At 45.1% G+C, this 276,091-nt stretch overlaps 36 protein-coding genes, 1 long non-coding RNA gene and 1 other non-coding gene across 54 annotated transcripts in view; 19 read left to right on the top strand and 19 right to left on the bottom strand.

Annotated features, from left to right (window-relative positions):
- LOC128301427 (syndecan) overlaps positions 1-4,167 on the top strand; it is a 15,670-nt gene extending 11,503 nt beyond the window's left edge. The window contains exons 2-5 of one of the 2 annotated variants that reach the window (XM_053037899.1): positions 761-880; positions 962-1,124; positions 2,477-2,752; positions 2,852-4,167. In XM_053037899.1, coding sequence (XP_052893859.1) covers positions 761-880; positions 962-1,124; positions 2,477-2,752; positions 2,852-3,024 — 732 coding nt within the window. In that variant the 3' untranslated portion in view covers positions 3,025-4,167. Of the gene's footprint in view, positions 1-760; positions 881-961; positions 1,203-2,476; positions 2,753-2,851 lie in introns of both variants that reach the window. The other variant, XM_053037898.1, reaches the window with a different exon arrangement.
- Positions 4,168-8,134: 3,967 nt separating this feature from the next.
- LOC128301578 (DCN1-like protein 3) lies at positions 8,135-11,248 on the top strand. The gene is made up of 2 exons (XM_053038132.1): positions 8,135-8,945; positions 9,022-11,248. Exons 1-2 carry the CDS (start codon positions 8,810-8,812, stop codon positions 9,930-9,932), a joined length of 1,047 nt encoding a protein of 348 aa, XP_052894092.1. The 5' UTR covers positions 8,135-8,809; the 3' UTR covers positions 9,933-11,248.
- Positions 11,249-18,712: 7,464 nt separating this feature from the next.
- LOC128304618 (nose resistant to fluoxetine protein 6) lies at positions 18,713-29,065 on the top strand. The gene is made up of 10 exons (XM_053041824.1): positions 18,713-19,325; positions 26,114-26,352; positions 26,434-26,627; positions 26,993-27,250; positions 27,326-27,601; positions 27,722-27,967; positions 28,039-28,264; positions 28,349-28,523; positions 28,608-28,750; positions 28,847-29,065. Exons 1-10 carry the CDS (start codon positions 18,713-18,715, stop codon positions 29,063-29,065), a joined length of 2,589 nt encoding a protein of 862 aa, XP_052897784.1.
- Positions 29,066-34,696: 5,631 nt separating this feature from the next.
- Positions 34,697-37,348, top strand: LOC128301125 (synaptic vesicle 2-related protein). Its single transcript, XM_053037454.1, has 7 exons — positions 34,697-34,785; positions 35,360-35,878; positions 35,942-36,066; positions 36,131-36,194; positions 36,299-36,424; positions 36,494-36,987; positions 37,054-37,348. Exons 2-7 carry the CDS (start codon positions 35,390-35,392, stop codon positions 37,346-37,348), a joined length of 1,593 nt encoding a protein of 530 aa, XP_052893414.1. The 5' UTR covers positions 34,697-34,785; positions 35,360-35,389.
- Positions 37,349-37,600: 252 nt separating this feature from the next.
- LOC128301124 (protein MTO1 homolog, mitochondrial) lies at positions 37,601-39,923 on the bottom strand. The gene is made up of 4 exons (XM_053037453.1): positions 39,826-39,923; positions 37,975-39,765; positions 37,833-37,893; positions 37,601-37,772 (listed from the first exon to the last, which is right to left on the bottom strand). Exons 1-4 carry the CDS (start codon positions 39,876-39,878, stop codon positions 37,677-37,679), a joined length of 2,001 nt encoding a protein of 666 aa, XP_052893413.1. The 5' UTR covers positions 39,879-39,923; the 3' UTR covers positions 37,601-37,676.
- An 8,407-nt stretch (positions 39,924-48,330) lies between these two features.
- On the top strand, positions 48,331-52,166 carry LOC128303534 (retinol dehydrogenase 12-like). Its single transcript, XM_053040517.1, has 4 exons — positions 48,331-48,966; positions 51,075-51,180; positions 51,260-51,825; positions 51,897-52,166. Exons 1-4 carry the CDS (start codon positions 48,470-48,472, stop codon positions 52,111-52,113), a joined length of 1,386 nt encoding a protein of 461 aa, XP_052896477.1. The 5' UTR covers positions 48,331-48,469; the 3' UTR covers positions 52,114-52,166.
- Positions 52,167-52,754: 588 nt separating this feature from the next.
- Positions 52,755-54,732, bottom strand: LOC128300704 (27 kDa hemolymph protein-like). Its single transcript, XM_053036865.1, has 5 exons — positions 53,880-54,732; positions 53,348-53,788; positions 53,130-53,274; positions 52,938-53,055; positions 52,755-52,874 (listed from the first exon to the last, which is right to left on the bottom strand). The coding sequence occupies exons 1-5, from the start codon at positions 53,929-53,931 to the stop codon at positions 52,857-52,859; spliced, it is 774 nt and encodes a 257-aa protein (XP_052892825.1). The 5' UTR covers positions 53,932-54,732; the 3' UTR covers positions 52,755-52,856.
- On the top strand, positions 54,732-56,115 carry LOC128300701 (coiled-coil domain-containing protein 34-like). The gene is made up of 5 exons (XM_053036862.1): positions 54,732-54,909; positions 54,969-55,344; positions 55,411-55,502; positions 55,577-55,845; positions 55,904-56,115. The coding sequence occupies exons 1-5, from the start codon at positions 54,782-54,784 to the stop codon at positions 56,113-56,115; spliced, it is 1,077 nt and encodes a 358-aa protein (XP_052892822.1). The 5' UTR covers positions 54,732-54,781.
- On the bottom strand, positions 55,948-58,823 carry LOC128300703 (27 kDa glycoprotein-like). Of its 2 annotated transcripts, none has more exons than XM_053036863.1 (7): positions 58,780-58,823; positions 57,791-57,994; positions 57,226-57,559; positions 56,977-57,140; positions 56,756-56,909; positions 56,559-56,688; positions 55,948-56,493 (listed from the first exon to the last, which is right to left on the bottom strand). In XM_053036863.1, the coding sequence occupies exons 2-7, from the start codon at positions 57,846-57,848 to the stop codon at positions 56,380-56,382; spliced, it is 954 nt and encodes a 317-aa protein (XP_052892823.1). In that variant the 5' UTR covers positions 57,849-57,994; positions 58,780-58,823; the 3' UTR covers positions 55,948-56,379. The 2 variants fall into 2 exon arrangements, with proteins under 2 accessions (XP_052892823.1, XP_052892824.1); XM_053036864.1 differs by lacking the exon at positions 58,780-58,823 and adding an exon at positions 58,124-58,236.
- A 1,115-nt stretch (positions 58,824-59,938) lies between these two features.
- LOC128305996 (calcyphosin-like protein) lies at positions 59,939-78,787 on the bottom strand. Of its 3 annotated transcripts, none has more exons than XM_053043658.1 (4): positions 78,671-78,787; positions 60,760-61,037; positions 60,539-60,691; positions 59,939-60,462 (listed from the first exon to the last, which is right to left on the bottom strand). In XM_053043658.1, the coding sequence occupies exons 2-4, from the start codon at positions 61,035-61,037 to the stop codon at positions 60,246-60,248; spliced, it is 648 nt and encodes a 215-aa protein (XP_052899618.1). In that variant the 5' UTR covers positions 78,671-78,787; the 3' UTR covers positions 59,939-60,245. The 3 variants fall into 3 exon arrangements, with proteins under 3 accessions (XP_052899618.1, XP_052899617.1, XP_052899616.1); XM_053043657.1 differs by lacking the exon at positions 78,671-78,787 and adding an exon at positions 63,914-64,064; XM_053043656.1 differs by lacking the exon at positions 78,671-78,787 and adding an exon at positions 61,860-61,901.
- On the top strand, positions 71,175-78,807 carry LOC128305994 (facilitated trehalose transporter Tret1-2 homolog). The gene is made up of 5 exons (XM_053043654.1): positions 71,175-71,427; positions 71,798-72,305; positions 72,506-72,780; positions 76,271-77,413; positions 77,484-78,807. The coding sequence occupies exons 2-5, from the start codon at positions 72,298-72,300 to the stop codon at positions 77,681-77,683; spliced, it is 1,626 nt and encodes a 541-aa protein (XP_052899614.1). The 5' UTR covers positions 71,175-71,427; positions 71,798-72,297; the 3' UTR covers positions 77,684-78,807.
- Positions 78,808-78,939: 132 nt separating this feature from the next.
- Positions 78,940-80,309, bottom strand: LOC128305995 (eukaryotic translation initiation factor 3 subunit G). The gene is made up of 3 exons (XM_053043655.1): positions 80,206-80,309; positions 79,520-79,990; positions 78,940-79,444 (listed from the first exon to the last, which is right to left on the bottom strand). The coding sequence occupies exons 2-3, from the start codon at positions 79,968-79,970 to the stop codon at positions 79,080-79,082; spliced, it is 816 nt and encodes a 271-aa protein (XP_052899615.1). The 5' UTR covers positions 79,971-79,990; positions 80,206-80,309; the 3' UTR covers positions 78,940-79,079.
- A 134-nt stretch (positions 80,310-80,443) lies between these two features.
- LOC128302108 (serine/threonine-protein kinase Nek6-like) lies at positions 80,444-81,639 on the top strand. 2 transcript variants are annotated; one of them, XM_053038838.1, is made up of 2 exons: positions 80,444-80,676; positions 80,760-81,639. In XM_053038838.1, exons 1-2 carry the CDS (start codon positions 80,665-80,667, stop codon positions 81,477-81,479), a joined length of 732 nt encoding a protein of 243 aa, XP_052894798.1. In that variant the 5' UTR covers positions 80,444-80,664; the 3' UTR covers positions 81,480-81,639. The 2 variants fall into 2 exon arrangements, with proteins under 2 accessions (XP_052894798.1, XP_052894797.1); XM_053038837.1 differs by having other exon boundaries at positions 80,729-81,639.
- LOC128302109 (probable U2 small nuclear ribonucleoprotein A') lies at positions 81,108-82,652 on the bottom strand. Of its 2 annotated transcripts, XM_053038840.1 has the most exons (4): positions 82,500-82,652; positions 82,279-82,426; positions 81,727-82,214; positions 81,108-81,597 (listed from the first exon to the last, which is right to left on the bottom strand). In XM_053038840.1, the coding sequence occupies exons 1-4, from the start codon at positions 82,579-82,581 to the stop codon at positions 81,572-81,574; spliced, it is 744 nt and encodes a 247-aa protein (XP_052894800.1). In that variant the 5' UTR covers positions 82,582-82,652; the 3' UTR covers positions 81,108-81,571. The 2 variants fall into 2 exon arrangements, with proteins under 2 accessions (XP_052894800.1, XP_052894799.1); XM_053038839.1 differs by having other exon boundaries at positions 81,108-82,214.
- Positions 82,653-83,041: 389 nt separating this feature from the next.
- On the top strand, positions 83,042-84,392 carry LOC128304064 (uncharacterized). The gene is made up of 2 exons (XM_053041190.1): positions 83,042-83,296; positions 83,368-84,392. The coding sequence occupies exons 1-2, from the start codon at positions 83,273-83,275 to the stop codon at positions 84,214-84,216; spliced, it is 873 nt and encodes a 290-aa protein (XP_052897150.1). The 5' UTR covers positions 83,042-83,272; the 3' UTR covers positions 84,217-84,392.
- A 931-nt stretch (positions 84,393-85,323) lies between these two features.
- LOC128303502 (pancreatic triacylglycerol lipase-like) lies at positions 85,324-88,494 on the bottom strand. Its single transcript, XM_053040479.1, has 5 exons — positions 88,365-88,494; positions 86,259-87,134; positions 85,968-86,186; positions 85,557-85,890; positions 85,324-85,429 (listed from the first exon to the last, which is right to left on the bottom strand). Exons 1-5 carry the CDS (start codon positions 88,492-88,494, stop codon positions 85,324-85,326), a joined length of 1,665 nt encoding a protein of 554 aa, XP_052896439.1.
- A 16,091-nt stretch (positions 88,495-104,585) lies between these two features.
- LOC128300538 (PDZ domain-containing protein GIPC3) lies at positions 104,586-115,964 on the bottom strand. 5 transcript variants are annotated; one of them, XM_053036635.1, is made up of 6 exons: positions 115,931-115,964; positions 113,655-114,363; positions 106,101-106,331; positions 105,780-106,034; positions 105,614-105,703; positions 104,586-105,528 (listed from the first exon to the last, which is right to left on the bottom strand). In XM_053036635.1, the coding sequence occupies exons 2-6, from the start codon at positions 113,955-113,957 to the stop codon at positions 105,376-105,378; spliced, it is 1,032 nt and encodes a 343-aa protein (XP_052892595.1). In that variant the 5' UTR covers positions 113,958-114,363; positions 115,931-115,964; the 3' UTR covers positions 104,586-105,375. The 5 variants fall into 5 exon arrangements, with proteins under 5 accessions (XP_052892595.1, XP_052892598.1, XP_052892596.1 ...); XM_053036638.1 differs by lacking the exon at positions 115,931-115,964 and adding an exon at positions 115,161-115,584 and having other exon boundaries at positions 113,655-113,839; XM_053036636.1 differs by lacking the exon at positions 115,931-115,964 and adding an exon at positions 115,161-115,185.
- A 2,819-nt stretch (positions 115,965-118,783) lies between these two features.
- Positions 118,784-133,042, bottom strand: LOC128300527 (dynein axonemal heavy chain 8). Its single transcript, XM_053036619.1, has 7 exons — positions 132,524-133,042; positions 126,886-132,452; positions 125,416-126,821; positions 124,440-125,344; positions 119,774-124,355; positions 118,985-119,709; positions 118,784-118,909 (listed from the first exon to the last, which is right to left on the bottom strand). Exons 1-7 carry the CDS (start codon positions 133,040-133,042, stop codon positions 118,784-118,786), a joined length of 13,830 nt encoding a protein of 4,609 aa, XP_052892579.1.
- Positions 133,043-133,573: 531 nt separating this feature from the next.
- Positions 133,574-136,527, top strand: LOC128300532 (endoplasmic reticulum metallopeptidase 1-like). The gene is made up of 5 exons (XM_053036623.1): positions 133,574-133,611; positions 133,687-134,446; positions 134,544-135,203; positions 135,268-135,783; positions 135,847-136,527. The coding sequence occupies exons 1-5, from the start codon at positions 133,574-133,576 to the stop codon at positions 136,525-136,527; spliced, it is 2,655 nt and encodes an 884-aa protein (XP_052892583.1).
- Positions 136,528-137,012: 485 nt separating this feature from the next.
- Positions 137,013-143,165, bottom strand: LOC128303129 (endoplasmic reticulum metallopeptidase 1-like). The gene is made up of 6 exons (XM_053039987.1): positions 143,161-143,165; positions 139,871-140,003; positions 138,530-139,801; positions 137,963-138,466; positions 137,234-137,898; positions 137,013-137,184 (listed from the first exon to the last, which is right to left on the bottom strand). Exons 1-6 carry the CDS (start codon positions 143,163-143,165, stop codon positions 137,013-137,015), a joined length of 2,751 nt encoding a protein of 916 aa, XP_052895947.1.
- Positions 143,166-146,355: 3,190 nt separating this feature from the next.
- LOC128300536 (uncharacterized) lies at positions 146,356-148,140 on the bottom strand. Its single transcript, XM_053036632.1, has 6 exons — positions 148,054-148,140; positions 147,580-147,968; positions 147,322-147,498; positions 147,078-147,227; positions 146,722-146,985; positions 146,356-146,630 (listed from the first exon to the last, which is right to left on the bottom strand). Exons 1-6 carry the CDS (start codon positions 148,138-148,140, stop codon positions 146,528-146,530), a joined length of 1,170 nt encoding a protein of 389 aa, XP_052892592.1. The 3' UTR covers positions 146,356-146,527.
- Positions 148,141-154,456: 6,316 nt separating this feature from the next.
- Positions 154,457-155,901, bottom strand: LOC128300539 (uncharacterized). The gene is made up of 4 exons (XM_053036639.1): positions 155,663-155,901; positions 155,365-155,501; positions 154,965-155,018; positions 154,457-154,879 (listed from the first exon to the last, which is right to left on the bottom strand). Exons 1-4 carry the CDS (start codon positions 155,805-155,807, stop codon positions 154,625-154,627), a joined length of 591 nt encoding a protein of 196 aa, XP_052892599.1. The 5' UTR covers positions 155,808-155,901; the 3' UTR covers positions 154,457-154,624.
- Positions 155,902-157,779: 1,878 nt separating this feature from the next.
- On the top strand, positions 157,780-184,112 carry LOC128300531 (serine-rich adhesin for platelets). The gene is made up of 13 exons (XM_053036622.1): positions 157,780-158,340; positions 159,154-159,305; positions 165,911-167,233; positions 171,534-171,736; positions 179,835-179,936; positions 180,010-180,159; positions 180,406-180,525; positions 180,618-180,712; positions 182,452-182,543; positions 182,623-182,815; positions 182,889-183,024; positions 183,113-183,289; positions 183,381-184,112. The coding sequence occupies exons 1-13, from the start codon at positions 157,794-157,796 to the stop codon at positions 183,496-183,498; spliced, it is 3,408 nt and encodes a 1,135-aa protein (XP_052892582.1). The 5' UTR covers positions 157,780-157,793; the 3' UTR covers positions 183,499-184,112.
- On the bottom strand, positions 175,007-179,442 carry LOC128300530 (protein DENND6A). The gene is made up of 2 exons (XM_053036621.1): positions 179,144-179,442; positions 175,007-178,717 (listed from the first exon to the last, which is right to left on the bottom strand). The coding sequence occupies exon 2, from the start codon at positions 178,553-178,555 to the stop codon at positions 175,076-175,078; it is 3,480 nt and encodes a 1,159-aa protein (XP_052892581.1). The 5' UTR covers positions 178,556-178,717; positions 179,144-179,442; the 3' UTR covers positions 175,007-175,075.
- Positions 184,113-186,897: 2,785 nt separating the features above from the next.
- Positions 186,898-189,944, bottom strand: LOC128300533 (vacuolar protein sorting-associated protein 35). The gene is made up of 6 exons (XM_053036625.1): positions 189,871-189,944; positions 188,571-189,769; positions 187,838-188,507; positions 187,564-187,778; positions 187,304-187,487; positions 186,898-187,238 (listed from the first exon to the last, which is right to left on the bottom strand). The coding sequence occupies exons 1-6, from the start codon at positions 189,928-189,930 to the stop codon at positions 187,077-187,079; spliced, it is 2,490 nt and encodes an 829-aa protein (XP_052892585.1). The 5' UTR covers positions 189,931-189,944; the 3' UTR covers positions 186,898-187,076.
- A 939-nt stretch (positions 189,945-190,883) lies between these two features.
- On the bottom strand, positions 190,884-209,633 carry LOC128300534 (tubulointerstitial nephritis antigen-like). Of its 5 annotated transcripts, none has more exons than XM_053036626.1 (8): positions 209,289-209,633; positions 193,562-193,732; positions 193,310-193,487; positions 192,950-193,242; positions 192,702-192,885; positions 192,443-192,642; positions 192,205-192,362; positions 190,884-192,120 (listed from the first exon to the last, which is right to left on the bottom strand). In XM_053036626.1, exons 2-8 carry the CDS (start codon positions 193,713-193,715, stop codon positions 191,896-191,898), a joined length of 1,392 nt encoding a protein of 463 aa, XP_052892586.1. In that variant the 5' UTR covers positions 193,716-193,732; positions 209,289-209,633; the 3' UTR covers positions 190,884-191,895. The 5 variants fall into 5 exon arrangements, with proteins under 5 accessions (XP_052892586.1, XP_052892588.1, XP_052892590.1 ...); XM_053036628.1 differs by having other exon boundaries at positions 209,534-209,572; XM_053036630.1 differs by lacking the exon at positions 209,289-209,633 and adding an exon at positions 209,066-209,083.
- A 2,033-nt stretch (positions 209,634-211,666) lies between these two features.
- On the top strand, positions 211,667-229,570 carry LOC128300528 (uncharacterized). Its single transcript, XM_053036620.1, has 7 exons — positions 211,667-211,940; positions 223,208-224,816; positions 224,881-225,075; positions 225,147-225,312; positions 225,594-225,890; positions 225,967-226,183; positions 226,270-229,570. The coding sequence occupies exons 1-7, from the start codon at positions 211,895-211,897 to the stop codon at positions 228,699-228,701; spliced, it is 4,962 nt and encodes a 1,653-aa protein (XP_052892580.1). The 5' UTR covers positions 211,667-211,894; the 3' UTR covers positions 228,702-229,570.
- Positions 229,571-233,552: 3,982 nt separating this feature from the next.
- LOC128300535 (epsilon-sarcoglycan) lies at positions 233,553-235,935 on the bottom strand. Its single transcript, XM_053036631.1, has 5 exons — positions 235,108-235,935; positions 234,796-235,043; positions 234,612-234,674; positions 234,362-234,502; positions 233,553-234,300 (listed from the first exon to the last, which is right to left on the bottom strand). The coding sequence occupies exons 1-5, from the start codon at positions 235,852-235,854 to the stop codon at positions 234,165-234,167; spliced, it is 1,335 nt and encodes a 444-aa protein (XP_052892591.1). The 5' UTR covers positions 235,855-235,935; the 3' UTR covers positions 233,553-234,164.
- Positions 235,936-236,431: 496 nt separating this feature from the next.
- Positions 236,432-237,815, top strand: LOC128301907 (uncharacterized). 2 transcript variants are annotated; one of them, XR_008287357.1, is made up of 4 exons: positions 236,432-236,660; positions 236,870-236,965; positions 237,232-237,401; positions 237,600-237,815. It is a non-coding gene; the product is annotated as an uncharacterized LOC128301907 (long non-coding RNA). The 2 variants fall into 2 exon arrangements; XR_008287356.1 differs by having other exon boundaries at positions 236,432-236,676.
- A 265-nt stretch (positions 237,816-238,080) lies between these two features.
- LOC128301906 (oxysterol-binding protein-related protein 2) lies at positions 238,081-244,137 on the top strand. 2 transcript variants are annotated; one of them, XM_053038578.1, is made up of 7 exons: positions 238,081-238,192; positions 241,615-241,737; positions 241,805-242,018; positions 242,090-242,430; positions 242,506-242,731; positions 242,802-243,154; positions 243,224-244,137. In XM_053038578.1, exons 2-7 carry the CDS (start codon positions 241,634-241,636, stop codon positions 243,327-243,329), a joined length of 1,344 nt encoding a protein of 447 aa, XP_052894538.1. In that variant the 5' UTR covers positions 238,081-238,192; positions 241,615-241,633; the 3' UTR covers positions 243,330-244,137. The 2 variants fall into 2 exon arrangements, with proteins under 2 accessions (XP_052894538.1, XP_052894537.1); XM_053038577.1 differs by lacking the exon at positions 238,081-238,192 and adding an exon at positions 239,980-240,090.
- Positions 244,138-244,302: 165 nt separating this feature from the next.
- On the bottom strand, positions 244,303-251,352 carry LOC128303128 (PAS domain-containing serine/threonine-protein kinase). The gene is made up of 6 exons (XM_053039986.1): positions 251,345-251,352; positions 250,873-251,088; positions 249,221-250,811; positions 247,270-249,148; positions 247,041-247,199; positions 244,303-245,120 (listed from the first exon to the last, which is right to left on the bottom strand). Exons 1-6 carry the CDS (start codon positions 251,350-251,352, stop codon positions 244,768-244,770), a joined length of 4,206 nt encoding a protein of 1,401 aa, XP_052895946.1. The 3' UTR covers positions 244,303-244,767.
- A 407-nt stretch (positions 251,353-251,759) lies between these two features.
- Positions 251,760-253,321, top strand: LOC128304083 (nuclear receptor coactivator 5). The gene is made up of 2 exons (XM_053041215.1): positions 251,760-252,306; positions 252,386-253,321. Exons 1-2 carry the CDS (start codon positions 251,816-251,818, stop codon positions 253,194-253,196), a joined length of 1,302 nt encoding a protein of 433 aa, XP_052897175.1. The 5' UTR covers positions 251,760-251,815; the 3' UTR covers positions 253,197-253,321.
- A 443-nt stretch (positions 253,322-253,764) lies between these two features.
- Positions 253,765-258,448, top strand: LOC128300790 (cell division cycle protein 27 homolog). Its single transcript, XM_053036981.1, has 5 exons — positions 253,765-253,951; positions 254,152-254,501; positions 254,791-254,866; positions 254,930-255,077; positions 255,146-258,448. The coding sequence occupies exons 2-5, from the start codon at positions 254,478-254,480 to the stop codon at positions 257,976-257,978; spliced, it is 3,081 nt and encodes a 1,026-aa protein (XP_052892941.1). The 5' UTR covers positions 253,765-253,951; positions 254,152-254,477; the 3' UTR covers positions 257,979-258,448.
- A 4,471-nt stretch (positions 258,449-262,919) lies between these two features.
- LOC128303127 (neuroserpin-like) lies at positions 262,920-264,134 on the top strand. The gene has a single exon (XM_053039985.1). It carries the CDS (start codon positions 262,920-262,922, stop codon positions 264,132-264,134), a length of 1,215 nt encoding a protein of 404 aa, XP_052895945.1.
- Positions 264,135-264,512: 378 nt separating this feature from the next.
- On the top strand, positions 264,513-265,930 carry LOC128302179 (serpin B5-like). The gene is made up of 3 exons (XM_053038932.1): positions 264,513-264,575; positions 264,700-264,761; positions 264,872-265,930. Exons 1-3 carry the CDS (start codon positions 264,524-264,526, stop codon positions 265,928-265,930), a joined length of 1,173 nt encoding a protein of 390 aa, XP_052894892.1. The 5' UTR covers positions 264,513-264,523.
- A 1,737-nt stretch (positions 265,931-267,667) lies between these two features.
- Positions 267,668-268,902, bottom strand: LOC128303126 (serpin B10-like). The gene is made up of 2 exons (XM_053039984.1): positions 267,876-268,902; positions 267,668-267,801 (listed from the first exon to the last, which is right to left on the bottom strand). Exons 1-2 carry the CDS (start codon positions 268,900-268,902, stop codon positions 267,668-267,670), a joined length of 1,161 nt encoding a protein of 386 aa, XP_052895944.1.
- A 1,656-nt stretch (positions 268,903-270,558) lies between these two features.
- On the bottom strand, positions 270,559-270,630 carry Trnaq-cug (transfer RNA glutamine (anticodon CUG)). The gene has a single exon. It is a non-coding gene; the product is annotated as a tRNA-Gln (tRNA).
- Positions 270,631-271,500: 870 nt separating this feature from the next.
- LOC128302547 (protein extra-macrochaetae) lies at positions 271,501-273,136 on the top strand. Its single transcript, XM_053039396.1, has 2 exons — positions 271,501-272,285; positions 272,520-273,136. Coding segments are annotated over exons 1-2 (435 nt in total). The 5' UTR covers positions 271,501-271,851; the 3' UTR covers positions 272,521-273,136.
- Positions 273,137-276,091: the final 2,955 nt, after the last annotated feature.

Here is a 276,091-nt window from a genome sequence, read left to right as displayed (position 1 = left end):
TTAGGATCCCTTTCGGCCTTTCGGTCTTTCGGTCTTTCGGCTCTCGAAGCCCTTAGCTAACGATGCTGATGACGCGCGAGTGTGTGTTTCTGTGTGACCATGCCCGTTCACGATGGTTTTCCATTTTCCCTGCACGGTCCTATTGCTGCTGCAGGAAGGATGACGGCGGAAGAAATGAAAGCTGCTCTCTTAATTCACAACAAGCTAAAAGCAACTCTCTTCCTTTCTGTCTTGTGTGACTTTTAGCAGGAGCCGCGTTATCAGAGTTATGCAATTTACCGTAACCGAAGTAACGCACCGAAAATCGATAATAATGTTTACGGGATCTTTTTATGACTAGTAGAAAGAGTGAGCAAAAGTGAGTTTAAGCAGGAAGGTGGCATTGTGATTGAAATATCCAAGTTGAGACGATGGTTATACCTTCGTTTATCGTTTTGGGAATGAAGAGAGAGTGAGAATTTGTGTGCGGAAGCAGGAAACAAGTAAGAAAGCAGATTTGGGGAAAGGGAGGAAAGGGATATACACGATAAACTAGGACACACCGACCAAAGACGTCATCATCATCCATAGGTAGCCCCGAGGGAACGATATCTCACCTTCACCCGAAACCGATCCGTCTAACCGAGCTATAAACGAGGCGAGGAAATTGAGTTTGAAGTTGACGTTGGAAACTTAGTTTAGAAACGATTTTTTTTGTTCACTATCCCCGTTATTGCAGGACAACTAATCTACTTTCTTCTTTGTTTTCTTCCAATTGCAGAATTCTAACAATCGAAACTTAAATCTCGACAGTAGTTCGTCCTTCGGTGCGGCACCATCGAACCAAAATGATATCTACATTGACGATGAAGGTCTGGAAGGTTCTGGAAGCCGCGGTGAAGTAAGAATATCAGAAAGCGACAGCTAAGTTGTGTCGTGTGGACATTGTATTGAATATACAACTTCTGCCCTCTATTTTCAGGTGCGTGACGATTTAGAGAAAGAGGACGACGAATCTTCTGGCTCCGGTTTCGGAGACGATGACGAAGATTCCACCTCGAGTCGATCGTCGCTATCGTCTTCGTCGTCGTCGGGCGGCAATCTAAACGTACTGCGTGGTGGCAGCGATAACCTGCCAGGTTCAGGTGATCATGATGATAATGATCTCTACACAGACACCAACCTATCCAACGTTGATCCATCGACCACCGACGACGAAGATAGTCAGTTTTGTTTTGCATGGCTTTATTTCTATTATAAGTTATCCCCAAACTATGTCCCCTTACATATAACACATATTGATCACTGCACTTGTGAACGTCCTTCGTTGCAGTGGAGTGGACCGTTTGTGTGTATTGCAACGGTCCCTTACCTGCTGTGTACGATACACGGGAATACATGTACAGTGATAATATTTGGTACATATTTAAAGCGTAGAGATCAAGTAGGGAAAAAACAAACATTATCAAACTCCTCCAAAGTAGAGCGAAACAAAGCCTTACACCATAGGCGAAAGATCACTGTGGAACATACAAAACATAAAACAATCGAATGTGCAAATACCATTATTATACACTCTCGAAATAAGTTGTCTTCGTTGCGGGATTGTTTTCTCAATATGTGAAAACAGGCATATCCTGTAGGGATTATTTTCTTTTTATTATAACCTTGATTAATGCCTCCTCTCCTTGAGCACCCTTACTGACTATTTACCGTCTGTCTTTTCTGATTGACATTTTTATGGTCTGGTTTCTGTCTACTTGTAAAAAATCGTTGTTTGTTCGTTTTGTTAAACCCAACCGAGTTTTTCTTTCTTTTCGTTCAACATTTAACATCGTTCTAACTGTTCTGCATGAATTATCGTTTACTTATCTGCTCTGTATTGCTACCATGTTTTTTTATTCTTAAAGTTTCTAAGATATCTCCTTCATCTAATGCACTTTTGATGCAGCATGATGAAATTGTTCTCACCATGTTTCACGTATTTAATTTCAGCATTTTCATTATCTATTTCTTCTAGATTACTAAGAGCTTTATGTGTTATAACCACATTCAGAAATAACTCATTTCATATCCACAACTCTCAATGTCATGGAATGTTATTTTTTACGACCTTCATCTCATGATCACCCACATGTTCTCATGTGCCTCGTTCATTTGCTCATAACGTCCATCGCGCTCCCAAAATCGCCTTTCGGGTGATAAAGGGAGCAGAAGCATACCATTCGGTAACTGTGTTTATGTTTTTGTTTTACAGTTTGTTTCACTCCTTCATATTGATGTTCCGGTGCGCTTACAGGGCATTGCCAGGAAAGAGCACGTTTGGTTTGAGTTTGAGTTTGTTTTTTAAATAATTCCGTTCAAGCTAGCTATTTAAAAGTTATTGAAGTGTAGTGTGTTTTTGACATTTTGTTCCTTCTCGTAATAATTTTATATTTTTCGTGTACCTTTTATGTAATGAATGTACCTTTTTTCATCCGATTCCATGCAACAACAGTGCCCATTGGCAAGGAGAAAAAACCGACAATCCTTTCGTCGCCACCTATTTCCTCGTCATCTGGTGGAGTTTACTCACGTGGTGGAGATATCATTGAAACGGGGGAGAACGACCTCGATCTTGCAGGACTGCCCCGGCATCACATAACGCCAACAGAAGGCAGCAACAACCATCACGATAACACTCAGTACGGTGCGGGCAGCGGCGTTTTGATAATGAATGCCAAGAACGATGACCGAACGGCCAGCTTCTTTGCACAGCCTGGCATATTGGCAGGTAAGTTTCAAGAGCGTACAGCAGTATGGTTTTATTTAGTGGTTAAAGGTGCAGTACTAAGATTAAAAAAATATCCATTCCATTCTGTTTTACCCTCAGCTGTGATCGGAGGGGCTGTCGTTGGTTTGCTATGTGCAATACTGGTGGTAATGTTTATCGTATATCGGATGAGAAAAAAGGACGAAGGTTCGTATGCACTGGATGAACCGAAGCGATCGCCGACAGCCAACACCTACGCCAAGAACGCGAACAACAGGGAATTCTACGCCTGAGATTACTCGATAGACTCGAGTGACGGTGATTTTTAAAAATAAACAGCTACCTTTTCTCTAACGCAGCAACATCCACATAGCAAAAAACACTGTGCATGCCAATGGTTTATGCGTACAGTGGAGACGTAGCAGAAGAAGAGGCAGACTTAAAAATCGCCGAACAGCGCGAGAAAACAAACATACACCTAGAATTAGGGAGAAAGGACAGAGCGAAGCGAACGAAAATAAGACGCCGAGAAGCAGAAGCCTACGCGATGCCGCAGGACGACGTGTACGGTCCTATATGTAGCAAGCTCACTGAAGCTTCTAAATAGAGGTGGTGTATCGCAGTGCATCGCATACGGAAGGATCTCTGTGAACACAACCGTAGCATACGAGGGAAACAAGCAAAAGGGATTGATTGATGAATGTAATGCATATAGGCGTGTACGCACAAACCTACATGCACTACTCTAGGAATTCAGTTAATTTTCGGTAACCGGGTCCACCCACCATGCAATGGAATCTTGTGATGGGTGGGTGTGTTATTCGTACTAAGATATGATTTCATTACGGGGAGCTTTTCGATCAAGTTGTCGGTGGAGTGGTTGATCCATTCTGTTAGTCTAGTTCCGTTGCAATTTCCCAGTTTTCTGTAGGTTTGTGCGTTATGAGCGCGAGCATCGGGGCTTATGGAAATTTCATTTTAAAAAATTGACCTAAGTTTTAATATGTTGGGCGTGTTAAACTGAAAATAAGTCTCTCGAATCGTTGAACGTAGATATTATTGGGGCGGGAGAGGTTGTGTATTGTGTTGTATGTTCAAGTGCGGGACCATTATTGTCCTAGATTGAGCAATCTTACGCAAAGGTATCTATTTCTGGCAAGCACCTATAATGATTAGTGGCAGCTTTTATGGCAAACTATTAACCTACGTTACAGGCATTGTATGATGGTTTAGGTTAAACATCTCTATCTTTTGTTGAATAAACAATGCTATGGTTTGTTTTTCTCTCCCTCACGACAGAGATAGGATCAGCTGTCCTCCTTTTCAATCCAAAATTAGTTTGCCATTTCTAAACGTGCGTACGAATAGCGTGTAACCTAAAATGGGACACTGGGGAATCGTTCGATAAATATATAATCGAAATTTCGGATAACACAAACCTGAAAATTATATAATTCATATATATATATATATATATATATATATATATATATATATATATATATATATATACATATATATATATATATATATATATATATATATATATATATATATATATATATATATATATATATATATATATATATATATATATATATATATATATATATATATATATATATATATATATATATATATATATAGATATGCAGAAGCATGGTTCGAATGGCGCTGAAAAACAAAAAAACACATGAATCAGAAGCAAGTTTGAAGGCTAAGAACGCTGTAGATTGTAAGAAAAGGATAGATGTTACATATTTATAAAAAATAATAAGTGCAACAGATGATGATGGAGTGAAGGTAGGAGAACAGAATACCGTTGCCACCGAATTGGTTGTCGGCACAATGGTTAGATTAGCAAATCAAATCCTGCGGTCATATGCGGCTAACGGAGGAAAGAAGCGCGCACCACATAAGCTTTCTCGTAACTACGTATCCCATTGGTGTGTGTGTGTGCGCGCGGACCCGTCTTGATAAGGATAATTAATTGAACTTCTCTTGGTGTGTCTCACTGTGCATATGTATGTTGAAGACGAAAAGAGCATGGAGAAGGGAAATAGTGGTAGAATGGGCGGGCTAATACTGCAAAACAACAGTAAAACCGAGGTAAATGGCTAGTTAATGTGGTTTTTAGTTCCATTCGGTTAGACGAGTGAAAAGAATTGTAAACAATTATACAAAAAGAAACGCTACAGGACACGCTCTGCCGTGCATGGTAGGTCAGAAATGTAATGGCAATACTTTGTTGTGAAAGTATATATAAAACAAAAAAGAAAATAAGAATCAATTGGCGAAGTGGAAGACAGGAAATGAATCGGAAATTTGGCAGAGTAATACGCCACACAACTACACGATAATTTATAATGTTGATTTTTATATACAATCCTGTATTTTATCTCCCCCTACGTTTCCAAACGCTTGAATTCAATCAAAACACATAAATTGTACTAATATTAATCCCCTTAAGGTAGCACATGTGTACGGCAGAGAATGGAACTGAGTAGATTTTGTCAGTAACAAAACGAAACAATGCTCTACAATGGAACATAAGTGGTAACCAATCCATCTAGTTACGAATGTAGCGCTGAAAATATACCCAAAAGTAACATAGGCTCCACACTCATACATAATTGCCATAAGTAAACGTATACTGTTGGGGCTTTCGTTGAAGAAGATGCGTTGTTGTCGGTGTACTTCTCAGCAAATGTTTGGCTTTGGTATTTTTTGATGCTTTTGTCCAATACCATCTACCAATGTTAGGAAAGCAGATTGGAAAAAGAAAAAGGAGGGATAAATTGTAACTGTTTCTTACACAGTCAAACATTAAATCTACACAAATAATGCATAATGGAAGGTACTCTGTTTAGTTGGACGAATTCTACTTTTTTCTATTCATTATTACTGAACTGAGGCATCCCGTCCCACTGTTGAATGAAAATCTTGCCGAAAGAGCCGGCAAAATATTCGTGACTGTAATGGACGTTGGCAAAATATGGAGAGACTTAGCTGCCATGGTGAAACTAGTAAAATCAAGAGTATCCACTATCAAGCGGAAGTCGTCGTGCGTCTGAACCGAAATATCATCTTGCGTATATCAAGATCTCTGGACCATCAATAGATATTCCTTTGAAACATAGTATAGTTTTGGGAAGATGATCGTCACCTGGGGATTGGTGCATTGTTCTATGCACGTGCAGGACATTTTCTGCATTAGAGACATTCTGCATACGATCAATAGCCTATGATCGATGGAAAAGGCTTTTCACACAATCATGGTGACATGTAAATGATATCAATTGGAGGAAACAACTCATTGAAGAAGATTGCCAAAACCACAAAACTGAACTATACTAAGTTTTGTGAAAGAGAAACACGCAGTTGAACCTAACTGGCAAGTAACTAGCAGCAAAAAACAAAATAGCCAGACAAACCAGTCAATAGTAAAACCAACATCAGAACAAGGAAGGAGAAGTGTTTGGGAAAGAGAAACATGAAACCACAAAGCTACAAAGAGGGAAACTAAAGGAGTAATCGAAATAATGTCTTATTATAAAATTCAATAATCATATGATACGATAGTTATATCGGGGTGACAATGCCGAGCATGATGGTAAAAGGAGAAACTCACATAAATCTGTTTCCTTTTATTTTTGGAAATTTATGTAATCATTCACCTCACGCTTAAAGCAAAGTGAAAAGTGAGACAAGCATTCGAAGATACGTTCAAATAACTTCATACTTCGCCGTGTAAGCGTGTTCTGAGTTAATTGACCGATAGTTAGATGGCAAAGGCGGTTCAGTTAGTTGGGTTTGCATCCGATTCTGAGTTTAAATCGATCTGGTGTATTATTTTTCTTTGGGAGTTGCATACGCTAAAATTCGTAAAGACAATCCCAGTGTAAACGTAGGCTTATGGACTTACGTTAAAAATGGAAATACATCGAGAAAGTAATGCGCAGCCGACATCGATAGGTTTTTTTGGAGTGCGTGAACATGCTGAAAGTCCAGTTCATATACTACACGCTTTTAGGCGAATTAAAGTGCGGCGGATCTAAACTGCAATGCGCGCAAGGCCTAACTTTAGGTTGGTTTTGAAGTATATCAGGCTATATACGAGACGAGGAACTATAAGGTGAAGACGGATCTGGGATAGAATTATAGAGAAATAACATGAGAAGATAGATACTGGGATTTAAACGCTTAAGCTAGCTCACTCTTCCATTATTTTATGTATCTTTATTGTTTAAGATCTTACTAAAACAACCATATTTAACCCTACCCTTAGCGTTCAGATGAGTTTACTCTGTTTCTAACACTTGAATTTTGTGCCATTGGTGATGGACACCGTGTTGCGCGTTTGATCCGTTCCTTGAAGACGTTTTTTTGCTTCCTATTTTTCACTTTCTTACTCACGTCCCCAATACATACACTGCTTTCATATGAACAGTCGGGCTTTCTTGAAAACATTGATCCTCTGAATCAGCTTGATACAATCACTAACAACATTTATCAAACATCGAGAGGATGTGGAACGAGGACTCAGATATCCAGACAACCAAAAACAGCATTTATCAATCAGTGAGCAACAGTTAGACATTCCGATGGAGTGTGATCGATTCAAAATTTAAACCACTTCACACACAAAACAGACTATAGATATAATTTTGTTTCGTTAACCGTAGACCTGCAACCCGGTTGTGTTGCAGGGGCAAATTGTATTTTTATATGTTTGTTTGATGAGAATCATACAAAAGAAATAGTAAACTGTTGGTGTAAATGGAGGCAAAATAGGACAAGATAACTACATTTGGGATTAAAGAACTAAAGCAAACCCGTTTTCGCCAGACATACGTAGCCACATTTGCACAGCGAACACTTATATTCAGCGAAGCATAACCAAACTAAAAAGCCACAAAAAATCATACACATTTCGAATACAGCCGCAGCAGCATCAGAAAACATAAGCGAACGGTGAACAGTCGTTTCATGTAGTAAATGAAAAAGAAACAAGACGGGATAAGAGAAAATAAATTTAATATACAAACACTACAAAAGAAGAGGAATAAACACACATGGAGCGCATTTAAGAGAAAGCATTGTAAATAAAAGAATCTTTACAGTGTAATAAACAATAAAAGTGGTTTATGCTCGAGAATGTTTCATATGTTCATATGTGCGTTCTATAACATCCTGCCGGAATGGCTCTTTATGGTAAGCTAAGTGAGCAACACAAATAGTTTTTTAATAGATTTCCCAATAATTTGTGAGTGCACCTACCACTGTCCAATATGGTCGGGCCGTTGGTCGAATCTTGCAACTGTCACTGGCTACTGTCAAAAAATATGGAGTGACAATCAGTAACAAACATAAAGAACAAGAAGCAACAAAGCATACGAAACGTTCTGGTTTTGCGGGTGATAAAAGTGATGAATAAACCGAATAAAAACGCGCATACACGGCTCGAAATGGATCTGTAACTTCGTATGAGCATTGCTTAACATAGTGACACAACGTATAGGACACCTTGCTGCTTGAAAAGGGGCGTGCTGGCACCGCTTAGCAATAGCACGGTGTATCGTACAATTCCTGTTTGGACCTGTTGTATCTTGTTGTGGCTGAAGTAGTCCGGACTCCGCAACTGTAAAGGCGAAAACACCACTTCTGCCGCGAACAGTTGATTTGCAACAGAGGATCCACCGCTTGTGCCAAATAAAACCACTAGCAAAGTTGTGCCAAAACTGAAGACGAACCATACATTTGGATTCAGCTGCCATTGTTTACCTTCTGCCGGTCATCCGACCTGCTAGCGCAAGGTGCTAGAAATTGCATTGTGGCACAACATCGGATTGTGTGGTAGAAGATGTATACCCATACATAGCAGCGACGTTTTCAGCATGCTTCAAGCGGTTTTAAATGAATGTGGCGGACCCTGTGTTACCAAACAGTAGAAACAGATCGACAGCATTGCGTGTAATTGTTATTGCTATCGACATTCACACCATCGCAACTACGGTAATCGGATCCCAGCGAAGTAAGGGGATCGCATATGCACACTAACTCCATCAAACTATCACCATGGGCAGCTGCTTGACATGCTTCCGTACACCGCCCAACACTAATGTTTCCACTGCAACTGGTGTTCCGAACAATGTCGGTGGTACGACCCATGATCCCGCCCTGACGTACACCGAAATGGACGCAATTGGTCATGGTAGGTATTCGAGACGTTAGCCTAACAATCGTTCAGGACATTTATGAATAGCATCTTGTTATTATTCTCCTCGTAGAAACCGACGACCTCCTGCCCGTGAGCGTAACCGGGCATCGAATGGGCCATGGGGACAAACGTTCCGGAGGAAGCTTTAAAAAATCGACTGTCGGTGGAATGTTGAACGGAAATATTTCGTCCGCGCTTACCGGCAGCGGGACGGTCGGTGTTGGCGGAATGATCGGTTCGACCGGCGGTTTAATGCCAGAAAACATGAACAATAATGGAACAGGTAGCAAGGAATTGTGTGGAGGTATGGGTGGTCTTCAAGTATTGCTGTCCGATAACGATTTGAACAGACTGTTCGAAAACTATAAGGATACACAGGAAGATGCAATACTATCGGAGGGTATCGAACGGCTGTGTGGTGATCTCGGCTACAAGCCGGACGATTTTGCGATACTCGTCTTGGCGTGGCGCTTGGACGCGAGTCAGATGTGTCAGTTTACGAAAGCCGAATTCATCCAGGGCTTACAGCGGATGAATGCGGCCAGCATCGAAGACATACGGACTCGGTTGCAACAGATCGTGGAACGACTACGCACCGACAGTACGGAGGACTTTAAATCACTGTACCGGTTTACGTTTCGGTTCGGCCTAGAGCCGGGTCATCGGATACTTTCCCTGGACATGGCGATCAGTTTGTGGCGGCTCGTGTTTACCGTCCATACGCCCGAAATTCTGCAGCGCTGGTTGGATTTTCTCGAGCAGCACCAACACATCCGAGGTGTCCCGAAGGATACCTGGAACATGTTTTTAAACTTTGTGGAAACCTGTGATATCGAACATTACGATGACACGGAGGCGTGGCCAAGCCTCTTTGACGATTTTGTCGATTATGAGCGGGAACGCACGGGTCGGATTGCGAAGGTTAAGGACGACAGTGGTGGAGAGCCGCCACCGGGTCATTCCGACTGCAACGGCTCATAGTATTTTGCTAGGTAACACCCTTTAACCACTGTATTCTTTTCCCCTCATGCATTTTTTTATAAAATCATCATACCCCGTTTTGTCCCATGTACGGTGAAATTTTTTCAGTCTTCGGAACACTGACTGATCGGACTGACTGATCAATAACGCAAATGAACGCCGGTGATCTCCTTACATGTATTTTTTTTCCCTGCTAAATGTGCTGCCGTCGTTAAAATTAGCAATGTTTAGCAAAACCCGTGACGGACGAAGACCGGTGACATTTCCCCGACGTTTTTTATAGCATTTTTATTATTTATTGAATTCATCGTATCATGCGAAGCACCTTCCGAGACATTTACGCGGTCTACCGACGAGAGGAGCATTCGAATTTTATTATCGGATCACATGGAAATAGTACTTGTGCACAAAAGCAGCTACAGACTGCACGTCAAGTGTTATTCTTCCAACGTTTAATCCGTTCGATATATACGTTTGTAGAAGGGAATTGTTTTCAGCGATTCTACATCATTTATAGGTTTTACCGAAGTTGTTCATGCGGTGTAGTATTCATTCGTTTAATGGTTTATTACGTTCAGAAACCTTAGTAGGAGGAAACAGAAGTTAGAAAAAAGAAAGCCGAGAGACGATTACAAAACCTTAGAAGACAAATTGGATCGTTTGTTGTTGAAATTTATCTCGTTGTACAAGTTTTAAGGTCAAAAGCGATGCGAAATTCGCTTACACGGTGCAACCACAGTACATGTGTGTTTTGTGATTGCCAACAATTAGTTGCGGAAAATAACTTTGCGAAATAAAAAATCACACACAATAGCGTAAACGACGAATCACGAAAACAAAAATTCTAGAGACAAATATTTATGTAGAGAGCATAATGGCTGTATCGCATATAAGCCGCGAAAGATCGCTGTGAGGCGAGAGTACTGAGTATATAGATAAAAGAGGAACCCCATTCCCATCATGCTACTAACGCGATCGTTTTTGTGTGCGAGATGCAAATTGAAACAAATGATGGCAGAGAATGAAGAGCCAGAAGCCGGCGATCAATGTGATTAATTCATAACTATTAGTGCACGGTCTTATTTTCGGTTCTTTTCCAAGCGTGCTATCTAATATGCATATAGTCTAAAACGCGCAGCTAACGTTTCGATTGCAATACGGTGGCGAACTGAAGGAGGGAGCATTTTCCACGTGGCGGCTGCGGTCAGTAACTGATAACTAACTTAACGGCGGATAATCGGATTGGCGGATATCAAAACTTAGTGTAATTATCGCATTAACATTAAACGGTTTTGAAATAAAGGAAACAAGCCTATCTCTATCGTACTGTGTCGTTCTAATTTTTCATTCTTTTTGGCCTTTATACTTTCTATGCATTTTGAGTTGAAATGATTAATTGTACCTTTCTTTATCTCGTATTGGTATTGATAAAGCGGATAGTTTCTTCATATATAGCCAAGATCTTCTACCCTCTCGGCTTGCTGGGTCCAACGATAATCGTCGCTAAACTATTCATGCAGCAACTATGGTCGCTTAAGAAGGATGGAAAGGCATGGGACTGGGATAGCGAACTCCCATCGCACTTACAGCATGAGTGGTTAAGGTTTCACTCTTCATTAGAATCACTTCGTGATTTACGCATTCCGCGCTACACTTCACAGCACTCGGTTACAAATCTTCAGCTATACATTTTTGCAGATGCATCACAAGTGGCGTATGGTGCTTGCTGCTACATTCGGGCTGAAAGCATGAAAGGAGTCGTGGTTCACTTGCTTACAGCAATTGTAAGCGCGAGCCAAGTATTGCAATGGTCAATCAGTATCCCTGAAAGAAAACCAACTGGTGATCGTCAAAGAAGACAACATGCATCCTATGTTGTGGGCAATGGGGCGTTTTCTTTCGGTTCATCCTGGCAAGGACAGAACAGTTCGCGTAGTGACGCTGCGCACAGCATCCGGTAAACACGTCGTACGCGCAGCAAAGCGGTTGGTAATGTTACCCAATCCAAATGTGCTCAGCAATTTGGATAAGATTGGCACTGGCACTGAATAGCATGCAGCAACAAACCATGTTTTCGTTTATTTACTTTCATAGTTGTAAGTGATAACAAGGCAAGGCACATACCCATATATACCCATAAATTCAATTTTTTTGGTGACCGGAATGTGAGAATTAAGGTTTATAAAAGAACATTCCTTTCACATTCCTATCAAACGCAAGAGAGAGTGGGGGAAAAGGCAAAACTGATCCTGCATCTCTTTCGTATTTTGCGCCGATCGCGTCCGTCGAAAACGCTCAGAAACGGTGAAATTTTTGGTTTCCAACACCAAGAGAGCATGATCAACGAAGAGATAGCACAAATTTCCGTACCAGCAGGCAGCATTTCATATAGCTGTACCCTTCCCTCTACTGATCATAGCGCTTGATCCGTCGACTGATCTTTCCTCTCTTTCCGTTCGTCCAATCAGTACAGTGCGTACCACAACTGTACCCAAGTTTATTTTTATACAAATAATAATGTGGAATATTGATGGAAAATATTTATGTATGGAATCCTTCTAAACCCCCGGACACTCCATGACGACAATAGATATAAATATTGCAAAATAACCGAACAATAAACAATACATAATGTCTTCGGAAATAGTGGCACTCCATGTTTCCTACTCCTAATAATTAAAAAAGTTACCTGCTATCCAGTTATGAGACGCACTGTAGGAACTGGATGGATAAAATGAGACGGAGGATTCTCGCCACAGTAGGTGAGCTATTTACTCTATCGATGGCTCTCCCTAGTTTGATATTATGTGTAACTAATAGCCAATAGTAGAAGATCTCTCATTCTGATGATTGATCAATACCATCAAAGCGAATGATAACGTGAGTATGCGATATCAATATGTTATGTACAAACATGGCGGATCCTTGTGCGAATGGGATTGATGTTATCTCCTCTCATGGATGCTCTCTTGGTGTCAGAAATCACAAAACCGGTCGCTTTTTGGTGGCTCCGATCGCATGCGCGGAGACTTCGACGAAAGGAAACGCGCTTCAAAATAATATGCAATGACGACTGAGAGACCGTGCGCTCCTCTAGCTCTTTTAAGCTGGACACTAATCACTAACGGTAATTAATTCTTTCCATTTTGCTCTCTGTTGTCCCCCAACAAAGATTGTCATCAAGAAGAAGGATAACCATGTGCGAATTCGCTACACTTCCTTCACAAACCAGCAAAAATCAATCCACTTACTGTTACTGGAAGTTAACAGACTGGTCCGTTTGCTCCGCAACATGTGGTGGAGGCGAGTCAATCTGCTACCATCTTGGCAAGGGTGTAACCAAGGAGGAACTGTGCCTCCGACACGCGTTTGGTAAACGACACGAACCGATCGTTCTCGACTGCAATGATGATCCGTGTCCGTTCATCTGGTGGGTTGGTCCGTGGCAGTTGTGTCCAGTTACATGATGCAAACCATTCCAGCGGGTTCCGATAAGAAATCGATCGATTTAGTGTGAGGATTCCAATTCGAACGCCAGATCGGGCGCAGACTGCAGTAACAAACAACGTCCACATGACAATGAACCGTGCGGTGAAGAGTTACCGCTTTGCCAGGACATTCAACGAACCAGCCAGGAAACGGAGCGTGTCGATACGGTGACGCCAACGGAGGAACCCACTCTGCCCGATCTACCATCACGCTCGACACAGGCAGACTATGAGGTAAACAACAGCATCTGAAACCACGGTTCGCACGATTCGCGAGTAGCGCCCGCACAGCGATACTTAATGGACCCATTTGTTCATGAACTAGTAGAGAGAAGATTTGTGATATTAACATCCATTGTACTGCTTTTTATCCGTATCGTCGTATGCTGAGCGGTGTCCACGTCCTTGGGGCACCGGCACAGCTCAGCTCGTCGGTATATTCATGCAAACTATATACTCAGCACAAAACCGCATGCAATCAGCATCTGCTGGTGGCGACGCTTCCTTCTAAACGCTTTTACGTACATACGTGTTTGTATGAAGTATTTTGTGGACAGTGTTTTTGTGTGTTTAATAAAAGTTTATTTAATAGTTTGATCTTCGGATTCGTGATTGAGTTGAGAAAAGGGATCAACGGCGGATCAAACGGTAGACGGAGTAGGCGGTCGCCTAGGGCCTCGCCGTGTTGGGAGCCCCAAAAATTGTGTGTAGTAGTGTGAAGGGTACCACAAGAGGCCCCTGGCGAAATTTGGCATCGAACTACCCGTGGGATGATTCAAAGTGAGTTCAGGAGCCCCTTCTTACTGCGCCTTTAGCTTTGCTTCATATTAAGGGTCTCAATGCCCCCAAATTCACCGTTTTTTTAAAATTAGAGGCCCCATTTACAATTCCGCCCTGGGCCTCCAAGGGGATTGATCCTTCACTGACCACGATCGTCGAACTTTGTCATCATTTTAGAGGTAAATTACTTTTGTTCTCTACAATATTCTTTTTTATCTTCTACTTTTACTGAATAACAAAGTAGTACCTTTAAACGCCAACTTCTAAAAGAATATTAGTGTATCTTTTAAACACATTTCCTTAGATGGGAATGGATGGCCAGATGTGATATGGGTACTTTATTTCCTTTGCCCTTGAAAAGTTCCCGCCGAGATTTCGGCCCCAAAAGTCATTGCCATTGCAGTGCCGAGTAAGACGGAATGATCGATTGCTTCCTTCCGGCGTGATGGCATCAGCGCTGACGGATAGCATTTATTTACCAGAAGAAATTAGTAAATCTCTGGTCTTCTTTCTATCGTACCACTGACGTTCTAGTACAGTGTGTTTTTTGCATGGATTCCTCCACAGAAAAGAAGGAAATGAGTTGCTAAATACTGTTCGGCTTCATTAGTTTCGGTATCGAACTCCGACAACCCAACCAAAACACCGTACGAAAATGTTGATAGATTTAGCCGAGATTTACCAAATTTAACAAGTCATTCGTACATAGTTTGCTTTACCCTCTGAAGCTTAGTTTTGCGAGGGTTGCGATTTAATTGGTAAATCATTTTTAACTAACTCAGGCTCAGCCACGTGTCTAACAACCTATTGTTTTGCGATCGATTGTATTGTTATGGAGGTTTTGTTTGTGTAAATTATATTACAGAATGGCGTGTATCGCGAGACTGGGTAAAAAGTTCTACAACTAATTGTGCGGTTAATTGGTTGGGACATGGTTGGTTGGCTCACCTCATGCATGGTTTCGTTTGCCAGCCACGACGAAACGATACCAATCGGACTAATGGCTCGATTAGGCAAAGCTTGGGAAAATAGATGTGCCAAGTGAGCGACAGTGAAATTGGTGTAACTTACTTTAGTGACGATCTGAAGAATGGTTCGTTATGGTGTCGTTTTAAACTTCTGGAGATGGCTTCTGGTTACGTCAAAACGTGAGTTGCATTGACGTCATTCCGTGCGGATGGATCTGGTTTTGAATAAATACGTATCGAGAACAGCCATGATGCAGTGTGCCACGAACGTTGCGTACTCATTTTCCCCAAAACCCATGATGTGCCACGATTTGATGGATTGATAAATGTGTGGCTCCGTGTCATGATCCTGGATAAATACACACCCAGGGCTAGGTTAAATGAGAAAATTAAGCAAACGGGGTATTTCCGGTGTGGTGGCTATTAACCGACATGACTATCGCATTCAAGAGAAGGTCAATCAGGAGGGAGGGTTAATTTATTAAGCATTGTCTGTCGCACGTCTGGGAACGACAACGTTGATGTTGGAAAGTGCGATGCTGATAGGTGCGAGGACAGGTCACAATTTCATCACCCTGTCCAATGAGCTGGAGGAAGGCCATGAGAGAGATAAGTTAATTTATCCGTTTTTCGCCAACGTGAGCTAACAAAGGAGCATTTTCCACATTTTCCCACTTCTTCCATCGATTCCAAGGTCATTAGACTTGTTGTCGTCAAATTCTGCGGTTGAGCGTGACTACAGACTGCTTGTTAATCAGGCATTGACAAATTGAGAAGATATGGAACACGATATAGGCGTTCTATCTATGAGTCATTCATTTTGCTCGCTTCTAAAACTCTAAACTAAATCTGGACCTTTCCAAATGTGTTTATCCATATTTGGGGGTCACTGCTAACTGTCGATTTAAACGACACAATACTGAGAAGATATGGAACACCCTTAGTTATGTCCTAATCACAATCTGTTAATCTATTAACCTAGATTTAGTTAGAATCACCAGAAGCTACAGTATTCTCCACAATGACTAAATTATTTTCTGACTATTTACTGCATTGAAAATACGCATAGCAAAAGTTAATCTTGCAATAGAGAGGTCTGAATTCTGCCATTTGACAGCAATGGTACAGTAAGCTCCAGAATGTCTAAAGCGATTTCTGGCCATTTACTGTATTGACAAAGCATTTCCTAAAGTTGAATCAACACACCCAATTCATTGTCTTTAGATTATCTTGACTTAATTAGCCGTCAAGTGTTCTGTGGTTTTATCAAGAACTGCGGAGTTAATGTATCATCATTCTTGTGTGTTGAATTTCGGAGTATGTACTGCATTGACTAAACGTTTTTTGGGTTGAGGGAATACATCCAATCTAGCCTAGAAAATATCTTGACCTAATTGGGCGTGGATTGTTCTGTGGTCTCATCATTCATTGATGGAGATAATGTATCATCTCATTCAAGGTATCCTAGTGACTGATACAACGACCTTTTCAACCTTCACCTGTCAGATCTAGTTTCATCTCTGCAAACCGGATATCATTTTATCATCTTCCTAGTGCATATCGTTTTGTATGGCGGATAACGACAACACCTAGCACTGGTTCGATTTCCTTCAATCTCTTTATGAATACATTAATAAATTTTACTTCAATCGATAGTGTGAGTCACAATAATCCTCCCAAAACCACTAGAAGGAGAGAAGAAATAGTGTTGTTCGATCCGGCGGTCGTCGTTTTGGCGTTTTGGCCGACGATGCACTGAACGAGTAGAGAGTGAGAGAAGTCAGTCTCACGTTGGTGTATGTCGCTAGTTCACCATGTGCACACACAACGCATTGATTATGTTGCGCGCCGGTCAATATCAGCATCCCGCCCTCTTCAGCACCACACTCTCCCTGGGTGTGTAAGAAAGGAGACCCGTACAATGTTGTCATTCCCCTACTCCTGCGCTTGCTGTCAACATGCGGTCGTGTCGTTCGTGTGTCGGCTTTGCGAGAAAAAACCCGACACGACCGTGGACCCGGGCTGACCGGGCCCGGATTTTCGGCAGCAAGATCATTACGATGCACGCGCTGGCCCAGGTCGCACGCACATTGTTCACGCACGCTCGCCGCCCGAAAATAAACTGCCGCCGCCGTTACGATCATTCAAAAGTAACGCAACCGTGTGTAACCGCCAGCAGTCTGTGTCCCGGAGTCCGGTCCCCGGGAAGTGGTGTGATTTTGTGGTGATTCGATCGATCGTTGTCAACCGTGCACCGTGGTGTGAGTGTGTGATTAAGTGATTTTTCCGACCGTAGCAAGGAAAATAAACAAAGCAGTGCGTGTAACGTCGTTGCCGTCACTGGCACGTGTGCCGCGTTGGCCATTATTGAGCCGTTAAGCAACCGCCGCACATTGTATCGCACCGGTCGAGAAAAGGGTTTCCGTTGCAGTACTTTCGGGGTGCATTTCGTTTCACGTGCTGCATCTTTCTAACCTCATTCAGGTTTCCTTCGCCTAGGAGACCGCCCGCGCTTTGATTGGACGCAAAACCCTGGTGCGGCATTTTGTGTGCTTTTGCGTGTCGTGTGCGCGTTGTTTCACTTTCGTTGCGCGTCTCTCGCTGTTCGGAGCAGCACGCTCAATGCGGTCGTTGAGTTTTGTTATGTGATCGATGAAATTCGCGCGATCGCGCAGCCTCCAAACGGCCCCGTCTTTGTCGTCATCGCTGTGTGCCAGCCTCCCCCCGAAAAACAGTGCCCGAAAAGGAAAGAAGGAATCGACGAAGCTCGCGCGAAGCAACAGCAGAAAACCCCACAAAAGCCACCCTGTGCCGCGCGGTGGTGGTGGTGCGGTACCGTGCCGATCGGTTTGCCCGAAAAATTGCAGCCAGCCCCAGCCAACCAGCCCGGGTTGCAGGTGGGGTGGAAAATTTGCCCCCTTCATTTGTGTTTCACGGGGGTGATCTTCGTCCGATTCGGTGAGGACGCGAAGAAAGCCAAACAGAGCCAACGCCAAACTCAAACGCAGACTGCGTGTGCAAAAGGGTTGCGGCAGATCGGTCAACAATCGGCCAAGTGAAGATCCGCGTTTGTGCGAATGTGTGTTCCGGGATCTGCGGTATCCGTTTCGTCCATTTCGTATGGGGTGTGTGTGTGTGTGATAATAAAGATTACGTAAACAAAGTACACCCCAAACGATCTACAAGCAGCCGGCTGGCATTATCTTGTCCGACCTGACCCGAACCCGGGTATAGTGAACTGGAGTGGACTTGGAGTTGAGACTGAGTTTGACTGGGTTGTGGCAGGAAAAGAAGCAAAGAAAGTGCTTTACGAGAAAGAGAGAGAGAGAGAAAGAGAGTCGAAACAACCACACCCTCATCCATTTCTGTGTAACACAGCAGCTGATGATCATAAACGTTGTAAAGGGGAGATTTTTGGCCAAAGGTGACCGTAGAACACGAACCCAGGGATAACAACCCCGACAGAATACCTTTTGGAATTGAACCATTTTGCAGCTGTTTCTAAATCTCACCTAGCACGTAGAAGAACACGCAAGAGATCAAGATGCTGAAGACATGCAGTTCCATCATCTGCGTTGCAGTCCTTTTCGTAGGGTTAGGTCTGGCAACCGTCACCCAAACGGGCAGCGACGAAGAGGACATCGCAAACAACGTGGCTAACGTGACCCAAAGCGACACGCAACCGACCAACAGTTGCAACGGCACGCAGACCACAACTTCCGACACAGGGACTAGCATCCCTTGCATCGGGGGTGGAACACTGCCAACGCAACAACAAGCGCTGAGAGGCAAATTAAATAATGCGACGTGCGTGAGTGCGTTCTGTGATGCGGTGGTGAACAACAGTGCCGAGGAGCTAGATGACGATGTGATTAACGCCACCGTCAGCAAGGGCGGCCACTCCCAGCAACATCAACATCGCTCACATCTGCTACCACCGGCAGTGCTGGGGGAAGATGAGGAGCAAGGTACGCGGGGGGCGGCCCTCGAGTACGGTGGCAAGAAGGTGGTGCTGAAGGCGGAAGTGCTTAAGCACACTTCCGTTCTGTACGGTCTCATCTCGATCGCCGAACGGGACGAACTGTCGGAGCGATGCTATCGTGAGCTGCAGCGCGTCTACCATGGCATACAGCAGAAGGAAATCTGGGCGATGAAAGGTAGGCATGTGGTTCGTTTGTCTGTTGGGCTTCGACTGACGAGTCGTGGGCAATACATCTGCAATAACTATCGCAATTTCTCACTAATAACAGGTTACCGTATTTAAGTAGTGTTACGCTCATTTTAAGCAAATCAATCACATCAGTTGCTAGCGATTGGCGTGCTGAAACGTTCCATTTTGTTTACGTCCATTTTTGGTACTTCCCCCTCGAAAGGACAATCGTGAGTGGGGGGACTTCGTTAAGTCTAATTCGATTTAATTCTATGCTGCGTAGTGCGACCTCCCCTGCGGCACGGCAACACGTGCGCCCGATTGCGTGATGTGTGTTTTTGCTGTTGTTGTTGTTGCTGCTGCTACTGCTGCTATATTCCAATTCTAGAATTGGGTCCTAGTGAAAACAACAATCGTGTCGTGTTATACTAAGCCGGCGGGAACGCAAAACCCGATTGTTTTATTCCCGCTTGACGAGCGCGTCTCTCTGAAAGTTTGTTTTTTTTTTTAGTGGAGATTCGAGTTGCGTGCGGTGTTGCGCAGCAGCAGCATGGTGCTGGTGATATTACTCAATGTACTTTTACTCTCGATTCGCGCCACCATCACGAAACCGAACCGTCATCAGTCGCTGTGCGACGTCATCGTGCAGGAGAGGCACTATGGAGCTTTGGAGTTTTTGGGAGTTTTAGGCCCGGAGACCCGGTTTAGGCCTTATGTTTGAGCCCAAGTCTTGTTTCCCACCTGCCCTAACGGGTGAGGCAAGTGCCTGAGCGCATTTTGCGCACGCCGGTACGCACTACCACCACCGCAGTAGTAGCGACAGCAGCATCGAAACGAATCTCGAATGCGTATCTAGAGCGACGCCAATTTGGGGCTGCGTGTTTTCGCTTGTTTGTTGTGACTCTTTCTCTCTCGGCGAAGGAAGGGTGTGGTGGGTGGATATGACCGGGGAGGAGGCAGTGGCAGTGGCCGGTTTAAGTTTAAGCACACCGCTGAGGATGGTGGGAAATCCCTTCGAGCAACGCGCAACGTTCAAGGTCAGGAATTCATCGACGCGCAAAGTGTGGTCACTTGTAGGACCCATCGAGCTCCCAGAGACGAGGTGGCGGTTGGCGAATGAAACGCCCCAAGGGACGGTGGGAGGTGATGATCGATCGTCACGTGATGAAAAGCTAATACGATGCAACCAATCAATTCGATTATGTTGGATATTATGCTCTCGTGACGTTTGTTGACGCCTGACGCGCTTGTCTGACCCTGGGGGAGAATGATCTTGCATTGATATTCTTACCAACTTCTTTTTTCAAATTTCGGGTGAATAGACGACTCATTTTGCCGTTGTGAAACTGCCCTACGCTGTCCTCACCGATTGCGTCTTTGTTGGGTCACCTTCAAGAAAACCCTAATTTTCATCACTGAAGGACGATAAGGCAGCAAAATGGGGCCTTTAAATGGAAATTAATTGTAGGTTAGACGATGAAAACGCGCCACGGCTATTCTGTTCTCTGGCTGTGGACAAACTCGTACCGTATTTGTGGAGGAGAGGGGGTCAATCATTTCCAAAGTCTAAACAGTTGAATCGGTACGAACGGTGCGCAAAACAGCTAATGGAACGCTTAAGTGTTTACCTTTCTTATTTCGTTTTGCAGCAATGATCAACTAAAGATTGCATCGGCTTGAATGTTGCACTTTCGCAAGACAGTCTCAAATCCAAAAATACTACCTGCGTAGCATCTTGCTGTCCTTCGCGCGTGAGAAGCACCTACCAAACCTCCTTTCTTCATGGGCCATGGATATTTTGCGCTCACCGTTCAATTGCATCAGGTTGAGCGCCGAAGCTGCGGTCGGTACTTTATTTGTTCAAGAAAATGTTACTTCCAGCGCTAAACATAAAGTTGCTCGGTGATGAAGATGTCAGAAGATGAAGCACTGACCGAAAACCTCTACAGAAAGATAAACATACCTCACGATTTGTGCACTCCTACATGGTCAAACGGTGGAATGCAACACAGGACGCAAGGTTGAATCATTTTTTCTCGGAAAACCCATTAGCATACACAATGAGGAGGGCGATCGGCAACATAAAGCACACATGTTTGTTGACAGAAAAGGGGAGGATAAAAGGGGAAATAGAAGTGTCATAATTTTTGCCATGATCGGGCTCTCGCGATCATCTCGGTGTTCGATGAATCGGCTGCAGGAATTAAGGTGCGATTTGCTTTAATAGACCCGCAGACTCGTACGTCGGTGTCGGCTATCTGGCTCAAGGTTGATACGCCCGTCTTATTGTTCGTTAAACAATTTTGTTTAATCATCAGTGCGAAAAAGAGGATAAAACCCACCACAAACCAGTCAACTTTTGAGCTTAACCTTCATTCCAGTCGTGTGTTCAAAAAAAAACATATTCCTCGAAGGTGGTATATGACACTTTTCTAGCGGTTAGCCTTCGACACGATCGATTCCCGTGTGTACAACAAGTGCGCGTGATCATGGTCGATCACTTTCGGCAAGTGACGGGGTATTGCACTAACCTTAACCTTTCGACCAAACGTTCGACACACGCTTCTCTCAGTGAGTCAGTAGGTGTTTGTTGTTCTACGCGAAAAATAGCGAAGGCTAAGAACCGCAACCACCATCAGCGGAACGAGCAGATTCAAGATTAGGCGGATTATATAATAGGATGCAGATACGAAACAGTCCAATCGGGGCATTGGCTTTTTTTACGCGCAGATCCAAGCGCCACCGCATTAGCATGCAGTATATCAGCAGTATCGTACACGGGAACTTGTCTGTCCGGTCATCCGGAGTGATGCTTATGTAATCAACTTGAACTTCTTCGCTTCGCTGTCACGTCGAGGCCGACCTGTTCCACGGCGGAAAGGAGTTCGGAGTTCGGATAGGTTTTCTTCCCAAGCTTGAGAGGCGTTGTACGATAAGAAGACGCTTGTTTTGTTGGGATTTGAGACACCCCAATCATGAGCACGGGACGAAAATAGGTTAAACTCGCGTCACCAGCGCCGCCGGCGACTGTGTGTGTGTATGTGTGTGTGATTGGTTTTATTTTTGGCTATTTATACTGCTTAATTTATCTGATTGCGTTGACGGAATCGCATCACTGTGCGTGGGTTGCCGAAGGGCCGGCGCAGATAGAGAGAGAGCTCTAGAGAAATTCACCCTGTGTCAGATTTATTCTCATGCCTTACCTTTCTTCTCCAAAATGGTGTGTTAGTTTTCCCTTTTGGTGTTCGATTTCACTGTGAAGATGCAAAGGTCTGGCGATCGTCCATAGTTGTTGTGAGATGATCGATACGTAATACACAACAAGTTCAACCTAAAATCACTGTTAGAGTGTGCATGGTGTTAATAATGACTGTAACTAATGCTTTCCAACCGACAACTTCAGCATCTACTCCAAAACAAACCCGAAATAGCTTTCATTTTTCACACCTAGCCACAAAGACAGCCCGATCCTCTAGGCTCGTCTTTTAGTTTGGCCGCCCCAAAAGTGTGTCTGCCGAATGCCCAATAAATCCAATACATCAACTTGACCAATTATGTTCCTCCAGCTCGCTGTACTGCTTTATTATCACCCTTATCGGAACGGTTACGAGCAGAGTGCGAGAGACCGAAAGTTGTTGCCGCTATATAGTACGGGGCTATTAAGAGGGAAAATTATGCACTTTAGGGTCTTCGGATGCAACGCACGCAAGTGTGAATTAAGTGAATTCAATACGCTCGATCGAGACGTTATTAAAGATGATTGATTTTGCTTCTACAACAGCAAAAATCAAACCGACATAGAAAAAACCATCCGTGCCAATACTGCGGACGAGACTTTGATTGATTTCAACAAAAAAAAGAGGACAACGTAGGAATAACTTCATAACCACGACACATGACGCAGAGTGATGAGTTAATCGCTCATTCTACATAGGTCAAACGCACGTGACGATGCCAAAACATTTAACCTTATTATTTACGAATCGATCGATCGCACCAACACGCTATTGAATTGGTGGAATAATTTTGCAAACTTACGAGCAACAAAAATTCTGCACAGGGTCATCAATTCAACATGGCAAAAAGAATTTTGCAAGGTTTTGGTTCCATTTCGGAGTGGGGTTTTGCTTGCATTATTTCGTGAAAGGCAGACGGTTGACGGTTGATTCATCCTGATGTGGCTAAACCGTAGTTGACATGAGGAAGTGCAACGAAGGATAGCCTTTTTGCCTACCCTTTTTCGGGGCGGATGAAAGGTAGCAGCGATGCTCATTTCATCGTATGAGGACACAACCGGCAGTCAACGGAAGAAATGATTGCGCTTTCAAGGTTAACTAATTTAACGTTGCAATATACCGCAAGACCCTGACCAGGTGAGATAAATAACAATCCGCGTGTTGTTGTGAACCTTGTGGGAACAACAAACCCCTTGGGGCTAGATATTTTAAGGTGTATGCTTATTCCATATGCTGACCCACAGATCACAGACTATTTTCAGTTTATAATAGCTTCCATCTCGCGGTGTGATTGCGGAAATTAAACCGAGTTGGGATACGAGTTCTAAACTCGTCACGGAGGGCTGACGATGAGGCTTGATTGAAGGTAACCTTTATGTTTTAAATATACAAAACAACATCATAGAACATAGCCAATAACAAAGCACACCACACACTGATCCACTCGGAAGCTTATGTTTGAGGCATGATATTCATTTGAGCTATCGTAAAGCTGGAGATCTGTTTTAGTGCCACAGGCAGTACCAAAACCGGGGTTTCATAGCCCCAGAACCAAAGAGTCCATTACGGTGGCTTCTCCAAGGGTTCATTGGTCCGGGTTTAGTAATTTAGTCAGGGTCGCTAACTCACTCCACGGCTAGCCAGCCAGCCCAAACTAACCTTCCGACATCGAAGAAGTAACGGTTTCTTTCCAGCAGGGTTAGGAGAAGCCGCGCGGGCAACCTTTCCGGTGGAATCCAGTGTTGCCTGTTTCTGCCTACCTGCATAATAGAATTGTGTTTGTGCATCGTGCCACAGTCCATTTGGGGTTTTGGGAAAAAGTGCCGCCGAGAACCCCTATTGGCGATAAGAAAATAGAAAGTGACCGAAACGGGTTCGTTCTCGAGGGCGCAAACGTACGTAAGTACCACCTTCGGATTCTCGCTTGCGCGTGCGTTGAAATCACTTGTTTCATTCCGGCCTGTCGCCTGGAATTAAAGGCAGCAAAAAAGCAAAAGTGTACCAGCACGCAAACGCCAAGCGGACCGATCGACGCACGTTTCTGGAATACGAAGAGGGCGCCGGCAGAAGCCGAATGTTGGACTGTTTCATTCATATCTTGCTGTCGGGGATTGTGAAACGGGATCGATACCGGAGCCGGTACGTCATTAGGTGGTTGTGGAGCCCAGCACGGTTGGACCGGTTTTTCCTCTCCTAGATCACATTCGGTTGTCCGTGTCCGAGTGATATTGGCGTTCGATGAGATGCATTTTCAGCTCGGCGTTTTGTTTGCTTCGCTTCGGACAGCAAGAATGGCCGCTCCGAATTGGTTTAACAAATGGCCAAACGCGATTTAATGGATGATCAAACATTGACACGCGGAAGACAACGTACACATGATGAGGAAACAAAGAACTCGCAAACGCTCCACACATTTGCGTGTGGCAAGCATTTGTTCTGCCCTTCGGAGCATTTAGATTTCCTCGTGCTCTGCAACTCGTCCTAAAGCGATCGTTTTGACAGTTTGACGTAGTGTCTCGGCGGAACGTTCCGTATAATCTAATCAGATGCGGTAAAGCGAGATGATTTTACCAAAACGGCGAAGGACATTTTTGCAATTCGCTGTGTCTTTTAGGGGCTTAAAGCTCACCAATACTCCACTCGCTTTGTCACTCACTATTCTAGTTTGGCAACTATGTTTTTGGTTGATCTTTGCAATAGATTTGACAATAAATTGTCTGTGAAAAAAGTGGTTCTCTTCTGTCAATCGACAATCATCTGTTCCGCCAGTGTCTAGCTGTCTCGTTGCTGCAGTGTTTATGGTTGATTTTCTCAATGTCAACTTGTACCATTAAGCACATCCGATACAAGAGAAACAATCTCGCCGTAGGTGCAAAAATATATGATAGTCTACCAATCGGATCGCGCAGGTGATATGTGCGATGGCCATACACGATTTTTTATGATTGGTTTATGTAAATTGGCTCTATTATTCACCACCGCTACGCCGGGGTGATGTTGATTTTTTCTTTCTTGAACAGGAAAACTGTATCCAACGCAAAGATTAGTCACAATCGATTTAGTATATTGGCCCTTCAAGGACATCATTCGGTGAATGTCATACTTTGGTCCAAGATCTGGTTTTCGGACAATTGTTACCAACTGTTTAAAGAAGATATGGTTCTTTGTTGCGAAATACTGAGAAGCGCTAAGAAATTCAATGAAATATTGGATGAATTGAAGAGAACTGGAATTTTATACCGGAAAATAAATCTAAATTCATCTCTTCTACGTCTTTCAACGAACGTGCAGATTCCGGAACGGTTTAAAATATAAATCGCATTTTATTTCTGTTTTTGATCGCTCTTGACTTAATGAGTTAACTTCTTAGCCATTTACCATAGGTTTTGATACGCAAACATTTGATAGGATGTCAAGATGATAGTTATGTTTGAATAGTATTGCGTAATGAATTTGTATGGCATTAGTTAACCACTCTAGTCTGGTATGAATAAACTACTTTAACTGACAAGTAACACAATTTTTATGCAATTGTTTAAATGTGAGTTTTTTTTTCTAGTGCTGGATGCATCCGGTAGCCAGGAGTCAGGCTTTATGTGGGGTCACAATCACTGGATCGGTTCAGAGAAAGGTTGTGAGTCTACGCGTACGCCCCTCTCGATCACGCTATCCGATCGATACCGGCGCAACATGAAGCGCAATCTGGTCACTGCCCTAGCGCCATTCGAACTCGACTATCGGATCGTGTTTGCCAAGCATCAGTCAGCGTGGCAGGTCGACGTAAAGTTCCAGAGCGAGGTAAGTGCCCGGTGTGTTCTGTCTATTGCGCATACACCGACTGACCTTGTCGACGGGGCGGTTCGATATCTGTCGTTTCAGAACATTCTCCACATCGGCGTATGCATTCCGCGATCGTGCACAAACGACGAGTTGCACAATCTGACCGCGCGTTACTTCGACGAGAACCTCGTCCTGGCGCAAGACATCTACGAGTTCAAACCGAACGTGCTGCACGTGAAGAACACCACGCTCGATCGTGCCTTCTGGTCGAAGCCGAGCGTTTTCATCATCGGGTAAGTGATCATCGCGCGGTCATTAATCGTGTCCCTGGACGGCGCAGTGAGAGGGCGACCACAAATTGAGTCATCCTGTTGGTGTATGGATATGGTCGTTCATAATCATCAAGCGCGCGTACCGATTGATTCGATCTGTTGTCGCCCCTCCTTGTAGCGCCAGCGCGTCCGAAGGTGTGCTAATTGGTAACGTCAACGCGAAGAATAGGCCACCCGGCCACCGAGAACCGGTACATTCACCCCGGGGGTTAAGGGCTTTTAGCTATGTTGCAACCAACGCTAAATGGAGCATCGGTTTTTGCTGTGTGGTGTGAAACGTTCTCGCTGATGTATGTTCCATTTGTTCTCGATCTTTTTGTCCCCAGACTCTCACTCGCCTTCACGATGCTGATGGTTTACTTGGCCCATAGCAGAGAACAGAGGTTCATTGAAGAAAGGAATAATAATCATACGTCCGATGTAACTACGGCGTCGGAAGGCGCAGCATCCATCAGTGACGACTTGGCGGAAGAAAGTACCTTCCTTGATCGTATGATCGATAGCTTCAACCTGCGCAAGAACTTGAACACCATCTTCCGCACCGACACTGGACCACAATCGTTGCCCGTTATTTGTGGGATGAAGTAAGTAGTCGATCACCTTCGCGCACACTTCGCACAGCTCGCAGTACAAAGGGTGATCCTTTAATCCTTTAACAGATCGATCTGCTGCTTCCTGATTCTGTGCTTCCACATGCAATGGTACACCTTCTACACCGTGCACAATCCCTCGGTAATGCTCCACTACGCCGAACAGATTCGGTACCAGCTGGTCAGCAATGCGCCCCTGCTGGTGGATGTTTTCTTTGCCATCAGTGGCTTTCTGCTGAGTTACAATTTCATCCGCAACCGGTCCAAAGTGCAGGAGGTCAAGGCGAATACGCTTTGGGAAAATGGCAAGCTGTACGGCAAGATGCTGTTGCATCGCTACCTCCGGTAAGCTTTTGGGGTGCGCTCGTAAGCGGAGTTGCGTGTATCAGCGCTTAGCATCTGACCGTTTTTTTGTTTTTGTTTTGTTTTGTTTTTTTTTTTTGTAACAATCTCTCCCCACCGTAGCCTTTCGCCAATGTACCTGTTTGTGACGGTGTTGGGCGAGCTGACGCACAGCTACATCGTGGAGACGTCCAAGTTTTGGGTCCACGAGCGATCCGATCTCGGCTGTCAGCGGTACTGGTGGCGCAATCTGTTTTACATCCAGAACCTCTACCCGGTGGACGATTTCTGTCTCAGCTGGACCTGGTCGTTGGCGTGCGAGATGCAGTACTACATGCTATTCACCGTGCTGCTCTTTGTTTACGCCAAGTAATAACGCACTGTTCCTCACCATGTCAAATAGAAACGCTAACGACTCCCCCATTCTTCCCGTCCTTCAGGAGCGCAAAGTTTGGCAAGAAAGTGTTTGGTATGTTCGCGATCGGCACGCTGCTCTTTAACATTGCGCTGACGTTGAACTATCGCTTCATACCGTCGTACGACGTGCTGTACAACACGGGCGATGCCCTGTACACGGCGCCCTGGTCTCGAGTGTCTCCGTACGTCGTCGGGGTCTACTTTGGATGGCTGGTGGCGTCGAGTCGTGACAAGTTCACCATCACACAGGTATGCGTCCTAGATACGTTCCTGCATCCAGCAATAAAATAAAGCATGCCTTTTGGTTATACGTTCTTTCAACATCGCCACCAGAATCAATACCGGTGGTACTGGCTGTTGGCGTGCTTCTGCATGACCTTCAGCATGCACTCCACAATCAAGCGCAACTTCCCATTCCCGATTGCCTCGACCGTCATGGTGGCCGTACGGTGGCTGATCTCGTGGGCTGCTTGCTGGGTGATATTAGCCACCGGAACTGGCTACTCAAGTGAGTGTCTTGTCTGCTGCTTGTCTACAACAGTAAGTTTTAGAATTTCCCTTAATTTGTCTGCCTTCCCTTTCCACCTTTCAGATATTGTAACGCGTGCGCTTTCTTCAAAATTCTTCGTTCACATCAACAAACTTACGTACGGCATCTATCTGCTGAATCCACTAATAATCATCGTCACCTTCGGCGTCTCTGATTCCAGCGCCCACGCCGACCCTATACCAGCGGTAAGTTCGACTCTTTCTTACTTTTCTTGTTTTTAATCGAAGGGTTTTTTAACTGATGGGACGTTTCGATTATTTTTCCTGGACTATGTTCTGTAGATCGTAATGGCATTCGGCGTAACAGTGCTTTCCTACCTAGCTGCGATCGTGTTTTCCGCCTTCTTCGAGATACCGTACTGTAGAATCTCGAATGAAATCCTAAAGCTCAACCGTAAGGTCTCTTCCAACATCCCCGTTCATCCTTCTCCCACGATCGTCGGCGAACCGAAACACCCACCGTTTTCGCCGGTGATCGCCAGTGAAGAAAAGATTAAGTGATACGCGTTGCAGGAAATTGTACAGGGGTTTATGCCACAGTGACGCTAGTGAAGTTTTCCGCTACGGAAGATGAGGCGCTAGCGTATGATGGGTGCGCGGTTGGGTAGTGGTGCAACGTTTCTCGCATATCTTAATTCTTACTGTCCCTTTCCGCCTCTCCCCCACGCCCTCCCCTCCCTTGTCTTAAGTCGGGCCTAAGAGGAGCATTTCAGGTTCCACGGAGGACCTGACCGAACGGGGGGCTGACTAAGGTGGTTCTCGGCTCGGTTTGCCAGAAATCCAGTCGATTTAGTTTCGTAAGGCAGTGCAGCATGTGATATCTCTTCTTATCGGTGATTCTTATCGGTGCGGAGTAGAGGAATGGAAGCAGAATTTTGCCCGTCTCCAGGAGTGTTAGGAGTGTTACGACCAGTTAAGGTGCGCTGATCACTTTACTATGTACTATTTATTAATTTAGCTGTTAAGGGAAGTTGTGCAGCAAAGGACGTAAGACTTCGGCAATAAACGAACGTAAGCATCCACACACCGTTTGACCTTCAGCAGAAGTCCTGTGCGAGCATGGAGAAGCACCGGCAGCATCCGTTTCATGATGACACGTCCTTTCGTCCTTTAGTGTGCCGGTAGTAGTTGATGTCTGTATTTGGTACAGAAGGTACAGACGACTATTCATCAATCGTCTTCGCTCCGTTGCCGTCGGGATAAATAAGTAAAACGACCCCACTGGATCAAGGTCGCGCTTGACATGCAGATCGTACGATGCCCTGTGGCAAAAGCAGCACCCGCAGTCTCATCCGGCGGCACACCGGCACACGGCACGGCTCGGTAATCTTTTCTTGTATAATGTGGTATAATGCGACGAAACGAGAAAAGAAAAACAAAAAGCAGCTGGCCAAGGAGAAAGCGAGAGTGTGTGTAGTAGATGTAATCGCCAAAGCTGCACGGTACAGTGGATTTTTTTAACGTTTCGTTTCGTCGCTTTTATTTTCTTTCTGCCACTGGCATTTGCGAACAAGTGGGCCGCGGACACGGTGGCGTCACGTCGGCTGGTGCCGGAGCTGACGTGAATGACACCCCTTCCCCACATACAAACGCCATCCAAAAACCGACTGTCCCGAGGGGGTGCTTTCTCCTCCATCTACCCCCTCTCCCTCCCTCCTTCTCGCCCTTTCGCCCACAAATTCGGTGACCCGCGACCAGGCGACCGACTGATCTACTAGCATCGAATCCTGACGACGACTCCACGGAGGCTCCTTTTGCGGGTCAACCGATGGACAATGGACTCCCCGCTGTGGGTAAGGCTTTATCGCAGAAATTAAAAAGACGAAGACGAATAAGAGTACAGATGGGAGCAGGTCTAACTGGTTTGCCCTGCCATCTATTCGGGGAGATATTTTGGGGAGGAGATCCATCATCATGGTGTTGGTCAACGATGCTGTGGTCATATGTGTGTGTGATTGAGATGATATTTTGGAGCGTATCTCCCAACGGGTCTGGCAGAGGGTGTCCAGAGATTCGCCCCTTCTTTATCCACACCCCCGAGCTCTTCGACTAGCTGATCTGTTTGGTGTTTGCTTCTCTTCTAGCGAGATGGCATTTTCCCAGTGCCGAAAAAATGCAAAACCGATTGCACACACGACCCTGGCTAGGTTTGCAATCCTCTGCGGCCGGGGATGAGCGTGACCTGGACGAGACGGTCGAGTGCAGAAGCGTGTGTACCGAAATTGGGTAACCCAGCTGTCTCTCGTGACTCGTCTCATTTGCTTGTCTCGATGCGGCTCGAGCGGTCCGCGAAACGCCAAACCTCCCCATTGTCGCAATTGTGCCAATCACTGGCAAAAAAGGGGCTTCCAAGCACCATCGCCATCGCACTTTTGGCCAAACCGTTTCAAGGAAGAAAAGAAAACATTGCGAATTGCGTGGCATCGTCGCTTGGTGGCGCGTATTAGAAAAGGGCATGGGAGGGAAAAAAAAGGGATGGGAAAACGCGTTTTGAACGCGGTACAGTGCAATTGCTGCAACAATACTCTTCAACAGCATTTAAAGGTTGTGCGCGAGTTGTACCGCAGACAACAACTCCCCACGAAGACGAGTAGCTACGCCGCGACAAATTGTAAAAGACGTTGCAGTGCTCTCGAAAGACACGCGGACTGGCCCGGACGGCATCGTTGTGTTATAACGATGGCTGAGGGGCTCTGTTTGCGCTATTGCTGTTTAGGAGGTTATGTGGATAGGCGTGCGTTTAACACCAACGAACCCCGCGCGCCGATGCTAAAGCACACAGACAAAAGCCACCTGCCAGATGGGGCAGGATTGTCTTTGGCGTGCTTTCTATTTGACCTATTGCCTGTCGCTGCTACGGCTCTGTAGAGCCGTGCTCCCATGGTGCGTCACACCGTGGAGCATCGTTACATCTCCGCCGGCTACCGGTTGAGCAAGGCATTGATAGGAAACCGTTCCGGTGGATCGGATGCCCGAGTGAGCGTTTGTTTACACATGCAAACATGCGTGCGCGATCGAGGTCGTCCAGGAGTTTGCTCGGCCCCAGCATCGGACACCATTCGAAATGGCGATTGCATAAGGGCGAGGGGGTGAACCCGCAACATTGATTTCTTTCCCTGTCGGATGCTACCGACCGCTAATGCCCGGAATGGTCCATCTCGTCTCGTCAGAAAAATCCGCTTAGACGAGCATGTGGAGTTGCGCATAATTCACTTGGGAGCTCGTTAAACGTGCGCTCGTTTCATCACATGCATATGCGCCTGCGGTTTTGAAGGGCTAAGCCGGATTCGGTTTATGACGTTGACGTTGTCCCGCGTGTTCGTCAGCCCCCAAAAACAGTTCGCAAAAAAAACAGAAACAGAAACAACCATCCATCCATCCGATAACACGCTCGCTCTCCGATGTTACGCGAAGGGAGTGGGTGGAGGCTACGGATGGGGGGACGGTCTCCGGGTGGTGTAACTAGAATTGGGTAACTCCGAAAAACTGAACGAAACCGTCCACAGCACCGGGTCAGCCCCGGGTGTGAATGGAGACAAACTTTTTAGCAACCATTTCGTAACAAAAAAAAACGCCGCCGCCTCACGCTGAAGGATTGCAAGAGTGGCCAGGTGTTAATTAGATTTACCTCAATTGCTTTCCTCACAAGTGAGAACTTGGAAAATTTGCCCTAATTTCGCTGGGTGTTCTGAGCTTCACCGATATGTTCCCCCCAATGACAAGATGAAAATTGGGATCCGTTTGTCGAAGGAGATGAACCATTCAACTGCTGATGAAGTCAGCTGAAGCTCCCGAACACTCGTATTCCATGAGATCGGATGTCACAAAACCCGTCTGCCAAGGTTAATTCACAGCCCTAGTAATAATGGCCGCAAAAAGCTCCCGAAAGCCATCAATCGAGCACCTTTTCTTCACCATCTCAATGCACACGATGCATTCGTTGGGGAGGGAAGTTGATAAATGTGCAATCACACTGTGCACCATACGGATGACGTTTCGAATGCATTGCGTTACATTGCAAATTGGTGTTTGCGCATTGCACGGCACGGGCGCAGCAAAAGAAAATCCCTTCTTCTGTAAACACCTTCAACACGTGCGTGAGGTCGTAGAAGAAACAGAAGGAGTGGCTCTGATGCCATTGAACGCTGGGAAGGGCATCGTCTTAGCGCTTGTGTTACTATTCAGGGCCATATAAAAGGTAATCAGTGTGGGAACGGGTTAGCACCCTACCGATGGATGGTGATCTTATTGATGATCGCGCAAAGGGTTGTCCCTTCCGATTGCGGAAGCTAGTTGAAAAGGGCTCCGAACACCCTATTATTTCCCAAGGTATCCGAGAACCGGGTTTCCAGGACAAGGAAGATCCTCCCTGTCCAATATTTCCGCTTGTTGATGCCTCCAGGCAATGGCGAATGCGTTCCTGTAGGTCAGGTACGAGGTGTCGATCACTTCACTGCATGTTCAGCTGCAACCTCGAACTAGCGAGCTTTATTGCCACTAGCTCTCCACGATGACACAATTTTATTCCATCCTGTGTCGATGATACCGCCAACTTAATGCAAACAGCAAAAGTGTGGCGTACCTTCCTGACCTTCGCCAGTGTTTCCTTTCACCCTGTGACTGCCTGGTCTGGTGTGATTGGAGGGAAGCCAGGATATGCATCGGAAGGGCGGGTGAGAGAGAGAGAGAGAGAGAGGGAGAGAGAAAGAGAGAGAGAGAGAGAGAGAGACACACACACAGAACGGTGGAAGGCGCATTTCGCAACTGGCCTTGCCATGAATTTGCCGCTATATAGTCACCGCAGGATTCTAACTGCCTTCGCTGTATCTGATATCTTGACCAAAGTTTCGCCTCTGTTGAAATTAACAGGTGTCATTCAGGAGTTTCCCAAAGTCCGGTTTGTGAGATTTTTTTCTTTGGAGATCAGATTGCGGGAGGTTTTAACAATAACAATAAATATCGACCTTGAAAATAGGAATCATTTATAATAACCGAAAAAAAGAAACAAATGAACGGGTTCAGTGAATGGAAGGAATCGTAATAATGGAGCGGTTATGTGGCGCATAGCTTCTCCGCACAGCACCAGCTGCTGGTAGTGTAGCATAACGCTGACATAACACATTCTCGACGTTTTTAGGTGAAGTATTTACAGGTAAAATGTTCTCAGAATGTGAATAGAGTGGAGTTTTTCGCAAGTTCATGTCAGCTAAACGCGCTAACACTAAAGAATATAAATTGTAAGGTACGAAATAATCGTCGTAAAGATATTATTGGAAGGCATTCGCAATTTGAAATCAACCAGAATCTATACAATCTTTGCCCACGATCGCCCGAACGATCACCGTCATCTGAACCACCCTGTGCCGGGGAGACCGGTCTCCATGATTCCTCTGCAGTTCGCTCTCAGTTTACGCTCTCTCGCGCATTTGCTGTGATAGTGTGAGTAAAATCGGTTGAACAGTTGTGCAGTGGACGACAAAACGAGTCTTGTTAGTTGTGATCAGAAAGTGAGCCAGCGTTTTCGAAAGAAATCGCTCCAGTTTTGCTTCACGCAAGAAACTTTTCTGTTTAACACAAACAAAATGTCTTTATTGAAATAAAAAGTCACTCAGAATTGTGTAATTCTTTGAGTGAATGCGGCAACAGCTACGAAAACTTGCGTGCCACTGTTTTACCGGACGCGCCGATTCATTGCGGATCAGTCGGTCGGGTCGGTCCCGTTGATTTCGCTTCGGCCAACCCATGAAGCGTCTATTGTGCATTCCGTTGGTTCCCTCCCAGTGTAGTTGTGTGCAGAGGACGCACTGCTACGCTGCAGATCGTTCGGCTCGCAAGGAATGTGAATTGTCGCTGACCACCAGTACACTAGACGACGTGGTGTAGATTTTGGGAGTAGTGAAAAAAGTTTTCCTTTTGCTGGGTGTGAGCCTATTTCCGCACTAAACTAGAAAGCCTTCGAGTGCGTCCGTTTGTTAGTGTGTGTAGTTGTGCCTGTGAAGTCATGTAGATCGTTTGCAGGAGTGATTTGTGACTGATCCACGCATCGACGACCCAGTTCCGGAGAAGGGGCGCCCGTTACAGCTGATCAACGAAACACAGGGAGCCAAAGACTGAAGACAACTGTTCACAATTCCGCAACGAAGATCACCTTCCGATCGATGAGTACCTCTGGAACTGTCGCAATTCAACCACAGCCTAATCGTTAATCGTACAACTAATCGGTAAGTTTGCGCCGCGTCATTAGAAATACATTAAAAGGTGACGACAGACACATCGCTTTTGAGTTATTTCAACCATTTACGATTTGTTGGAAATTTACTCCAAACTCGGAGGTTTTCCGTCTGTGGGAGTGTGTGTGTGCGTGTGTTTGTGCTCGTGAGTTGTGTGGTTGCGTCTCGCACCTTTCGTTGGCCACGGTCGCTACTGTGGCTATGAACAAACAGTGCGCACAACAAGGGTGACTCAACAACACTGCACAACAAATGAAAAGACGTAGAAATAGAAAATGTGTGTGAGAAAGACAGGCCCCATTGCCTGCCAGCGAAAGCGTGCTTCGGCAAGTGCAAGGTAGTGATGCGTATTGTGGCGTATAAACTCCCACAAAGTCAGACAGACACACGAACATTTTCCGAACGCTGGTGGGGACTTGGTGGGAAGTGGGAAAGATTTCTCGGTGTTCCGTGATAGGAAATGATAGCAACGAAGGGAAGGACAGCAACGGCCGAACAAGTGACGAACCTCCGCCACATTCCAATAGATCCGGCTCATTAATTTCTATTTTTGTTCTATCCGTAGCTCCGATCATAAGCGCAAAACTCCGACAGGATGAAGCCAAGACGCGTTGGAATGGCACGAGGTTACGAGGAGATGGACGGAGCAAACGTTCCCCGACCACCCGGAACAACGGGTCCGGCGGTGGGAGGCACTTCCGGGGTGGACTCCACCACAGCGGTAGTGGGAGGGAATGGATCCGCAACGACAGCGCCCACCGGTGGAACGATGTTGTCCGGTGCGGCACCAGAATTTGAGCTAGCATCGGTCAGTGTCGTACCGGACGATACGTACACCGTGACGCAGGCAGTGAATGCCCTCGGATTTGGTTGGTTTCAAGTTAAACTATCCTTGTGTGTTGGTTTGTGTTGGATGGCCGATTCCATGGAGATGACCATCTTGAGTGTGCTTGGTCCGGCACTGCACTGCGACTGGGGCATCTCCCGATATCAACAGGCCCTGGTTACTACGGTAGTCTTCCTCGGCATGATGCTTAGTTCCACCTTTTGGGGTCACCTGAGCGATCGTTACGGCCGCAAACCAGTATGTGAACCGTACGAATCAATGCGTCCGAATTGAACTCTTATTTGCGCGAAATAATTTCAGGCCTTAACACTGTGTGGAGTGCTGCTGTTCCTGTACGGATTACTGAGTTCCGTTGCGCCGAGCTTTGGCTGGTTGCTGCTGTTGCGTGGACTCGTCGGATTTGCCATCGGCTGTGTGCCACAATCGTAAGTTGTGCGCTTGAGACTAATTTAAACCAGCAAGCTGATAGCTATTCCTGTACCTTTTCAGTGTTACACTGTACGCAGAATTCCTTCCCACAAAACAGCGTGCCAAATGCGTCGTATTACTTGATGTAAGTGCAGTTCCATAATTGAAGAGGAACTTTAGAAAAAAAAAACCAAAAAGAAATAATTTTACTTAATGATTCGGAACTGTTTTTGTGCTTGTGGATTACAGTGTTTCTGGGCGCTTGGAGCATGTTTCGAGGTGGCACTCGCGTTGGCTGTGACACCGACGCTGGGCTGGCGATGGCTGCTCGGTTTATCGGCCGCACCGCTCTTTATCTTCGCCATAATTACTCCCGTAAGTGGAATCTCTTTGATTCATTGTTCTTCGACGTTAATTCCTAATGCTTCGTATGCTTCGTTCCAGTGGCTTCCAGAATCGGCTCGCTATCACGTTACCAGCGGTCAAAGTGATAAAGCACTGAACACATTGGAACAGATCGCAAAGGATAACCGGCGTCCGATGCTGCTCGGCCGACTTGTAGTGGAAGGTCCCAGTGGTTCACGGGGAAGTTTGAAGGCATTGCTCGGCAGCTCGCTCCGGCGCACCACGTTGCTGCTGTGGTTCATCTGGATGTCGTGTGCCTTCTGTTACTACGGATTGGTACTGATGTCGACGGAACTGTTTGGCGGGAAGAACAAAACCATCACCGACGTTGGAATGGCTGATGATGGAGTTACGATCGACTGTCAACCGTTGGCCACTACGGACTATATGGATCTGCTGTGGACAACGCTGGCCGAGTTCCCGGGTATATTTGCGACGATTTATGTGATTGAAAAGTTTGGCCGCAAGAAAACGATGGCGTTGCAGTTTCTCTTCTACGCCGGTTGCGTGCTTTTGATTACCGTTACGGAAGTGTAAGTGAGAGCGCTCATAAGTATCGATCATCATGGGTCTTAACGTAAATAATCCTATATTTTCAGACGAGTATTTTTAACAATCATTTTATTTATGGCTCGTGGAGTCATTGCCGGTCTGTTCCAGGCGGCGTACGTTTACACACCGGAAGTCTATCCGACTGCGCTGCGATCGGTCGGAGTTGGTGGCTGTTCGGCGCTAGCACGACTCGGTGCGATGGCTACACCGTACATTGCTCAGGTGCTATTTCAGTCGTCGATCTGGAGCGCTGTGACCGTGTACGGCATATTCGCAGCATGTGCCAGTGTTGCCTGTATGCTATTGCCGTACGAAACGCGAGGTGCTGACTTGGCGCACTAACCGGTGAAGCTCACCCACACACTCATACTACCTATCAACAGATACCTACCTCTGAACGAGATCAACAACAGTCGAGGCTTAAGCCGAGAGAGTTATGCTGTATGCGTAGTGGAACCCTGACTTGTCCACGAGTTTGTTTTGTTTTGTTTCTTCGTGTGCTAAGGCTAGGAAGTTTCTTGTATTGTTGTATATAACACCTCGTCGTATAGTGCGTTCCCGTTTGTAACGGATAGTTATTTATACATCTATTTATTTCCCTTCAAATTATAACACGTTTCAAAACCGACTGCAGTCAGTTCGCTGTTTGTATGGGAATAGGTATTAGGCATTAGGTGACGGCAATCAATTCGTGTTGCTTTACGTATTTTACCAACCGGACGATGGACGATGGCGTTATCCCTTGAATTCGACTTGCGGCAGCAATCTGTGATGGAACAATCGAAATTATTAGCGATTCATGTAGGTATCGTGCTCAGACACTTACCGTTTGAGGCTGAATTTTGACCAACTTCTCTTGCTCTTCGAAGGATAGGTTAAGAGATTTCCTTAAAAAAGAGAGAAAAAGAAAGCAAATTAGAATAACAGTACGTTCCTAAATAACCAGTCCGAGCAGGAAGATTCCTTACGAAAGGTAATCAATTGCGTCCGGGATCCTGAGACTCTCGTTCCGCAACACTTCCTCGACTTCACGCGACTGATCCTCGATCGAAAGACTGTACAGTGCTTCGATTTTAAGCCGCCGACAAAGCTCCGGGTCGTCCAGAACCCATCCCAGCACGCTCGGTTCAACGGCGCACACCCGTTCGGTCGTGATTGCATCGTTCGAGATGGCCAGCATCTCAAATGCACTCTTAAAAACACTTGCCTTTGCTGGTGGTAGTTGCATCGCTGCACACCACCGATTGCTACCCTTTTGAACATCGCGCAACTGTTCTACGGCTTTCGCCAATCGTGCTCTTATTGATACCGCCCGTTGGAAGCGCTCTTCGGACACCAGACCCAGTGCGTAGCCTTTTTCCGTGAGTCGTAAATCGGCATTGTCCGGACGCAGACTTAGTCGAAACTCGGCACGACTTGTGAACATTCGGTATGGTTCGTTCGTGCCGAGTGTGGTCAGATCGTTCACAAGTACACCCAGATAGGCTTCCGTTCGACTCACCGTTAGTGGTACGGTTCGAGAGAGTGCGCTGGCAGCTGCATTAGCACCAGCTAGAAGACCCTGCGCGGCAGCCTCTTCGTAGCCTGTCGTACCATTGATTTGCCCTGCTAGGAACAAGCCCTTCACGCGTTTAGTTTCGAGCGTTGGAAACAATTCACGAGGGTCCACGAAATCGTATTCAACGCCGTACCCTGGACGGACTACTTCTGCCTGTTCGAGTCCTTGCAGACAGCGCACAAGCCGAGTCTGCTCGTCGACCGGCAGCGTGCACGACAGTCCATTCGGGTAGATCAACTCGCTGTCAAAGCCTTCCGGTTCTAGCCATATCTGGTGCAACTTGTGCCCAAAACGCAGTATCTTTGACTCGATCGAGGGACAGTAACGGGGTCCGGTCAGCTCCTCCGTCACGTGTCGGTTGCAGTGCAGATTGCGTAGTACGATATCGTTCACCTGTGGAGTTGTCTGCGTGAGAAAACAATCGAGTTGCTGATGCGGTTCAAGCCAAACGCGATCGTTCAGAAACGAAAACGGAACGGGAGGATTATCGCCCGGATGGCGTGGCAGTTGCTCGAAACGGATCGAATCACGGTGAATGCGTGGCGGTGTTCCGGTCTTCAAGCGACCTAATTGGAACCCCAATTGTTCGATGCTTTTCGCCAACCCTATTGCCGGTGCGTCTCCGATACGGCCAGCTGGACGCGTTTCCAGTCCGATGTTTATTTGACCCCGTAGGAACGTACCCGTAGTAATGACTAGACTTTTCGCTACAATCGTACGACCATCGGCCAGATTAACACCGGCCAATCGGGGCTGTTCAGCCTGGTCGCTTAACACAATGTCTTCTACGGATGCTTCCATTATGGTTAAGTTCGGAGTGTTGTCGAGCGTCTGCTGCACTTCGCGTTTGTACAGCTTTCGGTCGATTTGGGCCCTTGGTCCCCACACGGCTGGACCCTTTCGTCGATTCAGCACCTTATACTGGACACCGCTTCGGTCGCAGCATTGCGCACAAACACCATCCAGTGCATCCACCTCGCGGATGAGATGGCCCTTGCCAATACCGCCGAACGATGGATTGCATGACATTTCACCGATGGTGGATCGTTTCTGCGTTACCAGCAGTGTCCGTGCTCCCATCCGAGCTGCCGCACTGCATGCTTCAGTGCCAGCGTGGCCTCCACCGACTATTATCACATCGAACGACCCTCCAGCAGTCGAAGACGAAAAGGTACAGCGAATGCCATTTGCGATTGGATCACTGCAACGAAGAAATGTGAAACTGGCTTGGTAAGAAAGACACTATTTCTGTAACACTTACGTATGAAGTCTGTGCGTGTAAAATAATCGGCAAATCCGGTCTGGCCGTAACATTTCTGCACCGTTGAAGAGGATGGTTTTGTTGAGCAGCACCGGCTGTTTTCGTACTGCATGGTTTGTTTACAAACACAGTGCGCTGTCTTACTGGTAGGTCGTTTATATAAGGCAGTTTATTTCTCATACGGGTTTTGATTTAATTTCAAAAAGTTTGTGAAAAGTTGTTCGATGTTTATCTCAATTTACAATTGTGCAATAAATAGAAAAAGATGTAAAAAACTCAAATTCACTTTGTACTAATCTATTTTTAATTTTCTTTTATATACCGCATTGTACTTGATTTCGTCAATATTTATTTTTATTTCTGCGAGACTGTTTTTTTGAAACAAAAACGTGTGGTAAAACCACCAACAAAGTATCAGGAGAGCATGCTCATCAGAGAGCGCACGATTAGTTCCGATGAAACTGCTGAAATCGATCGATTTTGTGATCTGAAGTAACAGGAGAGCATGCGCAGAAGAGGATGACAACAGATTTATGAGCGCCATCTGGTTGTCAATTTCGTGACGATCATGGCAGTAGATTTATGAGAGCCATCTGGTTGTCAATTCGGTGGAAAGGATGACACCTGATTTATTTATGAGCGCCATCTAGTTCTCATTTCCAGTGGAGTATCAATCCCTTTGGAGGCCCAGGGCGGAATTATAGATGGGGCCTTTAATTTTAAAATCGATGCATGAGGGAAGGGGAACATTGAGTGGACTTGAAATGAGACAACGCGAAAAGCGCAGTAAGAAAGGGCCTACTCCGCCTACCGTTTTATTTAGTTACCACTGTATCTGTACTCTTCTAAATGGAGCTACAATCATACGTGCGCCAATTTCGAGAAGCAGCACGTGGTGGAATTTAAAACTACAGCATTCAAGGAGCACTTTGCCATCGAATTGGTTCGCTCGCAGTGCTTCCGGGATATTCGCCATGCAACACTCAGTTGCAGCGGATACATGAGGGCACAGTATCAAAATTCAATGATCATTGTTTGTGCTTTTGGGCAAACCAGATCTGATCATCACCGTGACTTGTAATCCGAGTCTTGATAACAGGAATATAGTCCAGTACGATTTGCAATACAGAATGAGCAAGTTACTAAGTTGTGAATTTCGATTCTTTTATTTATTTGTTATTTAGTGGATTGTTTAACATTGTGTATCCCATTAAGCAAACAACGCAAATTTTATTTAATAATAATAGTAATTTGTGTTATGCACAGTCGGTTAGATTTGCATAGCTTTTAGCATTTGAAAACTAAAATAATGTCAAGTTTTTGTGTTGAAAGACTATCTCCATGATCAAACAAACATCAGCAAAGTATCGAAAACAAAGTTCCCTTGCGTACAACTCAGAGTTCTATTGCGTAGCCCTGAAACCGGGCCGTTAAGCTAGTCTATATTTAAACGTTTGTATGAGCTAAGGAGAACCATAACGCCACTACTTGGATCACATTTTCTACGATTTACGTACATTTATGATTCCTGATTAGTTCAACGCCTTCTACGATTTTTTTGCCCAAGGTACAGTTTCCAATCGGTTTACTTTTTCGGTAACAATCAGTGAAATTTCTTAGCAACCTGTTCCGCTCATGTAGATGTTTTAGGCGATGAACAAAAATTAACGGTTGACTTCTGTGGTGAGCTCCTACTTACAGAACTTTTTCAACAATTGATCATGTTTTATAGCATTCTTTGATCCATTAGGTGCAGGGTCACGAGAGTTGCCAAAATGCTGACAAATTCGTCCAATGACCAAATCAGCTGGTCAACTGTGAAAACCGCTATACTGTTGCCGCGCACACAATTGTTTTCAGATTTCCTATACCAGGAGAGCATGTTTTTCAAGAGGTGGAAAAAAATTTGCGCTGCAGGTGAAATAACCTGCCCATCACTATTGCAATAAATAATGTGCCCATCACTATTGCATTGCCTACTATCAAACCCGTGAGAGCGTTCACTAGTTTAAGGAAGATGCTGTTCAGATTTCCAAATACAGGAGAGCATCCACGGAAGAGCACCTAGTACAGCAATTTTGCTCGAAACCGCCGAAAGGTATGTTTGAATGTTTAAACACTAACTTTCCCGTTGGTCGTGAAAAATTTCTTCGAAAACTCCAGTTTCCGAGTGTATAGTACCAGGAGAGCATCCACGGTAGAGGTAGTACCTTGTACAGCAATTTTGGTCGAAAACCGTCGAAAGGTATGCAATGTTTATACACTAACTTTCCATACAAACCAGCTGTTTTCAGATTTCCGATACTAAGAGAGCATGTACTTCAAGAGGTGACCCTCAGCCACTCAGACACCTGAGCCCCTGAGTGCCTGAGCCTCGTGTCACCTCCATCCTCCCACGTGTCATCACTACCTCCCAAGTGTCATCACCTACCTCCCACGGGTCACCACTCACCTCTCACGGGTCACCACCCACTTCCCACGGATCACCGCCCACCTCCCACGTGTCACCACTCACCTCCCACGGGTCACCACCCACCTCCCACGAGTCACCACCTACCACCCGCCATCTTGTCCGCCATCTTGTGTCCGCCATCTTGTCCGCCATCTTGTCCGCCATCTTGGCCGCCATCTTGTCCGCCTTCTTGTCCGCCATCTTGTCCGCCATCTTGTCCGCCTTCTTGTCCGCCATCTTGTCCGCCATCTTGTGTCCGTCATCTTGTGTCCGCCATCTTGTCCGCCATCTTGTGTCCGCCATCTTGTGTCCGCCATCTTGTCCGCCTTCTTGTCCGCCATCTTGGCCGCCATCTTGGCCGCCATCTTGTCCGCCATCTTGTCCACCATCTTGTCCGCCATCTTGTCCGCCATCTTGGCCGCCAACTTGTCCGCCATCTTGTCCGCCATCTTGGCCGCCATCTTGTCCGCCATCTTGGCCGCCATCTTGTCCACCATCTTGTCCGCCATCTTGTCCGCCATCTTGTCCGCCATCTTGTCCGCCATCTTGTCCACCATCTTGTCCTCCATCTTGTCCGCCATCTTGTCCGCCATCTTGTCCGCCATCTTGTCCGCCATCTTGTCCGCCATCTTGTCCGCCATCTTGGCCGCCATCTTGTTCGCCATCTTGTCCTCCATCTTGTCCGCCATCTTGGCCGCCATCTTGTCCGCCATCTTGTCCGCCATCTTGGCCGCCATCTTGTCCGCCATCTTGTCCGCCATATTGGCCGCCATCTTGTCCGCCATCTTGTCCGCCATCTTTGCCGCCATCTTGTTCGCCATCTTGTCCGCCATCTTGGCCGCCATCTTGTCCATCATCTTGGCCGCCATCTTGTCCGCCATCTTGTCCTCCATCTTGTCCGCCATCTTGGCCGCCATCTTGTCCGCCATCTTGGCCGCCATCTTGACCGCCATCTTGTCCGCCATCTTGTCCGCCATCTTGGCCGCCATCTTGGCCGCCATCTTGTCCGCCATCTTGTCCGCCATCTTGTTCGCCATCTTGTCCGCCATCTTGTCCGCCATCTTGGCCGCCATCTTGTCCACCATCTTGTCCGCCATCTTGGCCGCCATCTTGTCCGCCATCTTGTCTGCCATCTTGTCCGCCATCTTGTCCTCCATCTTGTCCGCCATCTTGTCCACCATCTTGTCCGCCATCTTGTCCGCCATCTTGTCCGCCATCTTGTTCGCCATCTTGTCCGCCATCTTGTCCGCCATCTTGTCCGCCATCTTGTCCGCCATCTTGTGTCCGCCATCTTGTCCGCCATCTTGTCCGCCATCTTGGCCGCCATCTTGTCCGCCATCTTGTTCGCCATCTTGTTCGCCATCTTGTCCGCCATCTTGACCGCCATCTTGTCCGCCATCTTGACCGCCATCTTGGCCGCCATCTTGTCCGCCATCTTGTCCGCCATCTTGTCCGCCATTTTGGCCGCCATCTTGTCCGCCATCTTGGCCGCCATCTTGGCCGCCATCTTGTCCGCCATCTTGTCCGCCATCTTGTCCGCCATCTTGTCCGCCATCTTGGCCTCCATCTTGTCCGCCATCTTGGCCGCCATCTTGTCCGCCATCTTGTCCGCCATCTTGGCCGCCATCTTGTCCACCATCTTGTCCGCAATCTTGTCCGCCATCTTGGCCGCCATCTTGTCCGCCATCTTGTCCGCCATCTTGTCCGCCATCTTGTCCGCCATCTTGTCCGCCATCTTGTCCGCCATCTTGTCCGCCATCTTGGCCACCATCTTGACCGCCATCTTGTCCGCCATCTTGTCCGCCATCTTGGCCGCCATCTTGTTCGCCATCTTGTCCGCCATCTTGTCCGCCATCTTGTCCGCCATCTGGACCGCCATCTTGTCCGCCATCTTGTCCGCCATCTTGGCCGCCATCTTGTCCGCCATCTTGTCCTCCATCTTGTCCGCCATCTTGGCCGCCATCTTGTCCGCCATCTTGTCTGCCATCTTGGCCGCCATCTTGTCCGCCATCTTGGCCGCCATCTTGACCGCCATCTTGTCCGCCATCTTGTCCGCCATCTTGGCCGCCATCTTGTCCGCCATCTTGTCCGCCATCTTGTCCGCCATCTTGTCCGCCATCTTGTCCGCTATCTTGTCCGCCATCTTGTCCGCCATCTTGGCCGCCATCTTGTCCGCCATCCTTGCCGCCATCTTGTCCGCCATCTTGTCCGCCATCTTGTCCGCCATCTTGGCCGCCATCTTGTCCGCCATCTTGGCCGCCATCTTGTCCGCCATCTTGGCCGCCATCTTGGCCGCCATCTTGTCCGCCATCTTGTCCGCCATCTTGTCCTCCATCTTGTCCGCCATCTTGTCCGCCATCTTGGCCGCCATCTTGTCCGCCATCTTGGCCGCCATCTTGTCCGCCATCTTGGCCGCCATCTTGACCGCCATCCTGTCCGCCATCTTGTCCGCCATCTTGGCCGCCACCTTGACCGCCATCTTGTCCGCCATCTTGTCCGCCATCTTGTCCGCCATCTTGTCCGCCATCTTGTCCGCCATCTTGGCCGCAATCTTGGCCGCCATCTTGTCCGCCATCTTGTCCGCCATCTTGACCGCCATCTTAGAGGGGAAAGGGGGGGAGGGGGATGGAAGATGTTACCTCTTGAACAACATGCTCTCCTGGTATCGGAAATCTGAAAACAGCTGGTTTGTATGAAAAGTTAATGTGTTAACATTGCATACCTTACGGCGGAAAATTGGTTGCAAAGTTAGTGTATAAACATTGCATACCTTACGGCGGAAAATTGGTTGCAAAGTTAGTGTATAAACATTGCATACCTTACGGCGCAGTACCAGGAGCTACCTCTTCCGTGGATGCTCTCCTGGTACTACACATTCGAAAACTGGTAGTTTTCGAAGAAATTTTTCATGACCAACGGGAAAGTTAGTGTTTAAACATTGCATACTTTTCGGCGGTTTTCGAGCAAAATTGCTGCAAAATTTTACTCGACCCACGGGAAAGTTAATGTTTTAATTTTGCATACCTTTCGGCGGTTTTCGACCAAAATTGCTGAACAAGGTGCTACCTCTTCCGTGGATGCTTTCCTGGTACCGGAAATCGGAAAACAGCTGGTTTTGTATGGAATTTCGTACCAGCCGACGAAAAGTTTGAGCGAGATGAAGGATGCTTTCTGTTTTATATTATAGTGTTGATATTACTTTTTAGCGATCGTTCTCACGTGTTTGAAAGTATGTAATAGCAATATTAATGTGAATTTCGATCGTTCGATTAAATTTCGCGTATTAAATTTGATGCTCCAATTTTAGGTCGGTTGTCCGTGCGTCAAGAAATCCAAGAATTTCTGGGCCGATCTCTTCGCTCATTGTGATGACACTTGCGATCATTTCGTCACATATACACTTGCACATTTACATCAATATGAAACACACTACGTGCTCCCAATGCACAATTTGATAGCCAGTAGCAAATTATAGGGATACAACACCACAAAGCACTCACTAATTTTTCTCAAACAAACTGAGTTTTCAATGCAAAAAAACGAGACCGCTTTCAGCACGCACGACAATGTTTTAGCAAGACTACCATGATAGGTTCTTCACTGAACACATCGTTTTTATATCAACGCATACTTGATTTCTTCAAGTATCTTTTTTCGTGTTCTTTTTTTTATTTAGATCAACGATTTCGCGGCGATGATCTAAAACTGTATGGATTTAGAATTGGAAATTTTAGAACAATTTCAGTCTAACAACGATGCAAATGTTACCGAGATTACAACAATGTAGTTTGAACAGTATTCTACAAGAGGATATGATGAAGTGTTTGGACAGCTTGGGATGGGTGGACATAAGCTGGACCTACAATCCAGCTTCGATTAAGTAATAATCAAGAAAGACAGAAATGGTATTCCAAGAACCATGAGGTATCAAATATCAAACGGAAAAGAAAGTTCTAATGATTGCAATATGATTTTATTCATATTCTATGACAATGCTAGCTATGTCGTAGTACACTGACAGATTGTGTCGGTTATAACATCATTACCGGCTTGCAAACTTGCAGAAATTATGACAATCGAAATACTAAACACAATACTCCACCACAATACTGTTTCGAAACACGTAGGCTGGACATTTTCACGGTTCAATCGGTGAGAGAAAACAATACCACACCACGAGTATCGCAATGGCAATAGCTGGCAAATATTGCGGAAGTGAAAACAAGCATGGTTTCTATTCTAGCAACTAACGGTAGGATCATTTATGAACAGATGAAAAAATCCCGTTCAAGAAATAGAATTCATGAATAGGTTGAAGTAAAAGAGCATATAAGGGTTCACGGGGCGGCCAGATGGTGTATTGGTAGCGCAGTCGGTCTGTACAAGACAGTACCACGGAAAAATTTCATTTGGACCACCAAACCTCCGTACGCAGCTCTGACTATCCTACGGGTAAATAAAGTAAAAAAATAGAAATGGTAGGCTTAAACATCCTGAAGATGTCGTGCCGATAAAGAAGAAGGAGTTTGAATACACTGCATACTGCTCTTGAGTAGCGATGTAACCGGGCCGATATAGTTAATCAAATAAAATAAAATTATCTAACCAAGGTTAACCAATTTTCTACCTTTTTAACTAGATTTTATGCTATAAATTAACTCTGCTGCTAAATTTCCAAAAATTGCACAATCGGCAAAAGTTGTTTGGGGCCCCCAACACGGCGAGGCCCTAGGCGACCGCCTACTCCGCCTACCGTTTGATCCGCCGCTGCTCATTTCGTGCAGGATTCGATGGATTGAATCCACCTGCTACAGACCATGCTCTCCTGTTACAAAATTTTGTCCATTCAATTTCAACATAGCCGAAATTTCTTTGGCCATTTTAATCTTTTTTTACAATGGGGTTTCAACAACCCAAGCGTTGAATCGGTGGATCGGGGAATTTCTATCGCTTGTTCTAACAGTTTTTACAAGTTCTAAAAGTTTTTCGATGGGTAACAAGAAATTTTATAGGTAATTTTCAGCAGTTTCAGTTTCTGGCAGTTTTCCACGAACTTTACGGGGTTTATTAACGAAATTTCCGGCAGTGTTCTCGGGGTTCTCAACAGTTTTCCGTGTTATTAGCAGGTTTTAGGAATTCCATGATTCATCCATTACGCCTTGTCCATAACGGACATATACCTTACCTTAACCAGTAACAATTTATGGATCCCCTTCGGATAAGCAGATTTAACACGGGAACGAAAGTGAAACTTTAAATCTTTTTATTTATAGCACTGTTAGACCAAGAACTTCACGTCCTGGCAAATTGCAACACTCGTATTCGTATACTATTAAACGTTTAACTCCTTTGTTCTGTTGTCCACACATCGTCTCAGCTTCGGGAGAGCATTGTTCTCCGGCGCAAAATTGCAGTGAAAACGCTACACCTTCAGCGTGTTGTTGCAAGCTCTACCGAATCGTACACACGCCAGCGATCGTTCATTCTAGCCGCAAAATACAGCGGAGAATCAATCGTTTGCCGTCTAAAACCCCCACCACTGTTCCCATGTTAGTGGACCCTGACGGATGGATGGAGCTACTGAACAGCTCGACGTGCCCACTCGGCGTACACGCAAACGGCGTGGCATCAAAGCGAATGTTGCGATCGACGCGCGAACAGCATCAGCAGCACCTTTCCGTGATCGCGTGTTTCACGTAATAATCAAACGCCCTGCGTGCTACAGAATTTCCGTACGTGATCTACAGAACTCATCAGGGGACGAATGTTTTAATTAGACTGTTTTAGTGTGAAAAAGGTGGAAAAGTGCGCGAAGAAAGCAAAGTGTTGAAATTGAAATAAATCACCCTGTTGTTTCGCTTTCTCAGCACGATTGTGTTCCAAAACCTGTGATATTGTGTGTTAGTGCGTGTGTTCGTTAAATTGCATCGAACCACGGAAGGAAGTGGATCCATTTCAAGAGAGTGCTAAAGACGACCAGTCCATCGATCGATACTCTTCGGCACTGGCAATTCGCTAACAATCGCCGTATCTTCGTCCACCACCTCCACGGACAGCCGCATGACATTGGAAAATATTGGCAAACGTTCGGTGGCCGTGGTACTTGCCTCGGTTTCCAGTTGTCCTCGCTGGTGAATCGTCTCCCTTCCCTCCTTCTTCTCGCTCCTATTGTGCTCTGCTGCCGCCTAATGAATGACCAACCAACATCAGCAGGAGCAGCAGCAGCAGCAGCCGGGGCAACAGCAGCAACAGCAGGCGATTGCAATTACTATTCGAGACACATGCACCACGTCTGAGGGCGTTACGGGCGAACGGAAAGTGAAGCTAATCGTCAATCGATCGTCCCCGGTGTCCGGTGCGCCACCAGCCGGTCTATCGAATCGCAACCTTACCGATCTTGTCCCTGCGCCCGTTCCTACCATGTCCATACCGTCATTGCCACAAAGTCTGGACGCTAGTCCACATCACCCACAGCCGCAACAGCACCAACAGCAGCAGCAGCAGCAGCAACCCCATCAGCAATCGCACCCAAACGAGCACCAACAGCTTCAATACCAGTACCAACTGCATCAGCAACAGTATCAGCTACGGCAGCAGCAACAGCAGCAGCACCAACATGACCTATTCATGATCGTCAGTATTTGCCTTGGTTCGTTCATCCTCATCTTCGCGATCGTTTACTTCGTAAGGTAAGTAAATATGCTGCCCGCGAGTACGCTACACCGCGATACGCCAATGTCGCCCGGTACACACGAATGGTGAACGATTGGCCTTCCGGTCGCGATCGTGGTTGATCACCACCATCGATGATCGCTTAATTATAATTTGACCGTATGTGCTTGCGCACCGCATTTGCTCGGTGCTGCTTCCATATCCGATCGGATAGAAATTCCTTCCCTCAAGGAAAGAATATCATTCCACCTATTCCAAACACAACAAGCGGCTCGCTTATTGGCCAATGCGAAAGAATGGAGCAGAAAGATAGCAACGAGGTTAGGCAGCTATGGGCGCTATCTACGCTATATCGCGAAGAACTGCGAATAATCGAATGAACGGTGGGTGAGTTCTTATCTCACCGATGAAAGGCAATGTTCGAGATGTACCCAAAATTTGTAACGTCACAGAGCGTTATCTACCGGTTGTGGAGGAGGACGCACATTACACGGGCCAGCCTTGAACGCACCGTGACATGCTGCGTGTAGTAGGTTCGAGCAGTTCTATTTAATCAGTTGTGTCCCAGTCCACCGTCTCCAGTGCTGGTATATTGTCAAACATAAGCAGAAAAAAAATACACCGCAACATGTAGGTTTTGTCAGACATTGTGGGCTATTTTTGAAGGCATTTCTGTTTGCCCCGTTGCTTAGTGTGGTGCGCAAATATAGCTAAATTTAAATGAGGTAACGTACGAAACAGGCCGGATATAAGGATGAGCAGCCTGGGGGCGTCGACAGCTGTTTTGCGTCAGATTTTCCTCCCCTTGCTGGTCTTTGGAGAGCAAAGCGTTTTGCGCTAGTTTAAATCAGCTCGCAACAAACGATATGTGGCTGTGGATTTAATTATAGGACGGATTCGTCTAATGCCCTTATCCCCCCCCCCCCCCCCCCGCCTCACAACAAATGGCCCCCCTACATCGATTGCTGATGGAGATCATACACCGTAGAGGCCTTTAATTATGGTGCATTCTATTGTTTTTCTGCCCACTGCCCAGCGCCGTGATACGGAAAACCTGCGAACCGAGCGTACTTCGAAGGTTCCGACTTGCTATCTGTTGCGCATCTCTCGCAAATCATCAGCTCCCCTCTCGCTCCGTTGCTAGGGGACCGGTGGGATGGGGGTTGGTTTGAGGTTCATGTGCCATTGCAAATCACTCCCCGTCAAAAGCCCACCCACCCTGCAGCATTAGAACATGGCAAACAAATAGTGCATTTGCGTGCGAGTCGGATTGAACAGTGTGTGCCCAGTTTGCCCTTTCTGCCTGCTTCCCTTATGCACCTCTCATTGAGGCATTCTCTTGTCTTCCCTTCCCAGTGGGGAAAGAGAAATAAAAGAGGAAGTGTGGAACGAAGGGGGGGGGGGGGGGGGGAGGAGAGTTCGTGGAAAAATGATCAGTTCAACCAACCCTGCGGTGGAGGATCGCTAGGCAACTCACTTCCAAAAGGTGAATGATGTTAGACAAGCTCGCGAACTTCTGTTCAAAAGGTTCTTCGACTAGCGGAACATTATGCTTCGCGAACTAGTGGAAAGATTTCTATCTAGATGGGAATATGCTTATCGAACGATCTCGATCGTTCGCCAATATGCTCGAATCATCATCCACCAGTTTATCAAACAATCACTTCGAATTATGCCACCTGAGTGTTTTGATATTTTTAATGCAGGCTTATCTGAACCGAAACCGATAGTCCCGAAAGGAGGTTAGAGGAGTTCCTCCATTGATTAGATTCTACAGGCTGATCGCTCTAAAGCTGGAACTTCGATATGTCGTTCGGCGTAATTCGTGATCACCTGCTTCATGACCATGATCTGGCAATTTTGATCCGTTAACACGAGAAATCCCCTTAAACTGAACCGATGGAAATGGTTCAATATTATATAATCCATTATTTCGTCATCATCCATCACTAAAAGACCCTTCATCGGTTAGTTTATTTGGCGACAAAATAATGGCGCAGGCTATTGTTTGAGGTATTATTCACACATTAGCGTACGGTGCCATTATTGAACGTCAAACCATCATTGATCTGAAAATAAATGCTTTCTCTCTCGCCCTCAATAACTTCCTCCCACCATCTGGCAGGAAATTCTTTCAGGGTGGTCAATTTAAGAACAAAGACATCCGGCTTGATGCGAAGGTCGTCATCATCACGGGTGCCAATGCGGGAATCGGAAAGGAGGCCGCCATTGTAAGTGTTCCCATCATGTGTTCTCTTTTTTTTAGAACGCGCTCCACTACTCAGTTGTTCTATTTTGTGTTCCAAAAAGGAATGTGCCAAGCGGGGAGCACGTGTTTATATGGGCTGTCGAGATCCAGCACGGATGGAGAAAGCGCGCCAGGAGATACTGGACAAATCTGGCAGCCAGAATGTGTTCGGGCTCGAGCTGGATCTCGCATCGTTCGAGTCGATCCGCGCCTTTGTCAAGACATTTCTTAGCATGGAGCGTCGGCTGCACGTGCTGATCAACAATGCGGGCGTGATGGCGTGCCCGAAAGCCTACACCAAGGAGGGTTTCGAGATGCACTTCGGCACTAACCATTTGGGACACTTTCTGCTTACGAACCTGTTGCTGGACGTGCTGAAACGTTCCGCGCCCAGCAGGATCGTGACGGTTTCTAGTCTTGGTCACAAGTGGGGACGCATCGACAAGGATGACATCAACGCGGAGAAGGACTACGGGGAGTGGGATGCGTACACGCAGAGCAAGCTGTGCAACATTCTCTTCTCACGCCATCTGGCCAAGCGGTTGAGTGGTACCGGTGTCAACACGTACGCGTTACACCCGGGAGCGATTAATACCGAGCTAATGCGACACCTTAATCCATGCCTCAGGTGGGGGGTTTTGAGCCTCATGGTAACGATCCATGGTTAATGCATTTTTTTCTCTTTTGCACAACCCACAGAACAATGGCGAAGCCTGTCTTTTGGGTGTTTTTTAAGACGCCCAAATCCGGCGCCCAGACAACACTGTATTGCGCGATGGAACCAACGATTGCCTCCCAGACGGGTCTATACTACAGTGACTGTAAGCAGAAGGAACCGGAACCACATGCGAAGGACGACACAATGGCGGAATGGCTTTGGAATCTGAGCGAAAGGTTGACCGGACTCTCTCAATAATCGCCCTGCTGTGTGTTGCCCACGTCCTGGGCAATTTGGCCCTTACTCATTCCACTCTTTTCCTTTTTCATATATCTCCTAAAGAACAATCGTTAGACGATAATCAATGAAAGTATTGTACTTAGGGTCTAGAAGAAATACAGCATTTCAAACAAACCCCGATCCTCCAACCGGCATAAACTATGACTACATATAAAAGAAAGGTTTTCATCTTCATTTACCGTTTACCGTCTCGTGGCAAAATGTATCATCAATACGTTTATTATTGACGATCGATCATCACCGTATCTGTGTGCCGAGTTTAACACGCCTACTCATGACACGCAGGAGAAAGTAAAGCAACCGTTTGATAGACCCTGTTTTGCTTCTTCGACTTCCCGGGAATTGATAATTTTAGCCGGAACTGATAATAATGTACGACGCTTTGAAACTTGCCGATAGATGCCTTTAATTAATTACGACGCGTTATCAGCTTAACAGAGGAATCAACCCTTCACAGCTTCCACAATTCCTTCGGAATAATCTTTCTAATTATCGGAAGAAAGTAGCATAAATTCCACAGCGCAGTTGTATTGAGGACAAAGAAGATTACAGTGCGATGGCTAATTTCTCAGACAGCAATCACACAGAACTGGTCCAACTTTCATCGCGTTTGAGTGCTATAGTTTATTTAATAACAGCAGAGAAAAAGCTCGAAACGTTTCCTACGTATGTGAGTTGTGTCCCACAGGACCACTGCTTTGTTAACGGCCCGCATTGTTCTGTAAGCGTATCAGCAGCTTAGCATCATACAATTTTTTTTTTTTTGAAAAACTTCAACTTACCGCACACGGTGATCCCTTGCGGACGTATCGGAACAACGATTCGACTAGGTTGGCCGGTGTCGATTCATTACACTGCTCCAGCTCCCGAACCATACATGTTTGCAGCTTGGTAAAGTCCCTGGTAAAGCAGAAAAAGCGAATTATAATTCAGTGTGATGCACTGAAGTATCTAGCATTGACTACATAACTTACTCGCATTGCTTTGGTCCTATGACTAGCTTCGGGATGGTGGTCAGACTAGTGTCCGGGACATAGCCGGATAATGTTTCATTGACGCACGCAATCAAGTCATTCTTCTGCTCCAGGAAACATTCGGGTCCCTGTTCCGCGATAAACACTAACAGAGGAAGTTTAAAATCGGGTGTAGAATGGTTAGTTCCAACCTGAAGAATGACATACGAACAACTTACGTGCAATTTGGTCACCATCCTTGTGGCACACAAAGTTCAGCAGGTTCTTAAAGATATCCAACCCAGACGTCTTGAACACCTTCTCTTCTGCCTCCAGACATGGATCTACTGCGTTGGCGAACGTGTTCACGCACTCGATCAACGTGGACCGTTTGCGACAGTACTTGTTGAAGACCGTGTCCAGATCCCCGGTCGGTTTGGCGGCTTCCACTTCCTGCTGGAACTGCTCTATATCAATTAGTCCCTTTCCACACTCGACAAAAGTTTTTGTCGCTTCCTTCGCATTATTGTATGCATCGGCAGGCGCCCCAGCAGTGTTACACTTGTCCTGCAGCATCTTTTCCACCTCTTCCATGGACGGGATCGGAAGATTTTCCGGTAGACGGTCTCGAATAGCGTCAACGTCGATTTGGTTCGACACATCCGCCATTGCTGTGCCAGCTGATAAACGATACAATCATGCACATCCACGCGGTTTTGATAAAAGATCTGCTATGCGAATTTTATACAGAATCCCTAAAAAAATGCTTACCGAACACCACTAGCAATGCAAAACATAACATTTTTGCGGTTAACATGTTCATAACAACGAATAACACTTCACAACACGCTCGCAAACCACTCGAACACACCGTAACCGTCAACGCACAATGAATTAATCGCAACCCGTATTGGCTTTTATACGTCGCTGTTCGATTTCGTTGCAAAAGGTCGTGATCCTCGGAGTCCAGAACTGCTTGCGCTCCGAAAGACGACGCGCCGCTAATCGTAACAATAAACTGATATGAGCTCGGCAGGGCACGGGCGATCTCGCAGTGAAGGATGATGTGGTGCTGCGGGAAATAAATATTTCAACCACTCGGATCCGGAGCAACAAGCCACTCAACTAGATGATCGTGCACCGGTTAGGGTGGGGAGTTACGACCGATGCGCTAGTGTACGGAAGCTGGGAGTAAAGTTCGTAATCTGTACGACTGTTTGGAGCGCGATCGCGGATCTTTCCATACCTTCGCTTCCATCGTGCGAAGCCGCACTCAATTGAGTGTTATTGACCAACCCAACCATTCGCGTGTGATAAAAGTACAGATGCACCCATGAACGTGAGCACTTCGTCAGCTACGCCTCGTTTTTCTTCTTGCTTTTAACATATTAGTTGCTATTGTAGATCAGAACGGCCGTCTACAATTGATATCTATACGTGATGTATGTCATTCTGAACTATGTATAGCCTAACTTTTAATTGATCGTGAAGTATCGGATCTTTCTGAACCTTCATTAAGTACTACTCAAGCACAAGTCGCCGTGAGTTATCGGCCGGCAACTTAAGCTTCAAAGGGAAGCAATTGATCACTATTATTACTCTATTCAATTAACTGTGCATGAAAAAATGGATCTAAATAGGCTAATGTCCAACTTTTTCAATCAAAGCATTCTATGGGATATGCACAGCATCTTCAATCACTATCGTACAACGGACAAATGGTGGATGTTGCAGAAGCTACCCTTGTCGTACATTCAAACTATAGCACAGGAATGGACACCAAACGTGAAGAAAGCAAAGAGTAAGTCACATTTAACATTTGCATATTGGGCTAAGGTTGTTGATAATTCTAAATCTTAGGATAAAAGCGATACATGTGTTGACCGAGTGGAATTCTCAAGAGAGCGATACAGACGATGTGGACAACGATCACGGCGAATTGGAAACCGCTAATTACGAATCTGAATTATGTATTGCTTTGTCACAAATTCAACCATTCGCAAAAACGGAACCATCATCCGATGAAGAGTCCGGTAGTGCGCTTCCAGGTGTAAGATACGAAACAAACAGTGATCATGACTGCACTTTACTACAGAACGATACTGCTTTTGAAGATCTCGAAAGCGATAGTTCGAGCAATTCTAGTGATACGCTCGACTTAAGCAGCGACGATGAAGGCGAACCGAACCAACACGTTTCTATCGATCGTGGGGGTGGTGATGCGAGTTTCAATTTAGTAAGTATTTTCCAATGAGAACGAGTGGTTAACTTTCATATTTTACCGTTGCAATTAACTCCTTAGAATCCGAGACACCAAATAATCAAAGTTAAAATTGCGTCGAAGCAGCGTGTACCTGACCCGGAAGCATACAAAAAATGGCTCAAAGCTAAAAAGTAAGTACACAACACTGTAGCACTTTGAATAAAGCATCCTAATAATTCACTTATTTATGGTCTGAATGGTGTAGTGATGAAATACGTAGAAACCGTGATAAAGAAATGCTCACTAAACAGGAGCTCCAACGACAGAAAGAACTGGACGAAACAAAACGCAAGGAAATGAGTAAAAAAAAGATTCAAGAATGGATGATACGAAAGAAACAAGAAATAAACGGTAAGAAAAGTAGTCCGAACTCAGAAAACAACAAATCCCATGATATTTCCTCGGAACATCTGTATTGTGATCCGGATGCGAAATACAAGAACTGGCTCCAGAAAGTTAGGAAGCGCGAGGAAGGTAATGCACAACGATTTTGTATCGTATTGTATTTTAACACTAGCTTACTCATTTATAGAAAAAAGATTGCGAAATCTAACCGTAAAGCAACTGGAGCAACAGATACAGCAGGAAAAAAAGAAAATATCGAAAGAAGTTTATCAACAATGGCTGAAAAGTGCCAAACATAAACCGAAACCGGTTCCACTTAATCAGGGGCCTAATACTTTGCGTGGAACTGTGTCGAAGATTTTCGTCAATCCCGAACCGTGGAAAAACAACAGCGATTAAGGTTTGGGACCCTTTTTCTAGTGCCAAATTCATTGCATCATTACATACTATTATTTAAACTTTGGCCTCTTTTCACCAAGTCCGGCTGGAAACGTTTTATTAACTGTTATAAATTCAAACATGGAGCATCGCAAACACTTTCTATTTACTATCTAAAAAGTCCCCTGATGTGGTTTGCAGTTTGTTCTGTAAGAAAGATTTTGTTCACATTGATCAGTCAACTTCGAACTAGGAACATTCGTTGGACACAAAATTGGTGGTTTTTCAGCCTATTAACAATTTGGCAACCAACGCCATTATCAACGTGGACGTTATGATTTGATGGGAAGCTTTCGCTAGTTCTCCACCAGCTCGGGCAAGTTTCCTGGGATTTGCTTCCTATAAACAAAGAAAATTAATGATAATCTTCGCCCGAAATTATGCCTTTTGCTGTCTTTACTTACACCCGTAATGTTGGCACATGGTGTTTCCCGCCGCACGAACTTGAACAAAGATTCAACCAAATTGGCTGGTGTGGATTCTTTGCAGCCTTCCAGAGCCTGCACCATACATTCTTGAAGTGAGCTCATTTCGCTAAAAATAATACCAAGTGGTGCTAGCTTACTTTATATTTTAACTCAATAGTTGCACGCATACGTACTCGCACTGCTTTTTGCCCATTACAAGCTTCGGCAGACCTTCGGTAACTGGGGCAGAATCGTCCTTCAGATACCCGGACAGTGTACCATTGACACAGTCCATCAGAGCGTCTTTTTGGTCGGAAAAACATTCCGGACCTTCCTCTGCAATGAACACTGGTACAGGCGATGGGATGATGTGTTATCCGATGCATGTTAATTGCTAATATCTACGGCTACTTACAGGCAATCTGATCGCCATCCTTATGACAGACAAAGTTTAAAAGACCATGCACAATGTTCACCGCCACCACTTTGCTTTCTTTTTCGTCATTCTCCAAGCAAACGTCTATCTTGTTTGAGAACGTATCGATGCACTCAATGGCAGCGGAACGCCTGCGGCAGTATCTATTTTGTTGTGGGAAAAACAATGCAGGATCGCTTAGATGCAATATTAAAATTTGCATGAACGGACGGAGAGAAATGATTTTACTTGTTGAACACGGTATCCAAATCACCGGTTGGTTTCGCCTTCTTGATCTCCTCCTGCAGATCGCTAAAGTCTACCAAATCCTTCATGCAATCGCCAAACTTCTGGGCGGCTTGTTCCGCTTCTTCATATGACGCATCGCTGCCGGCCACACGGGAACATTTGTCTTTGATGATTTTCTGGATGTCTTCCATTTTGGGTAGTGTTACGTTCTTGAACTCGGGGGGCAGTATCTCCGCGAATACATCATCTTTCAGCTTGTTGATGTCGATACTGTTCAGGTCGATCGTTCCCTGGTCGGTGGATGCATCGGCTACAACTCCACTGGAATGGAATGCTAAAGCACGGTACGTGGGTAAGATTGCTTTGCTTTGTTATGCTGCCAAAATCACTCTCGTCAAAGACCTTTGAGCGGAGTAAGGATTGTTATCGCTAGACCTTATGCTTATCAGCTTAACCATGCCGTTTGCCACATTCGTGAGTAATCCTACACATACCAGAGACGAGGCATCCTTTTGTTAGAGCCCTGCAATTTCTCTGGACATTAAGACCAATTTGTTTGACTTACCAATCACCAGCAGCACTGCACTGGTGCATAGATTTCCGATTCGAACAGCTTCAAACATTTTGCAGACGCAACAAACACGAAAGACACACAGCTAATCGAAACACTCTACATGCACCGACGCACTGCTATACGGCAAATGATCCGATCCACGACTGTGTGACGCGAGTGTTTGATTTCTTATCAATCCAGCAAGCTGTACAATACCTGAAGAAACAATGATGATAACGGATCAGAGTTAGAGCACCAACGATTGAACCGAACCTGTGCGCTGTTCGTTCGTGAAAGGCATTTAGATTTGATGGCAAGGTCATGCTGTGTAACCTCAGGAGATACCTGGCCGCTGTCGTCACGCAAAAGCTTCTTGTCGACTCATTAACTGTACAAATACTGTGCAATGAACAAGGTTTTTTTTGCAACCATCATGCCCATACGAACATTGCTGTACCGTCCCCGTGTATAATGGGCAACGGGAGGTAACACTATAATTCTTAGTTCTTATTAGTCATAAAACATTTAAGCATAAAACAGCAGTAAAATGCTATGTCAAGTAAAATAAATGAGCAACAACACAAAGAACACAAAACGAGTTCAACAAGGCGCAAACGACATACCACGATCGCGTTGAACGCACACACTATTGCACTTTTGATAAGCAGCTTTACAGTAAAATCATTCGTAAACACAATAGATGCACCACAACGTTTTGTAATTTTAAGCACAAATAAACCGGTCACAAAACCGTTGAGCTCGCGCGTAAGAAAACAATTATTCCAAGCACAATCGTTGTAGTTGTCAGTCTACAGCACAATCGTTGCAGTTGTCAGTCTACATTGGATTGAACACAACCCAATTAAATAGCCACTTTACTAAATTGTTCGATAAATATTTGAGAAACCTTGAACATGATTATTTAGCAATGTTATTGGTTTTCCTAACTTCAACTAACACAATTGCTCGGAGAGCGTATATAAATGCAATTTTTAGCTTACAGCACGGGACCGTGTCGTTTGTTGTTGTTTTGGACCCATCGACACTAAACGTCAAAAATTAACCCTTGGTGAGTCACCGTACGTCTAGACGCGATTAATTTTGAGAATAATATTAATCCTTGATTAATCTTCTTGTCAAAAGATTAATCGGATTAATCTTTCTGTCAAAAGATTAATCGGATTAATCTCTCTGACAGCACGATTGCGCTCTACGCACGTTCTTAACCCGAGTTTATAAACGCATCTTGTGTTGGTATTGGTTGATTTTTCCGAAAAATCATGTGCATTCATAATAAATCTACGGCGATTAATCTGTGCTCTTCTATCAAACGGTGTGATTTAGAAAACCAGGTGTGAAAAAGATGAACGAAGGAAAATTTCTGTAAAGCTTTTATCCCTTGTTGGTCCTAAAATGCTATCGTTTAACGCACGCAAATATCGTTTAACTTGTATGTAAGTTTGTTGCATGCAGCGTACAAGTACAAGTTGTACAAGTTTGCTGCATGCACTGTTGCTCAACATTGCACACGAAGTAGAGCGCCATCTTGCGCGACTGGTACTAGGTGTCACCTCTTGAAAAGCATGCTCTCCTGGTATCGAAAATCTGAAAACAGCTGGTTTATATCTTTAGCGTTGCCAAATCGGCTGCTTAAGCCAATCTGGTTACTTGGGTTTTGCATATCTAAAATCTATTTGAATTATGTGTATTCATTATGTGTTTTATGTTACGATAAAACTAATGATCCATTTTAAATTTTAAATCCATTGAATTTGACTCGAAAATCAGCACAATAAGAAAAGAAGCAGAAGAGAAACGTAATGCTCCATACAAAATGTATGGAATACCTGGGTATGCTGGTTGTCAACTTACGTGGTTAAGTTTAAGATAAATCAAAATAAAATACTTACTGCTTGTTGAAAATTACAACGTATACACCAAAACATCGGAAATAGGGAATCTTTTTGACAGAAAGATTAATCTAATATTAATCTGATTAATCTGTTTGGCAGAAAGGTTAATCAAAGATTAATTTTGAGAATAATATTAATCGTGTCTAAACGTACGATCAAGTCATCTTTTGGGAAAAACGTACCAAAAACTATAATTAGTTCGCGGTTAAAGGCACGGTTAGAACACGAAAGCCATAAAATATTATCCATTTCACTCGGAACATAAGACGGTATGTTTATTAAACGTTAAGGAAACACTGGTGCATTTAATTGTGTTTTAACAATCGGAAAACATTTGCATATTTTGCTCACTCGCAGCAAAGGACATTTGATACGAGCGTTTGTTTTCTCCCTCAACTTTGGTTATCCTCATCACTAAGGCAGTAAAGTTTAAGGTGTGTTCAAAACTTGTTTCGTATCGGTCGCCGATTTCAGAATAAATCTAATACATAGGATGCTTGCTGAGTACAAAAAAAAACGAGCGATAATAGACGGTTTGCGCCTAACAACAACGTTTACAATTTGAACGCCTGGCGCATCATCAGATCAAAATATGCATCCGAATCGATCGAGGCACTCAAACCGGCATAGTAGTTGAGGAACTCCTCTTTTGTCACGGAGCCGTCCACGTTTCCATTCTCCTCAAAGTTTGCCAAATACTTTCGCAAGATGACGTCCTCGGTTTCCTCTCCGCTTATATACAGAGGATGGTTCTTTACCGAATATACATTCCTACGAAAAAGTCATGAAAGAAACGGTCACATCAATTCGTATCACTTTCTCCAAGGATTCCTAACACTCAACATACTTTAAATCTTCAATCGTTATCGTTCCGTCTCCGGTTTTGTCCAACTTTGCAAAAGCCTGCTTTACGATGTTGATCCTGGATTCCGACATGTTTGGACGGATTGCAATGAGAAATTCGGTCATATTGATTGAACCACTGCCATCGGTGTCAAATCTGAGTGAGAAAAGAACAATTCAATCTTTGATAAATGCGCTTAGATCGTCCGATGCATCATGTCGTACTTATTGAACATTTCCGTCGCTTCCTCTACCGAAATGTCCAACCCAGTATCGTGCAGGCCCTTGACGAACTCTTCCAGATTTAGTTGCTTGTTTCCATCATCATCCATGCGGCGGAAGCACCGTCCCAACCCCAGAATGCCCGAGGCTCCACGGGCAAGGCACATGTGTCGTAGTTTTTCGATAGAATCGGTTAAAGTTCCTGAGGACAGGGCGCGGCGGCTACGGTTAATCATTTCAGATTCTTGGCGAGACATTGCGCTGACGGGACGATGTGCCATCTGGATAGACAAATAAAAAAAACTGTACTAACTGTCCTTAAAAACTCTAGTTACGTAGGTTATTCAAGTTAATTTTAAAACTAGATTTTACAATGCAAATGTTGGCTGTTATAAATTCTCGTTTCAATAATGTATTACCAACACGATGGACATGCCACGTGTTAATGACCTGAAAACGATAAATCTGTTTCGTGGTTTACTAAATTATAGAGCATGTCATGGGAAAGCGATTGCTTAGCAACTAACTAATGGTGTGTTGTATGTACACCGCGTCACGCATGAACAAAGTGTCTTATTCCGGATATTGGATGTTTATTGCTCGCTGCTAGAACAGCCAAGGCAGAAGCCTCAAAATGATAGATTCTTTTGTGTTAAGAATGATTAATATACTGTTGAAAGGCCCTTTCGATTTGACGCTGACAGGCGATATTATGTAGGCTTCTTACTGCGGACCCCCCGAAGAGTGGAGTTCATCCGTTGTCGTCGTTTGCTTTACTTAACTCCACGGTATTCGCTCTTTTTTCAGAGAGGAAAAGTGCGTATGACTAGTAGCTGGGCAAACGACTACCAACGTGAACTGTGGAAAGCGTGGGCGATGTAGTTAATTACGATGACCTCGTTTTCCCGCGCCATGTCGGGCCGTTGGTATCGGACACGGGAAAACAGGGCCGTCGTCGGAGGGACATCGAATGCGTTGTGGGAAGAATCCAACGATTTGAAATGAAGCCTTGAATTGGGAAAAGCTATACCCGAGCCTACGAGAATTCATCGATTGGCAGCTTCTGGGACTTTGGCGTATGGCTGACCGACTGAGAACATTACCTTGAGCGGAATGCGATGGTTGAACCGGTGGATTGCCCGCATGGTGGTCGATGGAAAGTTAAGGTACAGTGTGAACTCCACGATGGCGATGTTATTTGTCTGACTTTTTGGGGGCAAAGTATGGCTGACTATCACCGGAGTAAGCGTGTAGGAACGTGTGTTAGTTTTGAGGTAGCTTTGAGGTTTGAGGGATTTTTGTAGACGGCCAATGTTTTCGCAAACCAATGCTGCGTGAGTGGACGCGTAGATCTCCGCGCAAGTACGATGAACTTCTGCCTGCAAAAATGACTTGTATGGGCAGCTTTTTCTGGAGTTCTTAACCGTTGCCAGTCGACGAGTTTTCGCACACCATATGAACAGTTTTCATTGCACTGCTACTGCGTTATTAGCGCTGGTTGCTCACCACGACCACCTAGACCACACCACACTAACGAGACACCGGAACCGCAATTGGGTGCGCTAGCGGAAGCGAAAATCCCTATGTGATTGCTGCGAAGGCACAAACTGGACTGGGGTCTCTCGTTGCCAGTTGCTCCGTGCTGTGTGGTGACTTATTCGCATAACTCTAGCATAGTGTGGCTAGTGTCGGTATTTCGCCCTTTCGACCACGCGAATGACGTGTGCGAGAGAGAGTACATTCAGGTGTAAAGGACCTCTAGCGTAGAACGTGTCCCTCGTTTCGAACCAGCTACACAATCTTGCGAGAACGCTTGAGAGTAACAATGGAACTTGGTGGATTCAAGAAGTCAATCGGGGAAAACTCGAATGAAATCCACCGGTCAGCACAGAGAGCCTTCGAAAGGCATCGTGTTGTGGTCAGTGGAGCAATGGGTCAGATATGGGATTGGACTGTGTATGCTGGAGTTCTCCCGTGCAGAGAGAGACCGCAAAAAAGGTTCTTTGCATAACCGGGGTACAACGAATGGACTGACTTCTTTCCGTTGGGGAGTGAACGCGATCAATAAAGTTGCCGCTATGCTATTACTTGGGGGAGGGTTTTCAATCCCTATGGAGGATGTTCATACAAATCCCGTATGTGATGGGTTTGATGAAGTTTGTTTACATTTTTTATTCTTCCGTTTGCCAACACCGTTATCCATGCTTTAGCTGTAGATGATTAAGTTTGTTATTGCGTAGATTTAGCGTGAGTTGTATGGAATAATGCAAAGATGGACTGGAAGGCATGTGCAAAGGCGTGGGTTTGCCACTGTCTACCGCTCTAAACGGTGTCATTCAAAATGCGTCATATTCTCGAAATGGTAATAGAGTACAGGGACGCCTCGGTTGAGTAACTTTACCCATGAGTAACGTACGTATACGCCATCTAGCTGTATCGGGGAAGGAATGTTACAATTAGCAATTCCACTGCAATTTGTCCATGGTATTTCCGATATTGCATTACTCACAACATCAAGGGGAAATAAATATTACTGGCATGTTCTTTAACTTGTCACAATTCAACCATGCGTTACCAAAAGTAAAACTAGTTAATTAATTAATCGGCCTCTCTAGATGGTAACGGATTTTAGCAGTTCAATTAAACAATAACCATACCATCTGCTTGGAACTCTCTGCTCTACAGTCGGAATGGAGTGCTATTTTTTCGCTATATTTAGGCGTTGGGAGTTGATGCGGCTTTGAGTAAAGATCACCCGAGCGCAAAGAAGTACGGTTCGATTTGGAATGGTTTTAATTCGATCGTTTCGCAAAACGCAAAAAGAACACAGCGCCACCGCCGCACAAATCATTCACCGTAAAGCGTAACTTCCGTGAAGGTCGTAGATGTTGATGCGAACGATAAACAGAAACGCCAAGTTTTGCCGCTTCTTTTTTCACGTGTACAACTGATCGTGCTGATGGTGTGATTCACTTCGTAGCACGCTGCTAACCGTGTAATAAATAACTTCCATTCTTACTTCATCACCAGACCAACAGGAAGAAGAAAGCACGCTTTGTACGGAATTGAAGAATACAACTTGAAACCACCTTAAAACCACCTAAACCTATAGAACTATTTGCCGAAAAAACTTGAATAAAATGAACATTATATTTACACAATGGTAACCGCCAGCAGAGATATAAACGTTGCGCTGCTTAAGCTGCGTAGGACTTCCAGCAACTGTTGCCTGTTCACAGTAAGATAACTATACTGACAGCGTTCTCTTCCAGTCGACCGAACACTATGTTTGATCCGTTCTCACCAGGGCCCAGATGCCGAATGAAGAAACCAGTTCCAGCGTGTACGCGTACAGGTCGCTGGCAAACTGCAACGGCCAGCGCAACAAGCGGCCCCGTGGAATAGTTGTGTGGTGGTCGTGTCGCCGGCGATGGCGCGTTACTCATAATATCCGGCGTCGCTTTAAATTTGACCTTGCATCAGTCCGATGGTATGCGATGAATCTGTATCTGTAAGCGATCTTCTAAATTGCGTCCGTGTGTGGAAGTATCAGGCACCTTTCTGACTAATGAAGTCGATTTAGCTGCACTCTAATACCAAGCTGTCTCATGCCGTGTCTAGCGGTGGGGGTTAATAAACACAGAGATGCTAATACATTAAACCTCCAACTATCTCCACTACAACATATCATCGGGTTATAATGTTACAATTTCGATACTTAAAATCCCATTTCTCACCTAATCGATGGCCTCCGAAATCAAACTCAAAGGACTGATGGCGACGACGTGCAATGGGAAACAATGTGGTAAGTGCAGTTACCCGCCGCATCATCTCGCGACCTCACCTAATGCTGACATACAGAGGGACAACAAGGAGAAAAGCGGTCCTGCACGTGCGCAAGATACAATATCACAACGCTATCATCATCACCGTCCATTTCGATCGATTTCCGGCCGATAGGATCAGACGGCGGCGATGGAACAATGCGCTATGGCGTGACACTGTCCTGTGCCATCCAAGGCGGGGGGTGATGGGTACATAATTTATGACTTTCTACCACATTTTCACGCACGGGAGGGAACACACTTTGTTGAATAGTAATTTCACGTGCACTGGAAGTTCACATATGTACAGCGATGGGACCGTTTTATCAGAACATATAACACATATTGCACCCTTGGCCATGACCTGGTGTCGGTCGTACAATCCGTAAGGAAAGCGACAGGGAAAAGTAGCGCAGCGTGAAGGAAATGGATGATGAACGATTTGAATCACTGGTTAGATGTTTACCAATGCTGAATAATTTCACTTTTTGCAGTGAATTGACACACATATGTTTAATGGGATTTTCTATACATAAAGTAAACATATGGTCCAAGTTTATCTGCATCTGTATGTGCTGGATGAGTCACACTAATGGTATCAATAAGCTTAACCAAACACCGGAATTATTATCACGCAAAACAGTGGCTTCTTACCTTTAATAGATCCTTTCAAAAAGTATTGATACAAAAAACACAAATAAATTGAATTTTCACAATAACTAGTGGTTTGCTACACGGGAAAATGCACTACAATGCTGTTCGACTAGTGGATACGGAGTCGTAAAACCGTTGCGTCCTAACCACTCCGAAAATATTTGACGAATAAGCTCTCAAATTTTGTGCTAGTTTCGTCTTTCCGTTTTTCCTCACGGAAATGTTCTGCCATTTATCTCTTTTTTTTGGGGCGGTTTGTTTTGGGTGGGAAATTACACCTCCCCAAGGGTGCGGCATCATAAGCTTTTTTTTTGTTCTTCTTTTGGATCCACAACACGCCACCCCATGCTCGTTTATGCTGCCGTTATGCGACCGTGTGCGATAAACTGTCGTGAGAATAGTAATGGACTCGTAGCAGCCCGTATTCCTCTGCACTTCCAGCACTATTTGTCCCATATCTCCACCTTGGTTGGGCGCGTGTATTATAAATTAATGCCCTGTTTACGTGTCCCAAACTTCTGTAGGCGAAAGAAAAAATATCCGAAAGAAAATTGAATGTATTTTCAAACTTTTGAAACCGTACTACTGTAGGGGTTTTTGTTGGCGTCTTGCGTCTGGAGGCCTACAAGACAATCCAAATCATCTGGAAAGGGGTTTGGTGTCTCGCCGCGTACTGTATAGCTATATCCCCTTGCTCACCCTGTCTATTGGCGGTTTGCCAATGTTTCGAATGGCGTACACCAGCAGTGTTAGCTTAGATCTTCGGCTCCATTTCCAGCAGAACTTCAGACTTCCCCGGTCTTTGCGGTCATAAAACGGACGCGCTTCGTTGCTTCTGGTTGGCGACCGGCCAAATAAGCAAGATTCACTTTCAATTTGATGTTCGTGTTGTAGAAATCGCATCTGTGTGTGAACATGTTGGAAGGTATGTACCTTCAAACCACAGCATAATATACCTACAAAGACAAAATTCTACACTTCACTTCCTTTAGTGTTTTCATCACCAAAAGGCATAGGCTTCGAAGCATATATGTACAAATGTATATAGTGGAAGAAACAGACAAATTCAATTTCCAAAACGTACCACGGCGTAATGCCCATTCCCAAAATTTGTCACATGGTCTAATGGTTTTAGAACAACGATGCACTGTTTTTTTTCAATGTTTGTTGTTGTTGTTTGAAATGTTTCAACGTGAAATATTTCACTCGCGCTGCATGCAATTTATGCAACGAGCATTCACGCAATCAGATTTTAATTTTTTGAAGGAACATTAAATTACCCTTTGAATCTTAGGGAATTGTTAACACAACATTGTTAAATTGTTAACAATTGTTGAATCTCCGGAAAGAAATCAGTTGTAATAAATTAAAGGAACTAAAATTGTGCATGAACCAATTCTTCCTAACTATTGGCTATTTTAATCTGTTTACGGAAATTTAGCATAAGTCGCAGATTAAAATGTAGCATAAATGTACATTACCATTAATTCCTATGTGATAGTAAAGATAGTGAAGACATTCACTCCCTTGCTTCACTTCCACACGTTTAAGGTACGCAGGTTCGCTTTCTCCTGATATTATGAAATTGACCCCATGGAGAATCACGTTCCAACGTCGTGGTTCCGGAAAGTTCAATTCTCGCATGACCGTGTATGAGTGTGTGTGTGCGTTGTTTGCATAGTGAGCAATATGAGCGCACGTGCACAACAGCTGACTGATCGATAAAGGCGACGTCGCGAGTAGATCGAATTAACGAGAGGGAAACCTACTACGATTGAAACGCATAGCACGACCACACAAGGACCACAGAGTGCAAGAACATGTTTTGCATCGACGCAGCATTGAAACATGGGAGAAGGATATAAAATCGCGATCACGATGTATCAACGGGAAGAAAACAGCTGTCCAACACTGTTGAATGTAAATTTATGCCCGGCAAAGTAACGGAAGCACTCGCCGATCACAGCACGACCAATTCGACCTGACGACCTTCTCGCAGGGCCGAAGGATGTCCACTCCTACCGCCGGAGAAGCAAATACAGGTGCCGTTACAATCACGCGGTGGGAAAGAAAGAATAATTTCCCAACCGGCTCACACGACAAGCGGAACACTTTTCGAGCTTTTTCAGCTTATGCGCATTAGGATCCACTGAATCTTAACAACTTCCCACTTCTCGATGCTCCTTTATGCAATGATAATAAAGTACAACTGCCTTGCAAGGTTACGGCTCGACGGGAAACCTATCGCAAACCAATCAGACACAAAGGCAATACTTCATCGTAAATAGGGCCCTCCGCTGGTGGTACTATAAATAGCGTTAAATGCTACTATTTGTCGTAGTTGTTTGTTCTATCTGGCACCGCGCATCTTTCCAACTTCACGCAGTGAAGTGACATACGTACCCCTCCTGGCTAAGCAATCGGAATTATGAACCAAATAATGAACATTATTCGATGGTCGAGGAAGTAAGAACATCGAATGAGGAGTGATGGGATAAATATTTTACATCACAATACAACCTTGTGGCCATTCCGGAGAGCAAATAATACGAAGGACTCAACAAACTATGAGGCGATATCGCTGTCTTAATGTCATTCACCCTCTACCAAAGTGATCACATGCTCCGAGTGACTACATTGGAATATAAATCGACTTATTTGCAGTGCTAGACCACCCTCTACCCATTCACTCTAAGACGGTGGACAGTAAGGCGTGGGAAGAATATGCTTATTTTGCCTGTCTACCTCGTTTACCTATATCGCGAAGTAGATTTCAACCTATCACAATCAGTACGCGCACTCCCCACCAACCACAAGACGGCAAAGTGCAATCAGAACATTCACAAGTCCATTTCCCTGATGCCTATGCGTATGCCAGTAATACCAATTGTAAACAAATAAATTAAACATCCATCCACGGTTTGTACGGAAGCACTAACCCCCACGTCCAGCACGGCACCAGTTTTCAATACCTGATTTTTGTAGAGTTCCGATTGCAATGACTCAGAGGCATCGTAGTTTTGAGTCGCATCGAAGGAGGGAATTCCTTCATAAATTATATGCTGCGCTTCTCGCCCAGTGCTCGACTTTTACTCTTTTACTGCCTCTGATGTGCTTTGCTCAACGATGACAACTGATCGTATCGGTCTTTATGGCAATTGACTCGGAATTGGCTGTTACAATACCAACCATTGGCACGCGAATGTATTAAAAAACATAACAATTGATGCGCCTACATGCGCAGTTGCTGCTGGCGGTTCAAGATCATCACTAGGGCGATCATTCGGGTTGCGCTAAACGATCGATTTGGTTATGCATGGTTTCAAGAGATTTTGGAACTCCAGCAACTACCAATTTTCAGTGGGTGGTGGTTCATCAAATGGTATTGTATCGTTATGGGCCCGACAACCAAACTTGTTTGGATGGGTTTTCTAAACCAAATTCCTCTTTACCTATTTACAAACCTCACTCTTTGTTTTGTTTGCGGTACGAGTTATCGAATTTGTATCAACGTGCTTCCAGCATTGGCAACAGTAACGATCGTTAGACCATGTTTGACCAACGCATTTGATCGTTTGGCACCACTTTATCGTTTGGCTGGCGTTGCATTGCTTTTCTATGCAATCGTTTCAACGATTCGTATGGACATGCGAATATTCGCAAATGGTATCTATGCTTGGGAACAACAAAACTTTTGGACTCTTGCTTGTCCTACCCTCAGTGACCGGCGGATGTTCCGCAAAGTCCGCGATATTATCACCTTCGCAGCAACACTGAATTCCCGGGTTACTTACATTGACGATTAAGCGATGACGTCACGCTGGTAGATGATATTTCCTCAGTGATAATAAGATCGAATAATGCGAATTGTAACGTGAAGCGCAAAATATTTGCTGAGATCATTTTTATGCTTCCCGAAAGGGATACACTCACGAAAGGAGAAATCTTCCCTACAGAAACAGCGTTCACTGTTGACGTCGTTTCATGGACATGGACCGTTCCTGAAGGACAAAGAAATTGCATAATCTGCATGCCGTACTTTACTGCTCTTGAGTGAAACAGCACTGCACCATAGAAACCGGTTTCAATGTTTTGCGGAAGCATCTGTATCCCGAATCAGGTTATCAGGCCTTCTTACACGGCACCAACCACGAAACCAAGAAAGATAACAGTGCGAGAATGTGTAATGGTAGAGCTAACCGTATGCAAAAATATGAAAGAACTTTCGTTTTCTTGGGATCAAGAGACGACTAAACAAATGCGAAGTTGTTAAATGCGCAAAAAATTTGCTGCCGCGTAATACTACAGAAATGTAAATGGAAAATACAGTCTTGTTGTGTGACAGAAAAAATGTAAACACTGCAAAAATGTGCAAAAGTTCCATTTTTGTTCCAATATTTCCACATAACAACAAACTTTGCGTCAGTGCAAAACCTAAGCTCGTTTAGCTTCCAACCTCTCAAACCGGTAAAAAGAGCCCATAAATAACATCTGCTTTGCAGGGCATTCAAATTTAAACAATCAATAATAAACAACCGATAATGCTAATCTTATGCAATGCCGCTTTCGTCCGTACCTCCAATACTGAAATTCTGCTTATCTTATTAATGCATCTCGTACACGTGCAAACAGATGCACGGCAACGATCGTATGGAGAGTGATAGGAGGTTGCTTTTACCTAATTTTCCATTCTCACGGAATGCTTACTACTTTAACTTGCAAAGCTCCAACTGGACGCTATCAGTCTCAGCACAAACTGAAACACAATCGTTATCAGTCAAGTACCTTAGAAAGGGGGTAACCACTTTTGTCACGTGTGCGGGGTGTTGAAACATCGGAACTTCTAAACCTCAAAACTAATTCGATCCATCAAGTATCCGGTAGCCTCCGGTGGACACATTTAGCATCCAGTAGCGATGTTTAATGTTGTTTCAAGTGTGGCGCAGTTGCGGACGAGTTTGCTCTTGACCTAAGTTAATTAGCCGACGTACTTTAACGTTCGAAAGTAGTTTGGCGGCCGTTATCTATCGAATGGTTTGCTGCTGCTCAATTTATCAAGCATGCGTTTTCTTTTAATCTAATCATATCATGCAGTTCAAGTTATCAGTATTTGCAGACTTATTGGCTAGTTACATCCCGAAGTGACCGGTATCATTTCTCGAATTGTTCCCTTCAATCGCGTATTGGTTTGGTAGACGCACTAACACCGTCTTAACCCGCAGAACCATACTAATGCTTCGTTACTTCCGATATGCGACACTATGGGTTCCTCGCTACAATATGGTCGGAACTGAGTATCATCATCGCGCATGACGATAAAATGATCTCAGAAAAATACGAATATAATGATTCAAAATCAGAATCAAACTAGCCTAACAATATGTAATGTGTGATTCCAAATAAGTAAATACAAATATAGTAACTAGACATTAAAATTATGCTAAAAGTCACAGATGTAAGCGAAACAGTTTTAATGTTTTAACTGTTTTAATTGCAAAATTTGAAAATGATCACAAATGCTGCAGCTTAGACCAGTGTGCTCGCCGATGTGCCGAGGCGCTTGTTTTCTCGCGTACGCACCCACCATTCGTGGTTTGCCCGTGTGCTCAAGACGAACGATGGCCGAAAGCATTTAAGCGGCTCGTAGAAGCATTGCGACAATTTAGATCGAACACGGGTACAGCGTGGTACGGTGGTGCTTAGAATATCGCTCCGCAGCTTCCAAGACACACCAACCAGAGTGATGATCGACCACCAGCAGACGATTAAGTGATCGACAGCAGTAGGCAAGTGTTTCTACCAACCTCAAACCGAAGCCGGCTTAGGAAAAGTGGATTTAGAATCTCTCGAGCGTAAAGTTGTTACAGAAAACTTGTTACATGTGTGTGAGTGAGTCACCGAAGAGCAGTGTTTTCTTAGCGAAAAGTGCGTGTTATTCTTGTATTACGATGGGCCAAAACGCACAGTTTCCTTCCTTTGGATTAGCTTTTGCACAGCGAAACTGATGGTGGTTGAAAAGTGGAGAAAAAGAACGTTGTAGTATTCATCCATCAGTATTCATCCAGCAGCAGCAACAGCAGCAGGCACAAACAGCATGGTCGACAACGACAAGGGAGCCTTTCTTTATCAGTTGCTAGCTGTGGTATTCAAAGTGGCAGATGTTAGGTACAGTGACTCAATACTCGCCGGCGATGTAAGTTTGTGCATTTTCTTCTGCCACATTTGTCTTCACGATGAAATGGCGTGTAAATGCGCAGTTGGCGCAGAGTACGTATAGTGAAGTGAACTACTGTGTGCAACAGTGACGGATCAATCCGTTTTCCTGCAAAAAGAAAACATTCAATCGCAACAAAGGAAAACATCTACCACGCGGCCAAGGCCTGCTGTGTGCTGTTACGGATGGTCCGTTTAACGACATCTCGCTTGTTTGTCAACTGCACATTGCACATGCAAACTACACACTTCCTTAAGGATCAGCTGACATGATATCATCGATTTCCCGTTTCATTAGCCCGACCCACCCCCTCCCATACTAACGACTGGGTTTTTGTTTCCCATTTCAGTACAGCGTGCCGTATTGTATGTGTGTATAGTGCAGTGTGTGTTTAAAAAAAGTCCTAATAGACGGGACGTTTTGTCCCAGTTCCGATATTCCGAAACCCGCGTGCTGTAAAATGAAACCAGCAGCAGTGGTGCTCGGTGGAATGCAACCGATAATTGAAGAATATTTTAAGCTGATTCCGTTCTAGCGCACTCTCGTTGCAAAAACTCAAACAACGTGACAAAACAACCTAGTACACCAAGTACCTTTACAAATCTCTTCCTCAACATTCGTTCATGGCTGTGATAAAACGGTGAAAACACACAAAACACTTCGAGTCTTGTCATTCCATCCGACGACACGAACGACAAAGCAGACAAAACATTATACCCCGCAAAAATAGTGCTGTGAGTAAACTTAAGTTGTAGTTGCAGTTGAGTATTAGACGCATCTTCAGGCCAGATATTATATGTTTGTTGCCGCTGTACCGAGCAACGTGATATCGAACGATTCCGACTCAAAATGACGGGGTAAGTTATCGATGACTTTACGTTCCCATGCACTTCATGCGGTGATCTGCGAGACATATGTCATGGCCACCTTGGGCTTGTGTCTGGCACGCCCGTAATAGATGTCCAATGGAATAGAATCATCATGTTATCATTTGCAGATAGTGTACCAGATAAATGTCTCACGAGGAGGGGGTTTCCGTTTCGGTTTTCTCTTACAGGAAAGATTCGGTTGTACTGGTGGACAAAGACACGACGCCACAAATTATGGCCAACGCAGAGAAGAGTGTGACGGTCACGCTGGCTAATGTCGAGAGCCACCCAAACAAAGCGGCCGAACGTGGCAAGGCAATGCGCCAGGTGATAGCCGCATTCGTAGCCAACATAGGTACGATCAACACCGGACTCATCTTTGGCTTCTCAGCCGTGGTAATTCCCCAGCTGCAGGCCCCGGATTCGCTTATCCCGGTCGACGAAAGTCAATCTTCGTGGGTGGGTACGTATCATCTTCAATTCCAGAGCGTATTACAAATCTACCACTAAACGAGTCGTCTTGCGGCAGGAAGTAGGAAAATTAATTGAGCCATGTGCAGTCTCACTCCCCCTGTTGGATACAAGGACATCGGAAGTCAATCACTTCGCGACGAGATGAGGCTCTCGTGTACATTACCAGCCACGGCTAAATTTAGCCGGTTTGTTTGCATACGAACCAAGCGCTCATCGCTCGTCGCGTGACGTGTCCGTATGCACACTGTCTCACGTCAGCTGATCCGATGAAGCGACCAATTTTGCTTGCATGCACTCTCGGTCTGTTGCATCGTTATGGGAACTTTGAAGCGGCACCTGTATATACCGCACGCTTCCCGCCTAACCGTCGACACGGCTGCGAAACACAGACAGATCTTTAACCTTTGCTCTCACTAGTATTTGGTGTTGTTAATGGTTGTTCAACAACCTCCCAGCCGTTGCATCGTGGTAGGAGAGAGATGCACTTTTTTGTCAACGAGTGTGCACATGTTTTGCTTCAATATCGTAAATGAACCAATACGAACTGATGCCAGGATTGAAAACTGTAAAATTGCGTGATTCATTGCCTAAATCAGGCGTGGACTCCAAACTGTACAGTCCACGAGCCGTATTGGTTGAAACTACCGTAGTTGGGGGCCATTTACACAGAGGCAGGAGGCTCTCTAGGGCCGCAATTTGGAGATCCCTGCTCTAAACGACTCATCATTAGAAGCGATTTACACCCAGAAGTGTCCCATATATTGTAGACAATGTAGAATACCAGCTATGATCCAGTTTCCTTATCCTCAGTAGTAACCTGGCGCGTAGTAACCGGTTTCTTCTATTGGCATCATACAACGCGCAATGTCCACGGAACGGGAAATGATCTCGATGGCAACAACGAGATGGTGACGTATCGTTTATTAAATTATTTTTAGCAGCAATGCAGCACGACGAATAACCCACCCCAACACTATTACCGATGTCTTCGAATTGGTTTGTCGATTGTGTTCTATTGTTGTCTTCCGACTCGTGGCAAAGAAGGGAGGGCAAAACACACACGTGTCGTTTATTCTGAGCGATCAATGTTTGATAGTGTACATTCGCTGTGTGATAGCCCCAGAAAGGGAATCCTACACTTGCAAGGTATTCCAAGGCAGTTCCCAAATGATATAGAAAAACACATAATGTCAAACAAATATAATAATAAAAAAATAATGAAAAACAAATAATGCCAATACGTTGGCTCCACTGCCGCGGAATAATGCGGATCTAACGGTGGGTGGAGAAATCCGCTGCCTCGCAGTGATCACCCCGTCGCTTTATGAATGCAGGAGCCACCCTTCTACCCCATCCGTCCCTTCAACATTTGATCATGCGTCCTTCCCCCAAATTACGCTCAATCTGTTTAGAATAAGGGCCCCAAACAATCATTCCTTCCAGTGCCTCCCAGGGGATTGATCCGCCACTGGTTGGTTTTGTGTGGTCTTCAGTCTAATCTTCACCGGACAAGAAGTAAAAATTATAACTTATATGCTCCTTCGACACCGGTTGAATTGTGCGACACCGTGCGTGGGGACCATTTTATTTACTCCTTTTCTTGACTCGTGTGCTGCGTGCTATCGAGCCGCTTAACATACACAATGCCCCTCCTTCATACTGATTGATAAAGGGAGACATTAGGAGAATTAGGGAATATAATTGTTGAGACAATCAACATTGCTAACCGATTGTCAACTCGCGAGTACGCTCCATTGAACGTGATCATGATGGTAATTTATCTGTGGCGTTTTGCCGTTTTACCCTGACCCAGTTTCAACTTTATCCCTCTAGGAGGGTGTCCACCGTTGCTGTGAAGCCTCGAGTCAATGGTCGAAACATCGAGAGCCGTCGTGGTGGTCATCGTTCTATTGATTTTGCCTTGCGTCATGCTGGGCGAATCATATGGGAAGGACGCATCCTTTCGATAGCGCCCGCATTCATACCCGGTTCGAGCTAGTTCCAGTTCTTCATTGTTGGTCAATGGCTTGACTGGCGATGACGCGACATCCCGTTTGCCACCTACCGTGATAACGATCGAGAGCGACCATACATCGCGAAGCCAGGCCATTCGTCTTATAGATCTCGCTTAATTACTATCACGCATCTGCTGCATGTCGCCTTACGTTACGCATTGCTGGTGGCAAGAATTGTTGATAAATCGATGCCCACAATCGACTCTAGCGAGTTGCCTTTAATTTCTTTTAACTATGAACGTCTATGAACGGAAGTAAACAACCATTTGCGAACGGGATCACACCTTAACTGATGTCTTCGTCGATCGACGAAAAGACGAGGTTTCATAATGTGTTGTCGGTCGAAGGAGACAAACAGGATCTAAGATAAGGGTTACGATGTCGCATATACCACACAAGTGCTTTGATGATGGATTCGCGAATCATTGTTCAAACTCACACTGCGTTTATCGGTCTCATCCAAAGTTCAAATGTGCACGCCCTGCAATGACGACAACCAGCTGACATGTGAAGCCATCCAGCTTTTCTTGACACACATTCGCACAGGCCCGCGACTAATTCGCCAGTCAGTTCATTATCCTTGCAACATGAATAAACGATAAATTTTGACACTCTTTTGGCAGTCAAGTTGAATAGCGGATATCCTTGCCGCGTGGAATTCGCTAGAATCGGCCCGGACAAATGTTTTTATAAGGATTCCTTACGAATTTCCCCATGCTCACATTCCATCTCGCTGTCCATGAATAAAACGACCGCAAAAATATGTCCATCAATCTCGGTGTCATGCGTAACGCACACAGTCTAACTAACGCGACAGGGTGTTTTGCTTGTTGTTGGCAATGCTCTCGAGGGCGTTGGATATGCCATTATTTGTCTAACCATAAACTGATAAGAAAGCGGCGAACGCGTCTCAATCCATGAAACTGACGGTGTATTGTTGTGTGTGGAGTGCATATATGCCCACAAAAGATAGTTGACACATCGGTGGCAATGCGATGAAATTTACGATAACGTACATCACACGTGGTAGCAGGTTTGTTTATGAAACACAAGCGAGCGTGAAAACAATCCGCCTTTAGCGTTCTTCATTAGGCTTTCATTTGTTGGAAAAAATGACACCAAATATTTACATTTTGGACATTTCATTTGCATATTTTTACAATGCATCGCATCACTGTTTTGCAGCTGTTTTCCATTTACAATTCCAGCGAAAATTGCAATCAATGCTCAGTAAGTTTAATGCACGAAAAGTTGGCTCACTTCTGACTTACAGCTGGACCATCGATCACGTTGTTTATGTATGGTGGTGTCAAGTTTAAAAAAATGTACATACCAAAGCGTCCTTGTTAATGATGGCTCCACGTGACTCGCCTCTACTCGAGATTGTATTCTCGTGATCTGATTCATCATGACGTAATCCGCCCCGAAGCAACACTCTCATAACGTGCCTTCCTTTCTCCTCAGCATCCTTATCAGCGATTGGAACCCCGATCGGGTGTCTGCTGAGCGGATACGTGATGGACAACTTCGGACGCAAGAAAGCACTGATAGCAACGCAAATCCCGACGATCATTGGGTGGATCATCATCGCTTGTGCGTCAAACGTGGGAATGATCTACGCTGGCCGCGTCCTGACTGGCTTCGGTTCCGGTATGGTTGGTGCTCCGGCCCGTGTTTACACGTCTGAAGTAACCCAGCCACATCTGCGCGGTATGCTGTGTGCTCTCGCTTCGACCGGCATCAGTTTGGGTGTGCTGATCCAATACACACTCGGTGCGTTCACGACGTGGAAATTCCTATCTGGCGTATCGGTTATCGTCCCGATAGCTGCGCTTATATTAATGCTGCTTATGCCGGAAACGCCCAACTATCTCGTTTCGAAACAGAAGCCCGAAAAAGCACGTAGGAGTTTGGCACGGTTGCGCGGCTCCAGCTACAACATTGATCGAGAGGTCGAACAGTTGCAATCGTTCGCTGCCAAGACCAACGCAAGCGGCAAGAAGAAGCTCAGCTTGCGCGAAACGATACAGGCTCTGGTGCATCCGTCCTGCCTGAAACCATTCGCCATCCTGACAATCTACTTCATGATGTATCAGTTCAGTGGCGTCAACACGATCACTTTCTATGCGATTGAAATCTTCCGAGACTCGGGAACGAAGCTGGACAAGAATACCTGCACCATCCTGCTTGGCTTTGTACGACTGATTTTCACAATCGTTGGTGCCATTATGCTGCGTCGTTGTGGCCGGCGTCCACTAACATTCATATCTGGCATAGGATGTGGTTTCACAATGATTGGTCTCGGCGTGTATCTGAAATACAAGCACGGCTGGGATCTAGCAGATCCTCCGATCGAACCCACTGCTACATGGTTCCCGGTTGCTTGCATCTTCATCTTCATTATCACCTGTACGCTTGGCTTTTTGATCGTACCATGGGTCATGATCGGTGAGCTGTACCCGATGAAGGTGCGCGGATTGGTTGGTGGTTTCACAACCTGCATGGCACATAGCTTCGTGTTCATTGTCGTCAAAACCTATCCCTTCCTGACGCACGTGCTGGAACGCCACGGTACCTTCATCCTGTACGGATGCTTTTCCTTCGCCGGTAAGTGGTTGTTTAGCGTTTCACTTTAAAAGCTTGTGACTTTGTTTAACTTCGCTCTATTTCATTCTAGGAACCGTCTTCTTCTATCTTTGCTTGCCGGAAACTAAGGGAAAGACATTGCAAGAGATTGAAGACTATTTCTCAGGCCGTACCAAGACGCTTAAGAAAGCAAAACCGGGAAGCAACGATCAGCAAGATGGTCAGCAGCCTCTTGCCAACGGTACTAAGCCCTCGGTGCTTTCGCCGCAAAAGAACGCATTGCTTCCGTAACAGCGTGTGAACAACATTACCCAGCTGGAGCTTAGAGAGATCTGCCCTCAAACACAATTAAAGCACCGGCAACATCCTCTAAATCAACCATTACGGATCCGTTTTTGTTCCTAAGCCACTTAACTTGTTAAGATTTGCTACTGTCATACGAAGTTGGCAACATCTGCCAAAACACAGGCAAGAAAAGAGCAGTCAACAAACCCAGGAACGTTTTGCATAGTGCACAGAACTTTATCGCTACAATATTGCATGTCCCGTTTATTTTACCCAGTCAGACTCTAAGTATTATCTGCATTACGGTATGCGGTTAGGAAACTAATGTAGTTAGAATGTACAATTTATACGAACGACTCAAAACGGGTAGACGAATGAGATGATGCCTCTAGCTGCGTCCGGCACTCTACTCACAAGGAACAACACTAGGAAGGGAATCTTAGCGTCACAGAAATACAACAAATCAACATTAAAAAGGCTGCAAAACACTATATCCTCAAACTATAAATTGAAACATTCGCCAAAAGTGCCTGATGATTGAAAAGGAGTAGAAAAGCAAATGTTGCAACATGTATAGCCTTCATCAAAAGGCATAGAATAGTACTCGGCCGTTAAAAACGCAACCGTTGTAATGCGCCCATCAAGCCTGTTGTAGTACTTAAGGAATAGAGTTTAGTAAAACTAACTAAGCAAGCTCATAGAAAGCATCAGACATGAAGTGCAATCAACCAAATGCCAAAGTAGATTGCATAAATTCGTATGTACACAACCGACAATAAAACATCAATTACTCAGTCTTTTGGGCATTGCGTTTAAGTAACAATCTTTCTTTTTCCCACACATTTTAAAATTAGCACTTTTCGAATGGTGCTTGATTACACAGTTCAATATTTTGTTAACTAATTGGCACTCTCAAGTTTCTAGATCAGTGAAACCACTTCCATTCTTAATGATGATAATCAGAACAAGTAAATATGGATCTTAAATGCTTACCTATTAGGTTATAATTCCTCTGCCGTGGATCTTAGGCTGTAGCATAGGGTTGATCGTCATCGCTTGTCAATGTTTCATACTGGCCATTAAGTGGGTCATCTGTCCCACCGAAGCCTGAAGAATGCAATGTATCGCATAGCAGTGAAAATACAATGTAAAATTTAAGAACTTCGTCTTTGCATCCGAAAATTATATCCGTCACCGAGGTTAAATTGCCGTAGCATTTAGGATGCATGTTACATATAAAAGGATACATTTAGAGTTCCCCTTTCTCGTCCTTTTTATATTTAGTTGTTTCCTCCTTTTCTCATCCTCCGCACGCCATAGATTTTCCTTGAGCCGTACCATCACCATGGACGCTTGGCGAATAACACCGTAATACTCACTTCACAGTATTTCTGAACCTCCTTTACTGTGGGTTTTGCGGCTTGGACCATTCTACGCTTAAGATCAGATGATCGTAGCCATAACCATTGAGAACTTCGATCGCGGTAGCAGCATCGCGGCGGGAACGGAAATGAACGTAGGCAAAACCTTTGCACAGACCAGTGCTTTTGTCCCGAGACAGAAACATTTTGGTGTGTGGGCCGAATTTCTTAACCAATTCCTCCAAATCGGCTTCCGTCATGGCTTCGGAAAGATTCGAAATACGAATCGCACTCGTATCGTCACGTCCACGCATTGCACCACCAATACCAGCCTTGCCTTGACTTTCCTTCATGTGCGGCGGAACATATTTGCCCGGCTTGCTAGATGTTGTTGTTTCCGGTACCGCTGAGAAGCAAATTAACAAATCGTAATAATTTGCTTGCCACGTTACTACAAAATTTTGTATAAATATATACTTACGGGCTGCCGCCGGCTTCGTGGGCTTATCGAACGAACTGTTCTTGTACGGGCAGTGGAATGACCAATGCTCCCCTTCGCAAGTACGACACTTGACGATGTTCTTCATCGAATCCAACACATTTTCATTCTTCTGTTCTTCCTCCTTGTTAGTGATAAACTGCATGAAAACGTCTTCCGAGACCATGGTTGTTTGCGGGTTCGGTCCTGGACGGTCCCCGACCGAATCGCCAAACTTGGCCAGACTCTTCCTTCTAGCCACACACTTCGGCACCACAATCCGGCTGATTTTGTACGTGCGCACCACCTTCACCTTCTTGTCGTCCTTGTTATACTTGTACTCGGTTACGATCTTCTGCCCATTTTCGATAACTTCTGATGGTGGTGGAAGTGACGCCGTATCCAACTCAACTTCATCCGCCCACGAAGATTTGATGTCGTCCAATGCTGGCATTGTGGCTTACAATGGTATATCTGTAATCAGATGCAAAATCCATTTAGAAAAATTTTCCGGTAAAACAAGAGCCATGCAGCATCATCCTTTGACAACCCTGAAGTTTTGGCAAAAGTAGAAACGTCATCTGCCGCAGTACGAGCATGTGCTTGAACACCGAAAATGCCGTAGTTTGCCATCTTATTGAACCCATTCTTGAATTCCCACAAGGCCATAGCTATCATACAACACTTACCACTTTCCCTCAAGATTATCTGCGATGAAACGCAGCGAAAAATCGACTTTTAGTGGACGAAAATCGTAAACGCGGTCCACCTTGATTTCGTCACTGGATTACAAATGGCAGATGGCTGTCAAAAGTGACATCACAGTCACGGACAAAATAGCTCCACAGCTGAGCATTATTGCGAATACACATGCCGTTATCAAGTTTGAATCGTTTCGTTTTCGTGGAGAATAATAAGTGAAACGTTTGTTTTTTCATTGAATTTCATTGTGATGCTAATAGATAGAAATTGTAGACAATATTGAAACTACATTGTCTTGTGGTCACCGGAAAGGCCATTAGTGTCATTGGGTGCCAAATGGAATGAAATAGTATCGATGGCGGAACAGTCGCTTTAACTCTTGCTTTTGGAATTATGGACAAGTTTAGTTATTCAGCTTTACATTTACACAAAATCCTTGCTGAAGGATGTTTCGGAAGGTAAGGTGGAAGCTATGTCTGCAGAATTATACAGCATTAATTTCTTCGACAGTTCCATAGGGTTATACCAATATCACAATCAGTACATCGTCATCAAAAGCATTCCTTACAACAGTCCTGACTATGCCTACAAGGCTGTTCTGAAAGAGCACATGATCCTTTCCCAAATCAGTCATCCACGAATCATACAATATCTGGGATACTTTCAAACATCCGACAGTTGGAATATTATGCTGGAGTTTGCAGAGCATGGCAGCTTGGCTGCTTTTCTCGAGCGACGGTCCGACCAAAGGGCTTTCCTGAATCAACACACCGTAATGATGAAATTTGTTGACATAGCAGACGGCCTTATTTATCTACATCAGAAAAATGTTATTCACCGTGACCTGAAACCTGCCAACATACTCATTTCTTTGGACAACAGACTGAAATTGGCTGACTTTGGCGTATCCAAAATTATGCACGACAACGACTTCAACCGGACTATCATTGGAACACCTATTTACATGGCACCCGAAGTAGCTCGTGGGAAAGATTACGATTACAAGAGCGATGTATGGGCATTGGGCATCATTTTCTACGAACTGTGCATGCTGGAACACCCCTTCGTGAATTGTCTCGGAAAGAGCCGGAAGCAGAAATTTCGCATACCACAAATTGATTACAAAGGACGTGGATATTCTCCCTCCGTGCAGATGCTATGTGATATGATGATACAGAAGGATCTGTCGAAGCGCTGGACGCTGGAGAACATTTTGAAGGAATTTCATGTGCTACAATTAATCAATCGTACCGCGACTTAATGCAACTTTGTCCAATGCATATATTTCACACACTTCTCGACCATACCATTTGACCAACTCATCGTAATATGTATCTGTTCCTATCAAAGTTTTTAGTCGGCTTCTGAACCATTATTACCTAAAGTAAATAGAAAGCAGAATAAAATATGTGCCCATTAATAGCTGTAATCTTCTATTCGCGTTGGATGCTCTTCGGGGTCACTTTCTGCAGAAGAAAACTAAGATTGAGAGAAAGGAATATCGTTACCGTTCAAAATGTCGCCGGTTATCTGACCAGATTGTAGCATACGATTGAGCCGTTCCACTTCCGACAAAGTTTTGGCGCTCCGGAGGGCTTCTCTCAGTATTTGAATTTCTTCTGGACTGGCGTTGTGGACAGCTTGCTTTTCGGGCGATGCCGTACCGGCTGCTTCAGGTGGTAACATCTGTTTCGATTTCCGGGCAATTTCCTTGAGAACTTCTTTACCTTTCTTGGTCTTGAAGAATTGCGTAGCCGCTTCACGTTCCTTTTGTCGGATCTTACGGAAATCTAACAACCGTAGATTAGGGAAACGAACAGCAACATACTCACGATAGTGCTGCTTGGTCGAGACAGGATTCGTTAACAAACTGAGCGTCTCCAAATATGGTAATTTTGCTAGCGGTTCCAAGTCAGACAACTCCTGAATGTTATTCCCTGTCAGAATAACGCTTTGAAGGTTGGGGAGCGATTCTTGGATATTTTCGCCTATTCTTCTGCAAATGATCACAGCTATCAGCAATTATGTTCACAAGACACCTCACTCATGAGTAGACCTACACAATTCGGTTGTTGTTCAGAAGCAGACATTTCAGTCTGGGAAGACGCGGGAATCCGTCCAACTTACGAATATCATTATCGGAAAAGTCAATCGTGTCAAACTGATCCAAGGTAGCACCCATATTCTCAATTTGCGGAATTTTGTATCCTGAAACAGGCGGCAATGCGTGAGATGGATTAGAACAGCTTGGTATGTGAGACTTGGGACTGTTTTAGCTTACCACGTAAATCCAGCTCTCGGTCACGACATGGGTTCATGTACTGCATGGACTGGTTTATCAAATCAGGCGTTAGTTTCACCATTTTCAGCAGTATTTATCGCAGCAAAAAGATGGAAGGAAAAGAGCACGCCGATGAATGTTTTTGTTTGCTATCTGACGCTTCTCGATCCGCAATAAAACGCTTCACACGCTTCGTTCACAAACGAGGTGGTTAAAGATGAGATGGACACAGGGAAGTTCGATTCGTTCACGCTTGCTAATCGCCCGGAACTGTATCCATTTTTGTGGAGGTTTTTGGAGATTACGAACTGGGGGTTCATTTGAGATTGGTGTATTTACAATTCATTTAGCTTTTGCAATGTATTTGGAGCCTCATTCTTCCGACTGCGCTCATTTAATCAATTAAATAGAACTCCCAAAATGTTTCCTTCCCTTGGTGGCACAGCGTTATTCCCGAATCTATCTCATCTCTCCTCACCTTTGCACGCTGGCATTTGACGTGCAACGTTTATGTGCCGTAGTTGACATCTAGCTAAAACAGCAAGCGAGAAGCTTTGGATGAGAAAGAAATCGGAGCGCCTGTATTCACCAAAAATATTTACACTTTTTAGCTCATCGTTCACGTTCGGTTATCATCCTCATCATCAGTGCGAAAGGCGCGCAAAGCTAAACCGTTGTCCTAAGGCCAGTGTTTGGAAAATTGTAGCGCCAATGCGAACGCGCTGGCATCGTCGGACGGGATAATATACTTGGCGTGTGCTTACACCGATTCGATGGAACTGATGAACTCCGAGGCAGTAAGTAAAAATGATGCTAGGCCTGTTCGGTAAGAATTACACTAATGGGATGTTATTCTATCGGTGGACAGAAACCGAAATCGGCATCGAATTTGCAGAAAGAGGAGCTTGTGCTGATATTCGAAGAATATCAACAAAAGGGCAAGCTGGAAAACCTGGACGACAGCAAGGAACGTCAAAAGTTCTGGATGGAGGCGACACAACGGTTGAACAAGATCGACGGTGGTACGGTTAAGTCATGCTCGAAATGGGTAAAATATTGGGCGGACGTGCTCATAAACCTGCGTCGGAAATGTCGGCTAGTGGTGGAGGGCCGGTCCAAGCGGATCGGGCCCACTCCGTTCGAGGTACGCATCATGCGCGTCGGCAACCTGTACGATGTGCTAGAACAGTGGACAAAGGCGGTAGAGAATGGTAGCGAGATGAGCACGATGCAGAACGTCGAAGAGGAGTACTACCCGGAGGACACCGGCGTGCAAAAGGAAGAAATAGTGGTGGAAAACTACTCGGAAGATCCGCTGGACGAAGAGTTTGTGGCTACCTTTGCCAAACCGGTCGAAGAGACCGCCCAACACGGTATCACCACACAGTTGCACATACGAAAACATTCGGGCGAAGTGTACAAGCCACTGGTCAATCCGCCTCAAACTGAGTACGTGGAGCTGACGACCCTGCATAATGCGACGAGTGAGTTTTTACGACCCAAAGGTACCGTCACCATAGGGCAACCACAGGCCCGACTGAAGGAGAATCTGAAACGCACTACCGAGAAGCTAGAAACCGTGATGAAGAAGCGGAAAATTGATGATTCCCAGTTTGCCATTGCCCAGGCGCTCACGAACATGTCCTCCGCCATACTGGCCCTGTCGAACAGTCTCAACGATTTGGCACACGCACTCGCGAACGGCACCATGCAGTGAGTGTGGCGAAGGCGCGTTGATTACTGATTAAGGGATGCATTGATAAATGCATGGACCATTTTTAATTGTATTATTTTAACTATGTGTGTGTTGTGTACGAGCGAAAGCGTAATGAAGCGCGTGTGGCAGAAAACATCGACGACAAAAGGTTACACGAAATAAATGTATCGTTTTATTTCATAATTTACAGTCACTCTTTTCGTATAGGTATCACAATAATGTTTTCAGTTGTTTAAAGTTATTAAGTAAACGCATGGAAAGCGTGGCTCCAACGCATGGACAGCACACCAATACTTAGCCTATACTACCTTCTCTCCTACTAAAGGCGTCCGATCCATCAGACTTCACCGGATCCGGATCACTTACTCTATTCTACTACGCGTATATTGTATTTGAACAAATTCAAAACAAACAAACAAAAGCATTACACATATATGGCTCCCGAAGGGTAGAGAACAGTGAATATACAGACGAGCTGGGCCGTACATGTGCGCCAACGGTGATGGCGATATGCCTCAAATTTCACTCTTTACACGTCGGGAATATTATATCACTTTGGCTTAACAAACTACCAATGCATAAATTCTTCCAATTTCCAAAACAAATCAAAAGCGTGTGTTGTACTCCCACCCCTACCTTCTCCCGTTTCCCCGCGCTCGCCGTTGCTCCGCGGGAGGTTGTTAAAATCATCACACGTACACGCGGAACCTGATCCGTTAGGTTAACCGCTAAACGAGCTATATGGGACACAAATCTACAGAGATACTAAAAGCCACTAAGAGCAAACTTGGAACATGGGCAGTGTCGAATATTTCACAGAAATGATTTAAGGGAACGACACACGGTGACGCTGGACTCACGCACCAAGGGTGAACCAAAGAGAATGGTGTTTGTGAGTGGCTTGGAGGAAATAACCTACAAAGGGACAAAGGTGGGTTGCTATACGCTAGGACGGCACGCTAGAGGCTAACTACGCGAACAATAACGTTGCACATCACATATGATGCGATTCATTCATGTGCTCTCGCGCCATGGCGTGGTGCTGAGTTTGTTGAAATCTGGCTGAGCTGGGCTGAGTGAGATGCGGTGAGACGACAACGACGTCCTTTACCGTTTGCAGTTGTCATAGAACGAATAGGAACCGCGGCTAGCAATGTCGGCGTATTCGCGTTTCGGTGCGCACAGTTTGTTCGGATATTCAATGTTCCTTTTTCTGGATGGAGAGACGACAGAGAGAGAGAGAGAGAGAGAGAGAGAGAGAGAGAGAGAGAGAGAGAGAGAGAGAGAACAAGAAACTTTGTGATTTGCCAGAATACTCTTAGCCTTGGGGGATAACTCACTCTCTAGAGGGCATTTGCATCGTTTCAACCTGTATCGACTTCACGTACAGATGGCTGTTACACCAGAACAGACACAAGGTGGTCGGTTCCAGCACGTTCATGTCGTGTGTCCAGGCTAGCTCAACTTTGCGTATACGATCACCGAGATCGTGTGGGTTGGTGACTACCACCTGGTACGTCGTACCATGCTCCAACCGAGCCGTTCCTTTCGGAGTCAGATCAATGTTTCGCAAAGCGCCACGCTCGGAAAAGATGCCGGCCGTCAGATGGCCCTGCACCCACGGTTCAGCCACCTTCGGTTTAGCCAACTCGACTGTAAAGCGATAGTGGCGCTCTGTAAAAAGTAACGACAGATAATTGCATGAGTTCATCAATTAACACGCTAACTTAATCTCGCAGTTGAATACTTACGGCAGAATGGGAAATCGCGTCCCGTGGCAAGGAAATACTTTCCCGGTTGCGGTGCTACCGGTACACTGGAGGATCCACTGATGACATCGTTCTCCGACACGTTTTGCCTGGTAGTTGTGATGGGCAGAGAGGCATGATAGCCCATCAAAGCACAATTACCCGAGGTGCACTTGAAGCAGTTACCGCTGAGGAAATGTTGATAGGATGGACATCGATGTGCTGTGGGAAATTAAAAACACGCGACCATAAGCATAACCCTACAGATGCACGATAAATTCAAAGGACACTTACCAACATAAGGACATTTGCCGTTGATACTATCGATAAACAGCTTGATCGCCCGGATATGATTACACGCGAGCAGAACTCGGGACGCTTCCTCAATACCGTCCTTGATGAGTGTCAGTGGAATCGTAGCGGCACCTTCCTGAGATAACGCACAACCCGGCTGCTCTTTACCATTGTTAGGATAGAAATCAAGATGGCCACAGGCGTGTGACATACCGTACCCCGGAATTTCCAACCGGAACACACTTCGTCCATCCGTGTGGATAACATCGACGAGCGTAGCATCGGAAGGATCGAGTCGTACAATTGGTCCCATACCTTGGAAGTACGGTTCCGCCGGATCAAGTCCTGTGATGCGTCCTAACCCAGGAATTCGTTCACCGGCATAAGCTGCCGTATGGGCTCCTAGTGAATGGCCAATCAGATGGACATCCTCGGGTTGGAGTCCTCGATACTCTTGCAGCTTTCGTATGAGATAGGCGATCTCTAGCCCGACGAGACGCGTGTTAGCCGTCGCTTGCGTGTAGAGAGGCAACGATCCACCGGCCCAATCGACCACTATCACATTCAGACCACCGCGCGTGATCAGCTCGTCGCGCATCTCAGACACCCAGTTCGAGAGCGGTGTATCGATAAACCCGTGAATGATGAACTTGGTGGCCCAGTTCGGATTGAAGTGTGACTTCATCAGCGTGTCCTTTGCTTCCGCCTGCAGCAGCTGTCCGTCGGTAGGATTCTTCTCGGTGTACAAGATGAAGCGTGTGTTGATGACACTGCGCGGCAGCGGGAATACGTTGAACGGCCGGAAGATCAGATGGTACCATTCCTTGGTGATGTTCAGGCAACCGAGCTCACCGTAACATCGTGTCATATTCTCATCTGCAAACGAGCGAAAGTGAGACGCATTAGATGGGATGGATGTGGAAGGCCGCTTTTGGGTAACCGATGGCACGTTTGACCCGGTTCCCTGCTCGACCAATCTTTAGCTACCAATTATCGCTGTTTGACCTTCGCGTACAGCATCGATCGCACTGGAACCAATTTCCCAGCCCAAAACTTGGGACATCTTCATGGATGCGTGTGAAGGTGTCAAAAACGAAGGCCACCCATCCGCGCGTAACCGGCGGGAGCAATGAGGAAAGCATAATCAAATGCAACAGCCATCGATCGAGTTGCGAAGGTGCTTAGATCGCTCACCTTCGATGCAGATGAATGCAGCACGTTCTCAGGCATTGTTCGCGAGTGGTTTCAACAACGGAGATTGAATGTACGTTGGAAGCCAGCAATCGAAGGCACGGTGGGGTCCGTTACCCAACGACTCATCTCAAAAACCATTCCCAGCTATTGGAAATGACTTAGAGGAAGCAAAAACTCGCACATGTGCGTAACTGGGGCAACAAAGAGAGAGAAGGAGAAAGACGCCCCAACAACACGTAAAGGTCTAGATGTTCCTTTTCCATTGAACTATTAACGACTATTGTCTCAAACTTTTTCCCCGTGTTCAAGCCACCAAAGTTATCTAGGGGACAACATAATCCATTCAATGTTTCACAGTACCTAACTAGAAGGCTCTATTCCCCAAGAAAAGCTCATCGACCATGGATATGGTTGATTAACAAAACAAAACAAAATAATTAGCTCGCTTCATTCGCGAGGCTTTCAGATCTCACAAACAAAACAAAACAAGAAAAAATGCGCTGAATGAATGGATGTCGCCACTGCATGGTGCACGCATTAGGAACAATATGGGTTCCCGCTCGATGAGTCGATAAAATAACGATCGCTCGCTTTGCTTCCAAACCGGTGAGCAGGTAGCGCGGTTGAAATCTATGTCAAGAAAGCATAGGAGTACACCTGACCTTCGGACGCGTCTTGTGCGGACAACACCAGCTTGGTGGAGACTGATGAAGCCGAGAAGAGCACGCTTCGCTCAACAGCTGATGGAGCTGAGCTCCAAACACCATCCCTCGCTTCTCTTCTTAAAGCAATCTTCGATGACATTGAAAAGCAGAACAAAAACACGATGTCTTTGGGCCATCGTTTCGTAGATTGTACTGGAACTACTGTTTGTTGTGATAAGGCCGTCATTGCGCGGTCGGTAATACTTACACGGCAACCAGGGAAGGTTGATGTTGTCCATCCGGGCCCAGTTAAGCGCATCCAGGGGACCTGCCAGACCGGGATCAACCGAGCAGATGATGCTTATAGCTAATAATGATGAAGCTAGAAAGCTCAACATCGTTTTGGTGGGTCTGTAAATGAAGGAACGACAAAAAAATATAACGACACCATTAGACAATGTGTGGAATGATGCGATAATAACTTAATGACCGACGAAGTTATGCCTCAAAGGTACACGTACTTCCTCGCATTGTTGAGCGCATTAAAATCACAAATAGTTAGATATCAGCTGGAAGGAAATCGCTTCGCTTTAAAAGGTGACAAATGATGACGCAGACCTTCCATAACAAACCACCGCACCGTCAGCCACCGGCAAGGAGAGACAAAAAAGGGCAAGTAAAGTACGGTGACGGGCGTGATCATTAATAATCATGCAGCACCGTTGCGCGATGACGATGACGGCACAGAAAGCGAAGATCTTGTCGCAAGACAAATAGCGAACCCCCCAGTCCGGTTCAGCCAGTTGAATGTTCGAGTTCGTATCAGTTCCATTGGGGTTTCTTTCACACCGTCGCACTGATCGTGGAAGTCTAGTGTTGTCTGGTAAATATTTGGAAAGGTCGACCGGTTCTCCACTTCCCTGCACTGGCACTTGTTGGGGAGTTCTGCTTTTTTTTTGTTTTGATAAACATTCTTACATTTTCGAGAAGTTGAACGGTAATTTGATAAATATGCGCTATTCCATCGCCATCGAAGCTTGCAGTTTTTGACGGGTTGCTGCTTACGTCCCAAGCGTCTTGTAACACACCGATCGTGTATAGAATTAGTCAACGATTTAATAAGCGACATGTACGCGAACAATTGACGCACTCGCATTTCGCAACCATTGTCACCGGTCAGCTGTACAGCGCTGGATCAAATCATTCATTAAACGGATTGAGAAACCATCCACTCTGCGAGCACTGTACGAGACCGACGTCAATTTAATGAACGATTCAATGAAGCATCCGATGACGATGCATTTACAATTCCTGGTCTTCTGGCTGAAGGAGAGCACGAGCAAGCGAAGGAGAAAAGAAAAATAGGCATGCGCGACGAGATTCAATCGCCGGTTTCAAGCGTGCCCGAGAAAGTAAAAATCAAGTTGCAATTGAGCGTTGATTGCGCGATCTTGCAGGCAGATCCCGTATAGGTTGGGCGCACCGTTACCATCGCTGCGAAAAGAAAGTCGAATCAACCATCGGCCAACCGGCTGGTGGGAGCTTTTAAATGTTACCGTGCTTGTACCACCGCCATAAGCGAGCGGTAGATGGTGACGGTTGATTTGCAATTAAATAATACCTAATGCTCCCGTGGACAAATTCGGTTCCGATGTCGTAGCCGAATGCGGAAAACGTTCCCCGCGACGGAATGATTGCTAAATTAATAAAATTTGGACCATGGCGACGGGTGCAAAATTTGCCGGACTTCAACTCTGCAGCTACATTAGAAAGCGATTGTTGCGTTCAAATCCACGCCACATTTAATTATTTTTTCCTACAACGGTTCCTACACGTGCAACATGTGCCATAGCTTATTGCCGTACTCGCGAATGCAGTTTACACCCACGCCGTTTGACAAGAACGATGATTTATGGAAGTGTGTCAAACAGAAACGCCGCCTGCAAACGAAAGACTTGCGCGAGCGAACTATGCACAACAGGCGACGAACCCGAATAGGAAATTCTAGAAATCGTTGCAATGTTTATTTGTCGCACGTGTCGATGACGGTAGAAATGGGGCACACTTATTTCCAATCAAGCCTTGCATCCCTCGCTATGTTTATTAATTTACATTTATGGTCGAATAATTTAGTGCCCCTTTGCTGCGGTTGCCTAACCGAAGCGGCCCTATGTTGCAAACGTACAGGTATACCCTCGTTTCGCGTGCTCACCAAACAAATGCGCACCAATCGAACAAAGTTGGTGCGCAGGCTTGGAAGCGTACTAGGCAGAGCAAAAGCACACAAAACACAAACAGCAAAAGGTGAAAATAAATCGGAGCAAATTGCCGACGACCGATGACTGCTTTGCTGCACCTCGTGCCCGTGTAGTGAGAGCTTCGCGCTCACCCGTTTAGGTGCGGGATTATATCATCCCAAGTGTGCGGCCAGCAGCCCGGGGTAACCGAAGCAGGTTAAAGTGTGCGTCCGCCACAAGCCGCTCTAAAACTTCGGCAAGCAGTCAAGCGCAAGAAGAAGGCTAGCTGTTACCCGTACGTGCACGTTACACGGGCTACTGATTGACACAGTTCGGTTTCAGAGTCCTACCGACCTACTGTTGCCTTTGAACTGCATTTGATGAAAAATCGTGTCGAACTGCGACGCATTTCGGCTGCACTCGATGTGCATTGTGCTGCGGCTCTGCTAACCTTTTGTTTTCTTTTCGTAATCCACACTTTTTCAGCGATGGAAAAGGAAAACAAAAGAAAAGGCATTCCATCATGCCCAAAGAGGCGCAAACAAATCTTTCCCGCTCTCGGGATGAAATAATGTTTTCGTTAATAGCATCTCGCTTACGAAACGCACCTTGCGCAGAGATTTGGTGTCCCTGGAAATATACGCACAGCGTCGTCTTCACCCATGCAAGGATGACGTTTATCGAGAGTCACGCAAAGTTAAGTGTTTATCGTGCGCTTCTGATGAGTTGCATGGCGAAAATTGACGCTGCGCTGCACCTCAATACATCTCGATTGCAACATAGTCCCTAATGGTCACTCACTCCCTTTAGGTGCGCATGTCAATGTTTCTAAGTTCGTCAAAGTTGCTTTCCTCGTGAGGCTAGCTCCCAGAGGCAGGAACTCTCATTAGCGTCCTATACCTACTTCCCTACTTCCTAGCACTTGACAGGATCAATAATGATATCTCACAAACGATCATCTCGAGAAACGAGTTCGTGATCACTTCCTTCCTGCAGGCTACTCGGCCCGGGCATCTCGACCAGTCTTCCGTTTCCTGTCATTAGGGTAGACAAAATGTAACCGCTGCTTGGTTTACGTTTGCCACACAAAGACAGGTTCGCATTTCGGATACGGCGACGCACGCATACGAAGGCACCATTTTCTTCCAAATACCGATCGCAGCAACGATCATTCAGCGAGCGATCGAGCACAGGTAATGCCAGGCCGACTCGTTTTCAATTCGAACCGCGTCCCAATGACTTGTTTGAAGTTCGGTTCGTTCGCATGACCGAGAGCACAAACTTCGAGAAGAAACGATCGAACGATCGATGATGAGTCGGATTGCAGTGGTTCTAAAAACTATTGTGTTGTAATTTAGAGTTACCAAAGACATACAACCGATGAAATGCTTTTCTCATGGTCTGGAAATTGGGTCGAGTTGTCCAAAAAACCGTAGCCTCTCCTTCGTTGCGGTTGAATATTTGCTTACGAGAGGAGCTGTGAAAGAGTTGCAAAAAGGAGCGGATTCTTCTTCGATTCATATTCGCAATGTTCACCAATGCTTAAGCACCTCGTAGACTCGAAACGTAAACAAACGTTGCGTAAGCGTTGGTCGATCCTCTTCGATCTCCCTGCGCTAATGTACATCTGCCGCGTCATTCCAACCCAACCAGCCGCCAAACGTTATGAAAGTGAAACTGAATCCATCGCTTGCATTGAAGTTGAAATTCATATCAGAATTGTTCTAGTCTCTTTTTTCCAAATGATGACAGACACTTACGTTTAAGAAACAATGCATCAAATCAGCAGGGTCTCACTTGGTGCGGTGAGTGTGGACGAAAGGTGGCGGGCTACAGTTGTTTCGGGGAAACTTATGCGTGGTTGGGTGGGATTACTAAAGCCTGACTGCTGACAGGTTTCGTACGGTGCCCGTGCACTGGACGGGTTGCTGCAAAAACGGCTATACCATGCATTTGAAAGGAGAAAGAGAAGACAGAGAGATATAGTAATATCCCTCCTGGGATGTGCACACCGAAGGTGAAATTTTCTCCGCCGACGGAGAAAATAAGATGGACGTTATGTGGCCACCAGCAGCCGTAACTTTGGTAGCGCTAATTTTACGAGGTCGCATTTAAAATCACACTTCGATCGAATCGGTCAGATTGCTGTCTTTTTTGTGGCTGCCGTTGTTGCATCGAAAAGCAAAAACACACACGCACACGAAACGATAAATGGAATATCGCACAACACGTAGTGCGTGTTTTGGAGTTGCGTTTCGAAATCTGTTTGTCTAGCTGTATGCACTTCGTTTTTCAATGTTTCCTACTCACTGCAACCTTTCTCTATCAACCACACACACACACACACACATATATATATATACACATACACACATATAGTGCGAAATCGACTTCACATTCAATTCCTCACTGCGGGCGGAAAAAGATACGAGAAGCTTCATGATGTTTGAAAGTATGCACCGAGCAACCTTCATTGAATATCCTTTTCCTTGAAGGTCTTTTACAAGTGTTCACCATTCACGCGTACTATCGAAGATCACACGAATAACCCGTCACGGTATGTGTGTTTTTTTTTGTTTCGAACGAATCACAATACCCTCTCCCGCTGTTTCACGTACCGTTTCCGCCATTCAATATTAATTAGCTCAGCTCTTTATCGCGTCTACAGCTTAGTCTTTTGCAAACTTTAACACTCTTGCAAACGATAGTAAAATTACACTTCCTTCTCGAAATTAGCACCAACATAGGGACGGACGATCTAGTTTGCGATGGAAAATGCAACCCAACTCACTCTCACAGCAGCTGGATGAGGCGGAAAAATTGGGGGTGTGCGCCCAGCACGAAAATCCTCTACGACGTTTGCACACTTTCACTGTCTGCGATTGAATGAGACGCCCGTGGTGGGTTCTCCCCAACATCATATAAGATATTTAACCCCTTCCAGAGCACTTTTTTCCAGCTGGTTCTCCAGTGGACATGGTATTGTAGGGTCTACAGTGAGCACACCTTGCCTGATCGTGCTCTCACGCTCGGGCGTTGTTGTGAGAATCCTATTGGAAAATGAGAAGTTGAGAGAGTTAACCCTTCAAGTATGCAGACGAATAGCTTAAACGTTGGCCGTTGGATAATTTTCATTCCAATCCGATTTGAACATGATTAAAATTGATTGCGAATCAATGTTTAAAATGGGAGATTATTGATCATTTGAAGCTCCTAGAAGCGATCTACTCTTTAAGGTGCATTCAGTGTCTGCGATGAATTCAATTCATTGTGTCCCAACGTATCTCCAAGATTAGTCAACAAAAGATGCACTAATCCCAGCGATCAAAGCTGTTGGTTAGTTAGTAAGCAAAAAGGCTCGTCCTGTGGAAGTGGACGTTCATTTTACTTGCTAATATGCCCAATAGCGCACCCGGCATCGGTTAAAAATGTCACATTAGTATGGGATTTGGAAAGATGTTCAAAGCCAACGACTATTGGTCAGGCACCGGACACAACCCCACCGCCTTTGTGGCCTTGATTTCCAATATCTGGTGGCGAGCCGTTGGTTGGACGAATCGAATGATACGACCATGTTCATCGATATTGTCGAACATCAGAAATGCTGTGGGTTACTCCAGCAATTGTCAGAATAAAGGTGGACATCAAGAGGTGGTAACCTTACACCTCTATTCATGCGCTAGGTAAGCCGTATAATTGATCGACGTCTGTACATCAAATGCGATCTGTGGCATTTCAATCTGTTCGGCCTTTCGATGGAAGACGTAGAAGCTTCTATCAAAGTTCAAAACCTAAACCTCTTGACATTGGAATGCTTAGACATTGGAATGTCTTGTGGACTTTCTATTCTGAGGGGTCCATGAAAAACTTCTCGAATAAATCGTTGGATGTTTTCTTCACAAGCCAATTCTTTACAAGTAAGATACCTTCCACACGACTTCAGATAAGCTCCCTGTTCCAGCTGCTTAGTGGTCAGATCAATCCGACGCCCCGTGGGTTTCACTTTCCTAGAGAAGTGAGGCAAAGAAAGTGATGCAATAGGAAATATTCTTTCCTGACCGTATCCGTTGATTAATGTCAGCTTATAAAAGAATACTCCGACAGCTGAGAACTTGAAAAGTAACATATCATGTCACTGGCGGGAAGAGATTACCATGCCTGTCGGTTTTAATTGTACATGGAATGTGATTATGCCGACTAGTCTTTGTGACCCATGCTACAGGAAGACTGCTCATTACAGGGTTGTCATCAGTCGTGTGCATTATCATGCGACAGTTCTAGGACATCTGGAGTTCTCCTCCTTCAAGTTGGTCAATAAACTCTGGACGAAGCACTACAGTACAGCACGAGGTCGGTGAGGTCGGTGCCTAATTAACACCTGCGTGCTATTTCCATGACCGTCACGAACTTAACGTCCGCTTTCCTTAACTCGCAACTCTCGTTCTAATGAGAGCGTTTAAATGAATTTCCAGCGCCAAAAAGTCTTGCCAAATAGTCCTCGTCCAGCAATCGCGCAATAGCTACTAGCAGAGATATTTCCAGAAGGAAAAATCGACCCTAAACGATCGATCGGATAACTCCGACCTAAGAGTAGGTTTCACGAGGAGTGCCCATTACCTCGAGCAGCTTCTCCTCGACAAGAATCGACGGAGGTGAACGCGTGCTGAGTGCATGAAAACACGTTTGCCAAGGCGTTACTCTGCTTCGTCAAGTGGTCATTTCAGAGAGGCAACCGAACGTAGACATGCTCGCGGAATTGCGCTGATCGCCCACCGCTCCTCACGCACCGACCCCTATTTTCTCCGGTGCTCAGGTCAACGGTGTGGAAGCTTCGATGCACTTCGAACTTGGTGTGTTTGGGTACTTCAATTCCTTGCGTCCGTAGTATCATTTCACAGCTCCAAACAAATTCACCGATCGGTGCGGCGTCGCGCCGGCCTGCTCGGTGCTGCGCATTGACGTAACGCGTCGAGAACATGAAACACACTTTTGCGCACCCGAGCACGTGCGCGTGCAATGGAAAGATCGGCACCGTATAAGCGAAGTGTCCGGTTGAGCTGTCTGATGGCCCTGCAGGAAGGGTGCAACGGTGGCGGAGGTGCAGATAGGGTAAACCACCTTCCAATCGGTACCCAAATATAAACGTAAATATGCGGCTCGCGTCTAACGAAGCGAGATTGAGCAAGAACCAGAAGCGGTTTTTATTCGAGAAACTCAAATAAAAACCGAAACACACACATGCACCGTTCGCCCATCGAGCCCCAACCGCGGCTCGATTGTTGCGAACCTTTCCGTGCCGAGGATGGACGATAAGCGATTTCGACCCGTGTGACGAAATCCCCGTCCATAGCTGCGCATCCTACCAGCGCGTCTCGCATGGCGGCACATCGAGGAATCTTCCTTCCCGCGTCCATAATTTCTCGACAAGATCTAAACGACAGCACAAGGCACGAACCTTCGCGCTGCGTCAAACCAAGCGCTTCAAATAGCGCGACAAACGACCGTACTACCCCGCGTGGCCACTCTTAATCACTCACACCTTCGCCGTCAGACGCTGCTCGAAACGTAAACCGTTATCGCGCCATTCCGATGAACATGGCTTGCGCAATGGTGCTCAAATGCGCACTGTACGGGGCGGGTGGCCCATTGCTAGACGATCGTGACGTTTTATTTCTGCTAGCAGACATGGGATTTTGGGAAAGGATCTGCATCACCTCGAGGGGCGTCTTCTGGCAGTCAACACCGTCACCGTATGTTATGGCGCTCTCTTATGACGCCTCTTTGTGACCGTTGCCTCCATGGCGGCAACTAAGGGAACATATTAAATTTCGTGTGCGGGGTAAGCTTACTAACGACGGTGGTGATGGCGTCATTTCCTTGTTATTGTCTTCGGTTAGGCATTCCAGGTTCTGGTGAGGATCGTTTAAATGACGAACGTTATGTCGTGATGGTGTCTAGTGCTGAACATTATGCTTGAGGACCAAATTCTCTTTTGTAACAGCGATCAATTTGCTCGATCGAAGGAGTTGTCGATAAGTTTAATAATACAGCGACGAAGGGGAAAGCATGTAGGCACCAGACGAAAGAATTCTCCATAGTTTTGAAGACATAGATACGTTAAATTCGAAAAGCGTGACGAAAAGTGTAGAATGAGTCATACGACATTTCAAATTGTGTTATATTATAAATTGGTAATAGCTACATGGTTAAAAAAACACATCCTCGTTGCGTGATACGTTGGCATTTGAAACCACGCGCGTCGATAACTGCACCGATGTGAGCAGAAAGAATTGATTCCAGCAGGTGGCGTAGATTGTGTTTCATCTACCGGCTCTTTTTGAACGACGCTTTCCAGCAATCCAACAGCGTCAACTCTTCACCTGTTACGGCGAGCGGCAGGTTGGAGTACCAGGCTGGGTGCCGATCCGGGCATCGATGCCAAAGTTCGCCATAGACAGCGACACGCTTAGCGTAACGACACGCGCCCTGGACTCGGGACGCCGCCTTTATTTTCCTTTCGCGTCCTAGTTTTCCTTTTAAGGACGGACAATACGGGGACTCGATCCTGTGCAGCAAGGCGCTGCGGAGCGGGAGAATATTTAGATCAAAACGATGGCCTGCACCGGCAGCAAGTGGTGCGAAAAGTGTGTCGTGGTTATGTAAAACGCTTCACCCCACGATCGTTCCCCGAAGCATTTGCTCAGGTTTGGCCGCGAGACACTCTAATCTCTATGTTTTATTACGATTTCACTTCCTCATTCGCATGCCGATTTATCTTTCCTTCTTGTTCGTGGCTCACACACACACACACACGACCGGGACGCTTCGACGAGTGGGGCACCAGGCGCGCTGGGCAAGCTGCCAGCTTAAACGTATCTGGTTGGGGCTCCATACGTGCGCGCGCGTGCACTTTCCATCGAGGCCAAACCATGGCTCGGCATAATAATGCTGCTAAATGTTTCTCGTACTACTTCGTGCCTCTTGTGTTTTACTTCTTAACTTTAGCGTTCGTTTGTTAGTTTTTTGTTTTGCCTCGGTTCTATTTCTATGCGTTTGATTGTTGTGCGAGGCTGTTGCAGCTGTCCAACTTCTTTCCTCGTGTGCTACGCAATTAGAGTGCTTTCTTTAGCTTAGCTTTTTTGCACACGATCCAATAAAAAGGGGGTCTTTTGAAGGAAACGGAATCGAGAGCAGAACCGGTTCGTCTGATTCGTGCAATATATGTGTAGAAATCCTGCTGCGAATGTCGGTAACATCTTCGTCGTTGCTCAAGAATTTGTTCTTCGTGTTGTGTTGCTTCTAACAATCGTCTCTTCCTATGATGGCGGGAAACCAGACTTATATCCAGTTGGATAAAAAAAAGATGTTATTTAAAGATGTTTATATGTGATCCGTTTTTGGCTGGTACTTATTAAGGATCTAGTATATTCAAATACTTTACCGTGAAGCATAAAAATATTCTGAAATTTTTCTAAAACGTTGAGTGAATGCAGTTCACCAGTTATAAGCTGGAGTTATTTAAATTTTCACATTTGTCATTTTAAACCATCGATTTTACATTCAACCCATTTTTTTGTGCAAAACACAATCATTATTTCTATCACCTGAAGACCGGAATCTTCATCGTTAATGTGCGTATGTGGTTCCTAAAGTATCTTACCGGTTATTGCTGTCCCTAATGGCACGGACCTTTGGTGACGGTGAGATTTGGATCACAACAGCTTAGGGATGCTGGACGGAAGGAACGGTTAAAAAAAACACACACACATTAGGCCGGTCTGTGTTGCGTCGTAATTATGAGATTGCTATAAGAACTTTATGTCTCGCATTAGCGCACCAGGTACGTTCCCTGGCAGCATAAGCCGCATCGAGCGTACCTCGTTTCAGATGAACTTGAGTTAAGCAAGTAAGGTCGTCGTGGGCTAGAGTGGGAGAATGGTCGTTCTAAAGAACCACGAGCAGGCGATGCAATGCGTACGCAAATGGACGCAAGGGTACGGGAAAGCCTCGACGACGTAACACCGGCTTGGTGTTCTCGGCTACGTTCACCTCAGTCTCGAACCTCAATCGAGAGAGCTTAGTCAACGAGGGTCGGCTTAATTGCGATTCCCTCCTCGCCTTTGGTCTTTCGTCCGGTTGGCGTTCTTGCACCGGTATTGCGTTGTTTTGTACCTAGCCGTGGAAAACAACGCGACCCAAGTCTAAAAGTTGGCCAACAACAACAGTTTTAGAGATCGTTATGAACAATTGTGCAATACAGTTTATACAGGGAGTACCACTTTTACTAAGCAATTTTGCAGGTCTTAGACTTCATCATGAGAAATTGGAACATCGAAGATAAAGTTAGCAAAGATCAACCAAACTGCGCACACTCGACACGCAAACAAACGAATGCGGTAGAACCATTCCCACATCAGTGCTGCACTTTCATAAAATGCGCAGTGCACTTTTCAACAAATGCATCACACCGCAACAAGGTCCACACCGGCAACCGTCCCCGCATCGTATCGGCCATCGAAAGGCAACCGAGTGGGATGAAAACGAAAACCTTTTTTTTTATCTGTATTTATATGGCAAGGACGAATGAATCTATCGGAATCTCGGCTCCGGGGCTCGAAACTGGTTGAAACCGGACCGTTTGCACTCGCTGCCGCTGTACTTTGTTATGCTGCTCTGCGTTGCATTCACTTACAGCAAGTTTTTTTCTCCTTTTTTCGTGCGCTGCACCAATCGATACCTAGCGTAAGTTGTAATTGAATTATGGTCGATGGTATCTTTTCAACACCACTGGGGCGCCTTTCGTAGCCAACGATTCGTCCCAGGGTTGCTATGGTGTCATGGTAAAGGAAACCGAAAGTAGCAATAAGGCAACGAGAGAGGAAAAAAAACAACCCTGGAACAAAAGCAATGAAAACCGGGAGCCGGGAGATAGTCGATGTTGGCGTCACTAACCTTACCCAGTGGAGGATCAATCCCCATGGAGGCCCAGGGCGGAATTATAGTTGGGGCCTCTAATTTTAAAAACGATGCAGGAGGGAAGGGGGACATTGAGGGGACTTGAAATGAGACAAGCAGCTGCGGATCAAACCGAATAATCAAGAAAGACCGAAATGGTATTCCAAGAACCATGAGGTATCAAATATCAAACGGAAAAGAGAGTTCTAATGATTGCAATATGATTTTATTCATATTCTATGACAATGCTAGCTATGTCGTAGTACACTTTGTAACATCAATACCGGCTTGCAAACTTGCAGAAATTGTGACAATCGAAATACTAAACACAATACTCCACCGCAATACTGTTCCGAAACACGCAGGCAGGACATTTTCACGGTTCAATCGGTGAGAGAAAACAATACCGCACCACGAGCATCGCAATGGCAATAGCTGACGAATACTGCACAAATCAATCGGCACAAATTGTTTGGGGCCCCCAACACGGCGAGGTCCTACGCGACCGCTTACTCCACCTACCGTTTGATCCGCCGTTGACCTTTCCCAAAGATTCCATTCTCCGATTCGCGCTAAAGTAGACCAGCATGACTTGTTTTGGGTGGCGGGTATGTCTGGAGCAGGGTGCCGATGACCTCATTTAACCCGGTGGATGTTGTTTTGCGATATTGGCGCCACCCGGGTCAGTCTCGAACGAGAGAGAGAGGTCACAGACCGCCAATGGAACGATGGATATTTTACAGGTCATCCACTGTCGCGTGTCGAATGATCGGTGTATCCCTAACGATTATATCTTCTCCACAAACTGAACCACTGCCATGCTTCATCTCACTGTTGTTTTCCATCACATTTCCATCTTGCATTTGTTTGTTTGGAATGTGCCACACATTATGAAACGAAATCACAACCGAGGTACGTGCGGTTCTGCACGAGATTTAATATTTCCATGCGCTTTTGTGCAACGCATTTTCTACGGCTTTTCTTTCAACAAGAGACAAATATGGACACCTTGGCACAAAGTGTATCTTTTCTTTCAATAACAGACAGTTTTCTTACTAACTTCCCCGGAATTACATAACATTTGCTGCTTTGTTTATTTTGTGTTTACATCTCGCTTAAAGTTACTCAGAGTTACTCAGGAAAAAATAACCAACGAATCTAAACATTTCGATCTAGGCGAAGAAAAGGCAATCGGCTGGCGGCCCATTCGCGTAACGCTCGCAACCACGTGACGCGGCCGCCTTCTGTTCGGAGTCTCGTGAAGAAAACCCAAGCACTGAGGGACGGGAAGCGTGCGGGAAGTGAGAGAACGCGTGAGAAGCCATCTTATGCCGGGGCGCTGCACTTGAGGCGAGTGAGAGTGAGTCTCGTGACATAATCTCACTCACTCGATTACCCTGAGTGTCTGAAACCTCATTCAGTCGCCTGCTGGGGGATGATCGAATCGTACCAGCGAAACCATAGAAGCAAATTCAACACAAAATATGTAATAGAAAAGCTTCCTCTCGCGATATTCTCCCTATCCACTGATGCTTAGTCGAGTTTTGAGAGTGACACAGCTCATCCCTTCCCAAATTAACCCTTCGAGTGTCGCAATGCACACGCGTAGTTTGGGGCCCGCAATGAGATCGAAAGGAGAATCAACGATCGCGTATTAAATAAGCCATCACACGAAACGACGAAAAAGAATGCATAGAAGCGTGCAAATCCACCCAGAAGCGTTTGTGGAAAAGTGTACGCGGGAAGATTATGCACGTACCGCGATCGAGCCGTACATTACGATGCTCCGGGGTAGTCCGAATGGCAGACGGGCGTGACGATCTTGATATCAATCGATCAATTTGGGCCATTGTCGAGATGTGTTTGTTTTTGTGTGTGCTATCTTCATGAAATAATGTATCTGCGATCGTTTTGCTTAACATAAACTCGGACGGATAATATTCACGATCGTCCAATCAGTGACCGGGAGAAAGTGCATCTGGCGACTGTCGACGGTGTTATGCTTTATAATCATGCAAAGAGAAGTAAATTAACGACGACTAACGGCCTTGCGCTTCCGGGACAGCAAGAAAGCAACGCGAAAGGGCCAAGGATGGCCTTCGTAACATAATTATCATATCAAGGCGGCCTTCGAGCTTGAACCATTTATCACCCATGACGCTCTCCGTCAGGCAAAATGTAGGAAGTGAAGAAGCTTTTTCTCCTTAAGGTGGAGAGTTCATTGTTGCTGAAGGTGATGATCGTTTGAGCGCTTATCCTGGGAACGGATGCTGTTACGGATGCACGAGCAGCTTACGTTGTATGGCATCGGGACTAGCCGGTAATGGGTCTGTTGCCATCCTTCGTCCGTTACGTATTGTTTTGTTTCTATCGTCGATTAAGTAACATCGATTTGTTATGTTTGAGCTGTTCGCTTTAGAGTTTCCAAAGATCTAAGCAAAGATCTCGCCTCGTGGGAAGAAACAATCCCATTGAGGAAGTTATCTGAATGCTGGAATAAGTATATAAGCAGGAGATAAACGCAAACAAAATGAACACATTAAAGTGGTCTCTTATGTTAAGGAAATGTTCATTATAGCCCAACTCATTAATAGACTAGAGTTCATTCTCCGCTCAATAGTGTTAAAACACAGTTGATAAGCAAACTGTATCCGCCGCTCCGCACCGAAGGGATATTCTTTATTGGTTAATTGAGTTTATACTCGCTTCTATCATAATTGACGGCCCTCTTACACCTCCTTTCCACCCTCTTATCAGCCATCAGAGCTATGATGCAGTCGGTTAAAATTAGTCGCTTGTACCATGGCCAATTGGCGAGTCATAACTTTGCGCGCTAATCAATGCGGTCCTGGTACGTTTTGCGGTAAAAATAGACACATCGTGGTGGGCAACTCTAAGTGATATGTTTCAGTAAGGGTACTCCAGAAGCAGCGCTGAACGTGACACACCTTCCTTTGAAACTCTCTACCTTCTATCCCTCCCTCTTTCTCTTTGTTTCTCCCTCTCCCTCTCCCTCATCCCTTCTTAAGAATGCCAAGCAGGATTTGGTATCTCCCTTGGCACACAGGTAGCTTGGCACACAGGCTCTTCATGCGGTGCGGTTCCTTGGGCTTGACCGTAAAAGTTATGTAAATAAATTACGCCACCGCTAGTCCATGGTTTGGCTCGACTGAACCCCAATGGGGTTGGAATGGTCTTCGGAGACATGATCTTAGCATCGTGGTCGGGAAACGCTCGAATTGCTTTTCCACCCCGTACGCCACGGACAGGGCTGTGGTGGCAAAACGGTTCCTTGTTTTGGTTTTTGGTTTCGGCTTAGGACCAAAAGATTCGATAACGAGCGAATCCGAAACGGCATGCAAAATTTGTTCTGCTGGTTCGTTGCATGTCCCCTGAAATCTGTTTTACGCAATGCAGTAAGTAATAGCCGAGTACTACTACCTTCACTGTCTCCCTGATTGCTTTTGTCCAGTCAAGTCATGTTGGTTGTTTGCTGACTCACCGTTCAGTCTATCAGCGAGCTACCAAACCAAAACTATTGAAGGTGATGTTGGAACATTCTAGCCCGTAGTAGACAAGGCATGTCCATCCTCCAATCCGACGCATTGCGATTCGAAGCCGTCCTTGAACGCTCATAATTGTACAAGCAGCAACAATTGAATATTAATGATCACCAACCAGACCAGACCCGGGTGCAGTCGAGGGTATCGCACGATATCAGTTGTGCCGAGCGCAGTTCGAAGTTCCACTTGCAACAAAACGCACGAATTAAATGTCACTCCACCTGTTCCGAGGTAGACGTTCAGTCAAAACGGTTTGACGATCGCGAAGGCGATCGATGATGATGGTGTTAGGGTGCGGACGGGAGTTGATTGAATTTTTAATCAACGCGTACGTCAACACATTTCGACACATTTCCCCGACCTTCCATGCTTGCGAAGGACTTCGCACCGACGTACCGAATGGCGGTCGAAGTGCATGGAGCGAGCTGAACAACATACCGATGAAGCGCAGCGCGTACCAAACATACAAACACACACACACAAACGAAAATAAACACCCCACGAATTGTCCTACCAGCACCGGGGGTAGTCGGACAGTTTGTTGTCGGTTGTTGATGTTGTGTGTTATTTGCAAGTTACCAAACGGCCCGGGACGGTTATGTGCAGGGTGGAAGCTGACGATTGCTTGTTTAGTGTTTTCAAGTTCAATCCACCAAGCCGCGAGCCATGTCTGCTCTGGTCGGTTTCCTCTACCGCACAGCTGTCCATGAAATGCTCGATGTACATCCAGTGCAGATATGATCTCATAAGGACACCATACTGCATAAGGGATGGGCTGCACAGTGCATGAAGGACGCTCACCGAGGAGTGAAAGGGACCAGGTTAGGTCATGCCCCTTTGCTCAAGAAGTGCATCGTGCGCCGGACGGAAGCAATTAATGTCATTTCATAGGTCAGATTCCACGAGATCGGTTTGTGTTTTCTCCATCCCAGCAATGAACCTCTGCCTGGAAGACAACTTGTTTAATGTCGCACTTTCGACACACTTAGTGAGTATTTTACTTGGCCGTTAATTGTACGACATGGTCAATAATGAGTTTGTCGGCTTAAGAAGAGAAAGCGAAAAAGCTTTTTTGTCACGTTAAGAGACCAAGACAAATCCGTATCTATAGCCATTGCGTAAGTGCTGCAACATTTAAAACACTGGAGCGGAAATTAAACGCGACTTATCGTGATGGCAATGCTGACAACTCCAACAAAGCCCACGAAAAGCGCAAGACAGAGCATTCAATTTGGAGAAATGTATCCGCGTGTTGGAGGCATATGTTTGGAAGTGAGTTGGCATCAGTAATGGCATGTAAATCTAAAACTTTTCAACCTCATTTCCGTTGGCATGATTTCCGCAATACCGTCCCGTGCATGCGCGGGACAGAAATTCAAATCTCTCAATTCGCACACGTTGCAGCTGCGCGCGAGCGTTTGTTGGTTGCATGCAACTTTCAAGCTTTTTCGTATGCAACTCACAACTTTCCTGAAAGCTCTCCGCGTTGCAACAGCATAAATAGTAAAGCATACTTGATGTTCTGTGCACTTTTACATACATTAGTTAATAGAATAAAATCTCTGTATATGGCTTAGAATTATCAAAATGTAGAAAAGAACATCAAAGATAAAACCAATCATAAAGAATAAAATATGTATCGGCCTATTTTTAAGTCACATATTTCGTGGTCATCACTTACACGTAAAGAAAATTAACAAGAGGAGAAAAACTGGACCAAACACAATTACTATCTCACCTTATGATTAAATATTTATTTGCATTCTTCACGATTTGATACGATTTCGCTTTGCTAAAATACTTGCTCATTCCACTCATGTTTACTGAGCAGCGTTGCTCTCGGTTCGGTTTACCTGTTTCTCGCTCTAGTTCCTCATTCTATACCTTAACGTAAACAAACAAAAAACAAAACACCATCTCGCCACCATCTTGGTTCGGTTCCCGCGCGCTTTTCGTTGCATTTTCTAACAAACACATTTTTACAACATTTTACAAATTCTTTAAAACACTAACTTCGTTAAACCACTTCCTCCATTTTTTGCTTTGCTCTACATAGAGACGCCAATGTTGGGAAGGTTGTTGGTAATATGGGTTTTGTAATTTTGAGTCTTATCCATCTACATACACAACGGTTCCTAATAGTGGAATTGTATTGTGGAATGCGTGCTGTAACTTGCTTCCGGGAGCCACATCTGGGGACATCGAAGAAGCGCATCATATACCCGCATAACCTTACACACGTTTGTCTCTATCACGCCACGTTCATCGGTGGCTTATCAATCAATACCGTTTGGAGGAGCTTCGAACGATGAATTCAAACCCCTCCAAAAGGTTTACTAGCTGTAGTAGTGGTAGCAGCAATAATTGCAATAGTAATAATAGTAGTAGTAGTTTAAAACACATCACATTTCATGAGCGCCTCGTCAATCGATTGCTGCCTTCGTTTCATCGTAAATGCTCCTATTTTCATCTCAATCAGGGTCCCAACCACAACAGGCTGCGCAATGACATCCCCGATCCAGCTTTATCTTTTGTATCGTCCGTGACGTGCATCAGTGATGGCGCCCCACAGTTCGATGATGAAATCGTCAGTAAAACCAAAGGCCTCCAGATCGGACGCATCGATCGCTTCCGCAAAGTCCATCGAGTTAATTTTGTTGTTACCTAGTTCCCAAATCTGCCGTACGGGTGATGAGAAACAGTACATTCGTTACATTATATCATGTCTCGTCCGAGTGGTCACTCCACATGGGTATACTCACTTGGGTGGCTAGCTCACTATCGTTGATTCCCATGAAGGAGTCGAGCAGTGAGTTAATGGCATCAATTCCACTTTGCGTAGCATCGTCGTGCTGAAACGAAAATTGGCGAAAGGCGAGTTAATGGTGACCCTTGTTCCTCGTTGTCCACCACACCTTGGAACCGTACCTCATCTTCAATGGCCGCATTCCCATTGGCCTTAAACCGCAGCGTCTCCTTGCCACTGCCGTATCCCTGTTTGCCCGGTTTGCTACCGGCCGTACCCTTGCGTGGCGCTATTCCCTGGAAGCCGCTCTTCATCGGTTCCACCAGACGAATGGTAAACGTCGATCCGGTGGGAATATCCTTCAGCATGCGGGCCACCTCGTAGTGTCGCTTTCCAACCACATTGATACCGTCCAACTTCTCGATGTGATCACCAATCTAGAGAAGATGCAGAGATGGAAAAGTTGAATATACCAGCGAATGTGCCAATCGTACTACAACTACCTGTATGTGAGGAATGCGGTCGATGACACTGCCGCTTTTGATGCGCTTGATGAACGCGTAACCCGCACCGTTGTCCGTGATCGTTAGTCCGAGGGCGTCCTCCGATTTGACGATCTCCACCTCCTTCGGGCGACCCTTTTTATGTGCGAAAATGAAATCGTTCAGCCCGATCTGACCGCCCAGCAGGTTGTTCATGTCGACTTTGTGCGAGTTTAGCGTGCAGAACAGAATCTGAAATTTGCGAAACAAACAGAAGAGCATTAACAAGTGGCGAAATATTGAGCATACGGTGCAATGATGAGATCTTACTGAGTGGCTTCTTCTCTCTTACTAACTTTGGCTTCGCTGTTCTTGTATAATGTTTACCGGACAACCAGCTTTACTACCGAACAATGCACCAGCAGCTTGTCCAAAACATCCAGCAACTCTACAAACGTGTCTCGAAAGATCCACTACGAAGCACCGACTGCAGTTCATGGCGATCGTGCATACTGAGCGGTACACGAACAGCCACCAACAACACCGTCGAGAAACGTGTGATCATCAACTACGCGCTCTCGCGCAGCTCGCACTTCTTCGCGGAAGGGTGTACTGACTTCAACCCGGGGTAGCCCCGGGGGGAGGGAAAATTTGACCCAATGGTCCAACAACGGCCCGCAACAATTCAATGCAACCGATTCCTTGGAAAATTTTCAATTGTCTATCTTTTACTTCAGCTTGTTTTCTCGGTCTCTCTTTCCGTCTTCGGAACTCCCGTCGCTTTCCATCGGAGGCGCCATAGGGAGGGAAAATCTGCACCCCCGAAAAAAAGACTCCAGTGTGCCTCATCAGCGCATCGCTGACGTGAGCAGGTGAGCGCAATTTTATTATTATTGCTATTGCAAAGGGGCAGTTGCTGGCAGGCAGATGAAAATTCATCATGAGTGCCATCTTCGCCTACGGCTGGCCGACATTATTTTCCACTGACCTCCCGTCCGGGTGGCCGACGTTGGGAATTTCCTCGTCCATTTTCGTCGCACTTTGCTTCTCTCGAAATTCCAACCATTTCGTTTCATTTATTTTTCCTGTTTTTTGTTTGCCTTTTGCCCACGCCCTCTCGTCCGGGCTTTGTGTGGCACTTTCGGGTGAACGGCACACACGCGCCTAATAGGTTTTTCGTTGATTTGCTTTTGTTTGTGAAGATTATCGATCGGATCACATCGCGGGAGACGAGTGCGATAGTTGGAGAACATGTAACTGCAAAACTCTGAGGTGAGTTGGAGGAAAAGCACCAATATGATTTGTTTATCATCATCACAGCCAGGAAAAGGCATCTCAGAAGTGTACCTCTGTTGGGGGTAACTCGAGTGGTTTTCAATTGAATTTGAACTCACTGAGGTAACGAGCGTAATCGAACGGCAGGAAGACTTACCTAAGCATTGCATTACGTTGGGCATATTTAGCCGCCCAACAGAGGGGTATGTCTTCAAGCAGAGGACCCCATATCTCACCACACACCTCATCGAACGCGTGCGCATGAAAAGGCTTGAAAATTGATGATGAAAAATTGTCAAGAAAGCAATTCCAATAAAACGCGCAGGTAACTCTCGCTCCGAAACGCCTAGCCTAACCTTGACACACCATCCAAGCGCAGCGAAACGAACAAGGCAAACCAGAGACCCATAATCGTCACTGATCACACAACTTTCGAGCTGCATATATATACATTTCTTTCGTTTTCGGACTTTCGCCCCAAAACAAATGCAAGATCGATCTGGTCCGGAATGTTTTCCACGGCGAGGGATGCTTTGGTTAGATTGATTTCGGCCTCGTGCGTTGAACTTTGCGCTGTCCACCGCAAATTAAATACCTTCTCATTTTCCTTCATCCACAGGTTTCCAATTGGAACTGCATAGCGATAGATGGTGTGTGCGCGTGTGTTGACCAAACGGAAGTGGACTCAACTGAGCGGAACCATCATCCTAGCGCAGCGCACCGGTTGCAAACGCGGTGTCGTCGGTGGAGTCTGTTTCGAGGGACTTCTGTAGCTGTAGACTCGGCCCACAATTTAGGGTGGTGTCAGGTCGGGTCAGACCGGAATCTCGTACAGCACCGTGTGCCAAACAGAGCGTGATTCCTATGCTGGAGGCTTTTATAGATAGCGTTGGTATGTGTGGGTAATAGTTTTTTCTGTCGCGGTTTTATACCTCTTCGTCTGCAGAGGGACAACCCTGATTCTGGTTTCGTACGAACGGAAGGTGTGGTACAATGTTCCAGCACTTGTTGCTCGAAGGGGAAATTTAGATAAATGATATCTTAATTGATACCAGTTAGTTGAACATAAAGAACGTCTTATTGCGAGTTCCGTGTTCTGGTCTGCCATATAATCACACCGTATCTAGATCTCCGGCCATAAATCTCGATTTTTTTTCTCGAATTAAAATGCATCGTGTGCATAATGCACTAATGCACACATAATGATTCGGGTGTTAAGTTTGCTTGACTTCCCTTTTTCCATCCACTACCATTATGACAACTGAGGCCGAAAGTGCTGCACACATTTTTTTCCCATCTTCAATTAGCTTTATATTGGAAAAATTATTTGCTCATTATTTAGTTGCCTTTCCACGCAAAAAAAAAAGCGCTAGCAGTGAATGGAAGGATAAAGGGAGAAAAAAAACAGTAACACCTAGACGTATTTTTAGTGAAGCCCCACAAGGTGTACGCGACGAAAACGCTGCTGACCACTAGAAAGCACCCTCACAGACACCACACGGAGTGAATTTGCAGCCTGGCTGGGTTGCGTTCGAGAGGCTCCGATTGCAGTGGTCGTATGGAGTTACTTTCTAATTGAATTGAACCAAACGAGACCTTGCCAGTGAAAAGGTGTAACCTTTCACGTTAGTGGCAACCTTCACGTTGCAACGAATGTGTTGTTATGTGCAAAGTGCAAGAGAGTTAATTTTATCTGCAGTATAATGCTAAGGAATGGACATAAATTACAAATGATGCAATTTTAGCCACTTTACCCAACTTCGAATTCCGTTTAACTTTGTCTCCTTGTTTTCAACTTGTAGCTATATAACGTCACATCCGCAATCTCGTATTAGATACATGAGAATAGTTTCTCATCCGAACACACGCGCATTTCGTTCGTGCAACACAACAATCGACAAACGTGCTGGGTGCCCTACAAACACAACCGCATACTATTCGACCTGCAGTATGCAAATGCAACGCAATCTCCACGCATTATTTGTGCTTGTAGATGGAGATCAAGGTGGTTTGTTTGTCTGTTTCCCTGTTGTTGTCGTCACGTTCACACGGCGCTCACGTCAAAGTGGTTTTGCCCTTCGAGCACTACAAAAAGAAAGCACAACCCGTACGTCCCAACGGCATCGGCAGCAGCAGCAGCTAACGGTAATAAACCGCTCTGGTGCATTTAACATGGGGGTCTTATTTTGGGTCGCCCTTTCTGCTACAACCAGTTTGGGGACGGAACTGACTGGTTCTAGTCTACTTTCTGGATGGATCGCTAATCCTATTCCACGCTCCAATAAAGGCGAAACAAAATTCGCTCCGGCTTACCAGAGATACAGCCGGAGTACAATCGGTCCTCTACCAAATTGCTCTTTTATAATGCGATTTATCCTCTAACTAAGCTTCAAGGGTCTGCAGCTAGAAATTCGGAACATTCTTCCGTTCGATACCAATTTCCTATGCGATCACTTACAATTTCGAGCGAATGAAACCGATCCAGTTTGAAACCCGTACCGACTGGACCGCTTCCGGAACGGACAGGAGAAAGTAGTTAGACGTTAGGCGGAACCACTTCGCTAATTTCACTTGGGCACACATTTCCCCGGCGCACCATGTCCTCACACTTTGTTGCACCAGAGTGGACAGTTGCAGGGTGACCACAAGACCACGCGAAACGAATGCGAAAGAGCGAAAACTGGAAACTACATCATGTCCCAAGGAAACTTTGGCCACTGCCAACCAATCGGGACACTTTTCCCTCTTTACCATTTTACGACGCGTACGCCTTTCGCCACACACCGCCACACAGTTCGCAGATGCAACGAAAACACATCCAAGCTAATGGGAAGGTTATTTACCATTTTTCTCCTCACTTGCTAGCTATTTATCCACGATCCTCGATCCATTCAGCACTGATCGCATCTGCAATCAAACCGAAACATCGGAAACGTATTTAGCAACTCGCTGCTCGCATCTGCTTCATGCAGCTAAAGATGCGATCTTGGATGAATTCATCGCAAATTACCTAGCCCAGGGTCGAAAACGGTGGGGACAATCAAACCGAACTGTTTGGCTCGTATAGACTTTCACTCCAAGTAGAAGATGATCCGGTACCGAGCGAAGTTCTCAATTAGGAGACATTTATTTATGGATATGATACAGCTATATGTACTGCTATATAATCATCAATATATTCAGTTGCTGTGAAATCTTACACCAAGTTAACAATGCTGTATATGCTGTATATACTAGAGTAAGAAATTCACGAAAAGAGCTTGTGTTAATCAATTCCCTGATGTGCAGAAATAACATCGTGTTGTGCATTGTCGTCCATTAGGTAAAACGTTCATCGGCGGGCAAACATCGTAGAAGCAGCTTTTCCGTTATAGTACTTTTGTTTGCTTCTTGTGTTTGTTTTAACGATGTAAGCGATTTAATTCACACGTTCCGCATTATTGCGCTAGCGCACAGTAACGCAAATACCGCCCGCATCACATGAAAAAATGCATTTTACGCTCGTTCACATCAGCGCTACCGTTCCTGCCATGAGAGGGGGAAATAAACATCCCACGCTAGGAAAATTTAATCATGGAGTTGTGTCATGAGCTACCTACCAAACTAGCTATCTCCTTTCGTGGAAGTTCTCTTAGTATCAAGTACGTTGAAAATAGGTCGTATTACTGGAGGATTTCATCTCTAATAATGGGGATTTCAACGAAGGAAAAGAGACGAAAAGGATGCTTGTTCTCTTCTTTATTGGCACAACAACCTCATAAGGTCTAGGCATCCTAGTCATTTCTGGCATTCTTTGACTTTATTTACCCATAGCATAGCCATAGATTCGTAAGTATGGGATTTTGAACAGGTCCTGTCGTGAGAAGATCGGCGCCGCTACCAATACACCACGGAGCTGCCCCAAAAAAACGGATGCTTATAATTATGCAATTGAAGGAACACTGAACTTATGCGTAACGGAACACTGACGCCTCATCCTTCAATTGCATAAGTATCTCTCTCTTACTGGAGCTGGAGCACCAGAATGTCAACGTTCGAGATATCGAGTGAGATGATGTGCGTCAACCATGCGCGTTTTTGACACAAAAATAGCTGTGAAGATGAAAAGGAACGATGAGTACTCCCACAATCACACCTCTCCTAAGTATATTTGTAATCCACCTGCTATATATTCGATTCCATCAAACTATACCACCGTACTGCCGTACTAATAGCTGTCATAATGGTTCACATGTTGCCAAATGTCGGTCAACCAACGGGCTCAAAGCGTGCAATGCGCGTTATACAATGCAAGAGCGAAGATAGAAGAGCATCTTTAAGATCAATCGGACGGCGATGAAATCTTGCTGACCGCTGTACAGCCAGTGTACACTGGGCATTCCCCAAAATGCCTGCACCTCATCTTCTTCCCGGAGTTTATTTTCGACAGACTAATGATGCACAACCTGTGGCCTCAATTTCGCAGATCCCAGAAACCACCTTACCACGGCCGTCCCGAGAAGAAGCTGAGTAGGAAACGAAAAGACTCCAGAAAACCGAAACAGGTTACCGAATGCTAAGCGCCGGTTCTGCTTCGTACGGTGCAAGTGCGAAGTGGCAGGGTCCTAATCATTGGGAAGAAGCGTATGAAAGATGCGAGCTGAAAGAGGCACCAACACCGAAAAGCTTGTGGTTCGTGTTTCATTGACCTAATTTTGTATCCAAAACGGAAAAGAAACTGGCTCCAGCGGGTTCGCTGATGTATCTTTAGCTCGTTTCTATTCCAATTTTCTAAATTTCTTTCTCCACCATCGATGGAGTTTGGGATAGATGATGAAATTTTGCGGGACTTCTGTTCAGCTGACCAACGGAACAATCACACCGAGCGTGCTGGAAACCGATCGTCAATGATGTATGTATGATCGGGTCTTTCAAACGTTTACTACATGAACAAAACATGTTGAAAATAAATAAGACTTTATGTTTGCCCACAAGTATATGTTATGTGGCAACGTATCAACATGTTCTGCTGGTGTTGTGTGCTCTATAAATCATATGTTATAGTTACTATACCTCAACTGTAATCGCTGCTCGATTAAAACGAACTTTCCACGCCGGGTTTCCGGCATAGCTCCGTCCAAAAATTCAACCCATCGTAACACTGCATAAATATGCCCGCGTTCAAACAGCTGACAGGCAACAATAATGGTCCGCCGCGATGCCGTTATGCAATTCCGTTGAGCATGAACATTTCTTCCTCCCAGAAACGCTAGTTCCGTGCGGCGGTTCAGCGGCAATTCGATTTGAGGAAGAAAATAAAATAATCGGGATTTATGGTATGGGCTTGTGCGACTCCACAATTAGGATGGCGAAGGTGCATTCACCCGTACTGCTGCACTCCACAGAAACGCGTAAAACCAATAAAATGTGAATGTATTATGAGTTATAAATAATCCAAATACTTGTTTTAGTATTTATTCGTGTATTAAATGTTGCTATTCTGGACTGATCTGTAGCAGATGACAGAAAATAGTAGCTGATGGATTGAAAATAAGCCGTGGTAAAATTCAGGTATTACATTGGTGACTGCAGAGTGCTGATCGATACGATCCTATGTTTTCGTGCTCAGTCGGACTAATGCACCAAAGGTCTTGCTTCAAACCTGGTCTGGAAGCCCTCTTTGAAATAAAGGACTCAATATTTGACGACGAGGAAAAATAAGTCGTGGCAAGGCATACTCCAAGACTACTCAACCGCGGTTGGATGGCATCAGATATTCGTAAGGCTTTGAGATGACTGAAGCTTGAGGCAAATTTGGATTTCGATAGGTCACAACTTGACTGGAATTTCCTAAACCAGTTCCGGAGGACAGTACAGCAGTTGTAGTATCTCATATATCAAAAAATCATATTAATACTCCAACAAGTATAGTTGTACTTGTGCTTTACAGGTACAGGTGTACAGGAATAGCTGTAGAGCCGTGACTAACAAGTGCCATTATCGATTGCCGGTCGTATCGCTTCAACAATTTCTTCAAGTACCACATCTCAAGTGTGCAATCGCTGTGACAGAGCATAGCGGACAAAGGTAATTCGCTCACGAAACACCTCGTAAACTCTTCGAATGTAAGATAAGATACCGTGCTGAATATTTCATGCAACGTTGACAAAAAACCCTGGAAGGAGGTTGAATTGAGCTTCTAATAAATTCCAATGCTCATTCATCAATTCCTCCTCTTCCCCCTCCCCTGCCTCCCTACCCTCCCTCCTTAACTCTAGCTTCCTAATTTTGTTGTTGATAATAGCAAACTGATCGACTTACCTCATCCATAGGGAAATCGTAACATTCGGCGATCTTCTGGTAGAGCTCCTTAACACTGGCAAACCCGGTGATGAAGCCGGTCGGACTGCCGTGTGCCAGCTGGCAATTGAAAACCAGCTGCGGCTTGGTGACAGTCGATTCGCCATGGCCACCGTTACTCATGCTGTCGTGGTGGATCGTGGGCGCTGTTGGGATCGGAGGGTTTTTGTAGTTGTTGTTATCGTGGTGATACGCATGCGGATCCTTGGTCATCGGTGGCGAAGGATTGGATATTTTGGTGCTTTTCTTATTGAACAACGGCATCGTGTTGGTGGTCGTAACAAAACCGGAAGGTAGGGATGTTTTGAGGAGGTAGGTAGTTATTTACTTATTGGCACTTTACACTCGCGGAAGTTGTCAAACTGCCTTCGATCAGGCACAAACCCGCTACAAAACTCGTTTGTATTGAAAAGGACGGGAAGGAGATTGGAGGGAAAATTTTGTTTGTACGAAAACTCCGGAACCGGGAAGATCAAACGGAAGCAGCGAGGGAAGGAATTAATTGAAGAACAATTGCCAAACAAAACCACCCGGGGATAATACACACGACTCCAGTCGATAGGAGTTGTAAGTTAGGGTTGGCGAGTTATTGCTACTGCTTCTATGCAGCGGACCAGGGATTTTGGTCCAGCGTAATGTTTGTACTATAACTTGTTGTTAAGCTAGAAGGCTACAGGTCAGTGGGAAGTCACCGAAATTGGAACACGGGAGTTTAAAAAAACGGGAAAGTCCAGGATATAAAGGGATATTAAAAAAGAGAAAAAATGAAAAGAGATAGAAGAAATTGTAGAGCACTCGGCGATATGGGGTATTGGTATATCATACACAAACACATAAAAACACACACACACATACACACGCACACACACAACACACGCAGCATGGTATTATCTATGATATATGAACAAAATCTATTGGAACCCCGCCAATGCAAACATGAGCAATTTGCGTTTCGCTTCTGCAAATATTTGCCACGGCGCAACTCAGGTGTCGTTGTGTGGTGTATTTTCTTTGATACAGTGGCGGCCCACTCCCATCGTCATGTACAACGCGCGTGTTAAGGTAAATTCACCGTAAATAATCAACACTACAGTAACTACATGCAGCCACCAGCAAAAGTCGCCAAAACAGTCCACACAAGTTTTCTTCGGACCCAAAAACCAAGGGCACTTTTCCGATCTGTCTGCTACGATCGTGCACAGTACACTGGTAGCGGTAGCACACACTTGCCCTCTCTCTTTCCGTTTAGTCTTGCCGTTTGGGGAATTTTCTTATCGGGCGCCCCCACCGTACCGTGCGCTGATAAGCGCGTATACTCTGTACATCTGTATACATCGTAGCACCGTAGAAAATTAGAGGGTAAAACAAACGACCACCATATGCTGTGTGTGACACTTTACAAAAACGACCGATGCGTTTGACGGATGCCGATAAAGCAGGAAGCGCACAGATAACAAACCAACATACCAGCGATCGAAAATGGCCAGAAACTATACTTTGCCCACATGGAACGTTGCTACACGGGACGTCGGTAACGGCGACGGGGAGCACGGTCAATTGTCTCCGGGAAGTTGCGATGCGCGGCGTAATGAGATGGTATTTCTTTTTTATTATCTCCAGCGCGCTTGACAGCCTACTGACGGTGAACAACCCACTAGATGGGAACAGATTAAATAGACAAAAAAAAAAAGGGAACGATTTCTGCCGCACGCACTATATCTCGGTTCACGGATCAAGGTACACACTGGATCGATCAGCCAATTGCTGCACAGTCGATGCGGCTCTCACTTGCGTACGTGGACGCTGTCGCGAATAACAAGGGTCGTTTCCACGCGTCGTTTTCCACTGCCAGAAGCGGTTTTCCGCGCGACGAATTCACTAACGGCGCAACAACCTGCCGCTGGTCCGACCTTCGTGGGCTTCTCAGCTTCTCTCTCTCTCTCTCACACACACGCGCTTTCTCGCTTCAACGACTGCTATGAACCGTTACAGCAGCAGGCGAGAAGAAAGGGGTGGTTTAGGTGGCGAACCTCTGGCTACCTGTAGGCTGTTTCACTTGACCGCACACCGCCTGCTTACCCACATAAATTCATGCACAACCACAGCTGCACTCGCAGTAGTAGGGGGATGAAAACCATTCGAACCGCGCACACATACATACAGCGAACGAAAAGAATATGCACCCTTAGCCCCGTAGCGTAGGTGAAAATAGAGCTTCAACACACAGTTAAACTAACCGTAGATATAATATTCTTTGCGTCGAATCGCACTACTTCCACACAGCGCAGCGCTCTCACTGTTTTTTTTTTGTACGGATTTTGCCGGGCTCCTAATACACTGTAGCGTGTTTCTCAGCCTCACGTGAACAAATGCACCGGTTTACCCATCAGCAATGGAAAAATCATACGAATGCGTTGTTCACTGCACGCCGTCGTCTTGGCAAATGAAAATCTGAACACTGCACGCGGCTCCCGCAGGGATGTGTAATGTGGAAGTTGCGATCCAGTGTTTCTCAATCAGTTCCGCTCCAAGATCAACACACGGCGATCGTTCTTATTAGCGATCGATGATTTAAATTAGCGCCAAACTAAACAAACGGAAATAACACACAACGCCCGCAATATGGAATACAAGACACGGTTTTCTACGCGTAGGAAATATATGTGTTTTTCATTGAATTACAATCAAACGAGGAAATTAAAGAAGTTAAGAAAGACTGACGAGTCCACTGACTGGATAGCCGTATACATCGGACCTTTGCGCTGCGTCAATGTTTTTCATCCCCTCTTTTTGGGCTCCCAAAGGGAAGAACGAGACGGACTTCAGCGGACCTTTATTTCCTTCCGTCATCTTCATTCCGCGACCGTTTCTTGGTACTTCCGTTTACCGTTATCGGGTGGCAAAGGGGTGGCTCTTGCGCCCTATCTCGCGTACGTGTTTATTTGAGAAGGTTCTGCAATTCCAACTCTCTTTGCATACTTCACCCTCTCTCATAATTACTCCGGTGTTTCTACAAACAACGAACCATGCCTTTCACTGTAATGTGCCGCGAATCGAACGACCTTCGGAGTATTCTAGTATGGGTTCATGCAAAGATACTGTTCATTGGTCTCTGCTCGCCAGCGTAATTAAACCAATGTCCAATATTGTACCAAACGATGGAATAACATGCGTAGGAATCTACCAAAAGCTGCACTAAAGCGAGTTCGATCATGCCATGCATGGGTAAGACCAAATGAACCACCATTGTTTCGCCCAGGATGGGAGTTCTGTAAAAGGGGTTGTTGTCTGGTGTGTTATTTTCCATACTATTTGCATAATTTATTACCAACCGCTATGTAATTGTATTATTTGCATTAGAATGAGTGGTATAGTGGCAGTGGTCCAAGAGTTTCTCGACACCGAAATTGTCACAGATCGAGCGTGGTTCTTGGGAGCGTGATAAATAAAATTTTAATACTTACCTTACTGTACGGCGCATTAAGGTCTATGGTTTGTTCACTCCCGCGGGAGCTATGCGCGTCGGGCAACAACATTTTTAAGTTCAGCGACCAGCGACCAACTTCCTCTCTTAAACCCCTTTTTTGGAACAGTCAACAGGTGTGTGCGTGTGATAGTTGGAGTCTCACGTACAGCTGAACGGATCGGAAACATCGCGATCGTCATCTGATCTACCAGAACATTTTGACGATTAAGAATTTTTTGTGCAGTGAACCTCCACTGTTCGACAACTTAAAATGGTTATTTCGTTATCAGTCTTGTAACTTTTAGTAAATTCAATAAGTGGGTTACCTTTCAATATGAAGGTTAACGACCATGATCATCAAGACAATCGATTCGGATGTGTTACTCGCTATGCGATGTCCGAGCACGTTATAAACAAACGTTGTACCAAATCTGCTACACCACGGGAAGCTCTGGTGCAATCCAGTCCGTTCCTTCCACAAACAGATGGTGAGCGCCGCATTGCTTTAATTTTCTTTTTTGTATACCCTATTTGGCGACGCAATGACGAGTGTTACGGCTATTTCCGCAACCCGCAACTGCATCACCATCACGTTGTAAACCACTTGATCGTAGATCCCAAATAACATTCCAGTAGGTTCGTTCACTCAACAAACGTACTAGGAATTGAGTTTTATAGAAAATCACTATACGTCGATGTATTTGATTTTCATTTTTATGCGGCTTCAATGAAGTTCAAATCAGAGTCACACATTGCATGAAATGTGTGGTAGTAAATGTGAACCAATCATGGTTGTCCAGCTAGGAAAGTGAACTATGCCATGGTATTAGAAAGTGAAACCATTTTTCGCACAACTAGCAATGAGCATCACTTTTTTCCGAAAAGGAAACCTACATTCTGCTGCTGGAATTGAGTGTTTTGGTTACTTTACTGATGTTTTATAGTGTTTGAAATTTATTTTGATTTCCAGTCATCAACAAACATTTGTCACGACTATTTGCAACAGTATTGCATTTGAAGAACTTTTCATTTATGGAAATTTTCATACTTTTATGACTTTTCATAGTAACAAATCCGACCGAATTTGTAATTAAAGCTACACTTTCTACGTCATAAATGGCCACAATAACCAAATTTAAATTTTGTTCTACATTTCTTTATGAAAATTACATTTCCACGAAAATTACTTCCACTCCGATAACGGACGTTTCAAATTCTCATGGTACGATAAACGTCAAACGACAAGGCTGGACCATCTGTGATTCCATTGACAGTCAACAACGAACCGCACATTGTAACAAATATTCATGAACTCTGGACAAAACTTGTTAACTACATTTTCAAGCATCTCTGATGTGCAGAAATCATTTCAAATGAAAACAAAGCCATGTTAGTAATTATTCCATAGTGTGGAAACGTTTCATGAGTTCACCGAACATGAAAACATGTGATAAAGTTCGCGCAGTGTGTCGTACATGATTTATTAGTGCCAATTTTTTAATTCGAGTGGAAAATTTGAAGTTATAATGTTTCGTTGACCAATTTAGACGTGTTTGTATTCACTAGTTTTTCGGTGTGAGCAGTGTTTGTATTCACTAGTTTTTCGGTGTGAACAGTGTTGTGATTACTTAATATCACACAAAAGAGCGACACCACGAAGAACCCAATGCTCCGGTGGTTTGGCTGTTTGCAACCAAAGTGGCGTAATGTAGTTCAGGTCAGTTCGGTTGGCTTTTTTGTATACTGGACACTGCAGAAGAGAAAGGTAGTTCAGTTAAACGCATGTAAATAGTCATCGTAGCGGGCAAAACAAATGAAACCTTACCTCGTACAACTTTGGATCTTTTGGTGCCGTGGAGTTGATGGCGTAAACATGTATGACTGGCATGGGTGAGTACAGAACCTTATTTGTGGCTTCTTGCAAACGGATGAACCGTTTGTCCCATCCAGCTCCATCTATGTATAGACCGTAAACATAAACTCCTTCCGGTGGTGTTACTTTGCACTCTTCGGTCAGCATCTGAGTTACGTCATTATGCAGGGTGATCATATCTAATGCCCATCCCTTGTGAGCTCGTGCCACTTCCTGACGCATGGCGGTTAAAAACCCCTGTGGGTTGAAAAATCCCGTCATCCAGAACATATTGGGTCGTTTCCGGAAACACCAGCTATGGAATTGGGTGTTTCTCTCGATCAGTTCGGTGAACCAGAAACCAAGCGAAGCCGAAGTCCAACTTCCCCGCTTCCAGACAGTCGGTACACGGGCATCGTAGATGTTGTCAAGCGCATCACGAAGCTGTTCATTCATTATGATCACTCCATCGATGGCTAACAGTAGGTCGTCCAGCGTTTGACGAACGAGCAGTAATATACGCTGAATGCGATCGATCTCTTGGCGCAAGAAAATATTCATAGACTCTTGATGGCCCATGATGCGTAACCGTTCCTTTACTGCATACGGGTCATATGGAGGAGGAACTTTGCCTAACATGTCATGCACCATCCTTGCAACAGTTACTTCACGAGTTTCACCACCACCGCCGGAAGATTCTGCGGAAAGAAATTAAATCAACTGAGGATCGTTTCGCAGAACTTACCCCATACGAAGTCTTACCTTTTGGTTGAATGGATAGGATCGTGTCTAAAATTTCCTTAGTTGTATTGCTCTGGTACGTAATGTCTGCGTTCGAGTGCAATCCATAGACTTGCGGTGGATCGACGAGCGGCATGTTATCGATCGCTTCAAGGTATTCCTCGACAGTTTTGAAACGCATAATACGATACTCACGGAAGAAGCGGAATGTTTCCTCAAACATTGCATCTGAAAACCAGACGCGGGCGAAGGTGTTGAGCAGCCGCTTGTCGTAGTCGTCGGTAACGCGTCCACCGTACTGCACCTCGCCTAACATGTAACGCATTGTTTTCCAACTCACACGACCCACCTTACTGTCCAGTGCATCCAGATGATTTTGTACAAACATGCAGCTTGCAAGCCAATCGGCAGAATTGAATTCATACGGAATGTTCCATCCCAGGGGACCAAACTTTCGTCGTTCTTGTACAACCGTATGAAGAAACGATATGCCATATATCAGCGGCACGTAGAGTGGAGAATCGCTGTACTCAAACATCTCCAACGACATCGATGCGTAGGTCCGCTTCAATCCGGCCTTCACTCCGGACGGTGGTTCGTTGGTGAATTTCAACGCCATCTGTAAAAATGTAATCGGGAACTGTGGATGTGGTTCGGTCGTCATCCATGTACGGAAGTTTTCATGGTACGCTGTAGGTCCGGCTCGTTCCAGTTCTAATATCTGCAGCATCAGCTCGTTCATGTACTCCAATCCAAGATGGCAGTTCTGTAGCAGTACCCATGATCCTTCCTCTAACGAGCTTCCGACAAGCTTGCGTGCATGAACTTCTTGTCCCTGGCCCATAGAAATCGAGCGACACTTGAAACCATTCTTTTTAGCCAAATTTTCAATGCTAGGTGTCGGATCGGAACCCATGGACAAAAAGCAAACTAAAGGCGTCAGAGGACGACTCTCTTCGAGAAGTGCATCGTAATTAATGATTACTGGATCGGCAAAACGTTCGCCAAGTGACATGCCAAGATACCGACGACTTTGAAAGAGTGTTCTGTCTGGACACCAGGCTCGGATGAGCAGTAAACGTCGGAAAGCATCCATCGATTGATAACCTCCCTCTGGTGGTAACAGCTCCTCTTCAGGTGCTTCTTTCGAGAACCACGCTTTCCAACCCTTCTCGTTGTTCCGTATGCTATCGAGAATAGCAACGAAATGATCGAGTTTAGAGAGTTGCACCAAATTCAACCAAGTCACGTCGGCTATCCACTTGAACGGTTTTTCCGGACATGTATTAATGTCCAATGCAGCTCCTCCTTTGATAAATGTTTGGAACTCCGCATGCGTTACGGTCTTCCGATCCAGATCAATGTTTAGTGCCATTAGAAGGACGAAAAGATATTTGTGTACTTCGTACAGTCCACGGCACACATACCGGAAGATATCATATGTAAGGTACTCAATGATGTTGTTGATGCGTCTAGTTGGTACCGGATGCCGATCAGATCGTGCCATGGATATATCAAACCGTTCCAGAAATTGTACGAGTGACGTCTGATACATGTTGTTCACCATGGTCATACTGCATATAAGGAAATACAATACGCTACCTCGCGCTGCAACCGGTCGATACTCTTCACGGGCTCGGTTGATTTTGATCTCTGTTTCCCGGGCGACCTTTAGCTTCTCACGCACCTCAATCGAAGTGGTTTTGCTTGTATTCAGCACGCCTATAACTGTTACATCGTCTACCAGACTACCTTGTGTGGTGGAAAGTTTGTGTAAGAGATTCGCTTCCAGTTCTTGCATTTTACGACGATTTGCGGTGACATCTTTAATCAAATTGGTTCGTTCTGACTCAAGCTCACGTTTCTCCGTAAGAATCACCCGTCCCAACAGTTGATCCTCGAGTCCTCTCATCGTAACGGTAAAATCAATTATGGATGTTCGTGCTGAGACTTCGGGCGTGTAGAGTGGGTTCGGTAGTTTTGTGGTCATATACATGCGGAATGAATCATTCACATCAACCTCCTTGTCGCCTACCTTCACCTTGAACGTGTTGCCCATTTTGATGAAGTTCTTCTCTAACACGTTATCCAGTACGGGGTCGAGTTCTTCACCAATGTCCTCTATCAGCATCGGGTAACCAAGTGAAACACAGTCTTCAATATGATTTCTAAAATACTTGTGATTAAGCGAAGTCACCACTAGGCCAAAGTCGTTTTCCTTGTTCTTAATCCACATTTTTCCTTGTGATTGTGGATCTATAAGTAACGGGTAGCGGGCTGCTTTCGTCACTATGATTCCATTCTGAATGGATAGCTCATCATTGGGCAACCCCTGTAAGTTCCACTCTCCGATGGTAGCAGGATCGGTGAGACTTTCCGTGATGTTGATACTCCGAGATACTGGTATTCTACGTTTGCTAAGTTCGCCTTGCCAACTTGTCTGTAGTACTGTGCGGTACTCTTGATTGAAGGGTCCGGTGTATGAAAGAAACCCGGTTAGAATTAGCACATCGCCAACAAGTCGTTCGGTTTCATCTTTAAATTGTTCCAATTGTTCCGTCCAGCGAACTCGCTCATCAGCTAATCCATCTATCAATGCAGAAGCCGCATCCATCTTGTCTTGACATTGTTTCGCATCATCCAGAACGGCTTTTTTCTTTGCCATTGCCTCATCAAACATTTGCTGTACCACGGCCAGCTCGTCCTCTTTCGCTTTTAACAGTGCTTCTGCGGCACCCTTCTCCGCCATGGCAATATCAAGTTTCTTCTGTTGTCTAACCAAGTTGGCCTTAAGTGGTAAAACATCCTTATTAACGTCGTAGAAGTCAGCCATGGCAACAGTCCACTTCAGCAAGCCGGCCACATTTCCGCAAGCTGCCTTGGCCGCTTCAAACGTGTACAGATGGTAGTTAAAGTACGGCATCATCAGATCGACAGTTTCAGCATTGATGAGATCTGCCTGATAACGAACAATTTTTCCCAGAAAGCCAGTGTCAGCCATTACCTTTAGCGACTGTTCCCAAGAAGCTAACATAAACTGGCGTTCTTCGTCCGGTTTCACAGGAGCCATTCTTCTTCCAAATAATATCAGCACCACATCCATGATCAATGTGATCAAGTATGGTGGTTTTCCGAGCTTCCGTACCGTCGCAATATCAGCTCCTGTTACAGTTTTTAAGGCCGCTTCGGCTTGTTCTAATGCCGGTCTCGCAGCCTCAAGTTTTTCCTCTGCGACCAGTGTATCTGCTTGAATTTGGTCTACCAGAATGTCGGCTTTGTTTTTTACCACCAGCACATCGGCTTTTACCACCTCGGCCGCACGCTGGGACTCTGTGACGGAGGCTAATACGACCTCCGCCGCTTTAGTGGCGATGACAATATCTTTCTCTTTTTCTTCCAGTTCTATGCGCAGCACATCGACAGACTCGGCAGCCTCAATAAGCTTTACCAGACCGGTTTGCATGCGTCCTGCCATAACGGCAATATTTTCATGCTTTTGTCTATAGATCACTTTGTAACCTTCCAAGAACGAAAGGAACGATTTGGGCGTTACGTGTGCTTGTCGACGGAATCGTTCAAAATATTCGATGCATACCTCAGCCACACGGTTCTGGACGAATGCCATGATTTCGATTAAGCGCACCTTAACGTCAGCAGTGCAGACGATATTGTAATCGCGTAGGAAATGCGTCGACACGGCAATAAGGGCATCCTCCGGCCATCGCTGGAACCAATCAATAGTACAACCTGAGATGAGACCGGGAAACTTGAGTGATCGGTTACGGAACTTTTCTCCGACTGGCGAGAAACAGAGGACGATATGCAGGTTGGCTCGTGCTCGCGATATGAAGAAATCGTATAGATTATCCTGCGTTGGAATGCGCTTGGGATCGACTTTCTTCATTACCGGTATAAGTTCGTTAGTGATTTGATCGATTTCGTCCTTCGGGAAAAGGTTGGCAATCTCACCCGAGCTGAGTACGTTGTTAATGTACTCCAGGAAACCTTCGTCCTTGATGTCATTATCGGTGAAAATGAATGTTATTCCTTGACCGTCAACGCCGGACACACGATACAGATACTTGAGATCTTCCATGAGGTTATTCACATTGTATGCTCTAGTCAGAGTGATTTGGTAGAACTTGTACCCCGCAATGAAAGATGCCAGACGAGTTAAGCTCTGCTTTCCCGAGCCGCCTACTCCCACTAGTAGTGCATTACCGCGCGGAGTACCTATAATACGCGAGATGATCATCAAATGAATTAAGGCGTCACGGAAGAAAACTAAGTCCATTGTAGCTCCTCGTATCAATTCGTTGTACTGTTCGAGGAACATTTTAACACGAGCTGTCGTTTCGTCGAACCCAGGCATTTCTTCATAAAGTTTGGGCGGTTCTAAACTGGCATCATCACCCTCTTCACCTGTTGGTTCGGGTGCATCTCGCAAAAAGTCAACAAAGAACTGTTCCTCTTCTTGATAGTGTGCAAAGTCTGGCCCAAGTTCCTGTTCAGCTGTAGATCGTAAATGATCCACAAACCATGTACGATCTTCAAAATTGGTAAATCGATCCGCTATCACTCGTGTGCATTCATGTCTCCAGAGCTACAATAAGAACGGAATCAAAAAGATTTTTTGCTACATTTGGAAACTGATTGCGATATGTAACTGTTGCATTTACACACTCACGTTAATGGCTGTTTGGATGGTTTCGCACTGTTCTGATTTGACTTTTAGCATGCCTTCCCAAATACGAGAGAGATCTCGCAGGTTGAATACATAATGGAATTTGGCTGGTGTCGGAAGCATCTTTACCTTTGTCGCCTGCCATATTTTTCGAGTTAATGGCACAAACCGAGGAACAAATCGTACCAGCACATCATTGAACCGTGTGTCACAGAAGTAACCTTCACCAAGCACACCGAATATTTTATCCATCGATTTGTTACTTGGAATAGCACAGTTAAAAATGCAAAACTGGCGTTTTAGACGAGGTGGTATGTCATTTCTACCGCCACCTGGATGTATCATTGCGGCCAACATTTGAATGTCCAGCACTGTTAAGAAATCGCCTGGTTTGTCCAACGAATAAAAGCCACGATTCTCCATCAGTTGACGGACGATCTCGTTCGTTACTTGGTCACCCCATTCGTTTACGATCGGCATGTTGACATCGTCGATGAAGATGGACATCTTGCGCTGTTGCGGTGGACCATAGGTAGTACCAACGCGTTTCTCCACATACGATTCGATGATACGTTGAAACATGTTTGGCGTTGTAGCGGACGAAAAGTTAAAGCTTTTCGAAAGATGGTACTCGGGATCGTACTGCAACATGTAGCCTTTGATCATGACGGTTTTTCCAGTTCCTTGCTCACCAATCAACAGAACTGCTTTAGTCTGCCTAGCAACCAAGTCGATAAGGAATGAAGTGCGCACATTGTCTACGTTTGGCACTAAGATACTAGCGAACTCCGGTACACTGTCGCTAGGGTAGATATACTCCTCTACACGATCATTCCAATGTTGCCAATTACCCTCGGCTGATACGACGTATTCGAATATGGTTTCTCCTGGTTGTAATTTTGGCCATTCTGTATTACAGTGCAAATGAGTAGATGATACCGTTAGATGAATGTATTTGTACCACATTTAGTATACTTACTCATTTTGGAAGGGTGCTTTGCGATAAATTCTCCCATTGTCTCGCGATCCTCCAGCTCAAGTACAGCACCCAAAGACCACATTAACGAAAATAAAAACAGCCGCTCCACGTGAGCATCAGTAAAGTTAGCTGAAGTGTCGTTTTCGTTCTGTGGGGCCAGTAATCCTTCCAGAAGATCACAGCACTGCCGAATATAGATTGCTTCTAGTATCTTCATTTTAGCTTTTAGTTTCGTTTGGACGAATTCATGCAAGTCGTTATAAATTTTTAGGAACAAACGCCGCAATAAATCACTTTGATCTGCTGGTTTAGTTTTGAGCCAACCATTCAAAATCGGTTCCCATTTCATGACGGACGCACTCATAAATACCATGCCCATACGACTCACGGTAGCTGGTGACGCGTTGTCCACATTGTCTGGTTCAAAGACGAGTTTTGCGTTCGGAGCCATTGTGATACGATCACCGTTTGCCAGGGTTAGTGTTTTGTTATCGTCTAGCACGGAATTTAAATTCTCAATCCATACCGCATCGACTGGTCCATCTAATACAAGCCACACAAAGTCCGTTTTCTTTACCTTAAGCGTTCGGCGCCACAAGGTCGAAAAGATTCCATCCGTCCAATCATTTGTGGCCACATCGAGTCTTCCAAACATCTGGGGAGCCGTGATCGCTTTCGGATTCATTCGAATCTCCTTGTGTGGCGCGCCAAGCTCGGTGAAACTCCTCAGCAGTGTTTGTATGCACTGCGTCTTGCCCGCTCCAGTAGGCCCAAGTGTCATGAGACCGTGTCTCACAAGTGAAGTTTCGTAAAGTTGGATTACTTTCAAATTCCACTCGGGATGGTTCATCAGGCCTAGAGACTCCGCGCTATTTGCTATGGCTTTCTGCAGCTCTTTATAGCTAGAGGTGCTCAGTTTGATGCCTGGGAATAAATCCTCAATCAGTGAAATGAACAGTGGCTCATCCTCATCAACAAGCTTCGACACATTCATGTCACGTAAAACGCGCATTACGATAGTTTCTTCCGTATCGGTGGGATTCGCTCGTTTCTGCGCACCTAGCGTTCTCAGAACAGAAAGAATGTTCCGTAAGCCGAAATCGTAATGCACCTGTTTCGAGAGCTGCTCCTCGCAAAGTTTGTACAGCGTGAAGAATTTTCGAGCAAGTATAACATTGTCCTTGAAACCGCAACTAGCCAGTTTGACACGCATGATAATCTGTCGATCAGGCACCATCATTGCCACAGAGCGAAACATGATTTTCAAGTTCTCTGGTAGCTCCTGGCGTCCTGCGTACCCGGGATTCATAGTAATGAAGAGGCCGAATTCTGAATTCAATGAAACTGTATCGCCATCACTAAATAAAAAGGATGTTTTCTTTTCCTTTCTGGCGGTAAGCACGATACTGTAAAAGAGAAAAGGGAAATTGTGTCATTGCATCTTTCACTTTGCAAATAGTTATTACTTACTGGATTTGCTGCGCCGCTACCGACAAAACTGGCAGCTCGATTCGATTGAATTCATCAAAACAACCCCAGGAACCAGATTGAGCGAGACCTTTGTAAATACGGCCCAGGCCACGGAAGTCCATTTGATCTGAGCAATTGAAGACCACCACTAGCTTCCCCAGTGCGCGACCCATATCCTTGGTGGTTTCTGTTTTTCCTGTTCCTGCAGGACCAGCTGGTGCTCCGCCCATCGACATACCGATTGCTTGGGCAAGCGTGATATAGCATCGATCAGTGAGCGGTGTGATGGCCAAGCGCTCCGTCACACCAAGATATTCGTTTTGATAAATGAAATCGACATCCGTTATCTTCACGATTACGTCATCCGTTTCTTCGATGTAGTAAAACCGGGCCTGTTTTTGCCACTCGAAATCCAGGGCAGTTCGAATACGGAAACGCACTAGATCGTCGAAAATGTCGCGTTGATGTACATGTATAGTAACCATCGTTTCGAAACGAATGCGTTCCAGTTTCGTCAAATCCTTCACGGTCAGCTCGATGAGACTGTTTAGGAGGTTTAGGAATTTATTGTTCGTAACACGCATTATAGCTTTGTCCGTCCGACATCTGCTCAATGCTATCTCAGCTTCGTTTGTCCACAACAGTTGTACGCCTACGAGCCCCGCTTGTCCGCAATACTCTTGGAATCCGACAATAAAGTTGAAATCAGGACTAGCAAGGCAGTGTGCCATCTGTGCTAATATCGTCCGGATGGTATCTTGCATTTCACCTAGTAGACTACCGAGCCACAACTCTACTCCACCAGTACAAAACACCGGATTAGCCAAGGGTACACGCTCCCCGTTATCGGAATAGAGCGCTACAATTTTGCCGAACGATTTTTCATCAAACTCCACCTTAGCAACTGCGTCGAAAATGCTTAAAAGATGTGCTTGAATGGAAGTAGGATCGGAGCTCTGGCCAAGAATTTCCAACAGTACAGGATCGGATATAAAGAAAAACCGTGGGAATAAGAGTCGTTTTGATTCGAGGTATCCGGTAAGGGATTTCTGGCAAGTCTCTAGCTGTTCCAGCAGGGAAGTTAAAGTGTAGGACATGACGTCTTCGCCCGTACAACACTGAACTACGTTTGGATTATCTCGGGCACGAAACATTATACGCACCCAACTCTTATCGATCCCAGCAAAACGTTTGGCATCTTGTGGCAACTGTTTAGAAATATCCCCGCCTACGAACACCGCCTCCAGGTATATCCACAGGTTCTGCACTTGCAACCATTTTTCAAGAATTTCTCCAGTATTCACCAACTTGTGCAACCACATCATAATATCCTTCTTGAAGTGTGCATTGAAACGATTCGATGCCAATGAGTTGACGATCATGATACTATCCTCCAACATCGATATGATCTCAACGGTTTCTGCAGGTTTTATAAGCAGTTCGCCGCGAGTTTTAAAGGCAGAAAACTGCAGGTTGACGGTAGACCACTCGGCGACCACCGTGCGCAGCTTGGTATCGATATCATTTTCCTTTACAGCACCAATGCACGTATCTTCAATGTCATCCGAGAACTTAAGCAGTGGTGCCTCCATGATGTGGCCAAGAGTAAACGTGGGTGAAGTAACATCAAATTTACAAGCCAGCATTTGTTCTAATTTCTCCCAATGCCGGTCTTTCATCGCTTCGTTGCACATAAGCTCCAACAGCGGACAACTGTTGTTGAAATCATCGATCTTCTTCTTCAACTCAATGTAAGCGGGCCAATCCTTCATTGCTTTTGGAAGCTTTCGGCAGCGGTTCTGGAAATCGGTTAATTCGGCATTGATGTTCTCTATGTTTACATCTTGCCATGGGGTTTCGTAGTACTGATCAATACTTTTCATCACTTGCAAGTACAACGAATAAAGTTTGTTGAGCAGGTTGAATTCCTTCTTTCGCTTGTGCAGCACCGGATAGTCGTTCACTTTCAGCCCCAAGAACGCTTCACCGTTCGCGTACATTTCGAACTTGCGCCAAAGCTCATCAAAACGTCCCTGAAACATGAGCAACCGATCGCTAGCTTCTTTTGCAGGTATACCTTCCTCCATCGGGCCATTGGTTTCAAACTCTTGATCAAATCCGGTAATTTCCTCGTTGAACTTTGCCACTCCTGCAGCAAGCTCTCGTTGCAGCGGTACCTGCAGGGCAATAATGTCGTTTTCTACCTTTTCCACCAATTTGACCATCGCTTTGAATGTGTCGCGAATACCGTACACGCTGTCCACTTGTTCCTGGGTTATTTCCAGCTGTTCAAAATCGGCCAGTGTTCGGTAAGTTTGCTCGATGAACGTTAGATCGACGTCAATGAAGGAAAAGCTATCTTGCACCGTTTGTAAACAGTCCATTGCCATCCGAATATCGTCTAAATCGGTGAGCGTGCGTTTGAGCGTTTCATCTTGTTTGGTGATGAAGTTTACTATCTCTTCGATCCGGATGTTATAGAAAGCGAAGAAGCGCTGAAGTACTAGCTTAACAACAGAGTCTAATTTGATGACGATCGGTCCAATGTGACTACTGTACGTGACGGATGCTAGATCTTCTTTGATCTTTTCAAACAGTTCCGGCTTTGCTTCCATTGCGGCATTAAACAAATTTTGTTTCCAAAGATACTCGTAATGGTTGTAGACATGCTTCAGCACGTAGTTTATGTCGGGTTTCAACAGGAACATTCCTCCATCGAATTCATGCATCATTCTTGTCACCTCCTTGTGCTCAGAAATGAGCTTGTACCAATCTCGTTCAGCGCGTTGTTCAGCTAGGACTGGCCGCCGCATTTTTCTCTCGGTGGATTTTGCCTGACGGCCCCAGGTCGAAATTGCGTAGAACGTTTCCACCACATTCAGTACAACCCTCTCAAATGCAAACTGTACATCCTCCAGGGAAGGTTTTATATCGCAACAATCTGTTTGAAGCTGCATTGCGGTAACGATGAGCGGATGGATCTCGCTTAAGACAGCTGCCTTGTTTGACTGTAGCCGTACCAGCTCGAGCCTAGTGCGTAATTTTTCCAACGAATTCTTCACCATACGTACGAATACGTTTATGATTCGATTATTAAAATACGCAAACAACTCCATGCAATCAATGTGCAAAGCACTAACGTCATAGTTGAGCGCCCCATAGTCCTGGAAAAGTGCTTCCAAATGTGCTTCTGGAGTCGGATTAGCAGGAGTTTTGTACAACTTATCGAAGCGAATCCAATCAAACTTGTCCGTGGGAAGTTGTTCTTCTTTGCGCCTATTTTCATCACTGATTTCATTCAGAGGAAGCTGATATCTTCGATTGCCACGATCATCTCTATCGGGAACTTCTATTTTTCGAACAAATTTATTGATCAATTCTATAACTGCACCTTCCATAGCCTGCGACTTGCTTTCCAGGTGAACTTGCACCGATTGACGGTATCGAATGTTCTTGTCGTAAAATTCATCCGGATCCACTGGATCAACAGAAAGCGTCAGTAGGCTAGTGTTTTCAAAGGAATTCAGCGTGTCTTCTATGCGAGCCTGCCAAATATCATGCACTTCCTTGTAGAACTGTTCAGTTTCCACCAATGTGCTTTCAACGTCGTCCATATATTTATCAATGTTCAAAGATTCCCAAGTAATGACACACAATCCGGGCAAGAACACTTTGTCCAGTTTCACCAACATTGTTCTCATCAAAGGCAAAAATATTGGTGGTATGGCTAAACGAAGCTCATTGTTCTGTTTCAGTAGATGCTTGGCTCTTTCAAAGCGATGATCAATTTGTCGTTTGTTTTGTACTAATACAATTACATAATCTGGCGCACTCATACCAAGCTTAAGAACGACTTCCGTTTCCCTGATGACTTGCTTGATCCATGGATGGAAGTTAAGCTCCAACCAGTTATCTGAAGTGCGCTTATGGTATACCGGTGTAGACAGTTTAGTTGTTGCTTTCTCTGCAAAAATCATCCATGCCTTGTGGTGCAGCAGTTCATAGTGAATCAACACTTCACATAGATAGTTGTAGTATTTGATGCAGAGTTGCGCCTTCCGGTGATTCAAGACACACGACCGATTCTTTAGTAACGCAAGTGGTACATCCATTTGACGAAACAGTGCACGAGCCCACATGATACGTCCGACTGTCTCCGGAACTCCGTATGGCACTGGTGGATTTGCCCGATTCTCGTTGTAAATATCCTTTAGCTGAAAAATTTCATTTTCCAACATCACCGCAACATCCAGATAGCGTCGATCGATGCACAAACAATCGAGCTGTAGTTTCTCGAATCTCTTCAAGATCAAAAGGCTACTGTCGACAGTACGTTCGTTGTTTAGCTGATTCTTGAGAAACTTTTGAAGCCCCAATTCGGCTATTTCCACCTCTTTCAGATAGCATTCATAGTCGGCATCGAACTGAAACTCGGTATAAATCAAAGGGTCATACGGTTTCGATGTGAGTGTTTCGTATGCGGCTCTAATACGGCCTGAAAAAACTTCTGTCCCATAAATGGCCACCTGATCGATAATTTCGTACTTCAGATAAATCTCCATGACTTCCAGAATTCGGGCTAAGCGTAACTTGAAATGGTTTAACTTTCCGAAAATAAACACCTCGGAGCATTCCCAAGGTGTTTCGGTGGGACTGTTTGTCATTTTCTGTACTATTTGACTATAGCTGTCTCGGAATGCTGCGTCCAGATTATGGCAAATGGTGATTTTATTGATCAGCACCTTCTTGGGCTGCTGATATATTCGGTTCGTTCCACGATCAGTTAGAAACTGCCGACAGTTGATAATGATCTGATTCGCAATCTTTGTTAGCAGTCCCGTTATTCGATCCGACGTGTTGTAATACATGGACGATTTGTATACGTGGCGAATTACTTCCAGCAGGCTCGGAATGCTGCGAGTTGCTTCCTGTGGCTCACACCGGTACAAGGGGTCCCAAAAACGTTCGATAGAGCTGATGAAACGTACGTTATCTCGCGATTCGATCAATTTGATGGACAGTTCTGCCGCTAAGCTTTCCCAAACTTTTACCAACTTGCCGCGAGAAATTTTCAAAGATTCTAAGAATTGTAAAAAAATTTTGCTCTCGGTAAACTCACTGATTGAGGTGTAGCGCGTCAGTATGGTACGCCAATATTCAAGCTCTACCAGCGGACCCGCATAATGGGGCGATCGTTCGATCTGATTGCCCTGCGTAAGTGCATGCTGTACTTGCTCCATCCATCTACTGAAAATTTGCTCAACACGAACCATCTTTTCCTGATCACGAGCCGTTTCTGCTACCTGCACTGCAGTTAACAGAAACCCCAGGTACAAATCATGATCCACATCAAATACGATTCGATGCGAAATGTCCTTTTCAGTGCTTTTAAGGAGGTTAATAAACCGGTTCACGCCGTATTTGAAGTTGCTCTTTTGAACATCATTGCAATGGCCATAGTCGCGGATCTGATCGATAGCTGATTTAAGAACTTTCTCCAAGATCGACACCAAGCAGTAGACAATCGAACTTCCTGAGGGTATTGCGATGAAGGTGAATAAGATTTCCTGTAAAGATAAAGCGTTTTTAGTTTCATTTCCTCTCTAAACACGGCGGGATAAGGCAGAGTGTTACTTACATCACTAAGTCCTTTGACTTCAATGGGTTTGGTGTTACTATGCCGAGTCACACCTACACAAGCCAACGTAACTTTGTCACTTCGACCATCAGTTATCCAAACTTGATTAGTGGGCTGTTTTATCTTTGCATTGTATCTTCCAGTGTCCATCCCTGGTGGAGCGCACATTCCGTAAAACAGTAACAACGCTTTCACCCCTTCTGATTCGAAGAAGCTATCCAGCAGCTTCACATCGGCCATTCGATCCGCAACACACTCAGCAGCATAGTCTTGATCTTCGGCTAAAATATAAGCACCCACCTCCAGCACGTGTCGATGTTTGGTGGCCAAGATGTTGAGACGCTCGGAGCGAGCCTCTTTGGATTTCTCGAGTCGTTGCTGAATTTCTTGCTCCTCCGTTATCTTCGGTGGACTCCCGCGTCTTCGTTTGACCAACTGTACCACATTGCCAATTTTCGTACTAACACCAATCACATTCAATACTTTCTTCAGATGGCGATCTGGATCGGGTTCCGCCATGTTGGTCTCAGTTTTGAAACTCTTAAATCGACAGTTTCTGGTATATGTTACGGGTACGAAATAATAAATGAAGATGGCGTAAAAGAATTTTCAATGTTAACTAGATGGTTACTTCCTGGTCGTACATCCGTGAATAAAACACTAGATGATTACTTTGATAGATCACCCTTCGATCACTGTTCGCTGCAATATGTTATTGTATTTTAAAACCTTTTAAATATATGGTTAATATACCACGTTCTATAAATATGACTCACACTCAATAGAACTCACCATTGAAATTGATACATTTTTTTTCTTTCACTCGTAACTCATAATATCTTAATCACAGGTGAACTTAATCGACCCCAGGTACATATTCAATAGACTAGCGCGACTAATTCTTTATCTACACGGGGTGCTTTCTGATACGAATCCCATGGGGGCTATTAAAGACTGCTCAAGCGATATGATAACGATTAAACCGATTGTTGCATTCCACAAGCGAAAGGCTTGTCATCAGTTCGTCTTAACCTGCCGCATTGAACAGCCATGGAAGAAACACAAAATCAATTGGAGACTCACAGCTTGTAAGTGTTTCTTTTGTTTTCCGGAGTGTAAACTGTTGAACATAATCTTCATACATTTAATTTATCTTACTAAAGGTCACCGCTTGCCGACGAAAAACGCTCAAATCATGAAGAAAAAATTTCCGCTTGGTGGTTGGTTGGTCTCACCGGTGCAGTCGTAGGAGTCTATCTGCTCGTCTACTGGAATTGGGTGTCAATGCCAAAAGCGCTTCGACGAGCGGATGAATCCACACATCCGGATCGTTTCATAGCAGAAGTGGCGAAGCAGTACCTGTTTGAGATGAGCAATGTTGGTCCACGGGTGGCCGGCAGCTACACCAACGAAATCATCACCGTCCAGTTCTTGCTACGCGTTATCAATGAAATCGCAACCGAAGCAAACCCGGCTCATAAAGTTGAGGTGGAAGTTCAGCAGGCCTATGGGGATATGTTTCTAGACTACGAGAAGTATCCACAAACGAGTGTATACCAAGGCATCCAAAATGTGGTCGCACGTATAATACCATCACAGAACAAGGATCCTGACAACTACCTCATGCTTAGCTCTCACTTTGACAGTGTCCCGCAAAGCCCTGGAGCCGGTGACGATGGTACGATGAGTGTCATTATGCTGGAGGTGTTGAGAAAACTATCACAAAGTCCACACCCATACGATCATGGTTTAGTGTTTGTATTTAATGGGTGTGAGGAGAACACCCTTCAAGGATCACACGCATTTGTGGCCCATCATCGCTGGTTTAGGAAGGTGCGTACGTTCATCAACATGGATGTTGCAGCAAACGGAGGGCGTGACATCATGTTTCAAGCTGGACCGAAGTATTCATTTCTCATGAAAGTAAGTAAAATTTGCCACCTCCAAACAAAGCACAACCTCTCTCTGTCTAATCACAGCTGCAATCTGTCGATATTTTATCATTTCCCACAAACAATAGTATTATCGCGATTTTGTTCCACACCCTTATTGTACGGCGGTGGCGGAGGAACTGTTCCAGGCCGATCTGGTTCCGTCGGAAACGGATTATTATGTGTATTCCAAGTACGGGAAAATCCCCGGTATGGATTTCGCACACAGCACTTGGGGTTATCTTTATCATACAGCATACGATGCGTACTCAACCATACCTAATACAACGCTACAACATACTGGTGACAATGTGCTGGCCCTCGCTAGAGCGTTAGCCAACGCAGAGGAACTGTACGACATCGGTGATCACGAAGGCTCCAAGGCAGTGTTCTTTGATTTTCTTAACTGGTTCCTCGTGTACTATCCATTGTGGGCCTCGATCTTACTTAATATTGGTTTATCTGTCATTGCTATTTCGGTCATCAGCTTATCCTTATGGTTGTTGTCACGTAGCACGGAATTAACAATTTGGCAGTTGGTGCTCCAAGGTCTTCAAAGCATGGGTGTCATCCTGTTATCAATTATTGTCGGCGTAGGCTTGTCTTTGCTGCTTGCCGTTATTTTGAATGCCATCGAATCGACAATGAGTTGGTTCACCCAGACGTGGTTGATCTTTGGGCTGTACATTTGCCCATTCCTAATGGCAACCTGCACCGGTCCAGTATTGTATATTCATTTTGTCAAACATGTAAATATTCTCCGTAGTTCATGAAACCCTAGGACAAAGCAATCAATTTTCTATATCTCAACAGGATCATCTATCGCTGCATGCCCGTGTCCAATTGCTACTTAATGCTACTTGCGCCCTGTACGTGGTGATACTGATCATACTGACTGCTATGAGTATTCGCTCGGGCTATCTCTTCACAATGGCTATCTTGTTCTACACCGTTACAACGTTGTTGAATGCATCCTTACAGGTGTTCGTCAAGCATGCGTCCAGATACTGGATATATGTACATCTAATAGGACAAATTGCACCGATTGCATACTTTAGCTCTGTGTCTTTGACGGCGTTCGCCACCTTCATCCCGATGCAGGGACGCGGAAATGCGGATGCCAATCCGGAACTATTGATCGCCCTGTTTGCGGTGCTAGTAGGCTTACTGGTGACGGGTTTCTTGAGCCCGCTGGTTGTTTTAGCACGCAGGGGATACCTCTTCATTGCGCTGATTGTCGCTTTTTTCGTTGTTTCAATCATCGTTATGGTAACCTCTGCCGGATTCCCTTTTCGAGCCCACACCTCGCCAGAGCGCTTTTATATCTATGTAAGTAAATTCTATATGTTTACGTTCGTAGGATGATTTTACGTAAATTGGTGCAATCCACAGCATTGTACACGCGAATTTTATCATCAGAACGGCACACTTAGACGACTCGAGGGAGGATTCTACGTTCACCCCCAGGACCGTTACACAGGCGACCTCATACGAGAGGTAGCGCTGAAATTTGAAGCCAATGCTGTACCGTTGGGTGATCAGTGCGAAAAGGAGCTGTACTGTGGAATACCGTTCTATCAAAACACGCAGCACGGACAGCGCGAAAATGGATTGTGGATACCAGGTTACGCATTTACCCTCCCCGAAACAATCGACCTGAAGCACGTTGGCAGCGAGTACGATGCCAAGCTTAAGGTGACTACGTTCCTATTCACCGTCAAAGGAACGGATCATATGAGCTTCTACGTTTCACCAGTAAAAGGAGTGAGGCTGGTTAGCTGGAGCTTCAGTCAGCACATACCTCGCAGTGGATTGTCTTGGAATGGACAGGATGTGCATTACATTAATTTCGTTCACGGAATCGACGATCGGCCTTACGAGTTTCACATTACGGTGCAAGGCTCGGCAAGCAAAGCCTCGGAAGCAGGTTGGAATTTTTACTTGAACGTAGTAGCGCAGTACATGCACCACGAGCAGTATCGTACGTCGGAATTCGGACGATTTATCAACCAATTCCCTCTTTATGCGCATGTCGTTGCTTATCCGGCTCATCTTATTAGCAAAGTTTTCTAATCAACTTTAGCATTTACCGGTTGACACGTCATAAAGATTTTATTGAAATAAATCTATTGAATAATTTGATTTGATTGCATTTGTTCGTTCTTTTCGCCAAAACGCACAGTGTTACATCACCCACCTCAGACCCACCTCAGCCATTGAAGCATAATAGAAACAGTCTTTTTGTGGCTTTGCTACTCGTGGCAATTGAAGCGTGAATTTTCACTGCCAGATGAATTAGTTCAGCTGCTGTCGTAGGCGTTACGTCTTGCTAACTGTTACGCAACGTCAAAGCAATGAGTTCGTCAGTCATTTGTTCCCTTTAAAATGCGGACTTAGTTGTAGTTTAAGAGTTATTGTGTTACGAACACGCCACCCGGCAAGATGGATTTTACATTACACCGATTAATGGTAAGCCGAAGTGTATAATTTATTGTGTAAAAGCTCACTTTTCTTCATATTTAATTAATTTCAGGCGCTAATCGTGTTGTTCATATCAATTAGATGGATAACATCCTACGAACAGCACGAATACTCCCAACGGATTTCACACAAACACATCCCTGGACGCGTAGAAATGAGAGTATACCGGGGTCCTGTAGATCATTACACCGGATCTGTTCCGTGGGGCTATTTCGTCCGACAACCTGCTGATCATTCGAAATAAATATCTTCTTCGTGACGTTTCGATGTCTATTATCGCTAGAAAATCCAACTCTCCAGATATCCTTGGTAGGCGACGGTGTGTGCATATTTGGGCATTTTATCCAGCAAAGTTTGAAATTCATGTGCACGGTACACATTATCGTGATGCATATACTGAGCGACAACTGAGAGATAAAACAGGGAACCATCTGTTTCTTGGTAGGTTGGTTGCTGTTCAATCTCGATGTAGAAAGTAACGGGAGATAAATCTAACGAACCTAAGAAAATGTTCACGAAGTACACGTCCTGGTTTTTCCAACGCTTCCCGCTTGGAGGAATTTGGTCGCTGAAACTCCATCCCACTAGCTTTCGTCCGGACAGCGGAGATACGTACAGGCTCATGTGACTTGGGCCCCGCACGCTGAAGTACAATCGATGTCTTTCCGCAGTTGGTGATTCTCGGGACAGGAATTGAAACACAACCGGTTCGGGAAAGACTGGTGGCTCCAATGCCGGTAGCCAATAGCTTTTCTCGGATTGTCGATGGTAACGGTTGATGTAAAATGGAATACCGCAGTAAAGCTCACGTTCACACTCATCGCCAAGCACTGTGGCCTTAGACCATTCTGGAACTTCCGACTGCAGCAGGTCCGGCGTATGACGATCTTGTGGTTGAATGTAGTAGATCGCACCCGAGTCACGCAGTGTACCGTTTGACCAATAGAAATTTCGCTGTTGATGCTGCCATTAATAGACAAATGAATGTTTACAGTATATCACACTAGCCAGATTGATAGCTACTTACAAATATATAATATCTCTGAGGTGAAGTGTTCTCCCTGAACGGGAATCCCTCTGGAGTTGCCGCAACAATAGCCGTAACCAGGAAAAACAACAACAGAGTGCCGAACACGTACAGCTTCCGTCGAAAAAGCACTATGAAAGGTGTTAGCAAACCTACTAACAGCAGTGTCAGAAGCGCAGAAAACAGACCCATTTGAAGGTCTGGATTAGAGCGATTATCACTACGACCGGTCATCGGAATGAACACGGCGAACAATGTAACTGTCAGAGTGCAGAAATAAATTATCGGTATCAGCTGGCCGACGAGATGCACATAGATCCAGACATTTAACCGAAACCGTAAGATCATATTGATGATTGTCGTTGCGCAGTAAAAGATGACAGGAAAGAGCAACACAAATGCAGACCGAATACCACCGATCGAGAGCGTTATCAGCAGAACAGCATAGATGCAGTGTTGCGCATGAAGAAATAGGATAACGCGGCCTTGATCGTGCAGGAAAGGCTGATGGAAAAAGGAAAGGCTTTACAATGGTTCCATCGAGAGCGAAGGGGGTTTTCAACTTACAATTTTCCGAAAATGAACGTACAGGAATGGCCCAAGGATGAGGCCAGTGATGCACGGTACAAAGTACAACCCGAACAGCAACCAGGTGGACGAGAACCAGCTCATCGATCGACCGCATGCATCGAATATTACGGCTATCAACACCGAACATCCAGCTCCTAGTACGATGGACAGTGTCTGCACGATAAGTGCCATACCGGCCTCGAAGAGCACATTAGTTCCGACTGCACCATCCTTGCGCACGAACATGAAAAGCGTACCAACAATGAGCGCTAGCGAGAATACCCCCAGCAGGTTGTTGATAATCAGTCCGGTCGTTTCGGTGTAGTACACTAAGAATAGATGCATAAAGTCGAAAAATACGGCCGTTCCTTCGCGATGCTCCCGTATGTTGCGGAGTTCGTCAGCATTGCCGAGGGCACGCACAAGCCCTAGCAGATTGTCTCCAATGTGTTGCAAAGTTCCGGTGGATATGGTTTCCCGAGCGTCCAGCGCTGTGTGGTAGAGATATCCGTACGAGGACAAGGCAAAATCTAGTCCAGGCCAACCACCTTGCTTCGAAAGGGTTTCGTAATCGGTGAAGGACGGAACTAGCCCCATCTGGAAGACTTCTTCGCCCAGCGTGTTTGCATACGGACGTCGAACGTAATCGCGATAGTAGGCCATGAGGAAAGGATAGTTGGGTCCTGATTGGAACATGATCTCCCGGCCACTGTTGGCAGCCACATCCAGGTTGATGAACGCTGCAACCGATTGCGCTAGCGGGTGTCCGCGAACGAAACCATGCGCACCTTGCATAGTATTCTCCTCGCATCCATTAAACAGGAACAGTAGGCCATTCTGTATGGACGGATTGGCGTTCTGTGTCAACTGGCGCAGCAGTTCCAGCATCACAACAACCATCGTACCATCGTCACCAGCTCCCGGGCTCGTCACGGCACTATCAAAGTGCGCATTCAGTAGCAAATACTTGCCGCTGAACGAGCTGCGACGCACAACGGAAACGACAATATTCTGCACGTTGCGGTAGTAACTGGTAATAGGATAATCATCGTAGTCTAGGAAGTAGCTGCCATCAACTCGCTGTACGTCGTAGGATATTTCATACTCAGGAAGCGCTTCGCGAGCGATACCTTCAACAGCACCGTACAGGAAATCAACCGCAAATCGTTCGTTGGTGACACTTCCAGCAACACGTGGTCCACGGCTAGTTAGCGAGTCCAGATCAGACAGCGCTCGTTCCGCAACGAAGCGTTCATCATACGATTGGTCCTGAAAGTGCGGCGTAATGCTTCGGTTCAAGTTCGGTTCATATAATCTTACATCTTTACGCATACTAACTCCATCGGCCAGATTAACGCCACTGGGAAGACTATTCCAGTTCCAGTACGTGAGAAAGTACACTCCAATTCCTATGCCTGGACCCAGGACGCACCACAGCAGTTCGAACGTAAATATGTTCGCCAGAATCTTCCTAAAACAGACAATGGAGTGCCTTAATACTGCATGGAACTAATCAGGCTTGCTTACATGCTTCTTCCACTGGCAATGAATAAGCCTCCGCCGAGGCACTGGTACCGACGACAGATTGAATGTTACTGATGCACAACTCGCTCGAATCACCCGCTCAGTCGCCCGTTATCTCGATGCGAGGGAAACAAAAAAAAAGTCTTAAGTAAAATAACACCGTCCCCTGACGTTGCTGGTGACGAATGCCTGGGTTGTTGTGACGGGCTTATCGCAATAGCATAAGTTGTACCCCTGTTCAATTCGGCAATCTGGTTGATAAGATAGTTTTTTATGCGCCCGGGGACGGCCAACGGATGGTAAGCATACGCGCGCACGATTATTAGAAATCTGCATGGTTAGGATTTTATCGTGGGACCCTTTTCGGCTGCGGGTATTGTTAAGCAATCCGATAAATTGCCTTTATTGGAAGGCATTGTTGGTGGTGGCGTTTGCTGATTTACGAGTCCCAATCGGGATGTGGATAGGGAGCTTGTGCGTCGTGACAGCTTAAAAATTGTTTATGATTTTAATCTCCGTAGAGTGGTGGTCATGTTTTGTGATGCGGGATCATTGGAGTTGGCTAGCGAAGAGCGCAGCTCGTGTCTGTGCTCATTTTCTTTTGTACTTCGACACGTAAACAGAGAGCAATTTTCCTCACGTGGTGCGCTTTTCCTCGGCGGAGTGTCGTGCTCACGCTCTCCGAAGCGAGTTCGTGAGTTTTGCTCGTGCCCACTCAAACACATGCTTTCTACGATGTTTGAGAGCTTTTCACAGGGAGATAATGTATTGTTTATAAGCCAGCAGGCATGGCATGGCATCTATCTTCGCGAGCACTCTCTCGGCAGGAAGTAGAGCCCGCATCGCAAGTTGCTGCATCTCGGAATTTCCGGCCGAGCCGAACATTAAAACGAACGAATAAAAGTACCGACTCGAGGACGAAAAAGCTCAATTTAAAACGAAACGTCGCGGTGGGTGCTCTGTATTTAGCGTGCGTTAGAGTTCGACGATAAAGGTTGGGGAAGTTTTAGTGGGCTCTTTTTTGTTGTTTCGATTTGTTTATGTGTGTGTGTACCGCGTTTCGGTTGAAAACCCCATTTTCTCATCCCTTCCAAGCATTACGCTAAAAATGAAGCGAACTCAACGAGCGTTTGTCGCGCAGTGTAGATTAAGAAATGTGTGTTGTGAAAACAATTAGGCAAATTTTAACCGCACAGTTTCATGTTCTCAATAAATGAGAAATAACGAGTGACTACCGCTAAGGTGCAGCAAGAATAGTGAAAGTAGAACGGAATTCAAAACAATTTTCCTCTATTGCTCGATGGCCCGATCCCAGGATCGCGGAGCGCTGACTTTCCGTGCTGTTTCATACGGCCGAATTTCAGAATGGGAGACGGGATTAGTCCGAGACTAAGCGAGGCAATGCGTCCCATTGCTGGACAGGTTTCTTAAGCAGTGTGTTTCAATCGATAAACTTGAGTTCTCTCATCCACTCAGACACGTACGGCACAACAGCTGGCTGCTAGATTATGTTACGTTCGACTGCATTGTGATAACAACGTGCTGATAGGAAAAACGCACCATTTTTCTCAGCTTCTCGTGGATTTTCGGTCATTGCACCACTTGCCGCTTAGAAGCACACACAGAGTTGACGGAGGCCAAGGGAGACCTAAAAATCGCGGGACTTCAAACATACATCGGTTTATAAAGTATTCAATAACGTAAAGGTTTGCTGCGAGAATCCTCTGGCAACTCTTAGCCGTTCGGTGGACGATGATGGCAATGACGACGTCGTCATTCAACGTCGTTGTCGAGTTGTGCCTGTGTTTATTGATTATTGGGTATAGCGTAGTGTGAAACCATCCCGAACCACGTGGTAGAACATATTACCCAGAAGTAAGGAAAAAAACCTTTCGCGTATTCCGCGTTATGAATTTGTGTCTTGTGTTTCCTGTGTTTTCTTTTGCCTTGGCTATTGGTGTGCTCCGTCCCGGCACTAATTTCAACAGCAGAACAAGCACCTACAGCAGAAGGAACGCAAAGAGTGGATTTTAATTTCCGGATCCAAAAGCAGAACCTTACCAAACCTGTGTGTGTGTGTGCTAAGAAGTAGATTCATCTAACTCTTGTTTATACAATACGGATATCTTCAAATGAAGGAAATGATTATTAGAAATGACGCAAAAGCAGCAATGCAATCTCCATCAAATTTCAATTATGAGCTACCAGACCTTGGCAACACTTTTTGAGTTCAGTGAATTTTGATGGACTTTCCCGTGAAGCCATGAACGATGAAGATTGCACGAGTATGAGCCAGGAGGAAGAAAATGAAGCAGATATCGTAATGAGTGAAACATTAGCACGGATGATGATTTGAGAACTTGTAAGCCCAGCAAACCGCTTCAAAACAGCCCCAACACAATATGAAGTGGATCCTCGTCAAGTAGACGGCTTATTTTTTCGTTAAAACGACCTGGCCGTATCGACTTATTTTAACCACGTAGCCGGATAGTCAGTCCTTGCTACGGGTACGGTATTGGCCCGGATGGGATTTTGGTCCGGTCCGTTCGTGTGAAGACCGGCGTCAAGCAGACGGTAGGCGCTAAACCAAGCCACTGTAAACAGAATCAAATATATATTTTGTAATGCTGTTAATGCAATATTAGTGAGATTGGCTCAAATGATCATTCTACTCAAATCGGCTCAAAACAATACCGCAAAGTTTCGAACGCCTTAACACTTTGATGGTTCTCTGTGCTGCGAATCTCTTCGCTTCAACACAGAAACACACAATCAGGGGAAGATCCAGGTTTCAGAGAACATTCTTGAAAGTTTATTGTTCTAACAAAGTCCAAAGAATTTTAGCTCCGTAACGAATTAAAGTTCCCTCCATTGCTTATCCCTTGACCAGCATCATATATCCATTAACACAATCGCTTCACTGCAAGCTACTGGTAGCAGTTATTCGAATGAATCAACTTTCACCATGTGTACTTACAGAAAACTATATCTGTGTGAGAAGGGAAAAATCTGCAGATACTGAAGTTTGGTAGCGTTGGGAGCACAAGCGGTCAAGTTTGTCGTTTATCGCTTCAGTGCTCGCGCGCCCATCTCATGTTACTTACCGCATCTCTACTTCTCAGTTAAGTAAAATGTCTGAGTGCGACATATCTGTCAATAGAACGGACTGTTAAAGCGAACGGACAGGTTGTTGTGGATTAGGAGGGCGAGGGTATTGTTTGTCTATTGACAAGGACCATCGAGATTCCCCTGACATCAACAGGAAGCGCATATTTTTTCATCGAAAGCCGTAAAAGGTGACTCACAGAACTTGGCGTGGCTTGCCGTTCTATAATTGCAGAGAATATAAAAACTTTATCTTTTTATAATGTACCGTACCTCAGTAGATTACAAACATGCAATCGTTTGAAATAGAGAGGGAAAACGTTTCGCATGATGGTGTTACACGTGCTGTGGAAAGGAGCGCTTTGTAAACAGAGCGTCGTGGCAGTGACCGTTGGTTTATTTTTCTTCTTCTAACTTAATCAAAGTGTACAGAAAAGTGAAATAACACTCCACAAATCCTATTTTACTTTGGCGGCAAGCGGAAGCGTAACGAAATCTGCCCCGAATGACCTTTTACCTTTTTGGATTTAAATATTTTTCGAACCGAAACTCCCTAAAAAGGTGACCAGGACAAAATGTACAGGACGCAAATGCCGCAAGTTGAAAGGTTTTTCTGTTAAAATCACTGTAAAATCAACGCATAAAATGTTCTCCGTCCACGGAAGTCTCTCCGCGTGTGCAGGGTAGTGTGCGAGTAAAAGTAGGTTTGAAATTTCCCGACATGCTTTTGAAGAGGGTTCAAAAGGAGGCTGAGTGACCGTATCCTCTTTGGGATGGCCAAGAGCGGCAAGTACCAAACTTCAACGTTCAAAGTACGTGGTTAAGTTGGAGCACGGGGGCAAGAGTTGTGTAATTGAAATTTACGACACGATCCACCTCCGTCACCATAGCGACTGCAATAGTGCGGAAAAGATGAGAGCAGACAGTGGAAACGCTTACAGATTCCTGTAATTGGCTCTTGGCGCAATTACTGTGTCTGTCTTATAGCTCGCAACACTTTGCAGGACTGCAGCTTAACTGACGCGCGCGCCATTTAATGGAAACCTGAGAAGCAAGAGCGGACGATGCGGTTTCGGGTGGATAGAATATCACTGTAGAATTTACCAAAGTTCCCACGAAACTGCCCCGAAACGGAAATGTTGTGACAACGTAATGTTTTGGTGTTTACAAGGATCGATATGTCCCTGGATGTAAATTATGAGAAATGTTTTTATAGCTCTCTTCCTTTTATTACTTGTAATAGGAATCTTCATCTTCGCCTTCACAAAGAAAGTACATAGAATTGAATTGAAGTGATTCAATGCGCAAAATTTCGACCATTTGTGTTCCAAAGTTCATGTTAAGCAATACAGTACATGCAGCTTTAGTTTTCGTGGAAGTCTATGTGCCTCTATATCATGGCTTCAAAAATATGTTCCTCTATTACGTTGAAGTTTATGAGTCTATCACGTTTTTGCCTTTAACCGCCACCACCAAACCAGGGCAGTTTTGTAGCTAATTTTCAAATGATTCAATGCGCTTGATAAATCACAACTGAGTATTCTTAGCAATAACATTAAAAGTGATGATCATCTCAGAAAACCAGTCTTGTTTTACGCAGCAAATTTGAAATGAACTTATATTGATCAATTGATTTTCACGAAAACCTTCACAACATCACAAATATGCTTCTTATAGGTGAATTCCGGCACGTTACGATACAAGTTTTTTTCAACGCGAGCTATGGTTCAAGACTTGCACAATTCATAGCATAATTCTACTTTTTCCCCGTATTTAGGGCAAGGTGGTAGAAAATTCATTAATCACCTTTTTGCTTCCTGTGGCGAACTTTCATGTCCTTGTCCTATGGAGCTAAGAAATGAGACCCTGTTACTGTAACCGGTGTATGAGAATCTAAACACACTTTCAGTAGGTCATTCTTTTCGTTGCAACATCGGTTGCCACTACTTTCATTTCAACACACGTTCTGGAAGCTCATTACTCCGTAGGTTGGTTTTCTGTCCTTCGCTGAACAAACCGACCTATCTTTCTCATGGCCGTGTTTATCTAGCACTACGCCATTTCATCGCTCGTCACTACGTCATGGCAACGCTGCCATTCATTGAAGTTTATGGGCAGTGTTTGCTTTTTCCTCAAAAGTTTCCTCAATTCGCGTTTACTTTTTAATTTTTTTCGTATGAGGCAAATTCCACTTTCGCTCGAACAGAGAAGCTTGTGTGGGTAAGTTATCTTACGTTGTTGTAATTGACCTTTTTATGTTTAGAATATCTAGAACTCGCCAATAACGTTTAATCAAAATTTAACTAATCCTACATGTCAGTTAGTGCTTTTTGACTATTGTTTCATATATGTCAGATCATTTTACTTCCAAAGATCCGAGATCCAGAGATAAATACAATACTAGGTGAAGGATTTAAATCTGTGTTTTATTGATTGTGATCTGACACGCTAGAGTTCTTCCACGGGTTTCTTTTGCTCCATGTTTTCGAGTTATGGGTAGGAATGCTTAAACTATCGTTAGTTCATATATTCCACAGAGTACGATTGTTAGGTTTTAGGTGGTGTTTGTTGTTTTGCAGTATGCGGTGGTGTATAGTGCTGAAGCGCAATTACCGTTTGCTAACAGGCATATGTAACGTGAGTGCAAGTGTATTGTGTTCGTTCGAATCTAATGCGCTATATGGTTCACGCAGCAAGTGCAATCAAAAGCAATATTTATAAATATAACCCTAAGTGGTACATAATAGTGTGCAAGAGTGTCAATGAGTGTGCTGAGAAGCTCGGTGTGGAGTCAAAGCGAGCCGGAGATTGGCACTGGTTAACCATTTCACCACAGGGCAAAAGGAAGCAGAAACTACAATCGACGACTGTATCAGCGGTAACAGTGTGGCAACGTAACATAGACTTTCAAGCTGTTCCTGTGCGGTTGTTATATTTTTGAACGGGGGGCCAAACATAGCAGTACGGAAGGTCTCAGGAGTGCTCTAGCCCGTCTTCGTAGGTCGGGCCCACTCCCTAACCCTTCCAGTTCCGAACATGTAAGTATTACAACACCGTTACCGTTACAACATACAAACACGTTAAAGCGAATTTAGTTTTATTAGCAAATGACATGCATTTTCAATGTCCATACACATGTTCTAATGGCAGGGTAATGCAGAAATAATGAATGATTGAAATTTAACTAGACTAATTCGAAACAACGGAATTCAATTTGTTCGCCACAAACTCGGTAAGGTATACGTGCCACTATGAAGCAGTAACGAGGATACGATACATACTAAAAACAGCCACCCGTCCGCAGGACAGCATCCTTTGATGAGGAGAGTTTCATAAACGTTGACGATAGGTGCTTACATTTCCTCTTCAGTAAACGCGTAATCGATCAAGCTCGTCAAAACCAGCGGAATGGCCAGCATTGCGCACGATGAACGTGGCCCCGTCAAAGTGCATCCGACGTTCTTCACGTCTGTGTAGGATATAATGGTAAAGATTAGTGTTAGTGATTGTACCGGTTTGTTTGAGCAACACGATGAGGTGAGAGGCATAAAAAGTCCTACCGAACAAACAGATGCGAGGATGTTCCTAGTGAAGCGGTGCAGTGGATGGAATTAGTTGTGACTGTCGCGCAACCGTTAGTTGGGCTGGTACGGATAGAGCAGCGGTTGTTGGAGCGATATATTTTCACCAACCCATCACCACTCTGGGTGATACGGAAGCCATTTACCTGAAACTGCAGGCTACCCTCTTGGCCGAGCTGGTAGCTCGAGTTCTGGATGATTTGCCATTGGTCTGCGTAGTTATGTGCAGCAGGTATAACGCCACTACAATGGTAATCCGGGGCAGGAAACCCCGAAACAATCAGATAGTTGAAACAACAAATCTCAAAAGAACACTACAGAAAGAAGTTACTCACTTGAAAAAAACCTGGTTCACATAATCCGCTTCCATATCCATGCTAATCATATCGGACGTTGTTCGTGTACCGGCCGAATCCACCAGATAAATCAGAGCGTACCTTGCGCTTGTCAAGCTGATTCCTTTATGCCACATTTTAGCAAAGCGACTGCGTTTCGGTACAACATAAAAAAAGAGCAGCAATTGTTACACCTTATTTTTTACACCGCTCATATTGTCAATACATGACGGTGTGTACTTACATGTACGGATATTTACGGCGTGCATCCACCGCGGCTATATCGACCCGTGGGCCGTTTTGAAATACGATTCCATTTGGATGGTGCATCGCAGTAGCCAACGTATCACTAGAAATAGCTATTGCAATATTGTGGTTGCCATTGACAACCTTCACTGAACCATCCGCCGTCATGTCCACCCTGTGTAAAATGTTTTTTTTTCGAGTATAAATACTATGACCGTTCTACCTAACAAAATCTTTGATGTAGGAAGAAACTTACGTAATCGAATCTCGCAAACGCAGCTGTATGACACCATTGTCAAGCAGAATTGGTCCAAAGGGATATTGTGTACTCTGTGTACTCGGATTCTGAAACGTAGATTTTAAGCAGCTTCCTGTTGCGGTTGGACCATTGCTAGGGAACACATTTATGATCTGGCTTTGTGCAGGTCTGGCCGGAGGAGTCGTCCGAGCGATGTCTTCCAGCGAGTAGGATGAGATCGAGTTCCACACACGCGTATTAACCGGAAGATGGGTCGGGCCAATGTAAGCAATTTCTTGGATTTTGTTACTATTATTGTTACCATTGCTGTCGCCCTGTGAGTTGGATGGGACTGCTGCATTTGCTCGACGCAACGGTAACGTAAAAGGTTTTGCTGCCAAATTTAACTAAAACACGGGAGGAAAACGATATTAAGCACCAGCTGTTGTGCAATTTGCCGTAACTACAATACGCTGAAACGTTTACCTGCACCTTGCTGCGAGGCTCGGGACCGTCACCACTTATTTGTCCCTTGTTGTTCAAGCTAGCCATGGTATCTTCCTTCCTAATGCGCCACATTTAACAGCAGTCGATTGCTTTTTAGCACTTTTTAGGATCTAACCGTACTTAACACTGCACAATCTGCACTTTACGAAAATTTCCGCTAAGAAAGGTCGAACAACCCTCTTAGCCACCGTGCCGTCCAAATGCTAATGGTACAATATTTTCCATTCGAAATCATTCCAAAGCGATTGGATCGTTTCAGGGCAGTTTCCTAGACAACACGACAGGACTACTGCTTTTCGCTTTCAAATGAAAACGATTTTTATGAGCCAACGAAATGTCACATCGGTAAATAACCCCCCCCCCCCCTCCCCCCCTCCTCTTTTTCACTTTCTGTCAGTCAGTTGACAGCTAGCGTCGCGCGCGGATTGTGCAGCTGAGTTCGGATTACTTTTAATTATTTAAATTTTTTTATATAAAGTTTATAAGTTAATAAGTTTAAGTACAGGAGAGTAGAGAGTGTAGAGTAGTTACATATGCCCAAATTGGCCGTAATTCAAAGCACGTTGACAAAATGCGTGTGTTTCTTTCGGGTTGAACAAGTGAAGGAAAAAGTGAGGTTATAAAGATATAGGAATGGTGCATGATGGCATCATCATGGTTTTATTGATGTGATTTAGTTAAAATCCGTGTTCCATTCGTGTGTTACAAAAAGTGACGAAGAATTGTTTGAAAAATCTCCTTCATATTTCTATCATATGTTTGTTTGAGCATTCAATAAGGTATTAGTTATTCTAGTGTATTTGCTTTGGAAAATGTGTGTGCATTAGGCAATTGCGATGTGCGTTTTAGACAATTTAATGTGACCTATTAAACGTAAGTACGATAGCCACTGGAATGTTGCGAACCCTTTCATCTCAGATCTCAGATGCGAAAAATGTGACTTTTTCAAAGGTCTAGCCCTGACCTGGATGGCAATGCCTCCCAGTCTGCTCTCTTTTGGTCATTTGATATGAAGTTCTCCAGATCACAGGATGTGGCTATAGTCAGCGTACCACATTATCTACGCCTTCCCCTAGAAAGTAAATTATGCTCGAATGCGTCTGATGAAATCAATCGACTGTTTCTAATTGATCCGATAAAGGTTCGTTCACCGGAGAGAGAACGTGATTGTGGCGTTTGTCACACAAGACCATTAAAACAACCCAGATTATTGTTCATCACTGTGTAGCTTCCAATGTGGATTCCAACTTCTAGCGAACCGTTGAAATAAAATCTATAGCTTGTTAAATTATATGTTATTCTCTGCCTAGCTTAGCTATAACAGAAGTCTACCTTGCGAAAATGAAATTCTAAGAGCACGCAAAATTTGTTCTGCAGGCTCAAAACCCATTTGTGGTACCGTAATCAGTTCTCTTGTGTACCCATTTACGGCTAGACGGTTTCGGTGTGGTGCTCCGAATTGAATTAAAGAACAGAATCAAAATGAGAAATTGATATAAATTCATAAATCGTTTTTCCTTTCAGCCAACATCAGTCTTCGAATAAGCTCATCAGTTTGAGTAACGAACCATCGGTATCGATTTTTCTAACCGATCTTAAAAGACGACATTCTACTACGACGAACCAAATTGTGGCTGTGGTTTATCCAAGGAATGGTGCTTAGAACATCCTGTTTGGGCGAATGTGTCGCCGTCCGCGGAAAACTGCATGGTAGATGAAAATTAATGTATTTTTAACTAGGCGAGAGCCTGTGAGTCGGAAAGATGAGAAAAATCGCATAGCTCTTTGAAGGTTCTCTTCATTCGTACCAGTGTTTCTACTAGTCGATGTCGAGATGACGGTACGAAAAATGTAATGTGTCACAGAAGATGGGTTGGCTGTGGAAAATGTCACCGTAAATAACAGAGCCATTAAAAATGGGTATACTGTAATATTAAGCTGATGGGTTTGTACGAGAGTACGGAGCATTTGATATGCTTGAAACCTGCGACAAGTCCCTTATAGCAGTACTTTTGATAAGGTGTTTAATTTTATGTTTTATAAAAGACGGATTGAATGCTGCTTGACTTCGTAATTTAATGAATTACATTAATGTAATGCTCTAGATAAATTCCATTCAAAATCCGGAGCATTCTACAAGTGGGGCAAAATTTACTAGCTCTTGCTCTTTATCTCTACCTTTGACTTCTTCGCCATGTGTCTGCATCCTAGTCAGAAACACAAAACAACAAAATCCGAGGTCATTCCCTAGATAAGGTAGACACGCCAAAGTGAAAGCAAATAAGAAAAAAAACGCCTATGAATAATAAATCATAGCAAAATCTCTATCCGTGACAGGGATTTGATGAATTTCGGCATACTAATCGAATGTGAGGCTGAGCTTTGGTATTGTACATTAAGAGATCAGATGCTGGAAGTATTTTGTTGTACATTAATGGACCAATTAGGAACACGTAATTGAACAAAAAGCTTCGACCGGACTCAACAAGTATATGGTCCATTATGATTGAAGAAGGGAAAAGCCCTGCACCAGGAGAAAGATTGATAAGAAGGTGATGAATTTTGCAAGAAGTCGGTACGCTTATGATATTAGCGATTATTAAGGTCACTGATTTGGAGTGAACGCTACAGAGTGACCGTACCTATTGTGGCTCGGGCTGCCTGCGGCACGTGCACTGAAGTAAACAGCAAAACGGTTTACTCTCCATTACCATAATTGCCATCTCCTACCCTGGATGGGCTTGTTGTTATACGGTGCAAAGTTGTCCGAAAACCCCACAATTTCTTGGCTTTGGGGAATAAATTAAGTGGAATGTGTATGATTTACTTTCCTCCGGTGGGTTTTCTACCGGCGTGTGGGATTTGGTAATCCCTGCGTTGTAATTTCTCACCTTGTGGAGCATGTTTCTCCCGGGAGCTAGAAAAGCTGTCGACAAATAAACTATTTCGCATGTTTAGAGCCCGTAACCGCTCCAAGCGCGTTCTAATTATACACAGTGTGGCGAAAAATGAGTGTTACTCGATGGGACAAATAGCCACTTTGTTGGACACACGGTTAAACGGTCGAGAGTTTCGCAAAGGGTTTTCGGATCGAGCTTCAGGAGAGAATTTCCACCACCCTGTGTTCTTATGAGGCCTATACAAAATGGCGTGCAGAAGGCGTAGGCTTCCGGCTATCTTTTCTCGATTCGTTTTCGTTGGCTGAGTTCCGATATGAATTAATCACACCTTATCTAGTTTGGCATCATCATTGTGATCCCCATCATCATCATCATCTTCATTATCCTCTTGGCGGGAGTTAAACCGCACTCCGGCGAACAGTGGAACGTTATGTACGTGGGCGGTCTGGAACCGATATACCCGAATTGGTTTTGGTGCACCTGCTAAATTACACCATAAATTTATCCGATGGCCCCAAAAAACAGGCGCATCGTACGAGACCCGCTTCATTGCCGCCGGTTCACCGGCCCGATTGGGGTCACGTTTGCTGAGTGGAAAAATGGAACGGACGAGAAAACGCAAACCGTTTCCTGTGGGTCTTGTTAGCGCGTTCGACCACAACCCTTCGAGAGAAAATGAACCTTTCTTCGCCAAACCGGCAAGTCATCTATATCGCTCATCCCTACCCGCCAGACCGGGAAACCCGCTGCGCTAGTCTTGTAGTAAACCAGAGCAACAGCCTAGGACCGCGTTGTTCTGATGACCGTCACGAATCGAATCATGCACGAACACCGCTACAGTCTGGTCCGTTTGGAGTGGATCTCACTGAGCCGCGTATATTGGACGTGTCGAAACATTTCGCCCACGGGTGGGAATATAAATGACACATTGGTCGATAAGAGAATTCATCCGTTTAAGGATTAACCACCGGAACAAGCGTACATAGCAGGGTGCTGCAGCCGTACTGACTTCCTGAAACGATCCGACAACTTACGCCTCACGTGTAGGAAGGAAAGAGTTTGAGTAAGGAAGAAAAACGAAAAAAAAACATATTCCCAGAACACATGGAAGTGTAAGAATAATTTGATAGAGCGGAAAATAAGGATGTTTTTGGCTGCTGCTGCTCCATAAACGGATGGGCGGACGGGGTTTGCTTGGAAAATAAGCTCATTAGATCGAACAAAAGCAAATGATTTCATCCTCAAATAAGCTGAGCAGGATTGATGGTATAAAGGACCTTGATTCATTATTTATCCTTTCTTTCATACGGTTTTGGACGCTTTTGTTACATTGTGACGAAACGCCTCCGCCAGGTCTGCAATAATCTTTGCATAGGAATTCCCTACAAGCGAATGAGTTGCCCGTGTGCGTCAGGTATGAATTAACTTATGCTGTGTATAGCATCAGGCTGAAATGTGTTGATTGTTTTTCGTTCCACAATCACTCCGTATTCACAGCAGAAGACGTATTAAAACGAAAAGCAGTACATAAGTGTCTTATGCCATGGTTTTTCGTGGGAACGGTTGTAAATGTTTCTGTGCAAATTCGTTTGATTGAGTAAAGGCATCAGTAAAGGGTTAGCTACAATTCTCGTAGTCACGATAGGAAATTGGATTTCGGGAAAATAAAACATGCAATGGAAAGGAACCCAAAGTTCAGAACGAGTCAAGCGTCTTGATCTGTTTCTGTGTGGAATAGGAATTTGAATTGGAGGTCGAGACCTATCGTTGGGCACCCGAGTAACAGGCATGTTCGAATGAATGGAGAAGGCAACACTACACATATACTTACGATTGTGGTCAATGAAAATGCGATATTGATGGACAAAACCGAAAATAGTAAAAGCCAACAGTAGATCCTTTTAGCTGTTGTCAAGTCACGGATCGGTGTATCCTTTTCGTATTACATTGCATTTTAATCCGGTCCTGCATGATTCAGTGTAATATTCTAGGTGAAAAGAACTTTAATTTCTGGAGAATTTCTCAACGGTTTAAGGTTTGAGCAATATCATTGTTTCTCACGAACCCTTCGATACATTATCCTGCTAACTCATTTTTGAAGCTTTATCGCAAAGCTTGGTTGCTAATAATTAACCTCGAGAGTCTTTGGGGCAAGCAGGGGAAACAGCCAACCCACGACACGCACCCTCCTGTTAAATACGTGACAGTAAGCGACAGTTTTTCTAGCGTGTCACTTTTCGTTCGGTCATAGAAATCGGACACCGATCCGTGTTCTTTCGCCCATTTCGGAAGCGTAGAATAGAGTGGCGTGCGTGGTAACAGCTCGTTTGCAGTGCCACTTGTCAAGGCGGCTGTTCGGCCGATGTGCCTGCCACTACGATATTTGTCTTCCTTTTAACCAACCAACTAGATCCCTGGGTGCCAGTTAACTAGCCCCCGCGCCAACCATCCCAAAATGTTCGACTGTCTCTTCGTCCTTAACGACTGCTTAACGGTTTGTTGAACACTCTGGCACGACGAACACATCTTGTCTGCTGTTGCGGTATGGTCGATGAGATCCATCCCACCTCCCCACACTAAAGTGCACGCTTTGTGGTGTGGTGTCCCCTTTTGGACGCTAATTCGGTTTCTTCGTAGATTGATGGTGTTCATGCAAAAGATAGATATACTCCGTGCGAAAAAGATCGCGGAACACTTTGAGAATGGAATAATGTGGAGTCTCGTGACTTTTAGGCTTGTTTGCAATGCTACCGACCGGATGGCGTCTATCTCCATCTCTATCCGTCAGTTACTTTCACCGGTGGTATTATCCGCCGTTCGCTGATACTTAGTACGAAGTGGTTACTTAGTGTACCGAAAAAAGATTTGGTTCGTAAAGTCCCAAAAATTAGGATAAAATGCAACTGAAAGTGATCAGCTTTCTATCTTTCTTTCTTTCTGTTGAAGTGAAGTTCTGAAAGACTGCTGCTAATGGTAATATTACACTTCTCGTTAGAAATTGTTGTCTTAATTTGCATCAATTGCATTTATCCCGGGATAAGACCGGGATATCAAAGAAAGCTGTGTGATTTCGTTTGTTTTTGCACCATGAAAAGCTCTCATTATCAAAAGGACCCTTTTGTTTTGTGCCGGATATGGGTGGATGTACGATAAACTTGAATGGCAACCACCATTCACGGTGGACATGTTTTTCACAGACATGTTCTCATACCACCTCCAAACCAGCCGATGGGTCCCTTTTGGGCTAAAAATGGAATTAGTAAAATTGGGGCCAATGGCATTGTGCATGACCGCCGGGTATAGTTCCGTAACATCATACGCTTGGAAACAGAAAAGGTATGCCTTTAATCCTGCGAATGACGAGAATGTCTTCAGCTTTGCTACAGGATCCCTGATGTCCTTTTTGCGATTAGCAAAAAAGACCCTCGTGTTGTTGTTAAGGCAAACAATACGTTTTAGGGCTAAATCTTTTAACCCATAAGGAAGAACATTATTTATTTAACAACTTCCATCAAGTAAGTAAACTTTACTCATTCGCTTTCACCGGCAAATGTTCAACCGGCACCCACCAGCGCAACGGAAAATAGATTATGAATATCGAACTTTTATCCGTCAGTTCTTCACCCACTCTCTTCAATATCATGCCGGTTGTCCCTCTACGCGATGATGCGTATTGCCGATAGCACCAGTGATGCGATTTTAATGATCAACAGTAATGGAGATGTCGTTGCCATCGGTACTGCTCCGCTGTTGGGCAACCCGGGGACAAGCAGATTATCGGAGGCTCCCTCGTTGAGGCCGGTCAGGGCGGAACCGGAGGAACCTAAGGCATCGCCATCGTTGCACAGGTCTGTGGTGCAAGACCGATAGTAGGTGATGAAAGTTGGATCTTCGATGACTTCGTCAAGATACTGCGGGGAAAAATGCGTGAAATTCGACACCCAATTAGTGGCTGCGAGTATGCACCGCCATCATGTCAAAAGTAGTGATATCTACCAGTGGGCTCTCTTCACATCCTCTCAAGAAAGTAACCAGCTTGCCAGGTGGATCCTACGAAAGAGGGATGAAAAAACGACGTGGAGTGAATATGGCTTCTATCCACGATAGGTACGCCTACACTCAGACTTCACACAAAGTATGTTGCTTCGTACAATCGGCTAATCGTACAATTCACATTGACGGCATGAAACACAACCATTAGCATTACACTGTGTACACTTGTGTTGTAGCACGAGATGATTACCGTGAACAGCACTGAAGTGTGATTGAATAAGACAAAACAATCATTTGAGGTACTTCAGTTAGTCTGTTTTCTTCACGCTTCAGAAATCATGAAAGCTCCCTCGATTCGTCGTCAATTTGTATGTTAAATTAATGTTGAACAAATAATACATACCACCAACTCCTGCCTAGTGATGGTGCAGTATTTTCTGGAGCAGGTGACTACACTCTGTCCCTCGACGCTTTGCGGCTCCGATACGCACCTCACATCACCGGAAGTTTGTGTTAATCCACAGGCATAGCACCGTAACGCTGGTGAAGGCGAGTATTGTTTTTTTTTATCCGAACGGAATTTTGAAAATATTCGCAATGGAAAAATAACACACACACACACACACACACACACACACACACACACACCCGAATGTTTCAAACGTCACACGGATACATTACCATTTCCTTTCGAAACTTACCTCCGACCATAGGGGTGTTAAATTGTATCATCATTAATAGAATTGGAATCAGCATGACAGCTTTGTCGGTAATTGAAAAGCACGATTTATTTAATAGTAAAAATCGACCCGATCGACAACCAACACCATCGCTGGGACTAAACATTTTTATTGATTTGGCGTTCGTACTTCTGTTCGCTTACGTGAGGTGCGTTAGAAAAGGGTCGAAGTAGACTTAGTTTCTATTACCTTTCACTGGGTCAGTAAGCTACGATGCACTGAATTCGAACTTGGAAGATCCGTGGAAGCAAGAAACTATCAATCACCATGAAGGTGGACGGTATCTACTACAGTGAGTAACAACTGTTGTGGTTTCAAGAAGTATACATCGTATTTAAAATTATGGCGCAATATCTACAATACTTTCTATGAACATATATGTTTTTAGTCATTCATAACCATTTTTTTTAGTTTGAAATAGAATGCAAAAGATCTGCTCATATACAGAGCATCTGGATATTTTCAGATCAAGGTAAAATGTGAATTACTCCTAACACACAACACATTGGCGGAGCGCACTGTAAACTGTCCTCTGGTGTTGATGCTTGAGATAGTAAGATAGTGGTGATAAGATAGTATGGTACATTGTACAAGTAGGAAAAAAAGCATTCCGTTTCAGTAGAAATGCAATACGACTGGCGCAAAGTTATCAGTTTGTCATTGATAGCATCAGCGAACTACTTGTGTTCTCCTTTACCTTGTCCGGGGCGATATGTCGAGTTGAAGGCATGCACTCAGTATAAATTAAATTTCTTCTCTCTTGTTAGTCTTGTCACGATAAGCTGCTGTTCCACTGAGGCCTGTCCGGTCTAGGGCCCCGTGAAATAAGTATTAACGGTAACATTATTGTGGATGGCCCAGTGGTGCTGTCCGGCATTTATTGACCGCCCAAATTTATCAATATTAAATAACCATCTCCTGCTGTACACGGGTTCTGTTCGATAATCTAATGAAAATTTATTGATTCGCTATGATACATCTCAATAGAAGCAACCAAACGTAAATGGTGTGATTTGTTGCGCATAGATCCTTGATGATTTGTTTATCATTCAATTTTGCTTTTCTCCATTTGTTGTTGCAGATTGAAAGTGTTGAACGATCCTCCTCACCCTTCCGATGTCGGCGAGAGCGAGATAACTGCCGATCTCCGCCTCCAACTCCGGCACCACCTCCTTCAACGCCCCGGAAAAATAAAGGTAAGAGCGCTTTCGCCATTGGAGCGTAAGGTTACACGCGCGCGACACCACGCAGGTTTTGGTTCCGGTTGTCGGAATTGTTGGTTCAAGGTAAACGACTTCCTTTACCCTCTAGGGAAACGAACTTTCTTTGGCGAGTATACTTCTTAAAGTTGGTTCTTCCGCCTAGAACGCACTTAAGGTTGATTGTTCCATGAGACGCCCTTCTCCGCACGAAAAAAATAAAGCTCCAACAAAAACAGACCAAAAAACTGGCAAAGTTCAACCCATGCTGCAGACATTTGTAGGCCACAGCGTGAACATGCTTGTACAAACTTGTGTTTGTACAGACTGTACAGACTCCTACATTTTTGCCTCGGAAAGTGTAAGGGTAAAAATTGAACATTATTGTATCAACTTCGGCCTTCATTTCTAGGCAAATTTCGCCGAAACTACAATTTGACGGTCATATATAGTTTCTACGATATTGGAGAAGTCAAAAGTACCGTTCTCAAATCGGTATTTATACATGGCAGCCTAAATACCCGTCAAACTCCATTACTCTACCGATGGATGATTGTGTACATGTTCAATTTTAAACAGAGGTTTTAACGAAGAAACCCACTATCTAATCCAGATTTGATTTGATCCACGATCTTCGGTGTACTAAACCGAATGTTGAACCACTATAACAATGTAACGCAATCTATCACAGTTCCACTAAAAAGTAAGTTTAAACAGTAAAGTTGAAATGTATCAAACTTTTGATAAAAATTGTAGACATCCACCACCCCGTAGTTAAGAACGGGGGTTACTTTTTCGGTCCGTATAAGGCAACACAGTACAGCTAGGCAAAGTTGTACTACATAGAACTTTTCTCCTCGTTTCCTATTTGTTTTACAGTGCCCCCCGATGCCATGACAGTGTCGGTTTCCCAGCCGCAGCAGCCGATTGAAAGCGTCCACTGCGGTCCCTTGACGGCCAGCTACATCGTACCTTCTGCCGCATCCTCCATCACTTCAACATCATCGAACGCCATCGTAGAAGCTGCCGCCAGTTCCTCGATGGCACTGTCCACGACTACGATGTCATCGTCTACGTCATCCACACCTCATCAAGGCAGTCCGGGACATGGGCGGTCAAGTACGGCCCGCGGTAGCCCTGAACCGGACGCCTCCCAAGCAAACCACTCTCACACGTCCGCGCCAACGTCTGCCCTGCGAAGGCTCTACTTCAAGACGGCTCGTGCAAGCAAAGTGGCCAAAACGGCGGCTGCGGCAGCAACTACGGCAACGGCAGTTGCTGCAGCAGCCGCCAGCTCTTCAACCGTGCCGAAGGTAGTCGTCATGGGATCGTCCACAACGTCCGAAGCCACTATCAACACCTCTACCGATTCCGCCTCGACGCACATGACGAACGTGACGACAACCACGGACACGGAGACTAACGATTCACTAGACCTAGGTACGAAAGTTGTCCATGTATTTTTTCATCTAACCTGTGGCCATCCTACAAAGGTCATATTTGTTAATTATTCCAAGATGATGTTTGAAGCGAACATTATTATTATAATCACCTATTATAATAAACGGAACATAATATTGATGGCGTATAAACACTTCCTTAAGGAATATTGGAATAACTCTTCCCTTAGGCAGTCGATGTGGAAGAAAAAAAGCATACAATGCAATATTAATTTCAATATTAGCAACGGAATTTACGTCGCAAATTCTTCAAAACAACGAATGTTTCCTCATAAAGACAAGCTTTTCAATTCTCTCCCCCCTTCAGTTGTCATAAGAATTTATGAGCGAATTTCGTGGATGTTTACTCAATCCCCAGACAGGCCACAGTAACTTGTTGTTTCCAGTTGAAAGTAATGTTTACAAATATTTCTCTTGCCAACGAATGGCCGCGTAGGGTGGTGATGTAAGAATGTATCGGAAGCCAAAACACAAAAACGGAAGAGAAAAATAGCGTGTTTCGCTTTATTTTGTGTATTTCTTTGCGGATTGCGAAGGATGCAACATCGTTTGTCTCGCTTTTGTATATAACTCTGTACAATTACTCTCCGGTCTCAATTGGTTTGGATTAAAAATTATGGTTCTTTTACCGGTATAACAATATCGAACAGTACAACAAAAACTAATGTACATCAAAATTTATCATTGATGTCGATGTGGAGATTAGTGAGAGAGAAAATACCACAACAACAATCATATTTCTATTTCCTTCTTATTTTCCTTATATAAACGAAATTTGTTCTTCTTTTCACAGGTGATGTTTCTGGACAAAGCGAACCGTTGTTAAGCTCGCTCGAGGACGAAAGCTCCAGCATTATCGCGTTGAGCCAAACTGCAGGCAATGAGGAGGATGAAAATATCACCGTCATTAATGGACCGGACACCCCATTACTGATCAGTTATCAGGTAAGTGTTTGTAATGTACATTCTGTATGGCATTTCATGGGTTCTGTGCCGTGCTGTTACGCCATGCTGCTTTAGAATTTTTAGGTCAGGAAATGCATTTTTTTTTACGAAAACTTATTCTCCTAATTATATTTTCTCATTACCAAAAACTATGTATGAAAGGCTTATTACTATTGCAAACAAATTCGGTAAACCATTTATGCCCCACTGTTTTGCTTATTGTTGTGCGTGCGACCCACATTATTCCGATTTTTCTACGTTCAATTGCTGTTTTCATACCAATTGGTTTTGCAAGCGTGGGTTCTGATTCCCGGAAGACGGTTACTGGCGGTGGCCATTTATACACACGGCTCGCTGTGGAATGCAGTGCTACACACCCTCGGCAATTACCCCAAACTGTCGAACTGCACTTACCCATTAAGCAGGTTTTCAATGGTAGCGATTGTGCAGGGAATAGTCTGTTAATCTCGCGCGAGCTCGTAATATCTCAATTTGCAGCGGGAGACTACCCGCTCTCTAGGTAACTACCGCCAGGAAAGACCGGGCTGGGTAAATATTGAAATTGCAATTATGATCAATATTTTAGTGGCATTTCGTTACGTCCGCTTCGCGTTCGAAACACTCAGGAATCCCACATCCGTGGTTTGTGCTCCACAGGGCAACGTGGCGTTTTGCTATACTTTTTGTGTTGTTGCGTAGTTCCTCCGCCGTCCAACTCGAACCAAACGTTTGCTCCACACAAACACCACGCACGTGAGCGCATGACGATCGTATGCAATCTGCAACGCAGCAACCTAAATTCTAAAGTACCGAAAAGAAAGCACTCAGCACCACCTTCACCGCATACCAGCACTTCATTGCATCTGACCGCGCTTGGTACTGTAGACAGTCGCAGTCAATGACGTCATTTGCGCACTGTTGAGTAACTTAGAGAAATGGTCTCATCGACCACCCATTCATTCTACGACCTAATCTACTCCCCGCTCCTCTGGTGTGAGGGGGATTGTTGCCGAGCGCGGTACAGCCGCTCCTTCGCCGAAAAGGCTGTTGACAGTACGATTTCTAAGATGGTACGCATAGACGGACGATGACGCCCCGACTGCATCGTCGAATGCAAATCCACTGCTAAGGTGTGGCACGTTTCTCGCGCGAGTTGCCAGTCACGCTGCGTATGTATTTTCGTTCTCTATGTGTGTGGGGATGCATGTTTGTAGCGAGGTTATTAATAGCCAGCGTCACTCTGTGGGCATTTTATAATTAGCATGTTTGGGTGTTATTTTTAGCGGCAAACCATTGATATGTGGCGATCGGGGCACGATTTTTCATCTCACTATTGTGTAAACATATCAGAAACGGCGACAGCAGTAATGTACAGTTGAAAAATTGCAGCTACAATAGCGCAACACGCATCAAACCGTGGCACGTGTTAATCACGCCGCAAAGGCGCGAAAAGATTCCGATGAGAACGGGCAGAACTGGCAGTGGTACGCGGATTGATTTGTTGTATGCTTTTAAATCATTGCAACATATTAAATTGAATTTGTTGCTTTTACAATTTCTGCGCAAGGCGTACGCGCGGCTGTGTCGATCCGTTAGACACGTTGCTCAGTGTAATCAGCTACGAAAGTATGTCGTCTATAAAATCGCCTTTAGACTAGTTTTAACACGTAGTTATACAGCTAGTTCGTGGTACGGGCGTGATGTTCGATCCACACGGTCTTCGGTATGCTAGCCGAAATGTCGAGGGTGTACTTTCCATTAAAAAGCGGGAGAGGCTGTTGTGATGAAATTAAGGACGGAATAGCCTTTTATAGCAGCAATCCAATGAAGTTGCTCTGCTTTGATTTACATTATTTTCCCTTTGAATCCCGAGATACCTTATGAATGTGAGAAACGCAATAGAACACAATCGATAGAGGAAGGCGGTTGGTGGGGAACAGTCTTCCGATTTGTCCAGAGCAGCATGGCTGATGTGTTCCCCTTTGCCTAAACGCTTGCGATGTGCTTTATCATCGTTTATCAAAGCATATCCAGATTCTCCGCTTCAGTGAGCCGAGCTTTCAAAGGTAGACATACTTTAGCGTGCTTTTCTTGGAAAATGCTTTGATTTGCTATTTCCAAATGCTTCATTTCCATAGCGTTTCCCGGCCCTCCGCCCATTTTCTACCATCCTCAATGATCAACAAGATGTCTGCTCTGCTCCACTATTTCTCGTTTCCTCGGCTTCTTGCTTTGCCACAACAAATAGAATCAAAATGTCAGAAGCAGAAAGCTACCACTATGAACCAGTGCCCGTCCCTTCCATCTACTGACGAAGGACAATGGCATCTTCTGATGGTGACGATGGTGACACCCGCGACCACTATCCGATATTCAGTAAAGCGTATTTTAGCGGTAAAATGTTTGCCGAGTCGAAATTCTGCCACTCAAAAACACACTTCACGTGAGAGGAGTGGATCCGCAATGCCGATGGATGAAGGTTCGGGTCACCGTTCCGGGGTGCAGGATGATGCGCCCTCTTGAATAATCCACTTACCGTGAGTTGAGACTGTGCACCATCTGTCACGCTGTGTCGGTATGATTTTTCCGTAAAGGTGCTTCCCTTTTAACTATGGTACCTGCTCCGATTTCTTCTGCGATTTCTTCCAATATGAAACGTAATTGACGAGTCGATGAATACTTGGGCCTAAACACGACAAAGACACCAAGATGCGCCACACGACAGGAAGGAGACAGTCGGTCCTAATTAAAAGGCGCTGTGAATTAAGAAATATGATTATATAGCAGAAAGGAAGAGTTCTTGCCATTAATATCAATACCGATGGTTCAACAAAGAAGGCAAAATGTGGTTTATTACAACAACACAAAAAGGCGGAATACAAATTCTGCCCATGGGAAGGACAATGAAATAAAAAGTGTGCTGATACTTGATGCGACCATACCATAAACGGTACAGATCCTGAGGGGGTTGATTTAATTTTCATCTCGCACTGGGTCACATCGTTCGCGCCCCTCCTTTGCTTGTGCAGGAAAGAGCGCAGGACATGAAGCACATAGCACTTTAAAAAGCCGTAACACTTACTTTGCACATCCCGCCCTCCTATCCCGCACGGAAAGAGGAAGCTTTGGTTGGGTTTACTCTTCAGAGAAAAGAGGCATATCACGCGGGCGTAACAACAGCACCAGAAGCAGCGTCGTTTGTTATGGTTTTTTGTTTCCGGTCTGCATGCCGGATCAATCCTTGTTGACTGATTCCCATCTAATGCTGGATGGAGAACGGTGCAGCTTTTGTTAATTAATGTAATTAGATGTGTCAGAGTTTGCTCTCCTTCAGAGTCCCTTGCACAGACTGTCAGGCTATATCTTTTTTCAGAAATTATTGGGCCATTTTCGGTACTGGAATGATTTTCAATTATGGATGAGAATTTTAGAACTGTTGTAGCGAAAAGACGCGCTGGCCTTTTTATCGCATTTATGAGTATGAAGGCAATTCGCGTGTCTTGTTTGTGTGATGCCCTTTGAATTCGTTAGGCATTACAGTTGTTTTGCACAACTCCATTAGCATTTCTCGCTAATGATCCCGAACGGAATGGACGACATGCCACACATTTGTACAGCGGTGGTACACTTTTTGCATTCCTGCAGTTTAGCTCCCGGACGGTGAGTGAGTCCGGGATTTACTGTTTGTGCTATCGTTCTTGCATACCTTTCTCGTATATGTGTTTTTTTCCTTTTTTTCTATTTGCTCTCTGGAAGGAGGCTAATGGTTTAACTTCTCATACGCGTTTACCTTTGCTGTCGTAATGTTGCTGTGACTAAAGCGATATTACGGGCTTATTTTAGTGAGTGATGCTTTGTTTTATGCTCTATGTGAGTGTTGCTTTGTGAGTGTGTATGTGTGTGTGTGTTTTTCTCTGTTCTCGTTCTCCCCCATTTTCGTCTGAACGTTGTCCTTCGTCTCATTACGACTGCAGACAAATGTTGTTTTGTTATTGTATAATGGTCTTTGTTTGGTTCGTCGTATTCGCATGCCATGTAGCGCTGCCGGAAGAAGCTGCCAGAGCAAGAACACACACGCAAGGCAATATTTTATATGCGTAAAAGTTGCACAACACGAACATGTTGAAAAAATGAAATTGTGTAGGAAAAAGTGTAATACTGAGTTTCTCATTTCATGGTACCTACTCTCATTTAGTCTTTAGTTTTCCTTTCAACGCCATAGCATTGTTAAAAGTGCTTGAATGTGAAAGCGGACAGAATTTAGCATACATTTCGTCGAAGGGTGTACCTGAACGAAACTGGTACGATTTCATCCGGTCATGCATTTGACGCCGTACAGAATTCCTGCATAATGTTGCACAGGTTGTCAGTAGAGAAATAAGAATGTATTGCTATAAATTTGCCTAGCATACTAACAAAAAACGGTTCAGTTGTTTTTCGCACCGTAAAGAATGATTTCGTGGTGAATCGTTGAGGAAGGAGTACATAGAGTGCACCAGCTACCGTCTGCCAGCCACCGTCTTGTATGCAAATAAATGTCTACAAGGCAAATTCCGTGGTAAAAATCAAGATGTATAAATTGCACCTCTATATGCTGTTTCACTAATCTCTTTTGGTGTGTGTGTGTGTGTGTGTGTTTTTTAGGACATGACAAGAGCATGCTATTCTAAAGTCTAAAGTAGCGTAACAGCCTACGGTTTTATAGTGTCTCCGTTGCCTAGTGCAATGATCTCCATCGTTGCTCGATCGCCGGAATCACAACAAAGAAAACATCCGCCTGAGACAGTTTAACCAGTGGGGAAAGGCGCAAAAACAACAAACCCCATGCCATTGGCCAACGAGCAGACACATTTATCGAATAACGCGCTGTGCTCTCACGTAGAATTGTTGATCAAATCGCACACACGTTGTAGTCGTTCGCGCGCGACGCTGTTGACGTGGAAACGCTTCCTGGACCCTGCTGGATGTCGTCCGCCTGTCACTGGCGTGTGTGTTTGGACAACAATTTGCTCTGTCATCGCAAGTCAGCCGTTGCCCCTAGTTAGCTTGTGAGTTTCGGTGTAATGGTTAGGCGTTGGGTGCGCTTCGATAGTGGGATGGGATAAGACGAAAGCGGTCGCTTCTTTGCCTCCATCAGTATCCCCGCGAGATACCTACGTTGTCGGGGGTATGCATCGACGCGAAAAGTCCAATGACTTCGCAAGGGAGAGCATACGAGCGGATGGATGAATTTTATTGACTCTTGGCTCCATATGCCGTTTGGTCGTGACAAAAGTGCCGTTTTGCTACACTGCATACGATGCTTCTTTCTCACCATTTGTGGAGAACCACTGAGACCGCGGCAGACATATTGGGGCCAATGTCCAACAGGGTTTACCACATAGATTCACGCACCATTTTGCCATTAATGGCCGTTTTACGTGATGGTGCGAAATGAAAAGTGGTTTCCAGGGGAAGGGGATGATGTCAATAGTGCTAATATTAATAACCCTAATGGTCAGTAAAACTAGCGATCATCACCGTCGCAATAACAGTAACGACTCTCGACCCGGAAGTACGCTGACGAACCGTAGGCACACGCCGTATCTTCAATCTTGATAGTAATTATTTTTTTATGATGTCACTCAAGCATTTCAATGATGCTGAAAGGAGGAGAGAAATTCATGAAACAAATGCAATTAATCTTTTCCTGCGACTTGTTCATTCGGTACGATCCCGCTACACATCTGTAGTCATCACTGGTTTTGGTTTTATTCTGCCTGCCTGGCTTGTTCATTCGGGTGTCTTGAGGAAGGTCTTTTACCTTTGTTTTAACCGTGAAAACGGTCATAAATCTCTTCTCATACACGTTGCGCACACGCAACATTCGTTGCGGCACGACTTTGTGTAGCAGAGCAGTAGCTCCGTTTCGCTTAGGGGGTTGTATGTCCGAGCAGCAGGGAATCTATCTTGGCCAGTAGTTGACAGAGTTTTAAATCCTCTACCTTGTCGCGCGGACCATCCACCATGTTCGGAATCAACCAGCCTGGAAAACGGTCCAACTAACCTCGGTTGATATCTATTCCAGACCAACGCACAAACGCTTGGTGGTAGCTTGATGTTTACTTGAGAACAATAAATTGCGCGTTAATTAGTGAGAGTTTTTGGAGTGTAGGTTGTCCGCTTTGAACTACAATAGCGCCGCGGCTAGAGAAATTGTCTTGAGTCAGTCTGAAAATGATATAACGGGGCGGTGGGGGCGCTTGTTTGTGTCCAGTTTAACGATGGTAGCACATCGCTTTGATGAAATCAAATTATGACACGGTTTGTGCTTGTTTCAGCCTTTTCGTGGGAATGTATCGTTTGTTCAACTCGTCTGTTTAAATCACTCTCGTTTAGAAAGTAACGATCTGTTCATATTGTGTACAGACAAACCTTTTTATGAAGGTGTTCGTATTTATTGTTCAAAATTTGTGATGGAGGCGCATGGTGTTTTGTAATTTCAATGGAGGCGCCCAGTGATTTACAAAATGAATGATGTTCTCCTTTATTGTTTGCCTTAGATTGACACAGTAAACAATTCGATCGATATAAATCTAAGGTATTATTTTTTCTTCGTTTTACAGGAACTGGAGGATATGTCTCCGAGATCTCCCATGTTTTCGCCCCGGGAATCGCCTAAAACCGTCGCAGGAGCCTCAAACCGTGCGCAACAACCACGCACCGCACCGGTTTCGTCAAATGCAACCCGTTTTCCTTTCGATCCACCCATCTCGCCGAAAACGTATAGCGGAGGTGTTAGCCGTGGCGATGTTGCTTCTTTCGCTCGCACTCACGAAACCATGTTTAGCTTCGACGAATCGCCAAACCCAGTAAGGCGTCCGCCACCAAAAATGCCACCTGCCTCGGTCGAACACACACCGGACCATTCTCCAAACACGATTGATACCACAACTGCCCAAGAACAGATCATTAGCAACAACGAGGCAGCAAAGGATCGTGTTCCGGACATAGCACAGACTCCGAAGCAACTCATGGAACCAACACAATCGTCCACATCCACGCCAAAGCGACTCATGAACAGTTTCAAAACCCGCAAGGAGCGTCTCGTACAGCAGGCTGGAAGTGCAGTTGCCGCAGCTACAGCTGCAGTTACATCCGCCGGAGCATCTGGTAAACCGTTCAAGAATCCAAACTACGATCCGGATTTAACTATGTTTCCATTCGATCGGGAAGCAATCGATTACGATCGCATCCAGCGTGAATGTTTCGCTGTGGAAGAGGAGCTACTGTTCGAACATGAACGCCGTAGTGACGAGGACTATCGGACCGTTGTTGGTGTCGTTGGTTGTGGCGAGTCGCCATCGAAAGCACTGTTCGATGCAGAAATCTTCAGCGATCATTATTCGATCTTCCAGCAATACGCTTACTTGTCGCAGCAAGAAATCCGCGATACGCCAACTGAGCGCAATGCGACACCTTCGAAGCGCAACCGAGTAGTGAGCACGTCCGATGCATTTTCACCGCAACGTCGAAACGATCACACGGCGTCCGGTGCAGGGGTGGGCCATACTCATCCACGGCTGTCCAAGTTTGATCAGATCGCCACCAAGTTCGACATGATGCCGTCAAAGTCTGCGGGTGGGACAGCAGCGACACAACACCTGGGCTGTGGTACGCTTCCGGATTTACGCGTCGACTACTTCGCGGAAACGTCATGCTGTTCCGTTGCGGGAATTTCCGTCTCATCAAGCGTAGAAGCAACCAGCGAACCTGGCAAAGCGCGTGCGTCGTCCCCGACATCGGTGGCGACCTCTGGTGGTGGTGGCCTCCGTTCGATGGAAGTCGTTGGCACAGGCGCACTCGTCACCGGTGCTATAAATGTTACGCCAAACCCGATGGAAGGAGCAGTTTGTACACAGCCGCGGGCGACAATAGTCGTACAGCAAGTACGTAGTTTTGTCTGTCCTCATTTTCTCTGTCACATGCACGAGTGTCATTTTTGCGATATTAATGCATAAGGAAGCATCAAGTTTGAACAAATCCGTATTCTGAGTGTATGTTGTGAAAGTTGAACTTTTATCCTTCGTAACGTGTGAAAACCGCAGCCGTAACGTTTCTGTGTAACGTGCGTGAAACATTTTTTGGAAGTGATTTACCCTGATACATATATTCAACGAGACATACGTGTGTTTTATCGTGGTTTATCGTATGTGAACATCGTTACTGGAAGTGATCTTTGGAGAGAGTGTTTCACGCTTTCCAGAGAACGGCTGTTACTCTGTTGGAGCTATTTTAAGCGCTCCCCGTCGTTAGTACTGCGTCGGGCTGCTGGTTTATCTCATCTAGGCTTCAAATTTTGTTTTTGCATTCTGGCAATTGTTTACGATAACCGGCGATCGGCTGACGGCAGTACGCACATCTTCCACGTCGTCAAATGTTCGAGTTGCAGCTTTTGCTATAGTAGTGCACAGAAATGATAATGATTGTTGTAATATAAAAGTTACCAATCGTACTAGAAAACGGTGAACAAGTTGGGAGGTGTCCTCGTGATAGAGTATAACTTGACTTCGTTCTTCGATCATCTCAAGATGAATCGTTTAATTAAGAAAGTGACCAAATTTTTGGACCAAAAGGTATGCGTTTGGTGGCATCCAATGCTTTTTCCAGCAGTGTACATTACTTAACTAATGCTTCAGCGTAATGTGCTAACGGCAAATCGTTTTATTTAATTTTTAAATATCATGCCGCATCATACAAGCTTTGCGTGGTTTATAAAATTGTGACTAATCTTTATACGCTATTAGGCAAACGAAACAATCGTTCGCAGCTCGTTGTTGTTAAACTTGATTGATTATTAGGATATTGATGATATTTCTTAACAACATACACTCTCCCACCAATGTTTATGTTTGTAGGACACGTGTAGGCTGCTACTTTGCGATGCCTTTGCGTCATTAGCTACACTGCTATGAGTAGTACGTGCGTTGTTTAATGTAAAACAATCGACGTAAAACGCCACTTCCGCAACACGAACGAAAAACCCCTGTGATTAGAATTGCCTTGTTGTAACATTGCCTCCAGATTTTTAATGTGAAATTTTATATTTCACGCCTGCCGTTTTGTATCAGGGTCAGTATATTTTTATCGTATTGCATTAGTTTCCTTCCGACAGCTTTTTGTGTTGCTGTTGTTTCGTTAGCCAAACCAATGAGGTGGAAACATCAGTACTTTACTGCTTAACGTCACTGTGTGTTGGGTATTGTTTAATGCTCTTCGAACCGGCTTTTGGCATTTTTCCGGCGAATGGAACGGATATAAACAAACGTTTTATCTGAAAAGAACCAATAATGGTTATCCGCTAAATGGTGGTGTTATTTACGCGTTGTTTGGATTTCCTTTTTGTCATTCTGGTGTTTGTTCCAAAATTTCTGAATACTTCCCCTTCTTGCTCTTGATTTTTTTAATTGAGAATGAATGATAAAACAAATTCCTGTTACCTGTTCTTACAAATCGAAGGTTATCACGCGTCCAGCGAGCTAGGTCGTAAATTTCACATTCAATATCACGTACGCAGATTCTTATTTAGCACTTAACACCTTCGCGAACACCTTTGGCCCAAACGCTGGGCTCAAAAGTTTTTTTTGTTATTTCAATCATCCACAATAATCCAATTCGCTTCTTTAGCGACGTTTGAAGAACAGTCGGATTCGAAATTTGATTCTAACGTGTTTTTATTTGACGTTTTTCCATCGTCGTGCCTCTTCAATCCCACGAAAGTCGTCACGTATCGAAAAAAAAGAAACAGGTCATGAAAACGTCGTTCGAAACGCCGCGTATTATTGCACGCGCGTTGTCGTGTCGATATGGAAGGACTTTTGTAGGAACCAATCTCGTATCCACGGATCCGCAATCGGGGGTGGATTCCTGTTTCTTGGAGCGATGCGCGCTCTGTTTCATGAAGTGCTGAAAATGTGTAGTGGAATGTAAAAAAAGTGCAATCCGTTTTGAACGGATTTCGATTACATTTCATCATCACAATGCTTTCCGGAGAGACCATGTGTACTGACTATGGTTGGTCATGGCATGATTAAAATCAACCACAGAGTTTGCTTGACGAAGTACATAAAGAAATTACGAATGCAGCATGCTAGCAAAGTTTGAAGGATAAATTGAGTTTTAAGGATGTGGACAGCAGCTCTACGTGGATCATGAATTTATAAATTTAATTAAAATTAGTTAAGCTGCTTCAAACACTCCATTCAGTGTCAATCGAAAAAGCGAATGGATGTTGTGAATACAACATTGAGGGTGGATCGTTGCCCAAGCATTTTCTAGCCCAAAAACATTGAGTGGTGTTTCCTAGAAATTGATGTTATCTTCTACTAAAGCACACTTGTTCAGAAGCGAACTTTGGAGTTGTGTAGTTCGGGAACAAAGGTAGATCTTCTTGTATCTAGCGCAATCCAGCTTCCTATAACTCGATGTTCGTTTTTTTTTATTGTCAACAAACAACACGCACGAACATTGCGAAAATTACGCCTGAGTCATTTGCGGTTCATCCGTTCACACGGTGACAGTGAAAATTGGTTAAAAATATTAGTCACCCTTCTGAGAAGCGTTCGTATCAGAGTGCGTAAGCCGAAAGAAGTGGATGAACAGCACAGTCGAAATGAACTCACTTCCTAGAAGAGCTGTTTTCTTGGCGAATTGGTTTTTGCTGTGATCCGCAAGCGTAATAAGTGGGTACTAAAGGGTTTCACCCTCGCGTAGTTACTGCCTACATATTCATAAGACACATATGGTTTTCAGTCACCCAGTTTCATGATTGGTTTTTTACCTTCCATCCCTATGGTTTCCTGCCTCCCACTAGTGCTCCATGAGACCACATCGAATCTACATTGCGAAGGTTAGAGTGGTTCCAAATTCGTCGAATCTTTTCCTTTCACGAAACGGTCTATCTTCCTATCGTCGAAATGGTGTCGTGTCGTCGTTGGAGTGTCGATGATTTCATTAAGAGTGCCGCGCCTCGTCGTACGTTGACGAGCAGACGGGCCACAACTACAACATTACGTGGGCGTGCAGTGAATGAGTTGTGAGAGCATTAAACATGTGCGAACGATCAATGTACACGAAGAGCAAACGACTCACCCTTCGTTGTGAATGATGCGTCTATATGAGGCGGCGTGTCGCATCAACCGGTGACAGAGTTTCCTGTTTTAATCAGGCCACATTTGGGCCATTCGTACCCATACGCAACGGCTGTTCGTGGAAAGCTGCGTGAGCTGGTTCAGGTCAATGGAAGCATCCCTAGTTATTCCACCGCAGGTCATGAGCATTCGGATGGAGTGACGATGTTTTATAGGAGGAGCGCTTGAGGACATTGATTAATTTTATTTGATGGTGCTTTCCGGGCCACCCTCTTTTAGCAGACCACTTGAAGAGGAGTGACACACCATATCTGCACACAATACACGTAATGACCCGGGACGGAAGAAAAGCACAAACAAACGAAATCGGCCAACGAGCGGGATCTCTAAGATGAACCTGCTCGATAAAGTCACGTTCGCGTGGCAGAGACGCCCACAAATTGTCCACTTAGGCTGTTGCTTGAAGTATGGTCCGCCTTGTCATGCGTCTGCTCTACATTCGATGAAAGTGTGCAATAAATCACAGCCCGTAATTCGTGCAGAAAATTATCCCATTCATTAGCGTTTACGCAGCAACACGAGCGTTTTGAAATATCAGTCGCTATTTGGTGAACTTCTACGCGGCCTACGAGTCTAGGCTTAATTAATGCCGCGTTACCATTGACAATCGGGCTGCTGATTTGACGGTTAGGATATTGAGCAGGATTTCAACTAATTCCAAATAAAAAAATGGAATCCGTGCGATATCGACAGACGGCTCGGTGTCTTGCGTGGAAATTTCTGGGAATTGATGTCTACTGCCAGTCGTGATCCAGTAGTTTCATATGCGCATTTCAAACCACCAATTATTAAAGGTTAGTGCCTTTTCATACCGCGTCCGTTTGGCAAACATTTCTGCGGGAAAGTATTCGTGTAATAAAGCTGTTCTTTTTCATCTTCTGCGTGTGCATAATAACGCCAATGAATTGTTTGAATAATATTTACCAACGCTCTTCCTTGTTAACCTTTTGATTATGATTGCTGTCATTTAAGGCTTGTCCTCGAAATATCTTTTTTTGTCATTAAATTCTGTCTGTTTTTCTGTACGTACCATTCACAGCCCTCGCTCAGTCTGGACTACACATCCGTCGAAACGATTCTGCTGAAAAATGAAGGAGAGTTTATCAGTGTCGGCGAACAGGGAGCGAAAGGTGAAGCACAGTCGACGCAAAGGAAAAAACAGCAACGAGAGGAACACATGCGACAGTTGCTGGACGTGACCAATACGCTCACCACGGAGGAAATTAAGGATTTCGAAATGAGGTAGGTCGCTTGTTGCCGTACTGCCCCGTGGCTTTCACGGTGAAGACAACAAAAGCAAAACACCATTTGCAACTTAATTTAGCGCTACAAAAATGGTCCGCATATTTTGAAGCATCATTCGGTGCGCTAACCGTACTATGTGAGGTTTAAATATTGGTGCTGCAGCATATTTCGCCCGTAAAGCACGGTCCGTGCAGCTTCCATAGGACCGCGAGGACCGAGTTCCTTGTCGAGTCGTAACGAGAGAACCTCATTACTTACACCATTCGACGCTGTAATATTCATTAAATAGTTTACGGGAACCGGGAGACCGGACATCACCGATCGCGCTTCCACCAAACGCAAAAATTTCATCATGTCAAGACGGTCGGCGATACGATGCTTGATTAAATTTCCACCGACCCAGTATCTGCGTCCATAAAAAAAAGAAGGGCTGACGACTTGCGACATGAATTTCGGCATCGCTTTTCATGGTCACGTCGTGGTGATATAAACGGAAGAGAGCTGCTTCCTACACACTCCATCGAATATCAGCAACAAGAGACATGTACGTGATCGATGTGTATCTCGATCGATTGGCCCAAGAATGGCGGGAGATGTGTGCAGTATGATCATCAAATGAAATTGGATTTCCCCCCAATGTTCACGCGAAGACTTTCGACGGCCAACTCTCTTACCCACGATGATGCTGGATGTCGATAAATAAACATTTTACCATGAATTTCAATTCCCGTATTCATGCCCACAAGATACAAAGAATCGCGCGTGTGTGTGTGTGTGGGTCTATATCGTTCTAGTTTCAACAAAGACTCCGTCGGATGAGATTCTTTTTTTGACTGTCTTGTGACTTCCGCTTGAACCGTGTGGTCATCGCCATGTGTCGGGCTGGTAATAGCACGGGAATTTTTAAATTCGCAGAATCAACACACCGGGACGGGTGGTGTGGTCGTATGTAGTTACAAAACAGCGCGGCTGCACAACAACACACCGGCAAAGTATTTTTACCGATTTGCCGCCATTTTTTTGTCATTTCTTCCCGTTTTCGGACTAATTGGCAACGTGGTTCGCGACCGTTGTTGGGGCGCGCACGGTGTGATGTTCAAGGCCAGTGGATAGTGCTTTCTTCCATTGCTCTTGGGGTCATTACTGAGTTCATATTAATTACGTGACCATTACGAACGCCCCACCTACAACTACCGCTGGGCCAGGTGGGCAGGTGCATGATATCTATTCAGCCCGTGTGAAAGTGAAAGTGAAAAACGATGTACTAAATTAAACCATCTTCGCCGTTTATATTGTGTTTATCTAAACATTCAACCGTCTGGATTCCAGCCGCTCTGAAACCTTACTTCACCTAAACAAAAGTTGCACAGCGCTGGGACCATGTGTATCTTATTAGCATAGGGTAACGCTTCGCAATGTCCTTAAAACAATCCATCTTTGCTTGTGCTGTATCGCCGGCTCGATGTAAGGTACATGTTTTGGGTGGTAACAAGTTTTGTTCGTGACAACTTCTGAAATGTTCCAGGATTGCTTCTAAACAGTTTCAATACCATCGTGCGTCTTGTCTTGTTCGGTTTTCCACAGTCAGCAAAGTCTACAAGCAACAATATTCGTACGCCTTCACATGCCAGCAAATGAGCTGGAATAAAGTTGCCATTATTCATTTCACAGCGAATGAAGCTACCCAACCGATCGATGCCATTGCTGCACTGTGTGGATGGGACTCTCAGCAGTACTGTACATTCGCTATCCGCCTTTGCAATTTGTCGCTGACAAAGACCTTTTTCTTACGAGCACCAATTCGTGGAAGTTCAACTTCTAACACTGGAGAGAAAATCTTACCTTCGCCACGTGCCGACGTTCCTCTCTTCGTCGTGACTTTTTTGTTTGCTGACATGGTTTTATTTTGATTTTTCCATCAATGACTAAAAGTGAAATTGATTTCGTACCAAGGTGCCCCCTTTATTAGAGTACTCTCGTGCATCTCCAAAGCTGTAGACAGCGGCCCTAAGTCTAACTGTCAAAGGAATCCCTGTGCCCAATTACGATGATGACTTTTTTCTACCAACAATAGGTATTTTGAATCATGCAGAGGGGCACGGGCACAGGCAAAAGAGATGAAAATAAGGGAAAAGGTATCGCAGCTCTGCATGCCATACAGAGAGGTCACACGCATTCGGGGATCCGTAGCTCATTGCAAACTTTTAATGACATAAAGTTGGATTGCATGTGCAACGTGATGATAACCGCAAAATTCGCGCGTGATGGCATTAGGCGGCAGCATTGGCTCGTCGTGGAAATTGCGCGACTATTTACCTATCCGAGCGCGCACTCCTGTTTACGTTAATAAGCAAAACACGAATAAAAAACCCCCCTGTGCAGCTATTTGGTCGTCACCCCGGGTGTGTACGGTGGTAAATTTCTGATTCTATTTTTTATTAAAACGTCCAGAAACAGGAACTTCTTGTTTGCCGCAGACTTCCCATTGTGCCATGAGTATTGGCCGCTTCCTCGCATCGAACGCTTGGGGATATTGATTTTTCACTCAAAAATCCCTATTTCGCATCACGGTGTTTGTGCTGGATTGAAGGGGAAAACCCAACAAACAGACGACGCCGCCGGGAGCAGTCGGGAGCAAAAAAGGCTATTAAAGTCGTAGCACCATCCACTGAATATAAGCTCTTCCCCGTACTCGGTGTTCTGCTTTTATGGAATATTTGAAATATTTCCATTTGGCCCATTGCCAAGAATGCGGCCTCTCCAAAGTGGTGTTGTCTCCTTCGGGACAATGGTTGGCGCTCGATATCATAGCGTGTGTGGGGGCAAAGAACTACGCTACCGGTCCGGTGTTGTACGTCTATTGACCATCTCCCGTCCTTTCCTTTTTTCCGCTGTATCTTTTTTACGGGTATCGTTTAGTTGATCAGTAAAGTGGAAAAACCATACGCTGCGGTTGGACGTACGGATGAAACAATGAGTTCTACAGTCTCATTTGTGTCATCATCCCGTCATTTTGTGTCACACGAGAGCAGTTCCCAAGCACTGGCAACCGCTATTATGCAGTTTTATGGCGAGGGAAAGGAAAGAACTCTGCAACTGTACATTGGTGCAATGGTTGGACTTTAAATTAATTTTGTTTGTAATTGATGCGTGTGTCGAATGTTTCATTAATTAAATATATTAAAAGCTTACGTGGCTGCGTTACTCATCTCCATGAACATGCAAATCCGTCATCGATAAGAAAAGAAATAGTTTCTTACTGGTTAAAAAAGCAACATTCGGTTATGCATATTGCCTAGCTTTATTTTTACGCACTGTTTGTGTGTAGCACGATCATCACGCGTCGCCGAGAATTTGCTTCAAATCATCCGGAAGACTTTTCTTCATGTTTTCCATGTGCCGCAACAGTTGTTCCCGCGTGTCCCGAACATTGAGCTGCACGGGCAGGGCGGACATAGCGCTACTGTTGTTGCCCTGCAAGAGCGTCAGCTTGTGACGCAATCGCAGGATCATGTCGACGATTTCTACCTCCAGTTTACCCTTCGCCCACTCGGCCAGATTCGACTCGGAGAGCGTCTGCATATGCAGCACCTGGAGCGTTTGCTCGAGCTCGAAATAGCGCGTATCGTACCAGCCCTTGAAGTTGGGCGAGCTGAAAAACCGTCGATACAAACCCTCCCAATCACCTTTGCAGCTGGAGGTCAGCTGCGGTCCACAGTCGTCAAGCGTGGCCAGGAAATCCTCCTGCTTGAATGGGTTCGGTTGAGGCGCCGATCGGAAGGGTGAAATATCCTTTTGCAGTGGCATTAGCGAGGCCATGTACCTTTCTAAAGGAATCATGAAACTTTGCGTCAGTTCTAGCAGATGTCGCCTCAAAAGAGCTGATTGCACGGAGAGCGGACGGTCGGTCTTGAGCCCGAGTAAAATCTTCTTGATAAATCCTTTGTCCTTTTGCACGAATGGTTTGTACTGGGTGTAGAGCCCGGGCGAGGAATCTAGCAGCTTGTGAGTTATTTGCTTGATTTTCGACAGTCTGGAGAGTGTCGCCGAACCTTCGGAAGGCAGACCGACTGTACCGCTTTGAGTGCTGGTCGAGGTAACGGTCGAAGGGGTCACCGTTCGTTGCCGTTGCAGTTGCGCTTCAGCGCTGTCCTGAAGACGTATCGTATGTGGCCAGTGTTGCAGCGTTTTTGCAAAGAATGGATTGGTCACACCGAGTATGATCGACGGATGGCCATTCTTGTTCTGTGTGAACTCCTTGAACTCCGTATCGTGAATGGTAAAGTAGGGACGGCTTTCAGCGCAGTACGCCAGCGGACTGATAAGGCTAGTGAGTGACTGCACCATGTGTGCGCAATCGGTCGGTGAGGTGCCGGTTACGATAATCGGCTCTCCAGTGAGCACCAGCTCCCAGAGCAGATGAATGTGAGGCAGAAACAGTTGCAAACTGCGGAAGATATCGATCTCGTGCACGGATGATATGATGCGGGTTTGATTGTGGCGCCCATTGCCGTTGGATTTGTTGGCCGGATAAAGGCTATCGACCGGCAGTACTAGTGTGCTGTATTTACCATTTTGCTTTGGTATGGCAACTTCATATACATGGCCTAGTAGATGCAGTTGCAGTGGTTCGTCGGCGAGGAGAGACGGCCACTTACATACACTGTCGCAAACGGCCTCTAGCGTAGGTTCACCAGTGCTGAAATAGGAAGGTGCTATCACTCCGCACAGTTCATAGAACAGATTGACGAACGGAAGGCGCGTCAACAGCACCAAACTCTTCTGGAAATAGCCCCGCTTGAGTGTGGCATCCTTGATCTGGCGGAAGTATACGAAGCCCCAGAAATGACCCGGATCAGCACGGTGTACTGGCATGCAATGGCAATTAAACTCCTGCAGTCCTTTGGGGAGTGTTGAGTTTTCTGAGCCCGAAGACACACGCAATCGGATATGAAACTGAGAGTCACCCATACAGCCCGAGTTAGAATCAGGGAAGGCCAGATAGCATATGTTCATCTTTTCCTGCTCCGTCAACGTCACGTGCTTTGGATAGATAAGTTCCATCGCTTGGCCCAGCTCGAGATCGAACGTAACAACGCAAATACAGTGTAGCCATTCGCTAAACCGGTCCCAGGTGCCTACTGCAATTCCGTCCGCTTCAAGTTCTTGCTGCCGGTCTATCACACTCGTATTCATTTCCTTCCGTTTGCGTTGCTCCTTTTCCTCTTGGCCGTGTTCCATTTCGAGTATTAAGCGTTTATGTTCGTACACGATACGATCGATTTCGTACCGCTCAAGCCGTCCCTTGTCCAAGGTGGCCTTCAGTTCAATGTTTCCTTCTACCATCACGTGCAGCACACCGTTAAGATCCACATTAAATGAAAGACCAACATCTTCCAGCCCTTCGCCAAAGCTACCCTCGAGCTGCAGCTGACCCAACGTAATGTTATCACTAACAATGGCACTTTCCCCCTCGTATAACCGATGCGTTTCGCGAAAATTCTTCACGCGGTGGCGTACTTTCAACGGAAGCGTTGAATTACGGCTGATCAGTATACGGGGCGATTCAGTTCCTTCGACTCCATCTTCGATCTCTTCACCTATCATGCCGATAGAGCGTGGCACCAAATCCCACCAGAGTAGATCCTGAATTTCACACGACTTATCGCCGCTAAGTATGCCGGCGGCAATAGCCGTTCCTACAACTACCGCTTCATCAGAATTGACCGAGCTGCTGAGGGATCGACGGTCGAAGAATTCGCTCAGCATTATCTGCACTCGTGGGATACGCGAAGACTCGCCGACCAACATAATATCGTGTACCGCAAAACGGTCCTTTCGGGCACGTCGCAAGGCAGTTTCCACATGCAGAATGACACGTTCGAACAGATCTTTGCACTGTTCGTCCACGTTGTCTTTCGTTAGCGTCGAGCAGAGTTTGTAACCGTCGAGAAGATCATCGACCTCCACCGTCACCTGGCTGGTGTACGAAAGTGTACGTTTCGCCTGTTCGCAAGCCTTCCGAAGTTTTCGCATTGCGACACCATCCCGAGTGATGTCGAGCGATTGTTTGTCCTGCAGTTCCTTTACGAAATATTCCACCAACCGGTTGTCAATATCCGATCCCCCGAGTCTAGTATCACCGGAGCTAGCCTTTACTTGAAACACGCCGTTGTAGATGGTCACGATCGAAACGTCCAGAAAACCACCGCCAAACGAACATACCAGCACGTACTGTTCGCCGATTAGTTTTTTGTTTATTCCGATGGAAATGGCTGCGGCCGTAGGTTCGTTAATTAATCGCAGCACACTCAACCCTGCGATAGTAGCCGCATCCAGCACGGCTTGACGTTGTCCGTCAGAAAATTGGGCAGGTACAGCGATGACAGCACATGTCACAGGAACTCCAAGCTGCTTCTCGGCCATCGAACGCAAATGGGCCAGTATTATGCCACAGATCTCCTCTGGATGGTAGAACTTTGTCTCGCCTTTGAACTGCACTTGAAGACCACCTTCCTTTTTGTGGCGTCCCAGAATCCGCTTCACCTCTATCACACAATTGGCCGGATCGATGTCAGCCTGTGCAAGGGCTTCTTCTCCCACGAGTCGACCCTTCTCAGTGAACGCAACCACCGACGGAATGCGATGATTACCGCACTCGTTGGCGATGATTTCAAACTTGCCATTCCGGTAGATACCCACACTGGAGTAGCTAGTGCCGAAGTCGATTCCTATCGCCACCGTTGAACCGGACGCAGTTGCGGTTCCCGTCGACGTCGGTTGCTGCCCGGAAGAATTGTTTTTTGGTGAAGTCATTATAACTGCTCCCAGCTGTCTGTCGACCTGTTTCGGTTCTCGAATAATGATCCGTATCAGTTGCAAAAGACTGCTGCTAAGTTGTAACCGATGATCAAAGTGAGCATTCCCGATCAGTGGCACTGCCTAGAGGGAACCCGTTCTCTCACTAATCTGATGTGCCTGTGCCGGAAGAAATAATTAAATCTCATTAAACCGTGCTGATAAACACCCGTTCGGACGGTGGTTCGTAGTCAGTTGAGCTGATTACACTCTTTGCATTCGTCACGCGCGACTTGCGGCGAACCGCGCACCGTACACCTTGCCGCTACCGCACAATCGTTTTGACATTTATTACGAACCAAAACATAAACAAACAAACAATTTCCGTATGTTTCTCCAACTCTACTGCTGTTCAACTTCGCACACTTACTCCCATACACAAAAATACTCTTGCGCACGTACGCACACAGCAGTGGAAAAGGGCCATTACCTTGGATGGCATTGAGTTGCAGCTGTGATTCGTGGTTTTTGTGGAAATGGCAAGGTGGTGGTGTAACGGATGGACAATAGAATGCTTTGGGCATGGTGCGAATTTTGTCTACAAACCTGTCATAGATGCTGTCGTCTTGCCTTTAGGGGGTAGTTATGGTGAAAGCTGAATGTGAACCAAATGGGCTTTAGCGAATCAAGCTGTACGATGTGCAATCGAGAGATTACGTGGATTTGCTTGAAATGCAATGCGAAAAACGATTTGCACATAGGAAATTGAATAATCGCGACTATGGTTGGCCCGACAGGGTGAATGGATCGCTACACTCAGGCCAAAGCTGTATGATACCACTTTCACCTTCACCAGAATGTATATCACAAGAGCCTCAAACAAACTTCACCAACTTAAACTAGAATCACTTTCGATAGAGTAATGTAATTTAACTATTTTACTAACAAATAACAAACCCCGACATCGCTCAAACATACTCAAATCAGCCGCACAAACAAGGAACTAATTTGATGTACGCAAAGGCAGATAATTTCTTTCCTCTCGTTGGGTATTTGCGATTTTCAGCGCAGTCGCACCAGCCGTGCACGACAGTCGAGTGCGCGTTTGTACCCACCGCTTCAGTGCTTAGGGTCGAGGCAACGTACCAACAAAGGAGCAGAGTAATGCGTATAAACAATGCAGTTTTTCGACGAAATCAACCCTTAAGTCGCAGGGTGCTTTTTTGGGAGGGTGATTTTTTTTTAATTAGCTTATTGGTAATAATGCTGTGTGCTTTTGTTCTGGTTTTGTTTCTAGATATGGTAGTCCCCATCACAGTCGATCCCAATCGGTCAAAACTCCCGGCAGTAGAGCATCAGGCCGTCCAAATCAACTATGCTTACCACAGCAGCGTTCGAGGTAATCACACAGACACAGTTTAAAGTCAACAAAACGAATTTAGAATTTAATCATGTTTTAAATAATCTCCCAGAGTGGCTTCCATGCCGAATACAGGAGTCGAAGAGGAATACTACAGACTTAGGCATTTTTCTATTACTGGCAAGGGTGTCGTCAATCGGGGTGATTCGCTTAAAAGCAGACGAAGCAAATCAAATAATAGTGTGGCCAGCTCCAATTCCAGGTAATTCATTTGAATTTACGCAGCTATAAACCACGTGCTTTTGCAGCACAGCTTGTTGTTACATTTCCATAACGGCCCAAATCGCAAATTTGGGAAAGCGAGCTTTTCACATAAAAGCAGTAGTTGAAGTTTTAATGAATTTATTACGCTTAACCACACTAGTCCCGAAAATTTAACTACACCGATGCAGAACTGCACGGTACTTTAGCTCGAGTTTGACCTATTTTCATTTGAATACTGTTACAGTACTGAACATCTAACTCCTGCCACCGGAGCCGTCGCTGGTTCGGCTCGGACGTCAGCAACGTGTAGTTTGGCATCTAGTCGAGAGAGCAGCACATCTAATCCGGCATCTGGACCGTACAAGTAAGGCGCATTTTACCATTTAAGTTGATGGGGACAACATTAGGGCATATATGTGTAACGTTTTCTTTCACGCTCATTGACTTGTTTCCTAGGGTGCTGATGCTGGGTGGACCGGCCGTGGGAAAAAGCTCACTAGTTTCACAGTTCATGACATCGGAATACCTGCATGCATATGACACTAGCATAGGTAAGGGATATTATTTTTTGCCTAAATAGAGTCTATAATCTTCTCCTTCATCGGCATTACTACCTCAGGAGGTCTAGGCCTGCCATTTCTGGTTTTCTGTGACTTTATTTTTATACGTTATCGGACAGCCAGTCCTACTTACGGAGGATTGGTCCGGATGGGACTTTGGCATCGAGACCGACACCGGCACACCACTAGCCCGCCCCACAATACCGGTGTCTAATTCAAGAAATTGGTTGTTAAAAATGGCATGTTTAAATTTAAATTAATCTGAATCTGTACAGTGCTCTGGCACATTGTGTCCAAAGCCCTTGCTGTACGAATTTCGAAAAGGAAGGAAGACAAAACAATTGATTATCCATTATAGTATGCACTGGACCTTACTTACTGCGACATGATTCCCTTAAATGGAACAACATGTTTGCATGAATGTTTCGGACAAGTCCTCTGTTCCATGTTCCTCACACACCATCCGATACCGTAGGATGTGTCGCACATGTGTACATAATGGTTTTTAGCGTAATGAAACTGTCAACAGCACCTTGCGAATCATCAATGTTTCTGAGAATAATGGGTCCCACAGAGAAACTCGTGTTATGCTATTTTCCGGAACCACCCAAAACCAGCGTGGTCGTTCCAAACTCAACGAAAGAGAAAGAGAGCGACACGACCATGAAATTACACGTTGCAATTGGTTTTGTTTGTTCTTTTTGAAAAGGCCAACGCCATCAATTTGCTTGTTCTGGTTTGATGTGAACAGAATAGCGCTGTTGTGAAAGTTGTTTCGGGTTATCAAATTTACAATACTTTCCTGTCAAATATGCATGATGTATGATCGTAAATAACATACACTAGTTTGAATGTAGTTTGTCAAGATGAAAGTAATTACTTTGTATCAATATGCTTCTCAAAAGCCCGTAATTTCCGTTGAAGAAAATCAATTTCCTCTCTGTCTGACACACTCTTTAGCCAGGCAGGAAAGAACATCCACTATACGTAACGCAATACGAGAGGACGGTAAACGACCATCCGCCATAGATGGAAGTGACGTTGAATTGTCCTCATACCGGGGCAAAGGACTTAATTAAATTTCCTTCTTTATTCTACAACCAAGCCCGCCTGATATTACCGGTGACGCGTACATCACCTTGGTGCGAGTGCTGATTTAATATTGGTCACTACTTCTGGTGACCTAGCGGTGTGCTTTTCACATTTTCGCTTGTCTCTTGATTGCCTCAGTGACAATTTCTACCCATCCATCCGTGCATTCATGACGGACGCGCGTCAGCTGCAATGGACCGTAATTTCTTCAAAGGCACATTGCCGACACCTATACTCTCTACCCTTTTGTTGAGCCTTTTTATTATCCTCATCACCTTGAACCACAATGAAACACGTTCCATCGATTCTGAACCATGGCACAAGCAACGAGGTCAGACTATTGTATTTAATGCTTGTTGGTAGAGCTGCAACACTAGAATTGTTCAATCTTTTTACAATGAACGACTGTGTTGCAGCAAGTGAATGCAATTTTTTATGAAAAGTAACCATTCTCTCCATCATTGTCACTACTGGTTTGAATGTAGCAGAGTTTGGCATCACGTGACAAATTAGAATTTAATATATTGCGAGCATGAATATTGCACTTTACCAAATTCGTTGTATTCAGAGATAGTTTAATGGTAAGATTGAAATTCTTAAATTAGTTTTGTTTTCTTTTTGATCTATTCCTACACAAGATGATGACTCGGGAGAAAAAACGGTTTCCGTGCTTCTCAGTGGAGAAGAATCCGAACTGACATTCATCGACCATAGTTATAACGAAATGGCGGTAAGTACCCAAGAATCCGCTGAATGCTATGTGCTTCTTGTTCATCTATTTCCTTTCCGCAATACATCCCTTCTTACAGCCCGAAAATTGCATGTCTACATACGACCCGCACGGTTATTGTGTGATATATTCGTCGACGGATAAGGAAACTTTCCTTATAGCGGAGCGAGTTCTTCAAATCCTTTGGACGACAGAAAACATCGCCCAAAAAGCAGTGATACTGGTGGCCAACAAGGCAGACTTGGCACGGTGCCGTGTGGTGACGTCGGATGGTAAGATCACATGTCCTTCACTTGAAATAGAGAGAAAAGCTCAATGCACTCTTCCTTCACTTCCTATCGACAGAGGGTAAAGCAATGGCAACACAGTACGATTGTAAATTCATCGAAACATCCGTCGGAATCAATCACAATGTAGACGAGTTACTGGTGGGACTGCTATCCCAGATTAGATTGAAATTGGAAAATCCGGAAAAATCAAGGTACATCCTAAAACCTTGAACTGTTTGTCAGAAGAAACGTTATGAAAAGATTAATTTGTTAACCGTCCATTTTGGATTCATTTTGCAGGGATCTTTTCCGGAAACGATCGATTCGGAAATCGAAACGTCGAGCCTGTTCACCACTGGGTGGTGCCATCTGTTTAGCCGGCATCGGTGGCAACACGAATCCCAGCACACCAGTTTCAGGTCCACCGGCTAGCGGGGGCGGTTTCGTCGACACCCCGCCCGGAAGTGCGCACAGTAGGTAAGGGACCTGTCAGTTTCCTTTCGGTGGTGGTGTAAATCGGGTGGTAATGGTTTGAATTCTTGTTTCTTTGCTCTTCTCTCGTATACAGTCCTAGAAAATATCGAGGATCGCGAACATCCGCTAGTCTTAAGGTGAAAGGGTTGCTCGGTCGAGTGTGGGCTCGTGATTCGAAATCCAAGAGCTGTGAAAATTTGCACGTACTGTAAATTTTCTTCATGAGCTCTCGATTTGGTCTCATAAAATGAGCATATATCCCAGCATGCAACACAATCGAACACGGGTGGCTTTGTGTTGCTACAGTTCACAAATCCATCTGGCGTTGTGTTCGATTGCGTTGCCCTTGCTGGGAAGGTGTACTGGAGTGAACGAGCGCAGCATTGAATGATTTCCTCTTGGTTCTCATTCCAAGATCCCGCGAGCAACCATAATTATTCCGTATAACCCGCTGTCAATGAGTTAACGGAATCCGTACATGCACATATGTTTATTGTTTTCCTATTATGACCTTTCTTCCTCGGTAAACGTATTCGCGCACTATACGTATATATGCACATTTATCAACATTCGACTAATAAGGTTTTAGGGATATGTACTTGTCTTAAAGTTCCTAATGTGTGTTTCCTAAAATCGATGACCCAATCACAGAGGGACCCAAAGTGGAAATTGTACCAAGAGATCCAGATGAACTGAAGAGAGTACAGTAAATCGCAGAAAAGGTTACAAGTATTATCGAATGCTATGCTCATATCGCGCAAATTTAGCACACTTGTTAGACTGCAAAGTAAGTTTCATCTGAAAGCTATCGACTTGCTTGTTTTGTTTTACTGTTCTTTTTTTTTGTATCAACTCCTGCTGATCCAAATTGATCAATAATTGAGGAATGCACACATTCCTCTTAGTAATACTGTGCTGATTTTTATATGGGTTTCCTTCATATTTTATCTGTAACCCGCTACTACTGCAAGAAAAAACAGTCTGGAATCACAGTGACAGTGTCTGATGGTTTGATGAGCCACCATCATCTCACTAGCGTAAACAGTGAACAATAACAAAAATTATGATAAGATCAACGAAATGAAGTGAAGAAGATCACTATAAGCTGAGAGTAGCGTTCTCGATGAGTGGGAAAAGTGCCTTTTCTAAGTTGCCCCGTTTACGTTATAATTCAACGACCTCATTTGAGTTTACTCCAAAACAAATCCCGTTTTGTACATGTTGAATTGGTTGATTTTAAAACTCCTTTCGAAAGGAACGTTATATGTGGGCATAAGATCCATAGATTTGAAATTTACCGGGGTACAACAAGATGATGGTGTATGAAATGCGAGTAAATAATAGCTTTCAATTGATGGACGTTCGATAATCAAATCGGCATACAGAGACACACATATGTTGTTGACAATGTTTCATGTTCAGCGGTGAATTTGGCATCTCAATTAGCGACACACTTGCTGACCACCTAGCGTGACCAGAAGCGTGATTTTTCTCCAATAGTTACAATTGTTACTCGTTTTATTCTCCCATAAGTTCGAACAGCGAGCTCCTAGGGATTTCAAAGTTTTCTTAGAGCAATAGAAAGTTTTGCATTTGTCGGAGTTAATTAACACGTCGTGGTAGACGAATAAGACATATATTTAAAAATATATATGAAATGAAGGGGCGTCTAAACGCACAATCGACCAAACACGAATCATAATACACCAGAAGTAAATGTAGGGAAAGTAATAACATTTTGACAAATTGCAAACATTAAAAATTGATAACTGGTCAGTCGTATGAAATTTTACCAGCGACGCGCACATTTTGAACGATCTGGCGGCGCAAACATCATTCGAGTCAGCTTCCTCCAGGGTAGTTTATTATACGTAGTGTTAGTAGGGTAATCGGATGAGCGTTTTGAAACAATTACACATGCACATCAGTACCATTTCCTAGCCCGAGTCCTGCCTTGTTTTTTGTAGAGAGTATTACAGTGAGAAGGAACAAATCAACAAGCGGTGTAGCTTTTTACAGTGGAATCAAACTGAAAACAAACCTGTTTCCATTAGTAACATTAGTATACACACACACACACAGAGCGATGAATCAGTATTTCATTATAGAGTATATCGAAAACGCAATGGGTGAGAATGCCAATATAAAATACCTAGAATGCAATAGATTTTTTTCGATAGAATTTTTACACCGTACCAAGGTTTAACGATCAAAAAAGCGTTTACAATTGCTCGCACTGCAAACATAGATCAGTCGTAAAAAAGTAGAGAAAGAACATAAGCAAAAAACGTACATATTCAACCCAAGGCGTTACAACACGGGACAAAAAGGCCGTTCTCGAATGAGTGTAGTGCAGTTAGGGTGCAAAGATACAATAATTCGGCGTTAGTACGCGCCAGTCTTATAATATTGACACAGTATCAAAAGCAATTGTATTATATGTATCAGTGGAATAGTTTCCTTGTGTCCCTCTTCGATCCTTTATCTTGGCGTGTTTAGATGTACGCACAATGTATGCACAATATCAAACATCATCATTCCGATTAAGCGTCCCATTGTCAGATGTTTGTAACTTAAGTCATGGCGTTTCCACGAGTTACACAGTAACACTTGCGCATCTTAGGTCGAAGAGAAATTAACTTCTTCCGATGACTGACGAATTCCCTGGAACTCCTTTTTGTTCCTCTCTCATAACTTTTCTCATATGTTATGGTTGAATTCTGGAACCTTTTCCTGACAATTAACTTTCGGTTACCTCAAATCCATCCTGCTCTGCAAGAAAACGCCACGAATTAAGTTGCAATTGTAATATGGTTCGACGTGTTCTAGTTGTAGCTTATTTTGTCATGTGCCCCCGCGCTTCTCCAAAACGCGTGTGCGTGGTGCAGTGATTAATAATAAGCTCCATAGGTACTTTCTATGCCGAATTCGCGGTGTAAGCAATATTCAGCGTTGTTGTTTCATTATCAGATGTTTAGGGAGTTCTCTTCACATTAACTGTAATCAGTTTTTCTTTATGTTACGTCGTGTCGTAAGACACTTAAGAACGCGTAAGGAGCGCAATCAAATACAGCACATCATTTGGGTATCTGAATGTGATTTGCACTTACATGTGGACAAACGGGACAGTGCACAGATTAGTATGAATGCGGATTTGCACACATATATTCATTGTCATTCTTCCGGTGTGTGTGTGTGTTCCTGCATGTCGTCCAGGAAGAAGAAACAAACCGACGAAAGCGGAAGTAGTGTGTTTGATAGTACAGACGCAAAGCCGTATGCGAATTTACGTAATACTGTGCGAAGGTAGCTAGGTTAGGGCAAGCAATAGCACAACAATGCATATTGTTCGATGCGAATGAATCGTGTTGGGTCCAGCAGCAAAACAAAAGGAACATACGAACCATTTTTAATACAACACATCATGGATTCTTGCTGTTTCTAAAATAAAGTATAAGGTGTAAACTATTTCATTACATTAAGCAATACTGCTGGTATACTTTTCAGATATTCGATTATGCTCTGTAAAGAACTTAGCACCCTACGAATCAAAATAGAAGCCAAAAAAAAGAAGCATGTAGGATAAAGAAAAGCTCTTGAGAATCGTTTTGTATATTGCTATTGAGTTGATTATTGTAACAGCATCATCATTATGGTAAGTTCCATATAAATCTATTGCATGTCTTCAATACACTGTTTAAATGTGTCTAATATAGATGATCGCTTTACCGTCGTGATACTTGTGTTTATCGCGCACACGAGGAACGGATAACAAGAAGAAAATTGTTGTCTAATTCAACGTAATGCCGGCAAACGATGCCTCTAGCCCAGCATCAATCGATTCCATCCGACTGCGAATGTGTGCCAACGTGTTTTGATAATGCATTTCGATTTGTTTGGTTTCTTCCGTGGGTTCCAAGTTTGGTAGCTCTTCGTTGATCTTCGCTATCAACTGTAAAGGAAAATGCGCCATTTAAATAAATGCAAACTTGTGAAGCGCTTTCTTTCATCACTTACCTGGTTAAGCATTGATACGGTGATTTGCGTATTGCCCCGGGTGAAATAGAAAATGTAATGATTTAGCAGCTCCACGTACAACTGAAGCTGTACGCCCACATCCAGGCACTGTGATGCAATCTTGGCCGCTTTTTTCAAACATTCCAGGGTGCGTTTTTCGTCACGCAATTCTTGACCACCTTGCCTGCAGGAACAGCACAAAAAACATTGAGTTAAACGGTGACGTCTTAGTGATGTACATCATTTTCAATATCGCTTACTTTCCACTCCAAAACAGACTGGCACATGTGACCACCGCTCGACACTGGTCTGGTTTTTTAAGCAGCTTCGATGCGGCTAGAGCGCAACTTGTGCGCAAGGGTTCTGCATTTTCTTCTGAAAAGCAGGTCATTTGTTCGACCGTTGAGATGATAAGCGTGATGGCAGCGAACTGTGACTTCGAGTCGGAAATTTCATCCTCATAGAGAGAAAATGCCTAGAAATGTTGAACCAGTGAGCAGAGAGCCATTTATAAATAGCCAAACAATCATTTACCTGTGTCATGAAATCGTACGCAACGGCTTCATGATTGGTGTAAGCGATCTGTCCGATGCACAATGCACCCTGCAGGTACAATCGCAGCGCCAGCTCGGGCAACTCCGATTTCGCCAACACGGCAATCGTGCTGTGACAAAATTGTAGAATCTTCTGGCATTTTTTGTCCCACATCTCATCTTCCGCCGCAATCGATTTGTATTTATACGCGAGCTGGTATGCTTGGAACACGAGAGGCGGTAAAACGTACCGAATACGTTGCTGTCCTCCCAAACCGAAGTGCTTGCGGGCGGCAATCAGTATCTTGTACTGCGTGTCGGGATCGTCCGAGCGTAGCAAATGCACGAACCTTCCCACTATTCCCTGATCTTCGGCAAAGTCTTCCATGTTGACACGAACGTCCGCTGGTTGATCGTCTTGATCGCGAATCAGCGGGGCTATGATCGCCAATACGCTGTCGACCTGTTCCGCCGTGGGAACTAGAGTCTCATTCTCGAGGATGTTCATCACGATGAACAAGGCGAGTGCTTTTCGGGACGTGTAGTCGAATTTTTCTAGCAACGGCGTAAAATACTTCAACTGCAGGATCGTCAAAATGTTGTTGTAGAAATCTATGCATAATCGCAACAATCGCGATAGTTCCTGATTAACCGACAAGGAATGTGAAATACTGAAAAAATGGTTTAACATTAGCCATACATATTGAATAATTCGTCTTTCGTGTAATACTCACTTGGATAGTTTTAAACGGTCAAGAATTTGTGCCGTAGTTTCGAGCACTTTATCCACGTAGTCCACCCGATCGGGATAAACCTTCTGTGCCAAACTGACCAGTGCTACCTGTAGCGAGACCGTATCCTCCATCGGCATGTCCGTTCGAAGCTGAACAATGTTTGCAATCTGCGTGCTGAATACCTCAAACAATTGTACCTCGGCCGGAATAGCGGAAATTACTTCCGTAGTTCCTGCCGACGTCTGCGTGACCTTGCCGTTGCGCTGGTTGTACAGTGCCAGCCGGTCAATTAGCGAAATGATAATGTTTTTCACATTCACGCCCGGTTGCAGTTGGGCGCATGATTTCAAGAACGGGTCGAGTGTCTGCAGGTGGAATTCGTCCGGAAACACTTGTATAATGCACTCCATAAGGTACTCCTGTGCGATCGCATCACGACAGCTAACTACCTGCTCTAGAATTCCGGGCAATATGAGCCGCTGGTAAATGTCGAGCGTAGCCGATTCGAGTTGTGACAATCGGACCAAATTCGTCCCCACTAAAATCTTCAACTCTTCGCGTTCCTTCTCGCGCCGTGCCTTTTCACTCGAATGTCCCTGGTGCTGGATCCGCACCCATAGTTTGTTCATTTCGGCAAAGTTGGTTAGTACAAAATCGATCGCATCGATCACTGTGCCCTCGTTTTCATCTCCCGAGGCGCCCACCGTCATCGTGTCCGGCAGGATGTTGCGCGTACATTGCAACAGATAGTTACGCAGAAACAAACCCCTCAAGGGATGCTGTACGCCGCGGCACATTTCCACCAAATCTTTCAGGATGCTGCGCTTCAGCGCACTGTTCGTCTTAATATACACCAGACCGACCGTAATGAGCAGATAGAGCCGTGGCACGATGTTGCCCGCGTACTGTACATGCTCGTAGAGATCCGGAACCTTTCGGCCCTTTTGAAATTCGTCCAACAGGTAGTGCTCAAAGTGCCGCAATTCGTCCGTGATGGCCATGTACAGCTCGTAGTAACTTTTGGGCGATAGTAGCGAAGTTCGCAGTTCACCTAGCATCGTTGAGGCACAACGCATGGCCTCCATTAGCCGGTCCTTGTCAAGGAAACGTTTCATCTGGAACGATTGTGCCCGGACCACCGTCATCGCTTCACTCAGCAGCTTGTCCTGCTCATCGACAGAGTTTATCGGTGTTTGAGGCTGTGGCATAGATAAAGCGTTCCGATTAGTGCTTGACTATCACACTGACGAATGGCGAATGGGAATAGTGGTAAAAATGAGTCACAGGTTCGTAGAATAACCTGAACAGATCGTCGATACAGTGCCGAGTTGTCCAAATTGGCCGAATTCCAAAGGTACATGGTGGCAGCAGCTCGGTTTGTTTACTTCTATCCCTACTACACCCGGCAGGGGCTGGCAAAGTTTTAAGCGAATGGTGAAAGTATGTGTCTCCGGGATGGCGGGATGTGGCTGAAAAGGTGATTATTACTGATTTGCACTTACCATTATTTATTATCTTTGCACTCTTGATTATCTTAATTGCTTCTTCTGCAAATGCGATTCTTATTTTCCTACGTTCTGTTGCTGTCAAACTGGACCTATCAAACTTCGGGTCGTTTTGTTGTGCGCGACGAACGCGCGTTAAATTCATACATGATTTAACGAAAGCAACATAACGAATGCGATCTAAACGAGTTTTCGTTAAATCATGATTGGATTTGAAAAATTCGTTAGAAGGACAACAAAATGGAACAGTAAACCATTAGGAAAGAGGAACATGATTATGATTTAATAATATGTTCTTCCTGTGTTCTTGATTCGCTTATAGTTGAACACGTCCCTGTTGGTGTGAGCAAGCTATCATTCCGTTTTTAGGAAACTTCTTGTCCTGGTGCTGTCTGCTGTAACGTAGAAGATTCACTCTCTCTTTTCTTAACCTAACGACCTACTAGATCATGCCTGCCATTTCTGGCTTACTAGACTTGTTTTATCACGTAGCCATATAGTTAATCCTTGCTACTGTGGCCCGGTCCGTTCGTGTGAAGACCGACGACCATCATGCCACCGGGCCGCTCTAACATAGCAGATTATGGAACCCATATTAAACACGATTCCCTATGATAATCATAGCTTCTGTTGTTGTCAAGGTTGTCTTTGATGCTTTTTTGCAAAGCTGGTGCTTTGTTTTCGTCTCGTTGATCCTCGATCTAATAATCCTTAAGGTCTCGGATTGCTTCAAAAATTTTGTAGCAAGGTACAGATATTTAACTGCCGCTGGTTTATCCATATATTCAAATGAAACAACTCTGCAATGGTTAGTTTAATTACTTTATTATAGAAACAGCATCTTCACATGTATTTCGTTTACACAATTTCGATACCATTAAACATGAGAAAACTTAAACAATACACACACAAATTCCTTACGAATGAAAACAGCAACAATGATCCAAAACGCGGTTGTGTTAGATTCTTGGGTGAAAATTTGTTTGATTCATAAAGTTTGGTCGACTTGCTACCGGTTGTAAAAACGACAATCCGAAAAACTACGAAGGGGATACTCTTCCCCGGAGGGCTGGTGAACTTCGTTTCGATAGAAATATTTGTTCGAAAGGAAACAACTGTACAGTATCATACATTCAATCTGTGTACCTTACGCTATTTCTTTTTTTAAACCAATCTTGAACTTACAGAATAAAACAAAAATATGTATGCTTTCGTTTTCGCTATCTCCTAACATGTACAACTTGTTCCAAAACCGGGATAGAAACGGACGCTACACGACGCAGCACGCGCGCGATACTGAGAACAAGGAAGATTTCATTAAGCGATACAACAATGTTTGTGCACGCTATGAACACCATCAAAAGCAGTTTTGGTTAATGTTACAAATTGATTGCTTCAGAGCAATGGCAGCTTTTTATGGCAACCGATACTTGCGGCCATTCCGGTTTTTCGAATAACTCGCTCCTTCCACCTCTTGCTTCATCATAGTAGCGCTTTGGCTTTTCGTTGGACTAAACTAAATGGACTAATTTTGTCGAAGTTTCAGTAAAAGTAAAATTGTCGCACACGCTCGATGACCGATACGCGTTGCGCTAATTGTAATTTCGATCTCTTGTTTCTGTATGGCTTCGTGACCGGAACGACGACTCGCATGCTCTTTCTGCCTTTAATACTGTGCATATCTTCACAGCTAGATATGGAAAATGAAGAAGTTTGTGCTAAGTGTTTGCATCGAGAGCAGGACGAAATACACGCATCAATGATCACGAGAGACGTTACGCTGCCAGCAGTTACGGGAAAGCTACTCCCGGAGGATCGCTTTAGCCACGTCCGTATGGCGGGTACCGGCGACTGGGGTGTGGCACGTAACCCGTTCCGACGAAGAATTCCTGCAGATCGCCCACTTTGCGTATTGCCTGCACATGTTCGTGCACGTACGGGTTGGAGCTCAGAACGTAGTTCTCAATTCCACACTCGTTCGATCCACGTAGAATGCGGAAACGTCCATTCTCACCCCACCATTGGCCCCAGGAGTTGATAGCAATCTAGCAAGATAGGACGAAAAAACGGAACACGAGCAGGAGATCGATTAGTAGCAGCAACACACCGGAGTCCGCATGGAATATTACCCAATATTTCACGACCTCGTAGCCAACTCGTTCCTCTCCCCAGCCGATCAGACGCACCGAATGATAAGCGGAACGCTCGTTAGCAGGAGTGGCCGCTGCCGAGTGACGGTAAATTCCACTTCGATAGGAGAAGAAATCACGATACACTCGCATGATGGCTGCAAGGAGAGGAAAAAAGGAAAAATTAGCCTTCAGATGCAAACATCCTCCAAAACAAAAGCGAATCAATCAGTCTCACCCTGCACCGTTCCACGATCCTTAATTTCAGACATGATGTCAGTTTCGTTTTTCAGACTAAATGCCGGTCCCATTCGGTACATGTCAGTTCGATTCACCTTAACCGGCAGTTCACAGTTGGCCGTGATCAGTGTATCGCTGGACCGGATTTTGCACACGTTTTGTGCCGCAACATAAGGATAGCATTCTTCATTGACGACACTGCAAACGGAAGGAGTATTAGAGACACCACGTGTGAAATATGTGCCCGCTTTACGTACCCAACTTTACGCAAGTATTGCCAAGCCGTGTCCAAGTGGCCTCCCTTACAACCAAGCTGGCGGCGCACACAAGCGAGCATCTGCTGTGGAGCAAGTTGAACCATTTCCCGTCCCTTCGAGAGGATAGCGAAACGATCGGACGCCATCATCGCCGTGGAGAATGCCCAGGAGGAACCGCACCAACCTGAGCAGTTATACTATTAATACCAAACGTACCTGCGTACAGAGCCACACTCCGGAATGTTTACCTTGATCACGAGCTTCTGTCACCAGTCCAGTCCAGTGCTCACTTGCGTCGAAATGCTTCGGCAACGAGCCGCCTTTGTTGCTGAGCTGCTTCATTGACTTTACACGAAAATTGGGTTCCATTGTGCCAAGACGAAGCACCTTACCATCGTCGTACGTGCGTCCCCACCATTCGCTATAGTTGGTTGCCTTCCATCCGACGGATCGCTCCAGATGGTTCAACTGGCGAAGCAGATCTTCATCTACCAAGCACACATCTTCCGTACACGTGACAGTGCCGTCGTAGTTGCATTTACTACAATGAACGGAAAATCATAACCCATGTCTTCAATTGTTTCGTCCTCAAACGCAGTATCTCTTACCAAGTGTTGCAGTTGTCCACTACGGTCGCGCTGTACGGTGTGAAGTAATGGTTCTTGTGTACGCACGATGTGGCATTTTCTGGTTCAGCGATGATGCCTAAGCACACTTCCTCGTAATCCGGGCAACAATCTCCATGTTCACCTCGTTGGCAGAACTCATCGCAATAGCAGAGCGTTGCTACAAAAAGGAGACAGATCGTACCGACATTAAGATGAAGTAACAACAGAAGAGCAGCGAACATCGCAACTTACTGGATATTGGTTGTGCGCAACCATCCTGACGATTGCGACAGCAGGCATCATAATTTCGCGCCGCACAGTACGGCCCAGGAAATTCTTCACGGAAACGATTGGCTTGGACCCCCGCAAGGGCTGCTAGCGCAAGAAGGAGCAGAAGATACTTCATTCCTGTTGTGTTTTCAACTAAAATAAGAGAGAGGAATATCAGTTAACTTTGATGTCATACTTAATTTTGCCTGTCATATCATCCGTTCGAATGGCCCGGTTTGTGTGCTACATTTTGGAAAAATAGATTATAAACTTCGTAATTCGTTTTTGTTAGCGATTCTTGAGGGAAACAAAACAGAAACAATAGCGTCATCGTTTCGGCATGTTTTATTAGCAAACGGTGTGCCAAACACAACTGAAACAACTTATCGGTCCAGCCCTATTTTTCTGGGGATTTTCCCAAAAGCTCTTCAAACAGTTGGTTGGGCGAAACGCTGCTGTTTTTAATGAGCCAAAATGGTGAACCAAACACTGAAGCCATCTCTTATAACTTAACAAGTAGTGGATGTGAACGATCTTTAGTAAGGTGACACAATTGTCTTGTCTGCAGTGTACACTGTGGCGGCGACAGATGTACTCGAAAAGGCCAAATGTTGACATTGTTTCTAATAAGAAATCGCAATTGAGTAGGAAGATGATGTGCGTTCGCTCAAGAATTCCCCCGACACAAAGCTCTTTTTATAAGTTGTGTTGTGTTCGACAAAGGTGAGAATGTTTCGATTCCGAAGGAAAAGATGGTTTCGCGTTAATGTTCACGTCCATCCACGTAGAAGTACCGGAGCACTCGATTGGTACTAAAAGTATGTCAATTAGCTGTCCAACCAACACTATTGAGAGTATTCGCGAGGCGTCCCAAATGTACTGCCGGCACAACAGCGATGATCCACAGCTGTACCATGTCGTCTAACCAACACCGACTCGCTCCTTAGCGCTCCTTAACCAATAACCTTAGCGTACAAATCGCATTAGTAGCATATCTCAAACCGTTTTATTTTTCAGCTTGTTCGCAATTCGCCACCGGCCTCATATCCGGCAACTAGCTACAACGCATCGCATTCAAGGCAGCAGCAGTCCAAACACACCACAGGTAGAGCGCGCGAACCGATCACCTCGAGTGCGTCGAAAGCGAACGAAAACAAATGAAGCAGAATGCCAACGGACGGACGGAGGGAAAAATGGCAGTGGCTCAATTTAACACCGGGGTGAGTTCATAAATGTGGATAAAAATAAACATCATCTCATGTTTGCATGCTGCGCGCGAACCGTTCGACGGTGGCTCGCCGCTGCCGAAGAAGTGGGCACCGGTGGGTTGTTGTTGATTAGAGACACGGTGGCTTCTTCGACGAGAATGTCTGCCTTCGGCGATCCCTGCCTTCTGCTCTTGCCTGCTGCCGACTACAGTCGGGTGCCGTTTTGGTATCGAAAGCACTACACTGCGCTACGCTCTCCATACGACAGGATGACCACTTCCAAACTGGGTGCCGTCGAGTAGGTTCTGGCATTGACATTGACAGACAACTCATATACCGCCCGGTTGCTCCGATCGTAATCGCAATGCCCATACCGTTTAGTCAAATTTTGCTCACACTCAGCAGAACGCAAACTGCCGCCACCGCGAGGGCACTCCGCACAGGGTTGAGTGGAGTCGAGCGGAGTGGAGGGTGAATGTGTCATTGCCCGAAACGACGCAGTTTAGGCGGAATGATATGTGAGTGTGTTTTGCAGCAAACCACCCGAAATTCGCCACAAAACTTGTTTGCTCGCTTCGGAAGATCAGCGACCGCGCATTCCACGCTCTTGTTTGATCACGGCGGGTTTCTGCAGTGGTGATGTGTGCGATAATTGCATCTGGTATCGCACTCCTACCGTACCGCCATCTTCCTACAAGGGAACTGCATTCGAACAACGACAAACACGAACAAGGTGTGAAATGTGGCAAACCACTGCTAAACGATGCATCGTCATACAGCTTTTTGGAAATTAGCTCCAACAGGACGACGAGATGCGTGTTGGGGTAATTGGGAACTTTTTTGCATTAATCCAACACACTCAAAGTGGAACGCCAAAAGCTCTAATCGCTTTGTTACTGTTGTCATTTTTCGACATCTCATTACTCATTCTATGATCACCCGCTTGATGAACGGCTGATCGACTAGCTTGTTTTTCGTCATGTGTAATACGTCGGTCCAAGCCCGTTCTTGCACATCTGCTAGACGCCCCCGAAAAACCGACACGGCTCCACACATTCGGAAACACATTTTGTTGCATAACTTTCACACGATCACACACAATGCCGGGCACGTGCACGCATTCACCCATAGAATGGGCCGTCGTGTCCCCCCTTATTATACACGGGGCGTTGCGCACACATCTCATCGTTCAGGAAACTTAAGCCGAAATGCACCTACCGCGGACTGCAACAAACTACTGCCACACAACACATTCACAACCTGCCAACCGACTCGTACAGTAGGTGCGATGATGCTACGAACCGCCAAAGAGACAACGGCAGGACACACGGGCAAGCACGGGAAAAGAATGCTGAATCTTCACGGCAGAGCCAAGAACGGTTCGTACGGAGTCTTCGCCGTTCGCGTCCAAACTGACACCCGCTGTGATGAAGACGTTCCCGACCACGGCTCTGACCGACGCTCGTCGACACACATTCTCGTTGTCACCGGCTGCTAATGATGCAACCTTATCACACCCCGCGCTACCATCCGTCCGCACCGTCTACGTGGGAAGTGGGGAGCTATCTGCGGTTTCACGCTACCGGGTTTATCTAGCTCCACTTCCAAACGCATGCACACGATACGGGCTAGTCGCGTGCGGGTGACATTGGACAAAAATCGGTTTTAATCTGCTCATTAGTGTCCAAGGGAAATCCCTTGACCAATGATTAGCCTAATGAATCCTTTCTTCAAGCGCCACAAATGCAAAGTCTGTGTGCGGGGGGGGCGTACAGCATGAGATTTAACGAGTTTATGTATAATTCAAAATGGCCAGTTCCGGTGACGAATTACTCGGCGAACATGCGTTTGTGCATCTGCTGGCTACCGCTCTCGAATTCATTAGAAATCCAGTCGTGCAACTCGATGAATCACGCTCTGATACCATCGCGCTTAAGAAGTGCATCAGTTGGTTGGCAAATCGACCCATTTCAGGCGATTAATGACGCTCTGTGCATTTGTGGGGAATTATTTCTGTACGATGAATAATCCTGCAGCCGCTCAAGACTTGACCTGTAACGCTTTCTGGGAAGGGTAAAAATGTAACCATGAGAGGCAAACTACCGGAAACACAATATGGGAGATCAGTGGATAATAAATTTTGGGGCCCAATGCAAAGGGCATCGTGCTTTGGGTCGTTTTGGTAAATAATGCGATCGCTTGATATCACCACCGGGATAATGATCCCTTTCGCTTTGCCTTTCACTTTAATCCGCAAGGATAATGGTGTTTGAAATATCAAGGACTCGGGGATCGATGTCGACATTAAAATTCGCCGTAAATTTCGACAACCAGAGTACGCGACAAGAGCAAACCTTGAGTGCGATGTTCCAACACAATACGCCAACACCTCGTTACATCTCATTGTTTTACTTGATAAAATAGTGGCTTTGAGTGAGAAGGTAAATATGCAGTATTGTGTGTCATTTATACAGCAGTACATTTCCTTGTTTATTTCTGGCACGATAACGCGTCCTAGCGTCGCGTGGCCATTCGGTACATAATATTTGCACTGTTATTTCCCGTCTGTCTTTGCTAACCGGGCGATTTGTGGACGGGGAAGGAAATGAAATGGCATTTTGAGCGAATAGCTTAGCTCCGGTATGTGAGGCGTGTGATGTGCGTTTTGCTTGACTCACCAACAACACACTAAGCTTAGAGCACGAACTGGAATATCCGCAGGCCTATCGGGAGAAAATCAAAACCAGTGGCATGCATTGGTAAATGGTGCTTCTCACTGTGAACTTCACACCGCGAGGCAACGATGCTTGTGGGAGTAGCGCGTACATATCAATTACAGACTGTCATGCCCGCTGAGAAGTTGCTCAGCAACTCTGGCGTTTGCAGGTGACTGCGTGACGATCGCGGCGGGAGCTGCTGTCTGTCCTTTGCGAATTGATTAATTTAGGTATAAATTGTTGCTAACGTATTTCAACTCGTACTCAGCATCCAGTACGTTGGAGAAGCAGCTGAACCTTAAAGACCTTTAAATGCTCCTCGGATCATTTTTCACTTCAACGGAACGAGTGTGTCCCAACGGGCCGATGGTAATTGCAACACATTCCAAATAAGTCCATCGATCAGCCTGGATCAGTGTGCCTAGCTTACAGTGGAAATTGTTACCAGTGCCACTTTCACCACGATAAGAACTAACCTCCTCCTCCGAACAGAGAACACCTGATTACGATCGGCCTTCACGTGAGGTCGTTCTCGAGTTGTCGTGTGTTATGTAGGTTGCTAATTTTTTTCACGGGCGTGTTCACCATGTTTCTCTCACTTAACAACATTGTTAGCAATCTCCGTTTCCACGCTTTCCCGTCCCGAGCTCGACGACAATGGTCACCGCCCCGAAAAGCCCACGTGCCGTACCCTGGGTTGGTTGTTTTTTGCAAGAAGACCCCGACCTTCGCTGCTAATTGCTCACAATTTGCCCGATCTTGATAAAAGGGCGCGGAAGAACGGAGTCCCACACCCGGCGGAGAGGGCGATCGCATACAATCAGCTGTGTGGTGATGATCTGGCTATCGCCTACGGAGACCTTGTGTGTATTAGGTGGACGACTCAGTTGGGCTTGCCTGATTGACACACACGGTACACCACCTCAAACAACCGGTGCCGTACCGTCACTTCACAATCAGCTGATGGGAGCGATTTGTATTCCTGCTCATGTTTTACTCTGTTTCTTTTGCGCCAGAACGCAACCATATGCAATGCGTTGCTCTCTAAGCGGTAAATAAACCACTCGAGTATCGGCGCAGCCCCACGTGCGACGGGGGACCGAGGATGTAGAAGGGCCAGAGCAGAGCACGGCTAGAAATGAATCGCGCTAGGGAATTTGAAGTATTTTAATTGATGGCAGATAGCAAATGGGTGGTTTGCTTGACTGTTTGCGCTGGTAAGGTGTGTATGATCTTCTGTATCTCTGTGCATGATCTTCCGCCCTTTCGACGACGGACAGACCACTTGCCCTCCCCCATACGGACGGGGAACGGTGCCAAAAATGGTGCGTTGTGTTCTATAGAGAATGAATTGTTTCTATTTTTCCAAACTTCACACAGGGCTCGGAGGAAAGTGAAACGAGCGGCGAAATTATTATTTTTAGTCGCTACTTACCTTCCAAGACGCAAGGCCAAAGAAAGGATGCTGTGTGTTTTCTAGAGAATAGTTCGCCCACAACTGATTAGAAAGCGCAACGTTTGCCCAGAGACCCGACGAACCGTACAGGTAGGCCGTACGGCCGTGCTGTTGCGCATTCCGTCCACAATGGTACTTGATTCAGTTCGTGCGGTTTAATAGTGCAAACAAAGCACCGAAACATTCATCCCATACTGCGCGGTGTTTGGGATCTATGATGATCGTATAAAGATATTTTAGGACGATTAGTCACCTCTGTGCCTCCCACAGAGCGCAGCACCCCACACTCATTAGTGGCACACATCGCTAGGTACGTGTACTTTTATCGTTCCTTTCTGCTCGTGGGAAACCATTCAAAAAAGCATGGTGTGTGTGAGGAAAATTAAAAAGCAACACAGAATAAAAGAATATTTCTGCACCCCTGCGTCAACGGAACGAATTAGGCGATGAGTAGCCACGCCGGAACTGCGCTTTCTGTACCGTCGCTTATGCGCTCACTTTATTCTACGTCGTTGCCTAGCTAAATTTCTTAATGAAAGTAACATTTGGCAAAACTGCGCGTTCAGCTCCGTGGGAGGTTGGGGGGGGGGGGGGGGGGGGCAAAGGGGGGAGGCAACACTCTCAGGGTCGGGTTCCGAATGGGTTGCAGTGTTTACAATCGAAAATATTTGCTCTTTGCTAGAAGTAAACAAACAAAACATGGCCCCATACGAGCGTCCGCGTCTGCTGGCCGTCGATTGGCGGCAGTAGGTGGGCTAGCATAATGATGTAAACGGTGCGCGCCTCCGGGATGTGATTAAGATGGAAAAAAAGATGGACGATATGGATGTATGAGGTATTAGAGAAAACTGAGCTGTGTTTCGCATTGAACGAAAGTAAGAGGACGAGCTAGTGAAGGAGTTGCCAGACGAGTTGTAAGAACTATCCATTAAAACGAAGACAACAGCCTTTGAGTTCCTCGTTGCTAATCAGATTTTTTGTTGTGAATTTCCCGTGTTCCCGAGCCTACTGTACAGCAAAGCCAGCAACAACTTCCAACCCTTAGACAACAAGAGGTTTATCACTTTAGCCATACTTGTTTAAGATCACACCGTTTGACCAAAATGTTGTTTATTTTCATCCGAGAGTTTAACTAAATTGTGGTTCATAATCTGCACCTTGGCGCGGATAAGTCTCGGAGGGCCACCTAGAGGTTAATAGCGTGTAAGCGCGGTCCGTCCCCACTACACTCCACTCCGCATCGTTGGTGGAGGATCGATGGAAGCTATGGTCGCATGTATCGTGCGATCGCTGCTCAATAGCAACGCGCCCGCGTTGGCCTACTGGCGCCGGCATGATCCGTAGTATAATGATCGTTCGTCATTCGACCGCAGGAAGCATCAGAGAGAAAGTCCGAAAAGGACACTCACCACCCACGGACCACCGCTTGGGGGTGGTTGTGTGTACGGCAGTGCCTTACACAACGCCTGCACAGTGAAAGTGCAGCCAAACGATCGGAAGCATGCAAATGCCCCTCGTACGGATTTGCCCCCCGGAGGAGGAGCGCACAAGAGGCCATAAGGCATCCGCATGTCGGAACACACGACATGCAGTACAGTGCTCCAGTGCAGCGCGTTGTACTGTGCACGATCACGTCACGATTCTACTGCGGTGCTCATTCCGACACTGGTAATGGATAGGTGTTGCACGAGACGAGTGATAGAGAGGCGTCGCGATACCGAAACCGGAAGGCATTCCGGTCAGCGATGGGGGCTTCAGCGAGCCGCACATAAATCTTTCTGCGCATAATATATTTTATCCAGACCACAGTGCATACGCGAATGGTGGTGGTGGTGCATTGGTCATGCTGGTGATCGTGGAGATGATTTAGTTTCACGATTCTGCTGGCATTCGAATGCGCCGCCTTTACTATCACAGAGGGGGGAGACGAGACCTGTTGAATTGTGCCGAGCGCAATCAGCTGTGTTGAAGATTGGGCAGACAATTACGATTGTTGTGATAAACAACAGCGTGGCAGGCTTTATGCTGCATTCCAAGAGGTGAATGTGCCGCATCTTTCAAGCCAAACCGCACGATGCCGCGTATCTTAAGCGGAAAATTTGATCGATGCGCCTGCAGACAGAATGCGAAATGGCCATTAAAAAATTTCCTTCGTACCGCCCACCAATCAGCGACGCACACCGTTTGGTTAAGGAAAAACTAATCCGCTCACTATAAAACCTAGTGTGTAGGGAGCTGTGCTGCTGTACACTAATGGCTACCGGTGAGATATGTAGCGCACGCGGGATGATCACGCAGACAATGGTCGGGATGGGGCGGTTTGTACGGGTTGCCCATCGTTGCACCTGCATTTCGTTTCTCTGACCGCTCCAATCATCAATTTCCGTCAAAACATTTCGGCTTCGACGAATCGTGATTTGCGGAAAGCAGACCTTAACCCTGCCATGCCACATCGATCGATGCCGGAATCAATTCCGTTACGAGCTTAAACTAGCGGCCCGTCCGGGTGTTAAGTGATTTATGTGTTTTCGATTGAATCGATGAGCATCGTCGCATGCTCTAAATTCTCCACATCCACTCACGACGCACGATCGCCGTCTGGACACGCAAGTCGCACAAAAGTACACATCATCATTCTACGTCTAAATGTTGAGCATTTGGAATTTTGCGGTACTCGCGTCTAGTTCTTTGATTGATAAGTCTCAAGAGCGCCCACCAATCATCGCACAGAAATATAAATAGAGCATCCATGTTCTCCAGCACACCGTTCTCAGAAGCTTTTCTTCGCCATTATACCACATTCCATCACGATTTCTAGGAACCAAATACTTTCTGCATGCGAATAAGATGGATTAACGCTATAAATCTCGCAATTAGGTTGAAAGTTGAAAAAAGTTCCTAATACCTTATGCTTGCCCGGTGGAATGTATTGCTGCATGTGTGCCTAGGTACAAAGGGTCCGTACTATAGCCAGACTGGCTGAAACAATGCAATGCAATAAACAACCCTTATCCCGTAAAATAAACACATTGCATTACGATTGCTCGCAAGTATCGAGAAAACAAAATCTCTGAAGGCAAATCCCTTTGCGTTTTGCTGACTCAGCAGTACCATCTAGCGCCTAAGTTCGGCCGTTCTTGCCTGAGTTTACCCAGTCCAGTTCGCCGGGCAAACCTTGATCAGGAAGTCGTAAATATAACGCCCATGGCTTGGTTCCACTGCTCAACTCTCGGCACCTCTCGAGGGAGGCATTAGAAAGTGGTTGCCCCCTAACGTCTGGCTGTGGTGGCAGTACAACAGCACGAAAAAGGAGCAAACTTCCAAACAAAACAAAGAATGCATCAAGGCAAAATGCGTGTGCCCCACGGATTTGGCATCAGTTTTCCTCTGTGATGTAGAATTTATTTCGCCGATCGGTGAACTTTATTTCGACCCACTTGCGCGAGAGTGTTTTCACGGCACGACGGCGTAAACTACACTTTTGTTCGGTGCGTTATATTTTTATTACATCACAGATACATGGTTTGCGGGGTTACTAGATCGAGCTGGGGTGTTCCGCCTCTAACGATCAATTTGATCGCTTTACGCGCCCCTACTAGACGATGCTTCGGACTTTGGAATCGATCGCGATAAAACGAAATTTGCACATTCAATTTATTGCATTCGGAGTACTAGCCATTAAAACACTGGCCATAGAGGCCTAGTTCTGTTCGGCAACTAGTTGATTGGAAATGGTGGATGAGATCGTAAAATTTATAGAAGTGATTGCGATCCCACTACCGAAACGTTCGGACCGAATAAAATCGATAATATAAAGTGTTTTAATGGCAACACCTGCCTGACAGAAATGCGATAGTGATCTGTAATGATCAGCGGAAGTAACGTAATGTGATTGGTAGTTCCAGAAGCAGGTGCTGCTTGAAAGAAGAATAAAAAATGAAGGTAGAAATAAATAAGTTTAGCTGATATTATGTCCCGCTCATCCATCTGGTTGGAGGATATGTTACGAAGTTTGGAACTTCTGGACAACATTTAGACAGATATATGGACGACAACGGCGACAATGTTCCAAGAAATTCCTTGCTCCTTTTTTGCTAACGGCTTGATTCTTCTGGTCCAAAGATCTATGAGGGCGATGGTAAAAAATTCAATCCCATCATAGCAACGCATCGCTCCGGAGACTCCGGGCGGCATAAATAAACAATCAATTATCATGTCACACTTGCGGGGCGCGAACTGTCCGACCGGCGCCTGGCGTCGGGTTCTCTAGTATGTGCCATTTTGCCAGCGATCTTAGCCCGCTCAGCACAAAGTGACCATATTTGTACCTATTAACACCCTTATTGACACATAATCAAGAACGCGCCAAAGGCCGTACGTTTTAGAACGTTTTGAAAAATGGTCGTTTGTTGTTCGCCCCCCTTTTTGTGTTCTTCTTTTATTTCCTCCCATTCCCACTGATGTGTACTGATTGAGGAGCATCCGCATGTATTAGAAAATGAAAGCATCCACCGACTCTCGGTACCATTTCCTCGTAGCCCTTTGACACATGTGCACTCGGTAGATTGTTTGCTTTTAATTAGGTTGCCAATGCGGCTATTCTGCTGGCGCCCATACTGCGCTTTAAGCAGCTGTAGGGAATTATGGCTACGTCTGCGAACGGCCGGCCTGTAGCAAAATCGCATCAACTTCCACAAACGGGTTTCAACCAATTGTCATAACGTTTTCTAGGTCGATCCTCATCACGCAGTTGGGAGAATAATAGGAAATGCGTCATCCGGCATTAATCATGTCCATGGCAGGATAATTCTCCCTTTGAGCGTTGAGAAGGACCGGAGGTCTTGAGCGCACTTGAGCACACAGTTGGGTTGGGTAGATTGCATGTAAATCATTGTATGATCAAATGGCTTTGCTATTCGCCACCCACTGCCGATCGTGTGACTGCATTACCTGTCACGATCATCAAGTTAACTACGATGATTGCGTCCGCCATAAATCAATTAGGCCATTGAACCACCACCAACCACCGCCAACATGCCAGGCTTCTGATTTTGTGTTCTGTTTCATCCGCTCCCGCACATTGTTGTCCAGCAAAACAAACAATTTGTCACCATTTAGCCCGATGTTCAACGGATTCAGCGAACGGTGCGCGGATTCAATGTCAGCTAGCGCAAGATTTATCGACGCGTTCGCCTAATGACCTTCTGGTGGGCCTAAAAAAGGGCCGCCGTAAATCATAAGAACCGGAATTGAAGGCGACGGTCTAAGGCAAGCCTATATCAGCTGCTTTCCATCGATGTTATCATCTTTACAGTGTGTGATGTGTGTGGTTCTGCTATCTATGAATTGGCTATTCAATCAGCACCCGATAGATGGTGATAGATGATGCTAACGCATTCTTTGATTCATTTACCAACCCGAGACGCCGTCGCGTCGTCACTTGCAGTTATTCAAAAATAGCCATCCGTTGGAGGGGGGTTGGGGACAAATTCTTAACCTTAATCCGTTCTTCGCAGCAATTGGATACGGCTTACAAAATAGTCCAGAAACATAAAACTCCATGGCACGCGAGTGTTGCGAATGAGAGGGCTGGCTGCAAAATAGAGCGAGATGTGATGCAAATAACACACGCAAAAACATCATCCACAGGCGACACCGATAACGATGCAGCTGTATTACTAATCACTTGGAAAAGGGGTGTCATAAGGCTTCCGCAGATCTCGCGTTAGCTACCAGGCCTCGATCCCATACCGATTGCATGACATCATAATTTTCAAACCGCTGCAACCCAATAAACCACTTTCAAGCCGTTGTCGTGCGGAGCTATAAAACCGAGGCTTCGGGGTGGGGTGGACGAGCGCCGGGCAACGGAATTAATAATTCAACGCGGAAGGTGGCCACCAAATCGATGAACAGCCTGGAAAAAAAACAATGAAGCCCGATGTTTTGCCCGAAGTATTTTTGAAGAATTAGACCGCACGCAAATGTGCGCCGGGGAAGCGCTTATCATAAACATTTATTCTGATCTACACATGTCCCGCCGGGCGATCCCGGTCAAGTGGTGTGTATGTTTGGGATTGGAATTTGAACGCGCTCAAGCACACATAGTACGCGCACCGTCTAACTTCTGCATGGTGTCAAAACATGAAGATTTCCATGGTTCTCTGGTGCAGAGCAGTTTGGCAGTTTACACCACAAGTGACGCATACAAAGATGATCAATTTCAAGTTAGTTCCCTCGAGATTATGTGAGCAGAAATGTTGAACGGCGCCTGCGGTACTTCCAATTTGCCGCCTCCGACTTGTCCGGAGGGTTAAGGACAACGGGGGACAAAAAAAAGGTTTCTGGTACGTGGCACGATGAGGTGATCTATCTTGGAGTATGACGTGCGTGTGCTCGGACAATCGAATTCACCAGCAATTGACATCAATCAAAACATTCCATTTCCAAATCTTCGCTGTAGGTCGTTCGCGGTTCCATCGCCCATCGGCCGATAGTGACCCAATTTTTGCTAGTACTCGTATATCCTCTTTATTTGAACACCCTAAAACGACGATACCGGTGAAGCAGCGTTTCCCCTGGGCATCACGTTGAACGACCGTGAACAGCAGCAGCTTGTTGCTGCTGCCTTCTGTACATCTCCACACTCCTTTGCGGTAGTTCACTGACTTTCAGATGGGCCACAAGGCGGGTGTTTCATAAACGGGGGACCATTTTTCATGCTTCCCCCATGGCTGGTAAAACTAATAGCCATTAAAATTAACTTGTTGTACCTTCCTTGCCTTCAATAAACATACACTCCCAGAAACAGCCGACGTCTCCAGTCGGCTCTCGGGAAGATTCGGAACAAGCCGCTTAGGCATTCGTTCGTGAGGGAGGCTTAATGTGAAATGCTTGTTTAAGAATTTTGCCGATTAGAATATGACCTTTTTTAGCGGACTTATCTCATTCGACGCTGACGTTGAGGGAGTGCGAAGGGAGCGAGGCGTACCGGTTGGTACCCGTGACAAGCCTATAGCCTATAGCCTACCATAATGATCATGCTTAAGCGGGCTATAAACTGAGAACCGCCATGTTTCAGCGATCGATCATCGATCGATGTAGTCGGTTCGATACGATGACTTTGTGGCTAATGATACAATCTTTCAAATCGGACAGGGCAAACGGTGGCAGAATGATGCTTATCAAGGTTGGGGACTTTGATGTAATTTTGAACCTCCGTAATATGATTTGGATATAAAAACGTATGAAAAACTTTAACCAATTCATATTCATTAGCAGAGCGGGTAGATACTTTTTGTGTTTTGCCACACGTTAACCACAATGACGTCTCGTAAAAGTTCTCCAATATAATAGCTGCAAGTTGCAACCGTTCTCCCCTTGTGAGATAATTGCAAATTTGTACCGGAGGCGCTTTTCGCTTATCTTGCTTTGCCACATTTTGCTGATCATGTCATGCATATAAAAATAGACTGTTAGCTCAATTGATCATTTCGGCTTGTTTTCTGCGCTTGAATGACTTAATTGGATGTGCACAACATCATTGCCGGTACAAATCAGTATACCAGTGGTCACGACGAATGGGTCAATCGATAGCCAACTCCTTATTGCGGATGTTTGCTAAAAACGAACAGGACCGAGTGTATGTAAATCGAATGTATTATTTTACACAAGTCGCCCATTATTCGGACGCACTGCGCATTCCAGCCCACCATCAATGGACCACGGTTGGCCAGATTTGAGTGAGTCATTTGAAGTCCTTAGAAACTCCGCGTGTTAAAATTTAAATAATCCACTTGGCCGAATGTAAAGTTCGCAATGCCTGTGTTTTGATTCTTTGTAAATAAGTGAACGAATAGGAATTCCGGGCCAATGGATTGTTTAGCATTCAGAAGTGTGTCTGTTGATGATCCATTTGCTAAGAAAACATTATGTCGTGTTCAGGGTGATTTTCTTGCAAACGACATCAGCTTCACTAAATCTATCCATATCGAACGGCTAAGATGAGTCACTAGTTTATCCTGTACCATGATAACCTCACGTACATTCACTCTCCACATTGGTGCTCCACGAAATCGGAAGCAATTTCGCGGAACTATGCACCAATTCATCACGCGAGTAATAAATGTAGCCCATTCATAGCTTACTCTTGCGGAAGCTTGCGAACTTACCGTTTCAGCAACTACGTAGATAACCTAGCGAAGTGTGTACAGCCACACCACTCCTGAAGTCCATGACTTCAGCACAATCGGAATGCAAAACGCACACCCTCGCACTTGCGGAACCGCTGCGGCGGTGGCGTCATACACCTTTAAAAATAAGACCGCAAGTGTCACCACAATCGCATCGATTGTCAATGATTATGGGACACACAAATTGACCTCACAGAATTCCCTCGTGGAATACGCGGCGGAATATCTATGACCAATTGAAACCGTCCTCACCGTCCCCGGAATGCCCGGACACAATCGCTCGCGATAAGTCGAGTGTATGGGTGGCCCAATAGTATCTACTAGTATCTAATCAAATTTGAGCAACCCGTGTGCTGTGACCCTGAATCACGCGGAGGCCTTCTTGTGCATGGGGATTATAGACGAGCACTACTAGACACTAGCCAGAGCGCTTCATCTATCCGTGATGGGTCTGTTATATGGCAAGTTTCGGTGATTAAACCCAAATCGATTTGCCACCATGCTGGTGTGAACATTGCTATTGCCTTCTCGCAGATATCAAAGCTCCTCTGATCGTGCCGATCGCGCAGTGTCTATTTTTTGCGTTACTAATTCGAATTCCTGCTGCGAAATCAAATGAAGGGAGGAAAAAATAGCTATTTTCAGCCGAATAGCATATCGATCTGTCGTGCTGAATATAATTATGCAAAGGTTAACCTCAGCTCGATATATTCGCATAAAACATTATGGCAAAATTCGGCGCGATAAGTTACCTTTCTTTTTCTCGTGAGGGTGTCGCGCGAAGAGGAACCACCAAGAATTTGTTGTACTGCCGAATAAATAGGCCTGTTACAAGGTTGTATTTCTCATATACTAGATAAATATCGTAATCCAACCTCGTATTAAGATAACAAACAGTGCCCAAATAGCCACTAGCGCTCTTTGCTTGCGGACGGAGTGCTCGCAATCGAAAATTGGTCTACCTCGCTGTGCGTCGTGTTCCCGCACGGCCAACGATCCTCCGTGCTCGTTTATCTTGCCGTTCGATCCAACAACGACACAATCGAAAAACAATCCAAGGCCTCTAGGAGCAGCAAAAACGCTAACCCATCTTTCTTCACCGGTTGCGTACGATACCGGGTCGTTAGATTATTTACAAGCCAAAACACTGGGGCACAGCAGCACCAGACATGTTTGAATTGCACATTCCAAAGCCTCATGTAGTGTTCGCGCGCGCGCGCGCGTCCACACACCACGCATGTGTTTGCTCTAGTTGGTGTTTTTCAGCAGAGACACCACTTGCACGAAGATGTGTGTGCATCGAGAAGAGGCCCAGGCTGATGCGCCGTGCTCCTGCGTGTCTTATCTTATCGTACATTTTGTCACCGTACGTATCACACTAACTCTTCCAAAAATGAGAATTAAAGATATCGTCCAAAACACCACCATCAATGTCATCTGCCGCGGCAGGTTGCGGTGGTTGATGTTGTTGGTGTTGCGGAGAACACGCGTTCTAGAAACTGCATGGTTTAATTTCGGCATGATACATGTGCTTCCGGCCCATTTCAGACCTTGCATTCGATCTTGGGAAGCGATCGGGGAGCGTTGGCGAAGAACAAAAAAAACAACACACTTTTGTGTCGGAGCACGACGCGAATCCTTGGCCACGTGGGCGAATCTTTGCGGTGCGAAGCACTCCGATACCTGACGGTGGCTTTTGGGTAAAGCAAAACCAAAAGAACAGCACTGCTGGAGTATAAGTAAGGGGAAACAACAAACTTGATCATAATGCTAACGAGGTTCGAATTCGATTGTAGCAAACTTCTTGATTCGCCATCGTTGGCACCCACGCATGGAACGAAGCGTTTGAATCATTTTGGCGTACACTGCACACGATCCACTTCCGATAAGACCAATAAGATTAAGCACGTCACGCAAAAGCACTGGCGGAAAGCGCAGGAGATGCCCAAAATTCAAGTCTCGGTGTGTGCCGACCAATAACTACAAGCACTCAATCTGTTTTGGACGGTCAATAAGGTTCCATTCCAGCTTGTGCTGTTATCCCACCTCAGAGTGGACCCTGTGGACACCGTGTCGAATTTCCGCTTACGAAAGGGAAATGCTGCTTGCTAGAAAAGAAAACACTCGGCTACTCACTCGAAACGTCGCTGTGTAGAGGATGGCGCGCAACTGACGCTACAGTCGAGTCGCGTATCGAGACACAGGCACAGGCAGCAACAGCAAATCGGCAAACTAAGCGTTTATTTCTCTTTTGTTTTTTTTTTTTGCAAACTCACTAAACTAAAACCACAACGGTAAAGACCCGACAAACCGACGATCCCGGTAGGACGATGGCTTGGAAACGGATCGCGTTCCTAAACGCTCAACTTGAGCAAACTTACGAACCACCACACAGCGAGTGTACTACGGCTTCCTTTGGATGCGTCCACTTTTGCTTTACTTCCGTCCGGGACTCTGGGACTTCTGGATGGGTTTCGAGTCTCGCCGAGATGAATGCGCGTACTGGCTCTTTCAGCTCGCTGCCAGCTGTTGATATTGCCTTGCTGCATGAACAGCAGACGACGACGAAGACGACGACGACGCAACGATCGGAGCTTTTACTCTTTCCGCCCTCGCGGTGAACGCGTTCTTGCAGACGCGGCAACCGCTTTCGAGCATTTTGCGGTTCGCGCACACGCGCGTACAGTGCTGACCGCCACAAAGTGACGACATTGCGCACATATACACATTTTAATCATACTTGTCAGTTAAAACATTTGTGTATATTAGACTGTTCGAAGTTGCTTTTAGAGTTAATTGCACTTAATTTTGCTTAAATTTTGCTTACAAAAATTCGAAAGCAATCTTGTTAAGGTATGATACCTTGAAGGATCCGTTGAGTGAAATTTTACCGTACTTTTACAATCGATTTAGTGATGTAATATCGGGTTAAGCTGGAGAATATTGTAGCAATTCTCATATAAATACGAAAATATGTTAGTGAAAGAATTCACAAATTCACATGAAACTAGTTCTGAATATCGTTCACAGAGCTGCGAAGCGATAAATATGTTGCGCACTATTGTCTGCTGGGGATGATTTCAATTTCATGTATGCACAGTTGCATACATCTGGGCGTTGTATAGTTGAACGCCATTTGAATAATACAATGCGTATTTCAACCAATTCTACAATTAATCTGGAAGTAAATTCCACACGCGTGCTTAGGTGCAAATTTGATATCCACGCTGCAGGTCACAGGTCACCTCTTGAAAAACATGCTCTCCCGGTATTGGAAATCGGAAAACAATTATGTGCGCTGCAACGGTATAGTGGTTTTTTCCCAGTTGACAAGCTGATTTTGTCACTTGATAAATTTGTCAGCATTTTGTCAACTCTTGTGGCCCTGCACCTCTTGATCCAAAACTTTTTGACTTTGGAATATTTGACTTTTGAAATATTCATGATTGACATCATTTCAATATAATTTGACGCCAATTATGTTGCAATGAAATCGAATATCGTGAACGTATTAATTGATGTACATGGCATTGGAATATATTCCATTATAATCAGCTGTAATCAATTGCAATCATTTATGGAAATCCATTATCGAAATTCAACATTAATTCATCGTCGGAGCAAACCGACCCGCAATCAAATACGCAATTGAAACATTTCAAGAGCTGTCAAACGTCAGCTCCTTCGTTTCCCAAGCAACATTCGTTTGTTTTGGTTCATCAAAAAAGGGATCTAAAAATATGACTTATATTTTGAAGATAGTACTATATTTCAGTTTAATTTCATTATTATTATGTGTATTATTATTTATTACTAATATTAAAATTAGATGCAGAATAATAAACACTACATTCTGCACTGGATGGTTCATTCTGAATGAACCCTCGGTGGTGCTGGTGGTGCTGGGGTTGTCTGAAACTGAAAGATCAGTGCAGCATCGGTGATCGTCAACAATAGCAGCACAGCAGGAAAACAAAGCACACCTCTTTTCTTTCGCATCGTACTGCTGTTGCGTTTAGCATTTCGATTGTTTTTCCTGTATTTTCCAGTAATTAACTTGTTAGGGCAGTGCGTAATACACCGTGTCGTTGAGTGCGTGCCGCTGGTTTAATTGCACGGAGTGTTGTTGCTATTCTGTGTAGAGATAAAGATTTTACTGCCCCGTATGGTGGATGAGTGGATGACCGTGTAACGCGTGACAACTTTGTCGTTTACATTTTCTCCTTCTGAGCATTCGATCGATAGTGAATATGAATATTCTAGTGCGTAGTGATCTCGGCAAAGTCGTCGTGCAAGCTCGCGATATGTGAACAAAGATTGCTAATTAGCGAGTTCCTGGTTCCAGATTTAATCTCCAGCCAGAACGCTGTCTAATTCTGCTCTCATATACTCCATTGTGTGGTAGGGCCGTGGTCTATTTGGAGGAAATGAAATTTGTGTAGGGAGTGAGCTACGTTTCGCTGAATGATCGTATTTCCGTTGCAATGTGCCTGGAGAAGGCGGTGCGTGCGTTATAAATGTAATGTTATCTAAATGCTATTTGCTACGGCAATCAGCTGTCCAATAGTACGGAAACAGTTGCAGTGGAGTGAAGCAAGATACCAGCCAGCCATCGTTACCGTAGCAGTCAGAGCAGAGCAGTTCTAAGGTGGTGCATGGATTTGGTGTGGTGCGTTTAGCGTACGAGCACAAACATACCTACACCCTCAATACACACAAATACCCCCCCTCACAGCACTACAATGGATGTGGAATCGGACGGATCGGAACGGTGGGAGGATTTTTTCGGTAAGTAAGCTACGTGTGATGTAAAATTTACATGTTCAACTTTCGATGCGTCACCGCACCCGGCCTGACAAACCAGTGCAAATGATGGAAAATTAGGCATTTAGAATCATATGAATCATTCCGCGCTGCCCCCGAGCTTCACGCTAGCCTTGTGAGCTAGAAGCGCGAAGCAAAAACACGCTTAAATGCCGCTCGCTAACCCTCGCCGCGATGCACTAGAAGAGAAGGAGAGCGAAAGATGCACATACAGACTGTGGCGGTGCGCGAATGAGGGAAGCTGGCAGAAGGTAGCGGACGAACGCGAGTTCGATCGATCTCGCGCAGTATCTTTGTGGGGTCCCGTGAGCTGCGGGTTCTCCGACCAACCAAAACGGTGTCGACGAGACTCCGAATGATGAAAAAGCAGAACGATCGTGCGCTCCCTTGCTTGCTGCCGGGACGGTACGGATTCCGTCTTCTGAAAAGAAAAACCTGTTGAACCGTTTCTTCTCGACCTCTTCGTCTGTCACCCACTGCCAATATCGCCCAACCGGTGCAAGAAGTGCCGGTGCTGTGCGGTTTGCTCGTGATCTCAATTTTTACACATAGATCCCAGCACACCCCACACAACCGATCGCGACCATCGGAGGGGCCGCGCCAATTCCGCGGCACCATATTTACCCGATCAGTAGCTACCCCCGCGGGTGACGTTTGTGGTGTCCAGATTTCCTTCCCTGGATGCTCTCCACGTAAACGCCCACAGCCAAAGATAGTCTTGGCTTGTTGGAGTTCAAAAACCGCGGCCTGAACTCTTCCGCGTGCGGTGGGATCTTTGTGCATGTGTGTTTTTTTCTGGAGGTATGCACGCGCACTGGTGTGGTGACTGGTGTGATGGAAGCGCTGAGTGAACAGCAAACAAGGTCAGCCGGTCAGCCGGCTATAAATCGCGTATATGATGTCTGTAATTAGTAAAAATCAAAACCTCTGGCTTGTACTCAGGAATAGCGGTTGTACTGTGCACATTCGCTCGATTGATAATCGACCAGACGGCGAAGATGTCGTCCTTCGTTGGCGAATGATTGATGATCATCCTCAATCTCCAAGGCCATCATTTCGGACACACACTCTCTGTCGCCAGCTTCAGGTTCCAGCCAAAAATGTATTCTTTGGATAATGGTACACGGGTGCATAGTGAGATCACAAAGCATAAGTCATTCTTCTATGCAGAAGAGCCAATTCTCTCAAGTGTTGTGATGAAAAATCTGACGATTTGAAAATAAAACCCACCAATAATTGAATAATTGAAATATCAACCCACCAAGATGCGTCGAATCCATCACACCAAATATTTATATTTTCGTACAATTCCATCATCTCAGTTCGATTCCCAGAAGTCCCCAGACGACCGGATAGTGGAAGGGGAACCGCAGTCGCGCCAATCCACTCGAGAAAAAACCGTTTATCACTGATCGTACAGTAGAAATTGTGTTTGCCTGCGATTTGCTTCAACCATTGGGACGGCGGAAGGAAAAGCTTGAATCATTTTCATACGGTGCGCTTTCAAGAGGATCGCTTATCAGATGATTTGTGATTGGAGGGCGGCTTTCTTCGATTCCAGACAATCATATCCACTCCACCCTTAAAGCCAACACGCCTTGAGGTCGTTGTTGAGTTTCTGGGTGTGCGGGGCTGTCTCGATCGGTACTCGAGTCGGGTTAACGTAACTTAGGTCTTGTTTGCATTTCCGGCTGTTCGATTGAAACCATCCTATCTCATACGACGGTGACCACAAATGCTGATAGTGATTGTATGAATTTCGTCCATAAACAACTCAAAGGCAACGGTTACATAATGATAGTGTTCATCTGTGTGAGATAAGGAACTTTGGATTTGGTTTTTTATATCGGTCGTGATCATGTTGCGAGAACTTCGCAAGGTAATAACAGTATTGTCGTCAATTGGCAACGGTCTGGTTATTGAATAACTTTGTCAATTAGTGTCCAATATACACGACCAGGACAATTTAAGCGGGATAAAAAAACGCAACCCAGCCACATGGCTGTCCAGTCTATGTCTATGAGAGATAGAGAACGAGAGATGGCTGTTGTTCATGTTACAGCTTCGTTTTCTAGTACAATATTTACAATCACATGGCCCAGACACCGGCATAGTGTGATCTGGCCGTCTGTTCTCTACCGTGACGATGCACGCGTACAAGAAGCCATTCAGCCCTGTCCGACCGCGTCTCATCAACTCACGTTGTTTGCACGTTTCTATTTCCGGTGGCTTTGCGTGCGTCCGGAAATGTTGTCGCCCCCATGAGATAGATGCTGTCGAAAAAATAGAAACCCATCAGTCGTGTGATTTCGTAATGTAAACAACGGTTCCACGATCATCTACTACGGGGCGGGGGGGGGGCAGCATTCTGTAGAACTTCTGATACGAGTGTCGCAATATAATATAAGATCCCTTGCCCAAATGTCGTAAAACGATAAAGCGGTGTAGCCGAGAAGAAGGGCATGCATGATAAATGGCCAGTTTTTCACTGCCCTGCTGTGCGTGATGATGGGATGACGAGAAATTATGCTAAATAAATGACACTCTAATTATGCTTGGGCGCGTGAAAATCACTCTCCTACAGGGGCGGGCCGTTTATCAACGCACTTTCATATACACGGTGTAACGAATATTGAGCGATTAAGTGTGGTGAAACCAGTAGCACAGACGACAAATTCTAGACGTACGCGCACACATCGGTCGTCATACACTGGTGCCACTTTGATGAGGGAAGATCAGGAGCCGAAGGAGTGTCGGGCGGTCGATGGTAATGCATGCACAATCATAATCAGATTGTTGCGAGCACGAGCAACACACATACACAAAAAAGGCCCCACGGATCTTCCGGAGAGAAATTATGCAAGCGCGGGGACGACGACTCAGTGGCCAAAGTCCGCGCCAAGTCCACCGGTACGGCTGTTCGACGCCGCCAAGCGTGGGTTGCATTTGCAATAGCGTTGCCTCGTTTCGTGGCCATGCTAGGGATATGCTTTCGGCGAGCTGCGGTCGAAGTGGCGCACGTCCACATGGCCTCCGTGTAGGGTTTCTCCGTATCGCTTTCTTCGCCGCGTGCGGAACTCCCGTCTGTTGTGTTGGGCCGACTGGTGACCGGGGTTTCCATTACCAGCGATCGTGGATCTTGGCGCCAGTTGTTTCAAAGTGATAAATAGCCCGCTTAATTGCAATGTCTCACAATGTTAAGGAGGAGAAGTGTTTATCGACAAGGTATTGACGACGACATGCACTGCGCAATAGAGCCGGTTGTTGGTTTCATTTTGATTGCCGCAATTTAATTTGTTCCCTGCTGCCACCGACTAATTTAGGAAATGTAGGTCTAAGAACATATTTCCATTGATATTTACTGATCATGATCATAACGATTATTTCAAAGATGGCGAGCTATTTTCTTTATGCCAACGTTTAATAGATAGCAGAAATGTACACCTTTGATGGTTGGATCGTCTCAGCTGGAATGCATTCAACTAGAATTCCAATACATGTACCTGTGTCTGCAGCTGTCCGGTGCATACCCATTTGACCAAAGCTTAATGATCATGCACATTGACTGCTCCCTCCCGAGTGACCAAGGCAGTTGGGAAATGATGAACTTGATAACGCAGATTCATTCACCGGACGAACAAAACGAATCGACCCTCATTCGACGTCTGTGAACTACGACGTCAGCTCGAGTTTTATGGTAAATGACTCACGATCCAGGCATGCATGCAAACGAACCCGTGGGGTGGTAAATTCACGCCATCTGATGTTGTATGCATTCCCAGTTCCGTATGCTCCCCGCCTCCATCACCACCCCCTTCATTTACCTCATTCAAAATAGATTAAGATTGATGCAGGCATGCACGAAGCGGCGGCCCCTAGCGGCGACACCATCGGTGCACTACTAGAAGCTAGTGTTTGTTTGAAGCCAGTGTTGCGAAAAAGGGCCTGAGCTCTGTTATGTGGAGGACAAGAGCGTGTTCGATAAGTTTTGTGTCGCGACAAGTCATTGGAGCCGTGACCAACACTGGCAAACTGCTGCTGCAATAACAGTCGGACACAAGCGTCGAACACTGTACAGAAGGGCACTGGAAACATGTGATACATGATGCTGGTTTTGCCCTGGAGAAGGAACAGCAGTAGTAGTGTAGTGAAGAAGGTGACAATATGCACACTGTAGCTAGTATTGGTGCTATGTTGTGATTCTATCGCCAAGGGGGGGGATTCAATGTGTCACCGGTGCGGCGGAAGTTTCCTAGGGCGCAAGTGTGTGTTTGAGCTTTATTAGGGCTCCTATAGCAACTGCTACTACTGTCTGCTTACACAGGCCTGCCGTGTTCTGTTTCAAAAAGGGGAAGAGAAGCTGTTGATCGACGGAACACCGCGATCGACACATACGCGCGAGGGAGTAGACGTGTATGCGGTGTATTGTATTATGTTTGCGTTGCTTCCGCGCATTCGAACCAGCCGGTGCGCAACGTTAAATTGTATAAACGTCACCCCTAACTATTGCGCTCGTTTGCTACCCTTATAGCGCGTAGCGGAAGCAGAGATACAACAGCTAGAGTGCGGGACGCCGTAGCTGGGCGAGGTGTGTGCAATTTCAATGACTGCCGCTTTCAGCGACTGCACCAAGCGGTGGAGGAGTGAGAGAGAAAGTAATGTCAGCATGAGAATGTGGTAAGGGATGCGGATTTAACCTCCAACGCGATCGCATCTCCTTTCTGCTGCAAGTACCTGTACTGTGTTGGAGCAGCGCAACTGGGAAATTTGCATGGTAGAATGGAGGGACATGAAACATCTCTCATAAGAACATGGGCGGCAAAGTTAAAACGCGCAAACTAAGACTCCGCGGCTACTGATCTGTATCAACAACATCATCGGTATGTGGGGTGATTCTCGAATTTCCCTAACACATGAATTTTTCAAAGCGTGCTCGCTAGATTCAGCGATGAATGATGAGCAATAAAGAACCACGAAAATGTCAATTGTCTGGACCATGTAAATTAGATGAAGAGGGAACAACCATTCATACTTTTTCGTCCACCCTCCAATTTGTATGAGGTCTTGCGGCATTGCAGAAGGAAATGTTTGGAGTGCAGTGATTTCATGAACGAATGAAAACATACTAGAGATTGAAGAGCGAAAATGTAGCTTCCCTGCACAATCTGTTCAATCGAAAGTCACTCCCTAATTCCGGTTCCGCGTCGCTGACTACCGAGTAATCCATCAACCCTGCAGTGATCCTGCAGTATAGCAATATAGCAATGTGTAATTTTGTTGGAACAAAATGTGATATTGCCATGGCAGGAAGGCTGGTAGATGAATTTACGACTGACAGTAAGGTTCCGTAAGATTGCTACACACATTTACTGACAATGTCCCATCTAGCGGGTAGTTCTCCTGGCTTTAAATGCCACTATCATCACAGGGTTAAAAGCATACATTCGTCATCCAACGTTTAGCTGCTGGCTGAGGGTCTGGTTGATGACGATTACGAATGTAGCTGCACCGTCGTTTTTTTTCATGCTAAAGAATGCACAGATTGTTGTCTTAAGAAGCGTGATTTATCGTTTTTCGAAAGCTCGATCCTCTTCTCCTGCACCACCAGTGCACCACTGTTGTGAGTTGAGCAGGCGAACGTTGCACAGACTGAAGAATGCAATTCATAGTGTCGACCTATTTATGCATCAGGCATATTACTGACGAGAATGATTTCCCTTTTAGCATTTCACTCGCGCAATGGTGCCATTGTGTCCTGTTTTTGCAGGGCAACACTCGCAAATCTTCTGCTGTAACAGAATATTCTGCCACAAAGGGAAATGAAAAGGCGAAAAGGTGTGCGAGCTAACATTCCACTGAAACCCTTTTTTGCGCTCCTGTGTTCTTGGTGCGTCGGACATATCAGCATGTTTTAATAATTAAAGCGCACGAAGCTTGGCCCACCGCATTACAGCGCTCAGCAGTGTGCTTCTTGTGTGATGTTTTCAAAGTAATTCTCTACGGGATATTAGATCGGGGGTTTGTGTTTGTGTTGGCCGCGTGTTGTCGCGACGAACCCGAACACTAGCCGATGTGATGATAAGAATATAAATCATCAGCGCCATATGAGACGGTAATGTTTGCGGGCGTCAACGATATGAGTAAGAGGGCCGCGGCCGACACAACAGTAGTCGACGTTTAGTGGCTCTGTCGGTACTAAGATACGAACACACACGTACGGGCCGCAGTATCGCACCGGAACCAGAGCGCTAAAGCCGTCAGTTGACGGTGGTCGATGCGAGTGGCATCGCGTGACAACAGATAGCCTAGGTAAGTTTCAGTTCCAGTGTGCCATTCGGAGATACTTCCAGCTAACGAACGAAAGGCAGGCTGCACAGAGCTGCTAACTAACAGAAAAGGGTGTGAAATGTGGTTCGCTGTGCGTGTTTCACCATATCTGCCATCCATCCATCGAACGCTCTTGTTTATTGCGCATGCATGCAGAGTCGCGTACTATTCTCAAAACAGCTTTGGTGTAGCTTAAGTGTAAATATTGATAACAATTTGAAGGTATCTAAAAAGCATTGGACATTGTGAAAACACCACCATCGCATTTCCAAAAGGTACCAAAATCAATCAAGGCTGCATTAGCTTCGTACATATCTTATCGCTATCGGTAAACGCAACAGTTCCCATAGATGTGCATGTTTTCGTACAATTGCTAACGTGTTGAACGTGTTGTTGTCTCCGTGTGCACAGTAGAAGGCCACAAACCCTCTGTGACTCTCGGAAGTGGCGCTACAGACGTTTCGTAAAATATATGGGTGCAATTCTTCCACTTTAAACGAGCGAACCATTTTATATCAGGTGTCCGGAAAAGGTGTCTGTCTTTGCAGCAGATAATTAAATTAGCTCGCAAGTCGAAAGTGTTGCGCCCGACCACGGCCACCTATTGTGCTTTACCGTTTTGTGAATTGTATATTCGTACCGCGTGTGTCACTAACTGTTGGTAAGGAAAAGGGAGATGTAACACTTTGTTGGCCCATTTGTTGAACGTCATCCGCTGTAAATCTGCGCCTACACCTGCTACTGTCTGTATGCATTGCCCATCGTCTCAAGAAAACGCGGATGTACGGTTCCAGGGAATTATGTAAAAACCTCAACCCCCAACACGGAAAAACGGAAGAGAGTGCTCCAAGTGCTTCGAATGTTGATTTAATGAACCCGTTTTGCCCACACCAGCATATAGTGTGGTCCCGACTACATTTGGAAGACGACTTTCCATTGTCCGGCATGAAACTGGAAGTAGTTTCGGACAGTTTCGACAGCTGACTAATGAAGGAGCGGCTTGTCAGCGACATATTCGACACCGGGTCCAGATGTTCCTGCGTCCTGTCTTTCGCGCGTCCACAAACCTCATCAACAACATCATTTTAATCAATTCCAACTCAGGCCTGATTCTGGAGGTGTTGTTTTGCCGATGCAAAGTTTGACATGCTCAACATGACACGAAACACGGTGAATTAGTTCATCGCTGCGGCACATATCAATCAGTGAGCGGCTTAAAGAGATCACTGCACAATCTTTTTTTTCTTGAAGAAAGGGAGACACCATAAAAAAAACAAACACACGACGACGACGCAGCACGATCGAAAGGAGACTGCTGCGCTGATTTTTGGTTCTTTTTTTTACTATTTTCACCGAAAGCAAGGATACACTACTCCGTAGCGATAAAAGCAACCTTACCTGCCTTATATGGTATTTCACCAATTTATCATGCTCTCCGATGGTTTTGTTGGTGGAAGCTTTTGGGGCGCTACGTTTATTATTTGACCTTCGGGGTCCGTTTTGCCATTGAATGGAGCCATCATCGTTGACGGAGATGGTAGAAGCCGCACATAATGACCCAAGCCAGCCAGCCAGCCAGCCAGCTAGCCAGCACAGCGCGTCCTTACTCAATGGCTTGGTGGTAGCTTAATCGAACGATTTCGCATTGTGTAATATCGTGACCATAGCCTGATTATCTCCAATAACACTTTCCTTATGGAGTGCTTTTGATGGCTCTCGAAAACAAGTGCAGTTTCTTTTCGTTTGTAAAGGGCAAAGTGGGATACTGGGACAAATGGGACCGGTTTAACGATATAAATTTTTAACAATTAAAACAAGAACTGCACAAAAAACTGCATTTTATGTGTCCTTGCGTATTGGAAATAATACACCAACCACTATCAGCCTGAAGTGATCAAGCAATAATATTTAAAGAGCACAACGGTTACCCTATTTGGAAGAGAAGCGAAAAAAACTCAACATCTTGACGAAGAACTGGAGCCAACATAACTCTATTGATAAAAATTGACCACGTGAGCAGTCAGGGATATGTTAAGACAACATACAATACCCGGCGATGCTTTTGAGCGCAGAGTTTAAAGAAAGCCATTGAGCCATGAGTCACAGATGGTTTAGAAAGAGATCTTTAAGGTTTTCCTCACTTCATCTGTCGTGTTGATTGCGTGTGATGATCATGTTGGGGCGGTTAATGACTACGAACAGCCACATGGCACTGTGGTATGTGCACCCCATTGAAAGTCCTCCAACATGCTGCGCTACTCGTCTGTGGCTTGCCTTTTCACGAGACAAATGAGCATGGTTTGTAACTGGATTGATCTTTGGTAGCGAAAAGCAATGATGAGTGTTTTACGATTACGTACGAAGCACTCATTTCGTGCCTTTCTGTGTGTTAACTTTTTACGATAAAATAAATTTAGTTCGTTCAGACTTTTGCTCCTTTGGTTTTGAGTACTTTGATCGACCAGATTCTTCTTTATATCCCCGGGAGCCATCTGAATCATGCCTGAGAATCGTCTTCTTTCTTGGACATCTCATAATAAATTGCGCTGCTGCAGTTTGGGTACCTGTGGTGAAAAAGGTGACCCCAAATTATATAGCGAACCATTAAAAAGGTACTACATAAATGCATTCGTTAACTCCCCAAATACGTGCAGGGAATGAATTCACCGAAAATGGAGTTTTTTTGGTGGAATTTTAAGTGTGACGCTCGCATAAAGAGGCTATAAAGAATCGTATGTGTCGCGTCGAAAGTGATAGCAATACTATTAATCATAAACTTACAGCAAACTGAAAATATAGTTGACTTAGGTGACTAATAACTACATACCAGAGTTCTTCAAGCTTGGAACTTCCGTTGCACTTCGCCCACTGCCTTGTGATTAATGTTACTGTTTTTCTTATGAGATGGAAAACGTTCTGCACAATTAAATTCTTGTTCGCTTAGCTGTTATGACTCTCCTTCTCTTTGATGAACCCTTGATTTAGCTATTGAACACACTAGCTCACCAACAAGTAATCGAATTAGGACTGTAAAAACAAAAATCTTCAAAGAGATCTGACATCCCAATGCGTGTCCAAACCGATCGGATCGGGTGTTCTCTTTCTGGGACTTCCGAGAGAGATATACATTAGATATGTTGTCGTGTTTTATTCTTAACCACTGCACCCCGATAATGCCCAGCACGTGCCTGTGATGATGGTTAAGTGAAGTGCGTGTGTGTCTGCGTTTCTTTTAAATGGCAACATAATGCACACCCCCGATCATGATTCTTATGCGTTTCCTTACAATGATGATGCGCCGGCACATCGCACCGTTCCATCTGAGCTATTCTAACATCTATAACCTCCATCCCTATCCTCTCGAAACCCTGGATACTCCGTAGCATTATTGGGCGCGACTGGTTCGGATCAGCTATTTTAAGCTTTTACGCTCTCACGTCACGACAATCGTATGCTGAACTTATACGTGGTATATGTATTTATGGTAAACGACAGTCGTTCAGCCGGGGGACCGATATCGAGGTTCGGGCTAAAAACACATTATGCAAGTGTTGAAAGAAATAGCCCCCAGCTGACAGTTGGACCACCATCAAAGGGATTCCATTCTTCATTATCTACTGTGTGCAACTACTTTACAGTAACTAATGAAATGAACGTTTCCGTGCATATTACTCGTGGAGTAGGTTTTTGTTTTTAACGGCACCCCCTTTTTTAATTTGTCGGGGAATGAATCCAGCTGAGAATGGGAGTGATTTTTTTTTTTTTGCTGCTTCCCACTTCATTTAGCATTTTGATAATCCTCATTTAATCTTTTGACGGCGGGTTAATGTTTTTTGGTGGGTTATGCACCATTCCGTCCAGCGCCACCTCCGCAAAGCTGCGTTATCCGCCACCAGAGTGTGGGTTATGGGCGTGTGCAACAAGCTGCATGAGTGTAAGCGACATTGACATACACTCAGAGCGCGTTATTTACATACAGTTCACGCAACCGGGAACTCCAAATGCATCGTGCAGCTGCCGTGGTGTAACGGTGACACGCGGACGGTCGTTGTCACCGTGATGGTTGAAACTTTTTGGTGCTGCATTTCACGTGGGAAGAAAGTGAATTAAAGAGTTAAAAAAAGGCTCCTACAGGGAGAGACAAAAAAAGGGAACGCTGTTATTTTTTTTTGGTAATATAAATTTCCATTTGATGAATCGAAAGAGACAAATACCTACCCACTGGCCACGAGTACTACGAGTCCCTTCCCTTTTTCTTATTCGTAACTCGACATAAGAGTTCACATATTGCCGACCATGATCCACCACAGACTAACCGAGGACGACTCGCACGTTAGTGAACGGCGATGAGAGAAAAGCTTGATCCATGATGGCACCACACACCACTTTTCTTTATATGTCCACCGGACGAGCGGAGAATGAAGGTGTAAGAAAATGGTGTATAATGAATGTGACGTGTCTACAAAAATAAATATCAATAAAGTGCCGAAAACGCATGTTTCTGACCGTTCGTTTCGTCCGCTTCGTTCTTCATGCTCTTCGAAGTATCTGGACACTTGGCGTAAAGCAAAGTGGCAGCGAGAGAAATAGTGCAAACGATGAAAGAAGCTACAAATTATTCATCGGTACGCACATCTTTTAGACACACAACACCACGTCGGCCTACTCTAACCACCCACTCACATACAACAACTGATGACATTCGAACCGTTTTCTGATAAGATGTATAGAGCGTCTACGTTTAAATGTTGAACAAAATACACAAATTTATCAGAAGATAAATATCTTCTCCTTCGGTAGATGTATATAGTGGTTCACCAAAGAGGTCAGGCAGTACATTCGATACCATATGATTAACTCGCTGACTTGTATAAACTGTAACAGTTTGTTTGTTTGCTTTACAGGAAGCAGCACTGACATCGGCCCATCGGTACTGGGCTACTTGGATACTCTAGCCAATAACTTCAGCGAAGAAGCTAAACAACTAGTCGAATCGTCCAACAACAAACCCCAACCACCACCACCCGAAGTGTTTCCACTGAAAAGCGTTGCTCATGTGATCGGGCACGAAACGTCCGCTGCCATATACAACAACGCAGAGCAAACGCGACCGACTGACTGTAACGCAGCTAGCAGAGAACTATCCCAACGTATTAACGTATTCAGGTCAGCTGCAGCTTCCTCCAGCTCCGATTTAGGCACTGGACGCGTGAAAAAATTTTCCGAGAAGTTCTTCAATCTGGTGTCACCAAATGTGCAACGGATGGTGTCCAACACAGCGGATGCGAACAGTTTCATCGGAACTGGTGGTAGCAGCGACGAACAATCGGCACCATCTGCCCCGTTCGTTCGCAACCATGTCCAGTCTGCTTCATTTAACGCCCCTAGTCGAAAGCCTGCGAGACTCCCGTCGGCCACTGTACCATTGCAAATAACTCATCATAAGCAGCAGCTACCGTTATCGAAAAGTTTCGCCAAACTTAGACACGTGGAAGGTGAACTGATCTGTATCGAGAATAAAAATTCTTCTGCCGCCCGGCAATCGCACCAACGGACGACGACTGTCCTGCGGGAACGAACAGGCGTAGGAGATATTACAACAACTGAAATGGAAGTGCTGGAGAGTGGAACCGCAGTAGACGATAATGGAAACATTGCTACCGAAAAACGCCGTACGACAGTGGACGAACTTCAGAACGTATCTGCATTGCAGCTAAAAATTCAGTCACTTACGGTAGACTTAGAAAAGGGCGTATCTCCCAAAAGATCGACGGACAGTGAAGAACTGTGCAGTCCTGTTGTAACCCCTGTTACTGATCCGATTGAAGGTAGTGGTGTTGTCTTACGAAATGAAACAAACGGCAGCATTAAAATGGAAGATGCTTTCGTAGAAAATTGTGTCGACACGACGGAGCATCGTAACACCGTAGTGGAAGCGTTCAATTACTATCCCAACATTGGTCGAGACGTTCCGGCAACCGTCGGTCCCGACGATCGATTGACGACGTTGGCTGATGCACGGGCCAAATTGCTCGATAGCAACAAAAACTGTAAAGTGTCTGTTCCTAACTCACCCAAATTGACCACACGTGTCAACATTGAGCACTGCACATCTACGTCGACGCCAAGCTTGGATACTACCACCAGTGGATCACCGTACTCTAGTAAAGCATCGCTGTTAATTCCACCGAATACACCAGTGCTAAGTTCGAGACCCCTATCGGCATCATCCATCTGCTCTTACTCGTCCAGTACCAGCAGTTCCGGTTCGGAGCATCATCTGCCCGGTGGAAAAGGTAGTGCGCCAGGTTCGTATCAGGCCAGCGTGGAAAGTTTGGCCGATCACAGTGAACCAGAGCAAAATGGCAACGTCCTGCGTCACTGTGAAGGGACAGGTGAACTAGGACCGGTCATTACCTTTGTTGCCGGTATGACGATGTGCGAACGTGCTGTTCGGGAGATAATTGATTCGGAAAGCAGCTACGTGAAGGACCTTGGTCAGGTCATAAGAGGGTAAGTTGTGAGACTACAAACTCGTCACTCAGTTAATCCAAATTTTATCTTCACTCATACACAGCTATCTGGAGGATTGGAAAGAACGAGCCTGCCTGAAGCACGATCAGCTGAAGGTACTGTTTAGCAACATTCAGGAAATTTACGATTTCAACTTTAAGCTACTTAACCGACTCCGTGAAGCGAAGGGTGATCCGGTTACGATATCCGACTGCTTCATCGATCTCCATGCGGAATTTAGCTGCTACACTACGTACTGGTATGTTTACAATGATGTTTGACGAGTTGCAGTTGATTCGTCACTTACTAATGTTGGGTTTTTTTATGTAGCACTAGCTATCCGGAAGCCATTTCACTACTAACGACACTGCTTCAAGCGACGCATACGAATGCGCTGCTTGTGTCAACTCAGAAGATGTTGAAGCATACTCTCCCGTTGGGCTCCTATTTACTGAAACCAGTGCAACGGATTCTAAAGTATCATCTACTGCTCGATGTAAGTATGCTATCTATAATAGAAGGCTGGTATGTGAGAGCATCGGATCAGACACCACTTTGAAGGAAGTTTGTATTGATTGGAGCAAACAGGATTGCAAATGCGCGATATGCGCGATTACTCAAGATCATTAATCTTTCGCTTTAAAGCCTGTGCAAACAATGATTACTTCTACTACTGCTACTACTACTGCCATCAGCCCAAAGAAGAATGAATATAAGAGTCATTTGTCATTTGACTCATTTCGCCACTTTATAACCACCTTCTTTCTCCCTACCCAGAATCTGCGCAAACATTATAACGATCAACAAGTGGCGTTGGCCCACGAGCTGATGAAGAAAGTCGCGCACAACATCGATCAGGTAAAGACAAAGCTGGACCAGGCACGGTTGGTAAAGGAATTGGCGGGTATTCTAGACGGATGGCTCGGGCCCGATCTGTCCGTGTTGGGTGATCTGTTACACGAAGGTCGTTTGATGGAGCACTCTAAACCTCGCATCGTGCTGCTGTTCCAAACCATGCTCATTATAGCAAAGCCAAAGGAGGACAAAAGACTTCAATTTCGCGCCTACATACCGGTACGTGGATGCGCGCCATTTTAATCCCCATCGAAAGATCACTTTCTTACGATTTAGTTTCTCGTTGGGTTTTCAGTGCAAAAATTTAATGCTGGTGGAGCATCTACCGGGTGAGCCGATCTGCTTCCGTGTGATCCCGTACGACGACCCGAAGGGTGCACTGCAGCTGACAGCACGAAATCGTGAAGAAAAGCGCCTATGGACGCAACAGATTAAGCAAGCGATGCTACAACACTACACCGACATACCGACAAGGGCCAAAGAGTTGGTCTTACAGCTGGGAGATGAAGATGGTGCGTTAAAGCAAATGCTTCAGATAGTGATCTTTAACAACACACATTAATCGTTCGTTCTTCTTTTTCGGTTGGTTGATCTGCAGAACGTTTTACAGATAAGCAGTACTGGAAACGGCCAGCAAATAACTCCCCGATACCGGAGTACTTGGAACGTCGTCAGCAGTTTCGTCGCAGTGAGATGCGAATGAAATCAAAGAAAAATCTATTGAAAAAAGATGCTCCAACAGCAACCTCCGTCAACGTATTATCGACTCCATCGTTCCGGTCGTATTCTAACGATTTGGAGAGCCCAGTTGTAGCGATCGACAAACAGCAGCACCATGAGTCATCTACAGAGGACTGCAAATGTGATGCAGTGAAGCAACAAATGAAGGAGGAAATAAAAGCACGTCCAGCAGCAGCAACAGCATCCTCGACGAAGTCTTCTCCACCGCCAAAACCTTCCCGAAGCCGATCCGAAACACGGTGTGGACCGGCAGATGATGAGGAGGAACGATTGTTGAAATCGTTGTATGAGCGCAGAAAGCTGTCCGTACCGACAAGACGCGGTACGAAGGTTAAGGAGAGCTTTGCCAGTATTCGCTCGTACAATAGCACCATGATACCGAAGCGGATCAGCGAAATGCGCAAACGTCGACCGAAGACTGTAACAAGTAGTTCGACGTTTTATACAGACCTGGAGGTCAGTAGTGAGGCGGGTATGACGGACCCGGAAGCTCCTGTTGAACCTCCGCTTGTAGAACCTACGGGTAGCAGATCGAATGATGATGAACCTGCCTTGCCTGTACCAAAGGCAAGCGACACAGCGATACATGTCGTCGAAGATCGTCATCTTCGACCCACTGCGCCGCTAAACACTAGATCGTGCTCGATCGATGGCAGTGAATGTTGTAATGAGCAGAAAAAAGATTCAGAAATCATATCCCAGCTCATTTTGGATGTGGAGCAGTTCAACAAAGTCCTGAACAAACCGGTGATGAAAAAGAAATCGTTCGATGCATCTAGTTGTACCCGTCCGATTGGCATGCTGAATCCCGATCGCAAACCTGAACCCCCAAGTACGGAACCACCGTGTGATGAGGAGCTGGACGGAGAGATTACTGTCACCCGAGAGAATAACTCACCCCTAAATCCTAAGAAAGTGTCACGAAATCTTGGGCTTGCTGGTTTGGACGAATCGGAACCTATCTACGAATCTTTGCTCCGTAACGTTCACGTGCCGTACAAGTATGCTCCGCCATGTTTGTCAAGACATTCATTGCCATGTGGTGAAGGGTCGAGTAGCATAGTTTGCAATGGGGCAGCTGCTGGACAAAAAATAACCGACAACCAGTTGCCTAGAAGAACTCGTCCCGAATCGGACTATGTTACGTTGGCGTATTCGGAACTTGGTCTTCTGAATGGGATTGTTAACGCGGACGCAGTTAGTTTGCATGCTACGAAAGCTACCGGCCAACACAAAACACCTCAGCTGCTCCGTAACAGTGATACCAACATAAGCTACCATCGGGAATCGAGCGGTCTAGGCAAAGAATCAGACGAAGAGGAAAAAACGTCGCAATCTTACTGTTCTCCAATATCACCCTCCGGATCACCCAATGGATCGCCAGAAGAGTCTTGCTCGCTGAAGCAGGCATTTCTCGAGCGCCAAGGTAGTCTCAGCATGAAGACAACGGCTCACAAAAGCTTCCTGCAACGGTTCATCTCTCTGCATGCTCCAACCTCTACGTCCATGGCGTCGGCGAACACGTTGGGCAGTGAAGGTAATCTGCTGCATTCGCTGCAGCGCAAACTTTCCGAACCAAATGGCGATGGTGGAGGTTCGTTCGGTCACATCTATAAACAGGGCAGTATTGATTTGGGATCACGCATTGCGCATTTGGACTACGCCGATCCGAAGACGCTATTCTTTCAGCCTTTATCCGCTTCCACAACGTCGAGCACTGCTCTCTCCATTGGAGCAAGTGGAACGAACCAGAACGTGCTTATTAACCGGGCATCGATGCAATCGGTGAATAACGATCAGCAACGGGATTCGGTGCTGGCATCGAGCTCCTCCAGTGACAGTGTCTGCGAGGACACCAGGAACGTAGGATTGTTGCACACGCAAGAATCCACCTGCAGCAACGTGTATGATGATGATGAACAGTGCTGCTTCTACGAGCGTACGGTAGAGGAGTGTCTCGAGCATGATTTCCGCGATTCGGCCGTTTATAGTGGCGATGACAATGATCGCCAACGAGCAAATGTCGGCACGTCATCCTCCGACAAGCATCATCTGTACGAAGCCCTCTCTCAGGTTGCTTCTCCTCGTGCGAAACAACGTGCCTCTGCGGGAGAAGGTTCTCTACGGAATTCCGGTCCTCCACCCCCAATCCCGGTCAAACCGGCACATCTCGGTCAATGTAAACGACAACCGGTGGCTATCGTTTCGACACCGGTTTCATCAAAACCGGCAACCAACTCCACCAACAGTCGAGGCTGGGTCTTGCAACAGGTGCGGCGATTTCAGTAACGGCCACGTCAAGCATCAGAATTCGATTTCATAAGCTGAGAGTAGCATTATTACATGTTTTAGTGTAAAAAGCAAGTGTCTCTGCGAGCACCATATATTTTTGATAATAGTGAGAAAGAGAATGTGTTGCTAGAGCAACGGTTTGCAGCAACATGGTATATTCAATCGAAGCAGGCAACTTCTGCATTCACCTTTCTAGAACCGCTCTTTCTCATAAGTTGCCAAAGAAATGTAATTTCGATCAATTTAATTGATGTAAACTAATGGCCGTGGGCCTTAGCCGCCGGACTGGTGTGATTTGGGGTCGTCTAAGTGCGCGCTTCCACAAGTGCAATACAGATTAGTATCAACGCTGCTACTAGAATTCTTAGTGCGTAAAGCGTCGGTTCGGAGCAGCACTAAATACTTTTTCATAGGAATTAACTAACTGTATGTTTCAGCATTGTATTTATCTGTAGTTGTAGTGCAGTTTCATGGATTTTTTATCAATCAATAGATAGATTTTAGTGGCACAGACATGTTCAGGCACAATTTCTTTGCGCTTGCACTCAATGTGTAAAACAGAAAATATACATTGTGCGCCAAAAACACGGATGCGAGCGAATTTTATATGCGATATTTTAACTGTAATTTATTATGTTCAAACATCATCACCCTGTATGGTAGGAGAATGTGAAATAGAGAATGAATTAAATCAATAAATAAAATAAATTGAATGGAGTTTTACGAATGCGTTTATTTTATTCGTAACAAAATCAATACAGCAATGGAGCAATTACAGAAATTTCGATTTACCAGGTCATCTGGAGTACCGACACGTGTGCACGATAAACGGAATAAATTGTGCACGTGGAATTGTGGAATAAATTTGCCCATCTCTATTGCATCACATACTATCAAACCCGTGAGAGCGATCGCTAGTGTAAACTAGGCGTGGCATATATTTGCCCATCCGTATTGCATTGCATACCATCAAACCCGCGAGAGCGATCGCTAGGGTAAGGAAGGTGGATGAAACGGCATCCTCGCCAAAACTTTTCATCCGCTGCTACGAAATTCCATACAAAACCGGCCGTTTTCAGATTTGCGACACCAAGAGAGCATCCAAAACAAGAGGTAACATCTATGTCCCTGCAGCGTGCATATAGCTGAGCCGCTCTCGCGTGTTATCATTGCGCGTGAGAGAGGAGTTTCCCCTACGTTGGATATTTTTGCAGGGTTTTTGGGGTCTTTTTTGACATGTTCCGCGTGATGTTTTTTGGCTCGTTTGGTATCTCGTATGAATGACTCGTTCAGCAAGTTATCTTTGGCAGCAACAACATTTGACGGTCACTCGATAGCTCTACCGAACTTTTCAAGCATAGCATAGCACAGTTTAGCTTTTCCCGACCAAAACAACACCGAGTACGGCTTGTGAATACAGACGACGCCAACCCTGCATCGCTTTAAGGGGAAAATCTCCTCTCTCATTTGCGCAGTAGTGAGCTCGGCTTTAGCATCTTCAGCCGATCTCGCTCACACCATTCGAGCGATTCGATCGCCATGTTGTGGCTATATGTAGCGTGTATGAGATCTGTATCCACATTCTACTCAGGTGAGTGGAACTGTATGGTCTTTGGTACGATCGTCTTGTGTGGTTTTATGTTGCGTGTGTGGGCAACACCCACATTTTGCTCACGCGAGTAGTGCTGTTTGCTGTACGGTACGATCTCCCTGTGTGGCTATGTGTAGTGTGTGTATGGACAACTGAGATAAACGGTTGCGGGTTTGTTTTGGTTCTTGTTTGAGCAAGAATTGTTACGATATAATTATCACAAAGTTCGTGAAAAATAACGTTTTTTTTTCATATAACATAAGAAGAAGCGCTGACATAAGAGGAAACAAAAAAAACCACTCCCGAGCAAATAAATCGCCTGCGTTAGTAAAAGTTTTCCCACACGGTCATGCAAACATTTAAAAGCATCTCAATTAGCATCACAAAGCATCACAAGTTGGATAAATGGAGTACATTTTGTCGAAATGGAAGCATAAATGCCGAAACACACCCTGACCACTACAACACAAATGGGGAGGAATGCGAAAAACTACCACATTCATCAAACATACGAACAAAACACAAAACGAAATTACTTTGTTGTAAAGGCAAGAGTGTAATAAAAGAACGATCAAACTAACAAATGAAATAAAACTGAAAATACTAACAGCAATGCAAATTAATTATTGTCTTTCGACTCTTAAATTGGCGATTTTCGTTTCGCAACAAGCACCATCCGAAAGTATTTTTATTGATAAAACAATGTGGAAGTATAATGGAGGTGTATAATTTAATAAACGTGGTTAATTTTGAACATTGCATACCTTCAAACCCGTGAGAGCGATCGCTAGTGTAAACTAGGCGTGGCATATATTTGCCCATCCGTATTGCATTGCATACCATCAAACCCGCGAGAGCGATCGCTAGGGTAAGGAAGGTGGATGAAACGGCATCCTCGCCAAAACTTTCCATCCGCTGCTACGAAATTCCTTACAAAACCGGCCGTTTTCAGATTTGCGACACCAAGAGAGCATCCAAAACAAGAGGTAACATCTATGTCACTGCAGCGTGCATATAGCTGAGCCGCTCTCGCGTGTTATCATTGCGCGTGAGAGAGGAGTTTCCCCTACGTTGGATATTTTTGCAGGGTTTTTGGGGTCTTTTTTGACATGTTCCGCGTGATGTTTTTTGGCTCGTTTGGTATCTCGTATAAATGACTCGTTCAGCAAGTTATCTTTGGCAGCAACAACATTTGACGGTCACTCGATAGCTCTACCGAACTTTTCAAGCATAGCATAGCACAGTTTAGCTTTTCCCGACCAAAACAACACCGAGTACGGCTTGTGAATACAGACGACGCCAACCCTGCATCGCTTTAAGGGGAAAATCCCCTCTCTCATTTGCGCAGTAGTGAGCTCGGCTTTAGCATCTTCAGCCGATCTCGCTCACACCATTCGAGCGATTCGATCGCCATGTTGTGGCTATATGTAGCGTGTGTATGGACAACTGAGATAATATCCACATTTTACTCAGACGAGAGGAACTGTTTGCTCTTCGGTTTGATCGTCTTGTGTGGTTTTGTGTTGCGTGTGTGTGGGCAACACCTACATTTTGCTCACGCGAGTAGTGCTGTTTGCTGTACGGTACGATCCCCGTCTGTGGCTATATGTAGCGTGTGTATGGACAACTGAGATAATCAGCTGCGGGTTTGTTTTGGTTCTAGTTTACAGCGAGAGATCAAACGGTAGGCGGAGTAGGCGGTCAGGCGGAGTAGGCCAAACAATTTGTGCCGGTTGTAAGATTTTTGGAAATTTAGCAGCAGAGTTAATTTATAGCACTAAATCTAATTGAAAAGGGTAAAAAAATATCGAAAATATCCTCAGTAGCTGTTGCGAACGCGAACAAAACTCATGAATGAGCATGCTAGAATCCGAAGGGGGTTAATCATAACAATTGAGAAATCCGCGAAATCGGTCGAAATGCAAAGTAAGCAAACAAAACTTATGAATGAGCCAGCATAGCACCCATAGCATAGCATAGCATAGCAATGCCCAGCACCCAAGGTGAGGGCGTAAATCATAACAGTTGACAGAAACGCGAGCTCGTAAGTAAACAACGTCCGGAGACCCGTTCGAAAAGCGCATAAACAATAAGAGCCCTCACCGTTGATACTGTAAACAAATACAATCGACTATACGACAATTATCGCAAATAAGCAGACGCAATGCGACCGTCAACGGGCGTGTACACCCGACACCAATAGATTTGCCAACATAAGAAGAATAATTCGACCCTCACAATGCAAGATATGCTAAAGTAAGATCTTTCAACATAAGATTGCTAACGTAAGGAGAATGATTCTATCGTTCATCTCGTTTTCACTTTCAAACCTCAGACACATTGTTAGTATATAAGCAGGAGACATTGCCAATAAACTTGACTTGTACTTTAAACCCTAACACGGTATCTTCAAGTCGCTGGGTTGGCAATCGAATTGAACGGAGGTCCACACTAGATACTTACTCTGATTATTCAGAACAACAGGCTAGTGTCCGACCCGAACAATTCCGAGCGCCTTCACTTCTACGGCCCTTTCAGTGAAAGTAAAGATCCACGTTAGAAACTCGCCCTGGGAATCCAGCTACAAAGCCTAACGTCTGATCCGAACTGATCTGAAAGGTGAACGAGACTTGCGCGAGAGTCTCAGGGTAGGCCAACCTTCGCGTGGTCAACCTACGGCGGCGGACCCAGCAGTCCGACTTTGTTCCCGCAGCAACAGTAGCAGTAGCAAATTATAGGGATACAACACCACAAAGCACTCACTAATTTTTCTCAAACCAACTGAGTTTTCAATGCAAAAAAAACGAGACCGCTTTCAGCACGCATGACAATGTTTTAGCAAGACTACTATGATAGGTTCTTCACTGAACACATCGTTTTTATATCAATGCATACTAGATTTCTTCAAGTATCCTTTTTCGTGTTCTTTTTTTAATTTAGATCAACGATTTCGCGGTGATGATCTCCAACCGTATGGATTTAGAAATGGAAATTTTAGAACAATTTCAGTCTAACAACGATGCAAATGTTACCGAGATTACAACAATGTAGTTTGAACAGTATTCTATACGGGGATATGATGAAGTATTTGGACAGTTTGGGATGGGTGGACATAAGCTCCAACTTCGAATAAGTAATAATCAAGAAAGACAGGAATAGTATTCCAGACAGACAGAAATAGTAGTTGTAATATCAAACGGAAAAGAGAGTTCTAATGATTGCAATATGATTTTATTCATATGCTATGACAATGCTAGCTATTTCGTAGTACACTGACAGATTGTGTCGGTTATAACATCAATACCGGCTTGCAAACTTGCAAAAATTGTGACGATCGAAATACTAAACACAATACTCCACCACAATACTGTTCCGAAACACGCAGGCAGGACATTTTCGCGGTACAATCGGCGAGAGAAAACAATACCACACCACGAGTATCGCAATGGCAACACCTGACGAGTATTACGGAAGTGAAAACAAGCATGGTTACTATTCTCGCATCTAACGGTAGGATCATTTACGAACAGATGAAAAAATATGAATATCTTGAGGTCGAAAATCCCGTTCAATGAATAGAATACATTAATAGGTTGAAGTAAAATTAAATTAAATTTTAAAAAATGGCCGCTGATAGTATTACTTTTTTATCATGTTTGCCTTCAACTGAATTTGAACGATTAATACTTATCTAGGCGAGAATCGTTATTCCTTACAGGGATTTGCTAAGGATATGCTGCTTTGCTTTTCACCGTCGGTCAACAATCATTGTCTCTCAGCAAACTTTTTGTGCCTTTGTGCAATATATAATTGTCGACGCTTTTTGGAAGTTTATCGATTTAGCAGAACAAAATTCGTGGCTCCGTTTGTCATATCTCAAAGTTGCCGTTGCGGTTCAAAGTTGGTGAGTTGGCATTGCCGGACAGCTTGTATGGTGGAGGTTTCGGGCGCATATACATGTTGCCGATGTGAGTAGCTCCATCGCGGAAGTAACTTTCCGTGGGACTGTAAGCAAAGATGAGTTATTTAGTACGCTTCAACGTGTTTAAGCGTGTGCGATACTCACCTGACCGAATGAGTATCATCGAATGGCGCCTCCCGCAAACTTTTCAACTTTATTGTGGAGTTTACATCATCCGGTGAGTACTGCACCATCTGCACGTTTGGAGCGATGGTGCTGTATTCCGTACGGGAGGATTTTTGCATCCTGACAAAATGGGAAAGAAAAGGGAGATACAATTAGACGTGGCATACTTTTTTCGCAGGGACATACAACACTGCCAACAACTTGTTTCGCTTTCCTCATCGTCGTTTACCTAAGGAAGTCAGTGCAAATGTAGAAAACATAATTGAAATAATATTCTGAATCGTCGTCATGCCTGTGGCGCAATTGAAACATGCGAAAAGAAAAACAGATTAATGTACACATAAAACATAAAATGCAACATAAAAATGGCGTCGAAAGTCAAGGCAAACCATGGCAACGGTTGCTATGCTTACAATTTCTCATGCTGAAAGCAAAGAATGATGGTGAGACCGCAAAGTAGCAGTGCGAATATCATCCCTGGAATGGCAAACGATATGGCGATCTCATCGCTATAGTTGCGCTCTGGTACTTCCGACTTCAACGGGGCATCCCACTTGTCGGGGAAATGGGACACGTGTTGATGATCCTTGCGAACACCTGCATGCTTGTGACTTTCGTTTGGATGATGTGGTAACGCGGTAATATCGTCCTCCGTTGTGACCTGCAAAGTAAAAAGATTCCATTTGTATTTTCTCATCTCTCTCATCACGAAACTAACAACTCACTAGTCGAAATGCACACCAATCCAGCTTGAATCCCGAATTTTCAAATGTTGTCTGCACCGATGTCCGTTTATATGTGCAGGAAGATATTTTGTACAGCGGTTTCACTTCCTCCTGCAGTTCAAGCATCCTTGGCGAGAAATCGGTACTACTTCCGAGATGCACCACCACACCTTCCCGCTGCTGAGGTCGCAAGGGTAAACGGGCACCCAACTTAACGGCAGAATCCATAAAGATAACGTGCAGATCGGACCGGCTTTCTGGCCACAAATCGTTACGAAAAATGTTTTTCAAATTTTCAATCCGCCCCGGATCCATCATGTGGACCCAGTTCAGATTGTCAATTTTCATTTGAATAATGTGCTTCGCCGGTTGTTTCCGATGCACGGCCAGTACCAGTACGAGCCGCTTAGTTTCGTAAGTCAATCGGTTCAAGGCGATGATTTCGATCGGTACTCGCGTGTCAGCATTTCGCAGTGGAGGTGTTCCGTACAGGAATCCGGAATGATATTCCGGGCTGTACATGTAGCGTACCCACGACGGTAGATCCGGATAACCTTCCAGCGCAGATCGGTAAAGAAACTGCTCGCTCAATCCTTCGTACGTCCAGTTAAACATACGCGGTTCGATTCGCAGAGAAAACAGCTCCGACACGGAAACATCGTCCGTAATGTAGGTCGTTTCCTTTCCGTGAGCTATGGATGCGGCCATCAATAAAATGCACAGCGTTTTCAGCATTACTTCCATCATTCCACGACACAGCTAAGCGCTGCGGACGTTTAGTTTGCTACAAGAGAAATTGAATGATTCCAAGCGAGGTTTGGTAAAGAACTTCTACTGTTTGATTCTTTTAGCTAATGCCATTCTATGGATTTTCTTTAAACAACACAACACATCCACTGCTGATTCTAATTTTACTTCTAATTTGACACACTTTTATTGATCAGATGGATTTGGGATTAATCAAAATCAGCGCATGCGCTCACCCACCTTCCATGCTCCTCGGTCAAATGCGAAAAATACCAACTTGTAAAAGATGCTTTTGCATGGCCCTCTGTAAATATATTTCTATTACAAAACAAAAAACGATTGTTACATCCATTAAACCAAATTTAACAAGAATGCACAACAATAACACGAACATAATGTGAAAGTAACATAAAATTCAACGGTTAACTCAAATCTAATAAATTCTCCGACACGTATTTCGCACAACATAATTCCAAGCATTCAATCTGACATGTTACACTCTGAAATGACAATGAATGACAGCTTGGGTATAAGCGGAAATGGAAGGAGAAAATGACACATTTCTTTCGTACGTGCGTATGCTTTCAATCAGTTGTTGAAAATGGAACGATTAAGATTACGGGATGGCATCCATCACCAACCAGGCTAGCGTATCCTTTCGATCTCCCTATTGGATTATTAAAGTTGTGAATAAAATGGTTGTGAATGGCTAGGTCGGTTGCCGGCAAGATATGGCGCATCCCGCAAATGGCTTGGAAAGCTATCGAAATCTTAACACAGCAATATGACTTGGCCAATAGAACCGGGTAATGGAAATCGCAGGTAAAGACTCAAGAAACCATACATACAGCTCATCAGTTTAAATGTGATGATTAAGATAGCTTTCTAATTTTCTGACACCTCAAATGAATTTCCTTTGATTTGTAACGCTTAACAATACCTGAAGCATTACGATCATCTTCCAAATGAACTCGGAACTAGCTCCCAATCTTAATCCTTTGCTTTCTCCCTATAGATGCATGATGGTGCATAGATGCTGCATGATGGTGCGGCGTTCTTCCGGAATACGGCCTAACTAAAAATAGACAACTCACAGATGCCACCATGGAAGGTAAGACATAGAAGATACAGATGTAGGGTTCAGTTGCTCCCCAGTTAAAATGTGATCCAAAGTATCCTAAATTATGAAGACGTTTTCTTATGTTACACAGTTATAGCTTCTCTGATGATCATAACTAGCTATTTTCTGACACCTCTTATGAATTCATAATGATTCGTCGTAGCTGTTACAAACTACTGAACTAATGAAACTCACTATTGTTTCTTTTTATGTATGTAAAAGTTGGTAAACTAAAATCTGGTTTTTGTACTTTTCAGACGTTCAACTTCATTGATGGAAAGGAGAAACAAACCCATGGAAAAATAAATCTAATGTGGTGTGATGTGTCCTGACGCCTGTCAGAGTAATGTATCCTGGAAAGAATGTAGAACTTTCTCCATAATCCGCAGTAGTTATGGTTAACAGTGCCGGTTATTGGACGCTACAGGTAAAATATGATTATTTTTTTCTATCGACACAGTAAATCCTTCCCTGATGACAGTTACTAGCTACTTCTGACACCTCTAATGAAATCATAATGATTCATAAAGCTATTGTAAAATACTGAAATAATAAAACACACATTTGCTTCTCGTTATGAATGTTTGTACATGTTTAACCACATTTTCATGTTTGTTCTTTTCAGAAGTTCTGCTGTTCAACTGGTGGGGGTCCATACGAAGCTCAACAGAATGAGATGGGTTTCAAAAATGAATGCTCTCCATTTTACTGCCGACAATCGGAAAATTCTTTCCATAAAAATATGTTGTACAACAGATAATTCTCTCTCTATGGACGCTATGGACAATTCACAGCCCATCGGGTGTTCGCATTTTCAAAAACTGAAAAATATCAACTACAACCTCCTCAAATCAAACGTTTTATTTTATTTAAATAAGGGTAGATGATAATAATGAGATTGCTATATAAAAGAGGTGAGAGACTTCGACCATAGAGCGTGGGCGCATATTCACTAGATGCTCTTTATAGTGGGTGATAAGCGTGAAGGAGAATTTGCTGCTCATTCTAAATGCCACCCTCGTGTTTTGCGGTACATCAGCTGCAAACAATTGCATTTTAAAGTGAATTGTGACGTTCCCAGTATACTTTTGACAAAATTTAAAGATTTCATCGAAAGATTTCACCACAAAACTGAACGTGAATACGGAGGCAAGGACTAAACAAGACCCTTTGCCCAGAGGACCTTCGTCTTCCAGCCCCGACATGACGTGGTTAAAGGTGAATTTTAAAGTACAAAATCTAGTGCAACAGACAATTAATAACCAAATTCATAAAGCAGCTTCCCCATCATCTGTATGCGTAGATCCGAAATCACATTCCTTTACAAGGCAAAGGAAGTGCATAAGAATAGGAATGGAATTTCTAGGGCGTTGGTGGTGTGTATACACAGTTCGATGGCCACTTGTTCACAGGATCGATCACAGGAGAAAGAGAGATTAACATACCGTAACAGTGCGCATGCGTTGCATTTTTCCGCCACACTTTCCTTATTGCACGCATACACCCGCGCAGCTGTTTCCGATTGCTCATCCTTACCAATACACGCTCAAAAAGGTTTAAGGATGAGAGAAAATTTTGCATTCAGCACATCATCAGTGGGGCAAACATTCGGCAAAACGCACCGATTGAACATTTGCTCGTGATAGTGAATGGAAGTGGTTTATTGGCAGTGTTCCGAATAAATAGGTCCCCATAGCTAGTGGTAATTTGTTAGGGTTCTAGTTAACCAGCCCACTGCTGATTCATTGTCTGACGAAAACAACAGAGATACAGTGCAAGTGAGATCATTCAATCGTTTGGGACAATTTAGTGAAGCAAATGTAACATCATTGAAGCTGAAAAATGTGACACGGTAGCCTTATTGTATAGCAAGTGCAACTCCACGGATACGGAGGACTCACCGTTTCAGGATTAGCTTGGAAACAAATGCATAGAGTGCTAGGATTGTATGAGGCGATTGTAAGTGCTACACATACATCATTTTTGTCGTTGTCACAGCATTCGATAGCAATGCGAAACTACCACCCCATCGCCGAGAACGATGAGAATTTACCCATGCTTGGCGTCTCCATTGCAATTGATAGCAATAGCATAGCCTACTGAACATGACATACGTAGGGCTATCGTGACTTCAACCACCTCACATCTCTACTTTGTCTTAAATGTGTTTTTTTTTCGTTTCGTTCATCATCTTCATTGTTAACAACTCTCACTCACCTATTCTCTTCGTGTATCCTATACTGATTGTACATTGTTTGGTGTGTCCATATCGTAACCGTAATCGGCAAGTCGACTGCTCGTTATGGCTGTACGCGCGTCCGTTACAAGTTCGTGTTGATATCTCCTTCTCTCCATTATATACGCGCGCACAACCCTTTAAGGAAGTCTATATAGAATGCAACATGCTGCCGTCAAATGCAGCGCACAAATATGGCACAAAAACGTCAAGGTCGATTGCATATTTTGTTCGATAACCAGTGTTTCTATGCAGCAGTACTATTCTGCGATAATAAGCTACAGTTTGTGCAAAGCCATTATATTTTTGTTCCCTCAATTTTTTTTTATCGATAGGCCCTTTTTTCGTTTTAACGCTACGTAACGGTGAGATAAAAATAAAATGCAACATGCATATCTATTTATGTTCCGGTTTTGTTTTAGTTTTGAAGCTGCTGCAGCTTTCGATTCTTGGTGTAGAATTTGTTTAGCTTACACAGTTCCTCAAGTGTGACAAAAGCAACACCAAAGCACACACAAAAAGTATAAACGAACAAATAATTTGAATTATTCTTTGTTTTAGTTTGCATGGAACCGATAGTGACCAAATGAAAGCGTCTATTGGACTAGAAACATCGAAACACGGAGTATAAGAGCGAGTACGCGCGTTAAGCAAGTTACCGAAAGTTCGAACCAGCGCAACCGAAGCGTTGATAATAAGAGGAACTAATAACGAGTGGGTTGTCGAATTGTTCAGAATTAAAAAAGGCGTTGCGTATAGAGTACTTTTTACCATTATTTTGGCATTTTAAATCTGCTCATATACTGGTGAGAAAAGTCGCTCAGCTAATTATGGCAGAGAGAGTTGTTAATGAAAAAAATGGCCAGTGTGACAATCTCAGGTAAATATGACGTAATGATATATCAAACTGCTTGTAATGTACCGTTTTTGACTAGCTCGCAACCGAATTTAGCTGCATAAGCTATCTCTTTACACAATATGCCCTCGATATACTACTATTCCAAAACATAACAACCCTTATAGCTAACAATATACATATATGTATTACCAGAAATAATTGCATTGACTTCATTGTTAATACTTCCAAACAGCGCAGACTTTTTGCATTTACACGCATATCTAACGCAACCACCCACCTACCCCAACAATCCACACACACACACATTCCGAAGAAAAGCACGCTTCACGGGTGTTGTTATTGTTTTCCTGTTCGTTACCATTTGTTAATGTGCTTCAATGATCAAAGATATATAAACGCAGAAAAGTAGTTTCTTATCGATGTTTCACTTTGGACTTTACGTTTTAATTCATCATGTCCCTGTCTCTCGATCCAGTCGAAAACCAACGAGCAGTTACCCTATATCTAGTACTGTTTGTGTTTTCTTAACTGAATGTTAAACAAATGATTGTTGTGTCAGTAAAGCGAGCAAGTGAGAAATGCGCCAGCTATCGAGCGACCGGTGGCATGCTCCGTCTCAGAAGGAACAATCGTACAGCTCGTCACTCATAAAATCGTCTCCTACCATTCGTTGAAGTCTCCATCTGTTATAACTGTACCTTTTCCACATCAAAAATCATCTGATACTAATTCTACTTTTACATCATAGAACGAGCGACCGTTAATCGTAGGTAAATTTATCCTCAATAAATCTCATATCATGTCATTAAAATTCCAATATCATTGGTTCGAGACTTCAACGCTGATTCAACGATACTTCCTTCTGAGCGAATGAACTCAACAGCTGACTTCCCGATAGCTCGTGTAAGCTCACTTTCGCTCAGCTCTATCAAGTGAGCTATTCGACACAACACAAAACCGTAATTAATGTTGTAATTCTATGTGTTTTAGATTTAAATCCGTTAATCCCTATTCCTAACGCATACTTTCGCCTTCAGCACCACCAACCTAGCCAACGTAAGCTACGAGGCTAACCAAACATGATCAATTGATCATACATCTACATACTGCTGTAAAGCTAGCTATTAGAGACAACATGGGCTCGATGCGGAAATTTGTAAATGATCTTAAAGGCATTGTATAGAATAAATCAACATCTAACTTTTCTAACGCATGTCTAATGAAGATAAGACAACAATGTTTTCCTTTGCAGAATGTATAGTAAAAAACACAAGAGCCAATAACAAGCATGAAAGGTTAAACACTTTAAAACCAAACGTTGATTTGTGTGTATAAACAGGAAATTATACCGAATAAAATAAACACTACTTCCACTATCAACAATATATCTACGTTTGAGCACTACACTTGTTATCGATACGATTTATCGCTCTTTGCCATTATCATATTTATCACATTATATCGCACCATACCACCATGAGGCGGCTGAGCTCTGGTGTCGGGTAAAGTGGTAGTATAGCACCATTTGTATTCATGTACTTCCAGAACATCGCTTCCGGTTCCTATGTTTTCGCGCAATGACTTCAACATCTGGTCAGTACTAAAGAATTGCATCGGAAAGGAACTTAGCAAAATCACGATGCCGGTTGTGTTTAATGAACCACTAAGGTAAAGCATTAGATCGAATGTTCTGTGCGGATCTGTTCCACTACTCATTCCTATATAATTTGTCCAGCTTTTTGCAGCGTATGACCGAGTATATGGAGTACGCAAAATTGCTACGAGTGGCTTCCGAGCAGGCTACTCCGTTGGAGCGATTGAAGTACGTCTCCGCGTTCGCCGTCTCAGCGCTGGCCTCCAACTGGGAGCGCCTTGGGAAGCCGTTCAATCCGTTACTGGGTGAAACGTACGAACTCACTCGTTCTGAGTTTCGTATCATATGCGAGCAGGTGAGTTGGATGATTCTACCAAAGACAACATTGCATCTAACCCATTGATCGCGCACTTGATCAACCTCCAGGTATCCCATCATCCACCGATATCCGCATTCCATGCCGACTCGGAAAGTTTCCGATTCCATGGTTCGATTCATCCGAAGCTTAAGTTTTGGGGTAAAAGTGTCGAAATACAACCGAAAGGTGTCGTGACAGTGGAGTTCCCAAAGCTCAATGAAGCTTACTCCTGGAGCAATGTGAACTGCTGCGTACACAACGTGATCGTTGGCAAGCTGTGGATCGAACAGTACGGAATGATGGAGGTCGTTAGCCACCAGCATGGTCTGAAGGCCACACTCAACTTTAAACCCTCCGGGTGGAACAACAAAGATTTACACCGCGTGGAGGGATACATCACGGACCGGAAGTAAGAACGGCTACGGCAGGATGGAACCAGCCTTTAGTGACTAAAATTGAGCGATATATGTTTGTGTCATTGCAGCAAACGCAAAACGCATTTTCTCTACGGCAAATGGACGGAGTTCATCAAGTGTACGGACTACGTTTCGTACGAGGAATACATCAAGGAAAATGCTCACAAATTTAAACGTAACGCCGACGAACGCAGCAAGAGTCCCAACGAATCGCCGGGAAATACTCCTCGCAAAGTGCTGTCCAAACTGAACAGCTTGAAGATGAGCTCTTTCAAAAGTCTTTCGATACAAGAGGTAAGTGGACAAATAGAATCTGGAACATTTCGTCCGTTAAATGAGTTCTTTTGTTGCCTTTTCGCTCTAGCCGGACGACCCACCGGAACCATCAGAAGGAGATATTCCCAAGAGTGATTCCACCTATTCGATCGATATTCCAAACTCTGTCACACTTTGGGAAGCCGAATCACGTCCACCGAATACGGCCGAGTACTACCAATTCACCAACTTTGCTATGTCCTTGAACCAGCTGGAGGACCACATGAAGCAACCTCGTGCACTGTGCCCGACGGATTCCCGTCTCCGGCCTGACATCAGAAAACTAGAGCAGGGCGATATGGATGGTGCGGCTGCTGAGAAGACGCGACTTGAAGAAAAACAGCGCGAAAATCGCAAGAAAAGCAAAAAAGGAGGACAAGAGGAGCTGGTGATCTTTCCCCGGTAAGTCGATGAAAAACTTCTTTAGAGATTCGTACAAACTAAACCACTATCTTTCTTTTGTTTTTGCAGCTGGTTCAACCAGAGCGTCAATCCGCACACGAAGCAGGAAGATTGGATCTACAAGGGAGGCTATTGGGATCGAAACGATGACAATCTGGAACTGGATATATTTTAATTGCTCTTCCAAGCTATGTAACGGCATACTCCATGTAACGAGATAAGAATACAAAAGGCCCAAAAGCGATCCTCTACCACTATCCTTGAAACAATCACGGCCATTTTTCGTTCCATTTCAGGCAGTCAGAGCCAAGCATAATGAATTGAAGAACTAGAATGAGTGTGAAAATATTATTTGCATTGCTTTCCTACAAGCTATATTCATTTCCTACAATTTCCGCTGAAATGCAGCTACTTTTAGTTATGATAAGAAAATACGACTAAAAAGCGCGTACAAGCAACAATGTACATTTCCGGGAACCAATACGGAAACACTTGGGACAATATAATTTTAGAATGTAAGACAAACCATTAACGTGTGAGAATGATGCTGAAGCTGTATTTAAAACCTACTATCAAACCGCAAAAAAATGAAAACGGGGGATGAGTTTGGGTCAATTAATGACATATTGCAAAGAGTGTCGCTTCAAAACTGGGACGATTTGAGCAGCATACATAATATTTGATTTGCGATTTCAAGTAGTTACAACCGGTTATTCTGTAGTAGTATCTACAAGGTCATTAAAAGGCAGTAGACAGAACATATGCTTGCAAAGGAGATGGGCATAGAGCGTAGAGAGTCTTAAACAAGGTGTATCGAACCATAGTAACCCATTAAACATAGCATGGTTTGTTGAAATGTCTATAAAAAACAGGAAACTGTAACGTAAAGTTACTAAAGAGTATCTATTACTAGAAATGTAAATGTATCTCTCAACTACGCTGAGAAATGTTACACTGTATAAGATTAATAAAATCTACATAGCCACTGCACTCCGAAGCTTTACTCATGCACTACATTCGAAATGCTTGAGAAATTATAGGTACTTGGTTGTACTTACTCTTTTCTGTTTGTAATCCCAAAACACACACAAAGAGTCTACCATCAACTACGTACAGATCATCTTCATCGAACGAAGAACTGAGACAAATTTTGTTTTTGTATTCTTATTTACAACGTGTTAGTGCGCCACAATTTTAATAACATGTTGTTGAGTATTTTTTATACATTTTTAATCATCCACAAGTGTATTGTAACAACAGTATAAATTATATCTCTTCTATGTAACGTGGTACGTGTTTTGCAGCGACGATTAAAAGATAATGTAGAAACAGCATTCAATTGGCGGCATTGTCCTAACATCACCAATTTCAGCAATTGTGCTAATTAGTCTACACAGCATGATTAGCATCACCGTTTGTTTGGTTTTTCTTCTCGATCTTGAAGCTGCGTTTTCCTTTCATTCTAACGACCGGCTAGCTCTAATGTGACTTTGATTGTGCCTAGGTGAAAGAATTCAGATAGTAACACTTACTATAACTAAGTATTCATACGCTTCCGTTGTAAAAGGCCGTATTTGAACGAGTCTATACCAATTGCGATAAAAAAGCATTCGTTAACGGTCATTGATGTCCTCCTCCTCGAAAGTGTCATTCTCATAATCGGTATCAATCGTGTGATTGCTCTCATCCTTCCCCGTTACGACTAGTATCATCGGATGCAGAGCACTACTATCACTATTGCTCGTGCCACCATCATCATCGTGATGAAACTGTTGTTGCCGGTTTGTTTCCATTAAATCTTGTCTTATCATGACCAAATTGCATTTCGTTCGTTTCGTGGATATTGGCACTTCATCACCCTCGCTTAGCTCGTGTTGTCCGGGCTGATGATGCTGCATTTGTGTCTGATCTGATTGAACAATGCTTGAAATAATCTGTTTTTCTTTATCATAGTGCGCTAAAGAATCTACGCGTTCGCCATTTTAGTAGCGACAGATGGTCAATTATAAAGTGCACGGAATCGTGCCAGCAGTTCCGGATTCAGAAAATAAAAGATAATAGAACAGAGAGTCGAACTGTAATGAACAAATTGTGACCAGGACATGTAGAACACATATTTCAAAAGTTTGAAAACAAGTCAAACAAACATACAAATACAACTCAAACTACATAAGTCAAACTAACACCATAAGTTGCATTATACATCAAGAACCGAACAAAGATGAACATATTATTGAGGAATTGAATTTTCATCGACGTTCCTTTTTGAACCCTTGTGGAACTAAAGCTTCAGTAATACTATTGACCCAAAGCTGTAAAGCAATTGTTACTACCTTGTAATACATCTTGCTACATTTCTCTTGGCAAACGTTATCATTAGTTTACATATAACAATTTTATTCTTTACAATTATTTCCCTTTGATCATTACGATCTTGTTTTCATTCCAGACGAATTTTGAACTGCAGACGCAGTTTTAGGTCAAATTGAATTTCTTTCTTTAACACACATGTATATGCACTAAGAAAAATTGCCCATCTGCAGTGTTGGTAAACAAAAAGTCGCAATCTACGCATAAAAAGTTTGCACCAACGCATCATCGGCCAAAAAAGCTAACCTGTTTTGTAGCAAAAAAAATAATCATCAAAAATTGTGTCGTTGCAAATTGTTACGCCCCAAACTATGGCTGGGTCGGCGCAGAAGAATGCAAGCAAATGGCTGTCTCGTGGTAAAAAAGATCACAGATTCGCAGGACTTTAGAAAACTGCAGATATTTCAGTATATTAGGTAGATGCTTCAAATACACCGTATGAACGTTAACTAAAGTTCCACCTACATGTCTGCTATGTGCTACCAGGTGGAAGTTTAGATTAATTATTCAGACTATTTCTTACCCACACGCCAACGGCCCGGGTCGATCTGCCCGACGTTTACATCTTGCAATGTGGCCGCGGGTGCAATCGGTGGAGGCAGGGAAAGATCGGTAATAGCACAGCCATGGAATGGAAGCATAACCGACAGATCTGGTGCCGTCACGTTGCCCGCATCGGTAACGCTGTCCATGCTGACAACGTCATAGATCGAGCTGAAAGTGGCGAAATTTCCATCGAATATGTTGTTCTCCGATTTGGACGAAGTGAGCGAGCTGCAGGGACTGGTCGAAGAGGACGATGCAGCATAGTGCCGCGCGTCCAAAAGCACCAAATTCGAGGATGAATCGTCATAGGTACGCTTCCGTGGCAGCGTAGACTTTGTGCACAGCTGCGGTTGGATGAGCTCTTGCGAACAACAGTTTGTTGGCGTGTCGGCAGCGCTACTGCTAGTGCTGTTATCCTGACAATGAAAATGTAAATGATGATCCTCAAAGCTGCAGCAGCTACTCATGGTAGTGACGCTGCTGCTACAGCAACTATCGCCACTATTTAACATCGAGTAGGGCATCATGGTGCACATCAGCACAGAAGAAGCTGGCAATGCGAAGGATGGCGTAGTGGAGCAACTCGAGTCACACAAGGACTGACCATTGACACATTTGTTCGACTGTCTAAAGTTCTCCTCGTTGCTGATTCCCTGAAGGGACAACAGCGAAGGTGTGTTTGTGATCATCGCCGCAGAAGGAGCAGCATTCGTTGTTACGTGAACATTGCAATCAAACAGGCTGGGCTTATACACATAATCGGTTACACATACAATGGGACTAATGTTGCTGGTGGCGGGATTAGATATGGCGACCGTTTCTATGCGAGACTGCTCACCATCACCATCAGCACAGACTGCCGTAGGAATATTTACAAAGGAAGATTCGGACAGGGGACCACCACCACAGCACGAAACAACGACAGGTACAGAATGTTCGTGATACGTGACGCAAGAAGGATTGGAATTACCTGCTCTAATTACGTCGGCAACTGCGGCAGAATCCTTTGGATTGTTGTGATTGGTGGACGAAGCTGTAGATTTTGGTTCATTACTTTCGTGCAGAGACAGATTATTAATTCCTTTGGCCAACGTAGTACCAGCATGTGTATCACGTACACTGTATATTTCTGAAAAATACAAAATGTACAAATGAATTCCGTTGCTTTTTGCAGAAATGTGCTGGTAATGGATACACACCGTAAGATTGTTCTAATGGTTTCTCATCGTCGTGGGATAGAGGACAAATTTCATCGTCCTGCAATTCTTCCGGATCAACAAATGAATCATCAATGTGGGCATGAGGCTCGTCATCCTCATCATCACCTTCATCTTCATCGTCCACTAGCGATAAACTATGGGGCGACGTGGAAAGCCCGGTTTGACTAGAATAAATCTGCCCGTTGTAGTATTTCTCCGGGTTCACCTCATATGGCTCGCATGGCACAATCTGGGCAAAGTTGAACGCACTTGGATTAATGTCTTGAGTCAACCACTCGGTACCGATTAATTGTTTCATCGTTATTCGTGTTTTTGGATTTTTGTCGAGCAGCGCCAGCAAAACGTACTCCAACTCGGGACTGATCTCCTGCGGTATGATTAATTCCGACTTGAGCGTTTCTTCGATATCCAGGAAGGGATTTTCGAAAAACATAAGCACGTATAGCGTCACTCCTAACGACCACATTTCCAGCTCCGGTCCAGCATACTTATTACCCGCCAACACCTCGGGACTGCAGTACTCCGTCGTACCATAGAAGGTGGAGAACAGTTTGCCTTCCTGCATAAACGTGGCCGACCCAAAGTCAATGAGCTTCACGTGGAAATGCTGATCGATTATAATGTTTTCATCCTTGATATCACGGTGCAAAATGTTCAGCGAGTGCAGATAATCGACCGCGTTAGCGATCTGGCGAAAAATGTAACAGCCGAGCTTTTCCGTCAGCGCTGGCCGTCGGTCGATAAACTCGAACAGATCCATTCCCGAGCCGTGCACCTCCATGACGAGCTGGAAGAATTTCTCGTTTTCAAACACATCGAACACAGTCACGATGTTGGGATGCTTCACGTGCGTCAGTAGATATATCTCCATCGGAATCTCCTTCTTATCCTCAGTGGCGATCATAAAATTGGAGCACAGTTTCTCTTTCAGTATAAACTTCGATATCACCAACAGTCGGTCCGTGTTGCGGTAGCTTAGCTTCACATACCCGTAAGCCCCTTTACCGATCTGCTTTATCGTTGTGTAGTGTTTGTTGTACTCTCCGAACACTTGCTCTTCTTCACATTGTGATACCAGCGAGACAGAATTCGGTCGGCTTTGACCTGCAGCAATTGTAGCTGCCGCCGCGTTTGTGCTCTTCCCTGGTTGGCCCAGTGAGTTATCGATCGTGCTGGTAATGCTGTTAAAAGTAAGCGTGACGTTTGCCTCCTCCAGATTGTTATATGACGATTCGGGATCTCGGCTTATCCAAATGCAATACACCTTACGACCGCAGGGAAGCATCTGGCTGGAGATGGTGTAAATAATATCAATCACATTCCCATCATAATGGATCGCTTCCCCGCGGTATTTTCCATCCACATAAGACATTCGCTTTGCAGAAATTCCCATCTGTCGGATTAAATCGTTAATACCTCCGGCCGAATGCCGTTTGTGCTGATCCGGTGTGGAAGTCACAAGCGAACCTGCTCCTCCTTTGGCAAGTTCGTACGGTTTGATGAATCGAGGGGTGACCATAACCGGAGGCGCACTGGCCGGTGTGCTGTCCTTCATCAGGGCCACATTTATGTCCTCCGAGGTGTACAGAGGACTTTTAGTGACGTTGATTGACACGTTTTTCGAATTTAACAAATTCATACATAAGGAATTTTCGTTGACTGGCGTGAGCAAATCGCTTTCCGATAAATTAACATATTCTTCCGATGCTAAGACACTATTAAACTTGTTCGCTACCTCTTCGGCAGCTACCAACGCGTTAGATGCTGATACACTATGTGATACTGATGCATTGTTGGCGGATGGTGTAATGGATCCCGATACTGCTAGGGGCGTCTGCGCTAATGAAGAAGTGCACGGCTGAAACAATAGTAAATCGATCATTAACTATATAGAAGCTCTCGATACCGCTACTACCGAACACGTTCTTACCTTTAAGGCATGGGAGTTTTGTGCGTTTGATACGTTTGCAAAGTTTCGATTATTTTCACTATTGTCCTCTACGTAGATAATCTTTTCCGAGGTTACCACAATACTGTATTGGTTTCCAGGCTCGTCGGTAGTACAATCGCTAGCAATACAAATCGCTTGTTCAACATCCGGACCGTCCCGTACCGTTGATCCACCGGGTTGCGTGCTCGTTACAGCAATCGCACTACTGTTGAATGATCGTTTCCCGGTGTGTGAGACGTTCGTAAAATCCAGACATACCTTGCGCGGCTCCAAAACAGGACTAGCATTATCGCAATGGGATGTTTGTATATCATTTAGAGCACTTTGTAGAAATTCTCCCTTGTTATTCTCCAGTTCCACATGATCCGTTTCCGTTTCCGATTCGTCGTTGTCAAGAGAGGACAGCGTAGCGTTTCGACTTCTAGTCAAACAATCGGTTTCTTGCCCAAAGTTAGGTATCAGTTTCGTGATGTGCTCTCCGATCGTTTTGCTCTGCGGGATGCCGAACATTAGCATTGAAAAGTGATGGTTGCACGATTCTATTACGGAGTTTTCATCGATAACCAGTAACCCGGACAAATTGGTGTATACCCAAATGGTGACCATGTATAGTAAAGCGTTCGGGTTGGACAGCCCACTGTCCGTGGTGTCGGTGCCGGTTTCATGGTGCGAAATCATCAAACACAATGGAAAGGAAACGCCATCCTGAGTTTTTCCGGTTGCCTTCTGTTTTCTGATATGCTTCGCTATAAGACTCGAGTCCGGATCTGGTAACTGGATGGCCGGTATTAGAAGCGTGACATCCATTCCACCAAATTTATCAATCGAATCCAGCTGGAAAAGCATCAAGGCCTCATTGTCGGCGGACACAATGTACCCGTTCTGATCGATCACCACTAGGGCTATTCGTCGTTCCACTGGTTCAGCCACAGCCAGACATCTCTGCCCTTCGGTGTCGATCTGCCGAACCCACAGTGAAACGGCTACATTCTTGTCGTATTTCGTGCACAGCTCGACCACTTTTCCGCTTAAGATAATCACCGTCCCATCCTCACTGTTCAGCTGACCTTCTGCCAACGCCGACACGTGCATCTTATTTTTGTTCAAGAGCAAATTGGTAAACTCCATCTCGCACAGTTCCTTCGAATTGTATCCTAGCAGCTCGCAGGCATTTCGATTCACAATCAGTATGCGGGACGTCTTCGAGTCGATGGTAAAGACAGCCTTGTTCGGGTTAATATCACTTTTTGGAAGCCGCCCAATCGATTCCGATGTGGATGCAATGTAAGAATTGTTATACGGTGACGCTACACCGTGCGGATAGCAGCTTCCCTTCGGACGGAAAGCCGTGAATCTAACACCATTGGAGCCGTCCACGCGGACCCGATCCATGTTTGCCATTGAGTGCCAGCTCAGCCGTACCGATGAATTTATTTTACCTACCAACGAAGCTCTACTGAGCTGTCCTCCACCGTATCTGATGCTCCTTCTTCCAATACGCGGAAAACTTTGGTTTGCCTCAAACGAGTTACACAAAGTATTAGGCCCCGGAATAAAAATGGAGATTTGTCTAGAAATACACCGTAGCATAAAAAAAAACATATCACCGCATGCCCTGCACAAAAACTCACCTTAATTCGCTTAACGGTGTGAATGCATTGTACGGCTTGAGTTTAGAAGATGATTCAGGTCTAGAAAATCCCTCACTTGGACGGCACCGACGGAATGCAGTACGTTTTTTGCTAGTTGTACAGTTTATGTTCAGCAGTTGCTTGTTTCCTCTGCTGCATCGTGTTGATTCATTTCGCACTTCTTTCCCACTGTCTTCCGTGTGAATGCTGCAACTGGATAGTTAAGAAAACATGCCTCTGTACTCGTCTACATTTTCGTTTCGAAGTGTGTTCGCTGGTATATAGCACAATCGACTCAAAACGTTCCTGAACTCGAATAACATCGATGTGAGGAAACAATGACAGTTGATGTGAAATCGAAAATCGATATGTCCCAACATATCACCATTGCGCATGTACTGTGCAATGATGCATTTCGGGTTACAAGCGTGTAACGGATACGTACGTGTTTCATGTGTTTACTTTTACTCACCTGTCCATTGTACAACGTCGTGTCCTTGCTTGACTACATTAACCAAATGCAATCGCACTCCGGTTAGTGTTCAATCTTTATCTGGGGAATGCTTCCTTGTGCCTGTAGTTCGTTGCAAATTTATAACTTTGGAAAGATGCGGATGTATAGTTCCGCACCATTGCACGTACGTTGCCGATAGCTGCTAGAAAGGCTGAATGATTAAAACTTTAAACATTAAAACTTTGTGATAAGAACGGATACGGTTGCTTACAAACAATTTTTACCGCCAAATTAAAGTTTTCGGACAAACAGTTTGAATTCTACTGTCACTTGTCAGGCGTCATTTTGAGCTGTCATCGCATTGTTTATGTCGATCTTCCCTTAGCATTTGTTTGGTGCCCGCAAAGTGTACCCTACGAGGTTACAGTGACGATAGAAAATTTCTCCCACAAACGTACTATCCAATATTAATATTGCTTCCAGCGTGTAATGGCAAATTTTCCACCGGTCAACTCAAGAGTTTATGTTGGAGGTTTGGGCGAACAGGTGAAATTGGAAGAATTTGAAGAACTTTTCAAAGACTTCAAGCCGTACCAAGATTTAACGCTCTTGCGCGGTTTTGGTTTCATACAATTCCACAACGAACAAGCGGCACAAGCCGCCATAAAAGCTATGAATGGAAAAATGTTCAACGGACGGAAGCTAATGGTGAAGGTGGCCAACGATAACCGTGCGAAAAAGGGACTGCTACCCCGGGGAGCTGCAGCTCCGAATGCGAAAACAAACAACACTCCGGCAGCCCCTGGCCGGGACCGTTCGCCTGTTGAAATGTTACATGCGCTCAAACGCGGATATCTTCCATTGCAGTACAGCGTTGCTGATTTGAGTAGCGTATACCCGGAAACACCGATCGGCCAGGCTCCGCTGCGAGGAATCGAGAGCAATGATTGTGAAATCATAGTCGTAAACAAAGAGCTGACGTTAGTAATTTATTCAGTTGTTAGTCCTACAGCATCTTCCTTATACTAACTGGTACTCTCCCGTTACATTCCACTGCAGGCCGTATGCCGAGCTTATTGAGGCACGTTTGAAACGTGCGGGTTTGAGTGTCGATCTACTGTTTCCCAACAATGATGTTCCAATTGGCAAAGTGCTGGCAAACAGAGCATCGCAAGGTACATACTACTGCATAGTCATTACGCCGGAAAATCAAGAGCGTAACAGCATCACCGTAAATGTTCTGCACGGTATTCCTGCAGAACATCGTAACATGCCTACGGATGATGCTATCAATTTCGTTATAAAGAATTTTAATGAAAAGATAAGACACGAACACAAGCCTCACAGTGTGTCTGCTTACCACCACGCGGCACCGGTAACGTCCCCACCATCCCAGCCCAGACCAATGCAGGCAGAACCGCCACAAACACAGGACAAGCACCCTGAAGCGGTACAAAACATGATCAACCTATTAGCCGCAAACCGTCCACTGACCGTGTTGCAATACGAAAGACTGATCAAGTATCTCACCGAACGAAAGGAGCTACAGATAAGGCTGGAACTAGGCGAGGATGTAGATAGTTCGACCGCAAGTTCATTAATACCTCCAATTATAACGCCTGCTGTTCCGGCAAAGAGCAAACAGGAAACGGAACGCGAACTTCAAAAGAAAATACTGGACATAATGAACAAGCCATCCATTATAGGCGCTGCGAAGTTGGCAGCTTCAACCGACAACATGAACAATGAAAGCCGGGTGAATTCAAATTTTCTACCGACATCCCGACTCCTTCACGATCCAAAAGTACAGCGCGCTCTTGACTCTCTGCTACAAAGTCAGCTGCTTACGAATGTTGGATTCAAAATGTAAGCAGAATTACTATTTCCCTAGCGCTAATGCATTCTTACCCCAGATAATTGTTTATCGGGAAAGTATTTAAAACGTTAACCAATAAAGCGTTTTATTTCTTTCGCATCGAATCGAGAGAGCTGTAAGTTTTTTTTCCATTAAATCATTGATAAAATTTGCTTTGCTCGTATCGCATGAACAGCAACACCTATTAGAAGCTCGTTATGCAAAATGCAGCTGAATATAAAATATAACAACACAATTAATCTCCAACTTTAGTTCAATGTTTTTATTTGATCTTTCATACAGCAAATTGAATATAAGTGTGCAGCCCACCTCAGCCGTCATCAAAAACATCGCGTAGGGATGTTTACAAGATGTTTCTGTTTCCGTTGTATATTCTGTTCTTTCTGTTACTATAACAAAGGGCTAAATAATAATTACGATAAACGGCATTGTTGCTATATTTAGTAATGGCAGCATAACATGAGCATAATTAAATGCATATGCGCGTAAACATTGACTTGAAAAAAACGGTAAAAACATAGTCAATTACAGCTGTCAGTTTTCGTTTGACAGATATCAAATAAGCAAGCGAGGGGAGTTTGCACTTCCTAGAAGAGAAAAACTAAATTTTTTAGATGAAATCAAAGGCCAATGTAAATAAAAATCCCACTAGAATCTAAAACGACTATCTGTGCATCGTACTTTAAGTGTTTTCGGTCGTGTGATTATCGCAAACATGCGCAACCGTAGAAAATAACATGCAATATCTAGTGAGTAAACGCAGGAACTGGTAGGAAAAATAAGAAGAAATATCTTTTTGGTTGAGTGAAAAATTTGTATACAAAAATGTACAATCAGAAGGACATTGCATTCTAGTTACGGCGTCGTATAATGAATGGTTTACTGTGTATACGCTTCATAAACAAATACGAAATCTTCTTTCCCATCTTGTTTCAATACGCGCTTCCAGTTTGCCTGTGGTTCCTAGGGAAGTCATCAAAAATCTGCTCCAAGCCCAAAGAAATCAGATAAACAGATCCGGATAGGAAACGGACGGAAGTGTAACGAAGAGAACGGAAATCATCAAAAAATACACACTGGATGAAATGTCCCGAACGCTGCGCTAGGCGTAGTACACCAGACGGTACTGCTATTACTACTGCGATTTATGAGCCAGACTTGAAACCAAAGAAGCTGGACGTGCGACAACCGTACATACCGTGAACATCCAGTTGATTCCCGGACGAAACCAGCCACATAAACCAACAACAAAGGAGTGCGACTATTGAAATTGTAATGATTGTCCAGGAACCAGTGCAGGTAAAGCCTACTATGGTAGTTTGTGCTGATGCGCCTTTGTTATTCCTCTAATGAGGTTACAAAACAAATCGAAGCTTCGTGAAAAATCAATCATTCTTTATTAATAGACTAGCGCGCATCACAGATGATCCTTCCTGGGTTCCTGCGATGTAAACCAATTGGTTATACTCCGAATTACATTCCAAAACTTTTTGAAGTGAACAATTTTACAACGTCTCGTATAGTCTGATGTGTTGTATATGTACATTGATAGAAACTCATTATTTCTTCATTATCCACTCCATTCCAGGCCGCAATATGGCACTGCCTAAACCATTACCATTATCAGGATGCTACATTTCTTGCTGAAAGACTCTGTGCGGAAGGTAAATAAAGATTGGAACTCGATTCGATTAGAAACTCTAATAAATAAATGATCTCTATTCCAGTTGATTCTGAGGAGAGCGTTTTTCTACTTGCCACATGTTATTACCGCGCGGGGCAAAAGCATCTGGCACATTGGTTACTTTCTAAGAAAAGCGTTCGTTCGACTCAATGCCGTTTTCTTCTCTCAAAATGCGCCTTTGATTTGAAAAAGTAAGTGACCCCTTGTGGATTAGTAACAGTTGAGATGTTGACTATGTTCTTCCCGCCTCCATTTGTAGATACTCGGAAGCAGAAAATGCGCTGATAAACGACGACCATCTCAGACCTAAGCACTTGGATGAGATTGTTAAGGAGTTTGGCGATATTGCGTGTTTCGCGTTAGAGTTGGTTTCAAAAATTTGCCTAAAGACTGAACGATCTAAGCTTGCAAACGATGCCAGTCGAAGAGCGATCAAGTTGAATCCTTTCCTGTGGCAAGCGTTCGCTGATCTATGCAGCAGGGGCGAAAAACCGGATCCCGATGGTGTGTTTCAGCTGACCAGCACTGACATCTTCCAAACCAGTCAAGCACATCATTACAGCTCGATCGTATGGTTTGGTGGAACGAATGGCTTTCACCATGGACCATTGATAGATTCCTCGGCAGGCGCCAATGAAAGTTTGGATCAGATAGGTGAAAATATCGATAATCCTTCAACCCCGGTTGATCAATGCTTCACGCAAATCATTAACACACCGAACAATCACCATCCACCTGGAGCGCTACCTAGCATGGGGCTCGGAAATGCTCCGTATGTTCCTCAACAGCATAACCTGAATTACTCGTACTATAACAGTTCTGTCGGATCGATACGCTTCGGCAGTGGGGCCAATCCAAACGCGGGCGACCAGACGCCAACACACGTATTCACGGAACATAACACACCATTCCGTAAGCAACAGTTTAAGTATCTCTCAACAATAAGTCCCTCGACGCCAAGTTTTGGCGTGCTACCGATCATACACACACCCAATGAACCGATAGCGTTTCTTATGACACCTTCTCCACAACTGGTGCCAACGGGCACGCCTGTCGGACAAACTGGAACGACCGCATTGATACAGCAGCAAGGCTCGCAGGTAATGCAATTTGCTACCGGCATGCAACAAACGCCACAGCAGCAAAGCCAAGGTATCATTGGCGACGGCACATTAGCAGATCAGCACGCTGTAGCACCGAATCGGAAGATTGCACTGCTAAGTAGTAACAAAAAAATGCGACGCCATCACCATAACAACCTAGGCACCATGGGGAACATTATCAATCGCAAACACGACTCGCCTCATCATCCTCAGCAGGCGGCTATTCAGCTGCTGCAGCAACAGAGCACCAACACCAAACCTATCGTATTCAGTCAAACCGGAAATCAATTGACCACCACACCACGTACACCGATCACTACCGGTGGACCACTACAACATGGCCCGAACGTAAGACGTAGCTCACGTTTATTTAGCAACAGCAATTCGGTGAAAGAGAACGCCAAAAGTCCACAAATAAATAACAAATTCGTAGCGCCAAGATCGCCACCTCGAAGGACGAAGCAGCGTATTTCCAAGACGATCAACAGTAATGTCACAACGTTGCTAGAGAACATACCGGAAAAGAAGTCGTCCGTGTGTGGCCCTGGTGGAGATGCATCGGTGAAGGAGAAAATCGAAACCATTACTTCCACCGTCAACAACGACGCCACACCACTGCTAAATGAAAAAGTCATGATAAATAATAACATAAACAGCGCTCAGAAGATGGCCCAACAGGTGCTGCAGCTGAAGAAGCAAAGTGCGGATGGGTTGATGACGCTGTTGCGTGAGCTAGCCCATGGTTATCTCCGGTTGCAGAACTACGAATGTGAGAAAGCAATCGAGCACTTTTCCAACGTTCCACTGCATCATCACGAAAGCAGTTGGGTCAAAAGCATGATAGCGCTAGCCTACCATGAGATGCGCGACTACGAGTCTGCGGTTCACATTTTCCACGATATTCACGAACGCGAACCGTACCGACTGCAGTACATGGAAATCTACAGCACCGATCTGTGGCACCTGCAGAAGGACGTAGTGCTGTCGTCGCTGGCACAAGATCTGATGGCCCAGGACAAAACTTCGCCTATCACCTGGTGCGTGGCGGGCAACTGTTTCTCGGCGCACAAGGAACACGAAACGGCGATCAAGTTCTTCTTCCGTGCAATACAGGTTGACGAAGACTTTGCCTACAGTTACGCCCTGCTGGGGCACGAGCTGGTGATGACGGAGGAACTGGAAAAGGCCCTTTCCATGTACAGGCTAGCTGTACTGCACGATCCGCGACATTACAACGCCTGGTTTGGCATCGGTACAGTATTTTGCAAACAGGAGCGCCATGAGCTAGCGGAACTTCACTACCGGAGAGCGTTACAGATCAATCCGCGCAATTCGGTCATCATGGTGCACATAGCCGTGATGCAGTTCTTTCTAAGAAAAACCGATCTAGCCATCAGGACGCTGAATGCCGCAATCGCACTCGATCCACGAAACCCTCAGTGCAAATTCCAGCGCGGTTCAATGTTTTTCATGATGGGGCGTTATCACGAGGCACTCAAGGAGCTGGATGAGCTGAAGCAAATCGTGCCAAAGGAAGCGATGGTATACTATCTGATGGGCAAAATTCACAAAAAGTTAGGCAACGTTGATCTGGCACTGATGCATCTTAGTTGGGCTACAGATCTGGGTTCGAAGGGTGCGAACAATCAGATAAAGGACAATTTTGACTCCATCATCCGGACGCCCGACGGCGATGGCGGGATGGAAGGTGATGGTGGGCAGGCGGGAGAATCAAGCAGAGCGGGAGATTCCACCGGCACTGGTGCAACCGGTAGCGGAGGCACAGCGCACGGAGACGGGGACGGTGTGAACGACAAAATTGGCAGCGTTGGTAGCCTTGATCCGGAAGCGGGCAGTAGCAGTATCGATCCTGATTATTCGCTGGGTATCGAGCAGGTATCTAGTGACGATTCAACCGCTGCAGTCAGTATGCGTAATGAGTCGTTAGACATAATAGCAAACAATTTCTACGACAGCGACAGCTATTAGCCAAATGAACTCCCATTGGCGACAATGAATCGGCGCTCGTCTATGTGAACTGGTCGCACATAAGAATCAAAGCAGTCCTTCTACCGCACTCGTTGTCGTGATACGAGACCATACGAGCGCGCAAGTCAGTTGGTCACAGTCAGTCAATCACACGCTTCAGTAGCTGCCTCAACATGCGTGAGATCAAATGTCGAATAATAAGCTTCGTACATGATACAATTTTTCTCGTCTCTTCTGATATGCCTTTCTCCCCTTAACTCTGGTTTATCACAAGGAATCTGTGTTTCTCTTTGATAATCTATGGTTCATGTAATTATGTGTCAGGTTGAATCGTTTATAATTGCGCCCTTTTTTGTTATTCCATTATACGCCTAAGTAGCAGTTTATTTTGAATTCATTTTATGGAAACCCACCAAACAAAAAAAGAAGAAGAATAAAGAACAGGAAACAGCAGAGCATACAAATAATATGACTCAGACGTTCATGGCTTAGTGATGTTCTATATGCTTATAGAGGAATAGACTTTCGTAGATTCGACGGCGGGTATAGAGATTCGTAGTCGCACTCACCTTTCTAGGCTGAGATGGGCCTGACAACATCGTCCCAAACAACGTATCGGATTGCAGCTAAGCAAGTAAGCAAGTTTGAATCATAATTTCCTATTTGTTCTTGTGATTTATTCTCTACCAATACTGAAATTCTGTCAACGGTTATATTTACTCTTATAGAAACATTTTAACTGCCTCGAAAACCAAACGAACAAAGCTATAATACATCGAATATTGCTATCGGAACAGGATATGGTATCGTGAATCGGGCTCTGTGTGTAAATATTGTGGAGCAAAACGAAACCTTACGACATGTTTCCATTTGTTAAAGTCTATAGCAAAAGGGAGGAACGAAAGCCAGTGCACAACCGTTATTTATCGGCAAGTTGAACGCACCTGAGAATTTTATTACCATATCTTGAAATAGCCGAAAACTTTCTACGGGTGTAACCGAGGGAGAAAAGAGAAGAAAAGAATTCTCAACCTCAAACAACCATGCAGAAGAATGTGTTTAAGCAATGAGTGAAATAATTCAAGGGAAAGATCAAGAAGATCATTCAAGAGACAGCCCTTTACCCTTGATGGGGGCACATCGTAAGCGAAGGTTTTTATGATCTGCACGTGTGCAACGTCGAGAAGCAAGCGAAGAACAAGCAAGTGTTAAGCCACGAAGATGTTAAACACATAAGAAAGTTAACAACATCTCCAATCCCGGTTGAACATGCGAAGGAGCAGGCGAAGCAACACAGAAAGAAAAGGCCGCCCGAAAACCAAAGCCTTCATATCTTTTGCTCAGGTGAAGTGATTGAAAAAGGCAGAACAGGATTCCGGTCATGCAAGGTCATAGCCATCATGGCGGGTTTTGGATGGTGGTAACGAACAAAACATACCTTTAATGCAATATGCTTCTCCTGAACCGACGATCTTTCAGGGCGGCCTGCGGGTTTTTGTTTGTCTGTCTTTCCTTCGCGATCGATCGGGACCGAGTCTTACCGGACACTGCATTGTATACTTCTAAAACCATAAAAAGGTTACTTTTACGACCTGTTCCCACGATTCCTGCCATAGCTGCGTTTAAAAACCCCCTCAAGAAGGTGCATTTTTTCGCGAAGAAAAAGGAAGCTCCTTCCATTGAGGAAAAGGCAGCGAAGAAGGCAGGATACAGGTACATGGGATCTGGGTTATGTTAAGTGTTATGCCAAACAGCACACTTGGGTGGACTGAGTAAGCGTTTTTTTGTACGCTGGTGGGTCAATTTACGAGTCCTAGCGAAGTAAAACACGGAGTAAAAAAATTCCCTCTACACTGAGGCAACTTTTGTTTATGTAAACTTGTTTTTACAAAACAAAACAATATTGATATTATTTCATGCAGTGGAGAATCAATCCCCTTGGAGGCCCAGGACGGAATTATAGTTGGGACCACCAACACCAGTTACCACTGTATCTGAACTCTTCTAAATGGAGCTACAATCATACGTGCGCCAACTTCGAGAAGTTGCACGTGGTGGTATTTACAACTACAGCATGTAAGGAGCACTTTGCCATCGAATTGGTTCGCTCGCTGTGCTTCCGGGATATTCGCCATGCAACACTCAGTTATACTTCTTCGATCTTAACTTAACTTAGCAAAACACTCAAGCACCAGCATTTGGTGGTGAACTTAATCGCTATTGTTTATCCTGCAGCGGGTATTTATCATACGCAATCCACTAACATGGATGTTCAGTCATACGTATGAACGCATGTCTGTTCGCGATGAGCTGCGCCTTTGCCTCCTTTCACGTATACCAGGTATTGACCAGTTCCGGAACAACGCACCGACTGAAGGTGAGGTGAGTCATGTGTGTTTGTGACGATATCACCGATAACGTGAAATTTACACGGGAGATTGTGCTATAACATCGTGCTACAGGATCCTTAAGGCCAGTATATATGACCAACCAGATGATGTATCCACTAAAGTACCCGATCCTGTTTCAAGAGCATGTTTTTCAAGAGGTGACACCTGCAGCCGTGGAATAAATTTGCCCATCCTTACCGCATTGCATACTATTGCTATTGCTATACCGCATTGCTATTGCATGTGGGCCCCGAAGTAATACTTCTCACCATATTGGAAGTAATACTTCTCACCATACATTTAATACAGCTTTTTTTCTCGCATAATGGCATTAAAATGCTATTATAATCATTATAATGATTATAATCACGTCTGCCTGTCGGTGTCACATTCCTATCAAACGCATTAGAATGTGGGGGAAAAGGCAAAACGGATCCTGCATCTCTTTCGAATTTTGCGCCGCTCCGTCCGTCGAAAATGCTTCAGAAACGATGGAATTTTTGGTTTCTGACACCAAGAGAGCATCCAAACGAAGCGGTAGCACAAATTGTACCAGCAGGCAGCATTTCATATAGTTGTACCCTTCCCTCTAGTGATCATAGCGCTTGATCCATCGACTGATCTTTCCTCTCTTTCCGTTCGTCCAATCAGTACAGTGCGTACCACAACTGTACCCAAGTTTATTTTTATGGAAATAACAATGTGGAATATTGATGGAAAATATTTATGTATGGAATCCTTCTAAACCCCCGGACACTCCATGACGACAATATATATAAATATTGCAAAATAACCGAACAATAAACAATACATAATGTCTTCGGAAATAGTGGCAATCCATGTTTTCTACTCCTAATAATTAAAAAAGTTACCTGCTGTCCAGTTATGAGACGCACTGTAGGATCTGGATGGATAAAATGAGACGGAGGATTCTCGCCACAGTAGGTGAGCTATTTACTCTATCGATGGCTCTCCCTAGTTTGATATTATGTGTAACTAATAGCCAATAGTAGAAGATCTCTCATTCTGATGATTGATCAATACCATCAAAGCGAATGATAACGTGAGTATGCGATATCAATATGTTATGTACAAACATGGCGGATCCTTGTGCGGATCGGATTGATGTTATCTCCTTTCATGGATGCTCTCTTGGTGTCAGAAATCACAAAACCGGTCGCTTTTTGGTGGCTCCGATTGCATGCGCGGAGACTTCGACGAAAGGAAACGCGCTTCAAAATAATATCCAATGACGACTAAGAGACCGTGCGCTCCTCTAGCTCTCGTAAGCTGGACACTAAACACTAACCGTGATTAATTCTTTCCATTTTGCTCTCTGTTGTCCCCCAACAAAGATTGTCTGTCATCAAGAAGAAGAATAACCATCGAACAAACCACGTAATCCTTCTAAACGCTTTTACGTACACACTTGTTTATATGAGGTATTTTGTGGACAGTGTTTTTGTGTGTTTATTAAAAGTTTATTTATTAGTTTGATCTTCGGATTCGTGATTGAGTTGAGAAAAGGGATCAACGGCGGATCAAACGGTAGTCGGAGTAGGCGGTCGCCCAGGGCCTCGCCGTGTTGGAAGCCCTAAAAATTGTGTGTAGTACTTGTATACATAGGCCCAGTTTCCTTATGCTAGAGGGGGCCCCGAAGGGTACCACAAGAGGCCCCTGGCGAAATTTGGATGATTCAATGTGAGTTCAGGGACCCTTCTTACTGCGCCTTTAGTTTTGCCTCATTTCAAGGGCCTCAATGCCCCCCAATTCATCGTTTTTAAAATTAGAGGCCCCATTTACAATTCCGCCCTGGGCCTCCAAGGGGTTTGATCCTCCACTGATTCTAGTTCAACAAAACCGCGACAGAACAGATGCGATCACACGTTGGTTAGCGTTTCATTGCTCATCAGCTACTTATCGTGTCCAGAGGAACCTTAGCCATACGAGCATCAATCCACAGTTGAGCAATTTGTTTGACAAACTTTACCTCATGATGAGGGTTTAGTAAACGATCACAATCAGAAACAGCTCCAGAGATTGTACGACTGATTCCGATCGTTCGCATTTCGATCGAGGGTTTCGATTCACATTCCCACACACGTTATGACGACAAACCTTGACAACTTATCAGTGGTAAAATGAGTAGGAATAGGCAAATAAGTTAGCTCAGTAGCGGCACCATTTGCTGCTTACTATCGCTGAGAACACGATGAACGACGCTGAACCGGGTTCGCGCTGGACAATAACTGCTCTCAACGTATCAACCGCAACAGCCGCAACATAAACATAAAATCCTCGGGGGCAAAGGACGGACGACATCATCATGATGATCATGATCATCTTCCATAGTCGTCATCGTTAGCGGACGTCGTACCCGTCCATAATCATACGCGCGTTACGCTGCATCAACAACTGCGCCCGATCAATTGTGTCAAATTGTTTCTATTTTGAGGTGTACATTATTTTTAAAACTTTCACCCTTTGCGTGTGCGGGACGGAAACTGCAGTCGGTGTCCGACACGAGTGGCGAAACGAGGTTGTGCGCGCGATGTGGTGTGCGGTTGGGGTGCTCCTGTTCCTGTGGGTGCAGGCCGAATCCGGTTCCGGTGCGCGGGCCATGACGCAGCTCCGATTTCCGTACAGCAGCACCAATTTCAGCCTAAGTCTGTACAAGGCCGCGTTCAGTGCGGAGCAGAATGTGGTTGTCGCACCATTCACGCTGCAGAACAGCATCGCCATGCTGTACTCCATCGCAACCGGGACGACGCGGGACCGATTGCGGGAAGTGTTTGGGCTGCCGAAAAACTTTACCGAGTTCATCATCAACCAGAAGCTGCTGCACTACACGCTGACCGATGCCGGCGGTTCGGAGGGCTTCCGCATGAAGAACCGCATCATTGTGAACGGTTTCCGGAAGGTTGACGGACGTATGCGTGACATCATGCACGAAGATCTGGACACGGTGCTGATGTACTTCGACTTTAGCCAACGGGAGGGTGTCGTACGGCGCGCGAACCACTTCCTCAGCATGCGCACGAACGGCCTCATCCGGGACACGCTCTTCCTCGGTGATGTGCCGAAACATCTGCAGCTGATCCAGCTGAGTGCGGGTTCGTTTCGACCGCCGTTTGCGAGCAGTTTCGACGCGCGGGACACCATCGCACGCGACTTTCGGACGGGATATATCGAGAAGCTATACCAGACGACCACAATGTTTAAGGAGGGCGATTTCCGTTTCGCGCGCATCCCGGAGCTGGAGATCGAGGTGCTGGAGCTACCGTTCCATCCGCGCAGTGATTCGGTGCTGTGGATCATGCTGCCGGACCGGGACGCCGAACTGGACCGCATAGTGAAAGCACTCGAGCCGGAGCACTTTGACGCGATCCAGGCACATTTCAGCATGAAGCGGGCCGGCATAGTGGTGCCGGTGTTCTCGATCAAGACCGAGTTCAACGCAACAGAGTTCCTGCGCAATACGATCGGGCTGGACGCGTTGTTTCGGATGCACGAGTTGCGTTTCTTCGACGATCATGATTCCGCGCTGGACGGTGTCATGCATCGGGCCGCCATTTCCGTGCACGAGCAGTCGGCCGAGGCCGGCGGTGTCGCGACAGTACACAGCTTCAGCAAGCGAAGTGCCCCGGCGGCCGCGTACCAGTTCTACGTCGGACGCTCGTTTATGTTTGCGCTGCTGAAGCGATCCTCCAAGCAACTCCTGTTCATCGGACATCTTTGCAGGCCGCACGATCTGGTGGAGGTGTGATGTTGCGCCGGTGCGTTTGTTTTCGTTGTATGAATTATACGCAGAAATAAGAGAGCAGCGAACGATGGCGCGAGAGTTCGTTTCGTTTTTCTTCTTGCTCAAATGCCACCCCAAAATCCGAAACATCCCCTGCGGGCGCCCGACAGTTCCGAGCTTGTTTGGGTATGGCATTTCGAGAGCGTGGAATGGGGTGCTCAAGCCCTGAGCGAATATTGTGCACATGTGTTTTTGGCCGGTCGCCGGCTTTGGGTGCTGTTTTTTTTTTTTGTTTTTGGGGTGGGCGCCGGATGGTGAGCATTATTCGCAACACTGTCAAAACGAAGAGAACATAACGTCGTGAGAGTTCCACCAATGATTCGCCGCAAACAACCACGACGACGAACATCATCATGGTGTTTCCGGCGCTGTTGGCCTCCTGTGTAGCCATCGACGTACCCCCTGGTAGGTGTGTTTGTCTGTCCATTACATCACTGGGAAAACGAGTGGCACAGAGCCATTGCACGTGTGTCTCTCACGGAGTTGTTCTGAAAGCCCCGGGTAATGTAAGGTTCTGCGACTGTTTCAGATCCAACGACGGACGGTGCGATTACCACGGTAAACAACAAGTTTTCGTTCGAGTACTTCAAGGTGCGTGACATCATCCGGTTTCGCGGATTAATCCGCCGATCTCTCTCTCTCTCTCTCACGCGCGCTCCGTTTTTCAAGTGTGTGTTTGTGCTCTTTCGATTCGATCGCAGGCGTGCTACGATGAGAAATGCAACTGTGTCGTCTCGCCGATTCACGTGCGCCTGGCACTGTCCATGTTCTATCCGATTGCCGGAGCTGCGGTGCAGGAAGATTTCCAGGTCGCGTTCGGACTGCCGGAGGATGTGGACGCAGCGGTCGAGCAGCAGAAGCGACTGGCCCAACGGATGCACGACGGAACCCACCTGAAGGCGCTCTCGTTCGTGCTGGTAGAGGAAACGCTGCCGCTGACCAGCAACTTCCAGCGGTTCTTTACCGACACCTTCCAGACCACGGTCGAGCCGGTCGATCTGACGGACGACATCCCGTCCGCACTGGCCGTCAACTCCTTCTATCAGCGGGCCGACACCGAGATCGAGGATTTCATCAGCGAGGGCGACGTGTTCTCGTTGCCACCGTGCTTTAAGCTGATGCTATTCAGCGGCGTGTCCGTGCTGACGTCGCTCGGCGTGCGGTTCAGTGCCACCGACACCGTGACGGAGGTGTTCCGATTCGTGAACGCTCCGACCCAGCGTATCCCGATGATGCGGACGACGGCGTTCATTCGGCGCTGCCAACACAACGAGCTCCGCTGCTCGGCCGTCGAAGTTCCGTTCGATGCGGCCAGCGGGTTGTCGCTGATGGTCCTGTTACCGTATGATGGGACCGAGCTACGGCAGATCATCACCACCATCAGCCAGGCTCATCTGGCACAAATCGATGAACGACTGCAGCCCGCTTGGACGAAGCTAATTTTGCCGAAATTTTTCGTCCGGGAAAAAACCGACCCGAAAGCGATTCTAGGCAAGCTCGGGTTTGGTGGCGTCTTTGAGATCGACGATTTGCGCGTGTTTCGCGACACGGGACGGAGTCGAATCAACGGGTTCTTTCAACACTGCTACCTGTCGACGAGTGAGAGCGGTGGAGCAATCCCCGTACCGACGGACACACCGAACGTGGTCACATTCAATGCAAACCGTCCGTTTATGTTTCTGGTACGCCGCACCAACGACGGGTGTGTGTTGCAGATAGGCAACTTTTCCAAATACATTGACCCGGACGAACAGTTCTGAAATGTTGAGAAACCCAATGTTCTTTTACTTCCCGTCGGTGTCACACGGCCAACGGTTTTTATGCTAAACGGGCTACCGGGGGTGATCATGCAAAACCAAGGGTAAAGGGTCGGCACTCTCCGCCCTGAGAACGTAAGGTGCGTAAATGCAAATTTTGTATCTATCCCTCGTCGCTCGATTCCGCTGACGTTGGGCAATAATTGTCTTCAAGTGCTCCGCTAAGAAAGGGCTGCCCCCTTCTAATTCGCTGAGCATATGTGCAACGGAAAAAGATGGAAATTAAAACAAAACCCCCCGGGGTGAATTGTATTACACTTTCCTATTAAACCAAACTCGCTCTCCCCTTGTTGCTCGAAAATGGTTTCCCGTTTCCCATGAGGAATTTACAGTCGAAATGAAACAGGTGCCAACTTTGCCCACTCCGAATAACTGTCCCTTTCCAGTGCCAAACACGGATGATAGCAGACGGTCTATTAATTCATCCCACCTCGGACTCTAAATTGAGAGATGAAAATCAATGTCCGCAACAAACAAAACGGCTTTACGGCGTTTCGGCGCCCGTGAAAACCCCCTCTTGGTACGGCGAAACATTCGTGTGCCGCGGCAATGGCAGATGCTGGCCATGTGTTGCTGCTGCCGATAACGGAATTGCGTCCGAGGGGACACATGTATGCATGGCATGTGCGCACTGAGGAAGAGAGGGGGAAAACTCCGGTGGCAAAATCAAAACCAATCCAAGCAGTTTGTTCGTAAGATGGCAAATCGAAATCGAGCCTGTGAGCCGGCTTGTGACGCCGGACGTCAAGGTTCGGGGAGTGCGTATTGCCATCAGATGGCGAGACGCGTTAACGAATGCGCGCGCGGGTCCTTGCACCGGAACAGCTGACACAGTGGGTCTCGTGAGAATGCGCTCTACCACCACGGGCCCGGTGTACGTGTGTGTCCTTACGAGGCCATGCAATCCCCTAGAACACCTTTGTTGCCGGATTGTCTGCAGCCGGCCTCACTGCTCGTCCAAGCTCAACCGTTTCAGCTGGTTTTAACGAAACGCGCGGAGGGTTTCAAAGGGACCGTTTGGCAATGGGCGCTGCTGCCTTGCGTTCGCGAGCCTCTGCATGTCACCGGTGTGTGTGTTTTTTTGTGTTATTACGTTGGATAAAAATATCCACTCACCCAGCGCATTCGTGGATGGGTTGTTTGACAGTGGGCAAAGTCAATGATACGCGATGCATGTGCGTTAAGATGTGTAACGCGCGCGGCGACTCATCTGTACCTTTGCGTTTTCCGCTTCCACATCAGCAGCCATCTGTGCCAGTGTGCGTATGTGCACTCGCCGCTCCCTAGGATGCATCCCGGGCCTAATAATAATCTACACGGCTCGATAGATTTCCAGGGGGTAGCCCGTTAAGCAGCGGAGCGGTTAGTTCAGTTGGCAGCAGCATGTGCGCCAGTTGCAGTCGATGCGCAAACGCAATTAGCATCTGATTTTAGTTTTTTTTTCGCTTTGCTTTTCCCTGGGGTGAGAAAAAAAGCGACTGTTGGCAATGTTTTCTCGCTTTTTGTAATGCTTCAGTACATATGTATTCCTTTCTTTCCGTACCGATTCTATCGCCATACCGGAGCTGATAAGCAAGGGACTCTTTTGGAGCACCTGTCAGAACTTTAACGTTGAAGTGTACACACTGAAGATGTAATATTGCTTTTATTGATCCATTCCCTTACATGACCCCCTATAGCCTACGACTCTTCCTTGTGGTTAGAGTAATGTCCCACGAAAAGGATTGTGTCTATGGACAGCTTTTTGATGATAAAAATGAACGGCTTGTCCACCCGGAACTGGGTATTTCGAAGGCGGAATTTCGTCCCGACCGCTATTGGAATGTAAGCAAACGATTAATAACAGTTTCACCGTAAGAAGGCTTGAGTTGCCCCAAGGTACACTTACATGTAACGGCGGCAGCTTCGGTTCCCCTTTCGTCAACCTGTATGAAGGTTGTCTGCTTTAGCGCGCCCAGCATCGATTTGTGGCTTTGGAACACGGCAAATCCCTCCCGATCGAACAGCGTCTCGTGACCCATTCGCGACAGTACCTCCCGTGCATCGTGGCTCTCCGTAATGGTGAACTTTGGCAGCCATAGATCTACCGTCTTGGGCATGGCCGAGGTCTCCAGCACGTCCAACATATCGGCCGTCAGCAGTTCGAACAGCTCCTCGAATGTACCGTCGCGGTGTGGCAATAGGATCCACATGGTAAGATCGCTCTCCTCACTGTACGGCAACTGGACCGCATGGAACTTGGGCTCGGCATGGTACAGCACCTCCAGCGAGATACTCATCATGTTCACCGCAGTCGGTCCGTTGCGGAACTGAAACATTTCAGTGACGGTACGCTCCACTTCGAACTGCTGGGCCCAGTTGGCGCGCATTTGCATTGCGTTCAGCAGCATCAGTTCCGCGTTCACGTCCACGTCCGATTCGGCCAGATAGTTGCTGATGCGTCCATCGGTGACCCGAGCCGCCCACTCGTTAACGTCGTCTACGACCGCTCTGCGGTCAGCGAACCGGACCGTGCGGGGCTTCACATGGAAGATGGTCCGTGTCGCTTCCTCGAGCTCTTGCGAAAGCTGACCCTCCGTCTGCAGCAAGGCAAACGACACGTTCAGGAACGGGCTCTGTTCCAGATCGTCCACCAGCTGTTCGGCATTGGAACGGGCGTTGGCCGTGTCCGCCGGCAGATAGAAGGCACGCTGTACGGCTTCGCGTGTACTACTGTCCGTCACCTGATACAGCGCAGTGAACGCAAGCCGGACAGCCACTGGCGATACGACCAAGTTGCCGGAAGCGTTGAACGACCGCTTGAAGTACTGCAGCGAAAATTCCGCATCGCCAAAGCTCAGATCGGGTCCATTGGTTGCTACAGCGGCACCCAGCAACAGCAGCAGCACAAAACTGCTGGCCTTTTTCGACTTCATCGCTACGAAAGATCACACCCGAGGACAAAATTCCCAACAGCGGGTATTCAGTCACAATGCGTTTCTACTGCGGTATGGCTTCTTCACGTCTATATGCAATGACCGTGAGTTTGCTCTGTTTCGCCGGACGGAGGCATTAGACGACCCCAAAGAAGAACTCCCCCCGGGGGCAAAATCACAACCTTCCCTGCCGTGTTGTGTGATGCCCACCAGATTGATGGTGGTGATATCTTCTCCCGAGAAGGAGCTGGATCATCCCGGTTTCTTGCACCACCGCCGAAAACCTGTTTGACCACTTTTCGAGCTAGTTCTTGTGCGTCTCATCCGAAGCTTCAAGAACGCTGCATTCCACTGAGGTGTTGTGCTGTGCTGTCGGAGTCACAAGAACACACTCACATATTCGCTTTGCGCCGGTCAGGCAGCTCGTATGAAGATGTGGGCAGTAAATAACCAAGAATAACAAAGACTCAATCAGCCGTAGAATTTGGTTTTTGTATGACAAAAAACCGTTAGTGTTTCTAGAGACTGCAATATGGACGCGTTTATATTAGTGGAAGCAATATTACCAATACAATTCGACAATATTCGCCAAGATGTCCGGTCGCCTTGGCAAACAGCACCCAAAACTTAATGATGTTTGTCGGCGTTGGTCGCCCGACATCGTATCTCCAACGGAAATCGATAATCAGCACACGTGCGTAAATATGAACACGTGTCTCGTTGTCTAGATAAAAGCCGGAATCCACCAAATCACCCACGAAGCGCGGGTTCCCAGCTTGAGTTAGGGGACCAATTGGAAGGAGTTGAGTTACACCCGATGTGCACTCTCTCTCTCTCTCTCTCCCTCTCCGTTGCCAAGGGTTGTGGCTAGACGCGTTTCAGGGATTGTATGTCCGCCTGCTTTTCCCAGCTTTCCCACACGGAGCTCAAAACCTCCCAGCAGGCAAACCGACGTGCATCCCGTGCATTTCGAAACCCGGTAGGATTCCCACAGGAACGTTTGCAGCTGCACGAATATTCGCAGCGCTTCGAAACGTGGGAATTGAGCGAAGCTGCCCGGGACGGGAAATGGCACAGCAGTAAACAATGAAAACCGAAAACAACTGTATAAGACCTTCCAGTTCTTTTCCTGCAATGTTGTGGTACGTAAAAAGGGGTTTTTCATGTGTGCAATTCGTGCAATATTATGCTCCAATGTTTGGTAACATTTTTTCTGATAACGTTTTTATTCAACCCCTAAATGATGTCTTCTACTTTACAGTGATTGCTGAGGAAAAGTTTAAATACCGACATCGATTCAAACCAGCGTCATTTATAAACAATTTTCCTCGTAGGAAAATTCGGTCGCTCAGCATAACCATCCGCTTTAACCAGTTACCCATTCTTTATGTCATGAGTTCGAATCTCACATTTTTTAGGTTAATTTAATTTTTAAACATCTTTAATGCGTTGATAAACTCAAACTAAACACTCTGATATAAGAAGAAGGGCCCGCTAGTAATTGCGCCCATTGTTGTTGTATTTTAATGGTAATTGTTTTTATCGTAGAATATTGAAAAAAACTGTCGCCACTATACAGTATGCAATCATTTATAACGCTAATAATGTTTTTCTCCGGTAAAAGCCACATAAAAAAAGAATCGCTATATCGGGTGTAGGTTCCACCGAGATTTGAACTCGGATCGCAGGATTCAGAGTCCTGAGTGCTAACCGTTACACCATGGAACCCTCTTACCCATGCGCCGCTAACTAGCCAACATCAACACCACTCGCAACCATAGGCGCATACGAGTTGTACCTTCCACACAGGTACGTCGTCGTTTTCGGTCACCATCCCGAGACTCTCTCCACCTGACCCAGCTTCTTAAGGCGGGATTCTCTCTACCCTTCCCTAAATGATGCTGCGAATCACTGCGTGGGGTGAATCGAAATGAATAAACGCAACAAAACAGGAATGCAGCTGAACAATACCACACCAACAGGCGGTGTTGTGTTGTTGTACAGCTAGCTGTTAACGACCAGAAAGGAAAAGACAAGACGTGCGTGTCCGTAAGGAAGAGGACGACGGGAGATATACAACTTGCTACTACTACTATCAGTGTAAAACTTTCGACACTTATTGACCTCGAATTAATTTTTACCTTTTACTTATTTTGTCTTGTCCCCAGCACCAACCCTAAAAGGCACGTCTGGGTTTCTTTTGCCCACACTTTACGGTTGCCACAGTAGATCGAATTTAAAAGATAATTGGTGTCGGAACATGCTTTTTTTCTTTCTTCCACCCATTCATGTTCATGGGAAGCTACTTGAGCCATTATTGCTCATAGTCGAGAGGCCTATCCTTCAGGTCTTCCGTTACCAGCGCGAAGCATTATTACCCACGGGCAGCATAAATGCTTCCATGGCATTTTCGTGCCGTTCGCACGCACACACGTACAGCTGCACAAGAGCATACATAAATGTGCCACCCCTAAACGGTTTGTGCGCGTAACAGGAACGGCACGATTGCGATGCTGCACGGAACAGAGCGAGCAAATGCATTTGCACGGACGGGAACCGACTCTTTCCCATGGAACCCGCTGGAGAAACCATCATGCGTAGATGCAGTTCTCCCAGGTCTCGCACGAACCAGAGACCGTTTTACAGTTGTGTCTTCTCTGATCTCTTCTCCGGAACGCACGCGAGCAGCCGTCGTCGTCATCGTCATCCACGTCCGTTCGTCGTTGTTCGAATCGATTTTTAGCTGAGGGCGCAGCCATCTTACCAGTGACAAAACCCTAGTGTCGGACGTCGTCATATTTTGCAGGTTCAAAGGTGTTCCGAATGATCGATAGTGAATCGAAATAGTGGACAGCAAAAAAAAGCACAACGGTCTGTTCCGAGACACTAGTGAACGAAAAGGTTTGTGCGGAAGTTTGGAGGACAAATTTTGGGTGATACAGTGCAAACATGAAAGCCATCACAACAATGTGCGCAAAGAATGGGGGTGCTTCCTTGTCGACAGTGTCGAGTGGTCGAGTGCAGCGTCACCGAGATGGTGAAAACGATGAAATTAAACTATACCTGTCGAAGCTCCGAGAGCTGGTACCGTTCATGCCGAAAAACCGCAAACTGACCAAGCTCGAGGTGATCCAGAACGTCATCGATTACATCTGTGAGCTGCAGAATGCACTTGATTCACATCCCGCCGTCAATGGCTTTGACTCGCTGGCCGTTCTTCAGCATCAGCAACAGCAGCAGCAAGTAGGATATCAACCCGACTCAATGGAATCCGTTCCGGCGCCAGCATCCAGACAACCGCTGGCCACCATCTTGAGCAGCAGTACGAGCAACGTTTCCGGATCGCATCTGAACGCTCTAGGCGATGGATTACAACAGCCTTGGTAGGTGTTTATTTGTTTTGCTCTATGCTGCTCTGTGCCCCATGGGGATTTTGGGTACTAAAAAAAAGCTTCCCAAGGCAGGTCACATTACAGGCGTTATTACAGCTCTGTCTTTCGCTCTAGTGTACGACATTGGAGATTCCTAATCATTCGCAATAATTAATTTAAAATTCTGTCACTTTCAATATTTATTTCAACGCATTGCTAATGATCAAATTCGCTTTCCTTCAACAGATGGCAAATGGCAGCTGTCACTCAGCGACCCACGGTACATCGCCGAGGGGCCATTTACACTATCGGAGGGCAGCGCTCTGCCGCACGAACATGTCCCAAATTGGCTTACAACATCTGTGATATTACGTCGATATGGTCGCACGAGGATTCGTCACCGGGCATCGGGACAACTGCGCGCTATTGAAGGTCCTGCTGCTTCATGTGTCTACTGGACGACATCATCATCATAAAGGCGCGGTGGTGCGAGTTGGAGGACTTTCGCGACCGTCCGTGATGTGTTAGTGTGGATACGCAAAAAACAAAACCGGAAAATGCAGTGTTTGCCAGGGCCACGTTCCGGCCGAGATCTCAGGGTGCTACGACCCTAAGTTGCAGCTGACTGACCAAGAGGATCAAACGCGCGGTGCTGCTGTTTGTGTCTGTGCCGTTAAACACTGTTTCGGTACCAACAATCCCATCAGTCTGCACCAGTTCCACGGGTCTGGAGCGCTAGTTTGGTTGATGAGTGTGTATTTAACAATAAATAACTTAATTAACACCACCTGAGCAAACTGTTTGCTGTAGTGCCTGTCTTTCGAAATCCCACCCCGTTGAGATCTGCCGTTACTGCAGTTATTGCTAACCTCTCTTCATTATCGTTATGGTTTGATTGGGAAATTAAGTAAAAAATTAATTGCTTGCATTGAGCAAAACATCCTCCATCTCTTCAACCAGTGGAGGATCAATCCCCTTGGAGGCCCAGGGCGGAATTGTAAATGGGGCCTCTAATTTTAAAAACGATGAATTTGGAGGGCATTGATGCCCTTGAAATGAGGCAAAACTAAAGGCGCAGTAAGAAGGGGCCCCTGAACTCACATTGAATCATCCAAATTTCGCCAGGGGCCTCTTGTGGTACCCTTCGGGGGCCCCTCTAGCATAAGGAAACTGGGCCTATGTATACAAGTACTACACACAATTTTTGGGGCTTCCAACACGGCGAGGCCCTAGGCGACCGCCTACTCCGTCTACCGTTTGATCCGCCGTTGATCCCTTTTCTCACCTCAATCACGAATCCGAAGATCAAACTAATAAATAAACTTTTATTAAACAGACAAAAACACTGTCCACAAAATACCTCATAAACACGTGTGTACGTAAAAGCGTTTAGAAGGATTACGTGGTTTGTTCGATGGTTATTCTTCTTCTTGATGACAGACAATCTTTGTTGGGGGACAACAGAGAGCAAAATGGAAAGAATTAATCACGGTTAGTGTTTAGTGTGCAGCTTACAAGAGCTAGAGGAGCGATTGGTCTCTCAATCGTCATTGGATATTATTTTGAAGCGCGTTTCCTTTCGTCGAAGTCTCCGCGCATGCGATCGGAGCCACCAAAAAGCGACCGGCTTTGTGATTTCTGACACCAAGAGAGCATCCATGAAAGGAGATAACATCAATCCGATCCGCACAAGGATCCGCCATGTTTGTACATAACATATTGATATCGCATACTCACGTTATCATTCGCTTTGATGGTATTGATCAATCATCAGAATGAGAGATCTTCTACTATTGGCTATTAGTTACACATAATATCAAACTAGGGAGAGCCATCGATAGAGTAAATAGCTCACCTACTGTGGCGAGAATCCTCCGTCTCATTTTATCCATCCAGTTCCTACAGTGCGTCTCATAACTGGATAGCAGGTAACTTTTTTAATTATTAGGAGTAGGAAACATGGAGTGCCACTATTTCCGAAGACATTATGTATTGTTTATTGTTCGGTTATTTTGCAATATTTATATCTATTGTCGTCATGTAGTGTCCGGGGGTTTAGAAGGATTCCATACATAAATATTTTCCATCAATATTCCACATTATTATTTCCATAAAAATAAACTTGGGTACAGTTGTGGTACGCACTGTATTGATTGGACGAACGGAAAGAGAGGAAAGATCAGTCGATGGATCAAGCGCTATGATCACTAGAGGGAAGGGTACAACTATATGAAATGCTGCCTGCTGGTACGGAAATTTGTGCTACCGCTTCGTTTGGATGCTCTCTTGGTGTCAGAAACCAAAAATTCCATCGTTTCTGAAGCATTTTCGACGGACGGAGCGGCGCAAAATACGAAAGAGATGCAGGATCCGTTTTGCCTTTTCCCCCACACTCTAATGCGTTTGATAGGAATGTGACACCGACAGGCAGACGTGATTATAATCATTATAATGATTATAATAGCATTTTAATGCCATTATGCGAGAAAAAAAGCTGAATTAAATGTATGGTGAGAAGTGTTACTTCCAATTGTGGATGCTCGCTTGGTATCACAATTAACAAAACTGGCCGATTCCGGGGCATTTTGTCCCAACTTCAAATTTCGCCAGGGGCCTCTTGTAGTATCCTTCGGGGCCTCCTCTAGCATAAGGAGACTGGGCCTATGTATACAACTACAACACACATTTTTTGGGGCCCTCAACACGGCAAGGCCCTAGGACCCTCCGCCTACCGTTTGATCCGCCGCTGTCTTCAACAGTGGTAAATCTCTCTAATGGTCCGGGTGAAACATGTCCCTGTCCTGGCTCATGCCATTTCTTCCGCACAAGTCGTCTGGGCGCCAAAAATTCTTTCTTAGCATCTTCCTTCGATCCTTCGATGAGGGTGATTTCGTCAGTTTTGGAAAAAGTCCATGTCAACGAGGCATGTATGAGTACCAGTACTGTAGAAGTCCTATATAGCCTCACCAGCTTCGATCGTCGCCACAGGTGTTTTAAGTTTTCAGATTTAACTTTAAACATTCTAGTTCAACATGAAAAAGGATTGAAGCTCAACAAGATGTTAACCTCTGTCTGTCGCCTTCACATGATCCTTTGAACATTTCTTTCCGGTTGGTTACGGCTGCCGCATTGAAAACATTCGCCCACAAAACGTTGCTGTTCGATTTGTCCAGTTTATTAGTCTCGTTCTTTGACTCAATGTGTGTGTGTGTTTTTTTTGCTCTATTGTTGGCGTATCAGTTGACAAGCGTGTATATTATTTTATGATATTCACATTTGTTTTGCTGCGCCATCATCTCCAATGTGTGGTTTTCCTTGTGAACTTCATTTCCCACATATATCTTTCCTTTGCTTCGCTTTATTCTTATGCTACTTTCTCTATCTCTCTGTCTTCCGATTAATACTCTCTCCCCGATCAACTGACGCGTGTGAATTGTTTCGCCACAATCTTCGATCCTGTTTCCGATTTCTTCAAGATTGTGCTCAACCCAGGACATGCTGCTCTAGACGGTGCCGTTCGTTTGCGCATTTGTTTTGCTTTATATATATCTGTATATATGTATGTATATATTGTTTTTCTACTCTACACTCTATAACTGTGTCCGATGGGTACCTTCCTTGTTTTTTCGCTTTTTTTTTACTTTGTTTTGTTTGTTGAAGAACCCTACTATTGTATCATGTGTGTTTGATTCGTTTTTTCTTATGTGCTTTAGTAGGGCTACGCTATGCTATGCCGGTTCAATTTAAATGCGTTTCACTTGTCGTTGCGCTAGAGTGTCAGCACTTGCTGCGAACAGAAAATGCATCCCATATGTGTG

This window comes from Anopheles moucheti, chromosome 3, assembly GCF_943734755.1.
Source record: "Anopheles moucheti chromosome 3, idAnoMoucSN_F20_07, whole genome shotgun sequence".
Classification (NCBI taxonomy): domain Eukaryota; kingdom Metazoa; phylum Arthropoda; class Insecta; order Diptera; family Culicidae; genus Anopheles; species Anopheles moucheti.
Note: the sequence above shows the minus strand (reverse complement) of the source record. Positions and strands in the feature narration are given on the sequence as shown.

What these genes read in the sequence shown, in the direction of transcription:
- LOC128300704 (XM_053036865.1), bottom strand. Translation starts at nt 53,931, where the DNA reads ATGAACATGTTAACCGCAAAAATGTTATGTTTTGCATTGCTAGTGGTG. An exon ending in TGCATTGCTAGTGGTGTTCG is followed by an intron (nt 53,789 to 53,879) that starts GTAAGCATTTTT and finishes ATCGTTTATCAG; the next exon opens with CTGGCACAGCAATGGCGGAT. An exon ending in GGATGGTGACCAAATTGCAC is followed by an intron (nt 53,275 to 53,347) that starts GTAAGTTGTTCG and finishes TTCCTCTGTTAG; the next exon opens with TGTTTATCGCGGAACAGGGA.
- LOC128305995 (XM_053043655.1), bottom strand. Translation starts at nt 79,970, where the DNA reads ATGCCAGCATTGGACGACATCAAATCTTCGTGGGCGGATGAAGTTGAG. An exon ending in CACGAAGCCGGCGGCAGCCC is followed by an intron (nt 79,445 to 79,519) that starts GTAAGTATATAT and finishes TTTGCTTCTCAG; the next exon opens with CGGTACCGGAAACAACAACA.
- LOC128300536 (XM_053036632.1), bottom strand. Translation starts at nt 148,140, where the DNA reads ATGTGGCGCATTAGGAAGGAAGATACCATGGCTAGCTTGAACAACAAG. An exon ending in CGTTTGCGAGATTCGATTAC is followed by an intron (nt 147,499 to 147,579) that starts GTAAGTTTCTTC and finishes CATTTTACACAG; the next exon opens with GGTGGACATGACGGCGGATG. An exon ending in GTGAACCAGGTTTTTTTCAA is followed by an intron (nt 146,986 to 147,077) that starts GTGAGTAACTTC and finishes TTACCATTGTAG; the next exon opens with TGGCGTTATACCTGCTGCAC.
- LOC128300701 (XM_053036862.1), top strand. Translation starts at nt 54,782, where the DNA reads ATGGGATATGCACAGCATCTTCAATCACTATCGTACAACGGACAAATG. An exon ending in GTGATGCGAGTTTCAATTTA is followed by an intron (nt 55,345 to 55,410) that starts GTAAGTATTTTC and finishes TTAACTCCTTAG; the next exon opens with AATCCGAGACACCAAATAAT. An exon ending in AAATGGCTCAAAGCTAAAAA is followed by an intron (nt 55,503 to 55,576) that starts GTAAGTACACAA and finishes TGAATGGTGTAG; the next exon opens with TGATGAAATACGTAGAAACC.
- LOC128300527 (XM_053036619.1), bottom strand. Translation starts at nt 133,042, where the DNA reads ATGGCGGAACCCGATCCAGATCGCCATCTGAAGAAAGTATTGAATGTG. An exon ending in GTAGCGGCGCAGCAAATCCA is followed by an intron (nt 126,822 to 126,885) that starts GTAAGTAATAAC and finishes TCTCTTTTACAG; the next exon opens with TATCGTGCTTACCGCCAGAA. An exon ending in AAAGCACCCTTCCAAAATGA is followed by an intron (nt 125,345 to 125,415) that starts GTAAGTATACTA and finishes ACTGTAATACAG; the next exon opens with AATGGCCAAAATTACAACCA.
- LOC128304083 (XM_053041215.1), top strand. Translation starts at nt 251,816, where the DNA reads ATGGCAAATTTTCCACCGGTCAACTCAAGAGTTTATGTTGGAGGTTTG. An exon ending in GTCGTAAACAAAGAGCTGAC is followed by an intron (nt 252,307 to 252,385) that starts GTTAGTAATTTA and finishes ATTCCACTGCAG; the next exon opens with GCCGTATGCCGAGCTTATTG.
- LOC128301124 (XM_053037453.1), bottom strand. Translation starts at nt 39,878, where the DNA reads ATGTTACGGCCAGACCGGATTTGCCGATTATTTTACACGCACAGACTT. An exon ending in TACACGCACAGACTTCATAC is followed by an intron (nt 39,766 to 39,825) that starts GTAAGTGTTACA and finishes TCTTCGTTGCAG; the next exon opens with TGATCCAATCGCAAATGGCA. An exon ending in TCAAAATTCAGCCTCAAACG is followed by an intron (nt 37,773 to 37,832) that starts GTAAGTGTCTGA and finishes GTTCCATCACAG; the next exon opens with ATTGCTGCCGCAAGTCGAAT.
- LOC128300533 (XM_053036625.1), bottom strand. Translation starts at nt 189,930, where the DNA reads ATGTACCTTTGGAATTCGGCCAATTTGGACAACTCGGCACTGTATCGA. An exon ending in GACCGTTTAAAACTATCCAA is followed by an intron (nt 188,508 to 188,570) that starts GTGAGTATTACA and finishes CCATTTTTTCAG; the next exon opens with TATTTCACATTCCTTGTCGG. An exon ending in CCGTATCAATGCTTAACCAG is followed by an intron (nt 187,239 to 187,303) that starts GTAAGTGATGAA and finishes TTTCCTTTACAG; the next exon opens with TTGATAGCGAAGATCAACGA.
- LOC128300703 (XM_053036863.1), bottom strand. Translation starts at nt 57,848, where the DNA reads ATGTTTGAAGCTGTTCGAATCGGAAATCTATGCACCAGTGCAGTGCTG. An exon ending in GGATGGCGATCAGATTGCCT is followed by an intron (nt 56,910 to 56,976) that starts GTAAGTAGCCGT and finishes CGCCTGTACCAG; the next exon opens with TGTTCATTGCAGAGGAAGGT. An exon ending in CATGTGCCAACATTACGGGT is followed by an intron (nt 56,494 to 56,558) that starts GTAAGTAAAGAC and finishes CTTTGTTTATAG; the next exon opens with GAAGCAAATCCCAGGAAACT.
- LOC128303128 (XM_053039986.1), bottom strand. An exon ending in AAAACTCCCATGCCTTAAAG is followed by an intron (nt 249,149 to 249,220) that starts GTAAGAACGTGT and finishes CTATTGTTTCAG; the next exon opens with CCGTGCACTTCTTCATTAGC. An exon ending in ACCATTAGAACAATCTTACG is followed by an intron (nt 247,200 to 247,269) that starts GTGTGTATCCAT and finishes TGTATTTTTCAG; the next exon opens with AAATATACAGTGTACGTGAT.
- LOC128303534 (XM_053040517.1), top strand. Translation starts at nt 48,470, where the DNA reads ATGACCAACCAACATCAGCAGGAGCAGCAGCAGCAGCAGCCGGGGCAA. An exon ending in GCGATCGTTTACTTCGTAAG is followed by an intron (nt 48,967 to 51,074) that starts GTAAGTAAATAT and finishes ACCATCTGGCAG; the next exon opens with GAAATTCTTTCAGGGTGGTC. An exon ending in TCGGAAAGGAGGCCGCCATT is followed by an intron (nt 51,181 to 51,259) that starts GTAAGTGTTCCC and finishes TGTTCCAAAAAG; the next exon opens with GAATGTGCCAAGCGGGGAGC.
- LOC128303129 (XM_053039987.1), bottom strand. An exon ending in CTCAGAGATATTATATATTT is followed by an intron (nt 137,899 to 137,962) that starts GTAAGTAGCTAT and finishes TATTAATGGCAG; the next exon opens with CATCAACAGCGAAATTTCTA. An exon ending in GTCGCCTACCAAGGATATCT is followed by an intron (nt 137,185 to 137,233) that starts GGAGAGTTGGAT and finishes CGTCACGAAGAA; the next exon opens with GATATTTATTTCGAATGATC.
- LOC128304618 (XM_053041824.1), top strand. Translation starts at nt 18,713, where the DNA reads ATGCTGAAGACATGCAGTTCCATCATCTGCGTTGCAGTCCTTTTCGTA. An exon ending in CTGCTCTTTGTTTACGCCAA is followed by an intron (nt 27,968 to 28,038) that starts GTAATAACGCAC and finishes CCCGTCCTTCAG; the next exon opens with GAGCGCAAAGTTTGGCAAGA. An exon ending in CACCGGAACTGGCTACTCAA is followed by an intron (nt 28,524 to 28,607) that starts GTGAGTGTCTTG and finishes TCCACCTTTCAG; the next exon opens with ATATTGTAACGCGTGCGCTT.
- LOC128305994 (XM_053043654.1), top strand. An exon ending in AAGTCAATCTTCGTGGGTGG is followed by an intron (nt 72,781 to 76,270) that starts GTACGTATCATC and finishes CTTTCTCCTCAG; the next exon opens with CATCCTTATCAGCGATTGGA. An exon ending in CGGATGCTTTTCCTTCGCCG is followed by an intron (nt 77,414 to 77,483) that starts GTAAGTGGTTGT and finishes ATTTCATTCTAG; the next exon opens with GAACCGTCTTCTTCTATCTT.
- LOC128300538 (XM_053036635.1), bottom strand. Translation starts at nt 113,957, where the DNA reads ATGCCGTTGTTCAATAAGAAAAGCACCAAAATATCCAATCCTTCGCCA. An exon ending in ACCGCATTCCTCACATACAG is followed by an intron (nt 106,035 to 106,100) that starts GTAGTTGTAGTA and finishes CATCTTCTCTAG; the next exon opens with ATTGGTGATCACATCGAGAA. An exon ending in ATAGTGAGCTAGCCACCCAA is followed by an intron (nt 105,529 to 105,613) that starts GTGAGTATACCC and finishes CCCGTACGGCAG; the next exon opens with ATTTGGGAACTAGGTAACAA.
- LOC128300528 (XM_053036620.1), top strand. Translation starts at nt 211,895, where the DNA reads ATGGATGTGGAATCGGACGGATCGGAACGGTGGGAGGATTTTTTCG. An exon ending in ACGGTGGGAGGATTTTTTCG is followed by an intron (nt 211,941 to 223,207) that starts GTAAGTAAGCTA and finishes TTTGCTTTACAG; the next exon opens with GAAGCAGCACTGACATCGGC. An exon ending in AGCTGCTACACTACGTACTG is followed by an intron (nt 225,076 to 225,146) that starts GTATGTTTACAA and finishes TTTTTTATGTAG; the next exon opens with CACTAGCTATCCGGAAGCCA.
- LOC128303126 (XM_053039984.1), bottom strand. Translation starts at nt 268,902, where the DNA reads ATGAAGTCGAAAAAGGCCAGCAGTTTTGTGCTGCTGCTGTTGCTGGGT. An exon ending in CGAAGCTGCCGCCGTTACAT is followed by an intron (nt 267,802 to 267,875) that starts GTAAGTGTACCT and finishes ACATTCCAATAG; the next exon opens with CGGTCGGGACGAAATTCCGC.
- LOC128300790 (XM_053036981.1), top strand. Translation starts at nt 254,478, where the DNA reads ATGATTGTCCAGGAACCAGTGCAG. An exon ending in TTGTCCAGGAACCAGTGCAG is followed by an intron (nt 254,502 to 254,790) that starts GTAAAGCCTACT and finishes ACTCCATTCCAG; the next exon opens with GCCGCAATATGGCACTGCCT. An exon ending in TGCGCCTTTGATTTGAAAAA is followed by an intron (nt 255,078 to 255,145) that starts GTAAGTGACCCC and finishes CTCCATTTGTAG; the next exon opens with ATACTCGGAAGCAGAAAATG.
- LOC128300539 (XM_053036639.1), bottom strand. Translation starts at nt 155,807, where the DNA reads ATGTTTAGTCCCAGCGATGGTGTTGGTTGTCGATCGGGTCGATTTTTA. An exon ending in TAACACCCCTATGGTCGGAG is followed by an intron (nt 155,502 to 155,662) that starts GTAAGTTTCGAA and finishes CGCCTTCACCAG; the next exon opens with CGTTACGGTGCTATGCCTGT. An exon ending in GATGTGAAGAGAGCCCACTG is followed by an intron (nt 154,880 to 154,964) that starts GTAGATATCACT and finishes TTTTCCCCGCAG; the next exon opens with TATCTTGACGAAGTCATCGA.
- LOC128302108 (XM_053038837.1), top strand. Translation starts at nt 80,612, where the DNA reads ATGGACAAGTTTAGTTATTCAGCTTTACATTTACACAAAATCCTTGCT. An exon ending in GCTGAAGGATGTTTCGGAAG is followed by an intron (nt 80,677 to 80,728) that starts GTAAGGTGGAAG and finishes TTTCTTCGACAG; the next exon opens with TTCCATAGGGTTATACCAAT.
- LOC128300532 (XM_053036623.1), top strand. Translation starts at nt 133,574, where the DNA reads ATGGAAGAAACACAAAATCAATTGGAGACTCACAGCTT. An exon ending in AGTATTCATTTCTCATGAAA is followed by an intron (nt 134,447 to 134,543) that starts GTAAGTAAAATT and finishes CACAAACAATAG; the next exon opens with TATTATCGCGATTTTGTTCC. An exon ending in CAGAGCGCTTTTATATCTAT is followed by an intron (nt 135,784 to 135,846) that starts GTAAGTAAATTC and finishes TGCAATCCACAG; the next exon opens with CATTGTACACGCGAATTTTA.
- LOC128302547 (XM_053039396.1), top strand. Translation starts at nt 271,852, where the DNA reads ATGAAAGCCATCACAACAATGTGCGCAAAGAATGGGGGTGCTTCCTTG.
- LOC128303502 (XM_053040479.1), bottom strand. Translation starts at nt 88,494, where the DNA reads ATGTTGAGCTTTCTAGCTTCATCATTATTAGCTATAAGCATCATCTGC. An exon ending in CAACCTTCCCTGGTTGCCGT is followed by an intron (nt 87,135 to 88,364) that starts GTAAGTATTACC and finishes GCTCGTTTGCAG; the next exon opens with ATGAGAATATGACACGATGT. An exon ending in ATGCAAATGCCCTCTAGAGA is followed by an intron (nt 85,430 to 85,556) that starts GTGAGTTATCCC and finishes CTCTCCATCCAG; the next exon opens with AAAAAGGAACATTGAATATC.
- LOC128301578 (XM_053038132.1), top strand. Translation starts at nt 8,810, where the DNA reads ATGGGCAGCTGCTTGACATGCTTCCGTACACCGCCCAACACTAATGTT. An exon ending in AATGGACGCAATTGGTCATG is followed by an intron (nt 8,946 to 9,021) that starts GTAGGTATTCGA and finishes TTCTCCTCGTAG; the next exon opens with AAACCGACGACCTCCTGCCC.
- LOC128302109 (XM_053038839.1), bottom strand. Translation starts at nt 82,581, where the DNA reads ATGGTGAAACTAACGCCTGATTTGATAAACCAGTCCATGCAGTACATG. An exon ending in CCGAGAGCTGGATTTACGTG is followed by an intron (nt 82,427 to 82,499) that starts GTAAGCTAAAAC and finishes CGCCTGTTTCAG; the next exon opens with GATACAAAATTCCGCAAATT. An exon ending in CTGAACAACAACCGAATTGT is followed by an intron (nt 82,215 to 82,278) that starts GTAGGTCTACTC and finishes GATCATTTGCAG; the next exon opens with AAGAATAGGCGAAAATATCC.
- LOC128300535 (XM_053036631.1), bottom strand. Translation starts at nt 235,854, where the DNA reads ATGATGGAAGTAATGCTGAAAACGCTGTGCATTTTATTGATGGCCGCA. An exon ending in ATTGGTGTGCATTTCGACTA is followed by an intron (nt 235,044 to 235,107) that starts GTGAGTTGTTAG and finishes TTTACTTTGCAG; the next exon opens with GTCACAACGGAGGACGATAT. An exon ending in ATTTGCACTGACTTCCTTAG is followed by an intron (nt 234,503 to 234,611) that starts GTAAACGACGAT and finishes CCATTTTGTCAG; the next exon opens with GATGCAAAAATCCTCCCGTA.
- LOC128300534 (XM_053036626.1), bottom strand. Translation starts at nt 193,715, where the DNA reads ATGAAGTATCTTCTGCTCCTTCTTGCGCTAGCAGCCCTTGCGGGGGTC. An exon ending in GTGGACAACTGCAACACTTG is followed by an intron (nt 193,243 to 193,309) that starts GTAAGAGATACT and finishes CGTTCATTGTAG; the next exon opens with TAAATGCAACTACGACGGCA. An exon ending in CAATACTTGCGTAAAGTTGG is followed by an intron (nt 192,643 to 192,701) that starts GTACGTAAAGCG and finishes TTCCGTTTGCAG; the next exon opens with TGTCGTCAATGAAGAATGCT.
- LOC128303127 (XM_053039985.1), top strand. Translation starts at nt 262,920, where the DNA reads ATGTGGTGTGCGGTTGGGGTGCTCCTGTTCCTGTGGGTGCAGGCCGAA.
- LOC128304064 (XM_053041190.1), top strand. Translation starts at nt 83,273, where the DNA reads ATGGAACTGATGAACTCCGAGGCA. An exon ending in AACTGATGAACTCCGAGGCA is followed by an intron (nt 83,297 to 83,367) that starts GTAAGTAAAAAT and finishes ATCGGTGGACAG; the next exon opens with AAACCGAAATCGGCATCGAA.
- LOC128300530 (XM_053036621.1), bottom strand. Translation starts at nt 178,555, where the DNA reads ATGACTTCACCAAAAAACAATTCTTCCGGGCAGCAACCGACGTCGACG.
- LOC128302179 (XM_053038932.1), top strand. Translation starts at nt 264,524, where the DNA reads ATGGTGTTTCCGGCGCTGTTGGCCTCCTGTGTAGCCATCGACGTACCC. An exon ending in AGCCATCGACGTACCCCCTG is followed by an intron (nt 264,576 to 264,699) that starts GTAGGTGTGTTT and finishes CGACTGTTTCAG; the next exon opens with ATCCAACGACGGACGGTGCG. An exon ending in TTTCGTTCGAGTACTTCAAG is followed by an intron (nt 264,762 to 264,871) that starts GTGCGTGACATC and finishes ATTCGATCGCAG; the next exon opens with GCGTGCTACGATGAGAAATG.
- LOC128301125 (XM_053037454.1), top strand. Translation starts at nt 35,390, where the DNA reads ATGAAGCCAAGACGCGTTGGAATGGCACGAGGTTACGAGGAGATGGAC. An exon ending in ATCGTTACGGCCGCAAACCA is followed by an intron (nt 35,879 to 35,941) that starts GTATGTGAACCG and finishes AAATAATTTCAG; the next exon opens with GCCTTAACACTGTGTGGAGT. An exon ending in TCTTCGCCATAATTACTCCC is followed by an intron (nt 36,425 to 36,493) that starts GTAAGTGGAATC and finishes GCTTCGTTCCAG; the next exon opens with TGGCTTCCAGAATCGGCTCG.
- LOC128305996 (XM_053043656.1), bottom strand. Translation starts at nt 61,901, where the DNA reads ATGCGGGCAATCCACCGGTTCAACCATCGCATTCCGCTCAAG. An exon ending in GCGACGGAAATGTTCAATAA is followed by an intron (nt 60,692 to 60,759) that starts GTACGACATGAT and finishes TTTCTCACTCAG; the next exon opens with ATTTGACACCGATGGCAGTG. An exon ending in ATAACGATTGAAGATTTAAA is followed by an intron (nt 60,463 to 60,538) that starts GTATGTTGAGTG and finishes ACTTTTTCGTAG; the next exon opens with GAATGTATATTCGGTAAAGA.
- LOC128300531 (XM_053036622.1), top strand. Translation starts at nt 157,794, where the DNA reads ATGACAGTGTCGGTTTCCCAGCCGCAGCAGCCGATTGAAAGCGTCCAC. An exon ending in CGACAATAGTCGTACAGCAA is followed by an intron (nt 167,234 to 171,533) that starts GTACGTAGTTTT and finishes TACCATTCACAG; the next exon opens with CCCTCGCTCAGTCTGGACTA. An exon ending in GAAAATCCGGAAAAATCAAG is followed by an intron (nt 183,025 to 183,112) that starts GTACATCCTAAA and finishes TTCATTTTGCAG; the next exon opens with GGATCTTTTCCGGAAACGAT.
- LOC128301906 (XM_053038577.1), top strand. Translation starts at nt 240,041, where the DNA reads ATGGCAGAGAGAGTTGTTAATGAAAAAAATGGCCAGTGTGACAATCTC. An exon ending in GGATACATCACGGACCGGAA is followed by an intron (nt 242,431 to 242,505) that starts GTAAGAACGGCT and finishes GTGTCATTGCAG; the next exon opens with CAAACGCAAAACGCATTTTC. An exon ending in AAAGTCTTTCGATACAAGAG is followed by an intron (nt 242,732 to 242,801) that starts GTAAGTGGACAA and finishes TTTTCGCTCTAG; the next exon opens with CCGGACGACCCACCGGAACC.